This window comes from Mesoplodon mirus (assembly GCF_964341445.2).
Source record: "Mesoplodon mirus genome assembly, chromosome: 6".
NCBI lineage: Eukaryota > Metazoa > Chordata > Mammalia > Artiodactyla > Ziphiidae > Mesoplodon > Mesoplodon mirus.
Window position 1 is genome coordinate 99,405,024 of NC_138982.1, and position 234,609 is coordinate 99,639,632.

At 39.0% G+C, this 234,609-nt stretch overlaps 5 protein-coding genes across 9 annotated transcripts; 2 read left to right on the plus strand and 3 right to left on the minus strand.

Moving 5' to 3' along the window:
* Window positions 1–1,489: 1,489 nt before the first annotated feature.
* LNP1 (leukemia NUP98 fusion partner 1) lies at window positions 1,490–40,381 on the minus strand. Its single transcript, XM_082626083.1, has 5 exons — window positions 39,976–40,381; window positions 25,504–25,585; window positions 17,414–17,608; window positions 5,696–5,926; window positions 1,490–1,889 (listed from the first exon to the last, which is right to left on the minus strand). The coding sequence occupies exons 3-5, from the start codon at window positions 17,567–17,569 to the stop codon at window positions 1,740–1,742; spliced, it is 537 nt and encodes a 178-aa protein (XP_082482209.1). The 5' UTR covers window positions 17,570–17,608; window positions 25,504–25,585; window positions 39,976–40,381; the 3' UTR covers window positions 1,490–1,739.
* Window positions 40,382–40,780: 399 nt separating this feature from the next.
* TOMM70 (translocase of outer mitochondrial membrane 70) lies at window positions 40,781–85,789 on the plus strand. Its single transcript, XM_082626080.1, has 12 exons — window positions 40,781–41,318; window positions 54,752–54,925; window positions 57,176–57,302; window positions 59,146–59,255; window positions 61,860–62,008; window positions 64,351–64,558; window positions 67,849–67,983; window positions 69,048–69,155; window positions 70,397–70,513; window positions 81,892–81,989; window positions 82,577–82,699; window positions 85,334–85,789. The coding sequence occupies exons 1-12, from the start codon at window positions 40,992–40,994 to the stop codon at window positions 85,485–85,487; spliced, it is 1,830 nt and encodes a 609-aa protein (XP_082482206.1). The 5' UTR covers window positions 40,781–40,991; the 3' UTR covers window positions 85,488–85,789.
* A 4,675-nt stretch (window positions 85,790–90,464) lies between these two features.
* LOC309806967 (mRNA turnover protein 4 homolog) lies at window positions 90,465–100,978 on the plus strand. Its single transcript, XM_082626082.1, has one exon. It carries the CDS (start codon window positions 92,349–92,351, stop codon window positions 93,066–93,068), a length of 720 nt encoding a protein of 239 aa, XP_082482208.1. The 5' UTR covers window positions 90,465–92,348; the 3' UTR covers window positions 93,069–100,978.
* On the minus strand, window positions 99,479–120,029 carry NIT2 (nitrilase family member 2). The gene is made up of 10 exons (XM_082626081.1): window positions 119,720–120,029; window positions 115,698–115,816; window positions 113,796–113,916; window positions 112,303–112,391; window positions 107,903–107,996; window positions 107,312–107,386; window positions 106,138–106,216; window positions 104,308–104,406; window positions 101,489–101,544; window positions 99,479–101,153 (listed from the first exon to the last, which is right to left on the minus strand). Exons 1-10 carry the CDS (start codon window positions 119,928–119,930, stop codon window positions 101,062–101,064), a joined length of 1,035 nt encoding a protein of 344 aa, XP_082482207.1. The 5' UTR covers window positions 119,931–120,029; the 3' UTR covers window positions 99,479–101,061.
* Window positions 120,030–126,629: 6,600 nt separating this feature from the next.
* On the minus strand, window positions 126,630–192,128 carry TBC1D23 (TBC1 domain family member 23). Of its 5 annotated transcripts, XM_082625204.1 has the most exons (20): window positions 191,835–192,128; window positions 165,030–165,141; window positions 163,393–163,498; window positions 162,142–162,346; window positions 159,847–160,041; window positions 157,020–157,143; window positions 153,404–153,528; window positions 153,258–153,304; window positions 152,129–152,232; window positions 150,615–150,737; window positions 149,360–149,452; window positions 146,927–147,097; window positions 144,035–144,077; window positions 141,792–141,901; window positions 138,824–138,963; window positions 137,290–137,334; window positions 134,104–134,192; window positions 131,069–131,204; window positions 129,059–129,253; window positions 126,630–128,256 (listed from the first exon to the last, which is right to left on the minus strand). In XM_082625204.1, exons 1-20 carry the CDS (start codon window positions 191,885–191,887, stop codon window positions 128,175–128,177), a joined length of 2,298 nt encoding a protein of 765 aa, XP_082481330.1. In that variant the 5' UTR covers window positions 191,888–192,128; the 3' UTR covers window positions 126,630–128,174. The 5 variants fall into 5 exon arrangements, with proteins under 5 accessions (XP_082481330.1, XP_082481331.1, XP_082481328.1 ...); XM_082625205.1 differs by lacking the exon at window positions 159,847–160,041 and having other exon boundaries at window positions 191,835–192,127; XM_082625202.1 differs by lacking the exon at window positions 137,290–137,334 and having other exon boundaries at window positions 191,835–191,976.
* Window positions 192,129–234,609: the final 42,481 nt, after the last annotated feature.

Consider the following 234,609-nt stretch of genomic DNA (forward strand, 5'->3'; position numbering starts at 1 on the left):
CTTGGTGGTGGCAAATAACAGGCAAACACACCATGTAATAGCTGAAGTCATCTTTTACCTGTGTGAAAAATTATCATTAAAAAGCAGCATGAAAGCGTCAATTCAAAATGGTGAAGGTACAAGTTGTATGAATTGAAAGAATGCAAATTAATGATCATCACTATTTTACTTTTCTTTCACTGTTTTCCTCTTCTCTTTTTCTCTCTCCTTTTCCTTCTTTTTATTGTCTATGCCAAAGTTAGTTTGTTCTTCCATAAGCAGTAAGTTCCGTCATTAGTAATGAGTAGTAGTTTTGGGAGATCTTCTGCTTTACAAAACAGAGATTCTAGCTGCCCTTGGGCATTTGATGATCCAAGACAGAGACAAAGAATAAATAGGGAGAATTCTACTATCTTTTCTTCTAGGGAAAAAAACAGAATATGGCCTCAGTATGTTAATTAACCTGATCATGGTGATGATTTTACAAAGTATGTCAAATACCATACACATATGAATCATGTTGTGCAATATAAATATATACAATTTTACTTGTCAATTATACTTCAATAGAGCTGAGGGAAAAAAAGAAGTGCCTGCTTCAGCAGCACATACACTGAAACTGGAACTTATCTGGATACAGAGAGGATTAGCACAGCTCCTGTGCAAAGATGACACGCAAATTTGTGAGGTGGTCCCTATGTTTTAAATAAATCATGCGATGTAACGTACAGCATGGTGACTATAGTTGACAATATTGTATTGTATATTTGAAAGTTGCTAAGAGAGTAGATCTTAAAAGTTCTCATCACAAGAAAAAAATGTGTAACTATGTATGGTGATGGATGTTAACTAGATTTACTGTGGCAATCATTTCACAGTACATACAAATACTGAATCTTTACGTTGGACACCTGAAACTAATATCAGGTTACATGTCAATTATACCTCAATAAAAAATAAATAGTCTCATAAAGTTCAAACCCAGAGCATAAAGCTGATCTCAGAGATTCAGTCTCCACCCACGTAATCAAAATTGTAATGCACTCCCAAGTCTCGCTTTTCTCATTCACATCTGCCCGTTCACAAGCAAATCACACACCTACTAAGTCAGGACCCACTGCGAAAGGGAAATGAAGGTCCTGCCTCAACTGAGGGACATGAGTCAGCATGAACTGGGCTCCGGCCCTAACTCTGCCACCTCCCCAGTGAGTGACTGAACTTTCCTAAACTCCAGTTTCCTCAGCCAGCAAGTGAAAAGAAGACTAGGTCCCACCTCAGAGTGGTGAGGACTATTAGGTAATGCATTCAAACTCTCAGTACAGCACTTGGCACCTTAATTACCAGCTCTCATTAAATGATGGCCTTTAGACATACTTATATAATCACTTCTAATAAGGAAGTAAGCATCGAGTCACACCAATGACCTTTATTTTAGATTATTTGCGAGGGTGATGTGGAAGAAGTGTTGGTGAAGATGTGTGGGTGACTCTTTAAATATCTCTCTTCACATTTTCAATAATTACTTTATGCTATTAAAATACCTTTTATCCTTTTTATTCCCATAAAAGGGCAACAGAGCAGACCACACTCTGAAAAGCAGCTGGAGTATGATGCAAGCTGTCTTGGGGAGCAGCTGAATCAACCACCCACTTGAGTCACTCAGCATCTGCAGACTCTTTACAGTTACCACTCCTGGGCCTGGTGAATTGGGGCTCAAAAATACACAGCAGCATCAGTAGTCATGGTGTGGAAACAAAGTACTATTTGGGCCCCTTTTCAGACAGGGCGGGCAGGTACGCTTCTCCACGCTCTTCCTTCCCAGAGCTCCTTCTTTCCTCCGCTTTCTTGCAAGACCTCATTTCCAGTGCCTGGCATTCTCTCTCATTTCTCTCCTTTCTGCTCTCAGGTCCCTGAAAAAGAAGGGTCAGAAAAGGGTAGATATGCCGAAAGCTGACAACATTCCACATTTTTCCTAATTATCAGAAATGAAGAAAACCCTAATCATTTAGCAGACTTTCACATCTTAGTTTCTAGTAATAAATTAGTATAAGCCTAAGGGTGTTGCTAAAGGTTTAGTCATAAAATAAAGGAATAGGGAGCCTTGGGCATCAGCAGGCAGTCTATGGAGGAAACTCAACCTGCACACTACTCTGCCTCTAATGTACAGAGGGATGTGATTCCATGGCACAGTAAAATTAATATTCTTCTGGTGCTTTTTGAAAAGGAATGTGGCAAGGGGATCATACACGGAATGATTCTAACCTCCTAATGTTCACTCCTTTAAATTACATTAATAGTAGGGTTTGCACTAAGTTTTCAGGTGAGGACTGGGTAAAGAACAAAGTGTCAAGGAATGACATTCAACCACACAACATTCCCCAACAGGTTGCCCAGGGGTCTACATTCAATGACTGAATGAACACCCACTGTTGTTCTAAGATGGGGAGATTCAGCACTAACTAGAGACACCCTACTTCCTGGATTCTACACCTAGGCAGAGGGAGACAATCAATCAATAAGCCTAAAAGGAAACAAGAAAATAAAAGGTAATGATAAGTGCAATGATAATTATAAATAGGGTGATATGATAGGGAACTGGGATGGGGGGTTCTTCTTTGGTTTCCATGGTGAAAGTGACTTTCAAAGGAATTACTGACAAAAGAATGGTGTTGATAAATGTGGTGGTATCTATTTTTACACTTAAAGATCATTACTCCTCCCCTCCTCCATTCCAGTGAACTGGAAACACTGGAATGTCTGAGTGTCTATGAGGTGAACCCCTGAGTGTCTATGAGGTGAACATATGCAGTGGTGAGAGTAACAGTCAGATGGGCAAGGTCATGATTCGGCCCTGCAGGGTGAGTTATGGGGATGTCTGGTTCCTGTGGTGGTGTTAGCTACTGTACATTGTTAAATTGTTTTCATACCTAGATTATTTCATTTCTATCTATACTGGTCCATTAGTCAAAATCAGAAAGCAAAACAAATGATGAAGCTGAGATGCAAGTTAAGAGGAGCTTAAAAATTGTACTAGCTCTGTAAATGTGACTCCAGATTATTTTCATTAGCTCCAGTGCTTGTATTAAATCCATCAGTCTGATCATAATTCATATATAGCAGCCATGAGTGTCTCTAATCCTTATAAAAACAGTATAAAAAAGAAAATATAGTGATGATTATTTGCAATTTGGCTTTTCCCTTATTGGGAATCAAGACTATCCAAAAATTGCTCATAAATAATGACCTGATTTTTTCTTATCTCATCACTTAGAAACAAAATGTGAAAAATTATCAAAATAAGCCAGTTGAGTTTTTCAATATAAAAATGAAAAAATTTAATGTTGTTTGTCATGAGCAGGTCACAAAAGCAGTTTCTGGCTCTTCTTGATGCTAAAGGATGTAAAGTTTAAATCTATGTATTAGTATACATCTGGCCCCCAAATAAAAGGCAATATATATTATTTTTTTAATTGCTGAAAACTCACACTTTTTAATGTAGTTAGCTTTAGAAAAGTGTATCAATTGTTAAATAGAAAAAAGTTTTAAAGTATGCCATGTTCTAAATTTTTAATTTTGCATTAAGATAAACTTTATAATATACTATTTAAAGATGGATATAAAATAAAATACTTAATTTAAAATTATTTATCATGTATATTTATCATATAATATGAAAAAATTTTAATGATTTTGTAAATTCCTAGCAGGTTTCTAGCTATTATACAGTTGTCCCTTGGTATCCGCAAAGGGGTTGGTTCCAGGACCGCCCACAGGTACCAAAATCCATGGATGCTCAAGGCCGACTGTACATAACTATGAAAAGAGTTCTTGAGTCAAAAAAGTTGAAAATGCTGCCTTGGTTATCTTGGTTCTCAAAAGGAAGAACTTGAGAAATGAATGAAACAAACATTTTTATATTTTAAGGATAATGTAATGAACACCTCTTTAAATAAGAAAACTGATTTCACATTTACACCCTTATGTAAATAGGTGATATGAATGTTTTTCTGAAGCCATCAGAATCAACAAAGAATTGTTCAGATTAAAATTTTTTTCAGAATATATTTATACCCTCCCTTGTTCCAGAAAGAATTTAAAGCAAGTCAGTCCCCTCATTAATATAATTAATAATTTCAACACGTAGTTTTGAAACAGGAATTTTTTCACGCCTGTTTTATTCCTGCCAAAAGTTCATAATGTGAATCTAATCATGAAGAAATGTCAGATGAACTCAAACTGAGCTTCATTCTAAAAAATAACTGACCTGTACTCTTCAGATTCCAGTCCCATGAAAAAGACCAAGGCATTGTTCCAGAAATAAAATACCTTAAAGGGACATGAAAATCGGTTGCAATGCATGATCTGGAATCTCGTTCTAAAAAATATTATTGGAACAACTGACAAAATATGAATAAGGTCAATAGATTAGACATAAAAGTTTTGTATTGGTGTTAATTTCCTGAGTTTAATTACTGTACTGTATTTATGTCCTTGTGCCCTTGTTTGGGGGTGGGAAGGAGAGAGAGGGTATAGGAAAATGTGATAATATATTCACGTTTAGAGGAAATCTAGATGAAGGGTGTAGTTTTGTACTATTCTTGCAACCTTGCTCTAAGTCTGAAACCATATCTTTAAAAAACAGTATAAAGAAAAGACAAAACAGAAACTCTTAATAAGGTTTAGATGGAGTAAGTGACAGCTGTTCACTACTCTTCCTTCCTTATTTCTCTTATGATCCAGTAGAGAGAGCAGCTTACTGAAGGGGAATCGTAGATACACAAGGTCACTGTGACAAAAGTGAGCTGCCACCTGTGAGGCAAAGATGCACAGTGACAATCCCAACAGCCATCATTGCTAGGCAGAAAGCAGCGCACTCAGGTGGACAATGAGGTAGGAAGCACCTGAGTGCCTTCCCCTGGCCATTCACAGAGCATAGCTCAAGACCCAGGTGGCAATACACCTAGGTTTACTTATTTGCTCTGCCTACTACGTGGCAGAAACATATCATTATTCTTGTTTTGCAAAATAAAACCAAAACCAAAGACCCACCAAAAAAAAAAAAGTATTTTGCTCAAGGCCACTCAGTGAGCACGTTGTAGAGTTGAAAAACTACCCCCCAATTAATTGGTCTCTAGTTTATTACTTTATGTATCAAGTTTGGCATCATCAGTGGTGTTTTAATTCTTTCCCCCATTTCATGCCTTTGTCTCCCTTGGGCTTCACTTAAGACTCTGACGAGGCCACTGTGAGTGCCTGGACTGCTCCTCTACCTCTGGATACTCACACCATAGTGTCCAGAGAGTCCCTTCTGTGTGCTTTTTAAAAGTACAGGGGAACCCAACACCATCACAAACTATTTCCTACCAGATTAAATATGAGAGAACAAGAGCAGTAGGGGCAGTTGTTTCTTCTTCAGATAGTAAAAGGAGAATGAATCACAATTATTTATAATAAGGGTGATGAAAACAGAGGACCTTGGTGACAAAAACATTCCACATGTGCTCCTTTAGGAATTCTTCCTACACCACGTCATCAATAATAATAATTTAAAAATTTTATGTACACCTGGGCTAAAACTGAGTGCCATTTTTCAAAGATCCCAACACCAAGCTGTAAATGAAGAAGTTAGATTTGTTCTCCTCAAACTAGGGGAGGATGAATCCTTTGGGTTTCCTTTTCTAAAATGGTTTAAATATTCAGTAACTCTGTTACGTACCGAAGAGACAGAGCATTTGGTTCTAAAGCACAGTTGCTGTTCAGAGGACTCTGAAAATGCCTGAATTTTGGAATGGGATCTTCTTTTTGATTCCAGTGGCTCCTTGAATGACCCATCCTTGGAGCATTTTCTGTAATCCCGCATGTGAGTATGGCATTGAAATCCCTGGTCCTCATAAGAATGCCTTCTAGGATGGCTGTCAGATGACATCATGCTGGGAAGCACAGGAAACTGGGAATACAGAATTTTAAAATTTACAATATAAAGAGACTGCACAATATTAGCACAGAGACAGAATGTCCATAAATTACTAACCAAACAAATCTCATGTTGGACTGAAATTTTATCTTCTTGATCAGTAGGAGCTTTCTCCTGCAATTAGGCAGTGGGGTCAATTGGTCAAAACATTAAGTAGAACATCTCAAGATTAGCTATGTTGCTCCTCTATCATTAGGTTGGTATAATAAAGTGTTCCAGCCTTAAATTGATATGTAAAAATAAATTCCAAAATGATCAAAATAAATTTTTAATGAAGCCATAAACATTTAAGAAATAATACAAAGGCAAATTCTTGTGTGCTTTCTGTATGGAGAAGGAATTTCTAAGCAAAAGAGCAATGGAAGAAGTCATAAGGAAAAAAATTAATTTAACTATATAAAAATAAAGCTAATGTGCATAAAAAACAACATATAATATGGTAGACAAAAAAAGTTTAAAAATATTTGCTGCATGTTTAATAAATATTCTGAAAATAAGGGTATTTCACATAATACACACAAACACAGAGGTCATGTACTACAATGACATCAGTGTTAAAAATCACAATTGGAAAATGATGAAAAAAAAGATAGTTCAGATCAACCAAACTTCTGGAAAGAATTGTGACACTTGCTCTGTTAATTTCTCTCACTCCCCAACCCACTCCACTCCAGCTTTTTCACTCACACTTTTTCTTTTCGTTTTTTGTTTTTGTTTTTTAAAAGGTATATTTAGTTCCTGTGCAAACTTTGCTGTAGCAGAGAGTGCTGCAATGATACACATTTTGGATGTGTATGAATGTATCTGTAAAAGTGAAACAGGTAGGTTTATAAAGAATAAGTGCATTTTAAATTGTGATATGTATTGTCAAATTATTCTCCAAAGAGGTGATACAAATTAATATTCCAAACCATGAGTGTGCCTGTTTCCCCAAACACTTGCCAGCAAATAGGAAGAGTGAGATAGTATTATTGTTTTAATATGTATTTTTCTTATAATGAATGATGCTGTATAAACTTCATAAGATAAAAATTGATGGAGATTTTAGGATTTCTTGGCATCTCATGCGTTACAGAGGATTAGACCCATTTCACAAGCGTGTGGGCAAAGGGGCCCATACTCTGGGATCCAAGACACCTAGGTTTGGAGTTTGAGAAGGGGTCCCATTGATGGAGCACCTACTATGTGCAGACACACTTGCCCCTCACAACAAGCAGAAACTTGCTCTTCCACAGTGCTATTATTTATCTGAGAAAAGCTGACTAAATGGATTTGCTAAAGCTACATAGCTGATAAAGGGAAGAGCTAGGATTGCAATCCAAGTCAGTTGTAACTACACTCTGTGCTCTTTCTGCGTCCTGGCATTACTAACTGCTAACTTGGAGCAACAAGGCCAGCAGATCTGAAATCAGAAAACCCAGGTATGTCAATCTGCTACTCACTAGCTGTGCAACCTTGGGTAAATGATAACCTCTTTAGGGACGGGGGAGGTCCTCAGGTTTCTCAAAGAATTTGTCAAAAAGCTGGAGTTGTTACCTTCAAGTCCTTCCAGGCCTCAGTCTGTAGTAACTTGTAATATGGCAAAAAATAGCTGTTAGCAGTTGCCTTATGTATTGAGGTGCTCCTATGTTGGGTGCATATGTATTTATAATTGTTATATCTTCTTCTTGGATTGACCCCTTGATCATTATGTAGTGTCCTTCCTTGTCTCTTGTAACATTCTTTATTTTAAAGTCTATTTTATCTGATATGAGTATTGCTACTTCAGCTTTCTTTTGATTTCCATTTGCATGGAATACCTTTTTCCATCCCCTCACTTTCAGTCTGTATGTGTCCCTAGGTCTGAAGTGGGTCTCTTGTAGACAGCATATATATGGGTCTTGTTTTTGTATCCATTCAGCAAGCCTGTGTCTTTTGGTTGGAGCATTTAATCCATTCAGGTTTAAGGTAATTATCGATAGTATGTTCCTACGACCATTTTCTTAATTGTTATGGGTTTGTTTTTGTAGATCCTTTTCTTCTCCTGTGTTTCCCACTTAAAGAAGTTCCCTTAGCATTTGTCATAGAGCTGGTTTGTTGGTGCTGTATTCTCTTAGCTTTTGCTTGTCTGTAAAGCTTTTGATTTCTCCATCAAATCTGAATGAGATCCTTGCCAGGTAGAGTAATCTTGGTTCTAAGTTCTTCCCTTTCATCACTTTAAGTATATCATGCCACTCCTTTCTGACTTGTAGAGTTTCTGCTGAGAAATCAGCTGTTAACCTTATGGGAGTTCCCTTGTATGTTGTCATTTTTCCCTTGCTGATTTCAATAATTTTTCTCTGTCTTTAATTTTTGCCAATTTGATTACTATGTGTCTCAGGGTGTTCCTCCTTGGGTTTCTCCTGTACGGGACTTGCTGCGCTTCCTGGACTTGGATGGCTATTTCCTTTCCCATGTTAGGGAAGTTTTCGACTATAATCTCTTCAAATATTTTCTCTGGTCCTTTCTCTCTCTCTTCTCTTTCTGGGACCCATATAATGCAAATGTTGTTGCATTTAATGTTGTCCCAGAGGTCTCTTAGGCTGTCTTAATTTCTTTTCATTCTTTTTTTATTCTGTTCCACAGCAGTGAATTCCACCATTCTGTCTTCCAGATCACTTATCCGTTCTTCCGCCTCAGTTATTCTGCTATTGATTCCTTCTAGTGCAGTTTTCATTGCAGTTATTGTATTGTTCATTTGTTCTTTAATTCTTCTAGGTCTTTGTTAAACATTTCTTGCATCTTCTTGGTCTTTGCCTCCATTCTTTTTCCGAGGTCCTGGATCATCTTCACTATCATTATTCTGAATTCTTTTTCTGGAAGATTGCCTATCCCCACTTCATTTAGTTGTTTTTCTGGGGTTTTATCTTGTTCCTTCATCTGGTACATAGCCCTCTGCCTTTTCATCTTGTCTATCTTTCTGTGAATGTGGTTTTTGTTCCACAGGCTGCAGGATTGTAGTTCTTCTTGCTTCTGCTGTCTGCCCTCTGGTGGATGAGACTATCTCACACTTTTTCATCTAACACTAATGTTAGTCAGGATATTGGTCTCCATGTTGCCAAATTCTGGGCACGTAATGGTCTTTAGTCACTCCGTAGCATTCAACCCAATTGCCTATTGAACCCTTCTGGAAACAGTCTTTCCCTTGCCTTCTACCACTGCACCCTCTTGGTTTCCCTTTGATCTTTCTGCCACTGTGTTTTAGACATTTTTGCTCACTTCTCCCTTCCAACTACTCATAACTGTTGGAGTCCCCCGACACTCTAAACTAGTCCTCCTTCCCTTCCTTTGCTTTCTTACTTTACACTGTCTCCCTCAATGTCTCACCCCCAGGCTTCAATTTCCATCTATAACCGAGTTTCTGATTTATTTGTTAGCACAGACCTCTCTTCTGAGCTTCTGCCCACTCAACTGCTCCTCTTGGTATCCCACAGGCACCCCACCTGACTTGTCCAAATTTGAACTCATCATCTCTCCTTCCCAAGCCTGCTTCTCAAGTGTCCCAGAACTCAGAAACCAGCACCACCATTTGCCCAGTTACTCGGACCAGTAATTCAGAAGCCCCCCTCCACATCCAATTGCCAAGTCAGCAGATTCCACCTCTTAAATGTCTCTCAAAACCATCTACTTTTTTCCAGCACCACTGTTACTACCCTAATCCAAGTCATCATTACCTTTCACCCAGATTCCAGCAGCAGCCTCATAGTAGTGGATATCCTGCATTCACCCTTACTCACTTTATTTCACTTTTCCCACAGCAGCCAGCATAGTTAAAACAACGTCAAACTCATACCTGATCACATTTCATTTTACACCTCATCTTGCACCACCCTCACCTCTTCAGTGACATAGCCTCACTGGTCTTCTGTCAGTTCCTCCAGCTCACCTGCTCCTGCCCAGCACAGGCACTTTCACAAGTGGTCCTCTCTGGCTGTGACCCCACCCACAACCCCATCACTTCACCTCATCCCTGGCTAATCACCCTTCAGTCACCGTGGAAACTGCATTTCCCCAGAAAGCCTTTCCTACCACCCCAATTGGTTCAGGCCCCTGAACCACCATTAGAAGCTCTCCTGAGATCTCACACTTCTTCATGACACTTATCACAGCTGTCATCAAATGATTTGATTAATTTTGTTACACATCTCTCTTCTCCATTAGACAGTATGTTCCTTCATGTCAGGGGCTACATTTCATTCTCTGCTAGAATCTCAGTATACAGCACTTTGCCTTCTTCATAGCATGAGTTCATTAAATATATATTGAATGAGTAAATGTATAAAGAATGAAAGAAAAAGAAATACCAAACATAAAAATTGTTTATGCTTATTAGTAGTCAAAAATTATGTTAAATGATATCACATACAATTTTGCCTTCCAGGTTAGCAAAAAAAATTTTTAATAATACTAACACTAGTAAGAGTGCTGGGGGATAGGCACTGTCATTCCTTGCTGGTAGGACTATAAATGGATACAGCTTTCCTAGAAAGCTGTTGGCAGTATGAGTGAGTCAAAAGGCTTAAAATAATTTCCCTCCTTGGGTCCATACATTGCACGTTATTATGGGCTGAATTGTGTCGTACCTCCCCCCCACTCCCGCCCCGCCAAATTCATATGTTGAAGGCCTACGTGAGTAGCTCAGAATGTGACTGTATTTGGGATAGGGTCTTTAAAGATTAAGTTAAAATGAGGCCATGAGGGTGGCCCTAATCCAATCTGACTAACGTTCTTACAAGAAGAGGAAAGTTAGAGACACTAGGGACATACACAGAGGAAAGACCATGTGAGGACACAGCGAGAAGGTGTCATCTATCAATACAAGCCAAGGAGAGAGGCCTCAGAAGAAACCAAACCTGCTGACACCTTGATCTTGGACTTCCAGCCTCCAGAGCTATGAGGAAATAAATGGCTGTTGTTTAAGCCACCCAGCCTGTGGTATTTTGTTATGGCAGCCTGAGGAAACTAATACACATATATAGAAACTTACTCTCAAACAATAATCAGAAATATGGTTAAAGATTTATAAAGTTGGGTCTTCCCTGGTGGCGCAGTGGTTAAGAATCCACCTGCCAATGCAGGGGACACAGGTTCGAGCCTTGGTCCGGGAGGATTCCCACATGCCGCAGAGCAACTAAGTCCGTGCACCACAGCTACTGAGCCTGCACTCTAGAGCCCGCATGCTCTAGAGCCCGCATGCCACAACTACTGAAGCCTGAACACCTAGAGCCCGTGCTCCACAACAAGAGAAGCCACCGCAATGAGAAGCCTGCACACTGCAACGAAGAGTAGCCCCCGCTCGCTGCAACTGGAGAAAGCCCACGCGCAGCAACGAAGACCCAATGCAGCCAAAAATAAATAAATTAAATTAAATTAATTTTTAAAAAAAGATTTATAAAGTTGCTAAGATACATGAGGTAAGTCTGTATAAATTAGTTCATTTACTGTAGGTCAGACGTGGTACTTGGTGCTATGGATAAATTGGGGAGCAAAACAGAGTGTCCTCCTCTTAGAACTTATGTGTGCAATGGAGATACATAAATGGGGCATGTGCCTACATCCTTGGCCAAATGCTATTAAGGGAATGTTCAAGGTGCAATAACAGGGTATAGCAGAGTAAAACCACATATATTTGGGTGGGTGTTGAGGTGACCAGGAGGATGGGGGGAGACTTCTGTGAAGGTGTGACAAGCTACAATCTGAAGGATGAGCAGGGTTAATTAGGAAACAGAGAACACTTGTCCACCTGAGGATGAGACCATACGTGCAGAAGCCCTGCCACAGAAGGAGCTTGCTGGCGTAGAAGGAAGAGAAGTCTGGTAGGGCCGGGGAGCGCCTGAGAGGAGAGGGGAGGGCTGGGATGGGTAAGCTGTGGGGACATCATAAGATGGGCAATCTTAAAACATACCTAACTGTGATCAAAGCCTTTGTCTGCGATCTGGGGTTGTTTTCTTCCTACTCCTTTTTAGTATTTTTCATGTCTTCTACAGTGATCATGTATTATATTATCAGGAAAAATACAATACTTAAAAATTTGAGACTGGGACACAGAAGGACAAATATTACATAAGGTATCTGAAGTGGTCGAGCTGATAGAAGCAAGGAATAGAATGGTGGTTGCCAAGGGCTGGGAGGAGGGGGATATGGGGAGTTCCTAATCAATGGGTATAAAATTTCAGTTATGCAAAATAAGTTCTAGAGATCTGCTGCACAACAGTGTGCCTAAAGATGACAATATTGCCTTCTACACTTAAAGATCTGCCAAAGATGCAGAGCTCATGTTGCATGTTCTCACCACACTAAGATTTTGAAAATAAAACTTAAAAATGTGAGACTGGGAGTGAAATGCAGATGTTTGTACAAATGTTCTCTTCCATTGAGAGACCTGGAAAAAATGCAAGAGTTTCCATCACAATATAAATAAACACTTAATATCTCCTTATAGCAGGCGAAATTTCCAGTTAGTCTCTTTTGGTGTGGGACCTTGTGAGAAACAAGCTTAAAAGAGCTCTCTAATTGGTTACAGGGAGAAAGCTCCCACTTTTAAAAATATTTACTTACTAAGCAAGCTCTACTTTTGGAATTTTATATGCCCTTCTTTTTTTATTAATTTATTTTATTTATTTTTGCTCTGTTGGGTCTTCGTTTCTGTGGGAGGGCTTTCTCTAGTTGTGGCAAGCGGGGGCCACTCTTCATCACGGTGCACGGGCCTCTCACTATCGCGGCCTCTCGTTGCGGAGCACAGGCTCCAGACGCACAGGCTCAGCAGCCGTGGCCCTCGGGCCCAGCCGCTCCGCGGCATGTGGGATCCCCCCAGACCAGGGCCCGAACTCGCGTCCCCTGCGTTAGCAGGCAGACTCTCAACCACTGCGCCACCAGGGAAGCCCTATATGCCCTTCTAATGTAATCTTCCTCACAAAGACTTGAATTAACACCCTAAATAGCTGACTTTTTCAAGGTCTGGACTTGTCACCTCCATGGTCATGGACCAACGTTATGGATCTATCTCCCATGTTGTGAAGCAGGCTCTAGCACGTGGAATGGGATCCCCATGCTCCGAGTTCAACACCTGGACTCCCCAGCTCCCAGGCTACAAAGCCTGCAGCAGGCATGGATTTTCTGAGCAATAACCACCCAGTGCCCCGACTCTCACTAGAAAACAGTGCTCTGAAAAACAATGCTGTTTCCTACTGTGGTCCCAGGAAACCATTTCTGTAAAAAAAAAATCCTATGCACCCCCTAACCCCAAGCCACTTAAAAAAAAAAAAGTTATATAACATCTTCACTTCAAGAACTTAACTACTTGATGTTTTTTATTCTGGGTTTAATTGCAATCACCCTTCAATTGTACCCCTCCTGCCCTCTGAGTAAGTGTAAGCACCTGAGCCACCCATCAACAGCAAGATGAGAAACAAGAGGGAGAAAGATCCAGGTGTTGAGACAGTAAGACCCATGTTGAATCTTAGTGCAACGTGTGTGTCAGGGACTCTGGAGACCATGCCCTTTTCTCTAACCTCAGAACAAATCCTACAAGGGAGTCATTCTTCCCCTTTTACAGATGAAGAAAATGAATCTTAGTTTGGTTAAGTGACTTGCCTATGACATGTGACTAGTGACTTTACGGGAGAGGTAAAGTGCCATGCCTAAGCATAAGACATATCTTCCTTGGCTGAATAATCCCAAACTTCTGTCTTCAACAGCAGCAACAACTTCATTCTATTTCTATGTGAAACTTCCTGTAAACGTGGCTTTTAATAATGTACCAGTTGTAACAGAATTCGATTATGAAAGTAATAATAATTTGTAGGACTTTAGGAATTAGTCTAAAAGAATTTTATGTGAGGAATATTTTATAATGTAGACTAATTGCCTATCAACAGAGCCAAGAGGGTTATAAATTAGTCAACTAGCTATATATGGCAACAGCATCAGGAAAAAAAAAGATTCAAGTGTTCAACTGGTAAAACGGTAGGTCAGGGCTTCCCTGGTGGTGCAGTGGTTGAGAGTCCACCTGCCGATGCAGGGGACACGGGTTCGTGCCCCGGTTCTGGTCCGCGGCTGGGCCCGTGAGCCATGGCCGTTGAGCTTGCACGTCCAGAGCCTGTGCTCCGCAACGGGAGAGGCCACAACAGTGAGAGGTGCCCGTACCACAAAAAAAAAAAAAAAAAAAAATGCTGTAGGTCAGTACCATCCACTGGACATCCTTTAGGGAAACTAAAAGACATTTTAAACTCTGACACATAAGAAGGAGGAGGAGGAGGATGGAGAGGGGAAGGTGCAGGGTAGGAGAGGAGGAGAAGAAGTACTTATTAGGTACAAAGCACTGTCCTAAGCACGCTGTATACATTACTCACTGGATCTTAACAACACCCATATGACGTATGTACTATTATCATCAATTCCATTTACATAGAGGGAATCTCAGACAGAGAGAGGTTAGGTAACTTGCTCAGAGTTATGCTGCCAGTCGTAGGCGCTGGGAGGCTACCTCCAGAGCCCTCACTCTTACCCACTCCACTCTGCTGCCTTCCCAGCAACTCCTCTATCTCAGCATCTAGTAGAAGAGAGGAAACAAGTCCATGGAACATTATGATAAAAGCTCCTCTGGGGCTTCCCTGGTGGCGCAGTGGTTGAGAGTCCGCCTGCCGATGCAGGGGACACGGGTTCGTGCCCCGGTCCAGGATGATCCCACATGCCGTGGAGCGGCTAGGCCCGTGAGCCATGGCCACTGAGCCTGCGCGTCCGGAGCCTGTGCTCCGCAACAGGAGAGGCCACAACAGGAAGAGGCTCGTGTACAGCAAAAAAAAAAAAAAAGAAGAAGAAGAAGCACTGAGAAAGTCCATGTTGAGTTAGCAAAGCCCCAGTTCAGGGAACTCAGTTCCTCCTTGAAGAGATCTTTCATTCAGCACAATCCTCCCTTCCCCCAGGCCCTAACTGTATAGAACAGTGTTAAGAAAACCATGTTAAGCTGAAGGAGAAGATGATTAAAAAGTCGAATAGACTATTTAAAATTCACTTTCAATGAGTAGAATAAATAAGGGATATGGAGGTTGTTCTACTTCAAGTTTGTATTCATGTGACGATGGAGGGAGAAGGTAGATTAGTTCTACCTTCATATGAGAGAGTAATAAGAGAGACTTCATATGACTTACCTTATTTTTTTTTCACCAAGCACCTCAGGAGAGTAAAGTTAGATTTTTTAATTTGCTTTAAATCAGCAGTCACAGATTATAATGAATCTTCTCAAAAAGTAGTATTCTCTGAGAAGGACCAAGTTTTACCCCTTGTCTACCTCATTCTTCCTGCCAAATCTGTGTCTTCCACCAGATCAGAAGTGCCACAAGAACAAACACCATACGTCTTCTTTTTCCCTGTAATCCTATTGTGCCTTGCACAACGCCTGGCACAGAGTAGGTATTCTATAAATATGTTTAATGATTTAATGCTCCTTCACTATGGTTTTGCAAGAATCATGAGGCTGAAGAGCCATATTAGAAACCACATTCAAATAGGAAACAAGGGGAAAATTCTTCTCCTCCTTTGCATGCAATACTGATGGATGTAGGTTACTAATAGGTTGCAGGAGGGAAGAGACTTAGAGTGGAGCAGTGGGGAGAGAAGGAAAAAGATAAGCCTAAGAGTAAGCTTTATTTTTTTAAGGTCTCTTATTGAGCTCAAAGCAAAACACAAATCTTCAAAACCTAATTTTTCTCATACCTCTAAAGTAAGAAAAGTTTGAGCACATCTTAGAGTTAGGAAAAGTTAAGTATCCAACTACAGATTCACTTCACAAATACATGGCATTGTGTGAATAGAGATGAAGAATCAGACCCCCCATTTTCTAGGACTCTGCCCACATCACCCAAGTTCCCCTGATCTGTGTTTTCTCAACTCAGTCAGGTTGTCATGTTTATCCCATGCTTTGTCTCCTTAGATAAACACATGCTTTCTGCATGTTAGTCTGATAATTATGGAATTCATTGTCAACTCAGAGAATCTAAACAGGTTAACTCAGGCAAATGTCCAAAGCCAGTACGAGCAGGAAAAGATATATGGACCCCATTTAGAAATTTTATACAAAACAAATTTTGCTATTCCCCAAGAGCTTAAGGCAAACAGTATTGCAACCTATAAGTAGATTCTTGAAATAGGGTAGATTATCCCAGTTTTTAAAGTCTAACAGATACTAAAATTTATTCAAGAAACTATATTTTATAAGTCATGTTTCTTTCTTTGATTTCATAGTTTCTGTGGCTCTAAAGGGCTGTTGTGATAAATAGTGAATTTCATTTTTTCTCTTTGTTTCTCCCTGGTTCTCACTGTCTGGCTGAACACTAGTCATACTCCTGGTTCACACATTATGTATACCTCACTCAATGTGGGCATAAGAGATTGAAATGAGAGTGTGATAAGCAGGTGTTTATTTTATAACAGAATCATGGAAAGCGAGAGCTAGAAGGGTTCTTGGAGATCAACCAGTGCAACCTCTCTCCTTTTTTACTTAAAGAACCTGAAGTTCAATGAGGTGTTGAAATGAGCCCTTTGTCCCTGATTACGCATTTGGTAAGAGACCTATTTTCAAATATTTGTGTCTCAGAGAGGTCTTATTCCTCAAACTTGCTGATCATTGGGCGTAAAAGATTGCCTTACAAGTTTTAATATACTTCACCTGCATTATGCTTCTGGGAACTCTGGAGCTAAAAATAAAATAACATTAGCCCAAAACTTATTTGGTTCTGGAGTTAGCAGTAGCCGGGGGTTGGGGAAATATTCCCTGGTAGCTGGAATTCTAAGTGACATGTATACCCACTGCTGAGTCCACACCTGGTCAGGCCCACCCACTCCCCTCTTGGGAGCTTTCCTGCTCCCCTGACGCCGGGTGCTCTGCCTAGCCATGGAAAAATAGTGCTGAGGGTGGTAGAATGTTGGCTTTGTCTCCCATCAGGAAACCAAATGAGAATCAGCAGAAAGAGTGTATCAAATTTACCAGAGGTAAATTTTACATTTACATGATTTATTATGTGGAATCCCCAATTCCTTAGATGTCACCAAATAGTGGAGCTATTTTCAGTATTTCAAAAAGGCTATTGGAAATCAAACAGTGATCCACAACAATGCTACACAGACTATAACATCAGGTTTCTTTCCTTTGGCTTGAATTATATTAACACCCAATGGGATTATTCCAGGCTTATCTGGAGCTCTGAATCGCGGTTAAATATATCTTACGTTGCTAAAAATGAAGGAATCATTACTTAATAGATGAAAATCAGGTCCCTTGGAGGACCAGACAAAATGATAAAAGGGATTTTTGTGAGTATAAAAAAAGGTTTGGAAGTACTCATTTTCAACCAAAGAAAACTTCATACCAAAGGACTCTCAAAAAGATCTAAGAGAAATCCCCTTCCCCTAGTCTAGCTCTCCCCCGGTTCCGTCATAACTCACTGGGCAGGGCAGGGAGGTTTTCCTGTAACTGGAGTCTTGTGATCCATGGCGGTCCCGGAGTCCTCTCTCATCCTCCTCTATCCAGCTGTGACCCCAGAAGCTGCTCATCCATTTGGCAAAAGACACATCATCATCGTCATCATCTTGGTGCTCCATGCAAAGGTGATTCAAAATATCGAAGGCCTGTTCCTAAATCTGGCAGAGAGAAATATTACCCAACAGGGCTGACTTGATGAAACCCAGGATCTCCCTCAAAAGACAAAACGAAACTGATGTTTTCAAATGGTCTCTGATAATGGAATCCTTAAAGGAGAAAGATTTACTAAACAACCACTTCACCATCAGGCAGCCTCTGGTAATGTCTATTTATAAATTGTGCAGCCCACATTCCCCTCCCCTCCCCCTGTCTTTTTAAATTGAGATGCTTTTTAATCCTTCCATTGCTGGGGCTTGTGCCTCTCAGCCTAAGGGTGGGAAGCACAGTCCACTGCCTGGTTTTCCCTGTGTTTTGTTGCTGAGGGCATGGGATGGCATCTCCAGCTGTTAATGGTGTTGGAGCATGACCCTCATAATATGCTTGTCAGCTCCAGGCCAGCTCTGAAATGGGGCCACTTACAAGGGACAGACTCAGCCTGCAAGATAGCCAGCTATGGTGTGTCATATCTAGAGCCAGATATTCTCCTAATGAATAAATTCGATATTGATATAAAATTTAGCTCCTGGGACAAAAGAAACAGGAGGAATTTTTTTGGGGGGATATATTATTTTTATATGTACAAAGGTAAATAATGTACATGTACAATGTACAAATCTTAAGTGCATAGTTCGATGAAGTTTTACATACATATACCCTTCTAATGACCACAACTATGCAGTGAAGACATAGACTCTTTCCAGTACCCCAGCAGTCTCCTTCTTTCCCCTTTCCAACCTAACCTCCCTCCAAAAGGTTAAGACTTCTGACCTCTGTCACTGTAGATTAATTTTGCCTGTTTTTGAACTTTCTTTCAATGGAATTATATAGTATGTATTATTTTGTGTCACCTAACATTATGTTAGTGAGATTTATCCATGCTTTTATAGTAACAGTAGTTCATGCTGTATAGTATTGCATAGTATGATTATCCAACCTTTAAAAATTCAGTCTAATATTGATGGTCATTTCAGGCTATCATTTGGGTTGTTTACAGTTGGGACTATTATAAATAAAGCTTCTATGAGCATTAGAGTCCCTGTCTTTTAGTGTTTTGTTTTTTTTTCCAAGATAAGGAGAATATTACATTTATTGAGCCCCTTACTTTGCACCAGGTATGGAGTCAAGTATTTTACATATGCTATTTTCATTATTAACAACCCTCTGTCTGGGATATTTTCATCATATTTTATTGATGAGGACGTTGAGATTCAAATAGATCATCACTTCCCCAAGGTGAAATTACTACTAAGCAGCACAGCCACATTTGAAGCAAGGAGTATAACAAAGTCTGGGTTCTCTCCACCACTCTGCCAGTATTCCAAGAAACTTTTGATAAATCTCGCTTTTTTTTTTTTGAGTGGTTCAAACAAAATGAATTTTATTTATCTTCCATGAAACAGTTCAGATATAAATGGCGAGTCCACAAAACCATCCAGGACCCAAACTCCTTATATCTTTTCATTTGGCATCCCCTGCAGTGTTGTCTGGCCAGATGGTCAAAACTGAGTCACCGGCAATTGAGCGTTCCAGCCAGCAAGAATGGGGAAAGATAGAAAGTAGAGGGCAAGCAACTTCCTTTTAAAGGAGCAACACTCAGTTTTGCTCACATCAATTTTGCTCACATTCTACTGGCAAAAAAATCATTCACACAGCTGCAACCGGTTATAAAGAAGCTAGAAAATGTAGTGTTTACCTGGAAAGCTATGTGCCTCGCTACAATTCAGAGATTCTCTTACTAAAAGGAAAAAGAGAATGGATACAGGGGACAGTTACAGCCTCTGCCAGAGGCAGTGTATCCTGAAGTGTGTTAAGGAAACATTAGTTCCATGATTTGTCCAAAAAACAAGTTCTTTATAGCTGTATTTATCAGAGCCTTTAATGCACTAATGGTTAAACTCTATGAGGGAGGAATAGCTTTGCTACATTACCTAGATTATTTGACCATGGGATCCATTTTTCAAAGGTCAACTCTTAGAGCTAATATGTGGTGGAATACATTTTGGGAAACACTACTCTGGAATACTACTCTCTCTTTTTTTTAATAGATCTTTATTGGAGTATAATTGCTTCACAATACAATTAGTTTCTGTTGTACAACAAAGTGAATCAGCCATATGCATACATATATCCCCATATCCCCTCCCTCTTGAGCCTCCCTCTCACCCTCCCTATCCCACCTCTAGGTCATCGAAAAGCACCGAGCTGATCTCCCTGTGCTATGCTGCTGCTTCCCATTAGCTAACTGTTTTAAATTTGGTAGTGTATATATGTCGATGCTACTCTCACTTTGCCCCAGCTTCCCCCTGACCACCGTGTCAAGTCCACTCTCTATGCCTGTGTCTTTATTCCTGCCCTGCAACTAGGTTCATCAGTACCTTTTTTGTTTTTTAGATTTCATATATATGTGTAGTATACGGTATTTGTTTTTCTCTTTCTGACTTCCTTCACTCTGAATGATAGACTCTAGGTCCATCCACCTCACTACAGATAACTCAATTTTGTTTCTTTTTATGGCTGAGTACTTGCCATTGTATATATGTGCCACATCTTCTTTATCCATTCATCTGTCGATGGACATTTAGGTTGGTTCCATGTCCTGGCTATTGTAAATAGAGCTGCAATGAACATTGTGGTACATGATTCTTTTTGAATTATGGTTTTCTCAGGGTATATGCCAAGTAGTGGGATTGCTGGGTCATATGGTAGTTCTATTTTTAGTCTTTTAAGGAACCTCCATATTGTTCTCCATAGTGGCTGTATCAATTTACATTCCCACCAAAAGTGCAGGAGGGTTCCCTTTTCACCACACCCTTTCCAGCATTTATTGTTTTTAGATTTTTTGATAATGGCCATTCTGACCAGTGTGAGGTGATACCTCATTATAGTTTCTATTTGCGTTTCTCTAATAATTAGTGATGTTGAGCATCTTTTCATGTGCCTCTTGGCTATCTGTATGTCTTCTTGGTGAAATGCCTATTTAGGTCTTCCACCCATTTTTTATTTTAATTGTTTTTTTAAAAAATTTTTATTTATTTATTTATTTATTCATTTATTTATGGCTGTGTTGGCTCTTCGTTTCTGCGTGAGGGCTTTCTCTAGTTGCGGCAAGCGGGGGCCACCCCTCATCGCGGTGCGCGGGCCTCTCACTATCGCGGCCTCTCGTTGCGGAGCACAGGCTCCAGACGCGCAGGCTCAGTATTTGTGGCTCACGGGGCCAGTTGCTCCGTGGCATGTGGGATCTTCCCAGACCAGGGCTCGAACCCGTGTCCCCTGCATCGGCAGGCAGACTCCCAACCACTAAGCCACCAGGGAAGCCCTAATTGTTTGTTTTTTTGATATTGAGCTCCATTAGTTGTTTGTTTTGGAGATTAATCCTTTGTCCATTGTTTCATTTGCAAATATTTTCTCCCATTTTGAGGGTTGTCTTTTTGTCTTGTTTATGGTTTCCTTTGTTGTACAAAAGCTTTTAAGTTTAATTGGGTCCCATTTGTTTATTTTTGTTTTTATTTCCATTACTCTAGGAGGTGGGTCAAAAAAGATCTTGCTGTGGTTTATGTCAAAGAGTGTTTTTCCTATGTTTTCCTCTAAGGGTTTTATAGTGTCTGGTCTTATACTTAGGTCTTTAATCCATTTGGAGTTTATTTTTGTGTATGGTGTTAGGTAGTGTTCTAATTTCATTCTTTTACACGTAGCTGTCCAGTTAAATCTTGCATTTTTATTTTTTTTTTTTTTTTTTTTTTTTTGCTGTACGCGGGCCTCTCACTGCTGTGGCCTCTCCCGTTGCGGAGCACAGGCTCCGGACACACAGGCTCCGCGGCCATGGCTCGCGGGCCCAGCCGCTCCGCGGCATGTGGGATCTTCCGGGATCGGGGCACGAACCCGTGTCCCCTGCATCGGCAGGCGGACTCTCAACCACTGCGCCACCAGGGAAGCCCAAATCTTGCATTTTTAAATAGAGGCATTCTTGGACATTTTCCATATGAAAATTCTTCCTTGAGCTGTAAAAATTGGCTTAACTGTAACCAATGTACCTAGAGCACTATTCTACAACTTGTGTTACTAAGGGAAAGTAACCAAAGCACAAAATGTCTTGCAACATTTTTATTTCTTGCTTTAAATAACAGGGTGCATGCTTGTTACTTCGTAGTATTTTTATTAAAGAATAGAAGAAGCCTGACTTCTCAATGACCCAGATGAGAAAAGAAAATACATAATTCTATGTCATCACTGTTAGTTGTCTCTGTTATTAAAGAAAGAAATCAGATAATTTTTCTTGGGGAAACAGGACCAGGTCTGTCCACAAAAGTTGACTATGGATGGACGTCTTCTTTTCTATTCCTCCTAAGACAGAAGTGTGTTTTCTTCCAATTTCTGAAACAAAAATAAATCTGTGGGCAGGGGATGGAGAAACCAGAGCAGATAATATCTAATTATTACTTCAAAGTATTTCAGGGAAAAGGAAATAGGACTTTATCTTAAAACCTCTTTGAGTAATATCTGTTTCTTGGACTTCTGTGTCCTCCCCTTAATGCCTTATACACAGAAACAATTTAGATATTGGAAAATGTGCAGGAAAAAAAGGTATATATATATATATATATATATATATATATATATATATATATATATGGAGAATTTATTATGAGGAATTGGCTCATACTGTTATGGAGACTGGGAAGCCCCACAGTCTGCCATCTGCTAGCTGGAGACCCAAGATAGCCAGTGGTGTAATTCAGTCTGAGTCCTAAGGCCTCCAGGGAAAGCAGTGATGTATTGATAAGTCCCAGTCCAAGAGCAGAAAAAGATGAGATGAGATCGCCCAGCTTAAGCAGTGAGGCAAGAAAAAAGGGTGAATTTCTCCTTCTTTTGCCTTCTGTTCTATTCCAGCCCTCAACTGATTGTATCATGCCCACCCACATTGGCCTATTTACTTTACTGAGCCCAACAATTCAAATGTTAATCTTATCTAGATACATCCTCACAGATACACCCAGAAATAATGTTTAATGTGGGCACCGCATAGCTAGTCAAATTGACATTTAAACTAACCACACAGGCACTAATCTCATTCCTGACAGCTCCAGCCTCATGACCTATGGTCCCATCTCCAAATACCACCACACTGGGGATTAGGCTTTAACATATGAACTTTGGAGGCCCACAGATATTCAGTTCACAGTAGGGTACCTACATGACCAGTACCCAGCAAAAACCCTGAGCACTAAGTCTTTAATGAACATGTAGAAAACATTTCACATGTGTTGCCACAACTCATTGCTGGTGGAATTAAGCACATCCTATGGGATTTACCTGGAAAAAGGAATTTTGGAAATTTATTCCTGGTATCCTTCAGACTTCACCCAATATGCCTTTCCGTTTTTGATTTTGCTTTGTATCCTTTCAGTGTAATAAACCTTATCCACAAATACAACTATATGATGAGTCCTGTGGATTCTTCTAACAAATCTCCAAACTGGGGGTGGCAGTTAGTATCAGAAATGGGATTCACTAAAACAAGCCCAACTCACTGAAATATGGCTAAAGCAGTATTTAGAAAAAGGATGAAGGGGACATAATGATAAACTTTCAATGCCAAGTGTCTACCTAGTCATCTGTGATATGAAATGGCAGCAGAGATGATGTCTGCTATGAAAGGTAAAGATTACCTATGAAATTTTAAATGATACGTCCAACTCCAGAAGGATTGGCTCATTGAATGTGCTGGCTGCTTTTGGCAATGGTAGCTGAAGTGAGGAGATTAAAAATTGCAGTTGCAGCCTGGATGATGCCTTAGGGTTTTGTTCTCTCCTCCAGGTGGGAGGGGAAAAGATTGTCAGTGCCAAGGCAAGCTTTAGATAAATCAGAAATAAAGGAGAAGGGAAAAACAACATTTTATCCACTGTTACAGCAGCCCCTTGCATTCCAGCTGGGATCTCTAAGCAGCTATAATGTCAATCCTGAAAGCACTGAGTTTACTGCTAGGGGGATTGTGTAAACTTGCAATGAAAAAGAGAGAGAGAAAGAGAGACTTTCAAAAAAATGGCTTTTTATTTTGTGGCTATTGCTTCTGGATGTATGATAAAAATAAATGTAAAATACTATATGCTTGTAATTTCATACATGTTAGAGGGATTATCGCAGTCAGGGAAAGCTGCCCAATAAACGGTGTTAGTAGAACATAAATTCCTTGCTTTTTGCTGCTGGTGGATGGGTTAAAATTTAAACTCTTTGGGTATCGAAATCTCACAACTGATTATTTTTGCCTGTTGGAGTCTATGGGAAAAGGTAGACAACATAAAAGGAGAGAAAATCTCCACAGGAAAATCAACTTTTGCATTTTAAAAGGCAGGTTTTAGTTTGCTAATAAGTTCTTATAAAATCAGATGTCTACTAGAGTTTGTCCTACAGAGTGAAGTAAGTCAGAAAGAGAAAAACAAATACCGTATGCTAACTCACATATATGGAATCTAAAAAAACGGTACTGATGAACCAAGTGGCAGGGCAGGAATAAAGATGCAGATGTAGAGAATGGACTTGACGACACAGTGGGGGAAGGGTAAGCTGGGATGAAGTGAGAGAGTAGCATTGACATACATACACTGCCAAATGTAAAATGGATGGCTAGTGGGAAGCTGCTGCATAGCACAGGGAGATCAGCTCGGTGCTTTGTGGCCACCTAGAGGGGTGGGATAAGGAGGGTAGGAAGGAGGCTCAAGAGGAAGGGGATGGGGATATATGTATGCATATAGCTGATTAACTTTGTTGTACAGCAGAAACTAACACAACAATGTAAAGCAATCATACTCCAATAAAGATAATTTTAAAAAAGCAAATGTCTAACCCTTAGAGGCTGATGATTTTCCAGTCTAATGTGCATATTTTTGAGTGGGTCAATTTGGGCTTTAAGTCTGACAAGATAAAAGGGTCTTAGAAGGACTTGAAACCTCACTGTCTGGCCCAGTAGTCTCTTGGCTTTGCTGCTGCTAAAGAAGAAAAGTCCTTTTTGGAATCCTGAATTCAGAAATCCTATTTGCCTGGACCTAACAGTAGGATGAAACCTCATAATGATTGTGCTGGTCCATAAGGACTCTGACGGACCTCTAAAAGCAGACATAGGCTCAATGAACAGAACTCAGACTCTGGGACTATTGCAGATTTAAGACCCTCCCCCCTTATGGGGCCATAAACTATAAAAACATTATGGATGCTGACTGGACCACAAAGGTATCTTGCAGATGCCCATGGGAAAGTGCTTGTTCTCTGACGGGACCATATGAAACCAAGCTTCTAGTGGCTCTAACTGTATAATGCAGGAACTAATTGCATGTGAGATGATTAATCACAAGAAACCTAACTTATGATTCCTGTCGAAAGCTCCAAGTTGGGAGAGAGCACGTTACGGGGAGTGGGACTTCTGCACCCACTCCTAACAGATAGGGTTCTCATCCCCTTCCCAGGCATGTCTCACTGCTGTTGACTTGTGTTTGGATTTTAAGATTATTTGACATTTACAATGGACTAATAACCTGATTCTACTTCACTCACATTTCTTCTTAGTTAGGAATTTTGATTATTAAACATAGCTGTCCCCAGACAGAGATTGGTCTTTTCTGGGCTATTTACTGAATAAATGATCAGAATGACAGGCATCAGAGTTATGTAAACACATTCTGAAAACTCTTGAAAATTCAGGATTTTGTCCTACCAGTTCCTGAACATGATGTGTCTTTCTGGCTAAGTTTATTAAAATTGTTTTTCTGTGTAAATTTTTCTATTCCTCTGTTTGGATTTGTTAAATTAATACTTATTAAGTGGAGTGCAGGGTATCAGATGGTGAGCTGAATTTCAACAGTAGATCACAAGAGGAATTAAAATAGAGAAGTTCATTACTCACAGGTCCTGGAGGAAGTACCTGGCATGCTTTGAGGGACCACATGGGGAGGTCAAGGCAGAGTGCAGACAGAGAGAAGCAGGACCTGGAGAACATGTTTTTATTAGAGTCTATGGGTGGAGTGCTTTGTGGTTCCCAGGCTAAGGTCTGATTGGTCAATTCAAACAAATTGTGGGTTCTGATAAATCCCACAAAGGTCTTATTGGTCTTATCTAAGGAGCATATAAGGGGAAGGCACTGGGAAGCAGGGGAGATTGCTGATCACAAGGGCTGTTGGGGAGGTCATATCAGGAACTTACATTTCCTTGTGACTCTGTGAGCTGCCATCTGGGGCATGGGTTTGCCTGAGGGGACTAGTGTCAGTTTAAGGTCACTGCTGGCTGCTTGGCCAAACAAAATAGATGCTGAGGCAGCAACAGCATGGAGTAGCTTAGCTAAATTCTCAACACTCTCTTTATACCAAACACTTCCTGCTGAAAGGTCTAGATGAGAATAAAAAATGATTGGGAAAAAAATGTAAAGTTAAGATTACTGTATGAGACACGCTGATTTTGTAATAACACAGAAAAAGCAAAAAGCCAGCACCTGGGAGATGCAGGGAAAGGTGGGCATTAATGATTTCTGTTTTTTATAACTGATGTTTTTCAGAACTGCTCGTGAGGGAATTCCCTGGCAGTCCAGTGGTTAGGACTCGGCGCTTTCACTTCCAGGGTCCCAGTTTCAATCCCTGGTCTGGAAGCTAAGATCCCACAAGTTGACCAGTATGGCCAAAAAAAAAAAAAGAACCACTCCTGAATGCCAATGTTGCCTTCTCAAGATGCTGTAAGGTCTTGAATTCAAACTGACTGCTGAGCCTATGAGCACACCTAACAACACTGTGACACAACGGGGAATGTCCCCAGCTCCTAAATTTCCACGAAGAACACCTGTAGATGGTGTCCCCACTCATGAGGCAAATGAACTGATGTGAAAGACAAGCAAAACTGATTGAAACTGACTGCCTTCTAGAAATCCTTCTAAAACTAGGGACTTGGGCTTCCCTGGTGGCGCAGTGGTTGAGAGTCTGCCTGCCAATGCAGGGGACGCGGGTTCGAGCCCTGGTCTGGGAGGATCCCACATGCCGCGGAGCAACTAAGCCCGTGAGCCACAACTACTGAGCCTGTGCGTCTGGAGCCTGTGCTCCACAACAGGAGAGGCCACGACAGTGAGAGGCCCGCACACCGCGATGAAGAGTGGCCCCCGCTTGCTGCAACTAGAGAAGGCCCTCGCACAGAAACGAAGATCCAGTACAGTCAAAAATAAATAAATAAATAAATAAAAAGCAGTTTCTTTAAAAAAAATAAATAAAAATAAAACTAGGGACTCAACTGAATTATTTGGACTGGACAGAGAGCCCTAAGGCAGACGGATCCACAGTGGAAAGCCACACTGGAAGCCTCGTTAACCTGTATTGCCTGACTAATGTGTGTCCTTGTTGGGATGACTTAACAGTTGCACACTTTTTGTTTCCAAGGGTACTCTCCGTGTGTACCTTGACTATCATGGACCGCCTCAGTCCTGGAAGGCACGCAGGTCAGCTTCAACTTACCAGTCAGAATTGTGTTGTGCTTGAATCGATGGCTCAGGCCAGGTTAAGAAAAGGTTAATACAAAAACTTAAGGAGAAAGCCACCTAGCTTTCTAAGAATGATCTTTATTTTTAATGGGATTTGTTTAAATTGGCTAAATCCAGGACCCCTAGAGGGCATAACAAAAGTCAGTATTACAGGATACTTTCACCCTGCTACATGGGGTCCTACTGAAAATAATTTTGTTCTAAAAATGCCTTGGCCAAGAAGGTAGACTCTGCAGAAAAGAGGTAACACAGAAGGCTGAGACTGCCTATCCTTAGAAAGGCCTCCTTGCAAGGTTGGCCCTTAACTGGTATCTGGGAACTTGGCTGGTAACCAGTCCCCTGTAGTGATATAAAACTTTCCCTAACTGGAACCCTCCTACACTGTTCGTGGGAAGGTAAATTGGTGCAGCCACTATGGAAAACAGTATGGAAGTTCCTCAAAAACCTAAAAATAGAGTTGCCATATGATCCAGCAATCCCACTTCTGGGCATATATCCAGACAAAACTATAATTCAAAAAGATACATGTACCCCTATGTTCACAGCAGCACTATTTACAATAGCCAAGACATGGAAACGACCTAAATGTTCATCGACAGTTGAATGGTTAAAGAAGATGTGGTTTATATATACAATGGAATATTACTCAGCCATAAAAAAGAACAAAATTATGCCATTTGCAGCTACACAGATGGACCTAGAGATTATCATACTAAGTGAAGTAAGTCAGAAATAGAAAGACAAATACCATATGATATCACTTATATGTGCAATCTAAAATATGACACAAATGAACTTATCTACAAAACAGAAACAGACTCAGAGATATAGAGAACAGGCTTGTGGTTGCCAAGGGGGAGAAGGGGCAGGGGAGAGTTGGACTGGGAGTTTGGGAGTAGCAGATGCAAACTATTACATATATATAGAATGGATAAACAACAAGGTCCTATTGTAAGCACAGGAAACTATAATCAGTATCCTGTAATAAACCATAATGGAAATAATATATATGTATATAAATATGTATATATAACTGAGTCACTTTGCTGTATGTACTGCAGTAAATAACCCAACATTGTAATTCAACTATACTTCAGTAAATATATATATATATATATATAACTGAATCACTTTGCTGTACACCAGAAACTAGCACAACATTGAATATTAACTGTACTTCAATAAAAAATAAAGATTAAAAAAAACCCTAACTGATAAGAGTGGCCTATACTGCTTGTACAACCAAGGTGATTTATGCTGAACAACTGCTTTCCTTCTGAAAGTCCAGAGTTTTGGTACCTGCCAGGCAGAGCATGCCTACATGTCCAGCATCAAATAAAAGCTTAGGGTTCTGAGGCTCCAGTGAGCTTCCCTGGTAAACACTTGGCACGTGTTGTCACAAAACGTTGCTGGAGGAATTAAGCACGCCATGTGTGACTCCACTAGGAAAGGACTCTTGGAAGCTTGAGACAGGTTTCCTCTGGACTTCACCTAAGGGCTTTTTCTGTTTGCTGATTTTGCTTTGTATCTTTTCACTGTTATAAATCTTAGCTATGAGTACATGTTGAGCCCTGTGAGTTCTTTTAGTGAGCCACCAAACCTGGGGGTGGTCTCTGGGACCCCAATGCAGGAAGGAAAGGGAACTCTTCAAACCTTGGGCCAAAAATTTTACCAAAGTAACAAGATATAAATTTACCACCCAAAGAAAAAGAATTTGGTCTACATTATATAAAATTAGTCCACCTCCATCTTTTTCCCTAGTTAAGCCCATCTCTTTTAAAGTGTGAGAGAAAGATGGCTCTCCACTTTGCGTGTCCTAAAGTTCTTGTAACAAACCTAGCACAGCAAAGGAGCAGCAGCAGGTGTCAAGTCTTGGCAGCTGGGGGAGAACTGCTCTTCCGTCCTGTCTGGGAAGCCAGGGCGTGAGAGGAGGCCATGCCGCACCCTGGGAGCCCATCCGCCAGCTTTCCTTGGCAGGGACTTGGACACCTGCCTTGAGGAGATGCTGCCAGGGGCATGGGACCAAAGGGAGCTGCCCTTTTGACCCTGCTCTAATACCCTGCCGTGCCAAGCCACAGTGTTTATGCAAAGTGTCAAGTGGCTGAGATAGCTGCAGTTTTCTAGAGTTTGATTGTCCATTTTCTTATGGTACATAATATGAAAGGAATTACCTTCTCTTAGAGGGTAGGAAACTTGTGGTGTGTGTTCTCATAAAGTGATCAGACATCAAGGGTGCCCAGGTAATCAGTGACAATGATCCTTGACCTGTGTAAAAATGAAGTGGCTTTGCAGTGCCCTCTTTCACATTTGCTGCCTCAGAAGACTGCAAAAATGCATAGATGATCTTGCCTTTATTTCACTCTTTCATTCATTTCCTTTTATTTCATTTCATTCCCTTTATTTCATTCTCCATAGCCCCTATATGTTATAGTAATGTATTTTTTAGTTCATTTTTTTTCTTAACAGTTAAAGGGAAGAATTATTCCTCACACTGCTTTCAAGCTTGCCCAAGCCAGTCTCGCTCTGGAAAAGAAATGCTATGTACAGAAGAACTACACTGCTACATCTCTTTTTTTCCCTTTCTTTCTCTTTTTTTTTTCTGTAGTCAAAATACATCAGTGGTTTTTAGACAGTTTTCACTTGCCAGAAAGCAGTGCTTGAAACTGTGTGCTACGTTCTATTTAATGTCTTGACTGTCAGAACGTTCTTTTGCAGGCAACATATCCTAATGTAATCATCCATTTCCATGATCGTTGTCCAGTTACACTGTGAAGTTTGCAAGCCTTTTGAGGTGATTATCAAGACACAGATTGCTTGTTGCTTAACCAAGTGTCCTAAAGCATGTACATGAAGGTACATAATTATCATTTTTTATTCTAAAAAGCTATGTAGCTTATATTATGAAAACTATTTTAAAAATATACCACTGTTGATGTAAAAAATATGTGAGGGAAATAAGGTATGTTTTTCGAGGTTTGCCTACTAGAATATTTGTTATATAAATATCCAGTTACTTCGGCATTAAGCATCATTGAGTTCTGCAGGATTCTGGCTAATGCTAGGCTTCATCAGAGTCAAAGGTTTTAGATACTGTAATAGGTTTTTATAAAACAATATCTCATCTCTTTCATAAGAGACCTTTAAACACAGCATTGATTCTCATCTGCCAGAGATGGACCCTGTGCAGCTCTGACTCCAGGAGTGTTATTAATTGTACGACCTCTCAAGGTCTTTTTGATCCCTGAGCACCTATTATTCTATAACAGATTGAACACACTGTTTGTTAAAATTTACCACTATGTAAAAAACTTTATCAGTTCAGCTCATCAGTGTGTCATACTTCAGAAAAGGCTTCCTCCCAGGTATTAATTTCACAGTGCAATTTCAGAGCCTAAGGGTAGTGCCTCAGTACTTTTTTAATTTGTGAGTTGCAATTTTTTCCTGTATTCCCGCATTCAATCTGGGCTGCCACAATCAGACAGACGGAAAGTGTGAGGACACTTTTTTCTTGCATCTGTAGTGGAAACCTTATCAAACAGGAACTGCTCCAGGCCCATCAAATAGATGCATCTCAGCACTTTCTTTTAACTTGAGTCCATAAGCCTCCCCATGAGAAGTGCTTCAGAGAAGAACTGGGCTGGGGGAATTAGACTCTTGTGAGTCTCACTTTTAATAGGGGAAAAATTTTGCGATGTACAATAAAGGAGTGGATCAACAAACATTTAAAGGGAATTGTGACAAAATACTTATGACATTTAGAAAAATAAATTGGAAAAATTAAATTTTGAGTCAATAAACAATGGGGAATCTTCAGAGTACTAAAAAGAAAAACTTTAATGAAGCATATATATATAAAACAGTGGGAGTTACACAAATGGGTAGCGACTAGATCAAAATGCTATTGAACTACAGGTACTCTGGGAAGATAGCATAGCTTTTCAACCTCTCTGAATCCCCACATAAAAACCAATAGCGCAACTGTAAATGAAAACACCCATGGGGCTTCTCTGGTGGTGCAGTGGTTCAGAATCTGCCTGCCAATTCAGGGGACACGGGTTCAAGCCCTGGTCTGGGAAGATCCCACATGCCGCGGAGCAACTAGGCCCGTGAGCCACAACTACTGAACCTGCGCATCTGGAGCCTGTGCTCCACAACCAGAGAGGCCACGACAGTGAGAGGCCCGCGCACCGCGATGAAGAGTGGCCCCTGCTTGCCGCAACTAGAGAAAGCCCTCGCACAGAAACAAAGACCCAACACAGCCAAAAATTAATTAATTAATTAATTAATTTAAAAACCTATGGACAACGCTGCAACAAATATTGGCAACAAGATGTCCTCCACCCCCAAGTGGACGTGTGAGGTCACACAACCAACAGCTAAGACCTGATATAATTGGCCATGCTGAAGGAAGAATGAAGTAAAAGGGCATCCGTCAGACCTAAGAACAAGAGGATCACAAAATAGCCAATAGTTTAGAAAGCACAAGGGACCAATTTGAGAATCGTGTTATCCTTTTATCCACAATGTTGCTGCACTATTTTTTTTAGACCTAGATTATAGATTTTCTTGGATTTTCTATGGAGACATATTGTCCATAAATAATAAAAAGTGGGCTTCCCTGGTGGCGCAGTGGTTGAGAGTCTGCCTGCCGATGCAGGGGACACGGGTTTGTGCCCCGGTCCGGGAAGATCCCACAAGCTGCAGAGCGGCTGGGCCCCTGAGCCATGGCCGTTGGGCCTGCGCGTCCGGAGCCTGTGCTCCGCAACGGGAGAGGCCACAGCAGTGAGAGGCCTGCGTACCGCAAAAAAACAAAAAACAAAAAAACAAACAAATAATAATAATAATAATAATGTTACTTCTTTGTTTCCACTGTCCTTTTATTTCCCTTTTTGTTTTATTAACACTTCAGTAACATGTAATAAACCTGAAAAGCTTGACTGGTTCTTGACTTCAAAAAGAAAACTACTAATATTTCACTTTTAGATATGATGTTTATTTTATCAAGGTTCTATAATGAAAATGTTTTTCTAATTGCATCACAAGTAAATATGGCAAAATACAACTTTGGTTAAATCTTGGTAGAAGATCATGGTAGATTAAAAATAATTGCAACTTTTTGCTACTTCTTCCATTGAGAGTTGGAGTCTAATTCACTCCCCCATGAATCTGTCCTGTTCTTACTAACATGTTTGACCCACAGAACATGGTAGAAGTGAAGTTTTGGAAAGCTTTGCAGCTTCTGCCTGGGACTCTTAGGAACCCTGAGCTGTCACATAAGTCTGACTCCCCTGACTGCTATGCTGGAAAGGCCACAAGAAGGTGCTCCACCTGATACTCTCAAATGATTCCAGTCTCCAAGCTATCTTCACCAAGGTGTCAGACACTGAGTGAAGCCTGAACCCATCAGACCAGCCATCCACCAGGAGAGTAAACTCTGCTGGCACCAGCAGAAGAAAAGAGTCAATCAAGCCTTGCCCAAATTCCTCAGCAACAAAATTGTGAGATGTAATAAAATAGTTGTTTTAAACCACTATCATTTGTGACAGTTTGTCAAGCAGCAATAGATAACTGGAAGATAGGTATAGAAACTATTTTTTAAGGTTTTATATTTTTTCAAACTTTAACAAAATTGAGTCTCCTCCTCATTATTGGAGTTGAGGCTATTTTCCACTGGTTAGGGAAAACAACAAAAGGTAAAGATAGGCAAGCATAGCATAGAGGATCTCAGGTTCAGTGCTAGACCAATGCAAAGATCAGGTCTGCATGACCAGGGTCACTTAGTGATGGGCCAGCATCTTCATGCAAATCAGAAAAATACCTTTCTCCTGGCAGGCACAGCCTAACACTAGACTGTGATGAACAAAGCGCAGGCTGAATCTCAGCCCCCACTTCTCCCAGCATCCTTGTGCAGGGCACAATTAGTATAACCTATATGCAATATCTTTATAAATTAAAGTGCAAAGCACTGTTTCTACATTTGCAAATGACATAGACTCTTGTGGGTGGCAATGAACTAAGTTGATGAGGATGGGAAGATCTTATGAATCTGTGTGAGTGGGCAGAAAGGTGGCAAATGAGTGCCTAAAGTATACATATGAGCTAACAGTCACAGCTAAGGAGAGGGATCTAGGGTTATTGTAGATTGTTCCCTGAAGATAATACAGAGGCTTCTTCTGACAGCAAAAAGAGCAACTACTTGACTGAATCATTAAAGTGCCATTCCCCCTGAGAAGCAAAGTAGTACCACCCACTCAACTGATGCTCTGATGGAAGCTGAATAAGGCAGAAACCATTATGAGAAAGACTGGAGAAAAATTAACAGCATGAGGGCTCAGAAGAAACAAGTACTTCTACATATGAGTGGAATATGAAGGACAAACCAAGCAGGTCCTGGTGAAAGCAGCTGCAGTGGTGGAGATGGTAGCAGTGACTACAGCATGCTTAGGACTGGGAACAAGTGGCTGTGATGATGGTGGTGATGCAAGCAGACTATTTCTGGTGATGGCAGCAGTAGCAGCAACTGAGTTGATTTCCCGGCTGATACCAGTGATATTGGACGGCAGTGGTGGCACCAGACCATTAATGCTGGCAACAGGAATGGAGATAAAGCAGTAGTCAGGAAACTGCCAAATACTTCATCAACTCTTTGTTCAGCATTGACCACATTTCTGGTATCATGTTGGGTAGATAAATAAATGTTAACAAATACCCCTTATATGCCCAGCCTGTAATAGATGTGGGAGTACAAAGATGACTAGAACATGGTCCCTACCCTTCAGACGCTCAAAATTGAGTATGGAGAGTACACATGAGAACAAATAATTATGGCAATGTGGTAACTGTGAAAAAGAAATATAAACTTCTGTATAGTCCAATGCAAAGAGAGAAAACATATTCCCTTGTTTTGACATACCGCATTAGAGCAGGCACTGTGTTACGCACTGTAGAAGACACAAGATAAATCAGATATAGATCCTGACCTGGGATGCTTATAGTCCAGTCGATGAGGTAGCACAAATGTAATTCTATAAAACAAGTAGAAAAGTGATATGTTTTAGAAAGTTCCAGAAAAAGTATTTTAGGTTTTTAAAGGAAAGCCTGCATATAGTAGACACTCAATATTGTTTTAAGGTGCATTTTACCTATTCAATCTTGAATGCCACTTTTTCCTTCTTTGATACCCTTTAATATAGTTTACTTAAAAAAATCTTTATTGAGTGCCTACTATATTGAGTGCCTGCTATACACTGAATATTTTTGATGAGGTCATGAGGGTAGGACCCTGGTCCACTGGGATTAGTGCCTTTATAATAGGAGACCCTAAAGAGCTTGCAGCTCTCTCTCCCCTCTGGTGAGGAAAAGAAAAAGAAAGAAAATCACCTGAGGACACAGTGAGAAGGCAGCCATCTGCAAGCCAGGAATAGAGCCCTCACCAGAAAGCTAACTGTCCAGAACCTTGATCTTGGACTTCCCACCTTACAGAACTGTAAGAAATAAATTTCTGTTAGTTAAGCCAACCAGTCTGTGGTATTTGATTATAGTAGTCCTAGTAGACTAACACAAGTTTTGGTACAGGGAATGAGGCCCCCAGCCCCCCCAAATTGATGTCCTTCTCAACCCAAATTCACGTACAACACAATTCAGTCAAGTTTTTTGACGCTTTATTATGAGGATTTCTTTCCTCCAATTTCCAGTAACCTTTCCCTCATTTCCATCTGAGTTGTCACTGGAATGGCCTTTATCATCCATATTTCTACCAACATTCTGTTCATGACTATTCATGTATTTCTGTAAGGTGAAAGCTTTGTCTCCTGCTTGCCTCTTTTCTTTCTGAGCCCTCACCAGAATCATCTTTAATGTCCTTATACCTATCAACAGTTTCTTCACAGCAATCTCAGCTTTTTCTAGCATGGGCTTCAAAGTTCTTCCAGCCTCTACCCATCACACAATTCCAAAGCCACTTTCACATTTTTTGGTATTTGTTACAGCAGTACTCTATTCCTAGTACCAAAATGTATTGGTATTACTTAGGGTTCTCCAGAAAAACAGAACCAGAAATTTATATAGAAATTTATAAAAGGAACAGACTCATGCAATTATAGAGGCTGAGAAGTCCCAAGATCTGCAGTCTACAACCAGAGACCCAAGAGACCTGATGGTGTAAATACCAGTGTGAAAGCTGGCAAGCTCAAGACCCAAAAAGAGCCAATGTTTCCGTTCAAGTCCAAAGGCAGGAAAAGATCAATGTCCCAGCTCAAAGTAGTCAGACAGTTGAAGTTCCCTCTTACACAAGGAAGGTTCAATCTTTTTGTTCTATTCAGGCCTTCAACTGATTATGGCCACTCACTTTAGGGAAGGCAATCTGCTTCACTCAGTAGGATTGATTCAAATGTTAATCTCATCAGAAAAACATACAAACAAAAAAACAAAACAAAACAAAAACAACAACCAACCCTCACAGACACACCCAGAATAATGTTTGACCAAATACCTGGGTTCCTCGTGGCCAAGTTGACACATAAAATCAACCATTACACTGACTAAATTCTGGGCTCTGGGAGTACAAAGTGAACAAAGTTTCTATCCTCATGGAGCTTATGTCCTATTGCGGGGTCACATAAATAAATAATTTCAAACACTGCTAACTGCTAAGAATGTGGACCAAGGAAAAAGACAAAGTGTAAGAAAGGATGTGGGGGTGGGCAGAGACGTTTATAGGAAGTAGAGTGAGTCTAAAAGCCTTTGAGCTCAAAAATGAAATTGGAGGGACTCTGGTGGCACAGTGGATAAGGCTCCGCGCTCCCAATGAAAGGCCTGGGTTTGATCCCTGGTCCACAAACTAGATCCCACATGCATGCCTCAACTAAGAGTTCGCATGCCACAACTAAGGAGCCCGCCTGCCGCAACTAAGACCTGGCGCAACCAAATAAAGAAAGAAAGAAAAAAAGAATGAAATTGGAGTTATGCTTTGGGAAGAATAATCTAGTATCAAGGTGCAAAGTGACACATAGAAGAGAGGAACTACAGGTGGGGAAGCTAATAGAGCCTTCAGGAAAGATGAAGGAAATGGAAAAAAGAGAGAAAAGAAGGGAAGAAACTATTTATTGAGCACCTACTATATGTCAGACATGCTTTTAAGTGTTTTCACATATTTGAACTGGGAAGTGGCAGGGGGCATGAAAAGGAAGAAAAATTTTTTTTTTTTTTTTTTTTTTTTTGCTGTACGCGGGCCTCTCACTGTTGTGGCCTCTCCCGTTGCGGAGCACAGGCTCCGGACGCACAGGCTCAGCGGCCATGGCTCATGGGCCCAGCCGCTCCGCGGCATATGGGATCCTCCCAGACCGGGGCACGAACCCGTATCCCCTGCATCGGCAGGCGGACTCTCAACCACTGCGCCACCAGGGAGGCCCGGAAGAAAAATATTAAAAAGGTATTACAAAGAATCATCATGACTTCACAGCTGATTTTGTGTTTATGTATGTGTATATTGGTACATTTACTTGTACTTGGGTAGATACAGTTGGAAAAAAGAAAGGCTCAAAAAGGTCTAAGGTTTCAAGTATGGTAACCAGCAAGGTAATAGTGGTATTATGAGAAAAAAGGATTATACAAAGGAAGAGAATGAGGAGGGAGCACAATGTGTTATATATTTTTTAAATGAGGCATCCAGGCAAAGCTGCTCAATAAACAGTAGGAAAATTACAGGGCTACAGGTGAAAAGATAAGTCATACCAGGAGATGTGAAGATAGAGATTATCTTCAGAGATATGGTACCTGAAACAATGTCCTTTGGTTACAAATGAAGAGAATGAAGAGAAAGAAGAGGACATATTTTTATGGATTCTCTTCCTTGAGGAAGATCTAGAGGTGTGCTGTCCAATATGGTAGCCATTAGCCACATGAAGGGACTTAAACCAATTTAAATTAAAATGAAAAATTTAATTAGTCATACTAGCTATATTTCAAGTGGCTACCATATTGAATATCAGAGTTATAAAACATTTCCAACATCACAGAAAGTTCTACTGGACAGTATGTACCTAGAGATTCATCAGAGTGGAAGAAAAGGGAGAATTTAGTCTCCTGAAAGCCATTCAAGTACAGAATGACCCATGGTATTAAGTGCTCCAATAAAAGCATATGAAAGCTAAAAACAAACAATAACTTGTGACTCTTAAAGCAGTTTCAGACTAGTAAAAAAGTTAGAAACTAGATTATAAGAGATTTTGGATGAAATTGGTGATAAATAGGTAGAAGTAACAAGTATAAACAATTCTTTCAAGTAACTTTTCAGTGAAGAAAAACAGAGAAAGAATGTAAACCTAAGGAAGAACTGAAAGAGAATCAAGCTGTGTATGTATGTGCCTAAGATAAGCATGTTTGTGGACTCACTGGAAGGCTTGGCTACCAATCAACCAACCAGCTATCCACTAACTCTACCAATCAAAAAAGGCTTTGATGTAGCGATGACAATTGAGGGGATAAAATCATACAATTTTAAAGCTATGAGAAGCTTTAGGAATTATCTAATCTACTGGTCACATTATATAGAAAGCAGGTGCCCAGTCACACCCACAGCTTAGTAGTATTAAAAGCTAGAATAAGAACTCAGGTGTTCTGCATCCTAGGCCATTAGATCTTCAGCCTCATTCAAATGCCTCCTAAGACACAGACCAGAAAAGTGAAGAAAGCTTCTTCTATTGACTTCCATTAATCTAGCAAGAAAATATCTATGTTCACATATATAAAACTTCAATTTAAAAAAAGACAATTTTTGGGCCTCCCTGGTGGCGCAGTGGTTGAGAGTCCGCCTGCCGATGCAGGGGATACGGGTTCGTGCCCCGGTCTGGGAGGATCCCATATGCCGCGGAGCGGCTGGGCCCGTGAGCCATGGCCGCTGGGCCTGCGCATCCGGAGCCTGTGCTCCGCAACGGGAGAGGCCACAACAGTGAGAGGCCCGCATACCGCAAAAAAAAAAAAAAGAAAAAAAGAAAAGAAAAAAATAAAAAATAAAAAAAGACAATTTTTTTACTTCTCTCCTTTAAAATTTAGAAAAACACAACTAAGCATTGAGTGCCTCCTATTTTGTAACAAACATTACACTAAAAAGACCTTAAATGTCATCTAATTAAATCTTTAATATAACCTGTTTTCAGTATTCACAGCTTAGAAATTTATGCATCAGGTCAGTGAGGTCACAGAGGTAGTGACACTTTTACTCAGTTCTATACTATAATCAATTAGGAAATGGTGGAGAAAATGGGAGAAAAAAGATGAATAGGCTAGGGATGGAAATTAGATGTTTAACAAAGTATAAAAGTAACAAAGACAAATTCATATACATGCCAATCTTAAAAATAAAACCAAAGAAAACCAACCCTTTAGATAAATAATTGCTAATTGAACAAAATGTTTCAAGGAACTCTAACATTGCCTTTGCAGGGAACTGGGTGGCTGGGGAACAGGGTTTTAAGGAGACTATTCACAGTAACTTTTGAATTTTAACAATAACAATCTATTACCTCTTCCAAAAAATAAAGTTTCTTTTAAAAACTTTATATATTTCAGTTCCTACCGGTAGTTTGTAATTACTAGCATTCTACAATCCACTGAGGCTGCAGAAAAATTGAAATTTCAAGAAAGAAAGATCCCAACTCTGTTCTGAAAAGGCAAGGGAAAAATTACATTAAGAACAGAAGACTTGCCTTTGGGGGTTGGGAATCAGGAAGGAAGAGAAGTCATTGCCTGGAACAATCACTATTTGATCAAACCAGTTCTATTGCTATTATTTTTAGCTCATCTTTTTAGCCTGTTGCTAAGGAACCCTACAGGCCGAAAGCAATTTACTCATAGGAACCCACATGAAGCAAGAGAAAAGCAATGATGCTGAAGCTTTCTAATTAGGCCATTAAGTCTATTTTAGTGCCGTTTAATAAATTATCTCCTCTTGATTTTTATGCACCGCTATAGTGATGCTGAAAATCTCTGTTGTACCCAAAAGCAAAATCATCATTTGTAACTTTTTAATATGAGGGTCTGCAAATCAGTATATCTGAAATGGGAAGCCACAGTTTCTGGATTCTGATTTTCTATTAATACTTGTGTTTTATTCTTGAAAATACTAAACAATTTCTTGTTTAGTATTTTCTATCAAGAATTCTAAACAGGGGCTTCCCTGGTGGCGCAGCGGTTGAGAGTCCGCCTGCCGATGCAGGGGACACGGGTTCGTGCCCCGGTCCGGGAGGATCCCACATGCCGCGGAGCGGCTGGGCCCGTGAGCCATGGTCGCTGAGCCTGCGCGTCCGGAGCCTGTGCTCCGCAGCGGGAGAGGCCACAACAGTGAGAGGCCCGCGTACCGCAAAAAAAAAAAAAAAAAAAAAAAAAAAGAATTCTAAACAATTTCTTTTTTTTTTTTTTTTGTGCGGTACGCGGGCCTCTCACTGTTGTGGCCTCTCCCATTGCGGAGCACAGGCTCCGCACGCGCAGGCCCAGCGGCCGTGGCTCACGGGCGCAGCCGCTCCGCAGCATGTGGGATCTTCCCGGACCGGGGCACGAACCCGCGTCCCCTGCATCGGCAGGCGGACTCTCAACCGCTGCGCCACCAGGGAAGCCCTAAACAATTTCTTGAAAGGGAAATTTTTGTATTTTAAGAGGTCTGCTGCAGAACATGAGGAAAGGATTTGACAAAGCTATTAGATACATAAAAGCTATGAATTGAAAATTCTACTTGGGATGTGGCAAGAGGGCTGAGACATCTAGTGCAAAACGGCATGACAGTGGGCGGAACAGTGCACTGGCGAGGCCGCGGATGCTCCAGGGAGCGAGGTGTCAAGAGGAATCCGGTATGACACAAATACGTACAGGAAAAGTGGGAACTCTAGGTCTTCGCATTTCTACCCACTCAGTTCGAGAACCTCATAACAACACACAGACGTCATCGCTTTCGTAATTGGCGCAGACGGTGAGTCGCAGGGACGCCGTTCAAGCCGTTTCAACTGGAGCCAACCTGTATTTGCCCGTTTCCACCGAGCCTGATTTGTGCCACCTGCTGTTGCCCCCAATAACCTCAAATTCGTCCAAACTAAAATCTGGTCATGGTAGAGCTAATAAGGTCGGTGATACAGCGAGCTATCTTCAGCTTTTGGCTCTTTCCTCCCATATTTTTAAAAGTCCTTCCAATCCGTTGGTTTCCGAGGACACGGGTACAGACAACGGACCTAACACCGCCGGGCTCTAAGTAGCGTCAACGTGGCAGTAACGAGAAAACGAGGGGTCCAAATTCCACCAGTAAATGAGGCAGCTCGGCCTACGCCCCGCCCACCACTCCTGCCAGCCAATAATCTTCACAACTCTTCTGCTACTCCCGCCCATTCTTAGCGCAGTTTCAGAGCCTCTTCCTCTGCTCCCCCGACCACCAAAAACCCGCCGTATGTGCGCCCCTCTTCCGCTTCGCTATACCAGAGAGCCCTCTGCCCTTCTTTATTGAAGGCGTAGGGAACGGCATCGGCTACCACCCGAGGCCCAAGATCCCAGAAGCTAGTCTCACAAACAGCAGCGGAACGAAAGAAAACAAAAAGGGATGCCTGGGACTTTCACCGCACGCCCAGTTTACTTTGACCCGGAAGTGATTCACCACTCCTCCACCCTTCCCATTCCTCCCTCCCAGGTTGAGAAGGGAAGACGACGGCCAGGTCTGGCCCGGCATGCCTTGGGCTTCCGGTGACCTCTGGCCTTTTTCTGTCGTCCGCTCTTGCTGCCTAGCGTGCTTGTTCTCTCACTGCTTTGCGTCCTTGCCTCCCTCCCGTTTTTCTTCTCACGCTGCCTGGTGACTGTGGCGCCCGTGAACAGCAAGGAGGCGGTGGCGGAGGACACTCGTCATGGCCGCCTCTAAGCCTGTGGAGGCGGCGGTGGTCGCAGCGGCTATTCCCGGCTCCGGGAGTGGGGTGGGCGGCGGCAGTGCGACTGCGGGCCCGGGCACCGGGGGCCTGCCGCGATGGCAGCTGGCGCTGGCGGTCGGGGCGCCCCTGCTGCTGGGTGCGGGTGCCATGTACCTGTGGAGCCGGCAGCGGCGGCGCCGGGAGACCGGGGGCCGAGGCGACGCCAGCGGCCTGAAGCGCAACAGTGAACGGAAGACCCCGGAGGGCAGGGCCAGTCCGGCCCCAGGCAGCGGACACCCCGAGGGCCCCGGTACTCACCTGGAAATGGTGAGAAGCAGCCCCGAGCCCTGGAGGTAGAACCCGGCGGGTGCAGCCTTTCCTTGACGGGTTATGCCCGTCAGGGGGCTTCCCATCAGACGGAAGCTGCCAACAGGCAGCGCATGGGTTTAGGGAAACTCAGTTCTGGCTGCCTTTATAGGGAATGGAGTAGCCCGAGGGCACAGGTTAGCAACATTCGTTGAGAGCTTCCTTTTGGTTTCAGAAAAATATTTGCCTTTCAGTGACACAGCATTTATCCTTAGCGTTGTGGGTACGGGGACATTTGCAAATATGATGATTGTATTTAACTAACTAATGAAGGAGCCAAATTCCCTTAACTATCGGTACGTTGTGATATGAATTGCCTTGGTCATGTCTAGGGCCTAGGACTTAATTAGTAGTAATCTTTTAATAACAAGCGAATCCCCTTTTTTGAAGTATTTTAGGTTTGGGGATAGGTAAATACAGTGACTGTTGGTTGACAAGAGTAAAATTGTGTTCAGTGGCATTTATTTCATCTGTGGGCATGAGTTCTTAAACTTTTGGGGTAGAAGCATCTTAAATTCATTTTTAAATTTTACCTGGAAATTTACATGATCAAGCCTGACATACGGTTAAGCCAAGCGTCGGAGTGTCTGGTGAATTAACTGCTTTGTATGGCTTTGTTGAACTATTAAATCCTTCTGGTAGCTGACAGCTGTGGGGGGAATTGGCCTGGCTGCATTTAACAATACTGGGGTGAGATAACGTGAGGTGGAGGATTTTATCTGAGTCTGAGATTGTACAATGGCGGTTACGGAGTAAATCAGAGTTCACAGTAACCTTTGGTCAAAAAACTCCCAATTATATACATTTGCAAGTTATTTCCACATTATACTATTCAGACTGAAGACATGTTTTTACTAAGTAGTCAAATTAATTTTAAAGGAAGTTCTGATGTGGAAGCAAACTACCTTAGTTTAGTGCATCCTGTATATCTGGCGTTGTGCTAGGCCCTGAGAGAGCCAAATAGTCTTTCTAACGAGAGAGTAAGATACTGCTTTAAAAAGAAAATGCAGAAAAGATGCAGTACAAGTATGCTGGAAGAACCCATGGACTGTGAGAACCAGGAGAAGTGTGCTTTATATTGGGCTCTCCAGCATGGTTACCTTGAGAAAGTCATTTTATCTCTTCGACGTTAGTGTCATCCCTGTAGAATAAGAGAATTAAAATATTGGATCTCTTATATTTCTTCCAGCCCTAAAAATTGGTGATTCTGAGTGCTATTAATGAGAGTGGTAATCAAGGTGATTCTTTGAATTAGTCATCATTTGTCTTGTTTTCATATTTCTGAAATTCTCTGGTCGTTTCCTATTTCATTTGCTTATTTTAATCACAGAAGAATAGTAGGTGAATGAAAAATACATAAAAGTTCTCTGTTCTATAATAGTCACCAAAAATAAAGATAATTTCTATAAAAGAAACAAGGTTTTGATATTTCATTGCAGTTTCAAGTACTACCCCACCTCACCTCTTTGGTATTTGATAGAATTCAGCAAACTGTCTTTCAGATTTTAGATTTCCTTAAATCCCATTTTCAGCTTTTCAGCATTGTCTAGGTCAACACTGTGATAATTTTTTAATTTCATGGTGTATTGTAGTTTTATCAGAACGTATTTTTTAATTCACCTGACTGCCGCTAAAAATTAGACTTTAACATTGACTTCTTTGTATAACTTGAACTGCTTTAAAATGATTCCGTTTGACCCAAAATAAAATTGAGCAGAACACTTGCATATACTGTTCTTGTGGAATTTGTGGGGTGGTACCTGTAGTCTTGCTTTGAGTTACTAGATGATACTTTAGTAAAGCAACAGTAAGAATGTCTTTGCCATTTTTTTAATGGAAATTTGTATTTTAGCTGATGGTGACCAATAAATACTGAAAGACTATTTTTTGTCTTTTTTATAGTCTAGTCCTCAGAGTTATTATTAAATTACCTAAATATAACTGACCACAAATTGAAATTTATTATCATCAGTGGTTGGAGAAATTGCTTTATATTTGAATAGCACCTTTAAATTGTCAACCTCAGTGGGTTTTGTAAACAAGAAAGCATTTGTTTGGAACTGATGGAAAAACTGGCAGAATCCTGATGCTCTGACTGTTCTTTCTCCACCTGAGCAATAGCTGTAAATTTTAAGGCAATGAAGGAATGGACAAATATTGTCAGTTCAGGGTTCAATATCAGTGAATAAAGTGGAAAATCAGTGGTTATTGTCTGTTGGCTTATGTTTGCCTTAATGTAAAAATGAACTAATAAAATAACTGGGCTTCTGTCTATTGGGTTTGAGATATTCACGTGCAAGCAGGCTATATCAAATTATTTTTTTTCTGGGATAGCATATACTTGTAAAGCAAAAGCAAAAATTCATATTTTTAATTAATGGGGATTTTAGGATTTCACCAGAGAAAGGCGTCTAATCACAGTTGATTGTGAGATAGAGGTAAAGTATTAAATCATATTCCACTTTGGGCCATTATAAAATCTACCATGATGTGCCATTTTGCTTCAGTAATTTATTTTGAAAACTTGAGAATTACAGATTTTTCAAAGTTGGTAAGGTTTTTTGCCAATCATCTAATCCACAGGACTTCTCAGTCTTTGGGCCAGAGTTATCACAGGGGAGCATCATGCCCACATATATACCAAGCATGGTATCTGGTTGCACAAATGTCTTAGGTATTTCTTTTTTCAAGCAACCTATTTTTTTTATTCTAATACATTTATTTATTTTTGGCTGCATTGGGTCTTAGTTGCTGCGCGTGGGCTCTCTCCAGTTGCGGCGAGCGGGGCCCACTCTTTGTTGCGGTGTGCGGGCTTCTCACTGCGGTGGCTTCTGTTGTTGCAGAGCACAGGTTCTAGGCACCTGGGCTTCAGTAGTTGTGGCACACGGGCTCTAGAGTGCACGCTCAGTAGTTGTGGCACACGGGCTTAGTTGCTCCACGACATGTGGGATCTTCCTGGACTAGGGCTCGAACCCATGTCCCCTGCAGTGGCAGGCAGATTCTTTTTTTTTTTTTTTTAATTTTATTTATTTATTTATGGCTGTGTTGGGTCTTCGTTTCTGTGCGAGGGCTTTCTCTAGTTGCGGCAAGTGCGGGCCACTCCTCATCGCGGTGCGCGGGCCTCTCATTATCGCGGCCTCTCTTGTTGCGGAGCACAGGCTCCAGACGCGCAGGCTCAGTAATTGTAGCTCACGGGGCTAGCTGCTCCGCGGCATGTGGGATCTTCCCAGACCAGGGCTTGAACCCATGTCCCCTGCATTGGCAGACAGATTCTCAACCACTGCACCACCAGGGAAGCCCCTGGCAGGCAGATTCTTAACCACTGCGCCACCAGGGAAGTCCCTGTGGTTTTTTTTCTAATGTGCATGTATTTATTATTGACTTTATAGTAGTGTTTTATCCAATTGTTTTTAATTTGATGATTTTAAAAAGCAGTTACTCTAGTGTTCAAGTTTTTTCAATGTTACACAGGAGTTATCCCAACAGGAAATGTTTAGGAACCACTAACCTAAGTCAGTCCTTTAGAATAGGAAGGGAGAGATGTACCTAAACATTTTAATAAAGGGGTCAAAAACTGAGTAACCTGCTGTTATCAGTCATGGTTGAAATGAAATAATTCTTCCCCCTCAATGATCTTTTTCTAATCTTTTTTTTTTTTAATCAGGGTCACTAGTGACATTCTTATATAATTAAGTCTAGAGAACACCTTTCAGTCTTTATCTTACTTGATGCTTTGCAGTATTTCGCATTGTCTTCTCTTAATTTCATATTTTTTCCTTTAGCTTCTGAGACACTATGTTCTCCTGATTTTCTTTGCCTTTCTTAAAACTTCCTGATAACCTCTCCTTGCTGACTCCTCTCAGTCTCCTTTCCAGGCTCTTTTCTCTGCCTCTTTTGGTGACCTTCATGGTTCTGTCATAGGCATTCTTATATTCCATACCTTCACTGGATGCTTGCTTGCCCTCCAGAAGCTTCACCTAACACTTATATACTGATGGCCCCCTAATTTCTTGTTTATAGCCCAGACCTCTCAAAAGGCCCAGATTTAAAGGAAATCTTCACCTCATTACAAGTGTTTCACACCAGACTCCTGTTTCTCCTGAGACTATTCCTTATCATTTAATGTGTCATCTAACTAGTTTCCCAAGCCAGAAACTTGGACATCATCCCTAACTTTCTATTCTTTCCATGTTCTCCACATCCAATCTAGAAACATGTCCAGAAAATTCTACTTCTTAAATATCTGACTACTCCTCCATTCCCACTGCTATTTCTTGACTGAATAACTGATACTCTCATTAGTGTCTTCCTCCAATCCATTTTGTCAGTACTAGAGTAAATCCTAACAGTCCCATGCTTAGAACTGTTAAGTGGTCTGTTCATTGCTCACCAAGGTAAAGTTCAAATTCATTATGATTTAAGACCCTCTGTGATCTTGATCCTGCTTACCTCTTGTCTTCATCTCTTGCCACTTCTTGTTTCTTGCCTTTGGATGTTCTGTAACAATGCCCAGTACCCCTACCTTCTCATCCTTCAAGTCACAACATGTATGTCATGTCACCTTTTCTGAAACTCTTCTACCTAAGCATACTGTTATGTGATTACATAACACTGAATTTTTCTCTTCCACAGCACTTACCACATGGTACTAGAGTCACTTATTCATGTCTTTCCTACTAAACTCTTGACTCTGTGAAGGCTGGGACTGGCCCTATCTTTCTCACCGTTTTTCAGAACCTGGCACATAGCAAGTGTTGAGTGAATGAACTGATGAAGCTTCATTATTTGACATTTAAAAGAAATTCCCACAAACTGAATATTTTTTCAGAATTTCCAGCTTTTCATTTGTATTCTACCAGTTTATCCTAGAAATTAGTTTAACAGTCGTAAATGTCATTTAGGCATTCTTTTTATAAATCACGTGATTTTGTATGAACTACAACCATAATCCTGCAGAAGCAGCATTCTTTTTTTTAATATAAATTTATTTATTTTTGGCTGCGTTGGGTCTTCGTTGTGGTGCACGGGCTTCTCATTGCAGTGGCTTCTCTTGTTGCGGAGCACGGGCTCTAGGCAAGCAAGCTTCAGTAGTTGCGGCATGCGGGCTCAGTAGTTGTGGCTCTCGGGCTCTAGAGTGCAGGCTCAACAGTTGTGGTTCACAGGCTTAGTTGCTTTGCGGCATGTGGGATCTTCCCGGACCAGGGCTTGAACACGTGTCCCCTGCATTGGCAGGCGGATTCTAAACCACTGCGCCACCTGGGAAGCCCTGGAAGCAGCATTCTTACAAGTAGTTTCTTCTTAGGTAAAGAGTTCTCTGTGTTACAATTTAGTGGGTGGGGTTGTAGATTTTTGAATTTCAGGACGTAATATGGGAAAGGACTTTCTTATTATCTTAGGTATCATTTATCCTAGATTTGATTCTTATAAAAGTAACAGTTGGTCAATTAAGTACTGAAAGATTGTTTCTCATGAGGTAAGTGTTCCAGAGTTGATTGCTACTTCTGTAAAGTTGGGATCCAAATTTTAAAATATGCCTTTGGAATTTGGTAAGTTTAAGGGAATAAAACCATTTAAGAGAAACATTATGGAACCACGTCATGTATATTTTAACTGGATGTAAATGTGTAATTATGGTGATAAGTAATATAGTAGTTCCCTCTTAGCCAGTTTCAGCTTTCTGTAGTTTCAGTTACCCACAGTAAACGGTGGTCTGAAAATATTAAATGGAAAATTCCAGAAAAAAACAACTCATAAATTTTAAATTGTGCGCCATTCTGAGTAGCATTATGAAAATTCACACAGTCCCACTCGATCCTACCCTGGATGTGAATCATCCCTTTGTCCAGCATATCCTGCCCGTTAGTCACTTTGTAGCTATCAGATTGACTCTTGTACTAGTAACCCTTATTTTACTTAATAGCCCAAAGCACAAGAGTAGTGATGCTGGCAATTCAGATATGCTAGAGAGAAGCCATTAAGCTGCTTCTTTTCAGTGAAAAGGTTAATGTGCTTGACTTAAAGGGAAAGGAAAAATAATCATATGGTGAGGTCGCTAAGATCTATGGTAAGAATAAATCTATTTCTCAACTGTGAAGGAGGAAAGAGAAGTCTGCTAGTTTTGCTGTCACATTCAAACTGCAAAAGTTACAGCCACGGTGTGTGTTTAGTTAAGACGGAAAAAGCATTAAATTTGTACAATAAGATATTTTGAGAAAGAGACCACATTCACATAATTTTATTACAGTATATTGTTATAATTGTTCGATTTTATTTTTAGTTACTGTTATGAATCTCTTACAGTGCCTAATGTATAAATTAAACTTTATCCTTGGTACTTATATATAGGAAAAATGTATATATAGGTTTCAGTACTATTCACAATTTCAGGCATTCACTGGGGGTCTTCGAATGTATCCCCTATAGATAAAGGGGAGATTACTGTACCTATTTTATTTCCTTACACATGGATTAATGTACCTGATTCTAGCTCCTTTCCTTTTAGTGACTATATGTGTGTGATCGTCAGAATAATATTTTATAAATACTCGCTAAGAATTTACAGTGATTCCTAATTACCAAATTCATGTCATTGAAAGCCATCTGTAACATAGTCATGTTACCATCGCAGGACTTGTTTTAGAGCTCCCTTTCTGGTCTCCTGAATTTCTTCTCTGTCTGTGTGCTGAATAACCCTTTTGGCGTTGTTTTTCCTCCTTGGAGTATTTTCCTGACTGTCGTTTGTTAGTCCTTTTGGTTCCAGAGCAGATTGTTCCAAGTAACCTTCACTGAAGTAACCTTGACTGATGATTCAAACCCTGATTGTTTTCTTACTTTGTATTCTAATAAATTTATGGGGATTGAATCAATACTTTGTTGCTTTGGTGTTTAAATGTAACTTGTTTTCCATAGTAGATTTGCCTCTGCAGGAGGTGGAGGGCAGGTTCCTAGTTTTGTCTCTTTGACAAGTTTCAGCAGTGTTTGTTGTAGAGAGAGAAGACATATTTACTATGTTTCTCATTGTTTCCTTTTAGATTTATTACTTGAGTTATTTGTTCCTAAACCTTATGTTTTACCCACATAGTTTGTACGTAAGTGTGTGTATATATGCAGTTGCTACTCTTCGAACTAAAAATTTTCTAGTTATTAGCTACACAAGTTTCTAATCACATAATGTACATTTTCTTAATGTGAATTGGGGTTTCAGTGTTTGATCAGCGGTAGTTCTTTTGAGAGGCTGCCAGTTCACTTGTTTCCTGCACTGTCTCTAGAGTTCCTTCAGGATAAAGACTATCCTGTTGATCATTGTACAGTGGAGTCACATCAAATGTGCTTTTAACTAAAATGAAATCAATTACACTTGCTTAGCAAAAAGAAAAAGACCTAATTATGCTGATGATTCTCTGTCCTTTTGCTCTGGGGTCAGTAGTGAGCAAGATATAATACCTGAACTATTTCCTTTGTTTCAGTTCCAGAGTGTGAGTCTGGATGTGATTCTGATGATATTCATTCTTCATAAAGTGTGGATGACAATCCATGCAGTATAGAAGTAAAGTTTAGGCAATGTGGAGTCAGATTGCTTGTTTGAATCTTGCTTTGGGCAAGCTTCTTGATCTCTCTGGGCTTCAGTTGCTTTATGTGTAAAATGGGGATAATAATAGCTCCTACCTTGCACTTCCAGTGTGTTACTCTTCTGAAGAATTTTCAAAAGTAATTTTGACAACTGATTTTTGCTTGATGCATTAATGTCAGGATTCCATACAAGTTTCAGCTCCACATATTTTTTGAGTTCACTTGGCAGAATCACATGGAATCATGAAGTTGACTCTGCTGGACAGTTATTCATTATGATGAGATGAAACTTATTCAAATCCTGGATAAAAAAAGCTAAGTTATCTAATAGATTGCTTTAAATAATAGTTTGATTGTGTGACATACTAGGCAGAAGTGAATGTCTTTTCTTTTTTATAATTTGTCTGTATTCTTACCAGTATTCACAGAGTTTAAATTTATGCCTGTGGAAATTGAATACATAGTACCTAATCTTTTCAGTACCTAATCTTTTCAAACTGTTTTCTTTGAGGAAGAGATTAGTACTTTTTGAATCCACCAAAGTTACATGTGGGAAGCCGGAGTGGCAGGAGTGGAGTAACGGGAGTTTGGACGCTTATGTATAGGCAATAGCAGTGGGAAGTTACTGGATGGTTTTAAGCAGGGAATGATATGGTCCAGCTTACTTAAGAAGATCTTTCAGATCAATCAGAAATTAATTTGTTGTAAGAAAAGTAAGAGAAAGATGCATTTTCACAGAATTTTACTGTAAAATATTATGGAATGTTCGGAACCTTAAAAAGATTACCAAAACCAAGAGTGATTTCCAGTAACATAATGTCTTGATAGTCTTTTAAATCTCCTTAGTAGCTTTTAGATATGAAAATAGACCACATGAAAAGATAATAGCATTTCAGGGTGTTCCCATTACATTCTAGAGCTGTATGTCTTCATTTCTCATTTATAAAATATGCTTTCAAAATTGTCTTTGGGCTTATTTTTCAACTTCAACCTTTAATTCTAAAAGTTCTTATTATAACTTGAGAAGGTAGACTGAGTAGGGGAGAAAGTGACTGAAAAGCAGTGCAAAGGATTCCTGAGAGTTGGAATTAAAATCCCTTATATTATAAAGAATTGGTAGTTGTATATTTTCTAATTTAAACTTTTTCCTCCAGTGCATTTATTTTGATTTCTACCTGGTATTGGCCTCAAAGCTTGTGAAAATAATGTCTAATTCCTGACACAGCAGAATGCTGATGTTGATTGATAAGCTGACATTGTGCTAAGTAGCTTTTTGTCCTAAATTTTACCAGTGGGCCAAAAAAATTAGCTTTTCTGTACTGTCCCTGTTGTAATGCCATTCTTTCTTTTCATTTTTGTTAGTGAAGGGAAGCCATTGGACAGAAACTATTGTGGTGGGGGGGTGCAATGAGCAGAAGGTGATAGGGAGGTTAACTGAGATATTGTTCTCCCCAAACATGGTTTGGTAGCGCTCTGCAGTGACAGTGGGAGAAAATTTGCAATTTGGTGATTTGCCTATGTAATTTGATCCTTTTTCACTCAATGTCATAGCATCTTTTTTTTTTTTTTCCAGTACAGTAAGGAAAGGAAATAAAGCAGCTTCTGGTTTAGGCCTTAGGTGATAAGGAATTTATAATAACTTTTAAATTTTTATTTATTTTATTTATTTATTTTTGGCTGCGTTGGGTCTTCGTTGCTGCATGCGGGCTTTCTCTAGATGCGGTGAGCGGGGTCTGTTCTTCGTTGCGGTGCATGGGCTTATTGCAGTGTATTCTCTTGTTACAGAGCGTGGGCTCTAGGTGCGTGGGCTCAGTAGTTGTGGCACGCGGGCTCAATAGTTGTGGCTCGCGGGCTCTAGAGCACAGGCTCAGTAGTTGTGGCGCATGGGCTTAGTTGCTCCACGGCGTGTGGGATCTTCCCGGACCAGGGCTCGAACCCGTGTCTCCTGCATTGGCAGGTGGATTCTTAACCACTGTGCCATCAGGGAAGCCCCTAGGAATTTATAATACTTTTTAAAGGGAATCTATTGTAAAACTTGACTGAATGGAGGGAAATGGGTAATTGAAAGATTCTCTTGGTTGGCTTTAGGTTGATTTAGACCTTGCTGAATAAAAATTGGAAGTATCCATCTTTCTAAGGAGAGGAAGCCTTGTGTACCTATCCAGTTTTCTGTATTCTTTTAACTTGTCTGCCTTCACCATGACTGCTTCTCCTTGTATTCTGTGTGACATCCTGTAGCCTTAAACTTCCAGTAGACAGGAAAGAGTTCATTGCCTCTTTGTGTTAATGAAACAAGGTCATTACTCTGTCCAAAGAAAGTTCTTTTTATTTAATCTGCAAATCTTTAGTAAAAATACTAAATAGATTTTCAATATGTTTGTAGCGGAACATACTCCTCACAGGCATTTGATACATTATTTTCTCTATCAGCAGTGCCTGGCATATTAGATTGTGTATTAGCTATGTTCTCAATGACTTAGAAACATTGTAAACTTTTTACAAGAAATTGAAATAATGTTTTTCTTGTTTTTGTATTTAACATCAAAAGTTATTGTTTCACTATCTTGAAGTTTTATTAGGCATACAAAGGTTTGTGGTAATGATGTTTTCTTGGTAGATTGTATCTTTTATCAATAAAACTGCCCACAGAAGTGCTCCATCTGAGGCATGTGAATGGTATTTTGTTTTACTGCCTTTTTGTCTGATACTGACTTCTTTTTTGCAAGTATTTGCATTCTGTAACGTTTTTACATTCTTTTTTACATTCTGTAACTTTTACATTCTTTTTTTGACCTGTTATTTTGTTTTAGGTCATGCCTTATAGGTAACATGTGGTTATTTTTTATTTTAAATAGTTTATTTGGGCTTCCCTGGTGGCTCAATGGTTGAGAATCCGCCTGCCAATGTAGGGGACGTGGGTTCGAGCCCTGGTCCAGGAAGATCCCATATGCCGTGGAGCAGCTAAGCCCACGAGCCACAACTACTGAGCCTGCGTGCCTAGAGCCCATGCTCTGCAACAAGAGAAGCCACTGCAGTGAGAGGCCCGCGCACTGCAGTGAAGAGTAGCCCCCGCTCGCCGCAACCAGAGAAAAGCCTGCGCACAGCAACAAAGACCCAATGCAGCCTAAATAAATAAATAAATAAGTAGGTAGGTGGGTAGGTAGTTTATTTATAATAGGGAGATTTAACCTATTTACATTTATTGTTATTATTGACATGTTTAATGATTCCTGCCATATGTACTCCACTTTTTTGTTTGTTCCTTTACCCTCTCCTTCCTGCTTTTTGTTTTATTGATCATCTCCACTGCTTTGGGGTTTATTTTTAGTGGTAAGGAAGTTGTACACCTCTGTTTCTGTTCTTGTGTTCAACCTTAAATGCTAATTTAGCTAGGTATAAGATTTTAAGTTCAAGATAATCTTTCTTCAGGACTTTAAAGTTGTTGCTTCATTGTTTTTAAATACCTAATGTTGGTGACAATATGACCCCAGTTTGGTTCTTTTTTTCTTTGTAGGTAATCTGGTTTTTTTCTACCTAAAAACTTTAAGGATTTTTACTGTGAAATTTCACCATGATATGTCTAAAAATGTGTGTCTTTTTTTTTCAACTCCAGAAATTTTTCTAATATTTTTTAAAACAGTCCTTTCTATGCCTTTCCTTCTAAAATTCAGATAGATAGACGTTGGAACTTTGGTATTTATACTCCATATCATCTAACTTTTCCTCCAAACTTCTCACCTCCCTGTCCTCTGTTCTTGTTGCATTCTGGCAGATTTCCTTGGCTCTGCCTTCTACTTGTTAATTTGCTCCTCTGTTATGCCCATTCTAATATACAATCCATCCATTGAGTTTATTGTAATAATCCTTTTTAATTTTCAAGATGTCTAATTGGTGCTCTTTAGAAGCAGCCTTTTTAAAAATGACTGTGATAACCTCTCATTCCTCTGATGTTAAATTTTCTGTTTGCTTTGTTTATCCTGCTTTCTCAAATACTAGTTTTTTATTTGAATCAGGTGCCTCTCTTTTATGGTATTAATTTTCCTTTATGTTAGCAATTCTTGACAGTATCGTCTCTTGGAAGATAGGCAAGGTATGCTTGTCACTTGTCTCTTGGGTGGAGGGGATCCTCACTCCTTCTGAATGATACAACCCTACTCCAGTCTGACTTCTCTTTCTCTTAGTGGAGTGGGAGGACTGATGAGGTTGCTTCAAGTGCAGTTTTCCAGCAACTAGAATCCACAACTACATGAGAGAGTCCTAGTTGTCTTCTAGTATGAATGTTTTGTGCTGAGGATTTTTACTGTCAAAGTTTTTGGAAGGTGATTAGGCTATTTACAAGTGGAAGATTTCATATTTATCTGTTACTCTGTTTGTGTTCTAGTTGGCTCCTTTCATCCTCCCACATCTTATTTTAAAATGAGCATGTTTCTTCTTGACACTAGCTAGCTTAAACTAGCTGTTTTATATTCTGAACTTAAAGTTTCCTACACATCCTTCTTTGCACACTATAAAAAAAAACAAAAAACAAGAAAAACAAAAAATTATAGCTACATTCAGACTAAAGGAGAAGGGAGACAAAGGTAAATGGAGGGGGAAAGGTAGCAAAGAAGAATGAAGCAAGAGGAAGGGAGAAAAGAGCAGATACAGAAGGTTGCTGTCCCATCGTCTCTTTGTGACTGAGATGCCCTGGGCCCCAAGCAGCATGGCCTTCCCTGTAAGTTAGTTGGGGCGGTAGCTACTTCTGCTTTTACTTTGTCAGTGCTTACCTATTGGAGATACACGGGTTCTTTCGTAATCACATATTTGTTAAAGTTGAATGATGTTGACAAACAATAAAGTTTGGGGTGAAGATGTGCCATGAAGCTCTTGGACCTAGTAGCTGGAAGCTAGATAACTGGATTTGTCTACAAAGATGCTTCCCAAACGCTGACTGAAGCTTTTGCAACTGTCCTCAATGGGTATTAACTACCAACTCATCAAGTATGTGAGATGGCTCCTCTAGGAAGCAGATTCTGAGACAAAGATAGGAGTCCCCCAAATGTATTTGATTAGCAAACAAGAGATTTGGGATAACAATTGTAATGAAGATGGCAAAGTGTTTCTAGTATCTCTTCTACACTGTTGACAAACAGCCTAATAGAAAAACAGCAATACGTGTCAGTAAGTGGTTTTCAGAATGAAAAAGTCCAGTGGCCAATAAACAAACATGAACGGATTTTCAAATTCACTGATAGTGAGGAAAATGTGAATTGCAATAATATGTGAACTAGAATTATGTTACGCTGGGGTTTTTCACCCTAGGCACTGTTGACATTTTGGATCAAGGTGGTGGTGTGTGGGTGTTGTCCTGTGCATTGTAGAATATTAGCAGCATTCCTGGTTTCTACCTACTAGATACCAGTCGCGCCTCCTCCTGACCCCTAGCTGTGATAATCAGAATGTCTCCAGACATTGTGAAAGGTACCCTAGAGGGAAAATCATCCCTGATTGAGAACCACTGTTTTATACTCATTAGACTGGCAAAAATTAAACACAGCTATCATATCTCTTGCTGGTAGGAATGGCAGAAAAGTGGTACTTTCAAGCACTACAGCCTTTTCTTGGGAGAAGTCCGAGTGTTTTTCAAGTTAAAAATATATAAACCTTTTGGCTAAGCAATCCTGTTACTAACACTCTATCCCATGACGATATTTATATGAGTGACTTGCATTGTGAACAGCCATTCTGCCCTCCCATTTTTTCTTCAGTGTGTCATTTAATCACTGTGATCTGAATCTATTACTGAGTATTGATAAGTTTTTCATAATTGTTTCCTCATATTTCAGAACTCTCTTGATAGAGCCCAAGCAGCCAAGAACAAAGGCAACAAATATTTTAAAGCAGGAAAATATGAACAAGCTATTCAGTGCTATACCGAGGCTATCAGTTTGTGCCCTACAGAGAAGAATGTTGACCTTTCCACGTTTTATCAAAACAGAGCTGCTGCCTTTGAGCAGTTGGTATGTATCCTAGGTTGGTTTTTCTGTTTGTTTTGTTCCTCTTTATTTGCATAATGTTTCAGTTAATGCCACTCAAATAAATCTAATCAACTTTTTGAAGTTGTTTTGAAATTACAGGATTTTTGTTTGGTTTTTATATCCTTTAATTACATAGCTTTTTAAGAACAAATTTTAGTTTTGCTCATCACACACACAATCCAAAGTTGTATATATCAGATTTTATGAAATTAGGTAATACAGAAAGTTAAAAGTTTCTGGTGACCCCATCCTCTTCAACAGTTTGAGTTTATTTCTTCAACTTTTGTCCCCATACATGTAATAGTAGCATACGTTGGGGGGAAAAGACCAAAAGATGAATTCCTATTACATTGTTTGCAACATATTTTTTCAGTTGCCACTGTATCTTGTACAGCTTCTCATAGCACACACAGATCTATTTCATTCTTTTTAAAGGCTATATGTAGTAGCTGTTACATGGTTGTATAGTGGAAAACATCTCCCTGTTGATGAACATTTGAATCGCTTCCTATTTTCCCTATTGCATTCAGTGTTGCAGTAAATATTTTTGTAAGTATTTTTTTGCATACTTTTGGGAGAATAAAATTCTAGAAATGGAAATATAAAGAGATAGTATCAATACCTATTCTAATAATAATATATGAACATGTTTGTTTTCCAGTATCTCACTGACTATGTGTATTATCAGTCTTAATATTTGCCACTCTGGTGGGAGAAAAATTCTCTCTCATTGTTTTAATTTGCAATTTTTGAGATGTTCGTGAAGTGGACAATCTTTTTCTACGTTTATTCGGCATTTATATTCTCTGCATTTTTTGTTCAACCAAATTTTATTGACTGTTTCATATATGAAAGGTTACTATAGTAGGAGCTGGGTCTATAAAAGCAAACAATATGCACAGAACTCAAGGATCGCAAAACAACTATTAAACATTTTGATAAATGCTTTGATTCTATAATAGACGAATGAGTGGGGTTGGTGCATAAAACAGTGCAGAATAGAGTGTTACAAATGGAGGAACAGTGTATGTAATTGCTCTGAGTTAGGCAAGAGTTTGCCATGATTAAAGAAGTATGTATAAAGGATCCTGGGGTATAGAGAGATGAAACTGGAAAGGTAGCAGAGGCCAGATCAGGCAAAGCCTTGCAATGGTAAGAAGGTTGGGTTTGATTCTGAGTGTAATGGGAAATATTTAAGGGTTTTAAATAGGGCAGGAACATCATCTAAAATTGTTCTCACTGTTCTGTCAAGAATATATTGGAGGGAGGCAAGAGTGGAGGCAGGGAGACTAAGGAAGGATGTTGTTGTAGTTGCCTAAGTGAGACATGAAGGAAAGCTGAAGACCAACAGAATTTGCTGTTGTATTGGATGTGAAGTGTGAAGAGAAGCAGGAGTTTTAGTAATAGTGGAGTGAGGAAAGAGTGAGTCAGCTGACAGTTGAATTGAGAAATGTCTCTATTTTAGGAGCGTGGTTTGGGTTAAAGAGATAAAGTTTGGAGTCATCTAATTTTAGATGTTGTATACTACCAGGACAATAGATGTGATCGCCTAAGAGAGAGAAGGGATGAGTCCTTGAGCGTTCCAGCATGTAGAAATCAGATAGAGGGGGAGAAGTCAGCTACAGAAATTGGGAAGGAGCAGCCGGTGAGGTAAATGGAAATCAAGTAGAGTGGCAACTCCTTGGAGGTTTGGCAATAAACAGGAGCTAAGAAATGGGGTAATAACTGCAGGGAATTACGGAATCAAAAGAGTGTTTTTAAAAGGTGGAAAATACTAAAGGAGGTGTTTTTATGCTAATAGGAATGATTCAGTAGAGAAGCAGATTGATGCAGAGGCAGGATAGCTAACAGTGAAGTCCTTGAAGCGGGGAGAATGTGGATCCGTACCACAAGTGGAAGGTTGGCCTTTGGTGAAGAGGGGTGCTTCCTCAGTTTTAACAGGAGGGAAAGAGGAGATGATATCGCATAGATGCAGGTAGGTTGTAGATTTGGTGGTAGAAAGATGGCTTAAATATGTCTTTTACCTATTTTTAAAAATTAGGTTGCTAATCTTTATTACAGTTATTTATATGAGCTGTTATAATGTATTGTGGATATTAACTCTTTGTATGAATTGGGAATAATTTTTCTGTTGTGGGATTCTTAATACTTGGCCTACTGAGTTTAGAAAACTGATTTCTGTCAAACAGTGCTTCCTTTAGTGTGACTTTTTTTTTAATACTTTCATTACAGCAAAAATGGAAAGAGGTGGCACAAGATTGTACAAAGGCTGTTGAACTTAATCCCAAATATGTGAAAGCTCTCTTTAGACGTGCAAAAGCCCACGAGAAGCTAGACAATAAGAAGGAATGTTTAGAAGGTGAGGGTATTTTTGTGTTTATGTATGAAAACTACTAAAGGCTTCATAGTCATTGGTAAATTTATATGAAACTCTGCCTATGAGTAGAGAAATCAATTGTGTTTAAAAGTTTTACTCTTCCCCATTGAGACTTTGTTTTCTAGTTTAAATTGAGATTGCAGATACTTGAGTACTGTCTCGGTTCCCCACTATGGAATTAAATGATTTAGAGTTTATATACCACACATTTTAAACTTGGCAATTAATGAGCATCAGTGTAATTTCATGAATAAGAAATCAGAAGAGGGGTTTTAGTGAGCGATAGTGTTTCTAAGATTCTACGTATTTTTCAGTTAATATCCTATATAAATATGAAATAATTTTGAGATGAATCATTAAAGAAAACATTTTTTGCCCTTGCAGTTTTCAAACATTATCTCATACTCAATTAGAAATTATGTAATTGATACAAAGCATCAAGTGAATTTGCCATTCTCAGTAAATATTGTAAATATTCTTTGGCCTCTAATTGGCCATATCTGCTGCCAAAACTTCAATTAGGGTATCCGCCACTGGCCTATAAAGTACATTCTTCTGGGTGATGTAGAGCTAAACCAAAATGCAATTTCTGCAGTTGAAAAGTACTTTACACTACATACTTAAATCTGCTTTAAAAGCATCAATAATCAGAAATTTAGCCATAATTTTTTTTAAATAACATTATTTAAAAGGGAAAAGCTGGGCTTCCCTGGTGGTGCAGTGGTTGAGAGTCCGCCTGCCGATGCAGGGGACACGAGTTCGTGCCCCGGTCCGGGAAGATCCCACATGCCGCAGAGCGGCTGTGCCCGTGAGCCATGGCCACTGGGCCTGCGCGTCCGGAGCCTGTGCTCCGCAACGGGAGAGGCCACAACAGTGAGAGGCCCGCATACCGCAAAAAAAAAAAAAAAGGTGGGGGGGGAAGCTGTTTTATTTATTTATTTTTTTAAAATCAGGATTACCAATTGAGAGTGGTTTAGAGAACATTTTAGAAAAATTTGAGGTTTTGTGGTATCATGTACTTTGGTGGTGGGTGGAAGGAGTGTTGCTTTGGAAAAGAGACTTCTGAGTTTTGAACCAGACTTTGAAGTTACTAAGCGATAATTGTAGAGAGGAGTTTAAATGGATTTTAGATGGAGAAATGGGATGGAGAAAAGACATTGACATTGGCACTAGCCAGATTATCAGGGGAACATACAGCAGATTGACTTGTTTGGAGGAGCAAGGATATGGAATTGTGAGAAATTGAGTTCAAAAAGAGAGAGACAGCCATTGTTCACTACTTTGAATGAAAAATTGAGCGGTTAAGGAAACATGGATCTTTTAAATTTCAAACCACTGTGTGTTGAGCTGTAGCATAGCCAGGTTAAAATGGTATTTTGAAGCAGATTTAATTGAGAACTCTGTGGCAAGATGGCTTTGGAGACGAGGAGTAACCCTGAGGCCTATAAAAAGACCAGACATGAGAGAGCCACGTTATGTTGATTTCACGTATACTTAACCGGCCAGAAAAGACTATTCCCGGATTACGTGTTTTATTTGCTGTGTACAATGTTGGAGTGATGAGAAACATCACAAATGGTGTAGTATAGTCCCTTTCATTTCACAGGTGAGGAAAGTGAATTCTAGAGAAGTAGAGTGACTTTCTGAGCTTTGAGTTGGGTCGTAAAGTATGTAAAACTAAAGTGTTGAGAATCAGTTTATTGGAAATGATAGCCACATAAAGCTATGCATTTGGTTTGGCTTTCTGTGGTAACACTGAACCCATTTGATGCCGCTAATCATCTTTGCGATAATTTCATACTTTTGTTTTTTGCATCATTTCTAGATGTCACTGCTGTGTGTATATTAGAAGGGTTCCAAAATCAGCAAAGCATGCTGTTAGCTGATAAAGTTCTTAAACTTCTTGGAAAAGAGAAAGCCAAAGAAAAATACAAGGTAAATTAATCTGAATTGGTTAATAGAGGGAGTATACATTGTGAAGGGTCGTTTCTAATTTATACTGCTTAAACTTGGGCACGATGGTTACAACTGAAATTAGATCCGGATTATATTTCTTTTTCCTGTAATCTTGGGCTTTTGTGGCTTACCTTTTTAAAATAAGAATGTAAACTATGTCCAGTATTGCACCTGGAGGATATTGAAAGAATTCATGTATATTAGAAGTTGCCAAACAATGGCCTACAGGCCAAATCCAGCCTGCCACCTGTTTTTATAAATAATGTGCCAATAGTGTTTTATTGGAACTCAGCCACTCACACATTGTTTTAGATGCTTTTAAGCTACAGCAGCAGAGTTGAGTGGTTGTGACAGAGACTGTATGGCACATAAAGCCTAAAATATTTACTATCTGGCCTTTTACAGAAAAAAATTGCCAACTCCTACTCTTTAAAGTTTTTAAAGATATGCTGTATAAATTGGCATTGGTTTTACACAGTTAGTAGATGGTTTAATTCAAGAAACATTTATTGAACAGAGGTCCATAATGGGCATTTTAGAAGGGTAGGTACAAAGACATGGTCCTTGCCCTTACAAAGTCCTTAATGAGAGGGACCATTAATAAGTATAAAAGGCATGTTATTGGTAAAGTGTCATGGAGGAATATAAGTAGAGGGCTGTGGGAGTACCACAGGTATTACTAAACATCAGTAGAGGTTTTCTGCTAAATTTCATAATATCGAGGCAGTTGTTTCTTTTTTCTTTAATAATAACTTGCTTTTCTCTTAAGTTGATTTTAATCTCTCTGTATTTTTAACTTCACATCTCTGAATATTAGCTGAGTTAAACAGAGTTAAGACAGGTTTCTTCACTGCAGGACTTTCTTGTGCTAGTATGTGTTGTGAATCTCCAAATACAGCTATCCTGGTTCTCAGTCTCTTTAAACTCTGGAACTTATTTCCTTCCCTTCAGCATCTGGTAGAACATGCTGTTTTGAGGAACTAGAACTGGTGCTCCTCAAAATATTTTGCAAAATACCATGTTAGAGTCTCACAAATTGAACTTTGAAGGAACCTCGTTTCCTTGAGTATAATGCTATTGTTGAGTAATTATACTGGTTGGACTGCAGAGTAGTAAGAAAATATGATAACCTACATTTATATAGGTTCCAAATTAGTTTACACATATATTTTCTAACCTGTTTGTATTCCACTTTGTAAATTCCACTTTGCAAAATACTTTTCATTTTATTATTTTTATTTTTACAATAACCCTATAAGATAAATAAGGATAGTATTTTTATTGCTATTTTAGAGATGAGAAAACTGAGAATGACATGTGTAAGGACACATAGCTAATAAGTGGCAGAGCAAGAATTTATATCTTGTTCCTTTGATACATAAGGCCATTACTTATAAAATATTGTTCTCATTTTAAATTTGTTAGTCTGTGAAAGACAGGGAAGTGGTAGCTTCATTTCTAAGCTGAAATAGGAAACTACAAGACATTAATGATTTATTCAACTTCAGTAAGGGCTCTTTAAATTTCTATTTAAGCTTTTTCCCTGAAGTGGTAGATGATTGCCACTTATATATTCCAACACAGGGTCTTCAGTGAAATACTTAAGTTAGGTGTATTTATCGCTTGGTGGTGACCATTTGATTTAAAATGGTAATTAAGACACACTGAATCTCTCCCCAGAGAGAACACCAAAAAAAGAGTGTGAATTCCTTAGATTTTTCTATTCAGTTTTCTTATTTACCCCACTCTCATCTATCCTAGATTAGATCATATACTTACAAAGCCAGATTCATTTTTTCCCCCTCCTTCAAATACAAAGACATTAAATCTACCAAAATAATAGAAATGGTATTTGTTGTACATACAATTTAGAATACCATATTTCCACTCTAAAATCTTTGGGTTGAATTTTGCAAAGGATCCAAAATATGTTATGAGAGCCCTTTGGTGACATTAGTCCCTTTTCCTTCTTCCTTTAAGACTTTATCATCTTAAGTATAATAAGGAGAAACAGAATACTTCTATGATTATGAATCAGGTTGCCATGGGAAAAAGTAATAATTAAAAGAGGAAATGAGATTTCATTCTGACTTTCAGTGGCACTTACTCCAATAGAGATCTTCAGATGCAGAATAAGTAGGGGACAAATGAAAGCCCATGGTAGATGGACTTAACATTGTAGCACCTGTGTAAGACATGGTCCTGAGTAGTAAATTGAGATGTTAATCTTCTAGGACAGGAAGATAATTTTAGCTCAGAAGGAGATAATTTTAACTCAGCAGTTGTTTATCTCCTTTGTTCCAGATTTCACCTTCTTTTAGTGAGTGGTTCTAAGAGTTCTTGACATTTTACATCTTTGGAGAGGGGAAAGGTTCTCATTTAAAACCTACTTTGAACAGCTGGGACTGGCAGCATTACCATTTCCACTGTCTATCGCGCTATGGTTTGGAGCCTGATATCCTTCAGTTATCTGAAAAAGAGACGCCAGTTTTTACGACAGTGCTTCTCAGTGTTCTACAAAGGCATCTGCTTCTTTGGTTAGTGTTTTCTATTTTGATGTGTATAAATATGATTAAATTTCAGAATCGTGAACCTCTGATGCCATCTCCACAGTTTATCAAATCTTACTTCAGTTCTTTCACGGATGATATAATTTCTCAGCCAATGCTTAAAGGAGAGAAGTCTGATGAAGATAAAGACAAGGAAGGGGAGGCTTTAGAAGTAAAAGAAAAGTAAGTGTCTCGAGTATAGTATCTGCTTAATGTTTTGTTTTTCTTTTTGGCGGGGACGTAGCCAAAACGGGGGGTTTTTGCTGCCCTAGAGCCAAAGTGGAACTCTGAGTCATCTCCAAAAAATCTGTTTATAAATAGATATAAATATAACAAAATTATAATATATAATAATATTATAATAATAAAAATACTTCTCTTCTCACACATGTCTATTACACCCTAAGAGTTACCTCTGTGGTGACTCAAGGTTTTACTGCCAGGAGTCTACCCTGCTTTTAAGGTCCTACATGATATTCTCAAGAGATCTCCTAGTGGAGATCAAGTGGTTGATTATATTTGAACAGGGGCAGTAACTTAAAAAATGATTGTGTAGCTCAATATCCAGATGTTTTAGTGCAAGGAAGTTTATAATATATAACTTAATTTTTAGGAGTGCCCAAAAGAGTGACTTTGTTCAAGGTTTTTTCTGCATGCCTAGGAAAATGCCATTCTTTGGGTTTGTGTTTGCTCCTGTAGAGAGCTGAAACCAAAGTACAAGATACTATGTTTACAACTGGAGGTCAAGTGATATAATGTAGTATATAAGCTATCTAGCCTGCTTATCCATTTATATTTATCAATACTTTTATCTTGCTGTTGAGGCTAGCTCTCCTCTCCAAGAGAAGGTACAACATTATTACCAACATGACATTTTTCTAATGAGTTTGGAAGAAAAGGGAATACTGTTCCCAAAGCAAAGCATAATTTTGCATCTATAGCATATTGGAAGGTTTAAGGAAAAAGATTGCTTTTAATTTGTATCTCCCAATTTTTCTACCATTATTGGCCACCTTTTAAGGGAGGATACTATGTAGAATTGAGCCAAGATGTTCAAGTTTGAGTTAGTTGGTGAGCAATCTCTTTGAGAAGATTGTAGATGGAAAGCAAATGTTTAAGGTAATGCCAATAATTGCCTCTTCTGATTAGGAAATAGTCCTTATCCCAGAAAAACTACAGTGAAGTTAATACCATTATTCTAAGAACTGTCTTGACAGGTGGCAGGACATAGCTATCTCTCACCAGAACACTAATTGGAATTGGTCCTAAGTTTTTGAATTCTATTTTACTCTGAGCCTTAGCTTCATCATTTTTTGAACGGGGAAGTAATAATTACCTTTGAGGCTTATTGTGAGGTTTAGAGGTCATGTTTGTAAGTATCTAGCACTTAGGTTCTCAATAAATAGGAACCGTTATTACTTCCAATCTGATTTAATAATTATTTTGTCTTACCCTGGTGACCTGAGGAATAAAACTAGAGTGCAGGGAATATTAGAATGTAATTATAGGAAAGGTTAGCACAGAGTTTGTAAGACTTTGACTGACATAACTTTTAAGTCACTTGCCAGTTTTCTCTTTTCAGAATATGTAGCAAATGAAATATGAAAATGTAATTTACAGTGCCCCTTAAAGGACATATAGTGTAAATTCCTTTTCAGTTCAAAAAATTCCTTCTACAAGCCTTCTCAATAAAAGTCATCATTTTAGAAGAGTGATGATATTGTGGTCACTGCTTTTTAAAAAGTAGGGGAAGGGTGTTTTCTTTAAGTACTATTTGATGAAAGGGTCTGCTTCTTTGATATTTCCACCTATTCATTCTAGGTCTCTTCTTTTAGGTGAAACAACACAACTTCTGGATGAGAGCCTTTTATCAATAGATATTTCCCTGCCTCCAGTTCTTGCTCCCTTACAGTCCATTTTCCACAGCACAGCCAGAGTGATCTTTACAAAGTACAACTCAGGTCACACCTCTTCCCTTGGGTTCTGTGACCCTAAACTTACTTAATAACTTTCTATTTCTCTGTTCTTTCTGTTAGTCATAAAATAACTGTTGCATGCCATCAATGTGCCACAGATAAGAAGGTGAATAAGACAGGATCCTTTCCTATGTTGCAGATCAGTCTGTCATTAGCTCATCTTTTGAATAAAACAGGATCCTTTCCTATGTTGCAGATCAGTCTGTCATTAGCTCATCTTTTCATGTGTCTAAATGTTGAAGCCTGGGCAATAACCCTAAGTTACTGCCATTTTCTCTGTTGTTCCTTTTTAAAAACTCTCTCTCCAAGGCAGCAAGAAAATCCCAGTCTGCATCAAAAATCCTAATCTGTTACACACACTGCCCCGCATACCACCACCCACACTCCAGTCTCACATTGACAGGCTAACTTGTTAAGGGGAAGAGGACAATTGTTTAACTCAAGTATACTAAATGTGGCAAGTTTTAGCATTTGATGCTTTTTTAGTAATTTTTTATGCTCATTTTATTAGTAATAAATAATAATTTCCTATGCTTATTTTATTTTCAGCTCTGGATACTTAAAGGCCAAACAGTATATGGAAGAAGAAAACTATGATAAAATCATAAGTGAATGCTCAAAAGAAATAGATGCCCAAGGCAAATACATGGCAGAAGCATTATTACTACGAGCTACTTTCTACTTGCTTATTGGCAATGCCAGTGCGGCCAAACCAGATTTAGATAAGGTCATCAGCTTGAAAGAAGCTAATGTGAAGGTACATTTAAAACTCTGTGTGTGTGCATGTGAAAAATTAATAATAAATAAAAATAAGACTTTCAGGTATGTTTTGCCAAAGTTTTGGCATTTCAATTGCCATTCTCCAAAAGATTACTTTTTGTTTTGGAAGGGACTACGCCTAATGATGATTGAGTTGGTGCAGTGAAACTGAATCATAAATGTCAGTGATGGATATCTTTAACTAGGAAAGGACTTCTTTTTTCCCCTGTAATATCTGGTAGCTTCAGCTTCCCCATAGAGCTTCCGCCTACTGTATTGGACTGTATTTGGGTAGGGGTAAAGGTGATGTAGCAGTGCTATAGGTAGTATTGTACATAACATGCAATATGTAGTACAGGGTTATAAAATGCATTTAGTAAAAAACAAACACATTTAATATGTTCTGAAAGATTTTATTTACATGAGGAAAAAACAAGATCTAGAAATATAATATAGAGGGGCTTCCCTGGTGGCGCAGTGGTTGAGAGTCCGCCTGCCGATGCAGGGGACATGGGTTCGTGTCCCGGTCTGGGAGGATCCCACATGCCGTGGAGCGGCTGGGCCCGTGAGCCATAGACGCTGAGCCTGCGCGTCCGGAGCCTGTGCTCCGCAGCGGGAGAGGCCACAACAGTGAGAGGCCCGTGTACAGCAAAAAAAAAAAAAAAAAAAAAAAAAAAAATATATATATATATATATATATATATATATAATATAGAAATATACTGAAATATACCAAAAGTTTTTACAGTTGTGTGGTTGGAACAGCTTTTCGTTTTCTACGTGTTCTTGTGTGTATGTAGTTATTTTTATAATTAAGATTTGGTGGGGGGGGTGTCTGTCGAATTATATGAGCCTTCTACTCAGTGTAACAAGAATAGCGGTTAGCTGCCAAAGTACTGTACTCCTTATTAGATGGTTAACATCTCTTTTTCCTCATTGAATTAAGTGAACTCTGGTTTTATTCACCTCCAAATGAATCATTCATGTATTTTATGGAAAATGAGAGTTCTTTTCAAGGCCTAAGTATTTGTTAGCAAATTATCTTAACTTCTTATAAACAAAAGTAATTTAAACTAAGTATTTGTTAAAAGTCCTTCTCAAAATAGATTTTCAAGTTGAAGATACCCTAGTAATAATTATCTTTAATTTTATTTCCTGCTGATTTTCCTGATGATTACAAATATGTTCTGTTATTTGTTTTTGTTATTGTTGTGAGGGCATTCTTATTTGTTTCATTGAGGAAAACATACGTATGTACTTTTGCCTTGAAAAAATTTTAGAGAAGAATCCTATTTCTTATTTCATGATCATGATTTTTTTTTTTTTTTTTTTGCTGTACGCGGGCCTCTCACTGTTGTGGCCTCTCCCGTTGCGGAGCACAGGCTCTGGACGCACAGGCTCAGCAGCCATGGCTCACGGGCCCAGCCGCTCCGCGGCATATGGGATCCTCCCAGACCGGGGCACGAACCCGTATCCCCTGCATCGGCAGGCGGACTCTCAACCACTGCGCCACCAGGGAGGCCCGATTTTTTGTTTTAATGGCAAGTGGTGATGCCTGTCATATGCCATGTACAAAAATGAGCTCAAAACGGATCGGAGACCTGAATGTTAAGAGCCCAAACTATAAAACTCTTAGAAGAAAACATAGGAGGAAATCTTCAATACTTTAGATTAAGCTGTGGTTCCTTAGGCATGACACCAAAAGCACAAGTGACCAAAAAAAGGGAAAACACATTCCACAGGATGGGAGAAAATATTCACAAGTCATATATCTGATAAGGGGCTTGTATCCAGAATATATTAAAGAAGTTTTTCTTACAACTCAACAATAAAAAGATAGCCTAATTTAAAAACAGGAAAGGATCTGAATAGACATTTTCCCAAAGAATATGTACAAATAGCCAATAAGAACAAGAAAAGCTGCTTAGCATCATTAGCCCTTAGGGAAATGCAAATCAAAATCACAACGAGGTATCACTTTACACCCACTAGGATGGCTGTAATCAGAAATTTGGACAATTAAAAGTATTGGTATAGGGCTTCCCTGGTGGCGCAGTGGTTGAGAGTCCGCCTGCCGATGCAGGGGACACGGGTTCGTGCCCCGATCCCGGAAGATCCCACATGCCGTGGAGCGGCTGGGTCCGCGAGCCATGGCCGCGGAGCCTGTGTGTCCGGAGCCTGTGCCCCGCAACGGGAGAGGCCACAGCAGTGAGAGGCCCGCGTACAGCAAAAAAAAAAAAAAAAAAAAAAAAAAAAAAAAAAAAAGTATTGGTATAGATATGGAGAAGTTGGAACTCTCATATATTGCTGGTAGGAATATAAAATGGTAAAATCCCTTTGGAAATTAGTTGGGGTTGGGAAGTTCCTCAAAATGTTAAACATAGAGTTACCATGTGACCCAGTAGTTCCTCTCCTAGGTATATATACCCACGAGAATTGAATTCATATGTCAACACAAAAACTTGTACACGAATGTTCATAGCAGCATTATTCATAGGAGCCAAAAAGTGGAAGCAACTCAAATGTCCATCAGCTGGGGAACAGATAAATAAAATGTGATATATCTATACAATGGAATATTATTCAACCATTAAAAAAGAATGAGCTGGGATGAAGTGAGAGAGTAGCACTGACATATATACACCACCAAATGTCAAATGGGTGGCTAGTGGGAAGCTGCACAGGGAGATCAGCTCCAATGCTTTGTGATGACCTAGAGGGGTGGGGTGGGAGGGTGGAAGGGAGGCTCAAGAGGGAGGGGATATGGGGGTATATGTATACATATAGCTGATCCACTTTGTTCTACAGCAGAAACTAACACACCATTGTAGAGCAATTATACTCCAATAAAGATATTTAAAAAAAGAAAAGAATGAAGTACTGATACACGTTACAACATAGACAAACCTTGAAAACATGCTACATGAAAGAAGCCAGTCACAAAAAGACCGCATTATGTACGATTCCAGTTTGTATGAAATGTCCAGAATATACAAATCCATAGAAAGAGAAAAAAAGACTGATGGTTTCTAGGGACTGAGAATTAGGGAGGAAATAGGGAGTGCCTGCTAATGTGTATGAGATTTCCTTTGGGAGTGGTGAAAATGTTCTAGAATTAGTGGTAACAGTTGCACAACTCTGAATATACTAAACATGACTGGCTTATATACTTTTAAAGGGTGAGCTTTATGGTATGTGAATTACATCTCAATAAAGCTGTTATTTAAAAAAAACTAAATTAGAATAAAAAGTAGTAATGATGAATCTTTCCTCATTTGGGGTATATAGCTTCGAGCAAATGCTCTCATCAAAAGAGGCAGCATGTATATGCAACAGCAGCAGCCTTTGCTGTCTACTCAGGATTTTAACATGGCTGCCGACATCGATCCTCAGAATGCAGATGTTTATCACCACCGAGGACAGGTAAATTAATTTTCTTAAAGAGTTCTGATCTTTGAATTGAGGAATTTGATACCATTTTGAGAATGTCTTTAAAGTTTTCTTACATCACTTGTGATAGCTGTGAACAAAGTATCAGAGTGGTTTACAGTTTGGGTTGGCATTTATTTAGTCCCATCTTGAACATTTGTCCTGATATTTACTTGTAAAAAAAAAAGGAAGAGGAAGGCTATAAATGTTGGCTTTTGCCAGTTCAGGTTTGTTTTTCAGGTGTTTCTGCTTCATAGGTTTTCAACAAGTAAAACATTAAAAACGTGTAGTGACAAATTAAAGAAAGAAAATGTAGTGAGCATTTTGAGTTAATGCTAGAATCAACAGAATGATTTTTGTGGGCTTTCTTGCTGTAAGGAGTTATTAGCCTGAACTATCCAGACAGTATCAAAAAAATCTCTTCTGAATGGAGTTTTATAACATGCATATTTGTTTTTTAGTAAAAATATATAGTGAAGAAAACAGTTCCCAATTTCAGCCTCATCTAGAGAAAACGCGGCTTTATAAATCTGCTTGTGTGACGTGGCTTCTTGGAATGCATTAGAGTAGAAAGTATGGGCTAATCCATATAATAACAGAAAAGTCAGGTTCTTTCTAATGGAGAATTTTATCTAATATTTCTGTCTGAGGGGTCTTAAGAAGTGTTGAGATAACCTTAAAATTCTTGGTATTTTGATCCTTACTGGTAATGTCTTTTAAGATTAATTTGAAATGTAATTAATTATCTACAGTCTGATCTACTTTGACGTTTGAAAGTACAGAGATATTTCATTTTCTAGAAGAAAAATCACTTAAGAGTGATCAAAAATGGTAGGTTTATAGTGCTTTTTAAAAAAAAATTGGACACTGGTTTTAAGTTTTAGAATCTTTCCTTTAAAATTATAAGATTTTCTAGTTCACTATTTCTAGAAAGTAATTCTATATTGAATAATTTCATGCGTAGCATTATGCTGAGCTGTACTAAGAGGCACGGTACATATTTAACTGGTGTACTTGTTATTTTGAACTGTGTTTATCTATGTACTTTTTTTCCTTAGCTGAAAATACTGCTTGATCAAGTTGAAGAAGCAGTAGCAGATTTTGATGAATGTATTAGATTAAGACCTGAGTCTGCTCTGGCACAAGCTCAGAAATGTTTTGCATTGGTAGGTTTGACTTTCTTTTGTATTTTCCTAAAAATCAATATTTCCCATTGATAACAAAAATGAGTATCATTGTCTACGAAATCATCTACTGACAGGGAGAAAAACATGTCAGTTTAGGAAGGTAGAAGTGTGTATTACTTGAGGTTCTGCTCCAGTATTTCTCTGGATACCTTATTTGGTTCATTTTGATAGATGTTTGTCCCTGATTTTATGCCCCCTAAACAGCACTCTTCTCTCTAATTCTCTACTATAAACCAGTACGAAGAACAAAAGCATTTAGAGGAAATACTCTGCAATCATTACACCATATAACTCATCTCTCATTTCGCCTTTGTAGAGCTATTAATATTCAGAAATACAGAGCTGAAAATCAGGTAAAATAAGGCCATTTCTAATGAAATCAGATACTTCAGTTAACCCCATACCCTGAGTCCTAAAAGGATTTTCCTTTTAAAGAAAGAAATTGGGGGCTTCCCTGGTGGCGCAGTGGTTGAGAATCTGCCTGCCAATGCAGGGGATATGGGTTCGAGCCCTGGTCTGGGAAGATCCCACATGCCACGGAGCAACTGGGCCCGTGAGCCACAACTACTGAGCCTGTGCGTCTGGAGCCTGTGCTCTGCAACAAGAGAGGCCGCGACAGTGAGAGGCCCGCGCACCACGATGAAGAGTGGCTCCCGCTTGCCACAACTAGAGAAAGCCCTCGCACAGAAACGAAGACCCAACACAGCCAAAAATAGATAAATAAATAAGAGTAAAAATTATTTTATAAAAAAAAAAATAAGAGGGATCTCAAATAAACAACCTAACTTTATAAAAAAAATTAAAAAAAAGAAAGAAATTGGGTCACAAACACATTTATATTACAGATTAAAAATGTTACCAGATGAAGGAGCTTTATAATACTTTTATTATAAAGTAATAATAAAGTGATAATAAATTATATTGAATTTAAAAGTCCTCTACTTATATGCAAAGTTAACCTGTTACAAGTTAGTCTTCTTCTAGAATACTGAACATCTTGAAATTGTTTAGTGGCAATGAAGTCCTAATTGTACATAGCCTATGGATCCCTGCTCTAAAGATATTCCTGTGGAACCCTTTTAGATGCAGCAAATTATGTAGCAGATTGCCTGCTTCTCTGGAAATATTTATGTAATTTTGTGTGACTTTTATAATATGTTAACATTTCCTGAGTTTTTGAGTTCTTGATTTGACAGGCCTGTTTTGATTTTTTTACACAGTATCGCCAAGCATATACGGGAAACAATTCTTCACAAATCCAAGCAGCTATGAAAGGTTTTGAAGAGGTCATAAAGAAATTTCCAAGGTGTGCTGAAGGCTATGCATTATATGCCCAGGTAAATGTCATTTTTCATATTTTTTCACTTGCCAGTTCTTTTTTCAAGAACTGCATTCATATCTTGAATGCTGGCCTGGAAATCAGAAAATAGTGCTTCTCTTGTTGCAGCTTTTGTGGAAGCAGATGGCTTTGTTCCTACTTTGTTTCTCCTGGTCCCCAGGATGGTCCTGGGTCACCTTAAGAGGGCTTCCTATGTTATACAATTTGAAAACTGTGGCCCTAAACTTGTAACATGGGGAAGCTTAAATAGAGCATTTCCTTCATGTTTTCATTTGGATTGGATTTGCAAAATTTAATTACCTTAGGAAAATCTACTGTATGCAATTGGTGAGGGAAATGTCCTTGGAAAGGGTTTTCTTTCTGTTTGATCACTGTTCTTTTAAATGGTTAGATAGTCTGTAACAGCTCATTTTAACCTCTGGTTTGTTTAAAATTCTTGAAGCTTTCCTTGGTTTAGGATTGAAGCTATGGAAATTAGGATTTAAATTTGGATTATTTTCACTTTTGGGGTTTTTTTTGGCTGCGGTGGGTCTTCGTTGCTGCACGTGGGCTTTCTCTAGTTGCAGCGAGCAGAGGCTACTCTTCGTTGCTGTGCACGGGCTTCTCATTGCAGTGGCTTCTCTTGTTGAGGAGCACAGGCTCTAAGGCTTAAGTAGTTGTGGTATGAGGGCTCAGTAGTTGTAGCGCACGGGTTTAGTTGCTCCATGGCATGTGGGATCTTCCCAGACTAGGGCTCGAACCTGTGTCTCCTGCATTGGCAGGCAGATTCTTAACCACTGCGCCACCAGGGAAGCCCCGCTTTTTAAATTATAGTTTGAAGTCTTTGAAAACTTATTTATTAATTTTAAATCATCCATTTAAATGAAAATGGTTAACTTCTTATAGCCACAGTTAAAGAGTTTTTCCTCTAACTAAATGATCTCTGAATGACTGTTTCTTTCTTAGTCTTTAAGTTGAAAGCTGCTTTTGGTATCTCAAAAACCAGCCATCTCAAAATTCTATATATTTTCTCTTATTCTTCATATTCCAAAGAAATGTTGTTCCCCTCCCTCCTTATCCCCCCAAACATCACAGAAATAGGAAGCATTTAAAAATGACCGTCTGTATTAGACTCCTACCTCCAGACATTCTTAGGGTTGCTTGTTTTGTTTTTAATTTCCTTCATGTTATCTTTAGTCCAGTTATAAGAAAAGTTCCACAGGATAAAACTTTCTTTTTGAGGGTTTATTGAGAGGGACTATAGAAGATTGATTGTGTCGGATCTATTATGTAAAAGTCCTACCATCACTGCATTATTTTAGGGGTTGAAATTCTGCAGTATGAAGTACAACCCAGGAATTCTTTTTTTGTTTATTTGTTTTTAATATATTCTTTTCCATTATAGTTTAGCACAGGATATTGAGTATAGTTCCCTGTGCTATACAGTAGGACCTTGTTCTTTATCCATTCTAAATGTAATAGTTTGCATCTACCAAGCCCAAACTCCCAATCCGTCCCTCCCTCTCTCCCGCTCCTGCTTGGCAACCACAAGTCTGTTTTCTGTGTCTGTTTCCTTTTTATAGATAGATTCATTTGTGCCATATTTTAGGTTCCACATATAAGTGATATCATATGGTATTTGTCTTTCTCTTTCTGACCTACTTCACTTAGTATGATATTCTCCAGTTGCATCCATGTTGCTGCAAATGGCATTATTTCGTTCTTTTTTATGGCTGAGTAATGTTCCATTTTATATATGTACCACATCTTCTTTATCCATTAATCTGTTGATGGACACTTAGGTTGTTTCCATGTTTTGGCTATTGTGAACAGTGCTGTTATGAACATAGGGCTACATGTATTTTTTTTTTAACATCTTTACTGCAGTATAATTGCTTTACAATGTTGAGTTAGTTTCTCCTGTATAACAAAGTGAATCAGCTATATGCATATGTATATCTCCATATCCCCTCCCTCTTGTGTCTCCCTCCCACCCTCCTTATCCCACCCCTCTAGGTGCTCACAAAGCACCAAAGCTGATCTCCCTGGGCTATGCAGCTGCTCCCCACTAGCTATCTATTTTACATTTGGTAGTGTATATATGTCCATGCCACTCTCTCACTTCGTCCCAGCTTACCCTTCCCCCTCTCCGTGTCCTGAAGTCCATTCTCTATGTCTGCATCTTTATTCCTGTCCTGCCCCTAGGTTCATTAGAACCTTTTTTTTTTTTAGATTCCATGTATATGTGTTAGCATATGGTATTTGTTTTTCTGACTTACTTCACTCTGTATGACAGACTCTAGGTCCATCGACCTCACTACAAATAACTCAATTTCGTCTCTTTTTATGGCTGCGTAATATTCCATTGTATATATGTGCCACAACTTCTTATCCATTCATCTGTTGATGGACACTTAGGTTGCTTCCATGTCCTGGCTATTGTAAATAGTGCTGCAGTGAACATTGTGGTACATGACTCTTTTTGCACTATGGTTTTCTAAGGGTATATGCCCAGTAGTGAGATTGCTAAGTCATATGGTAGTGTGGGTTTTAGTTTTTTAAGAAACCTCCATACTGTTCTGTAGTGGCTGTATCAACTTACATTCCCACCAACAGTGCAAGAGGGTTCCCTTTTGTCCACACCCTCTCCAGAATTTATTGTTTGTACGTTTTTGGATGATGGCCATTCTGACCAGTGTGAGGTGATACCGCATTGTAGTTTTGATTTGCATTTCTCTAATGACTAGTGATGTTGAGCATCTTTTCATGTGTTTGTTGGCAATCTGTATATCTTGTTTGGAGAAATGTCTATTTAGGGCTTCTGCCCATTTTTGGATTGTTTTTTTGATATTGAGCTGCATGTGCTGCTTGTATATTTTGGAGATGTATCCTTTTTCAGTTGCTTCATTTGCAAATATTTTCTCCCATTCTGAGGGTTGTCTTTTGGTCTTGTTTATGGTTTCCTTTGCTGTGCAGAAGCTTTTAAGTTTCATTAGGTCCCATGTGTTTATTTTTGTTTTTATTTCCATTTCTCTAGGAGGTGAGTCAAAAAGGATCTTGCTGTGATTTATGTCATAGAGTCTTCTGCCTATATTTTCCTCTAGAGTTTGATAGTGTCTGGCCTTACATTTAGGTCTTTAATCCATTTTGAGTTTATTTTTGTGTATGGTGTTAGGAAGTGTTCTAATTTCATTCTTTGACATGTAGCTGTCCAGTTTTCCCAGCACCACTTATTGAAGAGGCTGCCTTTCCTCCATTGTATACTCTTGCCTCCTTTACCAAAGATAAGGCGACCATGTGTGCATGGGTTTATCTCTGGGCTTTCTATCCTGTTCCATTGATCTATATTTCTGTTTTTGTGCCAGTACCATACTGTCTTGATTACTGTAGCTTTGTAGTATAGTCTGAAGTCCAGGAGCCTGATTCCTCCAGCTCTGTTTTTCTTTCGCACTCTTGCTTTGGCTATTTGGGATCTTTTGTGTTTCCATACAAATTGTAAAATTTTTTCATCTAGTTCTGTGAAAAATACCATTGGTAGTTTGATAGGGATTGCATTGAACTTTAGATTGCTTCTGGGTAGTATAGTCATTTTCACAATGTTGATTCTTCCAATCCAAGAACATAGTATATCTCTCCATCTGTTTGTATTGTCTTTAGTTTCTTTCATCAGAGTCTTATAGTTTTCTGCATACAGCTCTTTTGTCTCCTTAGGTAGGTTTATTCCTGGGTATTTTATTCTTTTTTTGCAGTGGTAAATGAGAGTGTTTCCTTAATTTCCCTTTCAGATTTTTCATCATTAGTGTATAGAAATGCAAGAGATTTCTGTGCACTAATTTTGTATCCTGCTACTCTACCATATTGATTAGCTCTAGTAGTTTTCTGGTAGCATCTTTAGGATTTTCTATGTATAGTATCATGTCACCTGCAAACAGTGACAGTTTTACTTCTTCTTTTCCAATTTGGATTCCTTTTATTTCTTTTTCTTCTCTGATTGCTGTGGCTAAAACTTCCAAAACTATGTTGAATAATAGTGATGAGAGTGGACAACCTTATCTTGATCCTGATCTTAGAGGAAATGGTTTCAGTTTTTCACCACTGAAGATGATGTTGCCTGTGGGTTTGTCATATATGGCCTTTATTATGTTGAGGTCGGTTCCCTCTGTGCCTACTTTCTGGAGAGTTTTTGTCATAAATGGGTGTCGAATTTTCTTAAAGCTTTTTCTGCATCTATTGAGATGATCATATGGTTTTAACCCTTCAATTTGTTAATATGGTGTATCACATTGATTGATTTGCATATATTGAAGAATCCTTGCATTCCTGGGATAAACACCACTTGATCATGGTGTATGATCCTTTTTTTTTTTTTTTTTTTGTGGTACGCGGGCCTCTCACTGTTGTGGCTTCTCCCATTGCGGAGCACAGGCTCTGGATGTGCAGGCTTAGCAGCCAAAGCTCACGGGCCTAGCCACTCCATGGCATGTGGGATCTTCCTGGACCGGGGCACGAACCCGTGTACCTTGCATCGGCAGGTGGACTCTCAACCACTGCGCACCAGGGAAGCCCAAGTATGATCCTTTTAATGTGCTGTTGGATTTTGTTTGCTAGTATTTTGTTGAGGATTTTTGCATCTATGTTCATCAGAGATATTGATCTCTAGTTTTTTTTGTGACATCTTTGTCTGGTTTTGGTATCAGGGTGATGGTGGCCTTGTAGAATGAGTTTGGGAGTGTTCCTCCCTCTGCTATATTTTGGAAGAGTTTGAGAAGGATAAGTGTTAGCTCTTCTCTAAATGTTTGATAGAATTCTCCTGTGAAGCCATCTGGTCCTGGGCTTTTGTTTGTTGGAAGATTTTTAATCACAGTCTCAATTTCAGTGCTTGTGATTGGTCTGTTTATATTTTCTATTTCTTCCTGGTTCAGTCTCGGAAGGTTGTGCTTTTCTAAGAATTTGTCCATTTCTTCCAGGTTGTCCATTTTATTGGCATATAGTTGCTTGTAGTAATCTCTCATGATCTTTTGTATTTCTGCAGTGTCAGTTGTTAACTTCTCCTTTTTCATTTCTAATTCTGTTGGTTTGAGTCTTCTCCCTTTTTTTCTTGATGAGTCTGGCTAACGGTTTATCAATTTTGTTTATCTTCTCAAAGAACCAGCTTTTAGATTTATTGATCTTTGTATCTTTTCCTTCATTTCTTTTTCATTTATTTCTTATCTGATCTTTATGATTTCCTTCCTTCTCCTAACTTTGGGGTATTTTTGTTCTTCTTCCTGTACTTGCTTTAGGTGTAAGGTTAGGTTGCTTTTTTGAGATGTTTCTTATTTCTTGAGGTAGGATTGTATTGCTATAAACTTCCCTCTTAGAACTGCTTTTGCTGCATCCCGTAGGTTTTGGGTCATCGTGTTTTCATTGTCATTTGTTTATGGGTATTTTTTTATTTCGTCAGTGATCTCTTGGTTATTTAGTAGTGTATTGTTTAGCCTCCATGTGTTTGTATTTTTTACAGTTTTTTTCCTGTAATTGATATCTAGTCTCATAGCGTTGTGGTCAGAAAAGATACTTGGTATGAATTCAGTTTTCTTAAAATTACCAAGGGTTCATTTGTGATCCAAGATATGATCTATCCTGGAGGATGTTCCATGAGCACTTGAGGAGAAAGTGTATTCTGTTGTTTTTGGATGGAATGTCCTATAAATATCAGTTAAGTCTATCTTGTTGAATGTGTCATTTAAAGCTTGTGTTTCCTTATTTATTTTCATTTTGGATGAACTGTCCATTGGTGAAAGTGGGGTGTTAAAGTCCCCTACTGTGATTGTGTTACTGTCGATTTCCCCTTTTATGGCTGTTGGCATTTGCCTTATGTATTGAGGTGCTCCTATGTTGGGTGCATAAATCTTTACAATTGTTATATCTTCTTCTTGGATCGATCCCTTGATCATTATGCAGTCTCCTTCTTTGTCTCTTTTAATAGTCTTTATTTTAAAGTCTATTCTGTCTGATATAAGAATTGCTACTCCAACTTTCTTTTGATTTCCATTTGCATGGAATACCTTTTTCCATCCCCTCACTTTCAGTCTGTATGTGTCCCTGTGTCTGAACTGGGGCTCTCGTAGACAGCATATATATGGGTCTTGTTTTTGTATCCATTCAGCCAGTCTGTGTCTTTTGGTTGGAGCATTTAAGCCACTTACATTTAAGGTAATAATCGATATGTATGTTCCTATTACCATTTTCTTAATTGTTTTTGGTTCGTTATAGGTCTTTTCTTTCTGTTGTGTTTCCTGCCTAGAGAAGTTCCTTTAGCACTTGTTGTAGAGCTGGTTTGGTGGTGCTGAATTCTCTTTTGCTTATCTGTAAAGGTTTTAATTTCTCCATCGAATCTGAATGAGATCCTTGCTGGGTAGAGTAATCTTGGTTGTAGGTTCTTCCCTTCATCACTTTAAATATGTCCTGCCACTCCCTTCTGGCTTGCAGAGTTTCTGCTGAAAAATCAGCTGTTAACCTGTTATTTATTGCTTTTTCCTTGTTGCTTCTAATATTTTTTCTTTGTATTTAATTTTTGATAGTTTGATTAATATGTGTCTTGGCGTGTTTCTCTTTGGGTTTATCCTTTATGGTACTGTCTGTGCTTCCTGGACTTGATTGTCTATTTCCTTTCCCATGTTAGGGTAGTCTTCGACTATAATCTCTTCAGATATTTTCTGAGACCATTTCTTTTTCCCTTCTTCTTCTGGGACCCCTGTAAATTTGAATGTTGGTGCGTTTAATGTTGTCCCAGAGGTCTCTAAGACTCTCCTCAATTCTTTTCGTTCTTTTTTCTTTATTTTGCTCCTTGACAGTTATTTCCAACATTTTATCTTCCAGCTCACTTATCCATTCTTCTGCCTCAGTTATTCTGTTATTGATTGCTTCTAGAGTATTTTTAATTTCAGTAATTGTGTTGTTCATCACTGTTTGTTTGCTCTTTGGTTCTTCTAGATCCTTGTTAAACGTTTCTTGTATTTTCTCCATTCTGTTTCCAAGATTTTGTATCATCTTTACTCTCATTACTCTGAATTCTTTTTCAGGTAGGTTGCCTATTTCGTCTTCATTTATTTGGTCTTGTAGGTTTTTACCTTGCTCCTTTGTTTGTAATGTATTTTTTTGTCATTTCATTTTTTTTTCATGGGTGGTGCTGTATTTCTGTTTTACTGGTTGTTTGGCCTGAGACATCCAGCACTGGAGTTTCCAGGCAGTTGGATAGAGCTGGGTCTTGGTTCTGAGATGAGGACCTCTGGGAGGCCTCACTCCGAATGATATTCCCTGGGGTCTGAGGTTCTCTGTTAGTCTAGCAGTTTGGACTTGGAGTTCCCACCACAGTTGCTCATTGCCCAACCTCTGGCCTGGGAACCAAGATTCCGCAAGCTTTGTGGTGCAGTAAAAAAAAAAAAAAAAAAGCCTTACTGTATCATAGAAAATAAAATTAGAAAGATAAAAAATATATTAGGAAAAATAAAACTATAGTTGAACCAACTGCAACAATGTAAAATAAAACCACACCAGAAAAAAGAAAACAGAAAGGGGAGGGGGGAATAAGCCACAAGGAGAGATCACTAGCAAAGTATAAAGAATAAAATAAAATTAGAAAAATAAAAGATTTATTAGGGAACATAATAATATAAAAGAATCAACAACAGTGAATCAACAAGGTAAAACAGAACCCCAATCGAACAGGAAAAAAGAAAGAAAAAAAAAAAAGCCTTGGCTGTGGGGGCAGAGTTTAGGTGGGGTGGGACTTAGGCATGGGTGGGGTTTAGGGTGGGGCGGAACCTAGGCAATTGGGGTGTCGTTTGAGTGTGGGGCGGGGCCTAGGCAGCGTTACATTCAAGCATGGGGTGGGGCCTCTGCTTAGGACCTGAGTGATCAAGGAAGGGGAGAGGGAGTATGTCCAAAGGAGGGCTTCCGGAGTGTGGAGTTCCAGAGTTTGGAGGTTGGGCCCTGAGTGAGGGTGTGTGGGTGGGGTTTAGGCCCAGCTCATTGGAAGGGGTCTCTGAGTGCAGAGGCAGGGCCCTGGGTGGGGGTGTAGGGGCGGGGCTTGGGTTCTGCAGGGCAGGAGGGAGGCTTCGAGGGCAGAGTATTAGGCCTTGGAGCCCAACAGGCTCCCCGGTGCCTAAGTGGACAGGAAAAGCAGTGGCAGTGTTCCCTTCCATTCTTTCGCACCCCTCTACCACTGTCTCCCCCCTGGGTCTTCCCCCATTGCTGCTGCACTCCTAACCTTGGGTAGGTCCCGCTGGGTGTAGGAACTCTTCCCCTCCCCTAGCTACCCCTCAGGGGTGCCAGTCCATAGGTCCGGCCTTTACTTGTGCTCCCCCTTCCCTGCCTCCCATTCCCTCAGGACCCGCGTGGCTGGAGGGGTCCTAGGTGGGCAGAGGATCAGGCCCAGTATCTCAGCAGGTTCCTGGGGGCCCAAGGGGGCAGGGGAAACCTGGCCATGCTCCCTTTTGATCCTCTGCCCTCCCAGTGGTTCCCCAATTTCCCCTTTGGATGTGGGATCCCTTCCCCTCCCCCAGCCGCCCCTCAGGGGCGCCAGTCCCATCCCCCCTCCACTTCTCCTCCCCCTTCACTCCCCCCACGCCCTACATCCTACCTGGTCACTGGGGGTTCCTCCCATCCCCTTAGGTGTCCATGGTCCTCCACTGGTGCCTGGTAGGTACCCTAGTTGTGAGGAGAAGCAAATTCCGCATCCCCTTAGTACACCATCTTGACTCCACCCCCACATGTATGTTTTTGAATTATATTTTGTCCAGGTATATTTCCAGGAGTGGCATTGCTGGATCATATGGTAATTCTATTTTTAGTTTTCTGAGAACCTTCATACTGTTTTCCATAGTGGCTGTACCAACTTACATTCCCACCAGCAGTGTAGGAGAGTTCCCTTTTCTCCACTCCCTCTGCAGCATTTGTTATTTGTAGACTTTTTAATGATGGCCATTCTGACTGGTGTGAGGTGGTATCTCGTTGTAGGTTTGATTTTCATTTCTCTAATAATTAGTGATGTTGAGCATCTTTTCATGTGCCTGCTGGCCATCTGTATGTCTTCTTTGGAGAAATGTCTATTAAGGTCTTCTGCCCATTTTTCAGTTGGGTTGTTTGTTTTTTTTGTTGTTGATTTGTATGAGCTGTTTGTATATTTTGGAGATTAAGCCCTTGCCTGTCTCATCATTTACAAATATTTTCTCCCGTTCTGTAGGTTGTGTTTTCTTTTTGGTTATGATTTCCTTTGCCATGCAAAAGCTTGTAAGTTTGATTCAGTCCCATTTGTTTAGTTTTGTTTTTATTTCTATTGCCTTGGGATACTGATCTAAGAAAACATTGGTATAATTTATGTCAGAGAATGTTTTGCCTATGCTCTCCTCTAGGAGTTTTATGGTGTCATGTCTTATGTTTTAAGTCTTTAAGGCATTTTGACTTTATTTTTGTGAGTGGTATGAGGGTGTGTTCTAACTTCACTGATTTACATGCAGCTCTCCAACTTTCCCAGCACAACTTGCTGAAGAGACTGTCTTTTTCCCATTTTATATTCTTGCCTCCTTTGTCGAAGATTAATTGACCATAGGTGTGTGGGTTTACTTCTGCAACCCAGGAATTCATTAACCTCAGTTTGAAATCTTATCTGCTCAGTCTTTGTTCCTATAATTCCTAGACAGAAAAAAAAAATGATACATTGGTTGCTGACTACATGCTCTATTAATTAATTGTGAAAGCATGTACTATATAAAATTTTACTGAACGTATAGAAGTTAAAATAGGACAAACACACGTTATAATTGTATGACGTTTGTATTGAATAGTACACTTGGGTTTAGGGCTTATATTTAATTAGGAACAAGCCAGAAGGTGACAGGACCATCTTCATCACTGAAATGAAATTCAGAAGGGCCTTTTTGGTGCAGATTTCTGTAAGCAGCTAAAAGAGCAAAGGCCACTGACTAGCTTTTAAAGAAACCAGATATTAGGAACAACTCTTTTGCAGAGGTTTCATGATTGTACATTTCTCTCTCATTATGTTACCTTCAAAACAGGTTTTGGCTTACTTGAGCATCATCTTTTTTTAATATATTTATTTACTTACTTATTTTTGGCTGCGTTGGGTCTTTGTTGCTGTGCGGGCTTTCTCTAGTTGCGGCGAGCGGGGGCTACTTTTCATTGCGGTGCGAGGGCTTCTCATTGCGGTGGCTTCTCTTTTTGCAGAGCACCGGCTCTAGGCACGTGGGCTTCAGTAGTTGTGGCACGCGGGCTCAGTAGTCATGGTTCACGGGCTTAGTTGCTCCACAGCATGTGGGATCTTCCTGGACCAGGGCTTGAACCTGTGTCCCCTGCATTTGCAGGAGATTCTCAACCCCTGTGCCACCAGGGAAGCCCTACTTGAGCACCATCATATCAGCACTAGCATTATTACAAGTCTGTTTGCACTAAAGTTTCTATCTTTTGGTCCCTCTTCTGATGTTTGCTTCACTATATATAGCAAATTTTATTTATACATAGAGAGTTATATATAGTTATATATAGTTACATAGTATGACTTTTTTCTTTGAACCCTGAAACTTGAGCTTAGATGCCGGCTAACTCTCAGAGGTACAGTTTGATCAGCATGATCTGGTATCCACGTAACCAAGCCCTCCATTTCTGCCATGGGATTTGTCTTCAAACAGTTGATTGTAGCTGCTTTCTTTCTTTGACCAATCTTTTTTTTTTTTTTTTTTTTTTTTTTTTTTTGCGGTACACGGGCCTCTTACTGTTATGGCCTCTTCCGTTGTGGAGCACAGGCTCCGGAGACGCAGGCTCAGCGGCCATGGCTCACGGGCCTAGCCGCTCCGCGGCATGTGGGATCTTCCCATACCGGGGCATGAACCCATGTCCCCTGCATCGGCAGGCAGACTCTCAACCACTGCGCCACCAGGGAAGCCCTGACCCAATCATTTTTAAGGAATGACTCTGATAACAGTTAACATACCTATCTGAACTTATCCTTCCAAATGAGTATTGTTTTTAAAGTAATTCCCTTAGGATATATTATGATAAATTATGAATAAGTGACATGAATGTACCTGTGAGAATCTGATATTAGAACTTACACCAAGAGTGGGATTTTCTGTATTCTAGAGTTTATTAGATCTTCTCCTATTGCATATTACTAACAAACTTAATAAAGAGAGAGAACAGTTAAGATTTCATATTTATAATGTTGCTATGTAAAAACCCCAATAATTAAGATGGAACATTTTAAACGTTTAACCCCCAAAACAGTAATTTGGTAATGAATGGTTACATGAAGTAAATTTTAATAATTAATAAGCAGTATACTTTTAACTGCTTAGGGTGACAGTTACCTAAATTTAACTGAAGTATCTCTTCACATAGGCATTAACAGATCAACAACAGTTTGGTAAAGCTGATGAAATGTATGATAAATGTATTAATTTGGAACCAGACAATGCCACAACATACGTTCATAAAGGGTATGTATTTTTGTGGGTCTGTTTGTTCCAGTAAGAAACGAAATTTCTTGCATAGTAGTAAGATGGATTTCTTTTGGTCACTGAGAAAGGGGACTGTGGTAGAGAGTGTCAGTGTTAGCTGAAAAATTTCTTAGTGCTGTGGATGCTTCACTGTTACTTTTTCTTTTACTTATGTTTCATTATTATACAATAGTTAGTAAATATGCTATTTTCACCCTGGCTTAAGGATTTCAGTTCTGAACATCCTGTCAGGTGTAACTTGTATCAAAATAGGAAACACATAAAATAAGTTTTTCCTGTCCTAGTATACTTGAATTGTCATTTTAAAACTTCACTTAAATTTATACAGAGTAAAATATTAAGCTGTGCAAAATAAGTTAATGACAGAGCCTAGACCGTTGGATACTCTTTTCATAATAAGGAATTTAGACTACAAAACCATTATAAATTGAGGGAAAAAAAACAATTTGATGCTGATTCTATACTGTTTTAGATTTTGTTTTTCCTTGTAAATTAAATTATAAATTCATTGAGAGCCAATTGATACTGGGCCATGGTCACATATGACTTCTGTTTTGCATTTGCAGTTTACTTCAGCTTCAGTGGAAGCAAGATCTGGATAGAGGTTTGGAGCTTATCAGCAAGGCTATTGAAATTGACAATAAATGTGATTTTGCATATGAAACCATGGGAACTATTGAAGTACAAAGGTAACTTCTAGAGTCTGTCCTTAGGAAAGTTAGGGCATCTCCATATTTATCTTTTCATTCTTCTCATTATAGACAGGTTATTGTCAGTAATCATTAAATTTTTAAGTCTTAACGTGTTGTGCCTTTTTTTTTTTTTTTTTTTTTTTTTTTTTTTTGTGGTATGCGGGCCTCTCACTGTTGTGGCCTCTCCCGTTGCCGTCTGGACGCGCAGGCTCAGCGGCCATGGCTCATGGGCCCAGCTGCTGCGCAGCATGTGGGATCTTCCCGGACCAGGGCACGAACCCGTGTCCCCTGCATCGGCAGGCGGACTCTCAACCACTGCGCCACCAGGGAAGCCCCGTGTTGTGCCTTTTGAGGCAATATTCCCTTGAAACTATACAACTTTGATTTGCCTTGTCTAATTATTTTTCCAGTTTAAAAGTCACACTTAAAAGTTAAGTCAGGCATATACATTAGAAAGGGCAATTTGATTTTTCTCCAATACCTGTTGTGATTTTTCCTCCTTTCACCTGTATTATTTCTCTTGGAGGGAAAAAAACATCTGCAGTGTACTTAGGCAGTGCAGTGTAGCATAAGGATTGGCAGCCACATTGCCCGAAGACTTAGATCCTGCTACAGCCAAGTGGCTAGGCAAGTTGCACCATCACCTCTGAGCCCCCGAGTTTTCTTTAAAATCAGGGAGTTGGATAAGAATTTTTGCAATTTTTTCTTGTAACTTCTTGTTTTCTGTAAATGTTTATCCAGAGTTGCACTTGAGATCCACCATTAATAGGTGATAACTGTTTATGCCATAGAATTTAGTATACCATCTTGATACTGGCATTGCCATCCATTTGAGTATCTACTCTAGGCCAGGTACTGAACTCTAGGTGCTTTCCAAATATTATTTCAATTGATTTTTACCCCAGTTTTTATAAAGGTTGAGGTTATATGATCCTCCATTTAATTGAAAAGTGTAGAAACTGATTCCCAGACTGATTAAATTAACAAGGTTACATGGTGAGCACGTAGTAGAAAGAGGACATGAGCCCATATTTTACTGATGCCAAAAGTAACAGATCTTGCCACCATCGATTGTCAGGAACTAGTAGGAGTTGTCTTAATAACCTGTCATGCAGTCACTTCTGGGGTCCTCTGTCTTTCTGCTCCAGAGTAGGCAGAATATATATAGGCTGATGAAAATTTTTGTGATTCTTTTGATCCATCTATACTGAGAGTTGCATATAAATATTAAATTATTTCTTAATTGCCAGTTTGTTAATGTGTATAAAATATTCTCATACTAGAATATGATGGGGTAATAGTTCTTAATCTTTTGAGCAAAGCTGTGGATTTTTCCTAAAATAATGCACATACAAAAACTCTTTGCAGATAAGTTGTTCCTAGAGCCTGGGTTAAGGACCCCTGATTTATGGGGTTTGATGAATTTTGTGTGTTACTTTAAGAATTCCATTCTGAATCCTGCTTTACAAATAGATAAGTGAATGTGAATGAATGAAATTGCTGATTATCCTAGGATTAAGCAAATCTGCTGTCTACCTAATATCTGAACATGAACTCTCAAAGTTATTTTCTTTTTAATTAAGTCTATTATGTGCTGTATCAATATATGTAGTAGGAGATTGAGTACAGTCTCCCCAGAGGTACATTGTATTTCTTAAATTCTAACTGGGATATATATAGTGGGGACTTAATACAGTATTTATTGTAAGATTACATGCATGTATGCATATATACATAGCCAGTACTAGTTACTTTAAAATAACTCTTGGTTCTTGGCAAGTATATAAAGCCTGATCACAGTTAGACTGTAAGAGATAAATTATATACTTTTTGACCAAGCATATTCATCCATTTATTCAAAAAATGGATACTAGCTACCAAGCATTGTACTAGGTTCTAGGAATTGCAAGGTGTCCCGTAAGGATCTGTTAAGACTGTGGTGTAAACAAATATCAATATATATTCATCTGACTGTGCATAGAATGACAACAGAATCATGGGAACAGTGGGGAGGGAGCTACCAATTCCTCTAGTGTGGGAAGGGGAGAGTATTTTTCATGAGGATATTGTATTTGAACTGGGCCTTAGAAAGGTGAGGATTTGGCTAGAATCAGGCAGAGAAGCAGTAAATAATCTGAGCATTATGAGCATGAGTGAACTCAGGGAGACCTGTGTGTATGCAGTAGAGTGTTGGATAAGGGATATGCTGGTAGGGCTCACACAGATCTGTGAAGGTAAGGCCCCTGAATACCTGTAATGTTCTCTGAGGCTATGTCACAGCTTTCTAAAGGAGCCTCATGATGGAGTAGAAACAAGAATTTAGGAACCAGATATGATTATGATTTTAAATAAGTCATTTAATTTCTCTAGTCTCACTGTTCTTATCTGTAAACAAAGACCACAAACAAAGACCACAAGTAGCATAATATAAGCATATAGTATTTGTAATAGTAGCTAACATTCATTGAGTGTTTTCTATGTGCTAGGCATTATTTTGTTACAAAGAAGCATTTTATTAGAATCACAGTTGAAACTTAAAGGTCAGGCTCCATGTAGCTTCACTTATAAACTTCATTGTATACTCTGAAATGCTTATTGAATCTGAAACATGTAAAATTTTTGTTGTTTTAGAGGAAACATGGAGAAAGCCATTGACATGTTCAACAAAGCTATTAACCTGGCCAAGTCAGAAATGGAGATGGCTCATCTATACTCACTCTGTGATGCTGCCCACGCCCAGACAGAAGTTGCAAAGAAATATGGATTAAAACCACCGACATTATAAGATACGGGGGAAGGAAAATGCCCCTCTTTTTAGGAGTTTACCCCCTCTTCAACTGAACCCTAAAGACACTGTCGTGAACTACGTTGAATGGTGGAGCTTAGTATTTGTTTGTGCTGTTGTCATTTGTTACATCTGTTTCATTTTTAGGTGTTGTGGGAGTGCCTGTTGAAGAAAGTTTGCAGTGTTGCAGCTTTTATGCCCTGTGCAACAAAAGCTTAGAACCTGTTAAAGGGATATTAAAATGAAGTTGCAAAGAGTACAAATGATAATAGGCCATGCAAATAAAAATTTTGATTTGTTGATTTGACTTTTTTTTTTTGAGGGGGGTGGGAGGGTGACTGTGTTCTGGATGATTTTGTCTTTGTGTGTGTGTGTGTGTGTGTGTGTATAATATATGAGTTTTTGCAGTTTTACAGCATGTTGGTTTATAAATTAACATAGTAAGTGCTGCAAAATAAGATTCTTTTAGATTTGACTAATCCCTTTTAGTTAATTTTTTTTTTGAAGGAAACAAAGCTTAAGTGGGGATTTCGTTTTTACGACAGCAAAATTGAGACCCTTTTAACCACTGTCAGCATGCGCAATGCCTCTGATTCTGCAGAACGTTAGACGCAGTGGCGACGCTTAAACCTTTGACCCCCTTCAACTATAATGGATAATGTACATCGTTCTTAAAGTCTACAGCAGCTGGTTTTCATAGAGTAAATTATGCAGAAGCAAGATATTCTAATTGATATATGTGCTAGAAGACTGAGAATTAATGGGAGAGCAGACCAGGCAAGAGGTAAGATGAAATGAAAAAGTATTTATAATTGCCTATGGCTATTTTCTACAATAGGTATTACTATTTAAGTGTACTTTTTAAAGAAAATGAAGGTTGGTTGCATATGTAAAGACGAAGTAAGTGTGATAAGTAGTTAATTAAAATTTCTAGTGAAGAAAATGTGGCCTAACAGTTCAAAAAGGATGAAAGTCTCAGATCCAGAAGCATGGTATTTCCTGAAGTGATAAGTTTAATGCTTCTTAACTATGGCTACATGCACTTAAGGGATTTTGAGCCAGTATTTTTAAAGATGCTGAGGACACCTGGAGTGCATTTTAGTTTTGAACTAACCTTGGTCTCTAAGGCCTGGCTGACTGACTGTGTCCACACTACACTAAGGTTTCTGACAGCAGATTTTTGTTTTGTTTTGTTCATTTTACCTTTACCTCACCCTCTTAGAAATCACTTTGTGTTTTTTCCAATTGTTACTTTTATAGATCATCCTTTTGCTTATATGCTGGATTTTTCTGGTGGGGTAGAGAGGTGTTCTTAAAGAGTCTCTTGTTTTGAGATATTCAGGGTGGGGAGAGGTTTACTTAAGTCTGAGTATAATAAAAAGAGCAAGCCTTCAGTTGTACTTTTCTGGAAATGGAATCTAATTAGAGTTTACATTGTTGGGAGTAAATGAGCATTCACCCCTCTTTAAAAGGGTGCTTTATCCTATTGAAACCAAAAGGTTTTGTCAAAATGCTGTCTTTTTAGAAGCTACTAGAAATGACTCCCTTCCAAAGTCAGAGTCTGGAAAATATTGAAGAGGCAATAATTGGTGGGGGGCAGTTAACATAATTTAAGATGGTTTGGATAATGGAATGTTTGAGAGCTCTGCATTTTAGTTTTTAAATTATGCACTTACTATAATAAGCCCTGAATACAGAAATGTTCTACATCTCTGAATAACCTCTGACTTTAAAAAGAAGTTTTTATTTGCATGGCTGTATTTACATTAACGCTGATATTTTCTTCTCTCTTCTCGCTTCCTATCCCTTGGGGTTCAGTAGAAAACACACAAAGGAAACTGAAGCATGTACCATTCAATACTAACATTCCACATTCTCATGGACTATTGCCTGTTCTGAAAAATATTTGAAACTGCACTGAAAGCTGCGTCTGTCTGTGTCTTTTCTATTGTAAATGACCTCACGTGTAAATTCACCAAATAAATATTACATTCAAGCTTTTCAATCTATTCTTTAAATAGAAAGATAGGTAGTTTATTCATTTACCATAGTATTGGGTAAACTCATCATCATTCTCTTTGTGGGCTCAAACTAATTTTGAAAAAAGGGACATACTGGACACATTAGTATCTGAAGCACAGTAAGTTTCGGGTATTAAAGATGGAGTTTCCCCATCCTTCCTCCTGGTGAAGCAAGGCTCTAAGAACTGCTAGTAGAGCCACTACTCTATTCCTCCCTATACCTTACCCATATACTTGCACAACAGCCTGGAAGGTTACCAATCAGACCTGAGGCCTGTGACTAAGTTTATACTCAAACTGGTTTCACCAGTGAGTTTTGATTAGTTTTCAACCACTTGGAGCCTTTAAGAGAGGATACCTGAAAATATCTACCACCCTTGAGTATTTGTGGTATGAATAGGGAATAGATCTCAAAGCAATAGTAACCAGCTTTGGCTTTAAAACACGATTCAGATAGAACTTTCTGCCCTGTGGAGACTCAAATGGTAGTTTAAATAGTCCTTTTTCCCAGGAGAGCTCAACTAAATTGTCATCTTCTTAAGGCTGTTTATGAACAGGAAGACTATAATTTACCCAAGAAATTTTTGAGCATAAAGTAATAATTACTCAAGACTGTCCTGGGTAAGTTGGGTTGTATGGTCTTTGTATTCATAAAGAAATAATATGGGAGTGGTGATGGGAGGGATAATAATCAAGCCTACCTTTAGTTCTCTGCAAAACTGATTTGCGAACAAAGTGACAAAAATTTTAAGTTGATCTGTTTGTAAGCCTTAACACACTGTGATAGAATGAATAATGGTCCTCCAAAAGATATCCAAATCTTGATCCCTGGAACCTGTGAATGTTACCTATTTATGTGGCAAAAATGGACTTCGCAGGTGTTATTCAGTTAAGAATCTTGAGATGGGGAAAATATCCTGGGTTATCTAGGTGGACCCCAAATATAATTACAAATGTCCTTGTAAAAGGGAGATTTCAGGAGAAGAGAAGACAGTGCGACAACAGGCAGAGATCAGAGTGATGTGACCACGAGCCAAGGAATGCTGGCAGCCACCAGAAGCTGGAAAGGCAAGAAATGGATTCTGCGCTAGAGCAGAGCTTGGCCCTGCTGACACCTTGATTTCGGCCCAGTGAAACGGACTTTGGACTTCTGGCCTTCAGAACTACAAGAGTGAGTTCCTGTTGTTTTAGCCACTAAATACATGGCGGTTTGTTAAAACAGCCACAGGAAACTAGTACTCCTTCAGTTATTGTATACAACACAGCTTACAGTTTAAAGGAATTATTTTGAGTATCACAAAGTTTAGCATGACTTCACATGCACTTAAATTTTGGCCAAAGGTGTTTTAGGCCCAGAGTGGAGGTTTAGTCGAGAGCTGGAGCATTTGTGTTGTAAAATACATATGATCATGGTATAATCACCAGGCCAAAAGCCTGCTCTTCATGAGGTAAAAAGTTGAGATAGCTCTGCTGATACCTAGAAACATCAGAAGATGCTCTTTCCAGGTGTTTTGAAACTCTTAAAATTAGGCAGTATGAAAACTACAGTCTGGTTTATTTCAAGCAGAGGGTGCATAAGTTGTTGGGGATTGAGAGCAAATATTAGACCTTTCTAGATGGCCTACATGCTAGAAGGGATTAGAGAGCCTGCTGATCACTGGGACAGGAATGGTGCTAACCAAAGGAGGGGAGGAAGTTCAAGGTGGGAAGAGGCTTCAGGCCAACATGACAGCTACCGTTAGAGCCGAGACACGTGGTTCAATTTCTCCAGCATTTTTTCTAGCACTGGAATATACCATGACTCTGCAAGTGCTGTGCTGTCCTGGAGGCCATGAGAGGGTTTGGGCTTCTAGAGCAAATAGAGGGGAGAAAGACCATGACTGAAACAGACTCCTGGACACCATTTTGGGGGCAGGAAAGTTTAAAGCAAGGGGGGACCAGATAGAGCAGGTGGGATTCTCTGCACAGATGACCCATGGTCTACATTTCAGTGAACTGCTATATTAAGCAAATTTTACCCAATTTTATTTCTCAGAATATCTACAAGAACTGAAGGTTCTAAGATTTTACGCTTCTTCCAAACAACAGTTTCATGAAGGCCAGCAGAAGACGTGAGATCCTGGGTCACAGATGATGGATTTAATTACTTAGAGCATGGTAAGCAACATGAGCTTCATGTTTGCTTCGTACCCCACATCCCACAGAGGTAACCCGGAGTAATCTAGGTGGAGGCTGCACATGGAGTGGGTTTGTATCACAGCTGAGGAACTCTGAGTTTAGGAAACCCAAATCTTAATGAGCTGGCCACACGCAAACCTGCCTAACTTTTGCATCAGAGGGAAACATTTTTATTGTACTGGTTAGTAAAGAGACGGTCTCTGTCTTCTAAAGCTGTTCACTTTATACAGACGTCTTTGAAATACCAGTCTGGAATAAAAGCTATCAGTGCCTCTATTTGCGAGACATGCAGAAACTAAAGAGACCTATGGAGAATGGACTACCCATCTCTACATGTTCCTAGCTCTTAGTAATTCATCTTGAGCTTAATCTGTCATGAGTTCAGAAGATTACAGTGTCTATTTTGGACAACAGCATAGTGCAGGGCAAAGTCTTATTGGTCTGAGAATCAGTTGACCTTTGTTCTAACTAACACAGCTTTCCGCTGGCTGTGTGATCTTAAGTAAATGAAGTTCCCATCCAGCTCTAAATTATACGAAGCTATACCATGTCCTAGATCTTCCCAGATTAGAATCCCTTCGGGTAAGGGAACCATTCCAGAATATACAGAAGTTATTTAACCAGAAAACTGGCACATATACAAGTACAAACTGTAGGAATGAATTCACTGCAACTCAGCATTTACTGAGCACATATTCATTGGGTGGCTCAAGGAGCTCCAAAACTAGGATGAGTTTCAGTGTCATGAAGTTATATAATATACACTGTGGTATGGAAATACATGACAGTAATAAATTCTGCTAGGCCTTGAGTAATAATTAGGATTTAGGTAAGGAGCTTTCTAGAAGATGGGCACATCACAAAACAACACACACAAAAACTAAGTTAAGGGACGTTATGAGTCTGAGCTGAAAATAAGCCATCCAAGTTAGATTCCAGCAAGATGAAGCTGTTTTCTTTAAACTGGTTAGGAGACACCAATAGTGGAACTACCTGTGTGAGGATTATCAGCATATACTTAAGACCATGCATGTAGATGAGATTACATGAGGACAAAAAGGACTAAAATAAAACTGGGAAACATCAACATCTAAGGGACAAAGTTGGCAATGAAAAAGTGGTCAGAGACACTAAGACCAAGGTCACGTTGATGGTCTTGCATTTCAAGAGGCCAAATGGACAGGTCTGCAAATAGATCATTAGTAGTCTTTGCCAGAGAACTGTAACTAGAATGGTGAGGGGAGAATCTGTGTAAAAGGGTCTGTAAAGTAACTGAAAAACAAGAATTAACTGCTGAGTAGAAATGACTCCTTTAAGAAACGGGGTGAAAAGAAAAGTTTTTTACAGGATGGCATGGTTTTTGTTTTGTTTTGAGGGAGAAACTTTCAGAATGATCCTACAGATACAATAGTAGTTAGAATAGTTGCACACAAAGGAATGCATTTGTAGGGTTTAAAATATTTCAGGAAAAGCTAGGATCACAAACTGCACCTTGCTCACCATGCTCCGTTGTTCCAGATTCCTATTCATTTGGTGAACCAGCTACCAAGTAATCATTGAACAAGAGGTAATGTCCTTGTATGTATGTGTTTTTAGTAATTTGTAGATCTGGGGCTTAATTTTTTACTTCCTGATTTTAACAAGACCATTTTTTTTTTCCTAAAGTCTCTTCAACAGCTATTTTTTTTTTACTTACCCTCCAATCTTCACTCAAGAAGAAATAGACCTGAATGAAGATAATAATTTGACAAGAAACTCTGACACAAAGGTGTTCATAAGGCATAAAGGAGAAAAGCCCATATTAAGCCTGCCACCCTGGCAATATGTTTGGTGAGTGCAGACATCACAGAACACATCTTTTTCCTTTCCATCACCTGGCTTTATCAAACCCATTCACCACCAAAACCTATACAGCAGTGCTTAAGGAGCAGCATAAAAGACTTAAAACGTGCCAGTGGAGCAGGACATCTGCCCAGAAACCTAAACTTTTAAGAAATAGTAGCTGATAATGTTCTAAATTTGATGAGAACTTAAACCCAAGGATGCAAGAATCTCATAGAACCCCAAGCATAAGACACATGAAGAAAACTACACTAAAGCACATCCTATGATCAAATTCCGTAAAATCAGTGATGAGAAAATCTTAAGACAGAAAGAGAGAAAAAGACATTACAAGAGGAACAACAGGTACAAATGACAGTACACTTCACCTCTGAGAAAGTAAGCCAGAAGACAGTAGAGCAAAATACTTTAATTATTCAAAGGAAAAAAAAAAGGTGAATCTAGAATTCTATAATCAATAAAAATACATTTTTTAAAATGAAAGCAAAATAAAACTTTTTTTCAGACATACAAAAGCTGAAAGAATTAATCACCAGCAGATCTACACTACCAGAAATGTAAAAGGATGTCCCTCAAACAGAAGGAAAATGGATCTATTCTAATGAAGAGTACTAGAGATAATAATGTGTTGGTAAACATAAAAGACACCTATTTTTAAAATCTCTTTAGAAGATTACTGGCTGTTTAAAACAAAAACAGCAATGTGCTGTGGGGTTTATATATATGTTGAAATACAAAATATGACAATAAAAAAGTGAAATTAAGTATACTGCTAGTAAGATCCGTACATATCAAGTGTTATACTGGTGGCTGCAGCGCGATGCCCAAATCCAAGCGCGACAAGAAAGTCTCCCTCACCAAAACCGCGAAGAAAGGCTTAGAACTGAAACAGAACTTGATAGAAGAGCTTCGGAAATGTGTGGACACATACAAGTACCTCTTCGTCTTCTCCGTGGCCAACATGAGGAACAGCAAGCTGAAGGACATCCGCAGTGCCTGGAAGCACAGCCGGATGTTCTTTGGCAAAAACAAAGTGATGATGGTGGCCCTGGGTCGAAGCCCATGTGACGAGTACAAAGACAACCTGCATCAGGTCAGCAAGAAGTTGAGGGGTGAAGTCGGTCTCCTTTTCACCAATCGCACTAAGGAGGAAGTGAACGAGTGGTTCACGAAATACACGGAGATGGACTACGCCCGAGCTGGGAACAAAGCCACTTTCACCGTGAGCCTGGACCCGGGCCCCCTGGAGCAGTTCCCGCACTCCATGGAGCCACAGCTGAGGCAGCTGGGCCTGCCCACGGCCCTCAAGAAAGGTGTGGTGACCCTGCTGTCCGACTACGAGGTGTGCAAGGAGGGCGATGTGCTGACCCCGGAGCAGGCCCGCGTCCTGAAGCTTTTCGGGTACGAAATGGCCGAATTCAAGGTGACCATCAAGTACGTGTGGGACGCGCAGTCCGGAAGGTTCCAGCAGATGGGAGATGACTTGCCAGAGAGCGCGCCCGAGTCGGAAGGAGAATCAGAGGAAGACGACGACAGCTGACGTGCACTTGGGATGGGACCTCCGGGCCTGCTCCAGGTCTTGACTGGACGGTGTGGGACTGCCGCTGCCCTCTCAGGGGAGCAGCCGTGTATTTTGCTGTGAAGGCACACAAGGGAGGGTGACAGGGACAGGCTATTCTATAAATAGTGAAACTTTGTCAGCAGGGTGTCTCCTGCAAAAGGGACTTTTCTAGGAAAAAACCCTTGGGTTTGGGCTTTGGTTTGGACCCCCAGGATTCTTAGTTCACCTCAAGCCAATTTCCAGCACTGGCTCCTGTGTGACCACTGGCCGGGCGGCCCTGGAAGCACAAGAGGAACCGCCTTCTCCTTTCCTCTGGCCTTCGGCGCCCCTGGCTTGAAACTGGGATTTGTTTGAGGAAAACAGGCACCCTGCCTGTCGCCCTCCTACCCCTACTCTCTATTCTCTTTCCCACCCCCAACCCCCAAAACCAGGGCCGAGAAACTTGTGGATGACCAGGAGGTGTTGGCTAAAGCAAGAATAAAGCCACTGCCGAAACTGAAAAAAAAAAAAAAAAAAGTGTTATACTACTTGAAGGTAGACTGACAGACATGTTAAGGATGCATACTACAAACCCTAAAGGAACAATTAAAATAACACCACAAAGAATTATCATTTATAATCCAACAGAGGAGACAAAGTGAATCAAAGAATGATATTCAGTTAATCCAAGGAGAAGACAAGGAAAAAGGGAACAAAGAACAAATAAGATAAATACAAAATTTTTAAATGCAACTATATCAATAATCACATTAAATATAAATGGTCAAAAAACCCCAATTAAAAGGTAGAGAGTATCAAACTGGATAAAAAATGTATGACCCACCTGTATGGTGCCTAAAAGAAACCCACTTTAAATATGAAGAGACAAGTAAGTAAAAATTAAAAGAACTGATGGAAAAATATATCGTGATAATACTAATCAAAAGAAAGTTGGGGGCCTCCCTGGTGGCACAGTGGTTGAGAGTCCGCCTGCCGATGCAGGGGATACGGGTTCGTGCCCCGGTCTGGGAGGATCCCATATGCCGCGGAGCGGCTGGGCCCGTGAGCCATGGCCGCTGAGCCTGTGCGTCCGGAGCCTGTGCTCCGCAACGGGAGAGGCCACAACAGTGAGAGGCCCGCGTACAGCAAAAAAAAAAAAAAAAAGAAAGAAAGTTGGACTGGCATTATTACTATCAGAGTCCCTTTAGAGCAAAAATAATAGTTATTTCATAATGAAAAAAGGGCCAATTCATCAAGATAACATAACAGCCCTAAATAATGCACTAATAAGACAGCTTCAACACATCTGAAGCAAAAAATGAGAGAACTGTAATGAGAAACAGACAAATCCATAATTATACTCAGATATCAACACCCCTCTGATAATAACTGATAGAAAAATTAGAAAATGACTACAAATATAGAAGACTTAAAAACACTATCACCCAATATGACTTAATTGACATTTACAGAACACTCCACCCATAGTAACAGCAGAATACACATTCTTTTCAACTGCACATGAACATTTACTAAGATAGAGCATGTTCTGGGCCATAAAACAAATCTCATTAAACAAATTTAAAAGTGTTCAAATTATACAGGTATGTTATCTGGCCACAATGGAATCAAATTATAAATCAATAACAAAGATTTGGAAAATCCCCAAATATTTTGAAATTAACATAAATAATAACCTTTTGATAAAGACGATGTTAAAAGGAAAATAAGACAATATTTTAAACTAAGTGAAAATGAAAAAGATTGGGGATGCAACTAAAGCAATACTTAGAGGGAAATTTATAGCATTAAACAACTTTATTAGAAAGGAGGAAAAGTCTTCAATGACCCTAAGCATCCAGTTTAAGAAACTAGAAAAATAAGAGCAAATGAAACCCAAAGTAAACAGAAGAAAGAAAATAAGAGCAGAAATAAGCAAAATCAAATCTGAAAAACAGATAAAAGTCAATGGGACCAAAAGCTGGTTCTATTGAAAGATCAACAAAATTGATAAATGGCCAGAATAATCAAAATTAAGAGACAAGATACAAATTACCACATAATTCTCAGTCCACTGAAGAGAAGGAAATACATCCTAAGTCATTCTGAGGCCAGGAGACCCTGATTCCTAAACTAGACACAGGTATTACAAGGAAAGAAAATTGTTAAAATGTAAGCAAATCAAACCCAGCAATTTATTTATTTTTTTACATAAAGCAGAGGGTTTTGGGTTTTTTTTTTAATTTATTTATTTTTGGCTGCGTTGGGTCTTTGCTGCTGCTCTAGTTGGAGCAAGCGGGGGCCGCTCGTCGCAGTGTACAGGCGTCTCATTCAGGTGGCTTCCCCTGTTGCCGAGCATGGGCTCTAGGCACACGGGCTTCAGTAGTTGTGGCACACAGGCTTCAGAGCGCAGGCTCAGTAGCTGTGGCGCATGGGCCCAGTTCCTCCGTGGCATGTGGGATCTTCCCAGATCAGGGCTCAAACCCATGTCCCCCTGCATCGGCAGGCGGATTCTTAACCACTGTGCCACCAGGGAAGCCCCAGCAATACATTTTAAAAGAAACTTAATATATTATGGTCAAGTAAAATTTATCCCAGGAATGTAAGGTTGGTTTATCATTCCAAAATCAATATAGTTCCCCATATATAAACATAGACTAAAGAAGAAAAAAGGTAAGTTTGTCTCAATAAGGCAGAAAAGACATCTGAAAAAAAAATCCAACATCCTTTCCAGATAAAAACTCTCAGCACGCTAGGAATAGAAGGGAATTTCTCCAACCTCATAGAAAGCGTCTTTGAAAGACTTAAGTGCTTTCTTGTAAGATCAGGACCAACACAAATACGTTCACTCACTAGTCTATTCAGAACTGTACTAGAGGTTCTAGCCGATGCCATAGGCCAGAATAAATAAATAAGTAAATAACCAGATTGGAAAGGAAGAAGCTTATTTATTTTGTAAACTGTATTTGCAGACATGATCATCTATGTGAAAAATCATATGGAATACACATATAAAAAGCTGCTAGAGTGAATTTAGCAAAGTTTCAGGATAAAAGACCATATACAGAAATAAACTATATTTTATACACTAGCAATGAAAAACTAGAAATGTTTCCAAAACAATACTGCAGCATCAAAACACTTGTAGTCTTCAGGAATAAAATGGACAAAAGATTTGCATTACCTTCATACTGGAACTAACAAATGCTGCTGAGAGAAATTAAGGAAGGCCTAAATAATTGAGATATCTCATGTTCCTGAGTCAGTCATTCAGTATTGGTAAGACTGCAACTTTCCACCAAACTGTTCTACAGATTCAATGCAATCCCAGTGAAAACCCTGACAGGCTTTTTTTCTGGGGAAATTTACAACCTGATTCTGAAGTTTGTATGGAAATACAAAAGACTTAGTTTAAACCATTTTGAAAAATAAGTTGGAGGGCTAATACTATCTGACTTAAAGACTTACTATAAATTTACAGGGCTTCCCTGGTGGCACAGTGGTTGGGAGTCCCCCTGCCAGTGCAGGGGACATGGGTTTGGGCCCTGGTCCAGGAAGATCCCACATACCGTGGAGCAACTGGGCCCGTGAGCCACAACTACTGGAGCCAGTGTTCTGCAGTGGGAGGGGCCGCCACAGTGAGAAGCCCATGCACCACAACTAGAGAAAGGCCCACGCGCAGCAGTGAAGACCCAGCGCAGCCCAAAATAAATAAATTTTAAAAGAGGCAAACCATTTAAAAAAAATAATAAAGTTACAGTAATCAACATAGTAAGTTACTGGTGTAAAGATAGATAGATAGATTAATGCAAAAGAAGAGACGAGTCCAGAAATAGATCAAGATACATATGGCCAATTCGTTTTAATAAAGATGCCAAGGCAATTCTGTGGAATGACTGGATAGCTATAAGCAAAAAAAGAAAAATCTTGACCCTTACCTCACACCATTTACAAACAATTACCAGTTCAAAATGGGTCATACCCTGAATAGCCAAAGCAGTCTTGAGAAAGAAAAATGGAGCTGGAGGACTCAGGCTCCCTGACCTCAGGCTATCCTACAAAGCTACAGTAATCAAAACAGTATATTACTGGCACAGAAACAGATACACAGATCAATGGAACAGGAGAGAAAGCCCAGAAATAAATCCATGCACCTATGGTCAATTAATCCATGACAAAGGAGGCAAGAATATACAATGGAGAAAAGACAGTCTTCAATAAGTGGTGCTGGGAAAACAGGACAGCCACATGTAAAAGAATGCAATTAGAACATTCTCCAACACTATAAACAAAAATAAACTAAAAATGGATTAAAGACCTAAATGTAAAACCAGATACTATAAAACTCTTGGAGGAAAATGTAGGCAGAACACACTGACATAAATCACAGCAGTATTTTTTTGAATCTACCTCCTAATGAAAATAAAAACAAAAATAAACAAATGGGACCTAATGAAACTTAAAACCTTTTGCACAGCAAAGGATACCATAAACAAAATGAAAAGACAACTCACAGAATGGGAGAAAATACTTGCAAACAATGCAACCAACAAGGGATTAATCTGCAAAGTATATAAAGACCTCATATAACTCAATATCAAAAAACATACAAACAAAAAACTCAATTAAAAAATGAGAAGACCTGAATAGACATTTTTCCAAAGAAGACATACAGATGGCCAAAAGGCACATGAAAAGATGCTCAACACTGCTTATTATTAGGGAAATGCAAATCAAAACTACAATGAGTTGTCACCTCACATGGGTCAGAATGGCCATCATCAAAAAGTTTGTGAAAAAAAAAAGTTTGTGAGAGAGTAGCACTGACATATACACACTACCAAATGTAAAACAGATAGCTGGTGGGAAGCAGCTGCATAGCCCAGGGAGATCAGCTCAGTGCTTTGTGACCACCTAGAGGGGTGGGATAGGGAGGGTGGGAGGGAGGCTCAAGAGGGAGGGGATATGGGGATATATGTATACATATAGCTGATTCACTTTGTTATACAGCAGAAACTAACACAACATTGTAAATCAATTATACTCCAATAAAGATATTAAAAAAGATTAATAAAATAATATAGTTTTTAAAAAGTTTACAAATAATAAACGCTGGAGAGGGTATGGAGAAAAGGGAACCCTCCTACACTGTTGGTGGGAATGTAAATTGGTACAGCCACTATGAGAACAGTATGGAAGTTCCTTAAAAAACTAAAAATAGAGCTACCATATGATCAAGCAATCGCAGTCCTTAGGCATTTATCTGGAAGAAACCATACTCTGAAAAGATACATGTACCCCAATGGTCACTGCGGCACTACTTAAAACAGCCAAGACATGGAAGCAACCTAAACGTCTATGGACAGATGAATGGATAAAGATGTAGTAAATATATACAATGAAATATTAGCCATAAAAAAGAATGAAGTAATGGCATTTGCAGCAACATGGATGGACCTAGAGATTATCATACTAAGTGAAGTCAGCCAAAGACAAATATCATATGATATCACTTATATGTGGAATCTAAAAAACATGATACAAATGAACTTACTTACAAAACAGAAACAGACTCACAGACTTAGAAAACAAACTTATGGTTAAAAGGGAAAGGTGGGGGGGGAGGGATAAATTAGGAAGTTGGAATTAACATATACACACTGCCATATATAAAAGACAATCAACAAGGACCTACTATTTAGCACAAGGAACTCTACTCAATACTCTAATAATCTACGTGGGAAAAGAATCTGAAAAAGAATAGTTATATGTATATGTATAACTGAATCACTTTGCTGTACACCTGAAACTAACACAACATTGTAAATCAACTATACTCCAATGTAAAATAAAAATTAAAAAATAAATAAAATGGGTCATAGACCTAAATTCATGACAAACTTTATTAAAAAAAACAATTGGCCTTCATGAAAATTTAAAACTTTTACTTTTTAAATAATACTTTTAAGAAAATGAAGACTTTTTTCCCTCAAACTTAGAGAATATATTTGTAAAAATTAAAACCTAACATAGAACTTTTATCTAGACTATATAAAGACCACTTACTAATCAATAAGAGGATAAATAACCCCATAAAAATAGGGGAAAAAGATACGAACAGACACTTCGCCAAAGAGGATATACAGACAGCAAAGGAGCACATGAAAAGATGCTTCAGCATCCTTAGTCATTAGGAAAATATAAATTAAAGCTATAATGAAATAACATTACATGCATATTAAAATCGTTAAAATTTAAAAAGCTCATCATACCAAGTGCTGATGAGGATGTGGAGCACCTAGGACTCTGACAGACTGCTAAGTAAAATGGCACTGGCAGTGGAATACACATAAGACCCCACCATTCCACTCCTAGACAGTACTCAAGAGAAATGAACAACTTGTACAAAATGTAGCTAGCAGCTTTATTTGTAATAGCCCCAAACTGGAAACAATTCAAATGTCTATCAACAGGTGAATGGATAAATTCCAGTACATCCATACAATGGACTACTAACTCAACAATAAAAAAGGAATGAATTACTGAAGCACACACACGGATGAATCTCCAAATAATTAGTGAGTGAGTGAAAAGAAGACACAAACAACTACAGTATGATTCCACTTTTGGGTAATTTTGGAAAATTCAAACTAATCTGTAGTGACAAAGCTGATCAGTGATTGCCTGAGGATGTGAGGAGTAGCCAGAGAGATTATAAAAGAGCACAAAGAAGCTTTTAGGGGTGGTGGGTATATTCATTATCTTGATCGAAGTGGTTTCATGTATATACATGTCAAATTTTGCCAAATTTTACACTTATTTTTAAGAAGTCATTTGCCTTTTTCACTGTAGAACACTTCTGCGTATACAGTGCTGGTTAAACTGCACATGATAATGTCATCATTCTTATAGATGATGGGATACGTGTTCGTGTATTCTTTTGTTTTAAATTTTATTTTCTAGTACGGCAAATATCTACATATATGTAAACAGTGGTGTGCTAGAGTAGAATTGCACCAGCTCACAAGAGCCAATCAAGCACATCTATTCCCAGCTCTGTGTTTAGATGTGTTACACTGATAGCTTGAATTTGGCAGTAAGTACACCATGGAAATTGGCAAATGCTACTATAAAATCGACTTTTTTCAGACAGCTGGTCATTAAACATTTACCAACCCACCACTAGCTATAACATACATAAACCTCAATGGAATTCTTAATTTTTAATTACATAAAAGGATTCTGAAAACCATTAGGCTAAAAACTTACCTTTATCAAGCTAAAAGTGTTACTAGGGAGAAAAGCAAAAAGAAAAAGAGACACTCACCCCTATCAAGAAAATCTTTTGCAGAGACTCACACTTCAGTTGCCTTGACCAAATTATGCTACTGCCATTCTCCCAGGGGGCTCATTATTGAAACAGTGTTTCCCCTAAAACTAAGGGGGTCTTAAATAGTTAGCTCCTTCCTGAATTTGAAGAGCCCGAAGGCTGCTAGGAAAGGTGCTGCCATCTCCTCTAGCCAACACCAAGAATCCATCACCTTGCTTTCCATAGCTACTCACAGACCAAAAACGTAACTTTAAGGTACTGCTCAAAGAACAAGTTTTCTACGTAATGGATTCCAACTCCAACAATCAGATAAGAGGTTCATGACACAGATATATTCGTATCTGGTGAATCAACCATCAAGGATACCAAGATCTGATACTTCTACTAACTGCTTTGAGATAACCTGAATATGGAAGACTTACAGCCATCCCCTTGCCTTCTGCTCGTCTATGCCTGCCTGAGTCCTTTTTGACTATTTAATATGGTGTGGAGAATACCAGCATCAGTTGATGCTCCACCATCTCAACAGAGAGCTTCCCTATCCAGGAAGGAAAAAGGCTGAAATAAAAAAAAAAAAGAATCTCCATTAAAGAATTCAGAAGGGAGTTGATCATGTTGTAGAAACATATCTTCCTGTTTCATGACACACTGGAAACAAAAACATTAGGGCTTTTTCGCCTCCACTGCATAGAGGTCTGAGCGCTTCTGGCTAAAAATGGGGATTTGCTGGCGTATTTCAGCCAACTTCTTCAGGTCTGCAAAAACAGAAAAGTGCACTATTAGTAAGATGTAATTCCTTACCGACCAACGGGAATTTCTTCCCCAAACAACCAGAGCCTCAGCAAGTAATTTGCTCACAGGCCTTGTCTGGAGGCACAGACAGCCTGGCACTGCCCCTGTAGTCATTTCAAACCAAACCAAGAAAACTCAGGCTGAGATACAGCCCTGGGGCTTGGCCAGAGAACCAAGGATAAATGAGGAGGGTGGGGCATAAATGAGCCCCTCCAGGTGACAGGGTGTCACAGCTATAGAATCTGGCCTCAGAGAATGGGGACACAAGAGACCTAAACTGTGCCAGAGCTAATCTTACCTATGTCTGAATACACGATCATTTCTTCAGTGCCAGCTTTGACGAGGACCTCCCCCCTGAAAAAGATTCAGGGCAAGAATGAGTGGATTCTCTGATGTTTGCTGATATTCAAGGTCTCTGTTTTTCCTCCCCATCTCACAGGCCAAAGGGGAAGGAATCTGAGATTTAAAACAAGAAGGTAGGGGCATAAATTCCTGTTCTACCATTGAAGTAGCTGTGTGGCCTTGTGGCAGGTCATCTGGAATCTCCATTTCCTAATCTATAACGTGGAAATATGAGCTCTGTGAGGACTTGGTGAGAAAATGATGGAGTATATTTTGTAACCCACAAACTGCTAGGGAATGGTAATTATTCTAAGATGTGATGGAAGAAATTTTCACATAATGAGGTATGGGGAAGTCATTCTGGCTTATACATCATTAAACTTTATGCTAACTAGAACAGCCTGTCTTGTGGCCTATCACACATACATTGTACATCTGCTTTAACTATTAAAGAAAAGGGTGCACTGTCCAGAAGTAAAGAATGTTCGTTCTGAAGATGGAAATAAATGCCTCCCTTCCTAAGACATCAATGCTAATACTCTTTCTATATAAGGCTCCCTTCCCAAGCACCAAGGCCATACCACTTGCTGTATACATGCTGATCTTTTTTTTTGAAATCTTGAAAGAATGTACACCTGTTGTGTTTGACATTCCTTGTTCTGACAAGATATAAAACTGTGCCGCAAACCATGCTTCTTCAGAACAGTTCCTCAGAGCTAAGTTAGAGGCTGTCTCAAGGGCTACAGCCCTCAGTTTGGCTTGAATAAAACTCTTTTCTATTCCTATTATAGATTATTCATTATTTCTGTCGATGGATGTAAACATCTGGGAATAGAGACACCTATAACCAACAGGAAGCTCCATCTGTCCCCTCGTGAGTACATTCAAGACCCCTTTACAAGGGTAGTCTGCCTCTGTTTCTTCACACCTCCCAAGGCTGCTACCCAACCATGCGGATGGTGAGACTAGGCCTGGGCAGGGCCCAGATCTGCCTGGATCTCTGGTCTCATGCCTGTGATCCCTGGATCCCTATGTTAATGGCTTTCAGGTTTTGAGGGAAAGGTTTCAACCTATGGGGTCTGGGTAGAAGTGGCAGAACCAGGCCCTGGCAGGAACTCCACATTGGAAACAGCAACACTCCATCAATCTGAGGAAAAGCTGATTTGGGAAACTCTTTCCAGTGCTGAGGCTCTTGGCCCAAAAGAGAGCTTCAAAAACATATCTTTGAAATGAAATTTCTCCAAAGCACAAAACAAAGTAATCTAATACAACCAACAATCTGACATAATAATTGGTTCCATCTACCAGATGGCCACAAATTTTTGGCACAATGAGCTACAAACACCATCATTAATGCCGTTTAACTGAATCCTTATCTAGTCTCTTCTATTTCTTCCCCATTTGCCCTGGCGTTCAAAGATCTCCACGATAACCCCAGGCACCTATCCCAATGCTGATATAAGCCAGAGGGCTCCCAAACCGAACGGGGGGAATTCTAAAAAGGAAGAAATAAAGGTAAATCTTATACAACTACTTTGTGTCAGAGCAGCCAGCTTGATCAGTAACAGAGTTCATTAGGAGAACCAGCTAGGGAGCGGAGCTGCCCAAAAGGTCAGGAAGCTGATCACGAACATCTGCAGAGGAACTTGAGTCAAGTTTAAGAAAACTCTGAAGCCAACTCAATCCTTCCAGTCTTTCAGGGCCTCCCGAATCCTAGTGTGCAAGAGGCTCACTGCGACTCTCTCGCTGGTCACATCTTCCACGGCCTTCCCCACCACACACTTTAATCTGTGGGTCCTGTCAAGTCAGCAAAGAGAAACTTTAGGAACCCCACAGTGACATTTAAGCCTTTGCAGCCTTGTTACTGGTATATTTATCCTGAAATTGTAGAAATACGTATCTGTGTGTGTGTGCTTGTGTGTCTGTAATCATACAGACATATGAGAAGTAGTATGGAATAAATCTCAGTTCTGAATTCAAACAGAGTAGGGGCTCTACTGCTTATTGCTAAGACTCAACTGAGACTGCCAACCCAGAGCCCTTGTGCCTCCACCTTCTGCTGAGCAGGGAGTCAAACAAAAGTCTTGGATCCAAACACCAGTTCTAGCCACTTTATCCTGTAAACTTCAAGTCTACCATCTATAAACTGGGCTAAATAAAGATAAGTCCCTGAGAGTTCACATTGAGATAATGTGTGTGAAAGTACTATGTAAACTATACAAATGCCAGTAAGATACGTCTATTGACATAGGACTGTGTATGTATCTGGGCAGACTTCCATGCTGGTTTTTCACTAAGTAATAAAATGCTTCTCCCTCTCACAGAGGACAAGTTCACAGCTCCCCTTAATTCATCCCATCCTCCACTCTCCTCTAATCATGCAGGGAGCAAAATCCTCAACCTGCAACTCATTCCTGCCCTAGGACCATTGACCCAGTCTAAACTTTAACCAAAAGCCAAGAGTTTGGGAGCCTCTTTTACTAAAACCACCCACCCGTGACTGCTGCCTTGTTTCCAAGTTTGGTTGACATTAAAAGTCACTTAGAAACTCAGAAGAGGGCTGAGGCCAAGCACTCAGTCAGGAGAGCAGGACCGTTTCTCTCTCACATGGTTTTCAAGTGGAAGCTTCTCTCACTGAGAGACCTGGAGACCTGGCAGGCATGTGGGGAGATGGGGGTGGAGGGAGGGGCGGGACCAGTCAGGAATCAGACAACCACTTGCCCAGGTGCCGTCTCCCGAGCTCCCAGTGAGCCTGTCCCTGTGTAGCCAACTCACCAAGGACTCACAACGGTGCTGTGTCCCCAGGCAACATAGGAGGCTTTGTCATCCCGGGCAGGAGATGCTGTGGCCACGTACACCTGATTATCAACAGCACTGTAGTTAATGGACAGAAAAGAGGTAAATTATACAGTGATTACATAGATCTGTGACTTTTTATCCTAAGTGTACAGATCCTTCTTTCAAACACTAGGATAGGACAGGCTGGTTCAGATGTAGAAGAAACATCCAAAGCCACAGAACCCTCTCTTCGAGAGATCTTACTGCATAAGCCAGTTCTCAACTAGAGCAATTCTGCCCACCAGGGAACATGTGCCAGTGTCTGGAGACATTTTTGACTGTCACGACTAAGGGATTGCTATTGGCATCTAGTCGGTAGAGGCCAGGGGTGCTGCTAAACACCCTGCAATGCACAGGCAGTCCCCACACCAAAGAGTCATCCAGCCCAAGATGTCAGTACTGCCAAAGCCGAGAAACCCTGGCCTGAGCCAACCTGTAACGTGTAAAGAGCAGAGCTTCTCTGGTTAATGCAGTCAAGGTGGCCAGAGAGAATGGACTGGCCTTGCTCTGGGACAACACACCTTGCAGGGCTGCAGGGCCCTTCCATGCCAATGTGGCAGCCCCATCATCTCAAATTAGGCAAGAATTTCGGGTGGCAGCCTGGGTGCACCAAAGCCACCTGACCCAGAGCCCTCTGGGCTCAATCAACAGATTCATGGCAGACCATCCCAGTCTCTCCCAAGCTTTTCTTGTTTTCAACAAGGCAGCGTTTATTAATACTCATGGGTATCATGTACCCCTACCCCGCCTTCCATCACGCAACCAGCCAAACACTTCTATATCCCCTTCCAATAAAAATTACCATCACCTCCAGACATGAGCTAGTGGCTACCCCTGGGCGGAGAGAAGAGGGTACTGACTGGGAAGGAGTAAAAGAGAGCACTGCAAGGCACTAGAAATGTTCAAGATGTTGATCTTGGTCACAGGTGAGTACATATGTAAAAACTCACTAACCTGTAAACTTAAAACTAGTACACTTTTCTGTAAGTATATAACACCTCACTTTAAAAATCTTTTAATGAAAAAAACTGTCATCTCTGAGCAGCATTTGTTTTGCGGAGCACTTTACACAGTCACACTCCTTTTCCCTTCATGTTACACTCACCTCTGCCATCTGCCCTTCACCACTCCTCAGCCTCAGGGGACTAGGGAAACAGCAACTGTGACATGCACAACATAGCTGTGCAACGCTCAGGACTTAGAGGTTAGAAGAACAAGAAGTTTTGACGAGTTTCTTGGCAGAGTGCCAAGACCAGCAGGACACTATGGAGGACGGAGTAGGATAAACATCCAATCTGAGCAGCACAGGGTTGTGGGGTGCAGACCACAAGTCTCTCCCTAAGGCTCTCAGGCTAAAATACCCCTGCCTTTTCCTTGGCTTCGGACACATACATTCCGTGGGTCTCCAATTCTCTGTAAAAGTTGCTGGCAACTGTATCAGAGACACCAATCCATGCCTGAACACAAAAGAATGAAATTGCTGCCCACCTGATGCAGTGAATGCTCTTCAAAATTCAAAAATCACAGTCCCCAAAATCCACGAGACTGGTGCTGTGGCTTCTGAGGAGAAGGTGCCCTACACTAAAAGCCCTCCTTTTGGACTGGAAGATGAAAAGAGTTACCTTTTTGAACTGCATTTGGATGCCGGGGCATTCTGAGTCAGAGGCAGCATTCCATACGGGGAAGGTTGGTGCTTGCACCAAACTGAAAATGTTTCCACAAAGAAACACTGAGACTCCTGAAGGTATGCTTGAGATGCTTTCTTACCGGCCTCGCTGAAGCAACTCCCAGTGGGCTGGTCCGGTGGTCAAATTAAAAGCTGCAGGATATACCAACAGCTGGCAGCCTTGGGGAGAGAAAGGCCAAAGAAGAGCAGATGCAGGTAGACACCCAACCACACTAGCCCCTCCCTCTATTCCTTACCCAGCAGGGACCAAACTCAAACTTCCCCAAGCATAAAAAGATTCAGCCAAGTCAGACAGGGTCAGCAGCATTACGTATGGCTCTAAATTCCTCTGGACACACACACACAAAACACATACACACAAGAAAAGTGGTATTGACAACCAAAACCACATGTGACTTTGCTTTAAAAAAGTGGAGAACCTGTCATTCGAATTCCTCTCAGCATCATGTGGTCAGCTCCCATGGCCAAGGACCATGTTTTGTGATGCTTGTCAACTGAAACGAGGGGCAGAGTAGGGGCTCTACTGCTTATTGCTAAGACTCAACTGAGACTGCCAACCCAGAGCCCTTGTGCCTCCACCTTCTGCTGAGCAGGGAGTCAAACCGTTTGCACCCACTTCACTTTCACCAACAGATAAATTGGAATCAGAGTATCTTTGGCAGTCTAGTAGGGATGCTAATATTTGTTGAGTACCATATGAGGAATTCTGTAAGTCCTCTCTCCTTAATCCTCACACTGTTCCCGTGGAGATGCACATTTTTCCAGAGATTAAGTAATTTACCCAAAGTATTGTGCCAATTAAGGGGAAGAGTTGGAACCAGAACCTAAATCTTCTGATCGGACTTGGTGCTTCTCCAGGATGGTAGCACGCTCCTCTAGACCAAAATGTCACTGACTACATTTCAAATACCCAACATCTAGGACTAGTAAGTGGTGAAAGCCATGTGCACGCAGACCATTTCTACTGGGCCCCGAGTGACTCTTTCCAAACACAGTAGCAGGAAGGGCTCAAAGGGTAGAGCAGAGGTTTAGTTTAGGAGTATGGCTCCTCCCTCAGCTATGTGGCACGTTAAATTACAACCCCCAAAAAACCATACTGTTCATACGCAGGAGAAGTCTGAGAATTCATATGGAGGTAGAGAAATTAAGACCTCTCCTCCAGGTTTTCTGACCAAGGGTTCCCTCTACCCACAAAGACCAGCCCAAATTAAACCTCCAAGCATTTACACAACATTAACTGTAGTGCTGCCTTACCTCTCTGTGCATAGATTTGTGCCAGCTCTGCAAAGCGGATGTCATAGCAGATGCCCAGGCCCACTCTGCAGTAAGCTGTTTTCCAAACAGAAAATGTACAAACAAAAAGTTAAGCTCCTGCCTCATGGTGCAGCAGGGGAAAGCCTCCAAGATCTAATGATCACAAAACACTGACGGGAATACATTCATGCAGGGCCCATGGAAGGAGAAAATGTATAAGCTTATTCCTGCCTGGACTTCACCTCGTGAAGACATCATTTACAACAGCAAAGCAGAGATGAGAAATTCGTTCTAACTGAACGCTTCTTATCTAAGTGGGAGGTGTTCAATCGTGGCCTAATGGGTACAGGTTGGAAGCTATCATACTAATAAAAGGCGGTGACCAAATGGAAGAGCAAAATCATGTCAAACCCTCAGTTCTCCATTCAGCCCCCCCTTTCTAGATCTCTGACCATTCTCTGCCCTTTTCACTTCTGGCCTTTCAGTCAGGTTTTGTAAAGAGGTTGGGAAGGGAGAGAAGTGAAAAACATAGGACTACCCGATTCTCTTCTACAGGGACTGCTAAAAGAGGTGAATTTATCTGGTACGTACGAGTATCAAATGTGGAGAAACTATCACCAGGACTCAATGTTTTAGATTCTTGAAACGTGATTTTCCCAGGAATATCAATGTCAAACAGATGGAGCTGCATCACAAATAATGGATTCGGTTACCTCTTTTCTGCAGGGTTCATGACAATAATAACAAACATCTTTCCATGGCCAGCAATGGGGGTGTTCTAAGATCAACTGTACAAACAGCACCCCCAATCTGCCCACAACCCACCCCACAAGCTGACTGACATCATATCAAAATAATTTCTAACACAGGGAACTGGAAAAATGATACTGTAGGTTTTATGACCCTTGTTTCCTTAGTGGTGTGCAAATCAACATCTAGATTTCTTACGGAAAGCAATTAATGTGCAGCTTTTTTACTCAATATAAATGCTAAATGAAGACTTCTCAGAATCAGAATCAAACTGATACACTGGCAGAAGAGGTGGAGAGTGGGTGAGCAATCACAAATAGGTAAAATTTTGCAAACCCAATGCAGCAACATATTAAAAAGAAACACATCAGTTCCAAATTGGATTTATTCAAGGAAAGCAAATGTGATTAAACATTAAAAAATCAATCAATGTGATTTACCACATGAACAAAATAAAGGGGAAAAGTCATATGGTCATCCTAACAGGTGCATAATGAGCATTTGGTAAACTTCTCCATCCATTCTTATTTAAAAAACAGAACAGAAAAACTGTTCTAGGAAGGGAACCTCCTTAATCTGATAAAGAATATCTGCAAAAAAGAAATCTAAGGAAACATCATATTTAATGGTGAAACATTAACACCCTTCTCCTATTGAGATCAGGAACAAGGTAAGTACACCTGCTATTCAACGCTGTACCAAAGGTCCTAACCAAAGCAACAAGGCAAAGGAAAGGAATAAAAAGGATAAAGATTAGAAAGAAAAAATTAAAAGCCATTATTCTCAGATGATATAATTGTGTACCTAAGAAATGTCAAAGGAAATATACAGATGATTAGAATGAATAAGTTTACCCAAGGGTACTATATACAAGGTCAATATTTAAAAAATTAGTTCTACTTCTGTACACTAGCAAGAAACAGAAAATGAAAGGGCACCAAGAAATACCAATTAGGAATAAATCTAGTAAATGATATATAAGACTATACCCAAAAAACTATTAAAAAACGTTGAGAGAAATTAAAGAAAGCCTAAGTAAATGGAGAGAGAGATATATATCATATTCATGGCCTGGAAAACTCAATTCTGAAAACAAGCACTTTAAAGAGTTGGGTTAATAGCTCAATGCTGGGACTTCCCTGGTGGCTCAGTGGTTAAGAAGCCACCTGCTAATGCAGAGGACACGGGTTTGAGCCCTGGTCCAGGAAGATCCCAGATGCTGCAGAGCAACTAAGCCCATGCACCACAACTACTGAGCTCGCATGCCACAACTACTGAAACCCACACACCTAGAGCCCGTGCTCCGCAACAAGAAGAGCCACTGCGATGAGAAGCCTGCACAACGCAACAAAGAGTAAACCCCGCGCTCCACAACTAGAGAAAGACTGCACGGCAACGAAGACCCAACACAGCCAAAAAATTAATTAATTAATTAATTAATTAATTAAAAAGAAATACTTAACTTAAAAAAAAAACATAGCTCAATGCTGGGTCCTCTTCCACTAACGGCAGAGTGGCTCCTATCAGACCAGCTTTCTCACAGATAACTATGAACTCTGGACAAAATAAAACACAACTACTTAAAAGCACTTGAGAATAATCAAAATCAGGCAGAAACCAAAGAGAAGTCAATACTTGGAAGAAGGGACTAGTGCTGTGTGAGTTTCCCATTTGTTTACAGCTTTTAGTTGGAAGCAAGGCCCCAGCTGTTGCTAGGAGTGGTGGTGACAACTACCCACAATCATACCAGCTGAGGAACCAGAGAATAGAGTTTCATGGCAGGTGGAAAGTGAGGGGGAAATACTGAAAAGGAGAAAGACAAAGAACAGCCCTAAATTTTACATATAAAATCTGTCCAAATCTCTGACTAACCAATGAACTAAAGATGTGTGGAGCAGACTCCAAGCAGCCCAGCTAAAGCTAAACAACTTTACAGTAGAAAAGAGCAGCTGAAGTTGCTACCCACCTCACAAGGGAAAAAGAGTTTGGTGTTTGAGTATGCCCAAATTAACTACTTACTAAAATAAAAAATTCAACACTTTTCAGGGGAATGTAATAGAAGTTAAAATCTCAACAACATATAATCCAATATACAATCCAAATTACTAGATACACAAAGATATGACCCAAAGTCTTAAAGAAAAAGCAGCAATGGAGCAGACCCCAGTAAGACCCAGATGTGATAATTATCAAAGACTTTAAAGCAGCTATTGAAACTAAGCTCAAGAGTAAAGAAAAATAAGCTCTTAATGCATAAACAAACAGGAAATACAGTAGGGAATAAAAGCTATGAAAAAGAATGAAATGAAAATTTTAGAACTGAAAAATTCAACATCTGAAATTTTTTTAAATTTCACTGGATTGATTTACAGGAGAGTGGAGATTACAGAAGAAAGACTCAGTGAATCTGAAGATGGGTCAATGGAAAATGCCCAATCTGAAGAAGACAGAGATAACGCGCTGAAAAACAAAAATAAAAAACAGAGCCTTGGTGACCTGGTTTGGTGAACAGTATCAAAACTGGAGTCCCATAAGAAGAGAATGGGACAGAAAAATATTTAACAAAATAATGCCCCCAAGTTTCCCAAATACAGAGAAAAACTTAAATTTTACAGATTCAAGAAACACAAAGCAGGACAAATACAAAGAAAACCATATCTAGGAATATAAGAGTCAAAATAATGAGAACTAAAGATTATGAAAAGACCTTGAAGGCAGGTAAAGAAAAACATGAATTGCATGCAGAAGAACAATACAAATTACCACTAACTTCATATCGGGGGTAAAAAAAAAGAGTCTAGAAGACAACTGAATAATAACATCTTTCAAACTTCTGAGGAAAAAAAGAAAACTGTCAACCCAGAATTCTATTCCACCAAAAATCTTTTTTAAGAATAAAGGCGGGACTCCCCTGGCGGTCCAGTTGTTAAGAATCCGCCTTCCAATGCAGGGGACGCGGGTTTGACCCCCGGTCAGGGAAATAAAATTCCCTACTGTATTTCCTGTTTGTTTATGCATTAAGCCCCGTGCACTCTAGAGCCTGCACGCCACAACTAGAGAGAAGCCCGCGTGCCACAACGAAAGATGCCACAATGAAGAGCCCATGTGCTGCAACTAAGACCCGATGCAGCCAAATAAATAAATATTTTTTAAAAAAGAATAAAGGCAAAGTAAAGGTACATTCATAAATAAAAACTAAGATAAGTCATAGCTAGCAGATCCTCACTACAAAAATGCTAAAGGAGGTCTTTTTGTTTGAAGATAAACATACCAGACAGAACTAAGATCTTCAGGAAGAAAAGAAAAATACCAGAAATGGTAAGTATTTGGGTAAACAAAATATTTCTCTCTTAATTTCTTTAAAATACACATGACTACTTAAATTAAAAATTAGTGTTTTGTGGGATTCATAATGAATATAGATGCAATATGTATGAAAACCATACGATAAGGAAAGGACCTATATGATTGCAAGGTTCTTAAATTTCACATGAAGAAATATACTATTAACTAAGTAGACTGTGACAATATAAGCGTGTATATTGTCACAGGGCAACAACTTAGGGGAAAAAAAGCAAACTACTACTCAACCCAAAAGAATGCAGGAAAGAGGAACAAAGGGAAAAAATAATTAAATGTCTATATGCTTAAAATCAAACCATATCAATAATTACATTAAGTATAAATAGAGTAATCATTCCAGTTGAAAGGCAGATTGTCAGAATGAAAAAAAAGCAAGACCCAACTACATGCTGTCTGCAAGAGAAGCATTTCAAATATAAAGAAACATATAGACTGAAAATAAAAGATTAGAAAAAGATGTACCATACAAGCAGGCTACAAGAAGGCTAGAGTGGCTATAGTAATATCAGAGCTAAACCTCTAGACGAAGAGTACTACAATGAAAAAAAAAAAGAGACATATAATGATAAAAGAATCAACTTACCAAGAAGACTTAACAACCTAAATGTATATGCATGCACTTCTACTGCAAAGATGTCAGCTCTCCCCAAAGTGATCACTATATGTTCAATACCATCCTAATCAAAATTCCTGTAGGTTTTTCCTTGGCTGAAATCGATAGGCTGAGTCTACAATTTATATCAAAATGCCAACAGCCACCTGTTGCCACCTGTGCCAACTAATCAAATGCCTGATGTGTATACCATATGATGAGAGTCACTGGGAACTTCAAAGCGAATTCTCAGGAGGCAATGAGACTTGCCACATTCTCTACTTACCTTTCTGTGCTTTACCAGTAAAGTTCCATCGGGCCCAAACACGGCACAGGTATTATATAATTTCCCAGCATCCTCTTCAGGAATGGAACCTTTCATTGAGAGGAGAAACACTCAGACACAGAAAACACTCTGAATAAAGCATTCTTTTATGATAACAGGACAAAGGCTTGATAAAGTTTACTATCTTCTTGAGTCCAACAATAAAGTTTACTATCTTCTAAGGGTTATTTAATCATGCTTTTTTCTTCTTGAATATGATTTTTCAGAGACCAACTTCAGAGTGTAGGTGAAATATAATTAGGTTAGATGCCAAAGAAAGGTTTTAAAAATAACCAAACTGTTTCTGAATTCAGCTTTGATCTTGAGCAACACTTCATCTGAAGCATTGGTGCAACATGGGGAATTCACTGTTGCTCAACTTAAATTCACCAGGTCCTGCAACATAACTGTATCCAAAAAGGTCTTGAGGTGGGAATGTAAGCCAGTCTTTCCATCACTGAATGTGGTTCCTGCAGTTCTATCTCTTCTTGCTTTGCCTTCTTTTCTCCTCCTCTTATTCATTTCTAATTCTTACTATATGATAATACATAAATAATTTTGTTTGCTATATTAAAGTTTTTTTATTTAAACAAATAGAACACTTTATTTAAACAAAGCCACATAAAGCTACTTTTTTAAAAACTGAAATATAGTTGATTTACAATATTATACTAGTTTCAGGTGTACAACATTGTGATTCAATGTATTTTTTTAGATTTTACTCCATTTAAAGTTATTACAAAATAATGGCTCTATTTATCCGTGCTGCACAATATATCCTTATTGCTTATTTATTTTATACCTAGTAGTTTATATCTCATAATCCTCCATCCTTATATTCCCGCTCCCCCCTTCCCTCTCCCCACTGGTAACCACTAGTTTGTTCTCTCTGTGAGTCTGTTTCCATTTTGTTATATACATTCCTTTGTTTTCTTTTTTTAGATTCCACATGTAAATGATAGCATTCAGTATTTGTCTTTCTCTGTCTGACTTACTTCACTAAGCCTAATACTCTAAGCTACCTTTGATGTATGCAGCCTCTTTATGGGGAAAAAAAAATTCTTAACACTGTATTAATGAAAGACTTTCAGATATGGTTTCTCTTTCCACCTGCCCCTGTACTTCCAACTCCTTCTCCAGAGAAAATCATCATCAGTTTGGTGTATGTCCTTCTACAGTATTTACTATGTCTTACATACATAAATACATATAAAAATATACAGCCTTCTTTTGTGTGGGGCATTAATCTCTATGGAAGTACCTGTTCATTTCATATTAAACTTGTTCTTTTTCCACTGAACAGTGTGTCTCAAAGATCCTTCCGCATTCCTAAGTACAGATCTACCTCATTCTTTTTGATAGCTAATTTGTATTCCATGATTTAAATGTAAAAACAAAAGTTACTCAGATGTTTTTAATGTTTAGGCCATTATACCTTGAGGGTAGGAAGTTACCTCCAATGACATATATGCTGCACTCCTTTGCTACTTCAGAGAGCTTCTGTGTGGAGTCACCAGGAATTTTCTCTGCATATTCAGGAAAATATTTCGTACCATATGGAGAATTAAAGCATTCCTAGAATAATGTTGGAAGAGAAAAAGGGGAAAAAAACACCAAAACACCCAACTGACTTTAAAATTCTGCTGTAAAAAGACATAGCTCTCAAAGGGGTAAAACACAGCTGATAAGAAAAAACATGGACACCTCAGGGCTAAAGAGCCTGTGGCCACAGACAGGACTCGGCCCCTGGCTCAGGTGGGGCTGGAGGAGACAAGTCAGCTGCTCGCCCAGATCCCGGTCACCTTGGCAAAAGGCCACACTTGCCTCTCCCTGAGTCCGCAGGAGAACTACGCCTTCCCAGCCTTGGGCACCCAGGCCCCACTACCACTGGGCTTACTCATAGGACTTCGGGTGTTAGGATGACTCCATAGTCTCAGTACTATATTATTAACTATGTAAAGTAATAAAGCCTGTGTTTTTTAAAAATACAGAAGCTTTGAAAGCCACAGAGGTTAGGGTGTTTCCTCATGTATAAAATGATCTATTTCTAAGCTCCCTTCCAGCACTATCATTCTGATCCTGCAAAATCTCTCACTCTCCTGAATACGTCTCAACAGCTCTGTGATAAAAGAAAAGCAAAACTACTAGATTTAGACTCTAGTTCATTCATTTCGCATTTACTGAGATTGCCTGTGCACCAGGCACTGTGCTAGGAAACTCAAGGCCGAGGATCACCAACTTGTACAAAACACGTGTTAGGTAGAGGGGAATTCAAGTGCTTTCACTCCTGGCCTTTAGACTCTTACCCCTAGCAACTTAAACCAACAAGAGACTGTTATCAGGTGCAAGTACAGGTGAGTCCCATGGTGCAAAATTAAGATCTCGAGCTCCCTTGTTGAGGATTCCTACTCACTGGCCACGTTTTAATGGCCTGGAGCCTAAAATAAAATACAAGGTAGCCCTGAAAATTCTCCAGGTTTGCAAACGGCTGCCTCCTCCCCATAGTGGGGTAGTGGGTGGTCGGGAATAGTTCTCCCACTGACCCCAGCAGGCCTCTGCCAGTAGATGCATGTCCTGACACGTGCAGGACCTTCTCTGGGGCTGACCCTGTATTTGCTGACAAACAAATGTGGCGCAATCTTCAGCTGATTCTGTTCTAAAAGAGATGACGTAGGAGACAGATGCAGAGTCCTACTGGCTTACCACACTTTGGAAGATACCACAGACTTCCTAAATGTCTCTAACAATTTTCAGTTTTCAACAACTTTCAACAATTTTTTTAAATGCTGGAAGCTTAGCGCTAAAATCAATATGTCCTGGTCCTGCAAAGACTTAAGTACACAAGGAAAGAAGGTAAATATCCAAGGCACTGAGTATTTTAGCTTTAGGTAAGTCCCTCAGCCTACTAGGCTTCTGAACGGAGTAAGTGACCTAAAGTTAAAAACCTGTAAGCGGGCCTCCCTGGTGGCGCAGTGGTTGAGAGTCCGCCTGCCGATGCAGGGGATACGGGTTCGTGCCCCGGTCTGGGAGGATCCCATATGCCGCGGAGCGGCTGGGCCCGTGAGCCATGGCCGCTGGGCCTGCGCATCCGGAGCCTGTGCTCCGCAACGGGGGAGGCCACAACAGTGAGAGGCCCGCATACCGCAAAAAAAAAAAAAAAAAAAAACCTGTAAGCACGCTGGCACATCCTATCACAAAGACTCTTGCTAGGGTCGTCTTCCAGACAAACATGGAACAATCCTGGGGCCCCAAAGGACCTTGCTGGACCCCAGGACACAGAAGGACAGCCAGAGTTAGCGGACATTATTCTGCTGGGACAACAGTACCCAGGAAGGGGTGGCTGCCTCCATACTTACTGGCAGAGAAACTATTTTGGCTCCCTGCTTTGCTGCCTCCCAGATAAGGCCACAGGCTCGAGTGAGGTTATCTGATTTGACAGAAGAAACTTGAAGCTGGATGAGGGCCAAGCGGAAAGCTGAGGATGAAGATAAAAGAAAAGAGCTGTCAGAAGATCTGACTGCTCAATCACATAGAGCAGCATTTCTCAATGGAAGGTTAATTTTGCCCCCCAAGGCATCTGGCAATGTCTGGAGACATTGTTGATGGTCACAGCTAATGCAGTACTACCGGCATCTAGAGGGCAGAGGTCAGGGACACTGCCAAACATGCCATAATGCATAGGACAGTCCCTGACGACAAAGAGCTATCCAGTCCTAAATGTCAGTAACGCTGAGGTTGAGCAACCTTGAGACACAGCCACATCCATGGGCAAAGCCCATTCCAGGCACAAGAATCTGAAGTGAAGCAGGCAGGGCCAGCTTCTGCCTTACAAGTGAGAACGTGGCTTGAAGAAAGACTAGGTCTGAGTACGCGACTATCCCTTATTATGTGACCTCCAGCCTCCAGTCTATCCCCAGTCCAGGTGCTGCGCACCTCCCAGCGAGGCAGGTGAAATCCCTTTGGAAGTCTCTGCTCCACCGTGAGCTGGGGCAGCAGGCCCATGGGAAGCGGACATGCCTGTCTCGACGTCCCCGTCACCAGCTGGGACACAGTGCACTGGTCCAGCTGCAGGTAGAGGGGGAGCCTGGCAACCAGTGGGATGCACATGTGCCTAGTCACAGGGCAGGGCCCCTGGGCAGGTCTGCACTCACCCCATGAATATTCCCGTGCCCAAAGGAGCACAACATTAAGTAGCAGATGAAAAATACCATGAGAGGTTGAGAGAAACACTGTGGAAGGAAAACCGAGCAGCGTTTTTTCCTGCTATCTGAACAAGCGGCTCCACACTTTCATTGGAGACCGAGTCCCACAAATTACGTGGCCCGCTCTGCCAACCAGACCTGCCGCCAGCCTTGGGGCAAGCAGGTCAGCGGCTCCTCCAGGCTTGCTCCTGCCTTGAGGTAGTAGCCACACCCTACGTTTGCTTTTCCTATAGAGTTCTCTTCTAGCTCTTACAGTAATCACCTTTAGTGGCTAATAGTCCTTTATATGAATTCTTTCTCTGTTAAGTGACTGGTGTGGTTTCCGAGTCCTGCCTGGACCCTGACTGACAGTTTTTGCTTATGGTCTGACGGAAGGCTACGTTAAAGGTTCCAAACCATGTCGTAACCCACAAAGCTTTGCAAAACTTCAGGAATTATCAGTAATGGCCTGGCCTCGCTTCCCTACCCGGCCTCTGCTGTGGAGTCTGAAATCCCACCGTTAGTGACTTCTCTCTCTGGGTCTCTCCTGTAACTGTAAAAACATCCCCAGAGAAGCAACATTGACAGACCCTAGCCTTTGATGAAGGCCTGCTTGGCTCAGGGTTAACCCCAAAAGGAGGAAAACTCAGGTGTTCCATTCCTTGGTTTCTCCTAAATATACTGAGAGGAACTAAATTTAACCCGGAATGCAGTTTGTCAAATAGTTTCAAAGACAGGATGAAAACCAAACAGGAAACAAAAGCTGGGATAATTACTTTGGGGCAAACAGCCTGAGCTGTCACTAAAACATCACAGACCAACTAAAGGTCCCCACTGTAACTCAGAAGCTGGGTTTGTCTCTGCTTCTGAAGGAGGGTAAGATGAAGTCCACCACGGTTCTGTCGATGGCTTCCTTTCTCGCCCATCACACCCAGAAAGGCAGCTGTCCTGCACCAGGCTTGGGACTGCCCGACATGCTGCAAAGCACCCGCTCCACAGGGGGACTGAAGCAGGACAATTCCACCACTGGGGAGTTCCCTGAGGCTGAGGATGAGACACTAGTCACTTCATCTCCTCAGCAGTAAAATGAAACTACTTTTCATTTTCAGGTCCCTGGCTATCCTAATATTCATTGTATTCTAAAAATTAAGGACTTACCATGGGGAACAAAGGATAAAACATCTTAACTGAAGGGACCAACACGGAAACAGCAGAAGGAACAGGCAGGTCCTTTACACATGGAAGCATCTGTGAGGTATCATTAACAGTATCTTGTAGATGAGGAAACAAGAAGCTTGCAGAGGGAAAGCCGCATGAAGCCAGTCAACAAAGTGAGTGGCACAGCCAGAAGCAAGCCAAAATCTGGACTGCAGACAGAATGAGTACCTTGTTTGTTTTTGGGTGGGTGGGGCTGAGGTCATGTAACTTGAAAACATTCCTCAAGGGAGTCAGATCAACACCACCCTCAACCCCACCAAGAACCACAGCTCTCAAGTCCATCAGCCTCTTCTGAAAGAGACAGTCACACTCAGAGGGAGGTGTGTAAAAGGACTTTTTGGTTTTTTTTTTGACTGCGTTGGGTCTTCTTTGCTGCGCGCAGGTTTTCTCTAGTTGCAGCGAGCGGGGTCTTCTCTCGTAGCGGAGCACGGGCTCTAGGTGAGGGGGCTTCAGTAGTCGTGGCGCACAGGCTTAGTTGATCCGCAGCATGTGGGATCTTCCTGGACCAGGGATTGAATCTGTGTCCCCTGCATTGGCAGGCGGATTCTTAACCACTGTGCCACCAGGGAAGTCCCTAAAAGGACTTCTATACTCTGATCCTGAGGGTTCATTCAGCCACTAACTTGCACTGCGCTCCAGGAGGTTGAAATAAAAAACAGAGAGCACTTCCACAAACCTTACCATCTTGAGGGAGCCCTACTAGCCCTTGGTAGGAACAGTTTATGTCCATTTTAAAGGACAGGAGGGGCTTCCCTGGCGGCGCAGTGGTTGAGAGTCCGCCTGCCAATGCAGGGGACACGGGTTCGTGCCCCGGTCCGGGAAGATCCCACATGCCGCGGAGCAGCTGGGCCCGTGAGCCATGGCCACTGAGCCTGCCCGTCTGGAGCCTGTACTCCGCAACGGGAGAGGCCACAACAGTGAGAGGCCCACGTACCGCCAAAAAAAAAAAAAAAGAAAAAAAAAGAAAGGACAGGAAACTGAGGTCCAGAGAGATCAAATGACTTGTTGACATGGGCTGAGCCAAGGCTGTAATAATCCCGGTCTCCAGACTTTGAGCCTAGAGCACTCTATTGCCTCATGTAAAAGAATCAGGCAAAGACCTGGGAACAAGCACAGCTAGAAACTCATCCCTCGGGCTGATCCAGAATGGGGATGTGTAAGTAACATGTAATACCTAACCTGAAAGCTCAAGGTCCAGGGGCAGAAAAAACTTGACCAATTTTTTTTTTTTTTAATAGAAGAGGGCATTCTGCAGTGGGCGTGAGGGGGGCGCACTGTGGAGCAAATTAATCAGTCCTCTTACCACAAAAGCGCGAATCAAAGAAAACAGGTGCTTTCATTTTCGCCTGACAGGGCTCAAACTACAAATAATCAGGGTTGGTGCCTTTGCAAAACTCACGTTCAAAACTCAATCTAAAACCGAGCAACAGTCTCCAAGAATCCCACGGGACAAACTCTCACATTTGAAAAAGTATCGTAATTACTGAAAGTGCACAGTCTTCGAGTCGCAGAGCCGGGGCAGCGGTGAGAAACAGGAAAGACCACAGGGAGAGTGTGCGGAAGTGGCATTTTAAATGAGCACCTGCCCCCGCCCCTTCCCGCGCAGGTGAATCTGGAGTAGGGGCGCCCGGAACGCACCTGGAATCTCTGCCTTCCGTTTCACACAAGCACACTGGGACGCAAGGCGCGGGCCCTTCCGGCACGCAGACCCAACGCTCCCGCGGCCCCGCCGGCCCGCCCGGAAGCCCGGAATCCCCGACGCGCGCCGCGCTGTGCTCCGCGGCCTCCTCCTCCCCGCCCCGCCCGCGCCCACCGGCCTCGCTGCTCGGGCCCTCAGCCCCGCGGCCACCAGAGCAAGGAAGGCCATGGGCGCGCCGGGGACACGAGGCGGAGGCGAGGGGCTGAGCCGGCGAGACCGTCCGCCGGCGCCGCGCCCGAAGCCTCCCTCCGGCCCGAGCTCGGGCCGTGGTGCTACTTACCTGCCATGGCTCTGCCGGGAAGCACCACTGGCACCGGAGCCTGAGCGGAAGTCTGTGGGCCACCGCGCCTGCGCCGCGAGGGGCGGGGCCGCAGCGTCCGAGGATCCGCCCCCGCCCCGCCCCGCCTCCGGGCCCGCTGGCTCCGCGGAGAGGGTGTTTTCTTTCCAGCACGCCTCAAACACCTATTAATCGCCCGCTGTTTATGTAACATCCTTGTAGTCAGATCCTCGAAAGGCAAGGGACGACCAAAATCCGAGTGGTGCGCTAGTCAATGTTTAACAACCGGCCTCTTCGATTCTCAGCGAAAGAACTGAGCCTCTTGCTAGTTGCATCACCTCTGTGGCCAGGGGAAATACCAGAGGCTGATTGCCTTGGGCTATTTGAACAAGTCGCCGTGACGAGGATAGAATTATCTAGGTTAATTTAGGCACTCAAGACAGCAGTGGGATTGGGCTACAAGGCTGCTACGTGATTGGGGAAGGAAAAGAGAAACTGGGTTCAGACAGAGTATCAACAACAATTCAGTCCTCTAATATGCTGAAATCTGCTAATAATGTTTCAGGATATTTGCATTTATTGGTCAGGATTGCTTTTTGATTTTTGTGTTTTGTGTGTTTGTGCTTTTGTCAGGCTTGGGGATCAAAGATCATAAGACGAATAAAGTTTGCTATTCTTAATGCTCTGGAATAAACTATATTGAAATGTATCTTAGTTTTTAAAAGGATACTATAAAAAACATTCTGGGGACACTTAGGAAATTTAAGTAAGAACTGGATATTTGATGCTTTAATGAATTTTGTGTGATAACTGTGATTATGCCAGACATTGTCTTCACTCTGAGGAGATGCATGCTGAAGTATTTAGGGGTGAAGTGTCAGAATGTCTGACTTGAAAATATGTGCTTATATAGAGATAAACCAAATATGGCAAAATGTTTATTAAATCTAGGAGGAGGATATATAGCTGTTCATGGTACTATTTTAAGACTTTTTAAAAGTTTAAATTTTAACACTTTCATAATAAACTCAAGGGGAAATGCATAGCAATTATGGGGTTTTTGAAGCTTTAACAGACTATCTGGACCTGGCTTGGCAGCAGGAAGATCTTTAATAACCTTTTAAATTCTGCTATATTTATAGCCTTTTGAGGTTCCTTATTCAATATTAGCCTCTTACAATCTGTAAAAAAGAAAAAGTTACCCTTTAGACTTGGAAGTTTATTGGCATAACGTTGTATCCAACAGTGGTTCCAAACACGGCTGGACATGTTATTGGAACATCCAGGTAGAGATGCCCAGTAGGCGGTTGGACATAAGCCTCAAGCTCAGATGCCCAGCCTGGAGACTGATTTAGGAGTCATCAGAAGTTTAGACCAACATGGAGCTCTGAATGCAAATGACAACAACTCAAGTGGACTGTGAACGGCACAGGCAGAAGAGGGGCCTGTGAAGCCTGGGAAAGAGCCATCCAAGAGGCAGAAGAACCAGGAGAAGACCATCAAGCCCAAGAGCCGGTGGGTGCTGTGTTCCTTACATCCCATGCAGGGAAACTGCCAACCTGGATTCGAGAGAAGAGGAAAGTAATAAAAATGAAAACTGTTTTTGAGCTTTCCCTTAGAACTTTCTGGGCATAATAGAAAAGCTAGATGCTGGGTTCCAGTTCTGGCTCTGCCACTTATTTTATGTGAATACCTAGGGCAAATCACCTCACTCTCAGGAAGGACCTTGTCATCACGTGTAATACAAAAGGATTTAGAGGCAGAAGGAGAGAGGCAGGTGAGCTGAGTTTGTGCAGCCCTTCCACCACTCCACTCCCTGCCCCTTCAACGCAGCAGCTCTGCCTGCGTGTTTCCATATTCCCTTTCATCAGATATTTGAAAAGCAGCAGAAGAGTAAAATCACTACACTAGATGGATCTCTAAAACCTAGCTAAAATTCTGCTGTTGCCAACCATGTCTCACCGCTTTAATGTCCACGTCCAGGCTGGTACTGATCAGATTTCCATTTTTACTCCAGAGGAGCTATTCCAGCATCTCCAGCCATCTCTATTTACATGTCTCGATACCAGTTCAAACAAAACTGTCTGAAACTAAATTTATCCCCTCTAAAAGAGCTTCTCATCCCCACTTTCCTCTTTCACTCACAGGCACCACCCTTTATACTGTTTTCCAGTTCTCTCTGCTCCCCATACCCTCCTCCCAAAAATCTAAGTCACTTCTGTGTCTTTCAAGTCTTTTACCCCCAACCTCTGGCTAGCGACAGGGCGCTTCTTACTCTCCTGAAGCATCCCTTGATTGCTGCCCCCTTTTCTGTCCCCACGACCACCCTCCACAGCAAGGTCTTCCGCATTTTGGGGAGACTACTACAGGCAACTCATAACTGGTCTCCTTTCCACCAGCATCTTACCCTCCAGTCAGTCCTTCGTAGTATTAGGGAAGTTAGTCTGGGGGAACATGAGTTCAATTTTGGGAGTGAGGTAGGTATACAAATGACTAAGAGAGATGAAGGACTGAAAATCAGGAGGAAGAATTGGAATCATCTGCACCAGAAAAAGAGCAGAAACTATAAGAGTGGATGAGATCCTACAAGAATGTTTGATACTACAAAAGACAAAAGACTCAAACTTGGGAATTACCATATTGGGTTTAGAGCTTTGCACAGGGTGAGAGTCGAAGGAGAGGGGTGGTGTGTGTATGTAAATGTATGTATAACTGCTTCTAAATTTCTGATGCAATTGTCTACAAATCAGAAGACCAGAGTTCAAAACTTTGCTTCATCACCGAAAGGCCATGTAACTTTGGGCAAGTTATTAGCAGCATAGGGATAGCAACTTAAAATACCTACATGGACTAGAAAGGTACCTATGGAGTGAAGCTGGTGACCTGAGAGAAAAGTGAGCAGTGACCTGATAGAGGCCCCTAGCTCTGGCCTACTGTTTCCAGACCCCAGCAAAGAAGTCAGGCATAGCCTATCAGTCATGAGCATGAACTCTGGAATTGGATGGTCTGGTTTTAAATCCTGGCTCTAACACTTATTTGCTATATATCTTAGAAATAGTTATCCTCTTTGTGCCTTTATTTCTTCATCCATAATATGGGGATAATATCACACATAGCCTAAGACTGTTGTGAGGATCACACTATGACCAACTGGGATTTACCCTGGGAATAGAAGGTTGGTTTAACATATGAAAACCAATTAATGGAATAAACCTTTAATAAAGGAGAAAAGCCACATGACTATCTCCACAGATGCAAACAACTTTTGACAAAAATCCAACACTGTTCATGACAAAAAATACTGTCACAGGCAATGTTTGTGTACCCCTACAATTCATATGATGAAACCCTAATCACTAGTGTGATTTGGAGACAGGGCCTTGGGGAGGTAATTAAGGTTAGATGAAATCATGAGGATGGGGCCCTCATCATGGTATTAGTGTTCTTGTAGGAAGAAGAAAGAGCAAGAGAGCTCTCTTTGAGAGCATAGAGGAAAAGACATACAAAGACACAGTGAGAAGGTGCCCATCTGCAAGTCAGGAAGAGAACTCTCTAGAACCTAACCATGCTGCTGGTACCCTGATCTCGGACTTCAGCTTCCAGAACTGTGAGAAAATAAATTTGTTGTTCAGGACACCAGTCTATGGTATTTTGTTATGGCAGCCTGAGCTGACTAATACAAACACTCAATAGACTAGGAAACAGAACTTCCTCAGCCTGATAAAGGCCATCTATAGGGGATTCACACTTAATGGTGAAATTCTAGATGCTTTCCCTCTAAGATCAGGACAAGACAAGAATGTCTGCTTTTATCACTTCTATTCAACATTGCACTGGAAGCTTTAGAGAGGGCCATTATGTAAAAAAGGAAATAAAAGGCAATCAGGGGCTTCCCTGGTGGCGCAGTGGTTGGGTGTCCGCCTGCCGCTGTGGGGGGTGTGGGTTCGTGCCCCGGTCCGGGAGGATCCCACATGCCACGGAGCGGCTGGGCCCGTGCGCCATGGCCACTGGGCCTGCTCGTCCAGGGCCTGTGCTCCGCGGCGGGAGGGGTTGCAGCAGTGCGGGGCCCACATACTGCAAAAAAACAAACAAACAAACAAAAAAGGCAGCCAGATTGGAAAGAAAAAGTAAAACTATCTCTGTTCATACATGATAGGACCCTAAATGGAGAAAATCCTAATGAATCCACAAAAACTGTTAGAACTAATACAAAATTGGAAAATACAAGATCCATTAACAAATATCAATTATATTTCTCCACATTAGCAATGAACAATCTGAAAATGAAATTAAGAAAACAATTCCATTTACAATAGCATCAAAAGGAATAAAATACTTAGGAATGTATTTAATAAAAGAAGTTTAAGACTTGTACACTGAAAAACTATAAAACATCATTGAAAGAAATTAAAGAAGACCTAAATAAATGTAAAGACATCCTGTGTTCATAGATTAGAAGGCAGTATTGTTAAGATGCCAATAATCCCCAAATTGATTTACAGATTCAATACAATACCTATCAAAATCCCAGCTTTTTTTTTCAGAAACTGATAAGCTAATCTAAAAATTCATATGGAAATGAAAAGGGCTAAGAATAATGAGAAACTAAGAAATAACCTTGAAAAAGATCAAAGTTGGAGAACTCACACTTCCCAATTTCAAAAGTTACTACAAAGCTATAGTAATCAAGACAATGTGTTCCTGGCATAAGACTATATTTATAGGCCAATGGAATAGGAATGAGAGTACAGAAATAGAACCTCACAGTTATGGTCCACTGGTCTTCAACAAGGGTCCCAGACTATTCAATGTGAAAAAAAAATACTTTTTTCAACAGATAATGCTGGGACAACAGAATATCCACATGCAAAAGAAAAAGTTGGACCCCTACCTCATATTCATATACAAAAATTACTCAGAATGCATCAGTGACCTAATTAAAAGAATTAAAACTATAAAGCTTATAGAAGAAAACACAGGAGTAAATCTTCATTACCTCTGATTAGACAACTGATTACTTAGATATGCCACCCAAAGCACCAAGTGACAAAAAGAAAAATAAACTGGACATCACCAAAACTAAAAACTTTTATGGTTCAAAGGACACCATCAAGAATGTGAAAAGAGAATCCAGAGAATGGGAGAAAATGTATCTGACAAGAGATGTGTACCCAGAATATGTAAAGAACACTTACAACTCAACAATAAAGACAAATAACCCAATTTAAAAACAGGCAAGGAATCCAAATCAACAGTTCTCCCAAGAAGTTATACAAATAGCCAATAAGCACAGGAAACTCAACCACCATTTCATTAGGGAAATGTAAATGAAAACCACGAGATACCACTTCACGCCCTAGGATGGCTATAACAAAAAAGACAGGAAGGCAAAAAAAGCAAGGAAGGAGAGAAACTGGACTACTCATACATTGCCAGATGGAATGTAAAACGGTCAAGCTGCTCTGGGAAATAGTTTGGAAGTTCCTCAAAAGTTAAATGTAGAATTTAACATATGACAGAGTAACTCAGAGATACCCAAGATAATTGAAAACATGTCAACACAAAAACTTGTATGTGAATATTCAAAGCAGTATTATTCTTAATAGCCAAAAAGTAGAAGCAATTCAAATGTCCATCAATTAATAAATGAATATAAAAAATGTGATGTATCCATACAATAGAATATTATTCAGCCATAAAAAGAAATGAAATTCTGACAGATGCTACAACATGGATAAAGCTTGAAAACATCAGGCTAGGTGAGAGAAGCCAGACACAAAAGCCACTTACTGTATTTCTTTTATCATAAAATGTCCAGAATAGGCAAATCCATAGAGACAGAAAGTTAAGTTAGCGGTTACTAAAGGCAGGAGGGAGTGGGGAAGAGGGGAGCGACTGTTAATGTGTGTGGGGTTTCTTTTTGGGGTGATGAAATGTCCTGGAATTTAACAGTGGTGATGGTTGCGCAACTCTGAATATACTAAAAACCACTGAATTGTAGACTTTTCAAAAGGGTAAACCTTATAGTATGTGGATTATATTTCAATAGTTTTTTAAGTTCAAGATGTTAATGGTAAAGTTGAGATATTACTTTCATCACACATTCAACCTATGGAGTTGGGTCTCCCCCAAGTCAAACTGTCAAATTTTAAATAGAACTGTCAACCTATGGCAGTTAGTTTAGTATGTTAGATATCATGCAAAGGAGTTTTAATGGTCCTGTATGAAACATACCAGTGGCAAAATGGTTGAGTATATATCAGTAAAAATTTATCATCTCTACTAGAAAACATGTTTTATTAATGGTGGACAAGTGACATCAAATATTACATAGGGGATTAATTTTACACCTTAATAAGCAATAATAATTCCCAGGGATTGGGGAGAGATGAGGGGTACTTTTCTTTTCACTCAATTTCTTTGAGCCTTGTTTTTCTCATCTTGAAAATACAGAAAATACCAACCTCATAATGCTGCAACCCCTGCAATCCTTAAGGGTCCACGAGAGGTGGATATCCCAGAGTGAATTCTAGTTCTCTGGTTATCGGGACAGTGAAGGGAGGATAAGCTACATAAGTGCCTAATACAATCAATGAAATGTCTTTCCATTTGATATACATGACTAATAACTGGGCTATTTCAGATGAGAAAACTGAAGTTCAGATGAGTAGCTCAAGGGAGGAATTTACTACATGTAGAATGTAGAATGTAATGTAATTAGTTTTAAACTACCTCTTTCCTCCTCCCCATCTAGAAGAACAGAAATAGGAATCTAATACTTTCAAACCTAAAATCTGAACATTTAAATTCCACTGAAAGGATAGCCCTCAATTTTGTTGTATCCATAGAGATTTACAAATGGGGGGAAAGGGAGAAAGAGAGAGGGAGAGACACACTGTCCTTAAGAACAAAGTTTTGAGCAAACTGTACTGATTTATTTACAACTGTAATTTATAAAGAGTAACACAAATATCTTTACACTAATATGAAAGAAGTCCCATGGCTGAAGTGGGCAAAAAATGAGACTTCAAGACATTTCTAAAAGGGGCACCAAAAGAAGGGAAAAAATGCAATACAACAGTTGTGGGGAGAGTTATAAATATCAAGTATTGCACCAGGTGCAATTTCATGCAAATGTCTTCAACCACTCAAACTTTATTATTTAGATATTAGAATAAAATATCTTGAACTATGCCTTTTTTTCACTTGATTTCCGTTAAGTAAATTAAAATAACTGGCTGTAAACAGAATACATCTAAATATTTCTATCAACCCCTTAGAGACAATCCATTACATTTTAGGACATAGCAGGTTGTGAGGATTTGCTACTTCCCAATTCCATGGCCTCAAACGTGTTCCTGGATTTCTTTCACCAAATGTGTCTAATATGAACCTCAATGAATTAAACTGAGAAAGCTGCAAAATAAAGCAGACCACTTTTCAGTTTTGTCATATTAAGAGACTAAAAATCATTTCAAACCACTGGAACTTTAGTAAGAGAACAAAAACCAAAGAAGAAAAAGAAATTTCAGAAAGTGATGATAAAAACTAGTTTAGACAGCTCTCTGATTATTTGGCTTTTCTTTAGGTGGATAAGAGTGTGGTCACAGACATAATCTCACTGAGGATAAATCCATGTGTACTCAACACCTGTTTTGAAACATTCTAAATCAAATATTCCTCTTGTAATAAAGACCAATGACATTTTTAAAGATACAAGTCAGTCCCCCAAGTGTTAATTTTAATCTTAACATGCCTACCTACTTATTATAATGCTTTTAACTGCTCCTTAGAGACAATAAGGATGAAGTTTAGTATCTGAAGCACTAAGTGTTCCAACTATTAGCTAATGGTGCAAAGATGACTTAGAAACTGATGTTTCAACATTTAACTAGCTGGTCTGCATTTGAGTTGGCTGGAATCTTCATCCATTGCATTAAAAAAGATTTCACCCTTTTTAAGAACAGAAACAGCAAGCTAATTATTAATCTATGTAATACTTTTTAGTTTCTGATACTGCTCAGTGGGTAAACCTAAATGTAGCAATTAAAGGGGTCTCTTCAACGAATTCTATCTCTAATTTTCAGTGAAGACACTGCAAATATATATGTGTATGGTTGTTTTTAAATCTAAACTGATGCATGTTCCCTTAAAACAGCTCTTCAAAACAGAACTGCATTCTGCACCCTTAGTTCATAAGGGCACAGGGTCAGTTACTTCAAAGTCATTTAATAACTGACCTTTATAAGAAATCATTTTACAAAACCAAAAATGCAAAAGAAAATTTAAAAAAAATTTAACTTTCCAGAGATTGATTATAATAATTTACACCTTCTTAGACTTGCTATTCAAGCACCCTCATACGCAAATGAAAGTCTTCGGTTAGTATTCAGTCAGGAAAATATGTCCATATTTCTCTTGGTTGCCTTAATTTCTTTTGAAATAATTTTCTTTTATATTAACTTTCCAAAGCATCCAAAACTTTCATGATCTGTTGTTTTATGGCTTTGGTAGCATCTCCTGCATTTGGAATCAAATACCTATGGGGGAAAAATATATATATTAATATAGAGCCTTCTGTTCAGGACTCAACTTAGATATCACTTCCAATGGGGAAGTAACCTACAAATCAAGCACAGATGCCCTCCTATGTACTCCCCGTCACTTATTTCAACATACACTCAAAAGAGTTATTTTTAAAGAAAGAAAATCTAAATGCAAAAGCAAGGTGATTTTTCATATTGCATAGAGCAAGGTGGAATGCACTGGAGATCTGGAGTCAGGAGGGCTATATTTGGTTCTAACACAAGTGTGAAGATCTGGAAGTCATTCAACCCCTCTGGGCTTCACATTTTTACCTGTAAGATTAAAGATGGTTTAGCTTCGAGAGCAGTGTGGTCTATGGCCCTTGTGCCGGTCCATGAACTGTTTGTCACTGGTCCACAATGAGATAAGGAAGAACTTGTACCAGACTGTAAATTAACTACATCATCCAGCACACTGCTTACTTCGTTGATAAGTTTTTAAAACAATAATTTTTTGATGAAGGAAAATACAAGCTCGTATTTAATTGCAAACCAGCATTTAGTGTAGCACTGGTGTAGATTATTCCTAAAGACCCTTCTGTCAAAAAGCTTGTGAAATTAGCTACTGCACTTAATGAATGCTAATGGCTAAACCATATATTACTACAAATTTGTAAGAAAAAAGATAGCGAGAATACTAATAAAAATGGTTCAAGTATCCTGTTCCACCATCCATTCCCCAAAATAGAGAAACAAACCATGTTTAATAATGAACTAATTCAGTAATTGAGATAACATCATCCTAAGAAAATCTTACCTTTCGATTGCCAAGATTTCTATTCCTGAAGTGCTGCTGTTTCCATACTTGAAGGTAATTAGCTCAGGATGTTTTTTTTTGGATGTTATTTTAACCACAGAATTTAGTGCTTGTCGAGACTGTATATAAGCCAATCCTTTCCGTGAAAGAATCTCCCTTAAACAGTACATATGTGTTGCAGTAATCAACAGATGACTTGAGAGGGATAAAAGCATTAAAAAAAAACAAAAAGAATTTAAAGAAATGTCATTTAAAACAGCTATTACTTCAACAGCCCCAATTATAAAAAATGTTTAACTCCAGATGAAATTACTTTTGAGTTAAAAAGTGAAGGCAAAGGATCGTCTATAAACAAATAAGCTACCTAGTAACAGCTTTTAATTTTCCTTTAGTTGTATGAAAAATTAATGTTTTATTAACAGATAATCCTGTAACAGTTTAAGAGCAAAAATTAAATATAATAAAAACTACAATACAATTAGAAATCATTAAAATAATAAATTTTTAGAATCTATTCTATAGGGTATTTGGAATATACTACCTTTCAGACTTTTAACAGTAAACTATCCTCATTCAACATACCATAACATATACTTTATGTCAAAGACCACTAAGCAATACCTGGGCTGCCTTACATATTTAATAATATTCTGTAACTAGATCCTAAAGGCAAAATAGGGATAGAATTATTAATACACACACCCTGCTTTATGTCTCAGCTCACTTTTAGTATAGTGATAATACTCGCAGACTTTTATGAAATACAACAGGACAAACATCAGATATCCAGAATGTGGGACATTCTGCAGAACAGCTGGCCTAGGCTCAGAAGGGATTCATTCATCATGCAGAAAAGGGGGAAGTGTAGTGAGGGAAGCAGTACTGTTCTACACTGGGTGAGACTAAAGAGAGATAACAGGCAAATGCAATGTGTGAAACAGGACTGGATCCTGGACCAGGAAGAAAAAAACAAAGACAATAAAAGATACTTTAGAGACACTGAAAAATTTGAGTGTGTTCTGTATGTTAAATGATGTTCATTAATTTTAAAGTTTTTAAAGATGTGATAGTGTTACTGGAGTTGTGGAGGAGACCGTTCATATTCTTTGGAGATTTATGCTGAAGCATTTAGGGGTAAAGTGTCATATCTATAAGCTTTTTCTGAATGGTTTGACAAAAAGAAAGTGTATGTGTATGTGTGTATGTATATACAAACTTAAAGAGATAGTGTGAAAAAAAAGTTAAAAGCTGGTGAGTCTGAGAGGCTTATAAAGATATTCAATGTACTATTTCTTCAACTTTTGTTTAAATTTTTCAAAATAAAAAAATTACATTAGAAATATTTTTTTAAAATCAAGACATATAATACAAGTTGACAGAGGGAAATTATATCTCATTATGTGTGTGTGTGTGTGTGTGTGTGTGTGTGTTTTGCTGCACTGCACGGCATGTGGGATCTTAGTTCCCTGACCAGGGATTGAACCCGTGCCCCCTGCAGTGGGAGCTCAGAGTCTTAACCACTGGACCGACAGGGAAATCCCCAGGAAATTATATCTTATTGTACTTGGATACATAAAATTTCTTTTGCAGCTACCTTTTATTTTATTTTATTTTATTTTATTTTTTTTTTTTTAGGATTTTAAGCATTTTAATAATCACTTTTCTGATTATCTCTTATTGATGGACAGAGCTGTTAAGCATAGTTGATTAAACAATACAAATTAATAAAAAACCATAATGATGTATTTATACAACAGTGACTGATAGCCCCCCAAAGCCCATCATGGATTGTAGAAACAAGTTATAGCCATTAAAATAATCTGTAATTATTTTTTTTAACCAGACAGCATGTCAAATCATTAGCATCTGTTCAGCTTATTTCTTAGAAAATTATGTGATGAATATCTTTTGAGGCTGTCCTAAAGCACAATAATCACACCAGCAGCTACCTTTTATATCATTACTTCCCTAAATTCAATTTTACTTCTGAAGAAGGTATTATAAAAGTACCTAGGAAATATGTGTCCACTTTCTTTCACTTCTTTACAAGGAAAATGATGCTTGACGTCTGGCTTGTTTATCCAAGTCTGAATGTTTACAACCTCTTTTCTATCATCATCTGACATTGAAGAACTGTCAATTTCATCTATAAAGAATTATAAGATGTTAAAAGTGGGTATCACCAACTTTAAAAATGATACATTTTTTAATAGCCTGAAAAAAACTTCAGTAGTATTTTAAATACACATGTTGGAAAAAAAACAATTCTAACCAAGCTACTATATTTCCTTATGCCACTGGTACTACTATAAAAGCATTCTAATGAAACATCACTCTATATGGTGTGAAAATACTGAGAATATACTTTTAAAATATTAAACTATGAGGAATTTCAACTTTTTTGATTTATATAACATAACTCTAATCTATGACTAGTCTGTCGAGAGATGGCAGAATTGTCCAGTAATAATATTAGTATCTATCTTGAGGGCAAAGATGGCAGAGTTCTTTTTCTCTTGCTGGTTTCTTTTTTTTTTTTATTGAAGCATAGTAGATTTACAAAAGTATATTAGTTTTAGGTGTACAGCATAGTGATTCAATATTGTTCTAGATTACACTCCATCTGCAGAGCTGCTGGTTTCTGATTTTTTTTTTTTTTTTTTTTTTTTTGCGGTATGTGGGCCTCTCACTGTTGTGGCCTCTCCCGTTGCGGAGCACAGGCTCCGGACGCGCAGGCTCAGCGGCCATGGCTCACGGACTTAGCCACTCCGCGGCATGTGGGATCTTCCCGGACCGGGGCACAAACCCGTGTCCCCTGCATCAGCAGGCGGACTCTCAACCACTGTGCCACCAGGGAAGCCCTGGTTTCTGATTTTAAGGAAAATAACAACAACAAAAAAATCCATGCTGGGATAGACAAGTAAAAATCTATTTAGTGGGATTTTTTGTGAGAGAAATATAAGACATTCTAGTTATTTTGTTTTTCTAATTTAACAAAGGGGAATTACACTCCGTAGAGTTAATAATTGTAGATATTCTTCTCTTTGTTTTATAAGAAATCAAAATATAAAGACATAATAAAAAAAAATGAAATCTCACATATCTATTCACTTCTATTCATTTCTGCCCAGTCACAACCCCCTTTCTTCCCCACTAAGAAAGAGTGACTATGTGAATCTGGTGTCTCATCTTTACTTTTAACCCAACATGAATATTCTTAAATAATATACAGTAGTGTTTTGCATTTTAAGTAAAATTTACATAAATAGTACACTGTTCAATTGTATTCTTCTGCAACTGCTACCCTACTCCCAACATTGTAAAATTTATCCATGTTGACACACATAGCTCTAGTTTTCTTATTTTTCATTACTGTGCAGTTTTCCAGAGTGTAAATATATATGTGTATATATACATGTATGATATGTGAAATATACCATCATTTATTCATCCATTTCTGTCTTCCCTTTGTTAATGGAATAACAAATGTTTAGAGAGAGATAGAGACTGACAGGTAACAGGAAAATGGCAAAAGAGGGGGAGGAAAAAGGAGAAAAGGAAACAATTACAAATAGCACACAGAAGTGCATGAAACGGAAGATAAAGAATAGCTAGAGGGCTTCCCTGGTGGCGCAGTGGTTGAGAGTCCGCCTGCCGATGCAGGGGACACGGGTTCGTGCCCCGGTCCGGGAGGATCCCACATGCCGCGGAGCGGTTGGGCCCGTGAGCCATGGCTGCTGAGCCTGCGCGTCCAGAGCCTGTGCTCCGCAACGGGAGAGGCCACAACAGTGAGAGGCCTGCGTACCGCAAAAAAAAAAAAAGAATAGCTAGAGAAGGTGTTGGGGAAAAATCTGTATAGAAATAAAATACAATGTACTGATTGTTTTACTATAATATAAAATAAAAGAAGAAGTATATTTTTGGATTTTATATACAGGAATATAAAAATTTTGTGTAGGAGAAAATAAAAATTCTGTGTATTTGCTTCAAAAAAAAGAAATAACATATAGAAAATTACATTTACCTCAATGCAGTTTTCAGGAAGTTGACTCTGTAATATCCATTAAAATGTCAAATGTGAGTCCCTCTAATCTGGCAATCTTACTGTTAAGAATTTACCCTCTGGATATACTTGCAAAAGTTAACCTAGATATATGCATAAAGATAGCCATTGCTATTTGAAACAGAAATAAAACTGGAAAACTACCAGTGTCAACTGGGAGAAGAATGATTTAATTATGGTATGTTTGTATAACAGAAAGAGAACAGAATGATTTAATTATGGTACGTTTGTATAATAGAAAGAGAATTGTGAAGGTATACAGGCTGAGGTGGAAAATATGAAACATATATTACTAAGTGGAAAAAGCAAGATGAGATTTGGGAGTATTTTTTTCTTATTTTGTACTTTTACATACAACATATACTTTACATACCATACATATTTTTATATATTTTTTCTAACTCAATACACATTAATATTAATTATGATTACTTAAGCAGGGTAATCTGGGCAGTGGGATTATGAACCAAAGTAATAAATTATTTTTTAAAATATAAAGAAAGACAATCACAGAGGATAACAAACTTCCCTGGCATAATATCCCCATCTTGTGGCCCTTTAGGCTACTGCCTCCAGTTTCAAAAGGCTCTTTTCAGATGTCTCAATTTTGGAATTCCCCAAACTTCGGCCCCACAGCCCTCAATCTCCTACCCGGGTGGATCAGGGGGATTTAAATCCAATCCCATGGATTTAAATACTATTTATACACTGATAATTCCCAGATTATCACCAGCTTAGACTTCTCTCCTCAGCTAAAGACTCCTACAATCAACCGCCTACTCAGCATTTCTATGGCATAATTTAAGATGTTCAAAACCAAACTCTTAATAGAAAAACCACAGACTCTCCAATCTCCTCTACAGAATCTCACTGTGTCTTTTTTTTTTTTTTTTTTAAGCAGTTGTTCAGCTCCCAGAATTATCTCTATAATCACTCCTGGTGCTTGAAGAAAGCAGTCTATAAATAAGTGTATTGCTTATACCTGTGTCGTATTCTTCTTCATCCCCAATGCTGAAAACAGGCTTTACACCACGGTAAGGCTTTCCCACTCTGTCACTGCTGCTCACATGCCTATATTCAAAGAATTTTAGGAGGGAAATCATCACTTAAGGTACCAAAGATTTTCACCAAGTATCGTTTGAATATTAAAACAAAACACAAATGTTCTGTGCGCCCACCATGTACCACCCAGTTTCAGGAAAGCTATGTTAAGGAAATTGAAACAAGATAAGGAAATTGTTAGCAAAAGTGGCATAAGGTCTTGGGTATGCGGAATGTTTTCAAATCTGTAAAAATTAAATTTTAAACAATTTTAATGCTCACATAAAACCAATGCATTGTGAAGTTCCTTAACCTCTCTGTGCTTCTGTGTCCTTATCTGTAAAATGGCGGTAACAATATCTACCCTTCCTGGTTACTGTGAAAATTAAATCAGTTAGGACTTCCCTGGTGGCACAGTGGTTAAGAATCTGCCTGCCAATGCAGGGGACACGGGTTCGAGCCCTGGTCCGGGAAGATCCCACATGCCACGGAGCAACTAAGCCTGTGCGCCACAACTACTGAGCCTGCGCTCTAGAGCCCGCGAGCCACAACTACTGAAGCCCGCGAGCCTAGAGCTTATGCTCTGCAACAAGAGAAGCCCACGCACCGCAATTAAGAGTAGCCCCCGCTCCACGCAACTAGAGAAAGCCTGCGCGCAGCAACAAAGACCCAACGCAGCCAAAAATAAATCAATAAAAAAATTAAATCAGTTAATATTTGGTAAAGCTCTTAGAACAATGCCTGGCATACAGCAAGTGCTACATACATGTTTGTTAGACAAAACAGTCTACAAAACCAAATATTCAAATTCCAGTAGGAGTGCCTAATTCTCATATGGGTACAAATGTCTTAAGGTTTTTCCTCCCATTTTTTTTCATTACTGTTACTTTTGTTTCAACAGAAACTAAGATGCTACTTCTTTTACATAAATAAACCATGAAAATGAATTTGCCTTTCACTTTCAAGTGACAGAAACATAAACATGTAAACTCAAACTTAGTAAGTTCTGCAGGAAGTATGACCTCTCTTTTTTAATATAAAAATCAATACCTCATTACTTTTCAGGTAACCTCAAATAAACCAATAAGTAAACTTAAAATATTTCGACAAAATACCACATGTTTCTGGAGAAAGAGTATTGTATTATTTGTAGAATAAGGTTCAGCTAAGATAATGTATGATGAAGGAAAACTGTGGCTTTTTTTCCTTGTCATGTATCGAGAGTTCAATGTGGAAAAAAATCAAGTTATGTGTCTTTACTTAGTCTTAGAATTCAATTTTTCCAGAAGACAGAGATCAAATCTGTATTTTAAATGATTTCTTAATACATATCATCAATAAAAATCAAGACCTAATTTTGTTAAAATACGCTTAAATCTTTATTTCTCCCAAAACAACATTCCTCAACAGAAAACCAATGAGAGTTGAGTATATAATAGAATTATAAATTAGATTAATCAATACACTGCTTACAGTTTAAGTTATAAAATCATTGATTTTTATGATAAAGCATATCTAATATAAAATTATCCTATAAATTATCAAACTATGCTCATTAAAGAAAATGAAAGAAATAATTCAAATACCTATGAAACTCAGATTCAGCTTTCTTAAAAAAGGCAAAGATAATATAGCTTTGTGTAACAATACTTTAGTGCCGTCTAGATTATAAAATTGTACGAGATTAAGTTATTGGTGCTCTCCTGATATTGAAGTATAAACTGCTATAACATAGAAAGTAACAAAGATAATGTTTACAGTAAATGCTTGAACCAGAATATAAGTGACATCCAAAAAAAAAAGCTGGACCTCTTCTTAAAAAGCAGTATATCTATGCTTTTTTAGCAGAAACAAAATCTACAAGAGTTTGACTAGATTTTAACCTGATTTACTGACCTCAAAAACCAACCCAATTTATTCTAACTTTTCACTAAACTCTATTTTCAAAATGGATATATCTGCCTGTGGACTAGAGAAGATAATTTGAATGTTTAAAAAATTATTTGCGATAAAACTTGGGAGTTAAAATTAGACTAATTCAATGGTCCTGTAACAAGAGAAAACAGCAAGTTGATTCACAAATAGATTATAATTTTAAAAGAAGCAATCTCCTTTAAAATTAGAAAATTATAATAGAAACTCTGTAATTGGCATTGGCCAACTCTTATCCATAAGTTCAAAGTAAACTATTGTTAAAAATGCTACTTCTAACTCACTGAAAATATTGAAATGACCTGCTAAAAAAGTCAACTCCATTAACTCGAAGCTTAACTTACATTCAAAGTATGATTAGAATTTCTTTTTAAATGTTCATAGGGATTGCTATAATTGATATTCAAATTCAAATTGCAGAAAAATCATGAGTATAAAAACTGTAAATCCATACAGTATAATGTTCTTTTGTTTATCCTAATTGAAGATCCAGTAGATTTCTAAACTTTAAACCTATGGAATCTAATGACAAGTACCCCGTTTTATTGGGGTCAGAGAAGAGATGGATTATACTTTAACATGTCCTCCATGGCCTAATTTCTTTCAAGGAAAAGCAAAGGTAGAATCTTAGAACTATAGTTTGTTGACACCAATTTATATAATGTTAACTCCCCAACTTAAATGCATACATCTTATTAAGAAAAACCTAGCAATATTATAAAACTACATGGTGTACATTGTGTACGTGAAATAACAAAAAATTTGAACCACAAACTGTGCCTTTTTTCAGATGCTGTAATTTTCCCTACTGTTAGAGCAAAAGACAGAAGTAAATGATCTCCAAAGTTAATACCCTCCTAACTCTGAGACTACATATTTTCTTTGTTTCACCTTCCTCTGTCTCAGAATAAAAACTGCAGATTTTATGAAGTTGTTGGGTTTGAATGTACTTGATTTTCATCTGAGGAATGGGAGATATAAAGAAGAAGGCAAGGAAAAAAATTAAAATGATCGAGCAAAAAACCAAAAGGAAAACATATCAGCATCACACACTCCTAAAAGCAGAATGAGAAAAGTTTAGCACTTGAAACAGCTGCATGAAATTTTAGCCAAGACAACATGAGGCTTATAGACAGCATGACACATGCTAAAGGAAAAGGATGGCCCAGTAAAGCTGCTCTACTCATTGGCTTACCGCTCGGTACATGTTCTGTCTGGCCAAGGAAGATTGAAAGACATTCTATAGCAAATTGAGGCAGAGGACAGAACAATATGATTATTAAAAATGCAAAAGCTTTAAAACAAAAATATAGTATAATCAGTTTTTCTAACCCATAGGGTATATTAAAAAAGAATGTTTTGAGCATCCCAAGTACAAAGAAAAATGAAGAAAAGCCAGTTTCAAGTGATTCTTTAACAAAGAGAAAAGTCTTTTCAATTTAGAATTATCACTAGTTCATTTTAAAATAAATTTTAAGTTCATGCTACAAAATGTACCAATAATAGTACCCTAGGGCTTCCCTGGTGGCGCAGTGGTTGAGAGTCCGCCTGCCGATGCAGGGGACGCAGGTTCGTGCCCCAGTCCGGGAGGATGCCACATGCCGCGGAGCGGCTGGGCCCGTGAGCCATGGCCGCTGAGCCTGTGCGTCCAGAGCCTGTGCTCCACAACGGGAGAGGCCACAACAATGAGAGGCCCGCGTACGGGGAGAGAAAAAAAAAAAAAAAAAAAAAAAAGTACCCTAATTGAGAATGCACTAACTAAAAGTAATTTTAAAAATAAGGCTTTTGAAAGCAGACATAATTTTAATGAGCAAAAAAAACCTTTCAGCCTTGATAAAACGCTTTAACATTAGTCCATTGTAGACAAGGTACAATTTTTTTGGATTAGTGAAAATAATCTATATCTTCTTTGCTATTTACTAAATGGGAAAAAAAATCTCTGTATGCATATGTACTTTATTTAATAAAGTGAAAAATAGTAAATGCCTTATATTCAGTTCTTAAAATCAAATACTTCAACTTTCCTAGGGTGCTGCAAGTTAGACAAGAGAGTGAAATTAAATACTATAACACATTTCCAAGATCAGGCTTGCTTAGAAACAAATTTCACGCTGGGATTATTAGGAAAAAAAAACATACTGTGCCCTCACAGTTCCAGTAAGAAACAATATAACAGACATTCTTAAACTTATTATTTGTTAGCTGGATACTTCATTTGTAATTGGGAAAATTGTTCACACGTGCTGTGAACAAAATTCTATGAAGATCTGAATTCTTAAAACTTTACAAAAACAGGTTTCTGCTTGATTTAGTATGACCAAATTTTCTAGGTTTTAAATTCCTGAAGCAGAGAAAGAGATTCCTGCTATGAGATTACTGCACTTAGCAGATGATTCCCAACCATTTGACACGTGGGAAGCAGCTGCTATATGAAGTGTCATATACATAATAGCATTGGAATAATTTTTTTCTAATGAATGGCATGAAGGGGCAGAATTATTACTTGCCTCCTATTCTGAGCAGTGGGAGAAGAGAGTCATCTTTATAGTAAAAGTTTATAGCAATAAAGAACATCTCTGTGATGACAATGAAAACTGGAATAATCTAATAAAAAATGTAATTTATGATCCTTTTCTAGAGCATATTCTATTCAACTAACATTTACTGTTAAGATACTTTTCTATAGTTTTAATTACTCATCACAAATTCATACTGTATAAGCAACTCACCGGTCCACAGGAGTTGATGTATTCTCAATAAAACTGATAACTTTTTCCCTGACATTAACGGATTTTGTCTTCAAAGCAACAGTCATTTTATTTACTAGTGATTTCATTCCTCTATCATTTGAGCCATTACAAGATTCACCCTGAAAAAAAGAAAAACAAACAACAACTTACTGATGGATTAACTGCTCTCCAAATGATTAGCAAGATACACTACTGCTAAAGGTTATCTAGATGCTATGTCCTGAACTGGGTGCACCCCCCCGACCATAAATTCGTGTGTTAAAGTTCTAATCCCCAGGGTACCTCAGAAAGTAACTGAATGCGGAGATAGGGCCTTTAAAGAGTAAACTAAGGTTAAATGAGGTGGGCCCTAGCCAACATGACTGATATTCTTACAAGAAGAAGGGGATACATCAGGGATTCACATGCACAGAAAAAAGGCCATGTACCAACATCACAGGAAGGTGGTACTCTGAAAGCCAAAGACAGAGGCCTTAGGAGAAATTAAACCTGCTAGCCCTTTGATCCCAGACATTTAGCCTCTGGAACTATGAGAAAATACATTAAGCCACCTAGTTGGTTGTATTTTGTTATGGCAGCCCCAGCAGACTGATATACTGGGTGAAACCATTTTAGGAATGGAAGGTAGAAATGAAAAATGAGGATATGTATTACATACATAAATGTGTGGAAGCTGAAATTACCTTATTTATTCAATAAGAAATACAGTTACTGACCTTTTCTTAACTCAGATTACTCTATAAAGATAAGCAAAATTATAATCAGAATATCATTCATATAGCTAAATTTTTAAACATTTATTCCTTGTAAATTTTTGCTGTTTAAAATATTATTACTTAGGCCTTTAATTTCTCAAGAAAAGTCACTCTTATGTACCTAGTGTAATAGATGTGAGTATAATTCTTGAGTTGTATATAATTGCTCATTTATACCCTACAGGGGAAGCTGGTAGTAGATGTCAAAAGTTTTAAAATGTGCCTATCTTCTGCTTATTAATTCTTCTTCAGAATTTATGGGGAGGAAATAATCAGAAAATGCCCTACGATTTAGGAACTATTTGATGGAAACCTATACTGATACTAAAAAAAAAAAAAAAAAAAAAGCATTTAAAAATACTAGAAAATGCTCATATGTTCAATGAGAAAGCAGAAAATAAAACTGTATGTACACTCTGATCACTATTTTTAAAATACTAAAAAAAATATGCATTATAAAAGATTTAAAGAAAATATTTCAAACTATGAATAGCTGTTATCCATGGTTGGGTTATAAATAATTTTGATTTCTTTATATTTTTCATATTTATATATGATGCTACAATGAACATTATTTTTATTTTTAAGAGAAGTCATTAACTAAATAACACAAAAATCATGTTCCCATTGCCATATCCAAATTCAAAAACAAATTAAACTGACTGTGGAAATTCTTTTGTACTTCTGAATGTAACACATTTTTAAGACAGTTATCTTTAATAGCCTCAATCATTGTTTTTCAAATCTGAAGATAAAAAGTTCAATACAAAGACTATCCAAAGCTGTGGACAGGAATATAAGTTAGAATAATGTTTTTTGGAGGGCAATTTGACAATAATGCAGAATTCTAAGGATTTTGACATGTAATCTTCTGATCACGTTATTTCACTTCTAGGATGAAATAATCATGTCATATGCAAATATATTACTACAAAACTTAATTGTAGTAGTGTATATAATAGAAAAAGACTAGGAACAATGTAAATATTCAACAATAAGGGGACTAACTGAACACATTATAATACATCCATACTATTTAGATATTTAAAATGAAAACAGCAAATACTTATTAAATAAATGGTGAGCTCCTAGATACCTAGATCAAGCTGAAAACCTAATTCTCAGAGAAGACTTATCAGCTGAGAATATGACAATAATTTACTTTGACTTACATGGCTGAAGATAAGCCTCAATTAATCATCTAATGAGTTACAATTTTATAATAACTACTATAAGATATATAAGTGACAGGTACTACACTTTACATTCACTTGCACATTTAATCCTCATGTCATTATTGTGAAGAAAGCTGTGTTATTATCATCATCCCTATTTGCACAGATGGAGAAACCAGAGTGGAAAAGATCTTGTTAGAGATCATGAAGAAAGTAAACTGTGAAGACAAAACCTGAATACCCAGGTGAGTCAGACTGGTAAGCCCAAGCTTGTAACCATCACCCTGTACTGGAGTTTTCCCTCTATTTCTGATTTAAAGAATGACCTTTAGGTAGATGAGGACCATTACTTGTTAAGAAAATGATTTAATGACACCTAGTTCAAATGACATGAAATACTGAAAACACACAAGACTTATTGCCCAAATATTTCCAAAGTAAAACAGAATGGATTTACCCACTATTGCAAAACCCTGCAGTAATGTACATCTCAATAACTAAAACTCAAATAAAATGGGATTGGCAACTGGTTCCTGTCTTCCTCTGCCTGGCCCATTCTCAAATATGGGTGGACTGAAGTTTTAATCATGTAGGTATGTGATGGGGAGGAGAGCTACAGAGACAGTATGCTGGAGATGCAAACATGAGCCTCAGTATTCTCCTGGCCCAAACTATTTGGGAGATTCCTAGAACCAGCTCACTTTAGAGTCCTAGCTAGTCACGGGACTCAGAATTATCTCCACTGACATTTAAGCTGGAGTAGAAAATTGTCACGAGGTGATACCAAACTGCAGCTGGAGAGGGAGAAATCTGAATTCAGCAGGTAGACCACCAGAACTCCCCTCTAGTTTAGCTGTGCAGGCCTGCTCCCACCATTTCATTAACCTCACAATAATATGATTCCTCACTGCGTGTGTTTGAAATATTTTTACTCCGTTTCTGTTATGGTAGCTGTTTAGTTGTTAATCACCTGGGCATTTATCCAAATCTGGTGACATATTCTGCATATACACTTACATCAAGAGAAGAAGTGATACTGCTCCTTGAGCCTGAGGTACTAGCAATCCAATGGCCATATCCATTTTCTGGTCCATCCACATTAATGTCTGCTAGGTGCTGCTGCAGTGCTTAAAGATAAACAGGAAGAAGAAAAAAAAATCCTGACGTATCAAACCCTTTGGAAAGATTCAATACCAGAGAAGTACAATAAACATGTCATAGCTGAATGAAAAGGATCCAAGGGCATAATCACAGGTATTTCTTTCAGCACCTCTGTAAAGTAATAAAAGACCCCAGGCTACAGAAAGCCTTCCTTTTCCTCTTCCTTCTAAAGCCCTCTCTCTATACACATATAACTTTTCTTAATTGACCCTAAGGGTAACAGTAACTATATATATAGGCTTGATGCTTTCCTCTTTGGAAGGTAATCCTTCAAGTATTAATAAATAATCTTATCAATGGTTTTATGACATAAAAGATTAATAGAAAACCTATGGTGGCTTTTGTTTACCATAAGGAGACATCAGTTAATCCTTCCCATAATAAAGAAGCAGTCTTAGGCATTAACTGCTATGGAAAGAGAGATTATTCTTGGAAAAGAAATAATTCATAGTTTAGAAAAAAGTTCCTAAAACCTACAATATCTGTGCTATAAAAGAATACTTTTCAGACTCTCAAAAGTGTCTTGTATCATGACAAGTTTTGTATCATGTTGTCAGAACTTCCAATAAATAACACTGGGCCTTAGGCCAATACTTGCTTAACACTAGCACTTATTTATTTATTTATTTATTTATTTATTTATTTTTTGCGGTATGCGGGCCTCTCACTGTTGTGGCCTCTCCTGTTGTGGAGCACAGGCTCCGGATGCGCAGGCCCAGCGGCCATGGCTCACGGGCCCAGCCGCTCCGCGGCATATGGGATCCTCCCAGACCGGGGCACGAACCCGTATCCCCTGCATCGGCAGGCGGACTCTCAACCACTGCGCCACCAGGGAGGCCCTAGCACTTATTTAAATAAGCCCTTTTGTAGATCACTTTGGGTATGAGCCTAAAGGGTAGTTAGTTATCAGGCCATGATATACAGGAGAAATAATTCTTGCTAATTTCAACAAAGACCAAGAAGAAATAGACCCTAACCTAACAAAATGTCTAAGTCGTAACATAAGAAAATCATATTAAGCCAGAACTTAATCCTTATAAGACTCTTATGATTCAAACTCAGGATTCTATTGCCTCCAACAAATATTAATTTGATTTTATCATTAATTTTCCTAGTAATTATAGTTCAATATTTGTATATCTCTTTTCCTAATGAAAGGCTCCTCATCTTTTAATTGAAGTACATCTGACATATAACACTGTGTAAGTTTAAGGTATACAAAACGCTGATTTCATACATTTATATACTGTAATATGACTTCCACTGTAGCAACAGTTGCACCTCTATCATGTCACACAATTACCACTTCTTTTTTGTGGTGGGAATAATTAAGATCTAGTCTCTGCAAGTTTGGTGATTATAATACAATATTGTTGTCTATATTCACTATACTGCGCATTAGTATACTGGGCCTTAGTACTCCAGGACTTATTTATCTGCTAGTTGTAAGTCTGTACCCTTAAATAACGTAATTTTTTAAAAAAAGAAAGAAAAGAAAAAAAGATAGTCTTTTTTTAACCTTACTACCCTGACCTACTCCTTCATATATTCTCAAATATTTGCTGGTAGGGATTCCGTCATTTTACTATCCTGAATTATCAGGTATTATCTGCAGACCTGAAAATATCAACTTATTTGTTTTATTCTATTCAGTCAACATTTTTTCAGCAGCTAATACTCTCATGTAGTTCAAAAATAAAATGAAAACAGGACAAACAAAAAAGCAAATAGCACAGAGTATACAGTGAAAACTATTCCTCCTACTCTTGTTTCCCAGTCCTATCTATCCTTCCTTCTCCATAGAAACAAATCATGTGGGGCAGTTTTTCACTCATCTTTACAAAAACATTTTCTACAAATACAAGCTAATTAATACACATCCACTTTAACAGTCTTCCACTATATATTCACTCACTGAAACTGTCTACTGTGTTTGTCTTTATCTATATGTCCTGCTGGCCTTGCCTTTTCTGAAAATAGTGAATGACTGAAGAGAAAGTGTACCCATTAACTAATTTGGTCATTCTAAATCAGCTCCAGTGATAGTATAATTTCCTCTGAAAAGTAGGGACAAAGGGATTAATAAATTCAAACCTTACCCATAAATCCTCCACTGGCAATGCTCACATATTCTTTGTTTTTCTGAAATGGAAAATAAAATTTTAAATTATTCCCAAATGCGATTTAATTAAAACTTCTGGGGGCTTCCCTGGTGGCTCAGTGGTTAAGAATCCGTCTGCCAATGCAGGGGGCATGGGTTCCAGACCTGGTCCAGGAAGATCCCACATGCCACAGAGCAACGAAGTTCGTGTGCCACAACTACTGAGTCTAAGCTCTAGAGCCCGTGCTCTGCAACAAGAGAAGCCACCACAATGAGAAGCCCGCGAACCGCAACGAGGAGTAGCTCCCGCTCGCCGCAACTAGAGAAAACCTGCGTGCAGCAACGAAGACCCAACACAGTCAAAAATAAATAAATTAAATAAATAAAAATTTTAAAAATTCTATAAAACTTCAGATAGTTCTATAAGCATTGACAAATGTAATATAAGGTTATATACTAAATTTCTGGATTTCTTCTTTGACATTTTGGACTTTGGCACAGAGAAGTACATATATTTATCTTGTGTACTGTAAGGTCTGGTGCTTGAGTGGGAAGAAGGAGACAACTTCATGGCTACTAACGAGACTGTGATTTTACTTGTATTATAGTCCCAATAGTGCGATACAGAGTCAAAGCAAAATCAGTTACACTGTATTTTCGGATGTTACTTGAATGGTTTTTAAAAGCTTGCAAAAATATTTTGGGTCTTTTATAAAAAGGAAATACAAAAGCAAATACTACAGCTAATTATGAAGAAATGACAGATGTTAACATTTTACAAACTACTAAAAATTAATGAATCTAAGCAGTGATAAACAAAGACACAAAAAAGAATGATATCTGGGCAGTATTTACCTCCTGAGGAAGTACACACTACCCAAGACTTCCTATCCCTCCCACCCTCAAAAGTAATCTAACAAGTCCCTAGGTCTAATTACCAGTTTACAGGAAATACCAGGGGTAGAACCTGATAAACAACACAGTGTGAATGCAATCTGCAAAATCCAGATTGTGGGAAAATATAAGACAAAGTAACCAGTTTTTCCAAACAAATATATACAAGGAAAAAAATTAGGAAAGGGAACCTATAAATTAAAAGAGACTTAAAAGATACCAAACAGAGTGCAATGTCTTGTTTTAGATCCTAAAAAAACCAAGGAAACTTGAACACTCGTTACTTTTTTTTATAATAAAGTGTAATAGTGATAATGTGGTTATGTCTTTACAAAGAATTTATAGAGTTCAATTCTCCCTACTTGTGGATCTGTTTGAAATTTTCTACAATAAAAACTGGGAGGGAAAATTTCTAAAACCACATTAAGAACTCGAATTATTAAAAGAAGTCTACAATATTCCAAATTCTTGCCATCTGACACCCTTCATATTATACAGCCTATACCAGGCCATTTTTAGAATAGGTCAATTAAATTTATAAGCAAAATGAGTTTGAGAACCTATATTTGTTATTCTGTATAAACTTCTAAAATCTTTCCCCCAGTAAAGCATAACTTTATCTTATAATCCCTCTCCCAAATACCTTGCTCCTTCTCTGATTTTGCCTTTCAAGGATTGTCCTTTAGACCAGTGGTCCCCAGTCTTTCTTGGGACCAGTTTTGTGGAAGACAATTTTTCCACGGATGGGGGGTGGGGTGGGGGATGATTTCAGAATGACTCAAGCACATTATATTCATTGTGCACTTTATTTCTATTATTATTACATTGTACTATATAATGAAATAATGATACAACTCACCATAATGCAGAATCAGTGGGAGCCCTGAGCTTGTTTTCCTGCAACTAGATGGACCCATCTGGGGATGGTGGGACCGCCTCAGCTCCACCTCAGATCACCAGGCATTAGATTCTCATAAGGAGCATGCAACCTAGAGCCCTTGCACGCGCAGTTCACAGTAGGGTTTGTGCTCCTGTGAGAATCTAATGCTGCTGATGATCTGACAGGAGGTGGAGCTCAGGAGGTAATGGGAGCGATGGGGAGCGGCTGTAAATACAGATGAAGCTTCACTGGCTCGCCCGCTGCTCACCTCCTGCTCTGCGGCGCAGTTCCTAACAGGCCACCGAGTGGTACCCGTCCATTGCCCAGGAGATGGGGATCCCTGCTTTAGACTAATTTTCTCAAACCAGATTCCCAGTAAAGTGGATGTAAATTGAGTGGCTTGTGTAACAGCATGCCTATTGTCTTCCTGATTCCATAGTTCAGGGCCACACAAAATGAGGACTTTAATGTATAAACTACCAAAGAATACCTAATAAACAACCATTTTTATAAAGAAAGAGCCATCACTGAGTGAGGCTTTGTAGAAAAGGTAGAGGGGACAGGTTGCATAAAATCGCTGATACAAATTAGTTGTGCTGAAGACAACATCTAAACACAAAAAGGAAAGGTGGCTAAGTGTCATGAATACATATACATGTACATTTATTCAATTTCAAAGTGAAGATATTAAAATGAATTATATAGCAACTGTAAAAAGTTCTGAGGCATGAATAGGCATAGAGAACAATGCAAAAGAATAATCCAGCAATAGACCCTGATTCATTGAGGAATTCAGTGTATTAAAGAGGTAGTATTTCATAATGACAGCACAACTGGTTAGCTATTTGGGGGAAAATTTTTTTTTGATTCCTACCTCACTTCTTACACAAAAATAATTCCAGATGGGCCAAGATTTAAACATAAAAGTATAACACATAAGCAGGCAAGAAAAATCTGGGGGAGAAGATCTTTGTTGGCAAGACACAAAACCAATAAATTGTTTAAAAAAAATACAGATAAATTTGACAAGGTAGACAACAGCACAAAATTACCTAGGAGAATTTCTTAAAGGTGATAGCAGTAACCAAGGAAAACTGAAATAATCTGTCGGCATACCTGTAAAAAGTGTGCCAGGACCATGTTCATATACATGTCTTCTTCCTCTCTGCCACTGCCCATGAAACAGAGGTGCTCCCCACCAGCGATGGAGCCAGACTCAATGGACTGCTTCTGTGCTTCCAGCAGGGATTTTACTGACTGTGCAAACTCGGACGGATTCTGGAGCATCTAGACAATTAAAAATTTCTTTAATGTGGCAAGCCTGTGTTTCTTATACATTTGCAAAACAAAATATTTTCCCAGGGCAGGAAAAAAAAAACAATATTTAAATTGCCACCATGAAAATAAAGCCTTTTTTTGTTTGTTTTGGTCACGCCACGCAGTTTGTGGGATCTTAGTTCCCCCGCCAGGGATCAAACCCAGGCCCTCAGCAATGAAAGTGCAGAGTCTTAACCACTGGACTACCAGGGAATTCCCCAAACAAAGGCTCTTATAAATAAAATCCCTGGGATAAAAGAAATGTGTATAAATGTACCTATAATATATCAGAAAACAAAAGTTGAAAATTCACAGAAAGATTAAATTATGCAAAGAAAATACTTTACTAGACAAAAAAAATTGTTTTTGCTGTTTGTTTTCTAAGCTTCAGTGTCTTTAGGTATCATGACAAGAAAAGTTTAACACTGAGTGGAAGGGTCCATGACAAAAACAATACATCGAAACAAGCTATATTTTTTGGTTTCCACTTACATGGCAAACCATAAATTTCTTAGAGGACAGTCAGAAATAGTAGAAGCCATTTATTCATCAGCACTACTCTAGATACTAGAGATATGAGGATGAAAAAATTAATTTCCTACCCTCAAGAAAACAAGTATGCCAATAAATACAAAAATTTGTTCAAAAAACTGTTCATAAAAAGCACAGTGAAAATCCAATAGAAAAATGGAAAAACAATAGAAAAACAATTTGCGTTGATAAAAAAAAAATACAAATTAACAGCACACTTGAAAAAAGATGCACAACATCACTAGTAATGACCACAAGAATGACCACCATTCTTGTAAAATAAAAAACTGGTAATGTTCAATAATGCTGATGGTATGAAACAATCATTCTCACTTAGAGTTGTAAAGTATCAGTTGATTCAGCCTTTCTAAAGGGCAATACGGCAGATTCTAGTAATATTGTATATGCCCACAACTCTCAACCCCAAAATTTTACTTTTAGGAGTCTATTTTACAGAAATATTTGTACAAGTCCACAAAATATATATAAGGATGTTAACTACAGCATTGTTTTATTACAAGAAAACTGAAAACATTCTGAATGTACATCAATCAGACAATAAATTATGGTATATCTGTACCATGGACCACTATACAGCCGTTAAAAACAATGTACTAAAATAAAAAGATCTCCAAAAAACTGTTAAGTGAAAATGTGAGTGAACTGTTAAGTGAAAAATCAAGTGAAAAAAAAAGTGAATAAGAAATATGTAAATGCATATTAAAGGTCTGGATGATTAAACAAATTGAGAGTAACTGTCAACTCTGGAGACATCTTTTGAGTTTTTTTAAGAATAATCAAGTTATTAATGATGAATAAATTTTAAAAATAAGCATAAAGGAAGGACCATTTAGGTCTTCCTAGATGAATCAAGGAAGAGAAAGGCACAGAGTTCACTTTTAGGATGCAAACAAGCTAGGACTGCCTTCTTCACCTATAGCACCCCAAACTCTCTGGGTTGTTTTACCTCCATTTTCCATGAATTTCCTCTTGACACCACCTAGACCTTTCAACATGCCCTTTCAGCTTCAGCGTCAACTTTTTCAGACAAGTTGGGAAGAAGGGCAGATGGAATGGTCAGCAAGTTATTCCTCTTTCTGTCTTCTCCATCCCTGAGGCTCTAATAACCCCAGAAGGGCTTAAATGATGTCAGTCCCAGTCCTACCAAATGCTCTAAGCATCTCTGACAATATTTAATTATCTACTTCATCTAGTCCTTCAATTCAAGTGACCCTAGGACAGCAATTTGAACAACTGAGCCCCTATACACCAGACACCACCCTTATTAAATATTACTTTATTATATGCATAAGTACCCATGATGGAAAAAAAGGCTTATAGACTAATTACCCAATCATAAGAAGAGCTAATACTCACAGAGTACTTACTAAGTGCAAGACACTATGCTGAGCGCTACATCAGGTAGCTCACAGTAAGAAGTTTAGAATTTACTGACATAACAATGGTAAGCAACAGTAAGCCATAGTTAACAGTGCTTTCATCTACCCTTTATGATGCCAAAAGGGTGTTCTAGGTGAAAAGGAAACCTGAGGCAAAACTTTTACAAGGGCAGAGACTCCCTCCAAAAGCAGAAAGAAAAACATCCCAATCTGGTACATGTATATTTATTTATGGGCTAAAGAAAAGAAATCCATTTCTTCTCTTACTTTAAAAAATTTTTTAATCAGCATTTATACTAACCAGATCTGAATCTAAGTGGAAAGCAGTTGATAAATGCCCAGCATTATACTGTTCTGCAGGACGGCAATCCACCACAAAGAACCGGACTCCTTCCTAAAAGGGAAACATTTGACAAAATAAAATTTGCCATGAGGGTCCCATTTTACACAATATAATATTAACAATTAACCAAAGAAGGGGAAACAGATAGATTAGAAATGGATCTCACATAGGAGGACCCATACAGACTCAAGAAAATAACCTCAAGATCTTAAATAGTTTTATTCATTTTAAATAGTTAAAATACTCTGTATATACTGTTCTTGACTAGAAAGTCTTAAAATATGTAGCAGAAGAATGTTAGTTTGAGCTATAAAACTAATTATACTGGAATTTAATAATTTAATGTATATCATGTTAAACACTTTTAAAAACACTATGTAGTTATAAACACAGATGTAGATACAATTCCTGTTTCTGAAAATAAACACAGATGTAGATACAATTCCTGTTTCTGAAAATAAGCCCACACTTATCTACAATGCAATTCACATAAGGATTAAATAAATGTCTTTTGGGGGTGAGAGGAGGTTCTCCAGTGCCAGTCTGAACTGAAGAAGTTCACATGGGTCTCTTTAAATTAGATTACATGTTTTGATTTGTTTTTAAGTAATAGTTCTAATAAGAAAAATATGTGAAATGCTTGTTTTAAAAAGATCTACTGTAAAAGGTCTGTCTTTCCATGTCCGTTCCTCTTCTGTCCATCTTCGAAATACATCCCACCTTCCAAACACACACACACGGTTAACTGTTGCACTATTAGCAAAAAGATATTCATGAAGACAGCAACAGACAGAAAATCATGGTATATCCTCAATTCTCCTTTGTAACATGCCTTTTGGCATTAAACCATGTAATTCAATTAGCTGTATAAGTATCCAGAATTTAACTGTTAAATGCTAAATCCACCCTTTTAAGTACTTTATATAACATTCAGTTGCTTTGCTAAAATAAGAAAAAAGATTTGGCAATTTACAAAAATTGGTGTCAAAATTAATTAGTTGTTGACAAGTAAAATAACACGCAAGCTGGCAGTTTAAAAATGAGCATATGGACAGAAGATTTAACACATTAATCATTCAAAAAAAGCAAAACAACTACATTGTTATAGTAAATTAATTTTGTGAGAATCAACAAACAGGGAGGAAATGTTGATTCCTTGCATTTAAAGGGGATAGTCTTCTGATAAACAGTGGGTTTTTTTTTTTTTACTTACCCCTTGAAGCTGATTTGCTTGAAGGATCTCTGACACGGAGATGGCCAGACAAAGTGCCTGACTCAAATCTGCATCATCATCCTTAATTCCCAACAAAGTACTACCAAAGAGATGGTGATTATCCTGTGTGAAGAGGAATTTTTGAAACATTATGCAGAAAAAATAAAATCAAACTTTCTTCCTAAAACTATTCTCAATAGACGAAGACAAAAGGTAAAATAATCACATAACATCTTTGAGTCACGTGATTTAACATATCCTCTCGTATCTTACAGGCTAAAAGCTACAAAAAGTCCACGTACAAAGTCCCCATTAGATTTCACACAAAATGAAAGACTAAGAAAAAATAACACATTCTACACAGCTATTTTCTATAATATCACCTATATTTAAATAGTAAATTTTTATTTTTTTTATTTTATTTTTTTTAAATAGTAAATTTTTTTTAAATGGTTACTCACAACTTTTTATATTTTAATAAAATAAAAACAAAAACATGGCATAAATTGTGTAACATGCTGCTAAAACCTGCTCTAATTAGCAACTGCTAGTGCAGATTATTTATGTCTGAAGAATAAAAGCTATTCTCTTAAAAGACTGGAAAGAAAAGGATGAGACTTCTTTTTCATCCAGTATCATAACCACTACCCCACCATCTAACTTAGTCAACACTGTTGGGAAATGAGGTGATCTACATAAGGCAATTATTAAAATAGCTGAAACTAGTCCCTAGAAATAAATCTTTTGTAATTAATTAGTTTTGAGGGAAATGTTCTTGCAAGGTTTCCCTTATCTGCCTCCTGAACACACTATATTGAACACAATTTAATCTCATCTTAATGTTTCAGTGACATGATAACTTCCAACTAGCAATTATGATGGTAGAATGCCTTAAAAAAAAAAAAAGACAATAATGCTCTCATGAGCACCTGAGGTCACAAATTGTTTATAAATGGTACTCCTGTGTCTCCCCGTTACTAGCTTTTGCTTCTTAGAGTTTTACTTTCTAGGAGCTCACAGCACTTGGGCTTCTAATCTGGTGTCCTTTCTCTTGAAAGCACCTGTCTGATCTGAGAAAGGCTCTAGGTCTCTATGGAGCTAAGTGACCCTTTTTTGTTTAAAAGACAGCTCAGCAACATTAAAGTTGTGCAAAGCTAAACTCCAGATAAAGGAGGCATAATTATATATCCTCCATCAGATTTTTGTAATATTTACATTTTTTTAAAGTCAAGGAAGCATTAATTTAAGAAATACCTTATAGTCAATAGCCTCATGATCAGAAATAATAATCAGAGTAGAGGTGAAATGGTTCCTAGCATATCTGTATAGTATTTTTTTAATGTCTGTTCCTCCATTAGGGAGAGTATTTACAGTGAAAAAAATCACACAAAACTGTAACACATAAAAGGAAAAGAAGGACAACCTAGAGTATTTTAACTGAAGTGGATACAACATAAACATACAACAATGCACAAAATGTGAAATACTGAAGTAGGTGATTTCTTGTCTGATACCTTCCTAAATGAAGCTGGTGTTTTACTGCAATAATACTGAGCCAGAGAGAAAAGGTCTTCTGTATCTTCTAGATTCAAACTGGATGGAGTTTTTTCCAAGCACTCTGAAATACGATTACAAATATATTATAATATTAAAAAGGTTTTTTGTTTGTGAAAAATACAGTAATGAACATTATTTACATATCAAAGTTGGTTTATCTTCAACATTTGAACTATATAAATAGAATCTCAACAGTGATGCATTGAAAACTGCTTGAGAAGTGGATTTTCCCCAAAGGAACTGAAACTGTTAATACAGTTCTGCTCTTAGTGAATGACGGTATCTGGCAATCAAATCAAATTCATTAGCCTCGATTGGAATAGTGTGATTTATTCAGTGAACACATAATAAATGTCAGGGCCCCTGGAAATAAAAAATGACCAAGAGGGCTTCCCTGGTGGCGCAGTGGTTGAGAGTCCGCCTGCCAATGTAGTGGACATGGGTTCGTGCCCCGGTCCGGGAAGATCCCATATGCCGTGGAGCCTGCGCGTCCGGAGCCTGTGCTCCGCAACGGTAGAGGCCACAACAGTGAGAGGCCCGCGTACCGCAAAAAAAAAAAAAGAAAAAAAAGACCAAGAAATGGTTCCTGACTTAAGGAACTTTGTCTGGTTTGAGAAATGTGATGATAAATCATTATAACATAGTGAGATAAACACTGTAACACAGACAGTACAAAGTGCCAGGCACTATAGAGAGCAAGTAACTAAATCTGTGTGGGAGCAAGAGTGGGGGAGAACCCAAAAGAAGAACCAAGACTTCAACGATGGATATGCTTGTAAGAGCTGAGTATTCAAAGGCAAATTAAGGAAGAAGGAAGGGGAGAGTGAGAGGAGGGCAGTTTATCTGAACAATGAAACCAAAGAAAGAGTATATGGAAAAGAACTGAAAGAGTGAAAAATACATAGAAGGAATGAATAAGGGTGGGAAATCAGGGGCAACAGTCTTTAAGGTCTGTACCTGGAGAGTGTGTAAGAGTTGAATGGAACCTCAGAGCTCTTCTAGAGTAATCTTCTAAATTTATAGATGAGGAAACTGAGTTTCAGAAAACTGACTTGAAATGTTTTCTCCACATTAAATAATACTTACTGATAACTTCTTCTTTGCTGTTAGACTCCTGTGCTAAAATGACTTCTCTGTAAAAACAGAATCAAATGAATTTGAGTTAAATATTAACAGAGCACCCTGAGAACAGAGAGGAAAAAATCTAGCCAACTAGCCAACTTGATACTTACTTTGCATTAACAAGGATTATTAACATTAAGAAATAAATAAAAAATGGATCTGCTTGTTGTAGATATCCATCCCATATTGCCTGAGTGACTTCAATGGAACAGTAACAGGAAAAAAGACTTCCAAGCTGTAATCAGGAAATGAAATGAGAGATATAAACCACTGGCAACGACTTGTTCTTTTAAAAGTATTCAGGCAAATGTGTACCATTATATCAATCTGTCTGTACCTGATATTTAACTTGTACCTTAACTTTACTGTAGGTAAAGGTACAATGAAGCCACTTACTAGCTGTATGACTTAGGGTATGTCACTTAACCTCCAGAGCTTCCATTTCTACTTCTGTTTTTTTTTTTTTTTTTTTAAAAAAAAAGGAATACTACTACCCATCCTCTACCACTGTTGTGGTAAAGAGAAAGACAACTAAACTAGGATATATACAGTAACTAGCACATATCTGCCACAGCATAATAACTAGCATAATTACCCACGAGCTCTGTAAAGGTAACTATTATAGTACTTAACTTGCAAGGTAATTGTAAGGATCAAGCATGGTAATTTGAGTTAAGACCACCAAATGAAATTGTAAGGACAATTTAAAGACAAATTGTTCCCCAATCTTACTTTGTACATCATTTGAAACAGATGAGACAACATTCATGTCCCTCAAAACATTTCAGGAGCTCTATGGTTTTCTACTTCAAATAAAAGAACTGTTAATGTGTAAGTTCCTCTAGAGCCCAACTGTGTTTTAAATTGCATAAATTCAGTGATATTTTTAGATTATTCTATTTTTATTAGATACAGAAACAATTCCATCTAGAAGTTAAATTTCAAACATTCTTAATGGCTAAAGAGAGCTAATGAGAACACGTACATTTAGTGAATATTTTGTGCCAGGTACTAAATTACTGCCACTTATCTTTTATTAAATATCTCTTATTCTAAATATTCTCACAATAGTCCTTCAAAATAGACATTTTCCTCCCATATTATAGGTAAGAAAACAGACATCTATTAAATAACCTTCCTAACATCACAGAGCTAGTAAATGATGATGTTTGGGCTAGAAAAAGCTGGACACTCCACAGCTGATGTAACTGCTATTACAGTTGACCACAAAGCTTTTAAAGTACATAATGCTTCTAATGTTTTCTATAACTGTTAAAAAATTACTATTACAAATACAGAAGCTGCAAATACAAACAGAATAGCAAGATATGGTCATCATTAAATTCAGTTAGCTAAACTAAAGCTACCACTGCATCATTCACAGTTATGAGTTCTCAAATTTTAGGAATTCGTTTTGTTTCATCTCATGATTGAAAAAAAAAAAAAAGACTCCATTCCATAGACATGATACTAGTAGCAAGAATGAACTACTTGGGGCACTGACAAAGTGAACCTGGTAGTTTCAGTGCTCAGTTAAAATCTGCTAGCAGCACTGAGTACTACTTCAGAGTTCTGGTCGCAGAAATGGCATTTCCCAGGCATGACGTGACAAGAGAGATCTCCATTAACGTATCAGAATGCTTAAAAGACAGTTTCTTACTTCAACACAAATAAGTAGATTTAATAGCAACATATGAATCTCAGAGAAACTACAATTTTATTATTTTTACTCAAAGTGAGAAGACTGCAGCCGAGAGGGAATGAAAGAATACGCTGCTGCAGTATGAGATTTAGTATGCCAGAGCTGAAACCAGTTGCGACTCTCTAGTCACCATTTCCTCATTACTCATCTCATCACCTTCTGAGATAGGTACTATTTATTAGTTCCATTTTACAGATGAAGAAATCGAAGCTCAGAGGCTAAGTGTATTAAATCACATGGTTAATAAGTGGCAGAAATGGAATCCTTCCTGAAGAAAAGCTACGTAAGACATGATCAAGGAATACATTAAAAATTTTGAATATACGTATATTCTTCTAGAACCCAATCACTGTTTTAGAAAGATCTTCAAGTTACCCTAGAAGAGCAGAGTATGGTCTGAGGAGCCTTGGAAGTCCCCAAGAGTATTTACAGGGTATTTGTGATGTCAAAGCTATTTTCATAATACTACTTAGATTTTGCCTTTTTCATATTCATTTTCTCACAAATGAACAACAGAATTTTCCAAAGGCTACATGAAATATGGTATCATCACAGATTAAATAGAGAAGTAGATATGAGAATGTACCTGCCTGTGCTCTAACCAAATATTGAGATTTTCAAAAATATTAAAAAATGTCACTATTCTGATTTTCTTTTTGGAAAATAGTTAATTTTCATTTAAAAATAGGCTATTTATGTTAACATGTATTGGATTTATCACTACTTCTAAATGAATTAATAAATGGTTAAAATTTCTTAATTTCTAACCAACATAATCCACATAAATTGTAGCTCAATAAATGTTGAGTGTAAGAGGTCCTGAGACCAAAAGGTTTAAGAACCACTGACCTAGAATAATAAAACTTCCCATTTCAAAATACAAATATAGGGATTCCCTGGTGGCACAGTGGTTAAGAATCCACCTGCCAATGCAGGGGACACGGGTTTGAGCCATGGTCCGGGAAGATCCCACATGCTGCGGAGCAACTAAGCCCGTGCGCCACAACTACTGAGCCCACGCACCGCAACTACTGAAGCCCACGCGCCTAGGGCCAGTGCTCTACAATAAGAGAAGCCAGCACAATGAGAAGCCCGCGCACCGCAACGAAGAGTAGCCCCCGCTCACCGCAACTAGAGAAAGCCCACGCGCAACAATGAAGACCCAACACAGCCAAAAATAAATAAAATTAAAAAAAATAAAAAGACAAATATAGAATGACAGAGTACTGAGATGTACTTTTATTAAATTTTTTTTAATTTATTAATTTTTTTTTTGGCTGTGTTGGGTCTTCATTGCTGTGCGCGGACTTTTCCTAGTTGCAGCGAGCAGGGGCTACTCTTTGTTGCAGTGCGCGGCCTTCTCATTGAGGTGGTTTCTTTTGTTGCAGAGCACGGGCTCTAGGGCACACAGGTTTCAGTAGTTGTGGTGTGTGGGATCAGTAGTTGTGCCTCACGGGCTGTAGGGCGCAGGCTCAGTAGTTGTGGCACACGGGCTTAGTTGCTCCGTGGCATGTGGGATCTTCCCAGCCCAGGGCTCGAAACCATGTCCCCTGCATTGGCAGGCGGATTCTTAACCACTGCGCCACAAGGAAAGTCCCTGAGATGTACTTTATATTCTTTTATATTAATCACTTGATAATCTTGTTATTTTCCTTGTCATTGGATATCAATTCTTATACATACTATCAACAATTTCATTACAGTTTTAAAGTGAACTGATACATATATATTTATATATATTACATATATATTATACATAAGTAAATATATCACACATATTTACATATATTTGTAAAACAACAAAAGGCTAAACTTCATATTAAATAATTTAAACTAATGTATAATGTAAGTGAAGAGCAAAAAAAATCATTTTTGAAATGCCAATAATTTTACTCCTTTGGTTTAAATAGTAAGAGTCTATAATTTAGTGCTTTTCTTTCTCTTCCTTGGGGGAAAAAAAACACCTAACTATAGTTTTATAGAAAGCTATTTTTCATTAAGTGCTCCTACTTTCACTTTATTACCCAGTTGAGTGCATAGGAGTCTGGAGTAATTTTCTTTGTATCAAGAAAAGAACAAAGCTCTGGCTCATGGTACTGGATGAGCAATCGGAAAAGATGAAATGGTCTCCCCTTCAGGGAACAATCCCTAAAAAACAAAAGAAGCAAAGTTTCTTGCATTAATAGGTCAGAAATGATCATGTCAGTAACCAATCCTCCTGCAGTACCCACCTCCCCTCCCTACCCCAGAACATCTGAACACCACAGCACTGACAACAGCAAGCCTGCCTGATACAACCGGGCAGACCTCTCTTGCTAACACCTAATATACCTGACCTGAAAGAAAGTCTGTAGAAACATCAGGTCTACAGCCAACTCTAGGCAGAATCTTTCCAGGTGAACCCAGGCAGCACTCAGGAGAAAGAACTACAAGGACCAATGAAAACAGTGGGACCACTTAGGTTATTTTGATAAGTTTTGGATCCCAAAAGGATATCTGGAGAGTCCTGAGGAAGTCCAGCTCCCTTCTTCCCTGCCAAATAAGAAGAAACTCCTAGAAAGGCTTCAGGTTAGCTCCACAGTTAATGTACTCAATTAGAAATCCTTCAGCAAAGGTACAAGTCTGAAATGGCCACAGATGAACATTCCAAAATAGCGGACCCAGAGCCTTAGAAGCTGTTGAAGTGGCCTGGGTATCAGGTGCTCAGAGTGAATCCTGGGAGGTGCCAAACACTGACCTTATTGAGTAACTGTACTACTTCTTACCTTGTTCCCCAATGTCTCATAAATCATTAAAAATTTTAAAAAATTTAAACAGCTCAAAGCACAGGCCATCATAATAAAAGTCAGTATTTATTGAGGAAATACCATGTGCCAGACACTACAATAGACACTTTACAAAGTTACCTCATTTTATCTTTACAGGCAACTGTGAAAGATACTATATCATCTTCACTTTACAGATGAGAAAAATGAGGCTTAGCTGCGGTCAAGCAGTCCACCCAAGGTCATGTAGCTAATAAGTGATGGAGCTAAGACTTGTACACAGAAACTGGGCATTAAACCATTATGCATACTACCCTTCCACATATGTAATTTAATATTTCAACAAGTGGTATTTTGGTAGATATACAGTCTAAAAAAAGCAAATTATAAAAAAACGGAAGGACTTCCCTGGCAGTCTAGTGGTTGGAACTCCACGCTTCCACTGCAGGGGGTGGGGGTTTGATCCCTGGTCGGGGAACTAGGATCCTGCATGCTGCAGGGCATGGCCAAAGAAAAAAAAAACCACTGAAACAAGGTAAAAGGCTTCATGCAAAAAAGTTAATGAAATGAATGTCAGTTTTAACATAAAAGCATTGATAAAGAATGTTTCAAAATGCTATTCCAATGGGAATAATGAAAAATAATTTCTACAAAACTAAGCTCTAAGGTCAATGCCAGGATTTGGTATGACCCTCTATCTACCATTTTCTAATACTGCAGATAACAGGGAAGTTTTGTAGAAATAGCCCTAAATTGGTAATTCAGATGCCCAAAGACAGAAGTGGATTCATATTGGCAAGATTACCTCCTCCTTAGTCTGAATACTTTCCCCACTCTACATATGCAAGGCAACAGACTGCTAAAACAAAACACATAAACACAGGTTGTAAGCAGAGTAGGGACATACACTGTAAGGACAATTGCCTAGTTTGCATCAGAAAAAGTGGAACATCTCAGAGAGTCAGCCATTGCAACAGCATCTATTCATTTAATAGCTGTGTATTACAAAGTTACTCTCCACTGCAAAGCACTGTGCTTGATAGAATTCTACCCATGTTATATCTGAATCTGTAATAAGAAGATATATTATAGTGGAGTTGTTCTAGCAACATTTTGTGGGGCTGGGCCCTATGCAGGGGTATTAACACTGACCCTGGCTGGAGTACTGTGTTACATGTGGAACTCATGGAAACAGTAACTAGAGGAACCTGACAAGACGGTATGTTACACAGCTCAATGTAAACCCCAATCCCTCTATTAGTAACTATCACCGCCAACATTCTGTAGAGAAAAAGATGGAATATCATGTCCCTTGCTATTACTAGCTCTGTTACACTGAGAGGTGGTAAAATATAAGCAGTTGAGAGACTTAGTATAACAGAATGACTCCCAAATATGAATTCCAGTCTCAGCTTTACCATGACCTTAGCCCTGTATTCTGGCATCTCTGGGTCTGTTTTCCTAACATGAAGCACTATCGCTTCCAGGTAGCACAGAGGTTCTCCACTCTGGAGTACACTAGAATCACCTGGGAGTTAAAACAAAAACAAAAAAACCCTACATGGCTCTACGTAGTCTATTTATATTTGAAACTTCAAGAACCAGTATGTTTTAAAAGTTCTTTGGCTGAACCGACATTTATTTTCTCCAAAGAAGATATACAAATTGTCACTTAGCACATGAAAAAATGCAGAAAATCATTAGCTGTCAGGGAAATGCAAATCAAAACCATAATGAGATACCACTTCACACTCAGTCTGGCTATAATTTTTAAAAAAATGTTGACAAGGATGCATAGAAACTGGGATCTTCATTCACTGCTGGTGGGAATATAAAATTGTAGAAAAATCTGGCAATTCCTCAAAAGGTTAAACACAGATTTACCATATGATTCAACATTTCCACTCCTAGGTATATACCCAAAAGAAATGAAATACATGTCCACATAAAAACTTGTACACAAATGTTCACAAATGCATTATTCATAATAGCTAAAAAGTGAAAACAATCCAAATGTCTAGCAACTGTTGCATGAGTAAATAAAATGTGGTATTTTATTTATATTGTGCATACAATGAGATATTACTTGGCAATAAAAAGAAGTAAGTAGGGCTTCCCTGGTGGCGCAGTGGTTGAGAGTCCGCCTGCCGATGCAGGGGACACGGGTTCGTGCCCCGGTCCAGGAGGATCCCACATGCCACCGAGCGGCTGGGCCCGTGAGCCATGGCTGCTGAGCCTGCACGTCCAGAGCCTGTGCTCTGCAACGGGAGAGGCCACAACACTGAGAGGCCCGCATACCGAAAAAAAAAAAAAAAAAAAAAAAGTAAGTAATGATATATGCCATAATGTGGATGAATCCTTAAAACACTATACTAAGTGAAAGAAGGTAGTCACAAAAGACCACATATTATATGATTCCATTTATATAAAATAGGCAAATCCATAGAGAAAGATAAGTGGTTGCCTAGGGCTGAGAGTGTTAGGGGAAAACGGAGAGTTGACTGCTAATGAGTATTGGGGTTTCTTTTGGGGGTGACAAACATTCTAAAAATGATTGTGGCTATGTTTGCACAACTCTGTGAGCATACTAAAAACCACTGAATTGTACATACTAAAAGAATGAATTTTGTAATATGTGAATGATACTTTAAGCTATAAAAGAAAAAGGAAAAAAAGTTCTTCAGTTGATTCTAATAAGCAACGAGGGTGGAGAAACTTATTATTTAAAGCACAGGTGTCCAATCAAACTTAGGTTCAAATCCTGACTCAGTCATACAGCAGAAGTGTAATCCTGAATAAGTCATTTAATGTCTTTCTTTGCCTCAGTTTCTGCAGCTGTAAATCAGATACATACCTTACAGTGGTCACTGTTTAAATGAGAAAATACACAAAGGACCTACACCTAACATAGTGTGTTATCGTGCAGAAAAGCAGAAAAAAATGGTAGTCATTTAACTATCAAGCTCCAGAATAGCTGCACACTGCAATCAACCGAGAAGCTCTAAACCTAAACAAACATCAGTGCACCGATGTCCTCCTCAGAGATGTGATTTAATTAGTCAGGTATGTAAACAGGCATCAGAATTTTTAAGAACTCCCCCCAATGATTCCAATGTGCATCAAAGGTTCACTGTGCAGCCAAACCACTGGTCTAGATTATGTCAAAAGTTCCTTTTGGCTCTAAAATCCTGACTACCTGATCCAGAGCACTGAGAACTACAAGAATTCTTTCTGGCCTCGTAAGTGCCACACCTGCTACTACCCACCTCCTTTCCCCTGCCTCCCACAACGACCTACACATCTGTCTAGACTCAACTTAAGTGTCACGTTCCCAGAGGCGACCTCCCTGACCTCCAGGGAAAGTTACGTCACCCCATTATACATTCCCATAGTACTCTATATTTCACCTTCCTGACACTCAGCGCAGTTCTAATTACTTGTTCAACGCCTGTATTTCTAGGACTATATTCCAAGCTGTAACCCCAGCACCTCATTTAAAGTAGCAGCACTCCAAAAATTTTACTTTTTACTTAGACACTATAATGTTACTGTTTTATAAGTAAAGAAATCAAAAAACTATGAAGAGTTATACTGCATATATAAACCCTAGAAGCATAAATTACTTTTTTTTAAATTGGAGTATAATTGCTTTACAATGCTGTGTTAGCTTCTGCTGTATGACGAAGTGAATCAGCTATATGTATACATATACCCCCTCCCTCTTGGACCTCCCTCTCACCCCACCCCCATCCCACCCACCTAGGTCATCACAGAGCACCGAGCTGAGCTCCCTGTGCTATACAGCAGGTTCCCACTAGCTATCTATTTTACAAGTTAATGTATATATGTCAATCTAAAAGCACTGAGCTGAGCTCCCTGTGCTATACAGCAGGTTCCCACTAGCTATCTATTTTACACGTTAATGTATATATGTCAATCTAAATCTCCCAATTCATCCCACTCCCCCTTACCCTCCGGTTCTCTACATCTGCGTCTCTATTCCTGCCCTGCAAATAGGTTCATCTGTACCATTTTTCTAGATTCCACATATATACATTAATATACGATATTTGTTTTTCTCTTTCTGACTTACTTCACTCTGTATGACAAACTCTAGGTCCATCCACGTCTCTACAAATGACCCAATTTCGTTCCTTTTTATGGCTAAGTAATATTCCATTGCATAAATTCTTAACTAAAGAATCCTTTAAAAAATGTTTATAACCACAAAAATAAAGTCAAATAACAATTATGATTCAAACAACCTTAAAAATTATTTGAACCTTTTACTTTACCATCAAAATAAATCTAACAACTTTAGTTCAAAACAAACTAGACCTTTATTCATTTTTAAAAGTGTAATAACTAAATCATATTTTACCTGGGAATGTACTTATTCATGACAGCATAAAAGCAGTTGTATAAATCGCTGCGTGGCAGTTGAAGATGCACCAGTGGTTTGAGTAGATGTATCCAGCTAAGGGATGTGCTATATTTAATGTTACGTGATTTACAATAAAAGGTAATTACAGATTCAATATCCAGAAGTAATTCTGCTGCCTTCTCTTCAGGCACTGAAAGCTGGTCTAGAAAATAAGTGTCAAAATAAAGTTACCAAGGGCCTGTTAGATGCTCAGTTATTGGACAAAATACTGGGTTACAAACATACAATACTATCTTACTATATTTAGAGTATGTCAAGGGCAAAATAGAACTACATAAAAGTACATTTTTCCTTATACTTATTCATATTCACTAGCTATTCAGTATTTACTAACTTAATAACACTTGACCTATATATATGTTATAGATATATATATCTTATATATATCTATATAACATATAGATATATACAAGAATGGATAATCTGAAGCAGGAAAGGTAGGCATAACCTGCATTCCTGGAAAGCAAAAAAGTGTTTTCCAAATAACGGATTATCATCTGCCCCAAAATGGGCAGCTGCCACTACAGCTTTGTCAAGGGGATGGAAAGTGATTCATTCTCCACCACAAATTCCCTTTCCTTTGCCCACATCAGCAATAATGTTTCTGTTGAGGTTAGCACATAAAAGCCTATTTAGCCAATAATTTAACTAAAATGTGACAGAGAGAGAAACAAAAAGACCAATGGACTATAGATAAATTAAAAAAGAAAAATATAAACCAAATTAATTTAATCTTCAAAAGACCTTGTGGGGTGATTGGAAACCTATTCACCCATGATTTACAATACTTTTTCTATAGCAGATCGTGACTTACAACTTACAGATACTTTTGGAACACAGCCCCCTTAAATCTGAGGACTGTATACAATCATACAGATCTTCAATTATCCAAAAACCAATTTTAAAACTGCCACAAAACTGTAAAGGTACTTGAAGAATTAAACATAACTATGTTAATGTTTAATCAAACATAATGCAAAAGAAACACTAAAAATCAGACTCTCTTAAAATATTAGACATTATTTCATAAGAATTTCAAAAGAGAAGTTCTAAAGCTATTTATTAGCCCTTTACAAATTCAACATATCCCAAATTATAACAAGTTAATTCTACTAAAGAGCAACTCCTCCAACCAAAAATTATTATTTGAAAATGTTTTCACTGTTTGAAAACAATTATTAAACTTACCAATAAACTCCAGACAATCTTTGTGAATAGTGTTCTGTTCTGGCAGGTCTAAAATACCATCCCAGGATGCCAAACTATCTCCTTTTCCTGCAACATTTAGAGCAATCTGGAAGAAAGATTTAAAAAAGCAAATAGCTTCATATGTTATTTCTCATTCTCGGAAAATATGCTATAATAATGGAGGCCTGAATTTAGGAATAATGCACACTTCAAAGATTACAAAGTAATGTATCTATATCAAATTTTACTACTTCATGTTAATCCAGTGAATAAAATGAATTACACAAAATATTTACATAATTATATACGTAAATTTATTTCAAGCAAACATCATTAATGCTATAGACTGAATGTTTGTGTCCCCTCACCCAAATTCATTTTGTTGAAACCTAATCCCCGATGTTTTGGTAATTACAGGCAGAGCCTCTGAGAGGTGATTAGGACATGAGGGTGGAGCACTCATGAATGGGATTAGCCCCCTTATAACCTTTTTTTTTTTTGCGGTACGTGGGCCTCTCACTGTTGTGGCCTCTCCCGTTGTGGAGCACAGGCTCCGGACGCGCAGGCCCAGCTGCTCTGCGGCATGTGGGATCTTCCCAGACTGGGGCATGAACCCGTGTCCCCTGCATCGGCAGGCAGACTCTCAACCACTGCGCCACCAGGGAAGCCCTAGCCCCCTTATAAAAGAAACCCCAGTTAGCTCCCTTGTCCCTTCAGCCATGTGAGGACACATTAAGGAATTACTATTCTTTTCAATTTAATAGTGTTATGGTTATTTTAAAAGTCTTTATCTTTTAGACACTCATACTAAAATATTTGAGTGTGCTACCAAGGATCTGCTTTAAAATAATCCAGTGGGCGGGGTGGGGAGGAAAGGATAGAATACTAATCAAACAAGACTGGCCAAATGTTGGTAACAGTTAAAGTTAAGTGATGGGTAAATGGGGGTTCACTAACAAGTCTCTCTACTTTTGTATGTGTTTTAAATTTCTATAACAAAACATTCAGAATGCTATATACAGTTGTAATTCCATTTCTGTTACATATATATGTGCAGAGTGGAAAAAATAAGATGTGTCACCAAGGCATTATTATGTGTTTTACCTATAAGTGGTAAATAACAGATGGTTTTATATCTTATCCTTTGCTTACACGTTTTAACAAAGGGAACTACTTCTTTTTTCATCATAAAAAAATCTTAATTTAAAATTTAAAAATGATAATACACATGTACTAGAGAACAGCTGAAGCAGAAAATAAAGCAAAGGAAAATCTCCTGTAATTCTAACACCCAGAGACCTGTTTCTTCTCCCTACCTTTTTTTTTTTAAAACATAGCTGAGATCATTCCATATCTGTAATTATATATCCTATTTTACTCATTGGTTGCATTTTCCCATTTCACTGAACAATCTTCATAAACATCATTTCTAATGGCTACAAAAGAAAGCACTGCCTTTCAAAACCTGAATTATTAAATATACCAAACACTACAGAAACACACATTTTAGCAAGCTGCTCTGTTTGATAAACTTTCTAAGTGTGGCATGTGCTTCTGCAAATAAGACAACTGAAAATAAAAATTCTAAAATATTATTCTTAAGTCATTACATTTTATTTGTTTCAGTTTCTAGTTACCTTCCAAACTTTAGCCCTCAGATCAGCAGGCAGTGGTCTCCCTTGAATTATATTTCTCAAAGTTTCAAGATCACAACCTCCTGCTTCCAAAGCTTCTTCAAGATCTTTTTCCCTGAAAAACAAGTCCCATTTATTAAGATAAATTTTATTTCTTGTTTTTCCTTCCTCAGTACTCATTTATAAGTATGACCTATTAAAGGTTATGTCTAAGAAAGAAAGGTTCTTGGCAGCCAAAATGTAATGCCAAGGCATACACCACATTTTGTTTTCTTGAAAGGAAATCTCAGCTTTCATACAATTTATTATTTTACACTTAGTTCTAGCAAGCTTAGTTATCTGTTTGCTAAGATTAAAGAAATTTAAAATCAGGAAACAGGGCAAACAGCATTGAGAAGTCATAGTAATAGTAATGTTCATAGTAGTGATAATGACTAATAACTTTCTATAGCACTAACTTTGTGCCAAGCACCGTTCAAACATTTCACATGCCTTTAAATTCTTGCAATAACCCTATGAAACAGGTTATATCACTGGCCCTAGCTTACAGACATAAAAACTGAGGCAAAGGGGTGTTGTATAGCTTATAGTCATACAACTAGTAAGCAGTAGAACTAGGATTCAAATTTTAACAGTCTGGTACCAGAATTTATGCTCTTAACATTATGCCAGATACTGGCAAGAAGGAGAAACCATAAAATTGGGCCAAGACTTCAAGGTATGGGAATGCTAGTACAAAACTACACAGATCTCATGCCTAGAACAATACCTGTCTTACAGTGAATATTCAATAACTGTTAGAGGAACTAAAAAAACTCTAATAGCATCACTGTATTTATTATATATTAAAGCAAAATAATACCACATCATCAAGTAAATTATCAAGTAAATCATCAAGCAGTTATGTTTAGTCTACTATGTTTAAGGAGAAAAGTAAGTATGAAATAAATTTTATTTTCATTTGTATATGGTTAAAATAATACTTAAAAAAAAACTTTCACAAAGGTATGAATTGTTTTCTAGCCAGGAAATAACTACTTAAAATAGCTAATTCCCTCAGAATTCTCAAAAGCTAAGGTTCCAGTCATTGTTTACAATTTTAGTATACAATACATAAGAAATCTGTACAAATAAAAATCCCTAGCTTAGCCAATTTCTAAAATTCTTTGGAGCAGGCTAAAAGGCAGAGCGTCCCACTAGGATCAGAAAACCAGGATTTTGTCATTTTTGTGGTTTTTGAGGAAAATAAATTACTCCCATTACATTCTCTCAATAAGATAATGTAAATCCCTTCCTCTACTCATAGGATTCCAAGAATATTAGTTTAACTGTATAAATTTCCCAAAGTGTTGCCCCCTTAAGGGAAAGGAATTCAACAAAAATGTAATCACTTGGGCTCATATTCAACAGAAAAGCAGTGATCAAATTTGAAAGATTTCTTAACAAAGCTACTACAAACTCATACGTTTAAGAATCTAACTAGTAACCACATAAGAAACATTTCGTTCTTTTGCTATATGGTCACCAAAGTGTTGGACGAGAAAGTGAAAGAAACGGCATGTCTACTGTTGAGACAGTTAATTAAGGTCTATAGTTGATAAAGACTGGGATTTATCTATTCTATTTGGCCAAAATGTACATCACAGCCTGTTAGAATTCAAAGGATTGTTTGTAATCATTACACAATGAAAATGTAATGGAATCTTTCTTAATAAATACCATACTTTTAAATGATTAAATGTGTAAATAAACTGAAAACATCATTTAATGAAATAAAATTCTTTTTACCAAATTAATGAAGAACTAGAATTTTCCCATTTTTCTTTTTTTTTAATATTTATTTATTTATTTGGCTGTGTCAGATCTTAGTTGCGGCACGTGGGATCTTCATTGCAGCATGCGGGATCTTTCAGTTGCCGCATGCAGAATCTTTAGTTGTGGCAGGCGGGATCTTTAGTTGCGGCATGTGGGTTCTAGTTCCCTGACCAGGGACTGAACCCTGGCTCCCTGCACTGGAAGCACGGAGTCTTAGCCACTGGACCACCATGGAAGTCCCTAGAATTTTTCCTTTTTCAGTGTAAAACCTTTGGTTTCTTTTTGAACTTTGCCAAATCCCTTACTATTCCAGACAACAAAGTCAGTACTTTGGAGCAAAATGTCCAATCCTCAGTGTACTTGATAATAATGATAATAATATACAAGCACATCTCTGTTGATACAGCTGCTATTGGATTATTTGATGCTGCCCCCAGGGAACCAAAAAAGTGGTTTCCAGGAACACAACCACGAGCAAGAGACCAGAAAATGCTGCACCTTAAGTAGTCAAAGGCACTTTTCACAAACTAAACAATTAAAAGTAATGTTATCTTCTGAACAAGGTGTTCAAAGGTTTAGTTATCAGACCTTCAACGTTACAAATGTGCATGTAAAAGTAGTAAAAGAGCTGAAAACAGTGAAGTTAATTCATAAAAGAGTCAATTTCCTATCAAGAGATAGGAACTCTATGGCATTTAGCTCTCAGACAGAACTTTCCTTCCCGGAAAGCAAATTTCTTTTTACTTTTGAACAAGCAATACCTAATATCCAAAAGAAAAACGCATGTCTGGTGTAGTATGACTGGGTGGGTTGCGATTTTTTAAGTCTTCTTTGATTATGGTGGCTTCTTACTATCCTTACAAGATAAAGTTGATAGAAATGTACTGGATATTCAGACAGGTCTTAAAAACAGAAAAGTACAGGCCTTGTCCATTTATCCTAGTAAATATGAAAAATAAGTAATTGTCTTCTTTGCTCAAAGATTTAAGGCAAAACAAATCCAAAGTTTTAGGGTTGGCAAGAAGCAGAAAGGCATCTCTTCCTGACTCTGTACCTTGAAACTATAACATTTGTTTGTATAACAGTATAGCGCTTCCCTGGTGGCGCAGTGGTTAAGAATCCACCTGCCAATGCAGGGGACACGGGTTCGATCCCTGGCCTGGGAGAATCCCACATGCAGCAGAGCAGCTGGGCGGGCCCGCGCACAGCAGCTGCTGAGCCTGCGCTCTAGAGCTCATACTCTGCAACAAGAGGAGCCACGACAATGAGAAGCCCACCCACCACAACGAGGAGTAGCTCCTGCTTGCCTCAACTAGAGAAAGCCCATGCACAGCAACGAAGACACAACACAGCCAAAAATAAAAACAAATAAATTAATTTTAAAAAATAGTATAGGTTTCTGTCAATGATCTATCAATGACATATTTTCAAAACTTAAATAAATCCTAATGGAATTTCTCCATATCTGATGTTCTGTGGCAAAATCACCTAAGCACTGTAACCCGATCTGCTAATCACAGCAAGGCAAACAATGTGACTAAATTTATATGAAATTATTTTAATGATTATATTTAAGTTAGCAACTGAATTAGATTTTTCTTCCTCAACCAAATGATGAGTAACTTCTAGCACACTGAAGCATTTGCACAACGCAAGTTAAGGGGGTGAGGGGACATGAATTTTCAAACACTACCAAATTAAGCATTCATTTCTAAATGCTTCTAGAATTAATAAATTCAATTTGAAATTTTGTAATTATTTTCCAAATAAGCTGTACATTGAATCATATTTAAAGTTTTAATTTTTAAAAGCAACTAGATCATACTATACGTTGTGTTCCTAAAACTTAAAAAGTTACGGAAAATCTGCCACTGGAAAAAACTAACTATATATTACACTTTTTTCTAAATTCTCTTTTCTTCCTAATCCTGTTCTAAACACTTCTCTTCCCTATAATTTCAAAATGTTTGCAAAGTTTAATTGTACACACTCCAAATAGGAGATGAAAACAAGACAGTCCATTACCTAAAATTTTTTTACATATCTTTCTGCACTTAAAATCCATATTCCTCAGCCATTCTGAATTCCCCTATACCCACCTCTCAGACCCTGGCAACCACTGATTTACTCTCTGTCTCTATACATTTATCTATTCTGGACACTTTATACATAAAACCATATATACATGGTCTTTATGTCTGGTTTCCCTCACTTAGCATAACGTTTTCAATGTTGTAGCATGTATCAGCACATGCTATTTATTGCCAAAAATATTTCATTGAATGTACTATATTTTATCCATTTATCACTTAATGGACATTTGATTTGTTTCAACTTTGTGGCTATTATGACTGTCTCTTTTTTGTTTTTAATTTTATTTTTTTAAATTTATTTTTGGCTGCGTTGGGTCTTCGTTGCTGTGTGTGAGCTTTCTCTAGTTGTGGTGAGTGGGGGCTACTCTTTGTTGCGGTGCGCAGGCTTCTCATTGCAGTGGCTTTTTTTGTTGCTGAGCACGGACCCTAGAGCACACGGCCTTCAATACCAGCAGCACACAGGCTTAGTTGCTCCGCGGCATGTGGGATCTTCCAGGACCAGGGATTGAACCCGTGTCCCCTGCATTAGCATTGGCAGGCAGATTCTTAACCAGGGCACCACCAGGGAAATCCATGACTGTCTCATAATTTTGAACATTCATATCAATAATTCAATTGGTTAAGTGTATGATGCATACATAATACTTACTAATTATTCATTCTTCCCAAGAAAGTCTGGAAGAATTTAAAAATCAAGTCTATTAAAACTTCACACCCATTAGGATGGCTATTATTTTTAAAAAGAATGAAAAAATAACCCAAAATAAATATTGGTGAGGATGTGGAGAAACTGCAACTCCATGCACTGTTGGTGGGAATGTAAAATGGTGTAGCCCCTTTGGAAAACAGTATGGTTATTCCTCAAAAAAATTAAAAAATAGAACTACCATATGCTCCAGCAATTCCACTTCTGGATATATACCCAAGAGAAGTGAAAGCAGAAACTTAAACAGGTATCTGTACACTCATGTTCATAACAGCATTATTCATAATAGCCAAAGGTGGATGCAACTTAAATACCCTTTGATGGATGAATAAACAAAATAGGGGGTGTGTGTGTATACATATATATACACACACACACACACAATGGAATATTATACAGCCTTAGAAAAGGATATTCTGACACGTGCTACAACATGGATGAATCTTGAGGACATTATACAAAATGAAATAAGCCACTCACAAAAAGACAAATGATGTACAATTCCACTTATATGAACAACTAGAATAGTCAAATTCATAGAGACAGAAAGCAGAATGGCGGTTGCTGGGGACTGGAGGCAGTGGGGGAATGAGGATTTTATGTTTAATGGGTATAGAGTTTCAGTTTTACAAGATGAGAAGAGTTCTGGAGATTAGTTGCACAACAATGGGAATATAGTTAACACTACTGAACTGTATACTTAAATGGTCAAAATGATAAGTTTTATGTATCCTACCATAATTTTAAAAATTCAGCTATATTCAATATATCATAAAAGTTCATGGGACTTCCCTGGTGGTCCAGTGGTAAAGAATCCGCCTTGCAACACAGGGGACGCGGGTTCGATCCCTGGTCAAGGAACTAAGATCTCACATGATGCAGGGCAACTAAGCCCACGCACCACAACTACAGAGCCCACGCACCCTGGAGCCTGCGCGCCACAACTAGAGAGAGAAAACCTGCACGCCACAACTACAGAGAAGCCTGCACACCACAACAAAGAGCCCGCGTGCCGCAACTAAGACCTGATGCAGCCAAAAATAAAATAAATATATCTTTTTTAAAAGTTCATGAATCCAGGCTTTAGAGTCAGATCTGAGATCCAATATTGGCCCAACTCAATAGCCATGTAATCTTAAGCAAGTAACATATTTAGAAACAGTGCCTATCTTAGATCAGTTAACATTTAAACAAATTTCTGAACACAAAGCATTCAGTGCAATATTTGGCACATAATAATTCTTCAATAAATAGAAGCCACGAATACTATTACTGTTGTTATTATTACTGAACAATAGCTGACTTTTTTTTTTTGACAAGCAAGTTCTATTTAATTCTCAAGGAACAGAAAATCCTTGTTCATAAAACTTCTTATAGAACAAAGAAAAAAGCCAAGCCATTAAGTTTAATTTTGAAAACAAAAAACAGGTAAAAAATATTGGCCAACTTGACTTATGACATTGAAAAACACAAAGAATTCAAATCTAGCAACGTATTAAAAAATAGTACATTGTAACTAAGTTGAATTAATCATAAAAGTGAAAGGAAGTTTCAGTGTTTAAAAAAATCTTTCACTGTAATTTACCACATTAATGGCAAAGAATGAGATTGGGTGATGAATGATAAAGAAAAAGCATTTAATAAAGTTAAGATTTTTTCTTCTCCAGATGGAATCAACTCTTAGCAAACTTGAAATAGGGAATTTTTTTAGCTTTTTAAAGGCTTTCTCCTAAAAACCTATTGCAGATGTCATTTTTAATGGAAAAAACAAAACTTGAAACGCATTCCTGTTAAGACTGGGAACAAGACAAGAATGCCTGCGTTGCTTCTACTTACCAACGTTATTACCAGATACCTGACCAATGCAGTAAGACAAACAAATATAAGTAGAATAAGTGAAATGAAATATATAATTATTATTTCTAACTAAAATCATTTATATAGAAAACCAAAGAGAATCCAATAGCTGACTTTTAAAAACTGACTTTTTGGGACTTCCCTGGTGGTGCAGTGGTTAAGAATCTGCCTGCCAATGCAGGGTACACAGGTTCAATCCCTGGTCCAGGAAGATCCTACGTGCCGCAGAGCAACTAAGCCCGTGCACCACAACTGCTGAGCCTGCGCTCTGGAGCCCGTGTGTCACAACTACTGAGCCCGCGTGCCTAGAGCCTGTGCTCCACAACAAGAGAAGCCACTGCAATGAGAAGCCCGCACACCGCAACTAGAGAAAGCCCGTGTGCAGCAACGAAGACCCAATGCAGCCAAAAACTTTTTAAAATAATAAAAAATTTTTTAAAAGGCAGGACCAGCATTAGAAAACAAATAATTCATTTAAAAAAATTGAAAAATAAAAATTGACCTTTTTCTTATCGTAACAAAATCAAAGGGGATTTCCAATGTATTTTGACCTCCAGGAAGAAATGGGACAGGACTGGAACTCAGAGTCCCCAGAAAAGGCAACAGGATATATTCTGATCAGAAGGTGTGCAAAGCCAGAAACAGACAGAAAAGGAAGCAAACAAGCAAATGGGAAGAGTGAGAAAGGATCTCAAATTAGCACAGACAAGAGGCAGGCACGGTGCAGGTCTTAGATCTGAAAGCAAGAACAACACTATAAAACTTTTAGAAAGAAAAACATAGGAGAAAATCTTTGTAACCTTGGTTACAAAGGAGTTCTTAGATATGTACCAAAAGGATGATCCATAAAAGGAAAAACTGATGAATTAGATTTCATTAAAATTAGAAACTTCTCTTGAAAAGAAAAACAAGGAAAGGGCATGCCACAGATTGAGAGAAAAAAAATATAAAATTTCTGATAAAGGACGTGTCCAAAAAATACACCAAATGCTTACAACTTAATGAAACGGAGCAGGACCTTATGGTCCTTGCCCCCATGTCCTCAGCCAGCCTTTTGTGTGTGGAAAAACTTCAGCCAAAGAATAAGGTTAATCAGAGAAGTGAGAAAATGCAGAAACAAAGGAAAACAGTCCAACAAACTAAATAATAATAGTTTAGTCATTAAGCATAGTCAAGGACCTTTAGCTCCTCTTTAAGGGCTACAGATAGTATTCTGAGCCATAACCTGTGAGCTGTCTTATAGATACTAAAAAACCCCCACCAGGTGGAAGAAGTTAACTACTTGACGACCAGATTGCAGCCACGACATAAGCTGCCACAATTCTGAGAGCTGGCCTCAAAGAAATGGGAACAAACTGACCCTGGAACTGAAGATTAACTGTACTTAAAACAAGGTGACGCTGATCAGACCACCACATGTCCAATTTCAAGGTGACTGTCAGAGCTGACTATGCTGTTTCTGCATGTAGTCCCCTCTTTTCACCTATAAAAGCTCTTGCCCACTGACTGTCAGTGGGTGGGAGTTGGCTTATGGGCAGGAGCCCACCCCCCACCCCCCTTCTGCTGGCCCCCAAAATAAAACAAACTTTCCTTTCCACCATGCCTCTTTATTGGCTTCAGAGCAGGGAGCAGCCACACTTCCACTTTCAGTAACATTAATAGTAAGACAAAGGCCTGATTAACAAAAAATGGGCAAGTAATTTGAACAGACACTTCACAAAAGAAGACATATGAATGGCAAATAAGTACACGAAAAGAAGCTCAACACCATTAGTCATTAGGAAAGTAAAATAAAAATCAAACCCATAATGAGATAGCACTACATTCCCACCAGAAAAACTGAAAGACTAACAGTACCAAATGTTATTTATTGTAGGGCAAAACTGCAACTCTCATACGTAGTTGGTGGGCATGAAAAATGGAACTGAACTTGGTATCCAGTTCGGCAGTTTCTTATAAAGTTAAACATAATTTTTTCCATTCAACCCAGCCATTCAACTTCTAGATATTTACCTAAGAAAAACAAAAGCATATATTCACACAAAGACTTATATATGAATATTCATAGCAACTTTGTTTATAACAGCCCCCAAATGGAAAAATACATATGCCCATCACACTGATCATTGGAAAAACAAATTGTAGTATAAAATGGAATACTACTCAGAATTTCAAAGGCAAAACTATATGTAACAACATGGATGAATCTCAAAAGCATTATGTTTTTAGTGAAAAAAGCTAGAACAAAAGACTAGTATATACTGAATGGTTCCATTTAACTGAAATTTTACAAAAGGCTGAACTATAGGGATAGAAACAGATTAGTGGTTTCCAGGGCCGGGGGTAGGAAAAGGGGACTGACTACGAAGCAGTACAGGGAACTTTTTGGGGTGATGGAAGTGCAGTGCTGGCTACATGATTGTACACGCTGGGTAAAACTCATCAAACTGTACCCTTAAAATTGGTGCATTTTCATGTATTTAAATTATATTACAAAAAAAGATAACTAAAAATATGTAAGGGACCTTAAGATTCTTACAAATATATTTCATCATTATAAAGTTAATGGTGTTATTATGAATAAAGAACTTGGGATAGCATGTTACTATGGGATTTCTTTACATGGAATTTCAAAATAATTTAGGGATCACATAGTCAAATAATTTATTTTTAAGTTTAAGTTAAACCAAGTAAATAAATGCATTAAAATACTGCCTCTCTCTTTAAAATGTGAAAATGCTTCTGAGGATAAATTTTCTGCTTTCTTTATTATCTTGGTGAGATTTTTGTTCAGTCATTTTCATAGGAACGGCACTCCTTGTGACCAGTATTTATGAGTGAAGGAGTAAGGCTTGGAGGGAAGTATGTGGCTCTAAAATGGCTTTTTCTAATGCTGAACAGCTAACTGGTCTATATGGCACTTACATGTTCTATTGTGGCCTTTTTCGGTAAAACAGTCAAACAAAAATCAATACACTATCTTTATATTACTTTATTTTAATGATATTATCCCATTTTTAAAAGTCATTTTAGAGAATTTGGTCAATGTATAAAAAAATTTAAAAACCAACCACAAGTCGGGGGGGAGGGATAAATTGGGAGATTGGGATTGACATATACACACTACTACATGTAAAATAGATAACTAAAAAGGACCTACTGTATAGCCCAGAGAACTCCACTCAATACTCTGTAATGGCCTATATGGGAAAAGAATCTAAAAATGAGTGGATATATGCATGTGCATAACTGATTCACTTTGCTGTACACCTGAAACTAACAAAACATTGTAAATCAACCATACTCCAAGTAAAAAAAAAAAAAACAACCACAATTCTATTACCATAAGATTAACATTCCGTAAATAACTTTTCAGTTCTTCATATATATGTATGTATGTAAGTGTATGTGTGTGTACAAAAACATATATACACATAAAAACTGTTATACTGAATATATGTATATTTTTAATAAGCGTATTTTAAAAAATATTTATTTATCTATTATGGCTGCGCCAGGTCTTAGTTGTGGCATGCAGGAGCTTTAGTTGCAGCATGCGGACTTCTTAGTTGCAGCATGTGTGAGGGATCTAGTTCCCCGACCAGGGATCGAACCCGAGCCCCCTGCATTGGGAGTTTGGAGTCTTACCCGCTGGACTACCAGGTAAGTCCTTATATTGAATATATAATTTTATGCTCTGCAGGATTCACTTATTTATATTTTTCAAAAATATCGTACACATTTCTCTGAGTCATTCAATGCTCTTAAAAAATAAGATTTTTAATGGCTGAGTAATTGATTTGGCTGTCCCCCTACTGCTTGGTATTTATGTACTTTCTAAATTTTCCTTGCGTTAATCTTTTCCCACTTATCCTTAGCACAAATTCCCTCAAGAATTATTCAATAATCAATATTCTTTAATGTTAAAAGTTAGGTAATGCAGGCATCAAATATTATTTAGAATTATGATAGTATCCATTTGAACAAAAAACAAAATCGTGAAAGGTGGGTACTTCAGAGAAATGAAATAGGAAGGAAACTTTCACTTCTCACATAGCATCAGTCAGTACAGCTTGAGTATACTTATAATACATATTATATTTGTATGTACTTTTTGAATAATTTAAATAACATTTATGGATTCCTTTTTAACATATATATCTTTCACCAAGCAATAATTAAGAATGAGTAGGGCTTCCCTGGTGGCACAGTGGTTGAGAGTCCGCCTGCCAATGCAGGGGACACGGGTTCGTGTCCCGGTCCGGGAAGATCCCACATGCCGCGGAGCGGCTGGGCCCGTGAGCCATGGCCACTGAGCCTGCGCGTCTGGAGCCTGTGCTCCGCAACGGGAGAGGCCACAACAGTGAGAGGCCCGCGTACCACAAAAAAAAAAAAAAAAAAGAATGAGTAAAGTGAGTCAGCTACAGGCATGTTCAAAGCAGTGCTTATTTTAACTATGAAAAACTACACACAATGTAAATTGTCCTAAAATGAGGAATTGATTTAAATCAGCAGATGGAATACTAAGCAACAGTTTAAAATGCTAAAAAACAATTAATAACATGGAAAATGTTTATGATATTAAGGACATGTATTAAGTTAAGAAAAAAAGAGTTTTAAAATTAACATCCAGGGAGGAACCAAGATGGCGGAGTAAAAGGTATAATGTTATAAGTCATAATTCTAGTTATTACTTTAAAATGTGTATCTCAGAAATAACTAAAAAAAATAAAATAAAATAAAATAAAATAAAATTAACATCCAAGCATACATGTTTAAAAGAAAAAGTACATTATGCCCACTCCCCACCCAGTCTTTCCCATACACATGGGGAAGGATATAAAAAAAGTTTATTTCTAGTGGTTTACTTACAGGGGAATTTTAATTTGTTTTGTTTTGTTTTGTTTTAGGGGGGATTATTATCTGTATCCTCGAAAATGCACAAATATTTGCAAGGAGAAAAAAATAATAATTCTCACCTCAAACATACATGTCCTTGCTTAAAGTATTAAGTATCTACTACTTAAGACTATTTCACATAATCAGTAAGAAGACAATCAGTAAGAAGAAAACAATGTGGCATATGTAACATACGTATATTAATTTATTTTAGTTTTCTCATACTGAATACTGAAAGTGTAAAAAAAATAAACAAGGGCTTCCCTGGTGGCGCAGTGGTTGAGAGTCCGCCTGCCAATGCAGGGGACACGGGTTCGTGCCCCGGTCTGGGAAGATCCCCCATGCCGTGGAGCAGCTGGGCCCGTGAGCCATGGCCGCTGAGCCTGTGCGTCCGGAGCCTGCGCTCCGCAACGGGAGAGGCCACAACAGTGAGAGGCCCGCGTACCGCAAAAAATAATAATAATAAAATAAAATAAAATAAAATAAAATAAAATAAACAAGTGCAACCCATACTGACAACAAACTTTTCTAAAAGTTTAAATATATGATAAACTTGAAAGGAAGTTAAAAGATGTAAAAATATTTGTTTCTAGTTTTGAGCATGGAAGAAAATTAATTTTGGAGAAGGGATGTCCTCCCCATGCTTCCTGTGTAAGGAGTTAAAAGTAGAGGGTGGAAGGGTCACACAGATTTGCTATAAGAACTTTCATGTGGCTTCACTTTATGTCCTCAGTATTAGTTCCATCGCCTAAGACTTCAAGCACATTCTTAACACCCTGAACTTCACTCCTTTGTCTTCCTGCCACATTCAGAAAGCTGCAAACTCCTAACACTGGGATAATCTAACCAGTTCTGCCTTCTTTGTTCCCATACTCTGCTCACTGAGGACTTCATGGGAAAAGAAATTAAGACAACTTCATGATGCTATCATAGATTCACCACCATGTATTTCTTCTAGGCATCAATGCTACCTGAAAATCTTCTATTTACCACTTTCTTCAGACTCCCTACCCAGCCACTTTACCTCAAGTGACATTACTTCTGACTCCAAAGAGAAAATATAGGACAGCAGGCTTCTCTTCCCTTTGATCTCAGCCACTCTCCAAAACCAAACATAAGTAACTTATTATCCCAGACATCATTTCCTTCTTCCCTATATGCACAGATGTCTAGGTGTCCTTTCTCTAGTCCAAGACTGATAACTTCACCTGGGTCTTATCTCCCTCATCCCTCCCTCCCCCACCCCGCCCCACCCCAACTCCTCTAGAGCCATGTGCCATCAATTATCCCCCTCTCTCCTATCTTCCACTTCTCTTTCTCCACTGGCTCTTTCCTCTGAGCCATATACTCAAGTATTGCTATTAGAAACAACATCAATAATGACAACCACAAAAACTCCTCCAAACTTTCCTTTCACGTAGGTAACCAAACTCTTGGTTGTTCCTTTCCCAGCAAAGCTTTCTGAAAGTATTCTTGACAACGTATGGCACCACTTCTCCCTCATCTTCCACTCAACTCCTCCTCTTACGCACCCAATCATTCTTCCTCCTTCTCTGACACCCACAAATCCAGAGGGACCACTCTCCCTTTGCTCCTTCCCAATAATCAAATCTTTACCTTAATTTGACCTTTCCAAGGCATCTGACAACTCTCCTTTCTCCAAAAAAAAGATACACAGGGACTTCCCTGGTGGCGCAGTGGTTAAGAATCCGCCTGCCAATGCAGGGGACACGGGTTCAATCCCTGGTCCGGGAAGATCCCACATGCCGCGGAGCAACTAAGCCCCTGCACCACAACTACTAAGCCTGCGCTCTGGAGCCCACGAGCCACAACTGCTGAAGCCCTTGTGCCTAGAGCCCATGCTCCGCAACAAGAGAAGCCACTGCAATGAGAAGCCCGGGCACGGTAACGAAGAGTAGTCCCTGCTCGCTGCAACTAGAGAAAGCCCGCGTGCAGCAACAAAGACCCAACACAGCCTAAGTGAATGAAAGAATGAATAAATAAAAACTACTCATGTTTCTTTAAAAAAAAAAAAGATACACAAATAGCCAATAAGTACATAAAAAGACACACATCATCATTAGCCATTAGGGAAACTCAAATCAAAACCACAATGAGAAAAAAGAAAACCCACAAGGAGATGCCACTTCACACTCACAAGGATGGCTAATACCAAAAAGTCATAAGAGAAACTGGAACCTTCATACATTGCTGGTAGGAATGTAAAATGGTTCAGCTATTTTTGAAATTGGTTTGACAGATCCTCAAAATGTTAAACTTGCAATATGACACAGCAATTCTACTCCTAGGTATACATACACAGGAGAGAATACAATACATACACCACACAAAAACTTGTACATAAACCACAATGAGATACTATACAACACATCCATTAGGATGGCTAGTATCAAAAAAAAGAGGGGGGGAGGGGGCAAAAATATGGAGAAATCAGAATTCTTGTGCATTGCTAGCTAGTGGAAATGAAAAATGGTACAGCCAACTGTGGAAAAGTTTGGCAGTTTTTTAAGTTAAACACAGAATTAGCATATTACCTAGCAATTCCACTTCAGGGTATATACCCAAAAGAACTGAAAGCAAGGATTCAAACAGGTATTTGTACATCCATGTTCACAGCAGTATTATTCACAACAGCCAAAAAAAGTGGAAACAACCCAAATATTCATTGATGTATGAATGGATAAACAAAATGTGGTACATATATATATACAATGGAATGTTAGCCTTAAAAAGGAAGGAAATTCTGACAAATGCTACAACATGAACTCTGAAGACAAATGCTAAGTGTGGAAAAAAAAGTCACAAAAGGGCAAACAGTGTATGATTCCACTTATATGAGGTACCTAAAATAGGTAAATTCATAGAGACAAAAAGTAGAATAGAGGTAACCAGAGGCTGGAGGTAGGAGGCAATGGGGAGCTATTGTTTATTAGGTAGAGAGTTTCTGTTTGGGATGATGAAAAATTCTGGAAACAGACAGTGATGATGGTTGCACAACACTGTGAATGTATTTAATGTCACTTAATTGTACATGTTAAAATGGCAAATTTTATATTATGTATGTCTTATCACATTAAAAAAGGCAACAACAAAAAACTTCTAAAGAATATTTATAACAGTACTATATTATTCATAATAGCCAAAAAAGTAGAAACAATCCAAATGTCCATCATCTGATGAATAAATAAAATGTGTATTCATACACTGGAATACTAAGCAATAGAAAGGAATGAAGTGTTGATAACATGCAACACGTGTGAACCTTGAAAATTATGCTCAGTGAAAGAAACCAGACACAAAGGCCACATATTATATGATTTCATTCACATGAAATGTCCAAAATAGGCAAATGTAAAGAGATAGAAAGTAGATCATTATGCCCTGGGGTGACAGGGGAGTAAGACGGATGCTAATGGGTATGGGGTTTCTTTGGGGGTAATGAAAACACTCTAAACTTAGATCATGGTGATGACTGCTTAACTCTGGGAATATACTAAAACCAGTGAACTGTACACTTTAAATGGATGTATTTTTATGATTCATAAATTACATCTCAATAAAAATGTTACAAAAAAGTAACTTCATTAGAAATAGTTTACAGACTCTTTTAATTTAGGGCTTTAAGAGGAAGCTTTTGTGTCAACCCTCATTTACTATTTCAATGAAGGGAGTGTATCACTATGAAGGGTCCAAGCCACACCTTAGCCTTGTTAAGGGGATAACAGCTTGCCTTGCCTCTTAACTTCTCAAATTGATACTACTTGCTAACTACCGTGTGGGAAAGGAACAGACTCAAAAACAGTTGCCATGGCAGCTCAATAGCAAAAGCATCAAGAATTAAGAATATAAAGGCTTAGAAACAATGTGTTACAGAGAAAATAATATAAAATTTAAAATCAGAAAACATGACACCAGATTCTATACACTTTTAACAGCTGTGTGACCTAAGATACCAACTCAGTTTCTTCACCTGTAGAACAGGGATAGTATCAGATACCATCCAATCAAAAGAGGTGGAGAGTATTTATACAGCACATGAATTATCTTCTGTTCTACTAGACTATCACTCCCACTCCTCTTTCATTCCATCTTAATGACTACACTTTGCCTGAATTTGTCCTTTCCAACTTTATTTTTCAGAACGGTCTCCATACAAGACTCCGCAGGCATTGAAGGTTCACTGTTTCCCCAAAAAGAAGTGTGTCAGACAGTGAGTTGCTGTTCACATGAACCACTGCTGGGTACAACATGTGACACAAATCCTGAGGCACAAATGAGACAATAGTAAAATGTGGAAAAAACTAAAATTAGAAGACAAGCGAAAACACGAGTGTAGGAATACTAAGTAACTCTTCGTTTAAGTCAAGATTAAATCTTTAAAGGCAAAGTAAGCACTCAATAAGTTTTTTTCAATAGAAAGCATACATATGAAATAATGAAGTAGCCCTAGAATTAAGCAATTAGCAATCATTCCCAGCAACTTATTAGATGGCCTGTATGACTTCCCCTAGCCTATTCAACTTCAAAATAGACTCTTGTCACCCAAAAGCATACTGAGATAAATTGCTAAAACACTTAAGACAGAATGTTTTCTGGGTTGGAAACAAATCGTTTTAATTCATCAAGCTTCTCAGTCTACCAAGTAAGCTAAGTCAACTTCACTAGTTTTCAAAATTCTTTAAAATCCAATCCTTTCCTGTAATTATTTAAAAAATCAAAAATTATAGTAGTTCAAAACGACCACTTAGGACCTAGAATATACATAATCACCTAAGCTTAAATGCAGAGTACAGAGAAACTAGAGAAAACCCACATTACCAATTTTTTAAAAAATTAATTTTGTGTCTTAAAGTGGTCAGGATCTAAGATACATTATTATGTGATTAAAAGAAAAATACAAAAGCCGCATTACAGGGGAAATCAATAAAAGCCCAACACCTGCTGTGTAAACATCTTAAATGTGTTATTTCTACTGCAAAGGATATTGTTCAAACCTCTGACTGCTAGCAGTAGTATAGTCATCCCTCCGTATCGGTTAGAGATTGATTCTAGGACCCGCTGCAGATACCAAAAACCCAAAGATGCTCAAATCCCTTATATAAAATGCCATAGTACAGTCGGCCCTCTGTATTTCCGGGTTCCAAAACTACAGGTTCTACACTCCTGTATATGGAACTCAAGGATACAGAGGGGCTACTGTATTAAACAGAGCCAAGAGATAAAATGGACTCAGAACTCTTCACTGAAAGTATTCCTAGCATTCAAATATATAAAGAACAATATAGCCTATGATTATTCTCCTTTCCCCCAATTATTTCCACATTTGCTTATTCAAAAGGTCCTACATGTGACCTCCCTTTCAAAAAGTCATCTCTCTCTTTCCCTTTATGGTTCAACGCCCTGCAAACTGTAGTCTCCACTCGCCTCCACGTCGTCTCTCCTCATTCACTCAAACCCTCCGTTGCTCTAATAAAACTGCTCCAAGGAGTCATTAGTCATCTTTCCTGGTCCTCATCTTCTTCACATATTCTGCAAAGTTAGACTCTCTCATTAAAACACTCTGCCTGGGCCTCCCTGGTGGCGCAGTGGTTGAGAGTCCGCCTGCCGATGCAGGGGATACGGGTTCGTGCCCCGGTCTGGGAGGATCCCATTCACTCAAACCCTCCATTGCTCTAATAAAACTGCTCCAAGGAGTCATTAGTCATCTTTCCTGGTCCTCATCTTCTTCACATATTCTGCAAAGTTAGACTCTCTCATTAAAACACTCTGCCTGGGCCTCCCTGGTGGCGCAGTGGTTGAGAGTCCGCCTGCCGATGCAGGGGATACGGGTTCGTGCCCCGGTCTGGGAGGATCCCATATGCCGTGGAGCGGCTGGGCCCGTGAGCCATGGCCGCTGGGCCTGCGCATCCGGAGCCTGTGCTCCGCAACGGGAGAGGCCACAACAGTGAGAGGCCCGCATACCGCAAAAAGAAAAAAAAAAAAAAAAAAAACACTCTGCCTTCAGTTTGCAGTACTTCTCCTGTAACTCTCTCTAACCCATGCTCTGAATTCTTTCCTCCCTAACAAAAGTATTCTTTTTTCAAATCTTCAATAAATATGTATTGAAGCACCTACTACATGCTAACCACTGTGTGAGGCACTGAAGATCTAGCAGTAAACAAAGCCGGTGCTCTCATGTGGCTTACAGTCTAGCTGGCTCCTCCAAGGTTTTCGCCCAGGTCCTATTATCTAATGCCATTGAACAGAGATGGGAGCGGCTCTTTTAGAGCTGTAGTTCATTCCAATTTGTTTAGAATGTAAACCGCTGATGAGCACAGATTAAACAATGACAGGCCAGCTTGCTCATGTATACACATTATACCCAGGCACAAGCTTCTGATCAATTATTTAAAACTCAAAAGTAGCCAGCTAACTAGTCGTGAGCACCAGCAAATTGTGTAACAGTGACAAGTTGCACATGCTGAGTTGTGGTTTCATGACTTAATTTGTGCCATCAGACTTCTGGTTATTTCTTAATGCCCAGGTCATGAGACATCAGCACCAAAGCTTTGTCTGAACTTATTTTGCTACTATTGTTAGCACACTCGTTACAAATTACTACCAAACCAAAACTCCCTACTTTGTTCCTGAATATTTTGTGTGACATTTGTTTGAAACGGAAATAGCAGAACTTTGTTACAGATTTACTTGTACAGTAGATATGGATGGAGTTGACCATAATATGTATTATGCAACTTATTTTTAAATACCAATCTCAAATTATCAAAGCATTCTAACAGCAAATAGTATGATGGCACATTTGGAAATGACCGTGACACCTTACAGTCCATGAGAGCACAATTTGTTAACTGTGAAATCTTGAAGTTATCTGGATTCTTGTCAGACACACTTGCTACAGTATTTTAACAAAATGTATATTTGAATGCCAAGGGGAAAAACACCCCATCCACGAGCTTGAAAAAAAAAAAAAGTGAAACTGTGTATCAGGATTAGAGCCACAAAAGCAGCTTTGGGAGACTCCCCTATCAAATACTGTAATCCTCTGCAGAATGTGTGTTTAACTAGGATCTTGGCCAAGTAAAAAAGGTGCTAAATCTAGTCCTCTTGGCTTGAGAGGACAAACAAACATGATAGCTACAATATTTCAGCACTGTGCAATAGGCGAAGGAGACAGTGATCACAGACTGCTTTGTAAACTACTAAAATTAACTACAGTACAAATGGACCAGATGCTTTAAATTTTCATAAACTTATTTTTGATCCATAATCCACGTAGATCAAATTGCACCAATGGTATACCTTCCTCTGCTAAGAAAAAACTCAGGAATTTTTGTGTAAGCATTAAAAAAAAAAAACCTGCTTATAACTTTACCATATGTGTAATGTTGCAATGCATTTGCTGTAAGACTTGGCTTACAAAATGGAAGAATATCTCTCTACTAATGAGTAGTTAACTTTAGAGAGTGTTCTAAATCCTTTTCCTCTTCCATGCTTCCCCAAAATAAAAAGTCCCCAACACACTGTTCTTTACTATACATATAAGGTGACTTTCTAGCACTTTTAAGGCACAAAGAAATGCATCAGCATCTTTCCCCTCACCCCCCAACCAAAGCACTAGTTTATCTGGAAACTGAAAATAGTGTATACCTTTTGCTTCAAAGAAAGAATGGGATGAAAACAGCACAAGTCAACACGAAACAGCAAATTACCTGTTTCTATTACAAATTTCCACTTTACTCAAAATGTAATGAGAAAAGACATACCCCCAATATTCCTTTTCTTGAAACCATCATTTTGGAAGATAAAGGGACAATTATTGCAAATGAGGTGACAATATTTGCAACATTTGGGCAATTCTTTCCAAAGGTACTTTACCTATGGAGATCATAGCTTGGCAAAGAAATACATAACGGATTTATTTTTTAAACCTGAATTCCAACATTAGTGACAACTTATTCAATAAAATAGGCTCTCATTTATTTTCATGTCAGTGGTTAAATCTAAATGGAATCTACAAAATAAGCTCAAGAATGTTTGGTATTCAGCTGCACACCCATATGAGATGAATACATCCTTCTATGCGTCACTTTTATACTTCGAAACAGAGACCAGAAACTCTTTAAAGAGGGACAATAACCACAAGCAAGCTATTTTAAAAGCAAGTTTCTTATTTCTCCAACATCACTGAATAAAAACAATGAAAAAATTACTGAGGTGAGAGAGTTATTAAAACTGTGTAACTGTTTACATGTTCTAATTAAATACCACTACTGTGCTCTCACAAACTAAATAAGTAAATCAAAAATTATAATTTTAGGGCTTCCCTGGTGGCGCAGTGGTTGAGAGTTCGCCTGCCAATGCAGGGGACACAGGTTCGTGCCCCAGTCTGGGAAGATCCCACATGCCGCGGAGCGGCTGGGCCCGTGAGCCATGGCCGCTGAGCCTGCGCGTCCGGAGCCTGTGCTCCACAACGGGAGAGGCCACAACGGTGAGAGGCCCGTGTACCGCAAAAAAAAAAAAAAAAAAAAAAATTATAATTTTACTTCCATAAATGATACATATACATATAATTGTATTGCTTATATATCTACATATATTTAATATATATAATAACTTATTACATAAATACATTTAAATATATAACATATTATATAATCTAGATATATTTGTAACCATAATATCTTTTAAATTTTATTTATTTATTTATTTATGGCTGTGTTGGGTCTTCGTTGCTGCGCGCAGGCTTTCTCTCATTGCAGTGAGAGGGGGCTACTCTTCGTTGCAGTGCATGGGCTTTTCCTTGCAGTGGCTCCTCTTGTTGCAGAGCACAGGCCCTAGGGCACGCAGGCTCTAGAGTGCAGGCTCAGCAGTTGTGGCGCACGCGCTTAGTTGCTCTGCGGCATGTGGGATCATCCCAGACCAGGGCTCAAACCTGTGTCTCCTGCATTGGCAGGCGGATTCTTAACCACTGCTCCACCAGGGAAGTCCCTGTAACCATAATATCTTAAGATAAAAAACTAATCTATTTAAGTGATTTTTGGCAAGAGATATGAGGACACATTATGAAAACCACAGAGATATAAAGTTACAGTATATAATGCTCTGTATCATATCCCACCATATCAAGCATGAATTGTCCCTTCCTGTGGATGCAAGAACAATAATGTGTTTCACAGATTATGCATATCCTTAGAGCCTTGTAAAGTGCCACAGAATATACACACCATATGTTGAACAAAGCACAACTTTGCATATTGTATGTTTCAAAACACATGGCTGATTGAGTATAGGATTAGCATATTTTTAACTGGGTTCTCTCTAGCTATCTGTTAAAGTATTTGTGACCTATATACTGTACACGCAATCAACTTTAGAAAGAGCACAGGGCTTAAAGAGCCATGAGTTTAAGTCCCAGATTTTCCACTCACTGGGTCTACTATCTAACCTCCCTATGCCTGTTCTCTCATCTCTAACAAGGAAAGGAAAATAATTCATAATTTCCCTTCTTCATAGAATTGTTCTAAGAGCCAAAATGAGATAGTATACAAAGGATAAAGCTCTACGTAAACATAGTATTTTCTTATATCTTCTTAGCGAAATTATTAAATACCACCACAGCAACTAGTTTTATGTAACAACTGCTTTAAAGTAAGGAAAGCACACGCTACAGCATTCCCACCCAACTACAAAATGCTATGTCAGCTTCAGGATAAGAAAAAACTCCTTTAACCTTCGAGAAGAAGGAAGATGTGAAACAAATGATTGAATTAGTCATCATTTTCTCAACTCAGGTCAAAAGGTAAGACAGACCCTTAAAAACAAATATACATTAAATTTTAGGAAATAGTTTTTTTTTAATTGGCTCTTACTGCTCTTGCATTTCCACAAACAACAATTTGCTCTTATGAACCTAACATATGGGACTGATTTGTTTTCCATGTGTAATTCTCAATATCTAAATAAGTCACTTCAAGCATTGTCCCTTTTCAAGCTGTATAACCCTATTCTACTCTACTGAAGCATGTAATTTCCAACAACACAAGTACTTAAGTATCTTCAGAAGATATCTTCATGTATCCATTCCTAGGGCTAAAATGATGAAAAACTGAAGTGCCCAAGAATGTCAGAACAATGCACAGTTCTGGTTTTAAATGTTTCAAATTTTGTCTACAACACTACATAGCAGCTTGAATATAACCAGTATTTAGTTAATGTTTGCTGAATGAATTAGAATGCTTTGTCTCTATTTTGCTTTTTGATACGTGGGGCGGGGCGGGGCACTGTCTTTCGTTTATACCAAGTAGGATCCACATTTCACCATAAGCAGCAGAAAAGATTTGCCAAACATACTTTATCGATTCTGTTCAGAAGACGCCTACTCATGAGTTGGCTGTGTATCACAGTACACTTAACTAGTGCTCCAGAATTACCTGAATTGCCTCACTGTACTCAGGGAATGCACCTGTATTCTCAGCAGTGAGTACAAATAAATAGAAATAAATTAATTGAATACATTTCTTTAGCGTGCAAAAACCAATTACTAACTCTTACCTGCGGATATTAAAACATCTACAGGAACAAAATCCTAAAAGTGAATTATTATTTAGGAATTACCTCTAAAAACAGTAAAATCTGAATTATAATAATAACATTAATGTAAATACTATAACAAAATAAGTCTTAATTTCTAATTTTTGTCTACCCTCTACTTACAGTTTACAAAATCAAACAGTTGTCACTTAAAAACTCCTAATTCCAGCCAGTAAGGTTCATTTTCTCTTCATTTTTTGTAAGGTAATATCTAGTCTTGCTAGAACTACAAGCTACCAATATTCTTCTTAAGCAATGGGTTACATTCTCTTTCATATTAAATGTATTTCTTTATTGATTTTATCATGTCTGAAATTGCAATCACCTGCTCCCTAAGTGACACTTTAAATCTCTATTTCAATGCTTATGAAATGGAAAGCACTGAGAGTACTATTCACAAAGTGCACAAAACTTTGAAAAAGACCCCATTATTCTCAAAACAATTCCTATTCACATTTCAAATTACAACAATAGAAGCTTCTTTATGGAACTGATATTTCTACAATTTTAATAGAAGTTTAGCAACAATTTAAGAAAAGTTGTACAAAAAAATTTAACTAAGCAAACTCAGAATACCAACAGTTGTTGTACAATCAATGTGTACACCAAAAAGAAAATTTTCTTTAATCATGACTTTAGATCTTAAGGAGTTATTTCAGAAAGAAAGTCTCAGAAAATGAAAGCCTCAATTTCAAAGCTAGTTTCTTCAATACCAAGAAGAATAATGACCAATCTTTAGACTGTAATAATTTAACATTTCTTTTATTTTCAAACCTGTAGCTTATACTAACTTTTTAATTAAACTTAAATCATTTCAAACTGTAAACATTTTTACAAGGATTTCTCCATGCCCTCTGAGCTTACATGGCTGCAATTTCAGAAAGTTTGAGAGCTGAGGCAGTTTCTGATAACCCTGGTTTTCCATAAAAAATGAGCATTACACCAGCAGACAATTACACAGCTCACAAAAACAATGGAGTCAGAAAATTTATATGAATTGACAGCTTGGTATATTACTGCACATGATTTTACAAAAGTCTGTATTCATTCATGCACACATTCAGACAATAAACATTTACTGAGCCACCTGCCATCAGCACTGCCCATGAGAAGTTCACTAGCTAAAGAGCAATGATAAATCATGTAGTCAGATAAATTATAGTATAATTATGTAATATATATAGTATAATGTATTAGGTGATACACTATAACATACAGAGACATAACATACATACAGATATTCCTCTAACCAACTCATTCGGAGATACACATCATCTAGAACCTTGATAACTAGAGTATGGTCCATGAACCAGAAATGCCATCACCCAGTGGCTGGTCAGTCAGAAATATGGAATCTCGGGTCCCAAGCAAATCTACTGAATCAGAATCTGCATTTTAACACGCTCTCCAGGTAACCCCAATGCACATTTAACTTTTGAGAAACAATGATCTAGAACATAATTGAAAAACAGTAAATAAGTAAAAGTGACATCTTGTACTTTTAAGCTCTTCAGGCCCCATCCTGAGCCTTTTTACAAATGAATAGATAATTTAACAAGTTCAGCTACTTACCTTCACAGATCAGGAACAAACTGGGAGATACCACTGACAACAAAGAAAGAAAACAGGAAAAACTAATAAAAAGCAATCTCAAAAAGGGATGGCTATAGGGGACCATTTAAACAGCAACAATCTACCCTTTCTGCCTAAATAGGCCCGAAAGGTGTCAGTGTGTTACAGAAGTATAACAGTTATTGATGTTCTTAAATGTGTCTCCTCTAACTAGACCACAAATTCCTTGAGGACAGGGACCTAGTTTTATTCTTATACACTTACATTTGTAAACTGAATGACCCTAAATCATTAAGATGAGTTTGGTTAGGCAATGAGATGTATAATACATTTCAGAAAAAATTCTACCTAAAAAAATTACAGGGCTTCCCTGGTGGCGCAGTGGTTGAGAGTCCGCCTGCCGATGCAGGGGATACGGGTTCGTGCCCCGGTCCGGGAAGATCCCACATGCCGCAGAGCAGCTGGGCCCGTGAGCCATGGCCGCTGAGCCTGCGCGTCCGGAGCCTGTGCTCCGCAACGGGAGAGGCCACAACAGCAAGAGGCCCGCGTACCGCAAAAAAAAAAAAAAAAAAAAAAAAAAAATTACAATAAAAATGTCACAGCATTTTTTTTTTTAAAAAGAATAAAGCCTCTCCATTCTATAACAACCCAATCAACAAGCACTCTAAGAACAGAGGCTTTACTGAACTTGTGGCTCCAAATCCAAATCTTTTCTGACTCTATTCAAACTCACTTCTAGGGGACCAGTGCATGGAGTGAGTAGAGAAACAGATTAGAAGAGAATGGAGGGAGAATAAAAATCAGAGAACACTCAGGGTTCCTCCACTCGTGAAAATAAAAAGAGAAAAATGGGAAGCCTCACCAAAGATACCGAAACGCCAGAAGAGAAAAAATACTACCTCTAGCAACCATTCACTCCATGGTCCTTGCCCCTGTAAACCAGACACCTGCTCACAATCCTCCTAACCTAAAAACTTAAAGACACCTTAGCTCTAGAAACACTTCCCCTTGTGGCCTGCAATCAGCTAGTACAGCCAGTTTATAATACAACAAATTCACTCTTCCAAAACAGCAAATTTCATGATGTTCTAGTCATTACGCTCCAAACAAATCATTAGTTTTCTTGCCTATGTCCTTGCTCATGCTATTACTTCATAGAGAACTTTCTGCTCTGTTAATCTGACCCTGCATGTTAGCCACCAGCCATGTGTGGCTACTTAACATTTGAAATGTGGCTAAACCAGACAGAGATGTATGATAAATGTAAAATACACATCGAATTTTAAGACTTGGTACAAAAAAGATGTAACCGTATTGTTTGTTTTTTTTTTTTTTTTTTTTTTTTTGCGGTATGCGGGCCTCTCACTGTTGTGGCCTCTCCCGTTGCGGAGCACAGGCTCCGGATGCGCAGGCCCAGCGGCCATGGCTCACGGGCCCAGCCGCTCCGCGGCATATGGGATCCTCCCAGACCGGGGCACGAACCCGTATCCCCTGCATCGGCAGGCAGACTCTCAACCACTGCGCCACCAGGGAGGCCCACCGTATTGTTTTTTTAACAATGACTACATGTTGAAATAATATTTTGGATATATTCAATTAAATAAAATAGATAATTAAAATTAATTTCACCTGTTTCTTTTTAATGTGGCTACTAGAAAATTTAAATTACATATGTGGTACACATTACACTTCTATTGGACAGTGTTGGTCTAGATCCTACTCATTCTTCAAGGCCTAATTCAAACACCTCCAGCCCCGCAAAACTTTCCCCAATGACTCCAAGTGGACATGGTTTCTGTCTCCCTGAATTTCTTTTTTTTTTTTTGCGGTATGTGGGCCTCTCACTGTTGTGGCCTCTCCCGTTGCAGAGCACAGGCTCCGGACGCGCAGGCCCAACGGCCATGGCTCACGGGCCTAGCCGCTCCGTGGCATACAGGATCCTCCCGGACCGGGGCACGAACCCGCGTCCCCTGCATCGGCAGGCGGACTCTCAACCACTGCGCCACCAGGGAAGCCCTCCCTGAACTTTCATATCACTTTTCTTCACACTCCCAAAGAACCAGAGCAATTTTACCTTCTTAGTGAGTGTTCCTATTACAGCTCCCCAACTCCAAGATAAGCAAATCAAGAAAAGAAACTACATCTAGGTCACGTAAATTTTCATCCTACACCTTGGAGAGTGCATGTACTAAGTTGATGCTTGATGTCTGCTAATTGAGAGTTGAACTTCTCAATTACTGTATTATCTATCCCTTTCACCGATTTCCATTTCTTCCTGAGGAATTAAACTCCATGTCTACAAATGTCCTGGATTATAATTAGACAGAGTGCCAGTGAGCTGTACATATATGATGAACAAGCAGATCTAAAACTATCTAATACCAGTAGTCAATACACTTACATCAACTGTAAAAATTCGACAAGCCTCTAAAGGTTCCACTTTTCTTTTTTTATGATACTGTCCCTAAAAGTGTATTGTGAAGATCAACTAATTCAAATGTAGGAGACTTCCCCAGAGATTAACGACACTGGGTGACTAAAGTCTACCAAAAATTGTCCGAGATCCTCCCACAACCCTGAGAATAGATCAGGTAAGCATACAAAGGCTTGAGTAAAGCAAGAGCAGTGTCTTATATCGCACCCAAAGCTCTGAAATCGAGCTGTGAGGAAAGTGATAGGAAGGGAAAAAAACGGCTTGTGTGCAAGAGACGAAGGGTGTTAACTACTGGAACGCGAAACGAGAAATAAAACCTAGCACAAAAAATGTCTGAATTATGTGGGAGGGATCCTCCCTGCGTGTATCTCTCAACCTCTGAACCCTGAGGCAAAGGTCGCGGTGATCATTTCAAGTGGTCTTTTCTTCAAATGGTATTCCACTGCCTGAGATCTGCATCCGCAAATCTTCCTTCCTCACCAGCCTATTCTGACTCCCCGGGCCAGGAATTACAGCCAAACCCAACCCTGAAGCCACCCTTCTCCAGCACAGTTTGGAAACCGTCGGATGAACCGGGAGGGCCGAACTGAGACCCAGCAGCTGGACGACACCCCTCTCCCTTCGAGTCCGGGCTTAACCCCTTGGGCAGGACTGGGCTGGCAGAGGAGAGCCAGTAGGCAGAGGGGGCGGGGCAGGGCGCCGAACTTCGAGGACGGGTCTTCCCGTTCCATGTCGGCGCCTGCCGGTGCCGCAGGGACCCGCAGGGTGGTGACAAGGCAGAACAGAAAGGCAGTGCAAAGCAGCCCGGGGCTTTCACTCACCAGCCGTCGCCGCCCGACGTTGGCAGTGGCAGGACCTCTTCTCCTTCCGCCATTGCTGTTGACGTCCACGTCACTTTGCCGAAAAGTGGACCCGGTGCCGAGGCCGACTCAGACCCAACGTCGTAAAAGGTCCTCGGAAGTCTGGGACTCAGCTTCTGGAGAGGGAAGGGAAGAGGGAAGAGGCGACGACGCGAGGAACGCAACGTCACGACGTCCCGAGGGCGAAAGGTAACTTGGAGGAGGAGACGTGGACAGCCGGTGCCCCTCCAAAGACTATATGTCCCAGGATGCCGCGGGGCCCGGGCCGGGCGCAGTGGGCGGGGCTTGGCGAGGGCGTGCGTCCCAGTAGGAGGCCCTTGAGAGCGTCGCTTCTTGGCGTCCAGTTAGTGTCTCCTCTGCGTCTTGGCGTCCTGCTTAAAGTCATGTTTGACTGTCTTAAATAGTGGAGAGGCGAGGGGAGGTGGGAATTCTACAGGGAGGGTGGAGATAGGAGCATAGCCACATTTGGGCCATTTCCTAGTGCAACAGCTGTGTTTGAGAAAAGAGTGGGATGTAAGGAAAAGGCACGCTCACCCCTGTTTGTGGGGCGCGGTCAGAAGTACAAATGGAGGCCACGTACTTTATGTTTGAATACTTTAAAAGTTTTTTTTTTAAGCTAAATAGTAAAGGAAATATGTTCTAACCTCCCACCTTTATAAACATATCTTTCTAACAACATAGAAGGTCAAGTCCAAATTTAGAATTCTAGAACTCTGGATTTCCAAGCAGGGAGAGCTGCCATGTTTCTTCTCTTCCCACCCTACTTCCCCTTCACTCCACGTGGGTGGACTCCTCGGCCTCCACATCCAAACTCGGTGTCTACCATCACCAGCAAAGCACCGGCTTTTTGTTTCCCCTTGACCATCCCTGGGCCTAGGGCTGAGCACAGGGTTCAGGAAGACGGACCAAGGGAAATGCTTTTGTAAGCCCTGGACCTAATGCTGATGAAGTAGAGCCACGTGTAACAATATGGATTAATCTGGAAAATATGATGTTAAATGAACAAAACATTGTGGAAGGGTAGGTAAAGTATGGTGTCATTTATATTTGGCTTTAAAAATAGGCAGCACAGTATACATTTTTATAGAATGTATGTGCTTTTAAAAAATGCGCAAGAATGATATATAGAAAAATTGGAATGGCAGTTCTCAAAGATAAACAAAACCAGACATTAGTTAAGTAGTGAAAACAGATGTTATTCAGAAACTACGGACAGTAGGGGAATGGGCTGTTCCATTCTGATTTGTGCAGAGGTGATTAGGGGTTTTAAAGGGAGAAAGAGGGAGCAGGGAGAGCGGGACTCAGAGTCAGACAAGTGAAAAATTACAAAGCATTGGTCAGTGTAATTGTGATTAGACCAGCTGTGTCTGCTAGTTGGCAATTTTCGAGGTCAGGATTCTTCCCTCCCACAGAGCCTGAGAGACAGAGACCCTGCCCTTCTTGATGATTACATTTCAAAGGAATGGCTCTCAGGTCCTTGAGAAGGACACCTCTAAGTTGTAAGAGATACATATTCACAGATGTAAGCCCTTTGTAGTAAATGCTCCAAGAGACGTCAGTAACCTATCATCAGGTGTTGGCTAGATCAAACAGTAAACTCTCCTGGCAGCCATTGCACTTTCTCAATCAGGCATTTTAATGGGGTTCATTGGAGGCCAGGGTCATCCTAGGGACACAGCCTAAAGTTGCTAAAAACCATGCTAGAGTTTGATCAAGTCTCTTAGTGCAAGGGTTTGGACAGAGCTGTTAGGTGCCAAAAGTTCTGCAGTTCTCACAGTTACATTTGTGGAAGGAGAGGAAATGGCTTCAATTATATTTTTAATATTTTGTTTCTAAAGAGCTGAGAAATGGCTACATAGGTGTTCAGTATTCTTTATAGAGTCTGTGCTTTGGTATCTAAAATGTTTCATAATTTTAAAAACTATTTGACTAAATAAGCACAAAGCATAGTACAGCTCTTTCATTTACAACCAAAAACATGTTCATTCTCTTCCCAAAGGGGAGATAATACAGAGCCACATTATTGCACCTACTTCTAAGCCAAGGATCTCTGCATGATGTTCAGTCCTTCTATGGGGAAAATTTCTTTTAATATGGAGTGAGAGTTTACATGACAGCTATCAAAAAGAATAAAAGACATGAATCTAGGTCAAATTACCATCCTGATATTCAGGACCTCTGCTGGGTCTCTTCAATTGCTGTCAGTGGATTTTCAGAAGTTTTCTGCAATGTTTTGTAAAACTGTTAATTCAGTGACATGACAAGCAGTTGTTCATTGATTAAGGTGATCGTAACCCTCAATTGTAATTCATTCTCAGTGTAATTAAAACAGTGACTGCTTAATACTCCATGTGGTAAAAGTATTATTCCATTTAAAATATATCAAGTGTTTGCTTGTGTTTGATATCCAGGCTCCTTAGTGTAGACTCCGTAGTTGATGAGTTTTCTGGTAAGTCCTTCCTCTTCATTTGGATCCAGTTTGTCCACATTTTCCCCAACATGCCTCACTTCCTGAGGTGACAAGGATATCACTATGCCCAAAGAACATTTTATAGCTGGCTACAAGTTTTTATGGGTGTAACTTTCTGAGTATTTTTGTGCCTTAAAAAAAAATCTCAAAGTCCTGCCTTTTACCGGGATTGTTATGAGCTTTAAAAAATATAAGTATGGGATTACAAGTAGAATTTGTTAAATTCTAGTAGTAAATCTCTGCTTAAAAAAAAATTTCAAGAGCTAGAGAGGTTTTATTATGAAATTATCTCCCTGTATTTTCTTTCTTTACTCTTTTCTCCTAATTATGAGAAGATTCCATCAACGACACTAGAAGCTCTCTCTGCTTTTATATATCTTTATATCTTTCTGGAACAGAGGAAGTTGGAATTTCTTTTTTCATAGACCTGGTGACGCTAATAGTGGTGACCATCTGGATCTGTGCACAATGCCATTCCAAGATATGTCTTCAAGAAAGGCACATCCTATCACCCACATAGGGTGTGTTATTGGCCTGCAATTCTGCAGCTATTTGTACTCCCGTGCCCAAATAGAAAAGTATGGTATTATTCTATATTATCCTTGGATAAAATCAAATTGCATTTTTATAAAGGGAAAATTAAAGTTTCTTGGTTTTGAATGAAACTGTAAAAAAAAGAATATTTTCATCTATTATTTGGTGTTGTGTGCCATATAACTATGTAATTATGTAGTTCATAATTGTATTATATGTACTTAAGTCATATTATGACACAGTCTATTCTCAATAAATATTTGTTAAATGAACTGAAGATTTTTTTTGAAGTATTTTGGAATAGATGAAGTCATTCAGCTATATACAAACAGCTGGTTGGGATTGGGGGCAAGTGTTGAGCAAACAGTGATAAAAAATATTTCTCCCTTATCCTTCAGTAGTTGTCTTTGCTAATTGAAGTTGACTCTTAATAGGTTATATAGATGGACCCAAAGTAAACATTTGGACAGGGTTTGACCCATTCTTGGGTTTGGGATAGTTATGCTTTAACGTGGGAGCCTGTTTCACTCTTTCCTCATTCCAGATTTGTTTCCAAATGTTCCAGACAAAAGGGACAAAAGTCTCTTATTAGGGTTGAGTCGCTGCTGGTTAGAAACAGAGATAGTAAACAATATGTTAGCTGGAACTAGCCTTCATTTTAAAAACTTAACTTCTTGCTTTTTGTGAGTTCACACACTCACAATATGTAAACAGTATCTTTAGACAATGACTGTGCTATTCTTTACGTATGATCTGTCTCCATTCACCTCATACACTTATACTCACCCTTCCTTTTAGGCATATGTCTTTCCAAATAAAAGAGTTAGCAAGCAACCATCTAAGGTAATTGGATGAAATTGCATGATATATGCTTTTAACGATATGTGTAAAAAATACAGTTATGTGTTACAATTTCTATGAATATGTTATTTACAGACTGGTTTCTCTAATACCCATGCTAAATTGTACAGCTTATCCCACTCCTGGGCATATACCTGGACAAAACTATAATTCGAAAAGATACATGCACCCCTATGTTCATAGCAACACTATCCACAATAGCTAAAACATGGCAACAACCTAAATGTCCATCAATAGGTGAATGGATAAAGAAGATGTGGTACCGATATGCAATGGAATACTACTCAGCCATAAAAAAGAATGAAATAATGCCATTTGCAGCAACATGGATGCAACTAGAGATTATCATACTGAAGTACGTCAGAAAGAAAAAGACAAATACATATGATATCACTTGTATGTGGAATCTAAAATATGGCACAAATGAACCTATCTACGAAACAGAGAGACTCACAGACATAGAGATCAGACTTGTGGTTGCCAAGGGGGAGGCAGGGAGGGTTGGTAGATGCAAACCATTATATTTAGAATGGATAAACAACAAGGTCCTACTGTACAGCACAGGGAACTATATCCAATCTCCTGGGATAAGCCATAATGGAAAAGAATATAAAAAAAAGAATGTCCATATTTGTATAACTGAGTCACTGTGCTGTACAGCAGAGATTGACACAACATTGTTAAGTCAACTACACTTCAATTTAAAAAAAAGAAAAAGAAATAAATTGTACAGCTTATCACTGTCATTACTACATTCCAAATTCACATAAGAAGAATTAAAACATTAAGTAAAAAGAATTCTTAGGATATAATGAATATGAAAATGACCACAGAAACAAAAGCATTTAAAACATTTAGATGAAGAATTTCTTCTCTATAATTTTGCTCACACTTTTTTCTAGACAATATCAACTACTTCTGTGTTGTTAATTTCCATCTGTAACCTAACTCCTAAATCTGTATTTCCAACCCTGGCCTTTTATAGTTTGCATCTATGAATCTAGCCATCTCCTGGGAGCTTGCACTTGGATGACCCACAAACACTCCAAACACAATATTTCTAAAACCAAACTCATTATGTCTACCTGCTCCCCAGTCCATTCCATTTCTATAGAGGTAAATGGTTTTATTATATATCTAGTCATCTAAGCCAGAAACTTGGGAATTATTCTAGCTTTCTTTCCTTCTTATTTCCCATGGGTCATCATGGACCTATGCATATTTTCCTCCCTAGGCATTTTTCAAGTCAGGTCGTTCTTCACCACCCCCGCAGTTTTTCTCTTGCTTTTGCTCCTCATTTTGTTTTGCATGAAGGGAGTCCTTAATTAGTCTCCAACCTCCTGCCACTCTCTTCCCCAAAGAGTCAACACAGGCTCTACACTAGGGGTTCAAACTGGCAGCCCTCAGGCTAGATTTACTTAGCAATTTTTATTCTCTTGTCATTTTTAATCACTTGAATACCTTTATACACTTTTCAGTTTGTCTCCTCCACCATTCCCCACCACTTTGGACCAGCCCCCAATTTACACATTTTTTATTTGCTTGATCCTCAGAGGTATTTGTATTTGTGCCTCTTGTTGCATATTTCTAAAATGGAAGTTTGCCTAAAATCCTTCAATTGCCCATTATCCCCTATAAAGAATGTCTAAATTCTTTATCATGGATACAATACTCTCAGAATCTTGAGTACTTTCCCATCTTCCCTTTTAACATATGCTTCAGCCATTCTATGTTTTTTAAGTCAGTTGCTTGATTTTTAAAAAATATTTATTTGGCTGCGCCGGGTCTTAGTTGCGGCACACGGGATCCTTAGTTGTGGCATGCGAAATCTTTTTCTTTTAGCTGCGGCATGCGGGATTAGTTCCCTCACCAGGGATCGAACCCAGGCCCCCTGCATTGGGAGTGTGGAGTCTTAACTGCTGGACCACCAGGGAAGTCCCTCAGCCATTCTATATTTACAGGCCCCAGATACGCCCTGCTGCTCCATGACTTTATGTCTTTGTTGAGACTTGCTTCCTCTGCTTTGTTACATTCTAACTTCCTTCAACTGGTTACACTTAGCCATATGGCTTGAGCAACATTTTCTTTGTAACCCTCTCTCTCAAGCAGAATTATTCATTCCTGCCTTTTGCTATCACTTCCCCTTAAATATTCCTCAAAATTATATGCTTATATATTTGTTTTCTCTGCTAGACCTGATATCCTTGGGACCAGCTTAATATGTCTTTACATTTCTAGTGCCTAGCACAGTACTTGATACATAGCTGTAATCTGCTGTATGAGTAAATGGATGAATGGACTGTGTGCATGCGTGTGTGTGTGTGTACATGTGTAACATTATTACTGCAAACACTTATAGACCATTTACCATGTCCTAGGCATTGTTCTAAGCACTTCTGTTAACTCATTCAATCCTCCCAACAACCCTATGAATTAGTAATGAATAAATATGAAATCTGAAATCAAGTTAGATCAAATAGGCAAGTAGTTTTCTATCATGATTTAAGAAGCATTTCTTTAGAAGTAGAAATGATTGTCATGTTTGTATTAAATTTAAAAAAATAAGTTAATGAAGACACACAAAAGAAGAAGAAGAGGGCGGACATTACTTCAGGGTCCTTATACATCACAAGTAGGTGCAATTGCCCAATTGAGTATTTCTGCTTCTGCTTAATGAAATCCTTCCTGGGAGAGGCAAAATCTTGTGTCATCATTTCTAACCTGAAGCAAATTAATTTCTTCCTGCCATAAAAACATTATTATTTTTTAAATCTTTGATTGGTATAAAGCATTTGGTGATAATCTGTGAGCAGAGACAAAGCCTATATCCACAGATAATGATACTGCTTCAATTTTGTCTAGTCACAGTCTTTACAATGTCCTAAGAGGCTCTACATAATCTGCAACCCCAGTGTTCCCTCCATCTGGAAATCTCTTTGCCCAGATATATTTAGGCTCAGTGGGTAGATAGTGTTCAGGTAGGCAGAGATAAGGAAAAGAACTTCAGGGAGGGACTGACAAGATCAAATGCAGAAAAGCACCAGGCATGTTGGTGGTTCAGAGAGTAGGCCAGTGATGGGAGAGACAGTTCAGCCAGGATCTGGCAGGGAATAGAGAGCAACTGAAGGTTCTCAAATATTAGAGGACTCTATGACCCAAGGACAGTTTTACAAAGATGAACAGTTGGATTGAAGGTAGAAGAGATCAGAGACAGGGAGGTCAGCCAGGGGCCAGTAAGATCCTAAACTGGGATATTAGCCATAGAGCTAGAAAAAAGTAATAAAAATGAGAAAGATTGTGGGAAGAGAAAGATTATGAGAGACCGAATTCCTGATCAAAAGAAGGGGTGTGTGGTCCTGATGACAGTAGCCACAGCAGGAGCAGAGCCCTCAGGAGGGATCTGTTGTGGATAGAGGTTTGATGGAAATGGGATATATTAGGCAGTTGGAAATAGGGCTGTGGCCCAGAAAATGGACTAGGTCTAAGGATACAAATCCTGTAAAATTCTGATTCTGGTTCTTTCTGTAGGATGAGAGGTAACCAATCAGGAGACAGAGACTGGCAATGGGCACTCTCATATACCACTATAGGAAGTGAATTTGTGCAAATGTTTTTGGATTAGAATTTGGAAATACTCATCAACATCTAAAGTATATGTACCTTTTGAAATATTCTCTGTAGAATTTATCTTACAGAGATATTTGCACAATTGAGCAAGAGTATATACAAGGATGCTCATTGATGTACTGTTTGGCTTGTAATGGCAAAAAAAATTGGAGTCAACTTAATTGTCCATCATTGGATGGTACCTCTATATGATGAAATACTACGTTGCTGTTAAATATAATAGAATGAGGTAGAGCTATATATAATGACACAGAAAGGTGTCTACCATGTATTAAGCAAAAAAAAGCAAGTTGTAGATGTGTTAATTAACTAGACGGGAGGAATCTTTTCACAATGAATAAGTATATCAAATCATCACCATGTACACTTTATTGTTTTCATGTACACTTTAAATATCTTTCCATTTTGTCAATTATACCTCAATAAAACTGAAAATTTTTCAATTAAAAAAACCTCTTAGGGGGCTTCCCTGGTGGCGCAGTGGTTGAGAGTCCGCCTGCCGATGCAGGGGACACGGGTTCGTGCCCCAGTCCGGGAGGATCCCACGTGCCGCGGAGCGGCTGGGCCCGTGAGCCATAGCCGCTGAGCCTGCGCGTCCGGAGCCTGTGCTCCGCAGCGGGAGAGGCCACAACAGTGAGAGGCCCGCGTACCGCAAAAAAAAAAAAAAAAAAAAGAAAGAAAAAAAAAATCTCTTAAAATTCCCCTCCCACCCCATGACTACTAACAGAAGAGTTCAGTTGGTGCATGTTCTGGTTCTACCTAGCCTTGAAAAGCTGGGTTCAACAGCAAGTCACTTCTCCATCCCCCAGGAATTGTGTTAACCATTTTATTTATTTTTAAATAAAACAAAAGGGTGGGGAGAAAAGCAAGTTGCAAAATGGTGTGTCTAATATAATTCCACTTTTCAAAAAAAGTGAGATATATATTTGGACAAGCACACAGAAAGGTCTAAAAGAATATGTGGAATTGTTAACTGTGAGTTTAGGTTGGGCTCGACTTAAGCAGACATTGACCTTCTACAGCTATAAATTGTTAGACGTTTTTTCCACTGAGCATGTATTATTTGTAATAAGAATAAAAGTTTGGAATTTTACAAAAAAACACTTTCAGACTTTCTTAAGGAGGTCATTCAGTCACTGGTACTAAAGGTGAGATAAAAGTAGGTCAAAGCAAGGCAGGAAAACGTGCGGTGGACTGAGTATGTGAAAGTGGTACATGGTGTGTATGTATTGATATATGAAAACGAGCAGACGGGCCCTGCCTGGTTTGGCACCTCCTGAACATTCTAGTCCCCTTTCACAGCACCTTCCCCTCCCCCTTACACCAGCCTCCTCTCTGTTCCTTGAATAAGCCTTTCAACACATGGCCTCTGCACATGCTGTCTCTGCCCTGAAAAAATCCCCACCCCAAACACACAGCCTCCGACATGTACACACCTTGCTGTTACTTCACACCTCAGCTCAGTTGTCACTTCCTCAGAGAAGTGAGAGGGCAGCCTTTCAGAATACAGCAGGCCCCTTTGTTACATGTGTTTCTAAATACGCTACACGTGATTTGAATGGGAAAACAAGAAATTTAAAACGGGAAGGGAGAAGGACAGCAGAGAGTGACTAATGCTTTAATGGTATTCATGTTTTGAAACCTTTCTTCTTAATCTATGTTGTCTAGTCTACCTGCTTTTCCTACTTTTAAGTTTACTTGTGGTTCTTCTTAGATGTTTCCTATGCAGGGCGGTAAGAGAAGCCTGAAATCATTAATAGACTGTGAATTCCTGCAGTATCATTGTACAATTTCCCTTTGGACAAATTCCTTTCTGCACTCATTTATTGAGCACTAAGTTCTGTTCGAGACCCCGGGTGGAATAACCTTATTTAGCGCCCACCTTTCCTACTTTTTCCTCTTCTACTCTCTTATTCAGTGCAAGCTCAGTCCATCACTGTGATTTTCAATTTCATGAGCATTGGAATCACCTGAGGAGCTTTAAAAAAAATGTGGGAATTCACCCTCAGGGATTCTGATTCTGCTGGTCTAGGGTCAGACCCAAACACAGGGGTGTTCTGAAAGTTCCTTGGGTGATGCTAATGTGGGGGAAGCATTAAGTACCACTGGCTGAGATTAATCTTGAAACAGAAACTCTACTTGGAGAACTGGAGAACACCTGACTTATGGAAATCAAAGCCTGGGTGGTTCCAATGGCATTAATCTCTTAGATGGGGTCAGACTTGCTTTGTTCACAAAGGTAGAGGCTGAAGGCAGAAAGCATAAAAGGTGACAGCTGAAGCATCACCCTGAATTAAGGCTGATGACTTTGGACCAGAGCATTTGCTTGTAGGAAATAGTTTGATCACTTGTACAGCTAGATTAGGGGCAGGCATTCATGGAGAAGAGCAGATTAAATGCCTGTGGGGACCCATATTAGCTTTCAGGTTCTGTTCTCTGTTACTCATGTGTCTCAAAGACTTTCAGAACAAGCAAGTATTATTTTAGGAGTTTAATGCATGGGGCACCTGAGGCCCTGGAAGTTTTAGGCCTTATTCTTCAGCACAGTCCATCTCCCAGGACACCTGACTCCCAAACACCAGAGGTTATCACCAGGTGTCCTGTCTGAAGCAGGACATCTGATTCCTAGTCTTGGCTTAGCCACTAATCACCACAGATGTGGCCTGCTTAAGTCACCTCTGCTCTCAGGGCCTCGGTTCCTTCAGATGAAGTTAAGTTGAACTATATGGTCTATCCAAACCCCCTTCAGCAGTAGCAAGTGACACTAGGTGGCACTCATGTAACTCCAGTGGGGAACGCTTGGAACATGTTGGCTGCCAGGCTCCTTCTGTCCCTTAAAAGACCCAAGGACATGATAACTGCAACTTGGGAAATAATGCAGTTTTAGGAAGACTGCTTGGGCTTCCTTTCACCAAGAAGAGTTTTTGAATCTGTGGATGTCTGTTGTGTTTTACCAGCTACTTTTACAATGTACTTTTGATTTCATATTCCTCTCCTTTTTACCATCTCAAATTTTAAAATACTGTAGAGAAAGCTATTTCCTATGGCTTAGCTACATTTGTAATCTTATCCAGACACACAGGCTTCTGTGACATAAGAGCATGTGGTATTACCTTAGCAAGTACCAAGTTCTCCCAGTCACATGCCACTACACGAGTAACTTCTAGGAGAGAGACCCACTGTCCCAGCACTGAACTTCAAGCAAATGAGATTCTTCCCTGCAATGAGTCGCCCCCGAACAGGGTGACCCAGACATGGCTTTTGTTCAAAGTCTTGCTCCCCACAGCTGGTTTGTCTTGATGTTTCCAAGAGGTTCCTTCTGGTCTAGGTTCATTTCAAGAATGCAGTCTGGATCAACCTGGCTTCAGAATTTGACCTTCATGATCAGGATATTATCTCAAAGGTGATACTTTCTTCATCGGCAAAAATCACCCAAGACACCTTTCAGATGCTTCTCCCTCAATCAAGGACCACAGTAGTAGTACCCAAGGATTTAGCAACAAAAATAAAAGAGGAACTAAGTTTGGCATCTCAATCTGTGAGATCTAAGAAGAGATTTAAGAAGTTTCATGTTGTTAATTCATATTGGGAGTAATAGGTGGATCACAGTGACTTCATCACCTGTCAATATAAGGGACCCTGGACTTGGGTGAACTTCCTGGGTGGAAGTATAGTCATGACTTCCAGACCTGGGGGGGGGCGGTGTTAGAGTCAGGGTAAGGGATTGAAGGTACATATGTGTATGCACTGGTAGACTACAAAGACCTGAAGCCAAAATACTAACAGCAGTGGCCTTATGGGTGACATTTATTGTCATCTGTATACTTTTCTGTATTTCTCAAATTTTATTTAATGATCATGAATTTTTGTGTTTTATTATTTCAAAATTCAAAAGAAAAAAGAAGGAAAGAGAAAAGAATGATCAGCAGGTTTCAACAGGGAAACAGTTGTTTGTAAATTACCTTGTTTATGACTTGAAAAAAAGCTAGTATGATTTCAAAAGGGGATTGTACTATTTCCCTTGGATGTGGAAATTACTTGACTCTGGTCTGATCCACTGATGGTGAAGTAACACCTGAAAGACTCACATTAACATTACAATTGTCCACAACATACACAAAAGGAACCTTTAAAATGAATACAAATAATTTTTTATAATTTATAATTCTCCTCTTGTTGAATCAAACTGTACTACTTTAAGTGTGAGATTGCTTTTTTGACTATGATGTTTTACTTTTCAACCTCATGTTAATTCTACAAAGCTTGGCAGATACCCAGTTGTGACTTCCTTTAGGACTTTTTGTTGCCACTCATTATCCTTCTTAACATTGCCCAAGGTAAAGAGCACCAAGCTTGGAAAAGGTTTGGAGAAAGTTTCTAATCCAGCTTTGGTACAACCTAGCAGTGTAAACATGGTCAGGTTACTTAAGTGTCCTGGGTTTCAGTTTTTCCATTTGTAAAGCAAACCATGGCTGTTCGTACTATCTCTTCCACCTCAGTGATTATAAGGATAAAATAAGATAATGTATGTGACAGGACTCAAAATTCTATAGGTGGGTTCTTTTGGAAACTGATGGTGAGATAAAGTATGGAGTAAAAAAGGTCTTCTGAGGGAGTGACACCTGTAAAAGAAAAGGGGAGTAAACCGGATTGAGCAGGGCAGTGGTCAGAGTGCAATGCTTTCTCTGCCAGCCCAACAGGGAGCACAGAGCTATGATGGCCAGTTCAAGAAGTCCGTGTTGGATGGGAATGGCCAGTTCCTTATACCACTGCCTTGCTCAGTCATTGGCTGGGGGGCCACTCCATAAACAGAGTGACATCAGCTCCAACACAGAGTAGGTCTTGAAGGAGCTAATAGCTGGAGGCTGTCAGCTAACCACACTTCTTGAAGCTGAATAGCAAGTCCTTTCTGGAAAGGAGGACATGAGTGGTATATCTCATGTCTGCCACACTGGCCCCTAATATGACTCTACTTGGGGCCACCACTTGAGATGGGTGTACATTATATCTCAAGATTATGAGGTCCCTTTCTCTGACCACAAACTTCTGTCCTTTGATATTGTCCACTCCCTCTCTGAGCACTGAGCATGCTCTCCCCACCCTCCTTGACCCCTATCCTTCTCTCCCTATCTTGACAGTCTCCTCCTTCTGATTTCCCTGGCCTCTCTAGCAAGGTTCACTAGCTTGGAGTCAAGGGTCTGGGATTTTATGTTGCCTTCTCTTGTTCCTCTCGACACTTTGATTTTTTCTCATGCTTGTCAGACTGATTTCTGAGTCACCCCATGGTCTTCTTTCCTCTGAAACTTGAGTGATGAACCTTACTGGAAAAATTCATGTGGGGACTTCCCTGGCGGTCCAGTGGTTAGAACTCTGCGCTTCCACTCCTGGGGCCCCAGGTTCCATCGCTGGTTGGGGAACTAAGATCCCGCAAGCTGCACAGTGTGGCCAAAAAAAAAAAAAAATTCATTCAGTACCATCTACTGAATGGTAATCTACACTTCAATGACAGCCAATTTCATCAACACATTTACTGCAGCAATCCTTTTACCCAGTTCTTATTGTCTCCCTGTTCCACTTACATTGTGTCTAACTTGTAAGAGATGATTGGCATTTATCCAATTCTGCCTTATGCAGAAGGTATCTATGTACTTGATATACTCCCTTCCGCTCTTCTCCCTCCAGCTTTATTTTTTATTTTTTTTAATAAATTTATTTATTTTATTTATTTATTTTTGTCTGTGTTGGGTCTTTGTTGCTGCATGCGGGCTCTCTCTAGTTGCAGTGAGCAGGGGCTACTCTTCGTTGCGGTGTGCGGGCTTCTCATTGCGGTGGCTTCTCTCATTGCAAAGCACAGGCTCTAGGTGCGCGGGCTTCAGTAGTTGTGGCACTCAGGCTCAGTAGTTGTGGCTCACAGGCTCTAGAGTGCAGGCTCAGTAGTTGTGATGCACAGGCTTAGTTGCTCCGCGGCATGCGGGGTCTTCATGGACCAGGGATCGAACCTGTGTCCCCTCCATTGGCAGGTGGATTCTCAACCACTGCGCCACCAGGGAAGCCCCTCCCTCCAACTTGTATATGGTAACTCTCTAGGTTACCATAGGAGCTAGGACTTGCACTATCCTGACTCTTGTTCAATACCCAGAACAGTGCCATAAGCTTATCTGGCACTGAAAAAAATTGTTGAGTGAATAAATAGTTGAATGAAGAACAACTAAATTTGTTTTGTTATATGCCTATTACAGGCTAGAGACAATTTCAAGTGTATCATATGTCATCTCAATCCTCATAGGACTCCCATTTTGTAGGTTTTAATCTTCCTATTTTATAGATTTATTTGTTGCCTGTCTCTTGCCACTAAATGTAAGTTCCTTGAGGGCAAATATCATGTCTGATTCGTTTCTGTAGCTTTGTAGCTCCACTTCCCAGGTGATGCCTGACACATAGATGATACTCAATGAAAGTTAGATGAAGGATCAGATAAGTGAGGGAACCACAAATGAAGGGTCAAGTTAAGACTGTGTCCGACACCAAAGCCACTTTGTACCATGTCATGTGGCTCTGTCTGTATTGTGTTGTTAACTGCCCAAGGCTTCACAACAATTTAATCACCAAATTTGAATTAGAAGAAAATGATCCTCCATGCCATACTTCAATCAAAATGGTGGCAGAAATTATAGTTGTCACTTGCTTTATTTACTTCTAAAGAATGTACCTAATATCATAGGAAGGATAATTGGCCAGTTCATGAATTTTCTGTTTCTGCTTCGAACATCTGACTGTAATTGTTTCTTTACCCTGTTCTGATGTCATCCATGACTCAGTATATGTTCGGGTATTATTTGGGACCCATCTGAATTCATAAGCCTTCTATTTATTACCATGAGAATAAGATTAGCCAATATTTGCATATGCTAACACTAGTGACAAAATTATAAGAAATGAGTTAAACAAAATGTCACTTAGCAGAAAGTGATAATTAAGCTCTTAATTAATCTTTCTTTCTGCCAGAATTTGGCTTTTAGTCAACTGATACCATTTGATAATAGTGTACATTAATGTGGCAAGCACCAGAAAGAAGCTTCTAGACAGCTCATGGATACTAAAAGTATGCAAATCTTTGAACCTATAGTTGGAAATTGAACAGCAATAGAGGTGAGATTCTAGAATTTCCATTCCCACCACTACTTATAATGGAACCAAACAACTGTGAATGCATTGCCAAGATTACTGAGGCCTTCATTCATAAAGCATTTTATGAACCTTTTAGTGTAAATGCCAACTATTTTTAAATCTCATGATTCCCTGATGAAAATATTTTCCTAAACAATTTGGACCACTCCATATAGTTCTAATGGTTTCCCTATTAAGTACCTTTCAAAAATAGCCACAGCGTATCTTTTTGAAATAGATGGGTATTAACCAAATGGAAGTGTGCATTGAAAGTTTCTGCTAAAGCAATGAAACCAAAATAGTCTATAAAATGAGGGATTTGAACTAAATGATCTCTAAGTTTGCTTTCAGTCATGGGGAAAAAAAAATCTATGGCTGTAACCCTGAAAAAGTTTAGTCAATGCTAAAACCTGAATACAATTCACATGCCCTGTTATTCATACCTTACATGATAAAAGCTTGCCCATTAATTTAACTCAAATCTGAAGGGAAATTAGCAATTCTATGTGAATTCATCCATTTGTTTTTATTAACTCATCATTCTATCTACATGTTTAATAAAATGTTCATAATGTAACAAGAGCTTCTAATTAAAGGAAGAGGCATTTCAGAAAAGTTTTTTTCCTTATTTTTCTGCAAAGGTGATGACAGTTTCAACACTCAGCTTTATGTTCCACGGTTATAATTTTGTGCCATATGTACATATAGAAAAGAGCTGCTATTGCAGCACCTCTCCTGATCATAATATCTTATATTCATACCACACTTTACAGTTTAACAAATTTATTTTTTAATTTTTTATTTATTTATTTTTTGGCCGCGCTGCACGGCTTGCAGAATCTCAGTTCCCTGACCTGGGATTGAACCCGGGCCTCTGTAGTGAAAGCCCAGAATCCTAACCACTAGACCACCAGGGAACTCCTCAAATTTATTTTTTCAGTTTTTAAATTTCCTATCACATTCACCTCATGCCTCATTGGTGACATCACGCGTTAAGCACCTAGTCTCCTCGACCCCTCATTCTCCACCTTTGATCCCCTCAGTGGCCCTGAGGAGAGAGCTTGGCAGATATTCTCAGTCAGAAATGAGCAAACCAAAGCTCAGGGAAATGAAGAAGCTAGCTGGTGGGTGATGATGCCTCAGATTACAATTTATATTGCATCCGTAAAGTTAATTTGAATAAATTTTTGAATAAAAGGAATCAATCATTTGGGAAATTCAAAATGGCATATACCATTTTAGGAAAGTTGATAATTGATAGATCCATTTCAAGACAATTTGCCCACCCACAAGGACCCACAGTGACTTCTAAACAGAACTTAATGTCTCCTGATGTGTATTCTTCCTGCTACAATGTAGACAGATCACTCAGATGGGTTTGAATTTAGACACTGCTGACTCCCTAACTCTGTGACACGTTGGATGGATTTATTGCCTGGCATATAACTGAACAAATATTTGTTGAGTTAATAAATGGCTTAAAAATTTTAATAGTTGCTCATTTTTTATTAGCTGTTTCTTTGACACAATTCTTTTGGAAAACAATAAAGCAACATATAGCAAGAACCATAGGAATGTCTGTGTGATACTCTTTGATTCAGAAGTTCTACTCCAAAGAATTTTTCATAAAGAAAAAACCTGGTAGGAGTAACAGCCTTGAAGGTATTCTCAAGGTTATCAATCATAGGCAAAATATCAAAACAGTCTCAAAGCCTAGGATACAGTATCTATGAAGGGTATGATTTCTGGCTGCTAAGCATGTTTCTTCCCTATCGCTTCCTTAAACATAAGGGTAGGCACATGACCTGAAGTGACCAATTAAATTGTCCCATCTCCACAGCCCACAGTGATTGGCTTAGGGATGAGCCAATAAAAGTCCTTTCCTAGGAATTTTCCTTTAGAATTAGTTAGGAAGACATCTTCTTGCATCTATGGTCAAGGACTGGAAAAATACAGCTCTATGTTGCCAGCCACATGAAGAAAGCCTGGCTGCAGCAAAATCAAGTAAGGCCAATACACAAATAGACACAAGAGGTGAAGAGAGACAGAGACTCAGCTGGCACATTCCTGAAAACATAATTTAAGCCCTATATCCTAACATCTCTTCCACTCGTGTCTATTCCAGTTACACAGGCCGTTAAGTCTCTATTTTCAATAAGCTAGCTCAAGTTGGGTTTCTGTCACTTACAATTAAGAGCCCTGATGACTACATCCACACAAAGCAATGCTATGTAACCTTTAAAACAGCAATTTTGCAGAAACATGGGAAAATGTTTACAACAAAATGTTAAGTGGTAGTAACAAAAGACAAAATAGTAGGTGTGTATGTATGAGTATACAAGGAAAAAGGTGTTAACAGTGTTTACTCCTGAGTGAGAGTGAAAAGGAATAGAACTTTTCCCTTTCCTTTATCTACTACTTGAAAATATTTCAGTGAGCATGTATAATATTGCTCTTGTCATTTAGAAAGAAAAAAAGTACATACCTTAAGATTACCATGATGTAAATATACTTAATCACCTGCAAGATAATATGAAAATAGTTATTGTGCTAAAAAGTGAGATTTTAGCTGTTCAATTTTTTTCAAAAACATCTTGAGCTGCCTTTACTTATTTATTGGCTTTTCAGTAAGAAAAGAAACATTTTAAAGAATAAAATGCATAAACTCTGTCATGTGATAACTTTAAAGATTAAAACTAACAAAGGAGAAGAGTAATCTCATCTATTGGGAGTTTGCTTATAAATTATAATTCCATTTTCAAATTAACATTTTACTTTAACATTATAGTGCTTGTGAGGACATTCAGTGCTAGATTGTTGGTTTTCCTGCCATTGCCTTACCACTCTCTCCCCTAGTTCCTTTTAACGATTGTATGGTTGTAAAATTTGTCCAAGTTAATTTACACCAAGACTAGTCGTGAAGGAAATCATTTCTTTTGCTTTATATTAGTATTAGCCTTCATAGTTAATTCCATGTAAGATGTTTCTGCTCTCTCCTACTCAGTTTTCCTCATATGGAAAATGAGAACTTTAGGTATACCATTTTGTATATAAAATATAGATTTTACCTGAAGATGTGATTGGTTGTTCGGTTTGGTTTACTTGGTTTGGTTTAGAATAAAAATTTACTAGTGAATGATTTTAGATGGTCACTTCTTTTGGTAAATTTAGAATAGTAAACTTCTATATACTCTATTTTTACTTTTACTAAGAGGAGTGAAATATACCTCTACTCCATTCTTTCTACCTGCATATTGGGATGTATAACATGTTGGTATATAATTAGTAACATATGATTCTAAAGCACTACTTCCTACAAAGAGGAAAAAACACACAATTAAGACAAGGCACAACATTTCTTCACCTTCAATACAATAAAGCACTGTTTTAGCCCTGATCCACAATGTGAAAAGTAACTTAAGTACTTTAAAAAGGTCATTTATCTTCTCTTTACCTCATTTTTTTTCAGTTATAAAAGAGACATAATAATAGTTTCCTTGACAACTTCCTAGGATTTGTGTTATCTATTGAGATTAAAAACAAATATTGGGCTTCCCTGGTGGCGCAGTGGTTGAGAGTCTGCCTGCCGATGCAAGGGACACGGGTTCGTGCCCTGGTCCGGGAGGATCCCACATGCTGCAGAGCGGCTGTGCCTGTGAGCCATGGCCGCTGAGCCTGCGTGTCCGGAGCCTGTGCTCCGCAACAGGAGAGGCCACAGCAGTGAGAGGCCCGCGTACTGAGAAAAAAAAACAAAAAAACCAAATATTATTAGAGAATACCAAAGAGAAAAGTGCACACTTTAGAACTGTATAGCTTGATCAAATTTTACCAACTGAGCATGTTCATGTAATAAACATGCCAAGACAAGAAACAGAAGGTCACCATACCCCAGAAATATCACTCACACCCCTTCAAGTCAAAAGAGTGTTCACCACCTTGATCTCTAATACTATAGATTTTGCTTGTGCTTGAACTTTATATAAAAGGACCCACATGGTATGTATTCTTTTACGCCTGACTTGTTTCACTCAGCATTATGTTTACGAGGTTCATCCATACTGTGTGCAGTTTATGGATAATTCCTTTCCCTTGCTGTATAGTACTGTTTTATAAAAGTACCATGATTTATTTATACATTTCTCTGTTGATGGGCATTTGGATAGTGTTTGCTTCTGGCTTTATGAATGGGAGAACAAATATGTTCATTTCTGTTGGGTATATACCTAGAATTGGGATTTCTTGGTCATAGCTTGTATGTATATTGGGCTTTGGTAGATACTGCCAAACAATTGTTCAAAATAGTTGATGCAGTTAACACTCCCACAGGTAATGTATGAGACATCTGCTTGCTACACATCTTTGCCAACAGTTAGGATTTTCTCTGTTGAGATTTTAATATACATAAAATAATTTCATAAACCATAAATCTCCTTCAAATGCAAGACGTTTCCTAATTTTATTTTACTAGCTTGTCTTGTTCCAGAGTAATTTAAGTTGAGTTGAAGGTAAGACTGTGTATGCCATTTCACTACTCACAGCTTCTCTTCAGATGGTTACTGCCCTCTGGGGCAGCCTTAATTAAGCTATGCCTTTGTTAATCCAAATAAAAGCAAGCCCATAAAAAACTAAAAATAGAACTACCATATGACCCAGCAATCCCACTACTGGGCATATACACTGAGAAAACCATAATTCAAAAAGAGTCAGGTACCGGGCTTCCCTGGTGGCGCAGTGGTTGAGAGTCCGCCTGCCGATGCAGGGGACACGGGTTCGTGCCCCGGTCCGGGAGGATCCCACATGCCGCGGAGCGGCCGGGCCCGTGAGCCATGGCCGCTGGGCCTGCGCGTCCGGAGCCTGTGCTCCGCAGCAGAAGAGGCCACAACAGAAGAGGCCCCAACAGTGAGAGGCCCGCGTACTGCAAAAAAAAAAAAAAAAAAAAAAAAAAGAGTCATTTACCAAAATGTTCATTGCAGCTCTATTTACAATAGCCAGGACATGCAAGCAACCTAAGTGTCCGTCAACAGATGAATGGATAAAGATGTGGCATATATATACAATGGAATATTACTCAGCCATAAAAAGAAATGAAACTGAGTTATTTGTAGTGAGGTGGCTGGACCGAGAGTCTGTCATACAGAGTAAAGTAAGTCAGAAAGAGAAAAACAAATACCGTATGCTAACACATATATATGGAATCTAAAAAAAAAAAAAAAAAAAAAAGGTCATGAAGAACCTAGGGGCAAGATGGGAATAAAGACACAGACCTACTAGCGAATGGACTTGAGGATACAGGGAGGGGGAAGGGTAAGCTGTGACAAAGTGAGAGAGTGGCATGGACATATATACACTACCAAATGTAAAATAGATAGCTAGTGGGAAGTAGCCACATAGCACAGGGAGATCAGCTCAGTGCTTTGTGACCATCTAGAGGGGTGGGATAGGGAGGGTGGGAGGGAGGGAGACGCAAGAGGGAAGAGATATGGGGACATATGTATATGTATAACTGATTCACTTTGTTATAAAGCAGAAAGTAACACACCATTGTAAAGCAATTATACTCCAATAAAGATGTTAAAAAAAAAAGCAAGCCCAATAACCAAACTGAATTAAATTTTCCTAATTTTGCTAGAGTGTCTCTCAGAAATGCTAATTATGTCCTTCAGTTCTACAGGCAAGAGACTAATTCCTTCCAATTTGTGAAAACAAGGAGGAGCTCAACTCTATACCACAGGCTAGGAAAATTTAGTACACAGCAAATACACTCATTTAAAATGTAAATCTAATTTCCTATGCAAAGTTAGTAACCCAAACCCTAGGACAGAATTCATCCCATTTCTTTCATGTCCACTACATGACTTCATTACATCTGACTTTATGGGCTCTTTTAAGTAGTTCTACCAGAGTTTCTTTTTGAGAATAAGAGCGATGTTGGATAGAGGAGAGGAAGGGAAAAGCCTGTACTTAACAATGGCTATGATTACTAGCAGACCAAGCTCAATGGTGGGTCTATTCTGTGATCTGACAAAAATGCTCAAGCTCTGGGAAATCTAATGACCAACTGTCATCTTCCTCCTCACTCTTTCCAGTTGTTGACCCTAACCTTCCTTACTGCCAGTCTTCCCCTCCACTTGCTTTAAATAGATGAAGTTTTGCTCAGTTACCCTCGTTTATACAACGTGACTTCCAGTGGAGAGTGTGACTCTATCCTGAGCTGCTGTTTTAATTAATTAACAAAATATATACTTACGGACTACATTCCATGTGCTTGACACTAAGAACCCAGAGGCAAATAAGAGCCTTTAAACAGTTCACAGCCTAGTGAAGGAGACAGATTGGTACACATCTGGTTACAAGTACTAAAATAGCAATAATAAACAAAGCAAATGTAAACATAAAAGGACCGGGCTTCCCTGGTGGCGCAGTGGTTGAGAATCTGCCTGCTAATGCAGGGGACACGGGTTCGAGCCCTGGTGGTCTGGGAGGATCCCACATGCCGCAGAGCAACTAGGCCCGTGAGCCACAATTACTGAGCCTGCGCGTCTGGAGCCTGTGCTCCGCAACAAGAGAGGACGCCGATAGTGAGAGGCCCACGCACCGTGATGAAGAGTGGCGCCCGCTTGCCACAACTAGAGAAAGCCCTCACACAGAAACGAAGACCCAACACAGCCAAAATAAATAAATTAATAAACTCCTATCCCCAACATCTTCTTTAAAAAAAAAACAAAACCATAAAAGGACCTTATTTTATTACACAAGTGGATGTGGGACAAATGAGAAAGATATTTTATGATCCCTCCTACTCAACTTTCATTTACTTTGTTACCTCAGTCTCAGGTTACAATTACAGTAATTTATTCAAATAGAAAGAAAACCACAATGTGGCAAATATATGAATGTAACAATGATGGAAAATGCTCATCTTTCATATTCTTGTTTCTTTGTTTTGGTTTGGGGTTTTGTGTGTGTTTGTGTGCTTCCTTTTTTTTTTATAACAATCTTTTTAAAAAATAAATTTATTTATTTATTTATTTGTCTGTGTTGGGTCTTTGTTGCTGCGCACGGGTTTTCTCTAGTTGTGTCGAGCGGGGGCTACTCTTTGTTGCGGTGTGTGGGCTTCTCATTCTGGTGGTTTCTCTTGCTGTGGAGCATAGGCTCTAGGCATGCAGGCTTCAGTAGTTGTGGCAATGTGGGCTCAGTAGTTGGGGCTCATGGGCTCTAGAGCGCAGGCTCAGTAGCTGTGGTGCACAGGCTCAGTAGTTGTGGCTCGTGGACTCTAGAGCACAGGCTCAGTAGTCGTGGTGTACAGGCTTCGTTGCTCTGCGATATGTGGGATCATCCCAGACCAGGGCTCGAACCCATGTCCCCTGAATTGATGGGCAGATTCTTAACCACTATGCCACCAGGGAAGTCCCTGTGCATGTTTCTTTTTTGGCGTGCTTTCACAGTTCTTCCTGAAAACCACTTATTACTCCTTGACTCGAAGCTCATGAGCTATATTTCACTGGTCATTTCTGATTGATGCAGGCTCAGAAGCTTCTCCAAACAACTCGCTCATTGGCCTCAACTTTTATGTGTCCATCCCACGCTTTCTATCTCCATCCCCCGTGTTCACAGGCTTATTAAATATATAAGAATTTAGTGGACAAAAATAAAATAAAATAGAAGACCAACAGATTGGTATAGTGTAGACTGGTACAGTGTACACTAACAGGTCACAAACCTTAAAGTGCTTAGGAATCACTGGAGTGTTCTAAATGCAGATTTCCAGATCCCACTCCAAGAAACTTTTTTTAAAATTAATTAATTTATTTATTTTTGGCTGCATTGGGTCTTCGTTGCTGCATGCAGGCTCTCTCTAGTTGTGGCGAGCAGGGGCTACTCTTCGTTGTGGGGTGTGGGCTTTTCATTGCGGTGGCTTCTCTTGTTGCAGAGCATGGGCTCTAGGTGCACAGGCTTCAGTAGTTGTGACACACGCAAGAAACTTTGATTCAGTAGTTTTGGCCCAGGAGTCTGCATTTAATAATCAACCCAGTTGATTCTTATGAAGGGGTTCTTAAACCTCATTTTGAGAAACCCCACTTTGGTTTCCGCTTAACAAACACACAAATACTCCACATGATTGAGAAGATGCAGATCTCTGCCTGGCCCTTTTTTTATGCATATAGGCATTACCAGTCCTCTAGTCAGCAGGGTTTTTTTGGTTTTTGTTTTTGAATTAATACAATTTATTTTTTTAGAGAAGTTTCAGATTTACAGAAAAATTGAATAAAAAGTACATAGAATTCCCACAGATCCCCTAAAAATCTTGTGTGCTCCACCTATTCATCCTTCCTTCCCTTCTCCACACCCTTGGCAACCACTGATCTTTTCACTGTCATCATTTGGTTTTGTCGATGCTTTGATTTTAGCCATTCTAAGAGGTACGTAGTGCCATCTCATTGTTGTTTTAATTTGCAGTTCCCTAATGACATATGATGTTGAGCATCCTTTCATATGCATATTTGCCATCTGTATATGTAACTGCTAATACCATCTGACTCCCAGTCTGTTTAAATATCTCCACTGGGCTGATGTCTTTTAATTCTTTCTAATCCCAGGGTGTTGTCAGCTTCAGGCTGTCCATCCCCAATAGACATCTTGTTCCTTACATCCTCTTTTTTTTTTTTTTTTTTTTTGCAGTACGCAGGCCTCTCACTGTTGTGGCCTCTCCCGCTGCGGAGCACAGGCTCCGGACGCGCAGGCTCAGTGGCCATGGCTCACGGGCCCAGCCGCTCCACGGCATGTGGGATCTTCCCGGACCGGGGCACGAACCCGTGTCCCCTGCATTGGCAGGCGGACTCTCAACCACTGCGCCACCAGGGAAGCCCCCTTACATCCTCTTTATTCCTACACTTCATTGAAACTGAGGGCCATGGATTTTTCAAACAATATACCAGTTCCTCTAGAGGTTTTGACTTGGGTTGCTGACAGAGAAATCTTTATTGTCTTTTTTTTTTTTCACTTTTAAAAGTTGAGATTTATTTCATTTAATACAAAGGGTAAGAAGCTACAATAAGAATTCAATATTGGTAAGCAAATCATATAGGTCAGGGAGAAGCTTATGGATCACATATTCTCATACGTCAGGCAACCATCTTCCAGATTACAGGAAAAAAATAGAGATCATAATAAGATGCATTGGGGATAACTGTCATATGTTTGTACACTCTTGCAATGCATTTTTCCTATACTAAATTTTTCACAGAAATAAATATAAAGCTGCCACTCACATTTGTCCAACAATAATTAGTCATCAGTCATTTTGAATAGATGATAACACTGATTATTCAATAGGCAGTACGGAGAGATGCCTGCAAGAAATATGTCTAGTTCGGGCTGTGAAATCTGGGTTGCTTCATAAGAGAAGATGGATGCAACTGGGAATTAAGATTTTATTTATCTTGTTTCTTGAGGTAGGCTTGTATTGCTATAAACTTCCCTCTTAGAACTGCTTTTGCTGCATCCCATAGGTTTTGGATCGCTGTGTTTTCATTGTCATTTGTCTCTAGGTATTTTTTGATTTCCTCAGTGATCTCTTGGTTATTTAGTAACGTATTGTTTAGCCTCCATGTGTTTGTGTCTTTTACGGTTTTTTCCCTGTAATTGATTTCTAACCTCATAGCGTTATGGTCAGAAGAGATGCTTGATATGATTTCAATTTTCTTAACTTTACTGAGGCTTGATTTGTGACCCAAGATGTGATCTATCCTGGAGAATATTCCATGTGCACTTGAGAAGAAAGTGTAATCTGCTGTTTTGGGATGGAATGTCCTATAAGTATCAATTAAATCTACCTATTCTATTGTGTCATTTAAAGCTTGTGTTTCCTTATTAATTTTCAGTTTGGATGATCTGTTCATTGGTGTGAGGTGTTAAAGTCCCCCACTATTATTGTGTTACTGTCGATGTCCTCTTTTATAGATGTTAGCAGTTGCCTTATGTATTGAGGGGCTCCTCTGTTGGGTGCATATATATTTATAATTGTTATATCTTCTTCTTGGATTGATCCCTTGATCATTATGTAGTGTCCTTCTTTGTCTCTTGTAACATTCTTTAATTTAAAGTCTATTTTATTGATATGAGTATTGTTACTCCAGCCTTCTTTTGATTTCCATTTGCATGGAATATCTTTTTCCATCCCCTCACTTTCAGTCTGTATGTGTCCCTAGGTCTGAAGTGGGTCTCTTGTAGACAGCATATATAAGGGTCTTGTTTTTGTATCCATTCAGCAAGCCTGTGTCTTTTGCTTGGAGCATTTAATCCATTCACATTTAAGGTAATTATCGATATGTATGTTCCTATTACCATTTTCTTAATTGTTATGGGTTTGTTTTTGTAAGTCCTTTTCTTCTCTTGTGTTTCCCACTTAGAGAAGTTCCTTTAGCATTTGTTGTAGAGCTGGTTTGGTGGTGCTGAATTCTCCTAACTTTTGCTTGTCTGTAAAGCTTTTGATTTCTCCGTTGAATCTGAATGAGATCTTTGCTGGGTAGAGTAATCTTGGTTGTAGGTTCTTCCCTTTCATCACTTTAAACATATCATGCCACTCCCTTCTGGCTTGTAGAGTTTCTGCTGAGAAATCAGCTGTTTACCTTATGGGAGTTCCCTTGTATGTTATTTGTCCTTTTTCCCTTGTTGCTTTCAATAATTTTTCTTTGTCTTTAATTTTTGTCAATTTGATTACTATGTGTCTTGGTGTGTTTCTCCTTGGGTTTATCCTGCCTGGGACTCTCTGTGCTTCCTGGACTTGGGTGGCTATTTCCTTTCCCATGTTAGGGAAGTTTTTGACTATAATCTCTTCAAATATTTTCTCGGGTCCTTTCGCTCTCTCTTCTCCTTCTGGGACCCCTATAATGCGAATGTTATTGTGTTTAATGTTGTCCCAGAGGTCTCTTAGGCTGTCTTCATTTCTTTTCATTCTTTTTTCTTTATTCTGTTCCACAGCAGTGAATTCCACCATTCTGTCTTCCAGGTCACTTATCTGTTCTTCTGCTTCAGTTATTCTGCTATTGATTACTTCTAGTGTATTTTTCATTTCAGTTATTGTATTGTTCATCTCTGTTTGCTTGTTCTTTAATTCTTCTAGGTGTTTGCTCTTTAATTCTTTTAGGTCTTTGTTAAACATTTCTTGCATCTTCTCAATCTTTGCCTCCATTCTTTTTCCTATGTCCTGTAGCATCTTTACTATCATTATTCTGAATTCTTTTTCTGGAAGGTTGCCTATCTCCACTTCATTTAGTTGTTTTTCTGGGGTTTTATTTTGTTCCTTCATCTGCTACATAGCCCTCTGCCTTTTCATCTCGTCTATCTTTCTGTGGATGTGGTTTTTGTTCCACAGGCTGCAGGATTGTAGTTCTTCTTGCTTCTGCTCTTTATTAAGTCTTTAAAAATGATATTATTCAAGTGACACACAAGGGAAATGAGTGATGAGAAGAGGAGGTACTATTACAAAAATGGTCCCAGGACATTAGATTTATCACAAAATCCTTTCCATGAGTCAGTTCATCTTTTCCATTTTAGTTTCAGGGAGGATATTTGACCCCTTGGAATTAGGAGTCTTCTCCTACTTTCACCAAATTACTAAAACCAATGAATATTCAAGTGAAACCTTATCCAAATTTGGGGCTTGCCTGACCACAGAGGACCCTCTGCCTGAGTTATTGCTCCTGAAACTCACACAGCTATCTCTGGAGAGCACAGAATGGAGGCTAAGTTTCTTGGATGAGATGTAGTAAGTTTTCTAAGGATGTGGTTGATCCAAGAATATACACAGCTAATTTATAAAAAAGCAGCTACCTTGAGGATAACACATGAAGGATTCCAGAGGTCAAGAATTGACCTCAGTCCATATGGGGAAATCTCACTGGTGTGAACTGAGAAAGCTTACATGAAGCTATAGGCTATCTAAAACCTCTGACAACAGTATTTTATGTTTCAGACAGAAAGAGGTCAAAGATGAAGATCTTGAAATACAGACTCTCTCTCTGCATTAGCAGGGAGACTGATGGTATCTGAGCTGGCTGGAAGGAGGCTGGGGAGTCGGAAATGCCTTCCTTATGCTGGTGCTAGTCCTGATCCTAGGATTTAAATGTTATTTTCAGTTTAAAAGAGTCCGATAGGTCTATATATTTTAATATATTTTTATAGAAGAGGAGAATTTTTCCACAGTCTTAGAGTCTCTCTAGAAGCCAATAAACCATGTTAAAAGAGGCCCAGATTATCTGTCTTCCTTCATCTTAATGCCTCTGCAACATCATGCATTACCTCATAGGATTGGTATGTGACAGATTCTATTTTGAGTCTTCCGATGATTCCTTCATTTAGTCTTTTTTGAGAAGCAGAGTTCAGAAAAATCTGTGCAACTGGAAGTCATCCCCCAGTCCCCTGGATCTTGCAGTCCTAGTTTCAAAGAGGTCAGTGTCTTCTTAAGGGCCATGTGGAGGCTCCAGGGTGTTCCCAGGAAAATGCATTCCTTGTGCTAAGAAGTTATCTACAGAGCATCTTAGACAGAATTCTGTTCGGTGCTGTAGTGACATAAGATGTCTGTGCCTGAAGAACTTTTTGAGTTGTTAAATAATGGGACTGTTTTAGTGAACCCAATAAACCCTAGTTAATAAAACTCTCCATTGATGTGGACAGTATTCATTTCCAATAAAACTAGCAAGACAGGAACCTCACCCAACAAGCCACGCTGTTCTAACTTGTTGGAAGATACTGCAGCTGAAAGCTACAGCCATTTTTCACTCCATTTTCCTTACTGATATTTGACTTGATCAAATGCTTAACACCTGTGCAAAAGCCACTCAGAAAGACTTTTTGGTATCTGTCATTCTAAATTCCAAGCATGGCACACTGACCCAGAGATTTTTGTTTGTTTCGGTGCTAAAATACACATAACATAAAATTGACCCTTTTAACCATTTTTCAGTATATAGTTCAGAGCTCTTAAGTACATTCATATTGTTGTGTAACCATCACCACCATCCATGTCCAGAACTACTTCATCTTCCCAAAATGAAACTCTGTACTAATTAAACAATAACTTCCCACTCCCCCCTACCCCCAGCCCCTGGCAACCACCATTCTACTTTCTGCATCTATGAATTTGACACAGGTATATCATATAAGTGGAATAATACAATATTTGTCTTTTTGTGTCCGGCTTATTTCACTTAGCATAATGTCCTCTAGGTTCATCCATGTTGTAGCATGTGTTAGAATTTTATTGCTTTTAAAGGCTCAAATATATATTGCTGTGTGTAATACATATAAATATATATATACACACACACATACATATACACACACAGTGGACCCTTGAACAACATGGGTTTGAACTGTGCAGGTCCACCCATATTCAGATTTTTTTCACTAAATATGTACTGCAATATTACATAATCCATGGTTGATTGTTCCTTGGATCCTGAACTGTGGATATGAGGACAGGTGAAAAGTTATATGCAGGTTTTTGACTGTGCAGAGGGTCAGCACCCATAACCCCTGAGACGTACAAGGATCAACTGTATGTATATATCTGTCTGTATATATGTATATATACATATACATATACACACACACCAATACCACATTTTGTTTATTCATTCATCTGTCAATGGACACTTGAGTTGCTGCCACCTTTTGGCTATTGTGAATAATGCTACTATGAACATGGGCATACAAATATCTGTTAAGAGTTCCTTCTTCTCTGGGTATATACCCAGAAGTGGAACTGCTGGATCGTACTATAACTCTATTTTTTTTTTTTTGGAAAAATCACCATACCATTTTTCACAGTGGCTGCATCACTTTACATTCCTACCAGCAATGGGTTCCACTTTCTTCACATCCTTGTCCATGCTTGTAACTTTCTGGGTTTGTTTTTTGTTTGTTTGTTTTGTTTTTTTGATAATAGCTATCTTAATGGGTGTGAAGTGATATCTCATTGTGGTTTTGACATGAATTTCCCTAATGATTAGATACTGAGCATCTTTTCATGTGCTTAGTAGCCACTTGTATACCTTTGGAGATGTGAAGTCTTTTGCCCATTTAAAATTGGATTTGTTGTTGTTGAGTTGTAGTTTAAAAATATATATTCTGGATATCAATCCCTTATAAGAAATACAATTTGTGAATATTTTCTCCTATTCTGGGGGTTTCCTTTTCACTCTGTTGATAGTGCCTTTTGATGCACAAAAGTTCTTAATTTTGATGAAGTCCAATTTAACTATTTTTCTTTTCTTGACTGTGCTTTTGGTGTCAGAAAATCATTGCCAAATCCAACGTCCTAAAGCTTTCTCTTTTTTTAAAAGCTTTTTTACTATGTTTTCATAGAAGTTTTAGCTCTAACATTTACATCTTTGATCATTTTTTAATATTTATTTATTTTATTAATTTATTTGGCTGAGCTGGCTCTTAGTTGCAGCATGCAGGCTCTTAGTTGTGGCATGCGGGATCTAGTTCCCCGACCAGGGATTGAACCTGGGCCCCCTGCATTGGGAGCATGGAGTCTTATCCACTGGACCACCAGGGAAGTCCCAAATCTTTGGTCGTTTTGAGTTAATTTTTGTACATAGTGTAAGGTAAGGGTCTAACTTAATTTTTTTTGCATTTGCATTTTTTTGCATTTGGAGATCCAGTTTTCCCAAACCATTTCTTGAAAAGACTGCCTTTTTCCCATTGAACGATTTTGGCACCCTTACTGAAAATCATTTGACCATACATGTGAGGGTTCACTTCTGGGTTCTCTACTGTATTGCATTGGTGTATATATCTGTCTTTATGGCAGTACCATGCTGTTTTGATTGTCAAAGAATTATAGTAAGTTCTGAGATCAGGAATGTTAGACCTCCAACATTGTTCTTTATTTTCAAGATTGTTTTGACTATTTGGGGTTACTTGATAAAATTCCATAATAATTTTAGGATGAATTTTCTATTTCTGAAAAAAAGTGTTGAGATTTTGATGAAGATTGCATTGAATCTGTAGATCATCTTGGGTAGTACTGACATCTTAACAATAGTAAACCTTCTAATCCGTGAACATGGGATGTTTCCATTTATTGATGTGTTTAATTTCTTTCAGGAATGTTTTGTAGTTTTCAAGTGTAATTAACCTCCTTGGTTAAGTTTATTGCCAAGTATTTCATTCATCTTGATGCTACTGTAAATTGAATTGTTTTCTTAATCTCCTTTGGACTGTTCATTGTTAGGGTACAGAAGCACAACTGATTTAAAAAAAAAAGACACAACAGATTTTTGTGTGTTGATTTTGTATCCTGAAGCTTTGCTGAATTTTCTTATTGGTTCTAACAGGGTGTGTGTGTGTGTGTGTGTGTGTGTGTGTGTGTGTGTGTGTGTGATCTTTAGGGTTTCCTACATATAGGATCTTGTTACTTGCAAGCAGAGATATTTTTACTTCTTCCTTTCCAATTTGGATGCCTTTTATTTCTTTTATCTTGCCTAACTGCTCTGAATAGAGCTTCTAGTACCACGTTGAATAGAAGTGGTGAAAGTGAGTATTCCTACCTTATTCCTGGTCTTAGAGGGAAAGCTTTCAGTCTTTCACCATTGTGTATGTTGGCTGTGGGTTTTTCATATATGGCCTTTATTATGTTGAAGAAACTTTTTTCTAATCCTAGCTTGTTGAGTTTTTTTTTTTATTATGAAAGGTGTTGAATTTTGTCAAATGCTTTTTTCTATATCAATTGAGATCATGGACCCTGAGATTTTGTAATGAGAGAAATGGCTTTTATTCTTATCACCTAGCCCCTGCACACAAATTGGGGGAGGCCTCAGCAATTAAGAACTTACAGTTTTACTTCATGAAACTCTGTTCTCTTCCATACCTCTTAGTGAAGCCAACCACTGTTGTCAATTACAGCAATCAGATCTAGGAATTTACTTTTCTTGACCTAGCTACTGTTTTTTTTTTTAAAAACGCAGCTATAGCTAACTATAGCATCCCCTCTTTCTTGCTAATAATTAGATGAAACAGTAAATCAATTTGGACTTACTGATGAGTGACTGGCTAGAAACAATATTTAATGGGATGAATTTAATTTTTAAATGGCCACATAGTAAAATGAACATTTTGGGGCATGTATAGTTCTAGGAATAAGTGCATGTACAGATTCATGTAACTACCACCACAATCAGGATACAGCTCAGTTCCATCACCCTAAAAAGACTCCTGCATTCTATCCTTTTATTATCCTCCCCCTACCTTGAATACCTGGCAACTAATAATCACTATTTTGTCTTTTTGAGAATGTCATACAGTGTATAACATATATCTGTGAGGGGAAGCTTAAGTGTGACTGATGGCTTTGCTAGCAGTCATTCTGAATAACAGAACTATTCTAAACCATGAAGCTGGTATCATCATCATCATGGTAGGAGAGAATAATCATAGATTCATATGTTGTATCAGCCTCAGAACTTCTATCAGTCTGCTAGGAAGAGTGTTAGCCCAATTACAAGACTAATGGTTGAAGATTGGTGCCAATCTTTGAGCAACTGGATCATAAGAAATAAGAAATAACAGAATGTAAGGTTAACCTATTCTATAGGTTATCTGTGGTACATGGCCATTTCATGGACTATTACATGTTATCATCCACACATGAAGGACAGTGAGGAGGAAATGTATTAAGCTGAAAACTACAGAACTGCACAAGAGATGATTTCCAGCAGCTTATAAAGCAACTATGCTTTGGGACTTCCCTGGTGGCACAGTGGTTAAGAATCTGCCTGCCAATGCAGAGGACATGGGTTTGAGCCCTGGTCCAGGAAGAACCCACATGCTGCGGAGCAACTAAGCTCATGCACCACAAATACTGAGCCTGTGCTCTAGAACCAGTGAGCCACAACTACTAAAGCCCATGTGCCTAGAGCCTGTCCTCCACAACAAGAGAAGGCACTGCAATGAGAAGCCCGTGCACCGCAACGAAGAGTAACCCCTGCTCGCTGCAACTAGAGAAAACCCATACACAGCAACGAAGACCAAACACAGCCAAAATTAACAAATTAATTAATTTTTTTAAAAGGTGAATTATTTTGTTTAAAAAAACAAAAAGCAACTATGCTTTGTTTCCAATGCAGTGATCAGCGATATAATTTTCTGTTCAGGTGAAACACATCTAGTGCAGTAAAATGGAAATAGTCATATTTCATCTATTAGGATGATTTTGGCTGCAACTAACAGAATATCCAGGTGAAAGTGGATATCTCACATAAAAAATATCTCATATAAAAAAGTCTCTAGAAGTAAGTAGTTCCAGAACTGAATGAGTGGTCTCAACAATATCATGAAGAATCCAGCTCTTTCCAAAAACCACACGATCATCTCAATAGATGCAAAAAAGCATTTGACAAAATGCAGCACCCATTCATGATAAAACCTCTCACCAAAGTGGGTATAAAGGGAACAAATCTCAACATAATAAAAGCCATTTATGCCTAACCCACAGACAACATAATACTCAATGGTGAAAAACTGAAAGCCTTCCCACTAAATTCAGGAATGAGACAAGGATGCCCATTCCACCACTTCCATTCAACATAGTATTAGAAGTTCTAGCCACAGCAATTATACATGAAAAAGAAATAAAAGGTAACCAAATTGGAAGGGAAGAGGTAAAACTGTATTTGCAGGTGACATGATACTCTAAATAGAGAATCCTAAAGCCTCCACAAAAAAAAACTATTAGAACTAATAAATGAAGGTAGCAGGATACAAGATTAATATACAGAGATCTCTTGCATTTCTTTACACTTACAATGAAATATCAAAAAAGAAAAAGTAAAGAAAACACTTCCATTTAAAACTGTCAGGGAGTTCCCTGGTGGCCTAGTGGTTAGGATTCTGGGCTTTCACTGTCATGGCCCCTTTTTTAATCCCTGGTTGGGGAACTGAGATCCTGCAAGTCACACAGTGCAGCCAAAACCAAACCAAAACAAAACAAAAAACCAGAAGAAACAAAAGCACTGTGTCAAAAAAAATACCTTGGAATAAACTTAACCAAGGAGGTGAAAGACCTATACACTGAAAACTATAAAACGTTGATAAAGGAAACTGAAAATGATTCAAGAAATGGAAAGATATCCCATGTTCTTGGATTGGAAGAATTAATATTGTTAAAATGGCCATACTACCCAAAGAAATATACAGATTAAATGCAATCCCTATCAAAATACCTATGACACTTTCCAAAGAACTTGAACAGATAATCCTAAAATTTATATGGAACCACAAAAGCCAAAGCAATCCTGAGGAAAAAGAACAAAGCTGGAGGCATAAACCTTCCAGACTTCAGACAATACTACAAAGCTATAGTAATCAAAACAGCATGGTATTGGCACAAAAACAGACATATGGATCAATGGAACAGAATAGAGAGCCCAGAAATAAACCCACACAACTATGGTCATTAATCTACAACAAAGGAGGTAAGAATACACAGTGGAGAAAAGACAGTTTCTTCAACAAGTAGTGTTGGGAAATCTGGACAGCTACATTTAAATCAATGAAATTAAAACACTCCCTCACACCATATACAAAAATAAACTCAAAATGGTTTAAAGACATAAATATAAGGCATGACACCATAAAACTCCTAGAAGAGAACATAGGCAAAACATTCTTGGACATAAAATCGTAGCAATATTTTCTTAGATCAGTCTCCCAAGGCAAAAGAAATAAAAGCAAAAATAAACAAATGGAAATCTAATCAAACTTAAAAGCTTTTGCACAGCAAAGGAAAACACAAACAAAAAACAAAAAGACCACCTACAGAATGGGAGAAAATATTTGCAAATGATGCAACTAACGAGGAGTTAATATCCAAAATGTACAAACAACTCATACAGCTCAAAAAAACCCCAAAAAACAAAACAAAACAAACAATCCAATCAAAAAATGGGCAGAAGATCTAAACAGATATTTCTTCAAAGAAAACATACAGATGGCCAACGGGCACATGAAAAGATGCTCAACATTGCTAATTATTAGAGAAATGCAAATCAAAACTATAATGAGGTATCACCTCACACCAGTCAGAATGGCTATTATCAACAAGTCTACAAATAATAAATGCTGGAGAGGGTATGGAAAAAAGGGAACCCTCCTACACTTTTGGTGGGAATGTAAATTGGTGCAGCCACTATGGAAAACAGTATGGAGGTTCCTTAAAAAACTAAAAATAGAGCTACCATATGATCCAGCAATCCCACTCCTGGACATATATTCAGAAAAGACAAAAACCCTAATTAGAAAAGATACATGCACCCCAATGTTCATCCAGCACTATTTACAATAGCCAAGACTTGGAAACAACCCAAGTGCCCATCAACAGATGACTGACTTAAGAAGATGTGGTATATATACAATGGAATATTAGTCAGCCATTAAAAAGAATGAAATATTGCCATTTGCAGCAACATGAATAGACTTAGAGAATACTATACTAAGCAAAGTAAGTCAAAGACAAATATTATATGATATCACTTATATGTGGAATCTAGAAAATAATACAAATGAATCTATAAACAAAATAGAAACAGACTTACAGACTTAGAAGATTTACAGACATAGAGGGTAACATATGGTTATCAAAGGGGGGGATTAATTAGGCATGTGAGATTAACACATACAGACTACTATACATAAAATAGATAAGCAACAAGGATTTACTGTAAAGCACAGGGAACTATATTCAATGTCTTGTAATAACCTATAATGGAAAAAACAACCACAAAAAATATATATATATATATAACAATCACCTTTCTGTACACCTGAAACTAGCACAATATTGTAAATCAACTATACTTCAATTAACAATAATTAAACAGGGCTTCCCTGGTGGCGCAGTGGTTGAGAGTCCGCCTGCCGATGCAGGGGACACAGGTTCGTGCCCTGGTCCGGGAAGGTCCCACATGCAGCGGAGCGGCTGGGCCCGTGAGCCATGGCCGCTGAGCCTGCGCGTCCGGAGCCTGTGCTCCACAACGGGAGAGGCCACAACAGTGAGAGGCCCGCGTACTGCAAAAAATAAATAAAAATAATTAAACAAAAAGAATCCAGCTCTTTCCATCCTCCATTCCACCATCCTCAGTATGAAAACTTTTAGCCCTCAGATTTTTTGCCTCTTGGTTGCAAGATGGCTGCTACAGCTCCAGACACCATGTCTTCATACAATTGCATTCATATGTAGGAAGCAGGGGGCAGGTAGATGACAAGAGAGCTCTTCTTTTCCCAATTCTGCCAACAAACTTTCTCTTATTAACCATAGTCAGAACCAGGTCCTTTGGCCATTCCTACCCAAAGGCAAAGTGTATATCTAGCATTTTAACATTTATCATGTGAAGTGGGCTTTGACAGGAGAGAAGAAGGGTAAGGGAAGTGACTCCTGGGAGGGTAACAAACCTGTCTCACCCCATTGTTGTGAAAGATTAAACACAGTAATGTGGGTAGGGCATGTCTAACTGGGCCGGGCACATCCTTATTTCTTTGTTCCATTTCTCTCTTTCTCTCTTTCAGGTTTCCTTCCTTATTTTTCAGCCTTAGAAGAAAGATGGAAATCCAAAGGATTTGCTCACCTTCCCTATTCAAAGGCATTGCTTGTCTCTTCCACCCCAGCTTACTTTTTGGATTTCTGCAGCTCTAGTTTCCACAAACCATTTTGGAATCTCCCTGACCTCTCAAGAAAGTTCTTGACCTCAAACTGAGGAATATATTTTTATGGCCAATTCATGGATGTTGATTATAAGAAACAGAGAAATCTTTATAAACAAAAAAGAAAAAAATCAGCAGAGTCTAAGTTATTTCTGCCATGTTAGCCTGCACTAAAAATCATCTGTTTCAGTGGAGTGCAGCTTTTTCCATACAGAAAAGGGGCGAAAGGCACCCCGACGCCTGTCTGCAGCGACTGCTGGCTCTGTGGGCGCCACAAGATGTTTCTTGCCATCAGAGCAATGACTTCAGTTTTTCCATTCCAACTGTGGTGAAAATGAATAAGAAAACTGGATCCTGCCTCTGGAAGCAGGATACAGGCTCCACACTAATCAAAAAAGGAAGATTCAGTATAAAACAATATTTCACTCCCCAGACTTTGTCAGAAGTGGCTCTGAGTCATCTCACTGACCGCCACAGGATTAGAATGGGGATATTGTACAAGCCCGACCCTTTGCAGGACAGGTTTTTTTTTTCTTCTGCCTAAATGAGTCTCTTGCTACTGAGTCATTACAATCCAAATCTCATAATTTTACATCCTCTCTTCTAATTGTTTACCAGATACCTAGCTATTTTAAGGGGGCTGGCAGGGGGAGTGGAGACAAAAAGTGGCTCAGCCTATAATTCATTTATTTAAGAAGTGTCAAAGAATACTGACACTGTAAACAGGTAAAAGGAGAAGGAAGGTTTTTGAAACCTGGTCAGTAGTGATAAAGACTTCAAAGGCCTGCGCTTATTTGCCAAACCAAGGCTGATTTAGCAACGGACTCCTGAACCAGTCCTGAGGGGAGGGACCCTGGGCTGAGCGCCTGAGTGACTCCTGGCATCGAGAAAGGGGAATGGGCTTCCCTGTGTTGCACCCAGTGGAGAAGCCAGGAGAAATCTGCTCTGCAGTTCTATCACTTAGGAATATCCAGAACAAAAAAATGTTGACAACTTCAGGCTGTGGTGCTGTGGGATTTTGCTGGATGTCCTGTGAAGGAAAACCACCAGCAGCTGTCTGAAGCTGTTTTTCCTATATTAGCATTTGGTTAATAAAGCCTCTACTGTGAAACAAACCAGATGAAAAACCAGGCTTCATGAGGAAGGCCTCAGGGCAGGCTGGGAAGGATTACGGTTTTATCAACTTCAGAACACCTCTGTGTGCTCAGCATGGACTTGGGTGCTCTGGGATCATACTCGGAGGTGGGGAGCTGGTGCTGTCCTGAGGGAGCTTACTCTCTCTTCCATCCTGGAGGCCAGACTGACATTTAAAGAAGCTAAGTGAAACCCATACAAGGCGAGTGCGGGATCCATGCTAAGCTGTGCAAGTGGGATTGGAAGGACACAAAGACCTATGTGAGATGAGTCCCTTGAGAGCAGGACCTCAGCTGGCTCATTTTGGTATCCTTGGCATTGTGAATTTGTCACATAAGGTAGGGGTTTAATTAGTTAAATTTCAAATAAAGGTTAACTCTATACTTTTATTTACCCATAATTTCATCCTACCCAATTTTTTACCTGCTGCCTCTGCACATGTACTTAGAATATACACCTGAATAAAAGCACCTAAAAACTCCAATAGTGGAACTTCCCTGGTGGTCCAGTGGTTAAGAATCCACCTTCCAATGCAGGGGACCTGGGTTCGATCCCTGGTCAGGGAATAAAGATCCCACATATTTCAGGGCAACTAAGGCCATGTGTCACAACTACTGAGCCTGTGCACCGCAACTAGAGAGAGGCCCCCGCGCCACAAAGAAAGATCCTGTGTGCCGCAACTAAGACCCGACGCAGCCAAAAATATTTTTTTAAACCCCAATAGTTTCCAGTCACACTCACACACACAATCACACAAATGCCTGAACACACTCACTTACACACTCACAAGCTCTTATTCACATTTTTGTTGTCTCTCTTGATCTCATGCTCACTTTTTCTTGCTCCAGAATTGTTGCCAGGAGTTGCAGAAAGAAAGTTTAGTTTCACCAACCTATTCACAAAAGCACAAGGATGAAGAGCTAGAAGAGTGGAGGAAGAAGACAACAGCAAGATGATGGGAGAAGGAAGAAAAAGAATAGGAGAGAAAGAAAGCCAGAAAAGTTCCCCATTGTGGGTGGGGAGTTAATTGTGAATGATGAGGCTCTTCCCCTAACAAGGATTAGGATGGCTCCCATCTTTTATAGCAGGGTAAGAAGGAGTCTTACAAAGATAAACTGCTTTGGGCTTGATGACTTGTGGAGAAGCAGAAAAAAGGAACGACACCTCCATTCTGTCATAACTTCCAGTCACTTAACTTTTCTTAAGTAGTTTATTTTCTGGTGTGGATAGACTTGCTTTGTATAGCTTTCCACGGAACCAACTCTAGTGCAAAGTGAAATGAGGAGTACTTTTTTGGAAAAGTCTTGACTACTTGGTGAATGCAGATGCATTCTGTGATGGTTAATTTTATGGGTGAACTTGACTGGGCTATGGTGCCCAGATATTTGGTCAAACATTATTCTGGATGTTTCTGTAAGGCTGTTTTTGGATCAGATTTAAATCAGTAGACTGTGTAAAACAGACTGCCCTCCATAATGTGAGTGGGTCTCATGCAATCAATGGAAAGCCTGAAGAGTACAAAATGCTAACTTCCCCTGAACAAGAGGGAATTCTCCAGCTGACAGCCTTTGTGCTCCATCTGCAACATCAATCCTTTCAGGTGTTCCAGCAGACTGTCTTTTGGCCAAATTAAAAAAAAAAATTTTTTTTTATTGGAGTGATAGGTGATTTACAATGTTGTGTTAGCTTCCGGTGTACAGCAAAGTAAATCGGTTATACATATACATATATCCACTCTTTTTTTAAAGATTCTTTTTCCATATAGGTCATTACAGAGTATTGAGTAGCATTCCCTGTGCTATATAGGTCCTTATTAGTTATCTATTTTATATATAGCACTGTGTATATGTTAATCACAATCTCCCAATTTATCCCTCCCTCCCCTTCCCCCCTGGTAACCATAAGTTAGCTTTCTACGTCTGTGACTGTTTCTGTTTTGTAAACAAGTTCATTTGTACCTTTTTTTTTAAGATTCCACATATAAGCCATATCATAGGATATTTGCAACACAGTATTATTATTATATATTTTTAAAATAAATTTATTTATTTGCATTGTGGTGCATGGGCTTCTCATTGCAGTGGCTTCCCTTGTTGCAGAGCACGGGTTCTAGGAGCGCGGACTTCAGTAGTTGTGGCACGCAGGCTCAGTAGTTGTGGCTCACGGGCTTAGTTGCTCCACGGCATGTGGGATCTTCCCAGACCATGGCTCAAACCCGTGTCTCCTGCATTGGTAGGCGGATTCTTATCCACTGCACCACCAGGGAAGTCTCTGCCTTTTGGCTTAAACTGCACCTCCTTCTTGAGCATCCAGTCTGCTAGCCTCCCCTGTCAGATTTTGCACTTGCCAAGCCTCCACAATCATGTGAGCCAATTACTGAAAATAAATCTCTTTACACACACACACACACACACACACCTCCTATTGGTTCTGTTTCTCCAAGAGCCTTGACTAATACAGCATTTTATAAGCTGACAAACAGGATTGAAATGTAACAAATGTATTCTTGCCTTTTTCCAATCAACACCATAACTCAGCAGTGTGGACTGAAGGGGCAAGAGCCCAGGATCTGAAGTCACAGGGTTTGGTTCCTGTGTGAGCTCTGTTCCTCCTTAGCTCTCTGCTCTGCCCTGGATAGGTCACCTAAGCTCAAGAAACCACAATTGTTCAGATGACTAGAGCATTGCCAAGTATATTAGTTTTTTATTGCTACTGTAACAAATTACCATACTCAGTGCTAAAAACAACATAAATTGATTTTCTTACAGTTCTAGAGGTCAGAATTCTGAAATCAAGGTGTCAGCAGGACTTCTAGAGGCTTCAGGGGAGGATGTGTCTCTTGCTTTTTTCAGCCTATAGAGGAGGCTGCCTGCATTCTTTGGATCATGGCCCCTTCTTTGTATCATTCCAACCTCTTGCTTCCATTGCCACATCTCCCCCTATTCTTCTGATCTCCCGCCTCTCTTTTATAAGGACCCTTAGGATTACACTGGGCCCACAAAGATAATCCATATCAGTAGCCTTAATTTAATCACAGCTGCAAAGTCTCTTTTGGCATACAAGGTAACATTCACAGGTTCCAGGGATTAGGATGTGGGTGGAGGTGGGCTGGGGCGTTATTCAGCCTACCACACCTGGTCACCTGAGGTCAGTGGTTCGTACTTGAAACCATTTTGGTTTTTTTGGAAAAGTACTCGACCATTTGGTGAATGCAGAAAGTTGCAACAGAGAAATGCTTCCTTGCCTGCTCAAGAGACAACAATGTATTGGTACTATGTTTCTCTTTAACAATGAAAATTCTGCTGTTAGTCATCACAGAGTAAAGCTTTCCCCACCTCAAAAAATAAAATAATATAAACATGTTTTTTAAAGTGTAATATTCTGGTTATCTAGTTATACAGATATATGGAGTCTCTTGCCCTGGCAGCTTTACCAAGTACAGTTGATCCTTGAACAACATGGGTTTGAACTGCAAGCGTCTACTTATTTATACACGGATTTTTTTCAATAAATACTCACTACAGCACTACATGATCCACAGTTGGTTGAATCCGTGGATGTAGAACCACAGATACTAAGGGCCAACTGTAAAGTTATAGGCGGATTCTCAACTGCATGGGGGTCAGCGCCACTAACCCCTGTGTTGTTCAAGGGTCAACTGTATGCCATTCAGTCTCCTGTAAAGTGACCTTTAGCAGGAATTAAAACTTTTTAAGATGGACCCTAAGAAGCTTCCTCGACACATATAATTCAAGTATCACAAATCCATGTCATCACCTGCATTCTAGAGTACATCATACCAATGTAAGTTTTAGAATTGTGTTGTGTCCTCAAATGCTGAGTACAGTTTTCAAGAGAATCAGTTATTTTCAGTGCTTCCCTCTTGGCTACATGGGTAAATTTAGGGAAATTCCTGGACTTTCTTTTTGGTGTATTGATGTATTTTGGGTGCTCACGGCACTGCCATAACCTTTGCTCGGCTTATTCTTAGTAGAGAAAACTTCATTTTGACTCACATATAATTGAATAAATCAATTTTCAAAAATCATCCTGATTGCTCAATTCAGTGTCCAAAAATTGTTGTTGGTGAGTCTGTAATTTCAACCAGCCAATGAGGACTCATGGTCTGAGCCTGAGTGATGGTTAAAAGGATTCACCTAATCTTGGGGCCCCAGGTTTACTTACTCTTGTCTGGTGATGCCACCCTCCTAGGCATTCACCTACTTTCAGGCACAAGGGCTTCAAATAAATTCCCGAGACTTGGTTTAGAGCTCAAGGATGATTTACCTTCCCCATACCAAGGACATTTTACTTTACCTAGTTATGCCTTCTCCTCCTCTTCTTCTTTTTCTTTTTTTTTTTTTTTTTTTTTGCGGTACGTGGGCCTCTCACTGTTGTGGCCTCTCCCATTGTGGAGCACAGGCTCCAGACACGCAGGCTCAGCAGCCATGGCTCACGGGCCCAGCCGCTCCGTGGCATGTGGGATCTTCCTGGACTGGGGCATGAACCCGTGTCCCCTGCCTCGGCAGTCAGACTCTCAACCACTGCGCCATCAGGGAAGCCCCCCACTCTTCTTTTTTCTTTTTTTTTTTGACTTTTTTTTTTAATTTAACAAATTTAATCAGTTATACATATGTTCCCATATCCCCTCCCTTTTGCGTCTCCCTCCCGCCCTCCCTATCCCACCCCTCCAGGCGGTCACAAAGCACCGAGCTGATCTCCCTATGCTATGCGGCTGCTTCCCACTAGCTATCTACCTTACGTTTGGTAGTGTATATATGTCCATGCCGCTCTTCACTTTGTCACAGCTTACCCTTCCCCCTCCCCATATCCTCAAGTCCATTCTCTAGATCTGTGTCTTTATTCCTGTCTTACCCCTATGTTCTTCATGACATTTTTTTTTCTTAACTTCCATATATATGTGTCAGCATACAGTATTTGTCTTTCTCTTTCTGACTTACTTCACTCTGTATGACAGACTCTAGGTCCATCCACCTCATTACAAATAGCTCAATTTCATTTCTTTTTATGGCTGAGTAATATTCCATTGTATATATGTGCCACATCTTCTTTATCCATTCATCCGATGATGGACACTTAGGTTGTTTCCATCTCCGGGCTATTGTAAATAGGGCTGCTATGAACATTTTGGTACATGACTCTTTTTGAATTATGGTTTTCTCAGGGTATATGCCCAGTAGTGGGATTGCTGGGTCATATGGTAGTTCTATTTGTAGTTTTTTAAGGAACCTCCATACCGTTCTCCATAGTGGCTGTACCAATTCACATTCCCACCAACAGTGCAAGAGTGTTCCCTTTTTTCCACTCTCTCTGCAGCATTTATTTTTTCTAGATTTTTTGATGATGGCCATTCTGACTGGTGTGAGATGATATCTCATTGTAGTTTTGATTTGCATTTCTCTAATGAGTAAAGATGTTGAGCATCCTTTCATGTGTTTGTTGGCAGTCTGTATATCTTCTGTGGAGAAATGTCCATTTAGGTCTTCGGCCCATTTTTGGATTGGGTTGTTTTTTTGTTATTGAGCTGCATGAGTTGCTTATAAATTTTGGAGATTAAGCCTTTGTCAGTTGCTTCATTTGCAAATATTTTCTCCCATTCTGAGGGTTGTCTTTTGGTCTTGTTCAGGGTTTCCTTTGCTGTGCAAAAGCTTTTAACTTTCATTAGGTCCCATGTGTTTATTTTTGTCTTTATTTCCACTTCTCTAGGAGGTGGCTCAAAAAGGATCTTGTTGTGATTTATGTCATAGAGTGTTCTGCCTATGTTTTCCTCTAAGAGTTTGATAGTGTCTGGCCTTACATTTAGGTCTTTAATCCATTTTGAGCTTATTTTTGTGTATGGTGTTAGGGAGTGATCTAATCTCATACTTTTACATGTCCCTGTCCAGTTTTCCCAGCACCACTTATTGAAGAGACTGTCCTTTCTCCACTGTACATTCCTGCCTCCTTTATCAAAGATAAGGTGACCATATGTCCGTGGGTTTATCTCTGGGCTTTCTATCCTGTTCCATTGATCTATCTTTCTGTTTTTGTGCCAGTACCACACTGTCTTGATTACTGTAGCTTTGTAGTATAGTCTGAAGTCAGGGAGCCTGATTCCTCCAGCTCCATTTTTCGTTCTCAAGATTGCTTTGGCTATTCGGGGTCTTTTGTGTTTCCATACAAATTGTGAAATTTTTTGTTCTAGTTCTGTGAAAAATGTCAGTGATAGTTTGATAG

Coding starts and splice junctions, on each gene's coding strand:
- LNP1 (XM_082626083.1), bottom strand. CDS start 17,569: ATGGAGCACCAAGATGATGACGATGATGATGTGTCTTTTGCCAAATGG. Junction 5,927..17,413: donor AAACCTCCCTGCCCTGCCCA/GTGAGTTATGAC, acceptor CTGTATTCCCAG/TTTCCTGTGCTTCCCAGCAT. Junction 1,890..5,695: donor CCAAATGCTCTGTCTCTTCG/GTACGTAACAGA, acceptor CTTCTTTTTCAG/GGACCTGAGAGCAGAAAGGA.
- TBC1D23 (XM_082625204.1), bottom strand. CDS start 191,887: ATGGCGGAAGGAGAAGAGGTCCTGCCACTGCCAACGTCGGGCGGCGAC. Junction 134,193..137,289: donor GACAGAACATGTACCGAGCG/GTAAGCCAATGA, acceptor CTTTGAATATAG/GCATGTGAGCAGCAGTGACA. Junction 128,257..129,058: donor GAAATCTTGGCAATCGAAAG/GTAAGATTTTCT, acceptor TTTCCCCCATAG/GTATTTGATTCCAAATGCAG.
- LOC309806967 (XM_082626082.1), top strand. CDS start 92,349: ATGCCCAAATCCAAGCGCGACAAGAAAGTCTCCCTCACCAAAACCGCG.
- TOMM70 (XM_082626080.1), top strand. CDS start 40,992: ATGGCCGCCTCTAAGCCTGTGGAGGCGGCGGTGGTCGCAGCGGCTATT. Junction 67,984..69,047: donor TTTATCACCACCGAGGACAG/GTAAATTAATTT, acceptor TTTTTTCCTTAG/CTGAAAATACTGCTTGATCA. Junction 69,156..70,396: donor CTCAGAAATGTTTTGCATTG/GTAGGTTTGACT, acceptor TTTTTTACACAG/TATCGCCAAGCATATACGGG.
- NIT2 (XM_082626081.1), bottom strand. CDS start 119,930: ATGTTACATAAACAGCGGGCGATTAATAGGTGTTTGAGGCGTGCTGGA. Junction 106,217..107,311: donor ACAAATCTATGCACAGAGAG/GTAAGGCAGCAC, acceptor TCTCTCCCCAAG/GCTGCCAGCTGTTGGTATAT. Junction 101,154..101,488: donor GATCGTGTATTCAGACATAG/GTAAGATTAGCT, acceptor CTGTTTTTGCAG/ACCTGAAGAAGTTGGCTGAA.